This window comes from Agelaius phoeniceus, chromosome 8 (assembly GCF_051311805.1).
Source record: "Agelaius phoeniceus isolate bAgePho1 chromosome 8, bAgePho1.hap1, whole genome shotgun sequence".
In the NCBI taxonomy this organism is placed as follows: domain Eukaryota; kingdom Metazoa; phylum Chordata; class Aves; order Passeriformes; family Icteridae; genus Agelaius; species Agelaius phoeniceus.
Window position 1 is genome coordinate 32928057 of NC_135272.1, and position 261828 is coordinate 33189884.

Genomic DNA, 261828 nt, shown 5'->3' on the forward strand with positions numbered 1-261828 from the left:
TGAGTCAGTGCTGCCAGAGCTGCTTGACCACAATTAATGGGTTTGCAGCTGGCACTGGGTGTCCTTGGGAGCCTGAGAGCTTCAGGAGCCCTTGCTAAAACAGGGGGGTCAGGTCATGCAACCCCAGGAACCTTGTTCTGTAGTGACTAAAACTTCCTGAATGTCTAAGTTTCATTCAAATTTCTAGAGGACAGAAAGCTAAATTGGATATAGAGGCCCCTTCAAATGCACTAACAAGGTGCAACCAGGCCCTGGAGAAACAAGTGCACTGTGCAGGCTCTGTGGTTACCCTGGACCAGCCCTGGCACAGGGGGAATTTCTGTGTTTGCAGAGGCTGCAGGGGCTGGGGAGAGGCACCAGGGATCCTGATGCTCCCACAGCAGCAAAGCTGTGGGGTCCTGGGACACAGGCACATGCGGGACCTGAGCTGTGTCCCACATTTCTGGGGAGGGAAGAGATGAAAAAAGGAAAGTACCATCCTCAAACTGGATTCAGCCCAGCTTGGGCTTTTCAGTGTGCCCTGTGGCAGCCTCTGTAAGTGAACAGACATGGATTGATGCAGGCACTGGACAGCCCTTATTAAGCCCAGCTGGCAGTGGTTTGTAAATGAGAACTTTTTTCCCAGTTAGTTTTCCCTGAGTGTTCTCCCAGAGCGCTGTGGGACACTTCAGGAGCTCAGCTCCAAGAGACCTGCTGGGCACACACTGGGGCACCTGGCCCTGAGCAGGATGTGCCTCCCAGGAATCCTCACTATGCTGCAAGTGCAGCCACAGTGACAGGGAACCAAACAACTGCACGTTCCACTGGAAGCCCCTTGGTTTTCCTCACATACTTGTGGGCTGTTTTAATGTCACAGTGACTGAGATGTCACTGCTTTGTTAAAATCCCTCACAGACATGTCAAGAATGCAGTATCAGGGAGCCCAATGGTGTTAAGAAATGACAGTACACTTGTTTCCAGTTTTTAATGCTTTCTTGTAAAACTGAAAATACAAAACCAGCTGAGCAAATGTAGATCTTTATATACATGAGGTCTCTGATTAAAAAAAATCCTTTTAGTTAAAAAAAAAAAGAAAAAAGGGAAGACCGAACCAACAAGTTAAATGAAAACTGATTAAAGGGAACAACATTCTCAAATTGAAGCATACTTTCCAGGAAGGAAAACATCTTCTTTACAAGTTTATTATATAACTTACATTTACACTTTACTGAGAGAACTTACAAAACAAGCTGCTTGAAATGCTCCTCATTCCCTTAAAGCATGAATTTCAAAGTGCCACAGCAAAGGAACAGGTTCCAATATTATCTTATACAGACTATTCATGTATAAAATGGTTTGGTAAATGTGAGGTGTTCATTTAAATGAGCACATATAGGGATACAGACTAAATAAAAGTACTGAACAACACCTTTGTTATTACATACGCAGTTATAGGTATAATAAAGGAAACAAGGCCAGCACTGCTCTTAGGTATCTGTGTAGATGGAAGGAATGTGATTCAAGCAGTGATCAAAGGCACTGTTCTGGAAGAATCCATTTTCATCCGTTCCATTGGAGACCATGTCTTCGGATACACACTGGGCCTCAGAGATCCCCTCGTAGCCTGGAGAGGGACAAGGACACGGACACGAGTTAGTGCCATGGTGCACGAGAGGAGGGAGGCACAGCCTGGGGCCCAGCAGCACAGCACAGCTCAGCACAGTGTTAATGGGAGGACAGCAGTGCTCAGCATCAAAGCCTTGCCAGGAGAAGCTCAGTTTCCAGTGGGTGTTTGTGTCATCATGGCTGGTGCCCATTCGTTTCTGGGCAAAGCTGTGCACTTGCAAGTGACGTGCAAGAATCAGAGCAGGGCTCTCTTGGGACTCAGTCATTATCTGAACAGGACATCAAAACAATGAGTGGGCAATGATCCTGCTAAGTGTGCACTAGAAGTGATGCAGTCCTCTTGGTTTGGGTTTTTCCTTTTAATAGCACTTTGAAAAAATATTCCATGTGTCTCCCAGCTGCTCTTAAGATGCAGGAGAAATCTGGATCCTACATTTATTGGCTCTCCACATAGTGCAGGTCTGAGGAAGCTTGGCTGGGGCAGGTCAGGCTCCAGGACATATGGAAAGAGCTGTGAACCTCAGCCCACCAAAGCCCACCAGCCCAAGCTGGTTGCTGCTTGCCAGGCTACCAGAAAGCCATGGCAGGAGGGGAGAATTTCTCTGTCCTTCTTTCATAATGCCAAACTTCCACAGCTATTACAAACCTCCTGAGCTGCACACCCCTGTGGAAATGAGCAGGTTTGCCATTCTACCAAACGCTAGGGCATTTATTGCCTACACAAAGGACATGAAAATTTCCTATTGTGACCCACTATAGCCTGCTTTTGCAACTGGCCAGCCAAGGCCCACATGCACATTTTCATTTCACTGCAGGAAAACCTGTCCACTTCAGTGTGGCTATTTCACTGTTGTGTGTGTTTTTATTATTTGAGATCAAATTCTCTACTTACTTACATTTCTGCATTTTCCTATAACTTATTAATTTACTGTTGGCTTACAGGTCAGATTCTGCTGTCTGCAGAAATCTGGCACACAGTGAATGTCCAGAGGTTCTGGAGGATGACCTCAGCATGTTTATCTGTGTCAGGCCAAGTGGAGTGACCAGTATTTTGCTAAGTTTTGTGAGTGTTTATGTTATGTTAATTTCTATTTGATGAGCCTGTATACAGGGTGGATACAGAACCACAGATGGATAAAACCCAAGATAAGCATACACCCCAGAAATCATTATTAGATTCCAGATAGAGTAAACTATCCAAAGTCCTGAACAGAAAATAAAAATTTATTGACTGTTAATGTGATTCATGGAACAGCTGTTTGCCAGTCACATTGGGCATTCCTGCGAGATGAGATCTCATTTAATATTAATGGTGCTATAAAAGCCTGAAAAAAATTAATGCATAGCCTTGATGAATCTTGCAAACCTGAATGGTTCTATTTTACACACTAAAAGATGAGATATATATATTTCATACATGTTTATGTTTCAGCCTTTTAAGTATCTGCATGCCTCAATAACCACTCTAAAAACAAAAATACTAAACAGAAACATTTCATGATAGTTTAGGCCCAGACAGAAAAATCAACTGTTGTTGAAGTTGGTGTCTTGCCACAGTATTATTCTTTACTGCTACAATTTCTTTTGGAAAGTTTATTTAGTCTGTTCTTTAAATATTGCAGGCTGTCAATCTAAGCTTGAAATTTGATGTTAACATGAAAAACCCCTATGTTTTAGTAATATCAAACTTATGAGTAACACTAAAGAATTCAAAGTTGAAGTTGAAACTTCATCCTAAATGTTTCCCTTGTGTTGGTTACTGATGCATGCACTTCCCAGAATGGAACAGCAGACAAATGCGTGCACACTTGCTCTGAACAGAGTCTCCTTTAATACAAAACAAACAGGAAAGTCAACTCTAATTTTGTGGTCTGACTCAGGCCCCAATTCAAAAAGCACTTAAACATATGTTTTCAGTATTGCCCTTAACCAAGGTGCCCTCCTGAGTGCAGACATGAAGAGAACTTTCTTGCAGATATATAAGATTGCAGCAAATGGTTGTGCTTTATGGCTCTGACAGTACTCATGTTTTGTTTGATTTCAGCAATTCTGTCAATTATTAATTTTAAAGATAGAAAAAAAAAAACCTAAAATATTGAAGTACTATTATAAAAGCCTTCCTGGGCACACCTGAAATGTGCAATTCACAGACCACACAAAAAATGCAGGCAGTGCCTTGCCAGCTCTCCTGAAGGTGGGTGTTGCCTATGGCATCCAGCAGAATGGAAGAGACTTTGTCTCAGTCAAATACAGCAGGATTTAAAGAAACAATTTGTTTTCCTTCTGGGGTTTTTATAGATGAAAATTAATTTCAGGGCTATTTTTTATACAAACATGTTTTTGTCATAACATTGAAAATAAAATGTGTTCTTTGCCCCTCCTGCTACAAATATCATGTGGACAATTCCTTATAGGTGGAATAAATTACCTGTTGAAGCCAAAGGTGCATTGAGTATGTGATAGCCATTCTGCCTCAGAGGATTGAAGCAATGGGATTCCCCTGTGAGCACATCACTGCTGACAGACTGGTCCATTGTTCTGTAGCAATCTCCGTAGTGGAAACAGTTTTGTATGGAGTGGAAGCTGCCTTGGTAACCTGAAAGCAGATATTGCACACAATTCAATCCTGCAGTGGTACTACCTCCACTTCTGTCACAGCATTTCATTACTGCTGGGGGCTTTAGTTCCTCAGTTTTAACTGTGGAAAAATGATCATCCTGTTCTGTAAGGTGCAGTTACAGAAGAGCTGCATCAGACTCGGTCCCACAAGGTGCTGTGGAATGTGATCCCCATCAAGGAAAAATCTCAAGGATGGGCTTCATTTCAAGCCATAGATCAGCTGAACACAGTCAGCAGCACCCTTGGATCCAAGGTAGGTAGTGACCCCTCCACTGGATCAGGTCCAGGATGCCCAGCTCCTAAGGGAATGTCTCTGTAACGAATCACTGTTAATTTAAATACAATAATGCAATATTTAAATAAATAGCACTGCTTTGTTTTCAGTTAAGTCTTTTGCCATCCAGTGTGTGCTGTGCACTGCTAGAAACAGCACTGTTTGTCTGAAACACCTTCACAAGTTCCTCAAACTTCTTTCCCAGACTGTTCTTGATTCAAAGGAACCCCCTTTCACTGGACACAGGGGACCACAGAGTGCAGGCAATGACCTGGAAGTGCAGGACTGGCTCCAGATACTTGTCAGGTGAAGACTGAGTTCAACCAGAGGCTCTCCTGCTTCTGGAAAGTGCTGAGATAGATCTGTATGGTCTCTGCTTGCCTCAGTCATTCTGCTTTTGGGGCAAGTTTGACTTTCATCCTCCACATATCCAACATTCTTAGATCCTGGGTTTTTTCCCCAAGTATTGTATTATCAGTACCCAGCAGTTTGGGTTTTACCATCAGAAGTTGTGAATGAGTTGTAGACAACAAAAGAAGACATTTAACAGTAAAGGGCAAATGAGTTGCTGAGGAAGGAATTTTGCAATTTATAAGTTGTTCCAACATCCTAAAAAATTGTAATTTGTTCCCAGAAGGATGATCTCAAAGTGCATCACAATATTTAAACCAACCACGGCCTGATTTAATTCTCTTCCCTCTTCCTGCCTCAATAAGCTCTTCCTATAACTGCACATTTCTGTCAGCTGCCCATTTTCCTGCCTTCTCTGAAACGATTCTCCTTCCCTTAAATGCAACTGAAGTCAACCAAATTAAGCCTAAAGTCTAGCAGAACGTGCCTCGGGATTTTCCTCTAATTGCCAGAAAAAAATAAGGAGTTGTTGTCTTTTTCCCCTCAGTCTTACAGAGAGTGGAACATTTCCTCAGGAACTCCTGCAGGAGCTCGGGGCAGTTCAGTGGATCCCAGTCCCAGCCACGTTTCCCCATTTCCAGCTGACAGCTCGGCCCCACTGACAGCAGAGACCCACCCTGCTGGGCAGCCTGTGCTGCTCTTCTGTCTGTTTGCTCAGAAATTAAATCCCTGTGCCTGTCCCCAGAGCAGCTGGGGCTACATGGGGTGAATTGTGAGCAGCTCCTGCAGTGTGCAAGCTCTCTCCTGTTCTGTAAGATCTCCCACACTTCTCTGTGTTTTCCCTCTACACCAAAGTCTGACCAAGCAGACAATACCAGGCAAAGCTCAGGGTCTGGTCACTTCATATTTCCTAAGTTAGCAATAAATAAGGCCAAGTGAGGCAATTCTTGAGTAGAAATGCAATCAACTCATTGAGTGGTGAAAGATTTGCTCTGAAGGTTCCCAGTTTAAGATGTGCTTTGGCAGAATCTGCAAGGATTAGATGTTTAATTTCTTGAGAACGTATGATCCACTACAAAATACCTAAATTGTTGATGTCCACAATTAGGGAAGTCCTAATGGCTGACTCTTAGATGAAGACACTACACAGTCTGTACCCAGGCTGCTTGGATTTGCTGCTATGGCAAAGGCAGCCCAAAAATGTGGAAAGCTGAGCATTAAATGATGCATGTCCTTCCTTGGAACAAACAGCCTGCCACCTCTATTTGCTGCTGGAGAGTCTGGCTCAAAGAACCAAGGAGCTCTTATGAGAGGTAGCACAGCCCTCTTTTGATGTGGTTTTAGTACAGTGAGTTATTGATTGGCTTTGAAACTTATCCTTTCTGTTTACAAAACAAACTCCTCACTGTAAGCCTTCTAAAAATACATCCTTTTGAGATGAGCAGTGGAAAAAAGAGACACTTGTCTTCAAAGGAGGCTCAGCTGGTTGCAGAGAACACTTAGATGCATTGCTAGAGAAAAAAAAAATTAACCTTTTCCAGAATGTCTGCTACAGACATCACTTCTAGGGAAGGCATGACGTGTATTTTCTGTGTCCCTGTAACTGCTGTCCTTCCCTTGTGCTCCCAGGCTTGCCTTTGTTACATCAATTAAAAATCTTCATGATCTACAGAGCTGGCACAGTGGCTTAGAAAAGCAGAGAGCAGCCAAGCATGACAGAACTGGATTGAAACTAGTCGGATCCAGGGTTTTCCCAAGACCTGTGGGGAAAGGTTATTTTGAAGTGTTTGAGTTACACTGTCTGGAAATACCTGAAGCAGAGAACTGCCGCAGAATCAGTCTGGAAAAGAACTGCCATGAGCAATGAAATCCTCTTTTGGATTGCAGTGTTTATCCCTCAGCACCACCGTGAGATAATCTGAGAAGGCAGAGGGAAAAGTGTTCCTGGAACCACCCAGTGGCGAGGGGGGTGTAGGAAAATCCTGGTGCTCCTGCACTGCTGACTTCACCAGGAGCTGATTCCTGCCAAGTGCTCCACAGAGAGATACAGAGAAATGCACCTTCCCTGTTCTGACCTGCCTGCAAGGTGGGGTAAATGCAGGCATGAAACTAAAGAAGATACATGGAATGAGGAAGGGAAAGGGTGCAGCAGGAGCACGAGTCAGATAGAACAAAGCATCACACTAAAAATGGGATTTCTGACCCTTTGGGTTCACTGCATTTAGCTGTGGTTCCTTTACATTTCTTTAAATGCTTCACTGAGAAAATATGGGGAATTAAAATATGATTCAAATCCTATAACCAAGCGTTGGGTTAACAGCCACATATGGTTGATTAAACTAAACAGGGAGCATTTTTTACAAGTTCTTAAAAAATGCTCCCTTCAGTGGTTAAAATACAAAGTAAGCAAGAAGGCTGGTCCAGTGCAGACATCCCTGCTCCTTCTAGAGTGCAAATCTGTAGTACCAACTTGGCAATAAGTGTTTCACCAATATTTTTTTTGCCACATGGATTTCAGGTTTTCCTTCAGTTTTGATTTAAATCAAGAATTTTCTGAGGTTATTTTCAAGTGAAGAATTTACTAAATGCCCTGTCAGTTTAAATGATCACTGTTAAATGTTTTATGTACAGTAGATGTAGAAATGTAACAGTTCATAAAGGAATAAACTGAGTTCCAAACATAACATTTAGTTAAAATTTTGCTTTGAAATAATTTGTGGCAGAAAAGCTGCACTTAGCCACTTCACACAGTGCACTGGCTGCCTCTGCTTCTCTAAGGCACAGCCTAGAAAACTTCAAGCAGCTTTAAAACGAATGATGTAATGAGCAAATAATTGGAATATGGCTATTAAATGCCATCTTGTTATGTCATGTCATTTACATGTATTTGCAAATAAATCTCAGCTTTTCAAATTCCATAAAATTTCTGACAAGAAATCATGTCAGGTATAAATAACTACAGGATTCCATTGCCTGCCAAATTCTTTCAGCATGTAATGATTTCCATGTGATCTTACTACAGCTAGGTTAAAACATATAAATAATGTCAGCTTGTTCTTTCATTATCAATATTTCTGCTACCAGCCTGATGAAGCTGCCATCTCCTAAAAATTCCACATCCACACTGTTTATGTGCTTCTGTACAGATGCCTGGTTCTACACTAAGTTTATGTGGTGTACCTTTTTTTGGCAAAAATTCAAAACCCCCAAATTATTACAGATTCCATTAGAAAATGTGCTATTAATGAACTGAGAGGCAAAAAAAAAGAAAAAGCAGAGCAAGTACAGCTAAGTACAGGTTACAGATAATTGGTTTCAAAGGCTGCTAATCAAAACTGATTTTGGAATGACCATTTCCATAATTAATTTATAATAATGCTTCAACATTTGGCCAAAGTGGAAAATTATTGCTTTTTCAAAACCACATGACATAACACTTAGAAAGCAACAATTCATTCAAAAGGAAATGTGGTTTTCTTAAGGAATAAAGTCAATTTATTTAAGTGGTTCAAAACTTGTTCTGTCTATGCATTTGTTTCTGCCGTAGTAATGAGCTGCTAAACTTTCCTCTTGTGGCTTGTAGTTATTTAGCTCATTATAGCAACATAATCATATATCATTATATGCTATCATAAATCTGCCACTTCTCCCTTACAGAGTTAATCTTTTTAAATTGAATAATCTGTTGAGCATCAGGTTGAGTTAGTTTTTCCTTCAGCACAAATCATTAAATATAATGCACTTTAACTTTCCAGACTAAGCCTTTCCAAGCAAAGAGCAAAAACACTGCTCAGAGAACGAGGGGCAGAGGGAACTGCAGGGATACCCAACCCCATCCCAGCTGGGAGCTGCTCACGGGTTTGTGCTCAGGCTCTTGCAAGCTCACAGATGTCCTGCACACTTCTTTATTGGGAATATTTACCACATTTTAGCAGCTCACCATCTGGATTGCATAACAGATTTCTGAAATATGCAAGCTCCTGTTACTGGAAGAATCTGTGATAATAATATCTCTTCCTAATTTGTGCCTCAAAAATTTCAGGAACATTAATTAGTTCCCACAGCAGAACTCCAGAATAGGTATGTAAGCTCCCAATTAAAAAGGCTGAGTAATTTAGAACAAAAAATGTTTTAAATTAAGCTGTGGGACAGCTGCTTACTGCTCCCATTCCTGTCCTCGAGTCCCACAGGCACTCTACAGTTGTGCAGAGTGCATTTACATGTTACTGTATAACGTAAAACAAGCCAAACTTCCAAATAATAAATGAAAACATGTTTGCTTTCTTTGTCTAATTCCATGTCTCGTGCATGACTATGGAGTGGACGGAGCAGGACACTGCCAAGGAGTGCCTCAGCCCATGTTTTGGGGACTGGATGGCTCTTGCAAGGTCACTCAGGCTGGATGACCAGTCAGGGGAGGTGCATGGCCAGCAGCCTTCTACTGAAGCACCTGAATAAATACAATTAATCTGCTGTAGGAACAGCTTTCCCCATTATGATGACATGTCACAGCATGGACCTGTCTTAAAATTTCCATCTGTATGTATCAATCCAATTTTAAAACTGGAGTGCCCACTGAAATGCTGACACTATTACCCAAATATGAAAAAGCAAAATAAATTCTTTCTCTCCAGCTAGAAATTAGAAAAGCTGCAAAAAACAAAAAGAGGGAAGAGTTACCTTGAGATCCCTGCTGTACAGACTGGTTGGGAAATGGGGCGTACGGAGTATTTGGTATCCCAGAAAACTGCTGCCCGTTGGGTGACTGGCTGTGGGATGATGGAGAGCCGTGTTTCTGCAAGAGGGAAGGTGGGACTAAAGCTTTCAGGGGGCTGACAAGTGGAGAGATTATGTTGGGAGCAAGCCTAGAAAAAGAAAATACAGAAACACTTCACATATCACATCATAATAAAACAAAATTAAATACTTGTATGAGCTATTTCTTTAATGGCCAAACTATAGAGAAGTCTGTTTTGTGGGTACAAATTATATTGAAAAAAAGAACAACAATGCAGTGCTACCTTCAGATATTTGCTAGGAGGCAAGAGAGTTGGACAAGGAATTCTGTTCCTTTACACTGACTTCCTGCACTTGCCATCATTGCCAGATCAAAATGATACCACTCCTCAGTGAGCAACTTAAACACAGCTCCATGTGATTTAGAACTTTGTGAGCTGAGATACATGTCTAGAAACAGAAGTAGAAAATGTAGCTGGAAGGGGTAAATGCAAGTGAATTGTTTAAGTGCCTTCATAGCTGTAACAGGGTCAAGCTGCAGCCAAGACAAAGAAAAGCATTCATTTCACTCTGCAGATGAGCAAAGAGAGGATCTCCCACAGCTGTGACAAGGGGCCCTGTGCTCCACAGCCAGGGGTGCCCTGTCAAACAGCACAGGCAGCATGGGGAGCTCTCAGTACCCTCTCTGCTGCCTCCAGAGCTTTTGCTAAAGCTGAGAAGGACCTCTTTGAGCAGCACCAGAACCTTCAGATGCTGCAAAATCCACCTCACTGTCTGAGAGCCACCCTGTGGAAACTTCCCAGCTACAGAACCCGAGGAAAATAAAATAAAACAACCTCTGCAGGTTGTAATAGATGTCACCGAGCTGGAAAAAAAAATACTGAGCACAAACCGTTGGACGCAGACAAAAATTAACTAAATAAAAACTCCAATCTCTCACTGGTGTCTTCCTCTACCCCTGCACAAGCTGTTCAAACACCATAAAGCCTCATTTCACAGGACAGCTTCTTGGAGCAGTTGGACTGACCCTGGGAGCGAGGCTGGGCTCCAGTGAGGGCTAAGCACTGCATCAGAGTGTGCAAGAGGTAAACAGAGGGGAACTGTGAATAAATGCTGACAACAGCTTAACCAAATTTAACATGAGAGGCACAGGAACGCTGCCAAATGCTGTCACAGTGACACTGTAAATATTAGAAGGGGTTTAAATCAACCAATCCAAGCCCATCCTATGCTCAGATAAGTCCATCTCCCAAAACAAGGAAGCAAGACCTATAATACAAACTATGAAGACTGAATCTCCTCAAACTAAACTGAGGAATTAAGCTAGTGTTGTTAAATGGGTGAAGGCAAGGATATTTTCAAGTTAAATGGGTGAAGGCAAGGGTATTTTCAAGTTAAATAGCAAGAACTAGAAAACTGTCACTGACATATCATCTGAAAAATCCTTTCCTTAGGATTTTTCCTCCTCAGAAGCCGAGAGGCCTCAGGAACAAAATGTAAACAGTGATTATCTGCTGCTGTGGAATGCAACAGGTGGATCATGTGGTTGTTTCTAATTAATGGCCAATCACAGTCAGCTGGCTTGGACTCTCTGTCCAAGACACAAGCTTTTGTTATCATTCTTTCTTTTTCTATTCTTAGCTAGCCTTCTGATAAAATCCTTTCTTCTATTCTTCTAGTATAGTTTTAATTTAATATATATCATAAAATAATAAATCAAGCCTTCTGAAACATGGAGTCAGATGCTCGTTTCTTCCCTCATCCTTGGACCCCTGTGAACACAGTCACAGAAAACAATTTTCTTTTGTGAGAAAGATACTCTCTCCAGTAAGTGCTGATCAGTAATATGTAAAATAAAGAGGGCTACTGTCAAATTAAAGGAGCCAGCATGTAAGGAGAAAAATATCCTATTTGTTCTGGTTTGGAAAAGGCCGCAGAGGTGCCAAAAAGGGACCGGGGATGCCGGGGCTCCCTGTGCTCCTCCCAGCTGAGGGACCAAGCGCTCCCTGGGCCGCCACCGGCCCCTGCTCCGGCACACAGACACAGGAACATCGCCCTCCACCCGCCAGCAACGCTCCCAGAGGCCTGGAAATGCTTCTATCTGAAAGGAGATTAAACAGATTGCAGTTGTTTTCCTTGGAAAGATAATAGCTAAAGGACTCATGATAGTGACATTTATATGGGTAATGACCACACACACATTTAAAAGAGAAACAAAAGATGTACTAAAAACTCCAATGCCGGGATGAGCCAGAAACCAGTGCCGGGATGAGCCAGAAACCACTGTGAATAGGGGAGGGAAATGCTGCTGGGGAGCGAGTCCTCTGCAACTGCCTGTGTTGGGTTTCCTCTGCCTGCTCCTGGAATGTCTTGTCCCGGCTACTGCTGGGAAAGGCAGCACCCCATAGAGACCTGCCGGGCTGCTCCGAGTGCTTTGTCAGGATGGGCCATCGTGTTTCTAAATTCTATGCAATCATGCTGCTTTGTCGAACAAAAATGGTACACTTAGGTATCCAGCTGTGGGAATACTGAAAATCCCAGCTTCCCTACCCAGTTTAACTACTCCCAGAGGCTACTTAAATCTTAACCATGGGAGAAGAATTTAAGTTTTTATTGTTATTTTTAAAGCGATGTTTGTCCCCACTCACACTCTTGCATTCCTGTTTTTCCTGTGTGTGAGCTCAACAGGGTTTGTGCCTCGAAACCTTTGAGATGAGTGTTCGAGGGTGGAGAGGTCCCCTGCGAGGCCAGAGGGGTGCAGGCCCTGCTCCAGCTGGGAATGCTGAGAGTGTGTGGAGCTGCCAGCATGGCTGCCCCAGTGCTGGAGCTCAGCAAACATTGCTGGCTGTGGGCAGCTGTATCCTAGGAGCAGGAACCTGAGCTGAAACCCTGACAGCTCTGGGGAACACTTGAGCATCGCTGCCTCCTCTGCATCAAGAGACTTTCACAGAGCTGAGCAGTTCACCATAGAAATCTGCTACGTTCTGCTCGAGCTCTCCCAACAAGGAATTTCCTGGAAGTTAAGGCACAGTTTTCAGCTAGCAAAGAACTTTGCTCAGCAGAAAAATCTGGCTGTGTTAGCACAAGTGGCCAACATGGAGATCTGTGTCCTTAAAATATTCATCACAATCCCTACAGCTCAAGCTGGTCCCTAAAATCTTACTCTGTGTGTGTGTGTGCATGTGTGAATGTGCTCTGGCACACTCAAGGGGAGATTGTCATCAGCCAAACTGTCCAGTCTCCAGCGCTGTGTTTTTAATTCTCTCCTCAGTATCTGCCTACTAATTCGGTTGCTGCGATACTCAGGTTGTTAAAAAAGGAGGAATCACTCCTGATACAAATTAAACAGATAATGCATTCAAGCCTAAAAGGTGATGCCTTCTGTGTGGAAGATGAAACACTGAAAGACTTAGAGCAGGAACTCAGCTGGATACACTAAAATTCCCAGGCAGCAGCTCAGGCATGTGTGTTTCAATAACTAATAGCCTGCACATTTCCTGTTAATACTGTACTACAACCACAGTTTGCTTTGGTTTGGAAAGTAATAATAAATATATACCATATATTTTACCTTAATTGTAACTTGCATAATTCAGTAAATTTGCAGGTCCTTTGGGGCCTTTTAATATATATCTGTGCCTATATATAGCTGTATTTAAAGAGATATAAATACTCTCACAGGCATGAAAAAAAAAATCCATATCCTTCCTTAATTCATTACATTTGAGGGCTCCTGGCTCTATGGAGTATTTCTGTTGAGGGCCATACAAGGGTGTGATGTGGGAGCCTCCTCTCCACCCTGCCCAAGACACAGGAGCAACAGGACACGCACCACGGAAAGAAGGAGCTTGGCTGGAAACAAAAGGAACATTCTGCTCACACAGCATGCCCTGGCCTGTGCCACTCACAGCCACAGGAGCCACAGAATCAAACAAAATACCTATTTTTTTACCAAGGGACTGAATAATTTAATGGCCAAAACCAACATTTGCATGCTAAGCGAGGGGTAATCACATCTTGTGCTTCAGGATGTGAAGTGATCGCCCATGGAGGAGGAGGGGAGTTCTGCTCTCTTCACTCACCACAGCTCAGGGTGACTGACCATGCACTGGGGCCTTTTCCAGTTCCCCCTGAAGCACCACTGGAGGATGGTGCTGGAGATGGAATTCCTGTCTGAGGGAGCTGGGATTGCAGGGCCAACACTGCCTCTGAGGAGGCATCAGCAGGCAGTCAAGGAAAAGGACTACTCAGAAAAATCCTATGTGATTCACACACACAACCAAAAGGGAACTTTGGGAATAACTGAGCCTAACTCAGTAACCACCTTGTCCGTGGCACTGTGCACATTTCTGCACCAACACTGCCTGAAAATGCTCCACAGCCCTTCCCACAGGAACTCCTGCAGTCAATGGGATTCTACCCACAAAGAATCATGAAACCAAGTGGCAGCCATGGACAACAAACCAGTTCCTCAGCTCCACTGGAAAGCATTTGTCACATCAATGGAAATATTCAGAAATCTTGGTCCTAACAGAAGGACTTTTTAAAAGGGAAAATTAAAAGTCAAAACTTAGAAAAACATTCATCTTCCTCTCACTTTCTAAGTGCATACCCTAGGAATCTCAACCAGAAATCCCACTGAAACTTTTTATAAACTTTCTTGTGATCATGCTTTAACAAAAAATTTTGGATGGTGAAAGTTTATATTAAATTGTAAGTAAGGCCTGTGTGAGGGAGCTACCTGTGTATGCCATGAGCCAGCAGTGACCTACAGAAAACACACCTAAAGGCACCATGACTTTGCTTTAGAATTATTGATCCTGTCTGCACTCTCAGCCTCCCCAAGCAGGCAGGGGTGTTTAAGGATCTCTGTATTCTCCCAATGCAAACTACATGTCCTGTTCCAATATCAGTGCAACATAAAGAACCAAAAAAATAAATGCAGGTGGACATGGATTGTTCTGAGATTTCCATCACAATGTCTGGATAGGTGTTTTCTATATATCCACAGTGCTTAGTCTGAGGAACAAACAGATCACCCCTCTGCTTTAGTCTTTGTTCAATACCAGTTCCAGGACAAATTAACAGAATAAGAAATTACAAAGCTTCTTTAAGATAAGAGGGCTTGGCTAGACCTTGACTGCCAAACACTATGTACAGTATACTTAGTAAATACTGAGTGGAACTGAAAACTGTAAAATAATAAAAATGAATTCAAAATAAGATTTTTGAATTATAAATAGGAATGAAGTAGAACTGCAAATGGAAATATGTAAGATGGGGATGTTTCCAATATGAAAACTGTCTGGGTTTGTTTTTTTTTAATGGTGTGATGGCGTGTTTGGCAGATTCCTCAGCCATACAAAGAACCTCAGCCCATATCCCATTAAGTTCAGTGGAAATGGGACCAAATCCAGGCTGAAAAACATCTGTCCTTTATGTCAAATCATTTTTTGTATATTTTGGGTTATAAGACCATTCTGTAACAGTTCCATGCACAGCAGTACGGCCAGATTGAACAATTGTGACTTTTGAGAATCATGATTTAACTCAGATTAACATGAAGAAAAATAGCAAATAAAGCACCAGATTAAGAAGTACAAACCAAAGCAGCTCCACATTTTATCTGAAGTGCAGCACTGTAGCCACTTACAGGAACTGAGAGTTTCCATGAGATGAGGCTCTCCCATAAAACCCAGCACTCCAACCAGTTCATTCATAAAATCTCTCCCCCAAGCATCACAGTCACTGATACTGTGAGAAAGTCCAATTCAGTTCCAGGACCAGGAGATTATTTTCTTTTAATGGGAAAAAAAGTTAACACGGATTTTCATCTCTTCCCATAATATTAAAAATGATGTGTAAAGCTCTGCTAATCAGGTCCCTGGATAGAGCCCAATCTCTGGCCACGTGTTTCTGTTCTGGGTCTTGGCCCTATGGGAATTTCTGTCAGCACATGCTCAGGAAACAGTTACACGTTCACTCGTTTGGACTTTTCTGTAAGACAGACTCTATCTGAAGTTTGGTGAACCTTTGCACTAATCACTGCCAGGTGCCTCTGGCTACATTTCTGGAATGCAAGGAATCTTTTCCTTCTCTCCCTCTTTTCCTTTCTCCTCTTCCCCCCCTCTCCCTGATATATAATAAATCCTTCAACACAGATCACCTTGCTGGGCATCATTGCATTTCTTACCTTTTCCTACAAACAATGAGCACCCAAGTCCCAGGGCTGTGACACAGGGCTGTGACTCCAGGGTACCACAAGGTACTCCAAGGTACAACACTGGTCTCTGGTTTTCCCATGAGCGTGGCCAGAGGCTCTGTCCCTGCTCTGCTGCAGCTGCAGCCTGTGCCATACCTGTGTGTGACACCCTGAAAGTACAGGCAATGGCAGCCTTGTGGCTTTTAGATAAACACAAAATACTAATTTTCACTCAAAATGCTGCCTTGGATTACCTGGATCCAGTTCTGCACCTTCACTCACCCACACTGAGCCAAGTCCACAAGTGCAGGAGCTGCTCAGCTCTAAGGAGTAAGAGAGGCTTCATAAATATTATGGAGAACACTATCCACAGGAACTTCCATGTGACTGAAGAGTCACAGGTCATGTAACTGCTTTAGAATATTTTTAGTGATACCAATAACAGTGATATGAAAGCAATTTCATGTTCAGAATCACAAAGGAGCCCTAGGAGTCCTTTCCTGGTTCACTCAGGGGTTTTCTGTGTGGGGCTGCTCTTGGGCCGAAGGAGCTTCCTGAGATAATACTGAAATACTGAAATACTGAAATACTGCCTTGTCTGCTCTACCAAACACATGTGCACATCTGAGTGGGCACAGAACATAACTCTGTGTTTGCCACACATGTCATCATCTAGACAAGCTCACAAAACACACAAACACACTCTGTCTCAAATGAGTATCTCTACAATTGTTCTGACCTGAGATGTGCAACTTCTGCAGAGCAGTTCCTCACAGGATCACTATGGGAACTCTGCCATTCCAAGGATGTTTGCATTTATAAGGGTTTGTTTAATAACCTCTGAAATGAAGCTGATGAATCACTGCAGTGGAAGTCACTACATGAGGGAGATTTGATAAATTATTCTAGCTTATAATCTAGCAGGAAAAGGTATTTTGGAGTGAAAGAAAAGCCTTATTAATAGGGTCAAAGAAATATAAAAGCATATTTAAATAAAGGGCAGTGCCTTAAGTTCAAGTGCTTGCCAGGAAGTGAATTAGAAAGACGTAATCAAACACAGAGACTGTCTACTCCAGATTATGTGGCATGTGCTGCATGCTTGACTGATCTATCTTATTTCAGTCATTTAAGGTCATTATTCTCTGGCAAACAGGCAGCAAGATGCTTCCAGGTGGGTTCTGTACAGGTCCTGACATCTGCTGTCTTCAGGTCTGCCAGGCAGAACACGCTACCCAATAGTGGGAGATGTTAAAATACCTTCATTATTTGTTACACCATGAGAAACTCCTGTCTTTGGTGTATATGGTTTGCATCAAACTGCAGCAGTTTTGCTTAAAAACAAACAAAATTTGGACAAAAAAAGAGAAAAAAAAAGCTTTACAGATGTTTAGTGTAAATTTAACTACAGATAAATCGAGTAATAGCTAAAATCATTAATGTAATGCAGAGGAGCTCTGGCTGAATTCATCCTAAATGCTTTCTGAATTACTCTGACCATCTCCTTTAACCTCCCACCTTCTCCTGTAACTCTCTGATTTCTCACTCAGTTTCCTTACAGCGTCTGCTCTGGGCAGGCACCTCAGCCCTTACTTTGAGAGGCACTGGTGGAAGCTCCCAGGATCCTGAGTGTCAGTCCAGCCCTCTCAGGAACTCAAATGAAAACACCTGCCCACCTGTTTCTGCTGATGGACAAACAGTATTTACCCCAGGATCCAGCACCAGGCTATCCTTAAGCATGTTGCTGTTGAAGTAAACCCATGCTAATGCTAATTTTGCTTTAAGGGGAGGGGGGAACCTGTACAAGCCTATCTGGACATGATTATGAATGAATTCTGATCACATTTTCTCCAAGGAGATAAATGACTTGGGATTTGGAAGCAGATGCTTTTAATTACTGATTTTCTTTGTTTGGTGGGGCCCAGGGCAGCACCTGTACATTGTTCTCTCTGGACAGATGTACTGATGCCCCTTTTGCGTGCTCAGATCCATAACACTGAGATAAATTATGAAGGGCTCTTGGCTTCCTCCATTGAAAATGTTTTCAGCTGTCAGAGATATCTGTTTCTTGTTACTGGTTTTAGTGCTTTTGAAGGGAAGACTAAACCACTGACTTGTGTATTCTGTTATAAATGAAGAGTATTCTCCAATGGAATCCACAGAGAATGAGGGATGGATCTCCCTAGTCTGTTAGGAAAGCTCTGCAGGTATTTAGTTTTCCAAAGTACTTCTAGAGAGTAAAAGTTTCTTTCCTACAAGGATCCTAACAGCATGTCAATTCCTAGTCCACTGATTTATATGAGCTCACAAACTTAATTTAAAAGATTAATCAATAAACAAGGTTAATAAGAATCAGATATAAGTGGCTGAGACATCTAATTGTCTCTTAAAGTAATGAGAATTAGGGGCACAAATGTATTTTTCTATCTGGCCTGGATCCTGGCAGCTCAAGGAGATGGCACAGGAAAGAATCTCCCCCATGTAACTGACAAGATTTTATCCTGCATGTTTACTTTCAAGCTTAAAAACATCAGGGATTTCAAATCTGGTGTTCCCTGGTAGAGCAGAAGGGAGGCTCTGTGTACCTCATGTTACTTCCCATAAAAAGAAGTGAAGGACTAAGTTTTAAACAGAGAACTCTTTACACTGAGGTATTCCTGTGGTATTTGAAATAACAGGTGCTAAGAAGTGAGCAAACAAAAACTCTGATGTTTAAGCGCCCTGATTAAAATGTCTCTTTTCACTTGATAGTTCTTAAATCCCATTTCTTGTGATTTTTTGTGGGGGTCAGTGTCACTTCAGGGGGGTCTGGCCCCTGGTTTGAGTGGGCTGCAGTTGGCTGGGGAGAAGTCCAGGCAAAGGGAGTTGTGTGAGCCCTTCCCTCTAACCTTGCTTAGAGCTAATCCTTTATATTAAAGGCTCACCAGATTTGGCTCAGAGTCCTCATTAATCACCACCTCTGCCCATCACAGATGTCTTAATCCTACTATTTCTTCATTTACTGGTGTGTTTGCAGAGCAGAAACGACCTAAATTACCACAGGAGTATTAAAAAAATGGTTTCACTTTCCTTTCCCTTGGAGACACATCACCCTCCCAATCAAGTCATTATTTGTCAGTGCCCCAGCTCCTGTTGGGAACAGAAGTGCTGTTTGTCACAGCAGCACAAGTGACAGAGAGCCTCAGTCACACCACAGGGATCGTGTTCAGCTCCTACAAAGCGACCTTGTTGGGCCATTGCACTAAATTGGTGCAAATCCCAAACTTGGTGCCACCACTCAAAGTCACTTAACTTCACTCAGATCAGTTTCATTAAAGCTGATAATTTATCACACTGAATATTCTAAATTGCAATTTACAGAGATGGTCTACAAATGAAACTAAGTACATTTTTAGATGACTTGGATAATAACAGCTAAAAAAATAGTGGAAAGCAAGCCAAGTGCAACATTCACCCAAGATTTAATAGTAAAAGCTGTTTTTCTGTCCTCACTCTGCTACAAATCAAAATAGACTATTTCTGCAATGGGCAGAATGAAACCCAGTTTGACATTATACATGGCAAATGCTACAAGAAATGCTAAAATAAACTCCTGCTACCTGAAATAAAAAATAAATATACATTTTAATCTGGATCATGCCAAGCCCATTTTCTGCATGCTGAAGTATTTCTCAGCCAACCACTTTTAGCTAAATTAATATCAATATACGTAGATTTTTTTAGTGTAGCATACACTTCATTCCAGAATTTGAAAAAATGTGCTCCATATTGAATAAAGCCAGTATAAATACATTCGGTAATGAGGTCAGATTTTGTTAGAACATTTTCAAGTGAATTAGATAATTTTGTCAAACTATTTAAATGTCTCAGCAAACCATTTGGGAGAATTGACTGCTGCACTTGGTATTGACTTTGGCAAAGGACAGTGTAACATAGGGCTTTTTTGGTAAAAAAAAAAAGAAAAAGCCTTTAAATCAAATTCTGAATCTCATGTCAAACTTGAGTAGACTATTTGTACTCTGCCTGTGTAGTTTTTGGCATCTCACACATTTGATGACTCAGTAATTAGATTTCTTGATAGTAATCACTTGGTTCCTGCCACAGCCTGCACGATGTGATCCAGCCTTGTCACGGTCCCCATGCCCAGAGCAGGAATTCTGCAAACCCTCTGTGTGTGCCAGAGCTGCAGCAGTGCCATGCAGGGAGGCAGGGGAGGGCTCCCTTCCCACTGCAAGCCCCAGGTGCATTCCAGGAGGGATGGCACTGCCAGGAGCTGGCCAAGCTCCCAGCACGCCTTAGTGCTGTGATTTTGTGTTAAGTGATTTTGCCCAGTTAAATGGATGGATGCTTTAAAGAAAACTCTGCTAAATGAAACTCAAGGACTATTAATTAGTTCACACAAAGTTTCTGCACTTGCAATTAAGATGTCACGTATGGGCAGCAGTCGTGAATAATGTAAGCATAAAGCATTAAATACAGCAGGAGGATCTTGGACTGGGAATGACAATGCTGAATGAAGATTATTTTGAGTTTAGAAAACGGTATTTGAGATGGTGAAAAATTCCAAGTAACTATGTCATGAAACTGGATGCCCTGTTTTAAAATAACTATTCAGAAATACATTCCAGTCTCCATTCCCTGATGTTTGGCTCATGGTTAGGAATCTGTTATCTCACTCCCACATTTTGTCATAGGATATTTGGGCAAAGACTTTACTTAGGTACATGAGCACTGAGATAAGAAATCAGCACTGTTGTCTCCTCAGAGAAAGAATCTCAACTGCACTGAAGCTGGAACTGGCAGAGACAGTTCTGATGGAAACTCTGGTGTGTCTGCAGCAGGAGCTCAGTGAGAGGCTCAGCCCACTGCCCATGGTGCTCCTGCTGGAAGGGAAGTGCTTTGCTCTGGAATGGAGACACCAGGGGCAGGAATGAGAATTCATCTGGGGGCTTCCAACCCCTCAAACTGCAAACCTGTCTGTTGCCCTCGCCCTGCTCAGGCCTTTGCTTTCATTTCTTACTAGCAGCACCAGAATACAAAGTGCCTTAGAAACAAATCCACCTTCCTGACAGCCTGCTAAATCCTTCCCACAGTATATCCTTACTTTATTTCATTCTTGGTTGGGATTTTTGCCTTAACTCCCCTAGGAACCAACTCCAAGAGGAAAGAGCTGAGCAGCACACTGGGAGCAGTCAGAGGGAAGGATCCCACTCCAACAGGCTCAGGCTGTCCCATTCTGCAGGGAACAACAGCTCATGGATGACCTTTGGAATGTCTGTCTCCATTCCTATTTGATCTACTGCCATGGGAATGAGTCTGCCAACAGGAAATACAAGGTTGGGAATGTGGCAGGGCAGGAGAAGGGCTGGGCACAGGCATTTCATGGCACAAGGACAGGATAAGTCTGTCCATCACACTGGGAGGGGACACTGGTACTGCTACCAGCCGAGGTCAGAAGAGAAGGCTGAAGGAGCAGAGGGCACAGAAGCTCAGCTTGCTGCAGAATTCATTCCCCAATTAGGAAAATAAGAAGGACTAGTTTGCTCCTAATTGAATTTCCTCAATCAGATTGTTCTCCAACCACCCCAGGTGTATATTTCCTTACCACACCTCTTCCATGCCACACACACTCTGCCTTCTGCCCTTTGCTTAAAATCCTTCTGGGCTTTCCTTACACCATATAAAAGAAGGGAAAGGTCAATCACTGGAGGGGATGGGAAAACTCTACATTTAATTGCTGCATTTGCTAAAGGACACCAACATGTTCCTAGGGAAGGAAAATCCTTTAATCTCTCTGTATCTTAAATTCCCATCAGTAACGCCAAATCAGAGTCTGTTCCCCATCCAAAGTGCTGGGAAGTAAAACTGTAAGTAAGAATTTGAATTTGTAAGTATGAGTTGAATGAGGCCAGGCACCAAAGAAATCTGAGTAAAAAGGTTAGAGCAGTTTTGTGGCTTGCAGAGATTCTTTACTGTTGAGATGGTCTGAGAGCCTTGACACGGTGCTTTAGAAATCTCACACCCTGCAGCCATGCAACTGTATCCCTGCTGCAGCAGTGCAATCCTACAATCAGTGGGATTAAACACTCTTCCCTGATTAGGATCTGGCCTGCTCCTCAGAGGTGCATTGCAGAAAACCTTATCAGAGAGCAAGGAAGTGAGAAAGCCGTGGCTCTGACACTGAGTGAGCCTTACTAAGGCAAACACGGCCTGATTCCTGAGTGAGTCATAGTTCGGGTTTTACCCTCTGAGAGGTTTCTCATGTTAGCTGAGAAAAATTCTCTGTGCTTATCCAAACTTATGAGAAGTCATCCAGGAAGAATTAAAAAACAAAATTAAAATCTAAATGTAACTGCATGCTATGAAGAAAAAAACCCCATTGTGTTTTGTCAAAGACAAGGACAAGGCCCTGAACAACCCGATAACGATGTCCAAGTTTGCCCTGCTTTGCACAGGGCATGGACGACATGACCTTCTGAGGTCCCTTGAAAACTAAATTATTCCATGATTCTAAACCAAACAAAATTGCTTTGTTTGGGCCAGTGTTTTCTTTTGAACAGCATCCATGCAAAGTAAAATAAACAATTCATCCTCCACGATCATGGCAGACACAGGCCCAGCACGTCTCGCATCACACACATACCCGTCCCTGGCACTCTCCAGCGGCGACTGGTGCTGATGTGGGCTGGGCAGGGCGGAGTCCAGGGGAAGGTGCCTTGAAGGAATGTCATGAGGAGGTGGCAGCACACCTGGGGAGGGGCCGTTGTGGCTGCTGCTGGATCCACTGTACATGCCTGGGAACACACAGCAGTTGCAAAACAAAGTAAGCAAGGAAGCGTCAGTAAGACCTGCAGAGTCCCCAGCTCCTTCCCTATCACCCCCAACCCGAGCCACAGCCCCACAGCAGAGCCCTGTGTGTCAGTGAATCCCCCTGTGCCTGAGCAGCACTCACAGCTGGGCCACGGCACCTTGGCATGTGGGTGTCTCCTCTCTGACCCTGCCAGGTGCTCCTGGACTCTGCAGAGCTGTAGAACCCTCCTGACAGCCATGAGGGCTTGGTGGGACTCCCAGCCTGCCTTTCCCATAGCTGTGAGAGAACCTGCAGTGCTCAGGGGATGGAGCTCACACAGCAAAACAGACCTTGGTACCCTGGGGTTTTGCTGTTCATTTCAAATTCTGTCATTTGACTTTCCATTACTAAGCTGCTGGACATCCCAGACTATTTACAAATATGACATATTGATACAAAGGAAACCGCAATAAATTAAATGCAAAGAGGAACAAGGAGAATTTTTTAATGAGATCATGAAAACAGGTTTGCTCGTACAGAATTACCGAAGGAGTGTGGGTGTGCCATTTTTGGGGACTCACTCTCCTCTACCATGGCAGCAAGGCACCAACAGCCAAGTGCCTACCAGGCCCTCAAGCCTACCCATTGTTGAGGAAGCTGTGTCCAGGGCTCTTGGATGAAGATGCTGGAATTTAGTTTTTTGGAATTAAGTTTTTTTCTCCCTCCTGAAGAGTGACCATGCACCAAGACAGGCATTGCCTGCAGGGCCCTCACACTGACTTTGGTGAAGGCTGCACTGAGGGCAGGTCTGTGTGGTGACAGACACCACAGGAGTGCAAGCATGGAGCATGCAAATGCCACCTTATGACAGGGGAAAAGGGCTGCCTCCTCGTCAGGCTGCTCTGGGAAAAGTCTATTCCTTGTCCTTCTCTTCCCAGTTTTTCTGCCTTTCTCATCTCCAAGTTTTGCCCACAACACATCTGCCACAGTTCTGTCCCACCCTCCCAGGGATGTGCACGTGGATGAGGAGCAGAACTGCCACTCACACTGAAGTGTGTGAGCAGCAAGTGGGGTCTGCCAGCTCCCAGTGTCCAGCTCCAGAGCACAGAGACCCCTCTGGGGCCTGTCTTTGCCATCTCTCCTCCTGAACCATTCACTGTTCTTTCCCACTCAGTGTGTGCACATCCAGGACAGAGCCATGTGCCAGCTGTGTCCCTGGCAGGGCTCGGGACTGCACCCCTCCCAAACCCTCCCAGTGACATGGAGCAAGCAGAAGGCAACATGAAAATCCAGAGCTCTGGGGAATGTGTGACACCCTTGGGGTGGAGAAGCAACATCTGAATGTCAGCATCTGTTTCTGTGTGTAACTGAAGAGCAGAAGCACTGAGGCAAGATTCCAGCCACCTTTGTCAGGGGCTTCAGATGAGTCAAAAACCCCTCATGAACAATGAGTCCTCAGCTGCTGACAGATCTAAAGCAACAAAACTGAACCACATCATCTCTGTCTCCAGCTAGACAGAACATTTGTCAACCAGCCAGTGAAAACAACTTGCTTTCTGCACTGCACACCAGACAGAGGGGGCTTTAAGAAATCAGATGTTCCCAGGTGATGCGAGGATTTATTTGTCAAAGCCTCTTCTGGTAACAGTAAGTCAGTAGCAAGGATGCTACATTGTGGAAATGCTTTTCCACCGGTGGTTTCAGTGCATTTCACAATACAACAGTTTCCACTTCCCTCAGATCCTCACTGTTCATACATTTGATGTCAGGCTTGAAGGATGAGCCAAATTTGACCTCGACTGTTCAGTGTCACTTTGCACTTCAGCTCTATTTCCCACAGCAGCAGCTCAGGTACACTGACAGCACAGCCTGGAGGAAACTGCAGACCCTAAACCAAGCTGGTCATGCTCTAAGGCTCCCACACTGCTGGCCCAGCAGTAACTTGTGCAAAAAGCTCCAAACCTCACAGAAAAGGGTCATCTTAGCAGTATGGTGGCCAGCAAACACACTCCATGTTTTATTTTTTCAATCCCACCCCTGAACAGTTTATGCATGTTCAGGATGTCTCTCTGGCCTGTTCCTAGAGGCGATGAGAAAGACAGAGTAGCTGAGTACCTACGATCAGCATAACCCTCTAGAGGAGCAAGAAGATGTTTAAAAAACCACCCCACAACTCTGTGTGGGCAGCAGCCGAGTCCCACATGATCTCTGCACCCAAACCCACCACATGAGAAAACCAAAAGAAACCAGAATCCCTGGCACCTCCAGTTTCTGCCAGGCCCAACCACTCTGCAGAGGAATTTACCCATCTGTGGAACTGTTGGGGTGAACACCCAGTGCCCACTGCTGGGCTTGAGGAGTTTCTAGCTGGGGACATCCTCTCCCAGATCTATCTTTGACTTCCTGATCACACCTTCTCAGGGAAAAGGCCCCTGCTTGGACCTGGGCCCTGAGGCTCAGGGTTTGTCACCAGTGAGTTCTCCTGTCCCTACACCTCAGTGCAGCACCACTCACACCCAGTTTGGCACGTGGTGTCCCTTGTCCCCACATCCCCCCCAGGCCATCCACACCATGCCCTGTGCTGCCTCACCCCAGCTCCCTCCCCACAGACCAACAAATCAAGGGGGGAAGAGCAGTTGCTAATCCAGTCTCAGTGTAATTTTCAGTACTTGCAAAATTTCATTCCTTTTAGTTTTTCTTCCATTTCTTTCAGCACTGAGCACTAATATTCTGTGTACCTGAAGTCTTTGGAGCTGCTGTGAGTGAGTCCTGCAAGGGCAGCCCATGCCAGGCCTGTGCACCTTGGGCCTCTTCACACATTGACCATCTCAGCTTGTAAACACAAGTCATCAATCAGTATTTTAAATGGCTTGGCCTTTAACCTTAACATCTGTGGCCAAAACAGTGTCCTGAGCATCTGTGACCAGCAGCCTTTTCCCCCTCAGCTTTATGCTGAGAGCAGACAAACAATAATAAAACCCAGAGAAAATGCCTGAGTGGGACCAGAGTGACACAAGCTCTTGTCCACAGGCAGAGTTAAATGTTGCAGCCATTATGCATTTTAGTTATGAGGAGGGAAAAAAGAGGAAGATCCCAGCAAACAATGGGTTCCTCTGACTGCAGAAACATTCCTCTGCTCACTGTCTTACCTACTTTGAAGTCAGACACAAGGGATGGGGCCTTTTTTAATATTTCATTTTTTTCTGTGATGGGCTTTCATCCCTGACATATTTAAAATGTGCTTTAACTTGGAGAAAGACAAAACTGAAATTCTCCAGGAATCCAAGTGATCCCTAAAGCCCAGAGCTCTGCACATTAATAATGTGGTTGCTTTGAAAAAAATAACACAAAAACCAAACTCAAAAGCCCAAACCATGAATGTTTTCATATTTCAAGTGGAATATGAGGACATCATACAATATATTTATCCATCTATAGCCTACATACAGAATTATAACTGATTTCTCAAAAAATACTACCTCAGCTTATTTAAAAGAGCAAATGTGCCATCACTGCAGACTATAGGTGGCAGCAGGAATGTCCTCATGCTTTAATTCTGTAAGGGTCAGCACTTTGGTTTATATGCCCTAAATAATGACAGAGGAACAGCTTTGCCTGTGGATTGTACTGCACATAGGATGAAGCAACTTCTGTTTCACTGCAAAACACTCTTTCAAATCTTGATTTATCTTTCCCTGGCACTTGTTCATACTGTGCATTGATGGGGTCTCATATGGAGCGACCTGATGGAAGTATCAGGGAAGATTTACAGGTTTTTTACAACATCCTGATGATGGATTGATATAATCAGCACGGAAATCATATCAGACAAAGCCAGAGTTATAGACAGATAAAATCCTTCATTTCACAAGAGATTCTCTGAAATGACACCGAGGGGTTAGGGATGGTCTGTTTATCTGTGAGCTAATAACTCTTTTCCTGTTTTATTGTTGTCACTTGAAATCTGAGGCTGTTTCTGAGGTTCTAAACTGCAGCCTGTTCCTAGGAAAATGTCACTGCTCTTGCCTGGAAGGGGGAGGCCAAGCCATGCTCCTGCCACACGGGGCTGCCGAGGGGACAGCACAGGCCACTGCTGCCCTCACAGACCTTATTCAGAGCAGGTGGCACAGGCAGAGACTGGAAATCAACCCCAAACCCTCCCAGCTTTCTCACACTTTTCAAGGAGCCACATGTAAGCCCTGAGTTCAGACTCCCAGGGAAAGTACATCAGAATGATGGGGTATTTCCCTTTCTACTCCATTCTGTTCACCACTCACATTCCAACATTTTAATGCGATTTGAACTAGAAAAGAGGATAGGAGATGTTAAACAAAATGGATTTTTTGTTTTGAAGATTTGGAGTAATCAAAAAAAAGTAGGAGATTCTTGCAGAAAGCATATTACAATTACACTGCTGGCCCTTGGGAGTGCCCCTCTCTGCCACCTGAACACAGGACCTCAAAATGCACATCCCTGATTCAGGATCCTCTGCTGGGATTCTGCTGTGAATCTGTATCTTATTTCACAGAGAAGGGAATGGAATCCTCCTTTTCTCTTCCTATAAAATGTATAGAAGTGTCTAAAGTCCCTGAAAAGGGCCAAATCTTGTTCAAGCAACAAGAACAAAAAAAATACAGAAAGGAAGATTAAATACTAGAAAGAATTATTAGACGGTTTGACATTTCAAATTCAAGTTTTCTCCCATTCATGTATAACCATATTTTTTTGTTATAATCCAAAGTGCATCACAACACTCAGCCTCCTCAGCTTTCCTGCAGCTCCTGAAGAAAACTCTCCTGGTGGGACTCTGTGCCAGAGCATCCACCCAGACTTAGCACAGCTCTGCACCTGCCCTCTGCCCAGGCCAAGGCTCTCTTTGAAAGAACAATGGATGGAGACAGACTCTCAGCCGGGCTGCTGCCCCTTCACATTAATTAACAGAGAAATTAACAGGTGCTATTTCTCTGACTAATGCTGAAAAACCAAAAAAAGCAAGGCCCTAGTGAACAACACACATAATTATTTCATCTTATTTGTTGGTCTGGAGTTTATATCACCTTCCACAGTGACAAATCTTTTTTGCTTTGAATCCTCTGTTGTATGATGTATTTAGCATCACACTTATTAGAAGTATTCTTACCTGTAATTAAATCATGAGGAGCTACAGATCTGCCACACTTCCCATCCAGGATGTGCTGTGAAGATGTGTGGAGCTGTTGGATAGCTAAACATTCACTGAGTACATCTTGTTCAATATCAGTACAGGACTTTAACTACAAGAGGAAGATAAAAGAAACATTGTGTTACATAGTAAAACCAAATTATTTATAATTAACTTCATATATCTCCTTAAGGGTTATATATAGAAGGAAGAAATGCCATTCTTAGGAACTCAGTGTAATTAAGGATGTGTCTAGTACTTGGAATTTGTAATTAGAGATGACTTTGGTTTTCTGAAGTGCACAAGTTAAGTGAGCTAATCTTACATCAACAACCCGTTTGCTTCAAAAAATAATGTACCCTGTGTTCCTTCAAACCTTCCTGAGTAATTGAACTGCACATTTTCAGGCTTTCTGCAGATTCTTGGATTCTGTGGCAAAAGGTTTGCATCATCCTGTAACTGTGACACTTGGAAAGGCATTTGATAGGGAAAGAAAAGCGTTTGTGCTGATGAGATTGGAAGTGGCAGAGCGAGGCTGTCGGTGATGGGAAGAGGTTCCACTCACGTGTCAGCTCTGCTCCATAGAAATGAAAGCTCTGGCAAAAGGCTCTGAAGCAAACTCTCAAAAACCACAATGTCCATCATATTAAAAACAGCAGGAGAGGAGAATTAAGAAAGAAAAGCATTTCTAATTCTCTTTCAAACATGCTGATGCTGCCAAGCTTTTGTCATAACAGAGTGATCGCATTACACAAACAGCCATCATACTCTACAGCCATTAATAAATAGTTATTGTCCTTATGGGTACAGCCTCACATACCCATCTCCCCTGGGCTTGGGTATTCTAAATAAAGGGCCCAGGCAAACCTTCTCAGAATTCTGCTCTACAGCCATTTGTGGGTTTGAGATAAACATCTGACATTTGGATCACAAGTGCATCTGCAGCCAATTAAACTACTACTAAATTAACAGCTAACTTTCTCCTGTTTTGTTTCTGTAAAGCCTTTCAGAACAACCAAATATCACCACTGCACTAATCCTCTAAGCTATGAACTAAGTGCTCAGGATTCCTTTGATACAAGTCTAAGCTCAGGCATTTTGTTTTGTATCAGAGATGGCACATTTTGGTAGCATGTCTCAACCAAGACATGTTGGCAGAACAGCTTGTTAATTTTTCTTTCTTGCTAGGTCATTTCCACTCAGAACTCTTGGGAAGTTGATACCAACAGACAACTGCCTTTGCTGAGTTATAACCAAAAACGAGCAAGTGAGTATAAACAGTCTTTTCTCTTTTTTCCTACATCTGAAATCCAAAGTAGGCTGTTCAGTAACACTGGGATTCACTTAGCTGCGAAAGGTGTTGGGGTTTTTTAATATATTTAAGTGAAATACTTAGGGGGGTCCTTGTTTCTTTATCAGCCAGGTTTGCTTTGATCCTTTTTAAGAGAGCCTGACCAAAACACAAAAATCTGCTGCTTTTTCAGGTGCCTTTTCATTTGAGGAAAAAAAGCCACAGGATCAAGTATTCATAAAGTTATCATGGATAAATGAGACAGGAAATCTGAAGATGATTTCAAACCACTGGAGGAGTGCACATTTAGACTGGTCTACCAAATAAGGTGTGGGAGGCAAGTTACTAACATTATTGTAAGATAGATTTGATAAGTCTATACAAAGCTGTGTACATGCACAGAGGAAAATTCCTCAAGGCAGGAGATTAAGTGATATGAAACCCTGGATATTGATGTCTTGGTGCATCCAAGCAGCCTGAGTTTGCAGCTGCTGTTAACAAATTTGTCCTGGATTGATTCTGTGCTTCAGGCCTCCTGCTGCTGGTGCAGGAAGTACCTTCTGCCCTCTCACACAAAGTTTGGATCTGGGTTTTCTTCCCCACCTTGCTCTGCAGAAATGGAACGAGGCCTCAGGAGGTGCCAATGTGTAACAGTGGGGACTGTCCCTAGATGTAAGGATGGTGACACGTTAATGCATTCAGCTCACTACACAGAGCTGAACAAATGACACCCAGGTTTGGTGTTAGGAAGCAATTCCCTCCTTGTTTCTCTGAAGTATGCCAGAAACCACAGGAAGGAAAAATGGGGATGTTCTCTTCTTTGGAATAGGGAGCACAGATGCTTTCCACAATCTGCTGAGAATTTAATGTAAGAAATCTTCCTGTTGCAAAGATTTTGCAATTGCAGAAGACTGGTGGAACAGCCACCCTCTTTTTGTGGCCAGTTACTGCTATGGCCTTCTGACTCTTACTCTCATTACACAGAATTAATTACATAGAATTAATCAATTACTGCCATGGCACGCTGACTCTTACTCTCATTACAAGCTAAAGGTAAATCTAGGGAAGTGTTGGGAATTTTGTGACCTGTGGGACACAAATGCAGAGCACATCCTGTGGAACCTTCTAAAGCTGAGAGCTGCAGGGAAACCACAAGGCCTGCTAATACAAAACTGGGATGGTAAACTGGGCAGTGGCCAGGCTAGATAAAACTTTTGAGTGGAGCTGGTATGTGCACAGACCTGATTCCATGGACACCTGGATGGTGCTGGGGCTGTGTGTCCCCCAGGCACAAAGCTCACCATGCAGTGAGTGATCCCTGAGTATTTGACACAGCGTGCAGAGCTCTGGTCACTGATGTGCTGGGAACTGCTACTCACACTGCACACATCTGGCAGGGAGAATTTGGGGACACACAGCTGTCCTGGCAAAGGGGACTCTATGTTCAAACTGCTGAAAACTCTACGAGAGGAGCAGCAGGAGGGAAGGGGGCATGGCTGACACAGGGACACCTCTTCTATTCCAAGTCCTCTTTTTCTACATTTCCATTGTACCCTGGCTTAGTTTCATTTGTATTTTAGATGATCTGCCAACTTGTATTTTAGTAATTACCATCAGTCAGTGCTGATTGCAGAGACTCAGTGCATGGACATTTTATGTGAATGACAGCACAATTTGGGCTTATGTATGAAAGATGAACAGGAAAATAAATGCTTGGACAGAAAGCGTGGGGCAACTGAACTTAGAGGGTGGCAGCCTTTGAAAGTACACAAGTTGGTTTGCTTCACAACAGTGATTGAAAACCAGGAAAATCAGCTCCATTTATGTTTTCTTCTGTGATACTACAGAAAAACTGATATGCAAAGATATGAATTAGAGGTAAATGAAAAATGACTGCATTGAGGAGCTCTGGGGATGTGCCACTCCTTGCCTCTCTTACCTTCTTACGCACCTGCTGCTCTTTGGCCGAGTGAGCCTTGACGTGCTTGCGCAGGGAGCTGGGGTCGGTGTAGCGCTTGGAGCAGCCGGGAATCTGGCAGGCGTAGGGCTTCTGGGGAGGAGCAAAGGGACACGTGTCACACCCCAGGAGGGGCACACACACACTGTGGGACATGTGGCACACCCCTGTGCCCGCCCCAGCATGGGCACACACACTGTGGGACACATGTCACACCCATGTGCCTGCCCCAGCATGGGCACACACACTGTGGGACATGTGTCACACCCCTGTGCCCGCCCCAGCATGGGCACACACACTGTGGGACATGTGTCACACCCCTGTGCCCACCCCAGCATGGGCACACACACTGTGGGACAGATGTCACACCCCTGTGCCTGCCCCAGAATGGGCACACACACTGTGGGACATGTGTCACACCCATGTGCCCACCCCAGCATGAGCACACACACTGTGGGACAGATGGCACACCCATGTGCCCGCCCCAGCATGGGCACACACACTGTGGGACACATGTCACATCCCTGTGCCTGCCCCAGCATGGGCACACACACTGTGGGACAGATGTCACACCCCTGTGCCCGCCCCAGCATGGGCACACACACTGTGGGACACATGTCACACCCATGTGCCTGCCCCAGGATGGGCACACACACTGTGGGACATGTGTCACACCCATGTGCCCGCCCCAGCATGGGCACACACACTGTGGGACAGATGTCACACCCCTGTGCCTGCCCCAGCAAGCACAGGGAGCACACACAGTGTGAACCTGAGCTGAACACACTCAGCTGAACCTGAGCTGTTCCCTGTCTTTGCTGGGCCCACGTTCGCTCTGTCTCCTCTGAGCTCACCAACCAGGCACGATGCAAACAGAAGTGATTCTGCACTGGCACACTGGATATGGTTCATTGGGCTGAGCTAAATGCTAGTGAGGTAGAACTGAATGGGTTTTGAGAGCATTTCTTTATTCCCTAGCCTTTACAAACAACATTATCATGGCATCAGGCAGTATAATTATAAAGACAGACATTCTGGTTTGGAGTTCTGATTTACATAAATGTTCCAAGGATTGCTGGGCACTGGTGAGACCCCACCTCAAATCCTGGGTGCAGCTTTGAGCCCCTCGTGACAGGAAAAGCATTGAGGGCCTGGAGCATGTCCAGAGAAGGGCAATGGAGTTGGGGAACAGTCTGGAGAACAAGGAGAAGCTGAGGGAGCTGGGGGGGCTGAGCCTGCAGAAAAGGAGGCTCAGAGGGGACCTTCCCAGTGACTGAAATCCTCACCAAATTCTTTTTGTGGCTATGCCTATTCCTAGCAAATGGAACACTATCTCTGGGTTACAGAACAAACTCCAAATGAAGGTGCAATTGCCAAAATGAGCAAAAGCACTTTTTATTAAGTGACCATTGTCTTAAATGCCAGCAAAACAGTGCTGCATGGCACAGCTCACAAAGCTTTCAAGTTGAATGGAACATTCTTTTGTCCTCTGTTTTCTTGCCTCATCTATCAACATTACCTCAGCCTTATCACTAGGACTAGCAAATCCTTTTGGTGTCTTCTCAAAGGCAGAAAACTGGTTTGCCATGACCTCGATGTCACATTCTTTAATCCCCTTGATTTTGGAAGGAGGATGCACAGAAGGGAAAAAAATCCCACCAGTTTTGGGAAAAGTGACTGTGAGGTCCTGTAAACCCAGTTGCTCTGCTCCTGGAGGAGTGCTGATGTGCCCTTTTTACCACAAGGACAGACAGGTTCCCTTTGTTCTGCTCCTGCCTAGGAGAAGGATCTACTTCCAGATGATTTAGTGGGGATTCCATCAAACTAGCATACACCAGTAAGTGAAATGATTTACAGATTCTCCTTTGGAGAAGATAAATGGTGGAGTGACCTACATTGAGAAGCTTTAAAACCAATTCCAAATGCACTCAGTAAGGAAAAAGCAGCCTATATAACCCCCCTTTCTTTGTAAGTACCTCCAGAGGATAAGTATTGCTGCTCTGTCCAGCCAGCAGGAAATTTCTGAAGGAATAATAGAATCATTCACCAATTCATGACCTTACAGGCTAACACAGCACCTACCCAGAAAGTTACAGGGCAAAGGAGATTTATTGAGAGTGTCTGGAACACAGAGAACTGACACCTGAGGAAAAGCTATGGAAAACTTTAACAAATCCCTTGGCAGAAAAACCAGCAGAGTATTTTTCAAATCACTGATGTCATTCAAATTAGTGATAAAATCATTCAACTCAGTCACATAGGGAAACTAGATGAGAATGTGATCACCCTTAGAAAGGTTCATGGCTGTTTGCTCTGACATTCCAGGCAGTTGTTTGGTGCAGCAGCACCATCCTGTAGCTCTGCTATTTTTCATGTTCACATAAGCACACAATTCACTGAGCTTAAACCACAGGGCTTCAATTAAATCAGGTAAGTGGAACTCAGTTACTGTGTACAGGACTACAGAAACAGTTTTAGAGCACCTGCAATGGAATTGCACGGAGGATGGTTTTAGATATTTAAGAAAGTTATTAGAAAATTATTACTGTACCTTTTTCCTGATATATGAGCATTTCAGATAATAAAGACAGAGATAAAGGGAGAAGAAAAGAAAATAGAAAGTTAAGACATTTGTCTTCAATATTGCACAGACAACACATACAAAGAATTTGTGCTCATTTTAGTAACCATGTCAGTTTCTCTCTTAAAACTAATAGATGGCATTCAATTTGTGAGTTTGGCTAATAAAAAATATAACTACTAGATTCAGGCAATTAATTTTAAAAACTACATGCAATTTAGTATATCCACTTTCAAAAGAGATACAAATTACAAATTCAAATATCTCAGGTTGACTTTCAAATAAATAAAACATTGTTATTTTAAGTGTGCTTTGGTTTGGAAAATGTGACTGACTTGCTTCTCTTACTTGTTTGTTTTTGCAAGGCATAATGTACATTAGACATTCCTTAATGCTGCACTGTCTGAAATGTGTAACTGCTTAAAAAGTAAATATCAATTAAACTCAAAAGTTCTGCCCCCTAAACACTTGGTCAAACTAAACCATACATTCACTTCTTTGAAAAAGACAAAGGAACAACTCTGCCTGTTATTCTTTACAAGCTTTATGCTGAGGACATGGCTGGTCTGCAGAGCTGTCTCATTGCTTTCTTTCCCCACGATCTGGTGATTTCATTTCAGTAGAGCCCAAATCACTTGACAGGCTCCTGTCCTCTCTGTGGGACACGGGAGAAGAGCTGCAGAGTCAAGCCAAACCTACCAACTGTAGAGAATAAAAGAGTGTGTTTCTCACAGTTAAACTGATGGAGGGTACTTAACTGATTCCACAGAGTTATGAGACAGATTTATTTTCACTTTTTACAAAATTACTGTCCAAAACTGAGGTGCATTTACTTTCCACTGAGAGGTCTGAACAGCTTTTGCATTCACCCAGAGCACTCACTGAAGGGGACAAGAAGTGAGACAATGACACACATTTGGTGCAGCAGCAGTGACTCAGCTACACCTTACTGAGCTGCTGCCTCCTCTTACTGGAACAGGAACAATGGCAGAGCTTGCTGAGTAACTCCCTCCTGCGTAATCACTCCTCAGCATGAGTAACACAACATAATTGCCTCTCTGTGATCAAGACTTTCTCATTTCTCAAAGCACATACAGCTCAAAACCAAATCCACTTGCTCCTAGCTGAGTTTCTAAGACTCCTGGTGAAAAGGCCAAGCCCCCTGCAGCAGCAGAAGCGACTGTGTGCCAGGGGCACTGGAACACTGGGGCAGCTCCCAGTGTGGAACGGTGCTTACGGTGTCCAGGTGTGTCCTCTGGTGCTTTGCCCGGTCACTGGAGTTGCTGAAAGCTTTCTGGCAGCCAGGATGCTGGCACAGGTATGGCTTCTCCCCAGTGTGACTCCGCAGGTGGATCTTGAGGTTCTCAAGCCTAGAAAATGCCTTGTTGCACCCTTCAAACTGAAAAATGTCATAAAAAAAATCATTGTAAGGTTCTATTAAATAAACCATGTGCAGCCACAATGAGAACAGTGTAAGACGTGCAATAAATCAAGCAACATTCAAACATCTGTTGAAATTTATGGATGAAACACAACATATTGTGCTGCTCATTTAATCTGTCACTGAAGACATGGTGTGCAGCTCAGCAATAATACAAGGGTTATAAATATCTCACACATTCTGTCTGAGCTGAACACTTAAAGACATGGTGTCAGAGCAGAAAATTTAAAGAAAGAACAAGTGTTCTGAGGAGTCCTCTGAGATGTTAACTGGCACAGGAGCCACTGTGGGCAGTAACAATTAGCTGCTACAGACAGAGAGTAAGAGAAGCTGGCGGGTTAGAACCTGGTTTCAGGTGTCTGAAATATTATACACTGGAGCAGATGAGCATGGACTATTACAGGAAGACCTGATCCATTTGAAGATCAATCCAAAGGAACTCTGCTGTTATTCTGCACCCTTTTCTTTACTAGCTGTATCATTCAGAGCTGTTCTCAGCATTTATACAACCAGTAACCTGAGAAATTCTGACTTCTTAAGCACCCGTTTCATTAGGGAGCTCAGCAATAAAACACTGCATAGCCTTCACAACAGAAGTCACCGTTTCAAATTAAATCTGAATAAATATAAGTAAAATTGCCAGCTATAGGCCAAGGGAAGGGTGTTTGGCATTGCCCAGTGCTAAGTTTCAGTGTTACAGACAAGAGGCAGTGGAGGCACTGTCTGTAGGATGGGAAGTCTCCCAGGTGAGCACAGATACTCGTGGTGTGCACATATGTGCACCTGCACACCCACAGAATGCACTCAGATACTTGCACATGTTCAAATACTTGCATGCAAATACTAAAGTGATGGAATGCATATTCTTTGCCCACTCTGCACATATTGCTGTTTCATGGCACATCTTATGCCTCTACACAGATAAAAAACGGGTTCCTCGAGGATTTGTGATCTCAAGGAATGTATTTGAGAAACACAACCCAATCCACCTTCCTGTCAACACTAAGAGCAATTCTGAAATATAGTAGGTGTATCTTCACAGAATGGTTTGGGTTGGAAGGGACCTTAAGGGTCATCTAGGTCCAAGCCCTGCCATGGGCAAGGGACACCCTCCACTATCCCAGGTTGCTCCAAGCCCTGTCCAACCTGTCCTTGAGTAATTCCAGGGATGGGGCAGCCACAGCTTCTCTGAGCAACCTGTTCCAACCACTGTTTCTAGAAGCCACAATTTTTTCTATGATTCTTGCTCATAAACAGTGAAATGCTGACTCTCACAAAATCAGCAAATGCTCTGTCACTTCCTTTTGCTGAGTCAAGATTTTGTTCAGCAGCTTTCCAGGAACCTGTGGCTCCTCAGATGTCATCACAGAAATCACCACCCTGTCAATCTTGCTTGTCACACACACATCAGGGCGTGCAAACTGCAGACTGGCTGTGCAGGGGGAGAGATGGGAAGGGAGAGCAGCTGCAGATGGAGGAGCACTGAAGGTGCTAGAGCCTGGAGGCACCTGATCTCCCAGGGCCTGCCAAAGGGGAGGGAGAAAGGCCCAGCACATCCTGCTCGTCCCAGGGTGTTTTGTAAATACCTCAGCACAGCAACCCTGGTGATTCTCGAGCCAGCACTTCACATTGCAGGCTGTGTCCTGGCACTGGGTACAGATCAGCTCTGCACAGGCAGAGGGGTTTCTGGCACTTCTCTGCCTGTCCCAGCCCCTCACACACCAAGGATCAATGTGGCCTTTACTGCCATAAATGTTTCAGTGCCCTGAGCAGTACCCTGTGTGAATGGCATTCTGGGTATGTGTACAGACAACTATCTGATGTGTATGTATTTTCCATCTTTTCCCATCACAGCCATTGTGTCAGATCCACAAAATCACCTGCAGACATGCAGTTCATGAGTTCAGAAGCTTTGTTTGGCCACGACCCACCTCTGAACACTTGAGCTGGTGCAAGGAGGCAGGAGGGTTTGGAAGTGACCAAAGCTACCAAGGCTTCAAAAGAAACAAACTTTCTTCATAATCATCACTAAAAATCTGACTAAGATTCAGGATGGAGCAATTTGAATTGTGCAAAAATGCCGAAGTCTATGAAAAATAGAGCAGAGCTCAGCAAATTCATACTTCTCATAGGACATTCCATAAAGCTGAGTGAATGTTCTGAGGTACTAAAGATCACTTTTTTCCTTTTTGCTCCCAATCTTCCTCCTTTCCAACTTCCTTTGATTAGTGTGCCCACAGTGTGGCATCCCTTTGAAGTATTATCCCTTTCATCTCTCTTCCAGGTCCCCTTCAAGCCCTGAGAGGCTGCTCTGAGTCTCCCTGGGACCTTCTCCAGGCTGCACAAGCCCAACTCTCTCAGCCTTTCTTCTCAGAGGAGGTGTTCCATCCCTTGGAGCCTCTTTGTGCTCCTTCATCCCCCCAGCCTGTGTTGATAGCAGGGGCTGCCCTGAACCAGCTGCAGGACCCAGGACTTGTTGAAACCCCATGTGCCACTTCTGGAGCTTGTCCACGTCCCTCTGGATGCCACCCCATCCTTCAGGAGTGCCAACTGCACCACTCAGCTTGGTGTCACTCAGGAATCTGCTGAGACTGCACTTGGTCCCACTACAGACCCCCAGGGGACACCATCTGTCACCCATGTCCCATCTGAACACTGAGTCTCTCACCACTCTGGATGTCACCATCATTCCTCCTTCACTGAGCACTCCAGCCATCAAATCAATCTCTCTCCAATTTAGAGAAAAGGATCTTGACCCTCAGATAATGGATTACCAGTCTTCAGTTCCCTTCCTAGAGCCCAATGCAAACTAGCAAGGTATGCAGAATAATCCAAACTCATTAAAGGTCCAGCTCCACTCTCATTGATGTCAGTAGCAAAAATTCCAACAGCAAATGTCCTAAAACATCTAAACACAAGCTTAATCTAAAACACATGAAAGCACATATGTTTAAGAGTTTGCTGGATCGACACCTCAGGGAGAGAAGGAGCAGGCCCTACCAGAAATGCCCAGAGCTGCAGTGAAAGCAGCAACACTCAAACAAACATGGGCTTATTTACAGACCCTTCTTCTGTGCTCAGCTGCCTTCTCTCTAAGTTTGTCCAATGCCTTCAGCAGTAAGGTTCCTCCATCACCATATATGCTTGGACATTCAGACCTTTTCTTATTTATTATTACCCAGGTCTATTAATCTGGCTAACAGACAGTGGGAGGTCCCAATGCAGTGATAAACTCAGGATAAACATGTCAGGTGGAAAAATACACCAGCAAAGGGAATGATGTGACTGCAGTACTCAGATTTTCAAGTTGGCAAAGGCTGTTGGTGAAACGGGAATTCTGTTCAAAAGGAAAGCAGTGGAGACAAGAACCTTGCCACAAGTGATGAGAAGAGAGGAAGCTGAAGATGAAAGGTCTCAAGGGAAGGGAGGAATGGAGTTGGTGCAAAGAGCTGAGCAGGGTGGGCTGAGAATCCACTCAGAGCTGCACTCTGAAGGACACCTTTTCCAGCTCCCTGGTTTCTGGATCTGCTGACTGTTCACCTCTCATAGTTTGTCCCTACTGAAGTCCACATATGGAAACAGCTTCCCTGAAATGACAACTTCAACTGGGCTGCTGTTGTTAAGACAACTTTGTAAGGTAGTGCTTGGGCTTAACTGCTACTCACCAACTCTTTCAACCCTTCCACCTACTCTTTCTACTTGAAGTGTATTTACATTTACATTTACACCATATAAAACTACTCTAGGAAGAACAGGGTGCTCATTCTCCCTCTTAAATACCCTCCAGGAAGATCCAGCCATCCCACAAGTGTCTCAGCTTCGACTACAAAGAACAAATGTTCAGTTTTGAAAGGGCTTCAGGATGGCAAGAGCTATTTTATCAACTGAGAAGGCCACTTATGGGATCTCCCAGACATCTGGCCCCAATCTGTCACTGCTTAATCCTACAATCCTAAACATTTTGTGGACGTTTGATGCCTGGGATAAGTGTAACAAATGCTGTTTGATCCTCAAAGTCTGTAAATGTCAACAGAACTCTTAAACAAGTTTCATCAATAAAAATAATAATTATATTGCAATTACTACTTTTGTCTTTGCTGTGAGATCGTTAATGCTGCACACACCCAAGCACAGACACAAAACAATGCCACGGGATTACAGGAAGAACACAATGCAGTTATTGGGTTTTATAACTACTGCTGCTTTCAGAACAGGGTTTCTACCAGGAAAATATCTTGTAGAAGTTTATGTGTCTGAAGTAGTTTGTTACCATATGGAAATACATATGTTATCTTTATTTCACACTAAAATCTCACGGCAGTGTCGCTGTTGCAGTATCACACATTCAAAAACCATATTTATAAAAACACAGAATTATCTCACAGTGATCTAAACACATCACAATTTTCCCAACAAAGCAGTTTAATCTAATAACTGTAATTGCTTAAAATGTTTTTTCTTTGCTTCCAGATTATACTTTGAATGCACCTGAGAATGCTGCCACGCAGAAATAACAGCATGTTCCCAAGAGGGTTTACATTATCAAATGTTTACCATTTTCATGAGCGTATTTAATCACGGTCATGTCTAGCATATCTGTCAGTGGCACAGATCAGAAGAAATAAACTATAAACTAACCAGCTCAGACCATAGGGTGAAGCAATAACTGACATTTTCTTAGGAAATGAGTTATGACTGAAAAAGAGAAGCCTTCACAGTCATGGTGCTAAATAGGTCCAGTGTGCCATTAGAGCAAGCTCATTAATATACACCTCTGCTCTCTGCTGCAAGATCAGTTAAACAAGCTGCCTTTTATTTATAGACCTAAAAGGGAAAGAGCAGGTCATATTGGCTGCTGACATCTCAGACAGCCTACAGATGGAAAACCCAAAACATTTCATTCCAAAGCATTTAATGCTATCAATAGGAAATCTGATGTCTGGTCAAAACATCCACAAGACTTACGAACATTGTGAAATGTTCTTTCTTCCCAACTGATTACAAAATTGGGAAAATTTTACTGAAAAACACGCTGTGAGAAAAAGGATCCTGTGAGGCTGCGTATCCCTTCTGGAGGGGAGGAAACAGCCACACTACTCTTTAAATAGCATCAATGTTTAACAGCACACTGAGGCCAATGTTGGGGCCGTGGCTGGAAGCACACAGGGCTCAGAACTGTTATGAACCTCAGGAACTTAAAACACTTGAGTTGTTCCACCCCACACCACAATCAAAGTATCTGTTTTGGTGCTTTGTTTTTCCCAGCTAACTCCTGATTAGATTAATGTTTAATTCGCTGTTGTAGCTACAATGTAAAGCCCTGATCCCCTAAATAGTTGTGCATGAGCAACGTGGCTCATGCAAGGAGTTTTATTAAACTCAACAGAACTATCTGAGTACCTAACAAGTCACCCATAGGAAAGAGACTTTAACATCCTAAAGAATCCCCATTTATTTAGCCAGATTCAGACTTACAGATTTAAATTGCTGAAGCTGGGTTTTTTCCCTTTGTGATTATAATACAGTGGAAGGTAAGTGTAACATAAAAAGACCTGCCCATTTCCGGGTTTGGTTTCATTTCTGAAGCCTGAACAATTTATCTTTACAAAGTGACACTACATGCTATTTCATTTCAGTCCTGGGCAAAAATGCTCGTGCTTTTAATTATTTGTCTTTAAAAAAGGCATTTAGGGCTTTAGCCAGAATGTTGTGCAGCTGCTGGTGTGTAAGAGAAGAAAAGCTTAAAAGGTTCAGAACAGGAAGAAGAAGAGTGAGCCACAGTATACATGCAATACATCCTTCACATTGTTGGGCTTTAGGGTAGTTGTGGCCAACCATTTGACATCCACACACTGTCCACCAATAAATAGGTAATTTTCCTTTATGCTGTTAGACAGATTGTGTATTTCCTAATTACCACGAAACTGGCAAATATGAATACACTGAGAATTCCTGGAGGAGGTGTCTGAACATCTCTGACTTAAATAATTGACTTTGGGCTGTCTCTTTTATTTCAATTTTATGAATTTTCTAAGCCCCTGAGCCTGCACTCCTGAGCCCCCTTGGGCAGCACCAGGAGCAATGGATCCATGAGGAATGCAGACCTGGCCCTTGGAGGGCTCCTTTAGGTCAGGCGGTTTCGAGAGTGACCAGGTCTGGTTCTGCCCACGAGGTGACTCCCACACAAACAGACCCTGTCACCTGCCTGCCAGCATCCCCTGCACGGGGCAAATGTTCCTCCCAGCACTGGAATATTCACACATTTATTTCTTCTATTTATTTCTTCTAGTTCCAGTAGGTCACCCACTTCAGTGAGCAAGCAGAGCTTTCCATACATTTTCCAGCAAACCCAAAATAACTGGGAAACTATCAGAGCATCCTATCCTTTTCACAAGACCTGAATTCTAGTATTAAAACTCTTTTTAGTAATTCTTCTTTAATCAAGAAGAAGTATAAACATTTGTCAAAACAGGGGTAGTTGCATCTGTTTGCTACAACATATGAGAATGAACCAGGAAAGTTGGGAATTTTTTACTATCAGCAGCTTGACAGCCACAGATTTTGCCATAAGGTTTTGCTAAATATGTCATTTGGAAAGCAAACAATTTTCTGAAACCTCATTACAGTTGGACTGAATGCAGTATTATGGCTTGCAGGCAAAAATAACATTACATGAGGCAACATTTTAAAGAACAAAATGCAAAATTCATAGGGTCATGTAATAAGCAAAGAAGACACCCCATGTCAGCCCCTTTATTTCCTCAGATGTAATTGGTAAACTATTCTTTATTTGGGATTTTTTGAATAGCTTACAAGCTAGTTGAAATTAAAGGACAGCACACAATCCAAGATTTGCTGTTCTAATATCTGAAGCCAGATCTGCTTGTTTTGGGGACAAAATTAAGATTGAACAAAATAAATTAAAAACCTTCTCCATCCATGCCAGCAAAGAACCACAAATAAATTAAAATGCTTCCCTCCAGTACTTTTTGATTTTTTAAACAAAAAGTATCATTTCATACATGTACTTCAAAAACTTGTTTCTCTGGATCAGTAATTCATTGTCTTAATTTCCAAGGAAACATTTCCATTCCAGTTTGCATCTAAAGTAGAATCTATTTGCACCCATCTCAATCTTCAAAGAACAGTCTGTGCTCCTGGTCTGGAGGGGCCAATTTCAGTGCAAACAGTTCTGTCCTGACAAGCAAGGTGAAAAAGGGGCTCAGAATACCCTTACAGGTATGAGAGTTGGAAAGTCTGGAGTAAAGAATTAATTTGCTTAACAAAAAGAATGCAGCCTCAGAGGAAAGGGAGAATCCATTACGATTGATGTGGACGAACCAGTTGGGGTAACAAAAAAGAAAACAAACAGAAAAAAGAAAATCATAAAAGAGACAACAGCAGAAAGAAGGGGGAAAAGTAATTATAAAAAGAAAAAAAAATCCTACCCCAAAACTTATGGCTGATTAGCATAGCCTAGCATCTTAAAAGGCCAAAATACCACATGTGTGGCATGTTACAAAAGAAGATTAAAATAAAGGAAAAAATAATCCAGAGAACCATGAAGTCTCAAAACATCTGGAGTTTTATAGTAACAAGGAGGAAAAAAATCAAAAACATAATAGAAAAAAGTCCACTGCGATACATTATTGTACAATGAAGCTTAATGGAATTGAAAGGAGAAGAGATGAAAAGGCAAAATAAGGGGGGGGCAAAGAAATAAAAGAAACAAGAAAAGGCATTTATATTTTAAAGATGTCACTGAGGGTTTTTATCCCAGTTATTAAAAATTACACACCCTGCTTCTGTAAGCTGTTCCTGTGATGTGTTGAGCGCTCTCTTTCAGCGTAGGACATTCAGCACGCGGGGGAACTCAGCAACCCTTCTGTGCCCAGCACAGGGCACTGCTCACCCCTGGTCTGGGACACACATCTGCAAAGAGGACAGCAGAGAAGCTGCCTGTGCTGGTTTACATTCTGAATCCAATGGGAGATTGGAAGAGAGGCTGGACAAACATAAATTAAGAATGTTTGCTAAAAACAATGCGCACATTCAGGAATTAAGCAAACAGTCTTAAGCTGTTATACTGGCATCAGACACTATTGAAATACCCTCAATGTATTCCCTAACAAACACATGGAAAAAACCAAAATGAAAAGCTTCCCTCTTTATTTCATATTTTCCTTTCTTTTTAATGAACCAGTAAAGGAACAAAAAGATCCTCACATAGTCCAGTCTGCCTTTGTAACATGCCAAGAGTGTGTCTAGGAACAGGATGAGTTTCCAGTGCACCACAGACAGAGCAGCCCGGGTTAGGTCTGTGCTGTGTCTGTCTCCAGCCACAGGAAGATCTGAGCCCAGCGTGTGACAAACCTGTGTGTCACAAACACAGTGTCATCTGCCAACAGTGAGTCCATCCTAACTTCCCACTCGTTCCCCCTGGACCCCCTTTTTTATATAATTCTGGAAAACCCAGCTCCTACCTTTGTCAAGAACAATAAATAAATATATTTTACAGTCATAGCTTGTCACATGTCATCACAGCTTACAAAGTGGCTCCTGCCCTTGGCAGATCAAACAGAGGAGGATCCTGTGGATGAAATCTGATCTACAGTGGGAAATTGCTAGCTACAGCGGACTGAACTACTCCAGCACAACCAAATTCTCTTAGGAAAGATGAAAAATAGCAGCAAGGTAACTCTTTGCCCATCTATGTAGGTTTTCTGCTGCAAATCCAACTTTCTTTGTAGATGGTTCAACACAGTTTGTTCATTTTCCTCACTAAATGTTTCACAAAGTCGGGAGTTTTATTGCTGGGGTTTTCTCTCATTTTAGCGAGGGTGGGTTTTTTTAAATCTTAAAACCTACTGTCCTTCTCACACCCTACCCATGCTCATTTCCACAAGTGCATAATGGAGCTTTTATCTCAAATTGTTATTTCAAATTCATCTCAGAAGAGTAAAGTTTCCCTTCCAACTGACAAACTGCATGAACTTGCCAACACTGGGTTAATCTGCACAAAGCAACGAGGACAACACATAATTTTCTCCAAGGCTGTTCTCAGCAGTGGAGCAGAAAAGCCAGTGGGACTCTCAGTGCTCAGATGGGCTCCTGCTCTTTCTGTGTCGTGCTGGGCCAATCTGATTGTCCATGAGTGAAGACTGAGGTGCCACCTGTAATCCAAGGCAGGCAAGGGATCATCTGCTCAAATGACTGTAGCTGACACTGCCCCACGTGTGTAAAGCTGAGCTCTGCCACAGAGCCCTGTAAGAGGTGCTGGTGAAGCTGAGTGATGGGGTGGGAGCTTCTTCTCACTGCAGGGTTGGTCACCTCATTCTGCTCTCCCTTGTGCCGTGATTGTGGAGCTCTTGGGCAAAAATGCTTGTACTTTTTATTATTTGTTTTCAAAAAAAAAGCATTATTTGTCTCTGAAGCATTAAAGCACTGGAATCTTGAAGGATTTGTCTTTAAAACATTATTTTTTTTAAAAAGCAACCCCAGGAGACACAGCTCTCTCCTTCACCCATGGACCTGCTCATCACACTACAGCAGAATCCCACAGAGCTCAGGGTAACACCTGGAGAAGGATAAATCTGAGGGAACCTGCCCTTTCTCCCCTACAAATAAGGAACTCATCCTCACTTTACTCCAAGACACTGCCTAGTCTGGCAGTGTTTGCATTTTGTCTTGCTTGACCATGTTCATTACATGAAAGAAAATCTGAGAGACTTATTCCTAGGAAAATGGCTTCAAGACCTCAACCTGCTTTAAAGGAAGTCAGTTTTCTCTCCAGAGCAGATGTTAAATCCAGATTTTGCTAACGAACACCCTACTGCTACTCTTGACTCAGGGTGATTTACCACACCCACTGCACTGGTGTGGGCACTGACACCCTCCACCAAGCCCCTGCTCCAGTTTCAAGTGCTGGAGCTGCCTCCAAAGCCTGTTGAGAAGATGAGCTCTGCTGAAGAGCAGTGCCAGGTCCCTCCATTCTCTACAGCACTGTGGGATCCTCTGGATAAAAGACTGTATAGCAATGTTCTTTTCTGAATAGCACTTAATGTTTTCCCACAGTCTTATTGTTTACAGGGAGTTTAGCAAGTCACTTCACTAATTTAAAATAGATTGTGTCCCACATGGGTGGATAACAATAACACATATTGGTGAATCATATGGCTTTCAAATGATATGTATGAAAAAGAAGTGCTACACATATTGTCTGAAATTTTATTGTGTGAAACCACAGCACTTAGCTCCCTACCAGCTGTGTCAACAATTCAGTATAATAAACTAATACAATTGTAGAATAACAGCAAGGTTAGTTCTGAAAATTAAATGCTACGATTGAAAAAGAAATGCAAAAAGAAGATGTAAATTAATACATTATTTCAGGTGGGAAAAACCTGCCTCACAAATGATGGGACCTCATGAAATTTATATCCCATGCCATAGGTTGCAGTGTAAAAGCCAAGGAGGAAAAGGGATTGTATGAGGGAAAGTATTTTTAAAAGGGACAAAGAGTAGGTTTTGATATCTGATTAATCTCGTACATTACATTCTGTGTGACCACTGCAGAAGCATCCCATCTTACCACAAACTACACACCCTGGGTCAGCTTTAAAATGAAAGAATAAAAATCTTGCCTGGACTTGGTTCCAAGGTTCAGAGCAGCTCCCCATCCACGAGAGCAGCTCAGAGGAGCTGCCTCACACCCGTGACGCAGCTCGAGGCCACTGCCAAAGGACATTCCTGACATACTTGACCAATGGCAGCCCATGTACAGGAATGGCTGAGTGAGCCAGGCTCAAATAACAAAGGTTCATATTGAGCTGTCTCACATAATTTTTAATATGCTGCTAAATAAATAAAAAAATAACTGAATAAAAGACATTTTCTAAGATAATATTTTGAGGGAAAACTGGGAAAGGAGCTCAACGGAAATAGGTTTTAAATTGAAACGTTGAACTGTAGCCCAGAAATGACAAGAAAATTAAATCTCTTTTTCTCCTGAACCCCAATAAAAAAAGTCTTAAACACTCTCGGTAGACCACAGTTTTGAAAGAAATGAAATTATGTTATTGTCATGGATGGTTATTAGAAGGTATCTGCAAGGTTTTCCTGAGAGTTATCCCTCTATCCCAGAACCTAGCAGGAAACCACAATCACTTCTGTACCTTACATAGAGGACTTTGAAATCAAAGTGCCTCAAAATCAAATATAAGCAGCTTTCAACATGTGCATTTAATCTTCCTAGGTTAAGAAACACCCTGTGGCCACCACACTAAAGAACTGAAAACGTAAATTGAAGAAATTATATCCATATGATTAAGTAAGATTCTTAAAGAGAAACATGTTGTTAAGTACTTCATTCAGAATAAAATGAAATGCAGTAAAATAGAAGCTATTTGGAATAAATCACTGACGCACATGCTTTCTATGCAAAATGGCAGTGTTCAGCTCAGAGTGGACATCTGGAGCAAATTAGCATTATGTTGAGAATAATATAAAATTAAAACATTTAGTTTCAGCTTCTAAAATTAAATATAAAATCAGAGACCACTGTTGTGTTGGACAGCTTGCCTTGTGACTCTGATAGCAAGAGTTTATTTTGTTTTTCAAGTTGTTTATTCCTCCTATCACTGTCCTAGGAGCCCCGATGCTCCCAGGTACCAGCTCTGCAAAAAGCACCAGGCACAAGAGCTGTCTCACAACATGCTGCCAAGTCCTGCTCCAGGGCTTCAGAACGAGGAGTCTGAGGCCAAGCATGGGCCAGAGCAACTTGGGTAAATCAAGAATAAATGACCCAAAACTACAGGCAGAACTTGGACCACACCCCAGCCAAACCTCGCAGGAACTGAATGGTTCATTTTTACCTTTGCACGCTGCCTCTGCACCTCCTGGCCCTGGAGAGGTGCATGTGCTGAAGGTTCTGGGTGACTTCAAGCCCTTGTGCAGCTCCTCTTCAAATTTGCTGAGCTCCTCCTGGCTGCTGGTGCTGCTCAGTTCATGTGAGGTTTGGCAGAACCAACCCACAGGAGATCCCCCAGCTCCTTCAGAGGTGAGGGAGAGAAGCCTCTGCTCCTGGTGGGACCTGCCCTAATTGTTTCAGGGACAGTGGCTATTGCAAAGCTCCTTCCACACCCAAACAAAGCTTCAGTTCCAACTCCTGTCAATTCTGTGTGCAAACTCCAAGTGCTTAAGACAAGTGAGCATTTGTACTTCTGCTCTCACTTCCTGGAGAGATTAGCTGGGATGAAGGAAGTGTATGGGGCTGTAATTTGCCATAATCACTCTCCTCCCCACCTGGGTCCTCTGTCACTTGAGGGGAAAGGCACTTGAGCTGCATGCATCCTTGAACTTGCTATACATGGACTTGGCCTGTCCACTTGGGTTCTGAAACAGGAAAAAGGAATGTTTCTGCTTCCTTGGGGCGCGAGCCTTGGCACTTGACATGACCACAAACTTCAGGAAGACATAACTTTTCTCCTGGACATCTTTCCATATGTCCAATTTCAGCACTCTGCTCAAACAGCCTTCCAGAATTTACTGCCTTATAAAACTATCCATCTCCAACTAGACAAAACAGCCACTAGCAGCAGTTATTTCTGAAAAGCAGAAGCCATCACCAGCCCAGGACACTTTTGAACAACTCACACCTGGTCCAGGAACTGTTCATGCCAAGTCAGTGGGTGACCCTGAGCACATCACTTCAATGCCTGTGTAGAATTTCGTTCTTTGTGTGTTCTGTACTTAAATGCCTCCTCAGCAGGGACTGCATCATCACTTCTGAGGTATTTTTTGAGTATCCTGATCTTATCAGTCACTGGGGCAAAGCCTCTGAGCCAGGAGCAGAGCTCTGGAGAATCAGAACTTCCAGCAGAAGATCTATAACCATAACACTGGAGAGAATGCTGGACACATCAGCATCTTCGGGTAGTTTTTACTGCTTTTGTGCTCTCTAATAACCTTGAAAGTAACATTGAACAAGCAACTAGCAAATAGTTTATGAAGCACAGAAATGAGCTCTTTACAGTATGGCTTATCTCCTTTTTAACACCACTGGGAACACACCAACCTTGCCACCTGTTCCTGGACTTCCTTTAAGGTAGCCCTGTCTTTCAACATGAAACCTAAATTGGATGTGCACAGCCTTGCTCCTGCACTGTGCAATGTAAACACCTGCACATGTGTTTTAAATAGCCTCACACCTCTATATGTAAAATTTCAGACACCTGTGAATTGGCCTGAAACAGCCCCACTGGGTTTTGTGGATGGAGAACAACTTCCAGGTGCAGATGAATAAGGTTATTTCAAGGGCACAGGCAATGTACAGCCTCCAGTCTGAGTATGTACAATACTGTATTTCCAAACTCAAAGCAACACTCTTAAATGTGTCCTCTCTGTGACTCATTAATCAACTACTAAAATTGGAAATAAATGCATTTCGGTCTCACTGGCTTGCACTGAGCTCTAATTCACTGGGGCTTTAATTCTGTAAAGCACCTTGAGATCTCTGCACTGGGTGAGCACTCCTCAGGTAAGGACAGTCCCAGCCTTGGAAAAGCTCTTCACACAGATACCCAGGAAAGGCTCATTTTCATCAGTTTTAGGCCACACTGCTTTGTGATTCTTCTGCAGGGCACTTTCTCTCAATGATTCTCTTTTGAAACATTAAAAAGATTCTGTTCTTTTATTCCAATTCTACCAGCACCTTCACAGAAGAACCTCACAGCTCATTTCTTATTTCAAAATTTTGTTCCATTTTGGCACATCATTTCCTCATAAAGAACTCTGATAAACTTTTTCAAATGATAGGCTATGTGAATAAAGGCTGGAACTCTAAATTAATCTACAGTATGTCTTTTTAAAACCCTACCTGTCCTCTTTCTTCTTCAGTCAGCTCATAATTGGGAAAAAAAACTTTAAAAAGTTTAATTTTCTATGTAAGAGATGAGTCCTGCAGCAAACTCGCTTTTGATTTCACGGTGATCTTTGTGACCACAATGCATTCTTTGTAAAGGAGAATGAACTTTTTCATTTAATGAATGATTAGACCTTTCCCAAGAGCTGCCAACATTATTTTCAAAAGCCGTGTCTTTTTCTCCTTCCCCAGAAGAAAATCCAAAACGACCTCAACTCTTCATTCATAGCAAGCAAACACATATTTTAATGACAGTGAAGAAAGGTTTGCTGGGAGAAACAGTACCTTTTATTAGCCCAGCTAATACAGAAAAAGACAGAGAGGCTCTCACCATAAAAGCCTTTCTTTGAAGATGATCTTTAAGATCCCTTCCAACCCAAACCATTCTGTGATTCCATGTAAAACTCTCTCCAGACTGATTGCAAGGAATTGTAGCCAGAGAAGGAAAAGAGAGATGCAGTATTCAGTTTCTATTGCTCTACAAAGAGAGGTTTGATGGGCACAGGGGGCTTGGGGGCATTTCCACACTGGCCTGAGCAAAGAGCCTTTCCAAACAGCTCATTAATCCAGACTCAGGACACCACAGCTGGGATTGTGAGCTTCCAGCTGCGCAGCAGGCAGTGCCCGGCTTCCCAAATGGGCACCACCCATGCAGAGGCACCCCATGGACCCAGGGAAATGGCTGCTGGCAGCCATCCTCAGGGGTGGAATGGGAATGCCTTGCTTTGGACAGAGCACCCATGTCAAACAGCCAGGACTGCTCCACTCTATTTTTCACTTTTTACCCTTGGCATGGTTCTTCAGATCCCTCCTACAGCAACTCCTCTCCCACTGACTGCAATCCTGGAAATGCCAGGGCCCATAGGAGTGGAGAGATGCAGCCTTTCTTTCTGTCCAAACAACCCTGGGTCAATATTTTGTGTGGACAAAAACCCTCACCATCTTTCTTGTGAGCTTTATGTGTTCTTTTCTCACTGCCAAACATGAACCTATGAAGCAAAAACTCTTTAAATTTCATACTGGAGGCTGGTGCCTTTTTAATTAGTCTTTACTTACAGAGAAGCTAAAGAGCAGACAGGCAAGTTGCAGTTGGAAAACATATGCAAGGAAAATAAAAGGGGCAGGAGTGACCAACCTACTAGCCTTTCCTGTTCTCGTGACTTTTATATACACATGATCTCACCAATTACATGATATGACATCAACAGGGCCATTCTCTCTGCACTAAATGTCTTCAAAACATTCCTGGCCAGAGAAATTTATCTCTGAAACCACCCACCAGCATCAATCTTTTGCATATCCTGAAACAGGGATTGCACAGTTGTGCTTCTGTCATGTGATGAGAAGCATAACTGGTTACAGAGCCCTTGTATGTGCGACCACACACACCACTACTGATGCAGCACTAAATCAATCTCTTGAACTTGCCTCTTTCAGCAGAAAATGTGCAGAGATCTGCTCTAAAAGCTGAGTCTTGAGCTACAGGATGGCAGTATGCTAGAGCAACACAGAGAGCTGGGGCTCAAGCCAGCACCAACAGGATCCCCTGCTGAGACACAGTGCTACAGGTGCTCAAAATCACTGCTTCAGCTCTGGCACCTAGGTCTGTCTGCCACTAAAGCACAGCCAGAGTGAGGAACTCCTTAAACTGAGAATGGCTCATCACCATTGGAATGCCTTTTCCTAATCCTCACCAAGAGCAAGTACCTGTACGCAGCCAAATAATCCACCTCATCAATCTCTTCACATTTTCTCACCAAGCCAGGAAAGCAAGACAGCTCAATTTCATGGAGGAAATCAGGACAAAGGGAAAGAATGGTGGCATCCCTCTGGGAGGACACGACCAAGCCTGGCTGGGTTGGAGGGCTGGGAAAGGCAGGGCATGGGGGGGTTCCAGCTGAGAAAATGGAGCAGTTCTCAACCGAGTCAACTGCACTCACTGTCTTGCTTTCACTGGGGGGGCACCAAGAAAACCAGATTGGCAAGACAAAGGAAGCAGAACAAATGCTGAGCAACCCATGGGGTTGCTTTTTACCAAAAGCACATAATTACTGTGTTCATTTGCAACCCATGGGGCAGACTGTGCCCACTGAAAAGATTTTAAAATTAGAACCCAGGATGGTGACAAAAAAAAATTACAAAAAGGGTACAGAATACTCCTTCTGCCTCTGATGCTGTGTACAATGAGTAACAGGCCAATCATTTTGATGTGTAAACTTAGTTCTGCTCAGGACCAGCCAAGTTCATGCACCTAAATACCCCATGTCAGGCAGCACAAAACATACCCCCATTTTTCTTTACTTTGTTTGGTTCTCCATTGATATTTTCCACCATAACTAACATATGATTTTCCCTCAAAACTTACCATGACAAAATCACAGCTCTTAAACATAAGAGTACAGCCCGCAGGCTGAGTTAAAGCATGCCCTGGCACAAGGAGGACGTGCAGGACACACTGAGCCACAAAGGATTACGCCAGCAGATTACCACAGGCACATCTGTGAGCTCACCATTAAAAGCCACACGCAGCAATCTCTGGCAAACAACACCAGTGGCAATGTAAATGATCCTCCATCACACACAGAGAAGATTTGGTCAACAAAGGAGACCCTGTGCAAGCTCTGGGTTAAAGCATCTTCTCCCCCAGGCTGGCCATTCCTGCACATGGCTGAACCACCAGAGTGAGTGTGCTGTCAGGTCTAAGTGCAGGAAGAAATGATTTTGCTTTTACCAAAAGCACGTCATTATTGTGTTCATTTGTAGGTTGTTCTGAAAAGTCATGTTTGTTTTTTAGCAAAACAAGTTTTGTGAATCCTTTCTTGTTCAAACAGTCAAGTTACTCAGCTCTCCCATCTCCCACAGACAAGGATGAATTGGGTGCTAACTCACAGGACTGGCCTCTTCTCTGTCTGGAATCTCACTGACAAACAGCCCAGCACATAAAAAATGCAAAGTCCACTGGTCCACACACAATGTCAACAAATCCAGGCTCTCACCAGCTCACCTGGGATATCCTGCCTTTCTCCCTTAAGCTGTGGGCTTGGACTGTTAGTAAAAAGTTGACACAGCTGTCCAAGATACAAACCCACTGGCACTTCATCTGATATCTTAAAGTGACAACAAACAAACAAATCCAAAAAGTTTTAATGCCAAACACAATAGTACAGCTCCAAATACATGCTAACATTGATGGGAGGATCAGGGATCTGGAGGCAGGGATCACAGTAAATTTTAAAAAAAATTAGAAGTTTTTTTTTTCTTTTAATGCCAGCTGGAAGTTGTGAAAAACTGGAGAATTCTAAACTCTAGGCACAGCAGAATACTGTCCAAATTTCATGCCCTTTCAGTGCTGGGTAGGTGATCTAGGATGTAAATGGCAATATAATAATGGTGAAGATAAACAAGATAAAAACATGTAATCCTGCAGAGGAAAGAAAAGTCATTATGACTCACTTTTTACTGTTGGCCACTGTTCAGTAACTGGCAACTGAGCCACGAAGGAGCCCATGGATCTGTGATGTGTCAGGAACAGTTCTCAGCTGAAACACAGAGTTACTGCTATTCTTTGATCTGCTCTTGTGTATGGATGTTACACTCTGCCTGTGTGCACAGGAATCCCAACTGGAAAAGTGCTCTTGTAACACAAGGACCATACACACTGTGCTGTAGTGCTCTGGTTTGTTTAGAATATTACCTGGTCTTTTATTTTACTCTAATCCTCTGAATTGACGCTATCAGCATGCAATATCCACGATACACATTTCATCTGGTAGCAATCTTCCCCCCACAAAATCCCTAAACTCTAACTAATGTGAAAATCATTCTACTAAGGTGATAGAATGTGAAAGCAATCCCTTTAGAATTTAGACCAAAATTTGGACAATTATTTTAATTATTTTAATTTTTTTAAAAGAAGTCCTTATTAAGGTTCCTTATTAACTGCTTTACAACTCCAAGTTCATTTGAGAAATAAACTGAAACTGGATGAAGAGAGTACAAACTACTTGTCCATCAAATCCTCTTCCAGATTAACCTAAAACCACACCACACTTCTTTTTAAGTAGCTTTAAGTGTGTTTAACAAAATATAGGGCTTTCTTTTTTGACAAAAAACTATTTTCTTGATAATATTTTCCAAATTATCTCTGTGGACCTAAAATCTCAAAACAAAAAAATCTGTGGACCTAAAATCTCAAAACAAAAAAATAGTTTTGTTTTGCTTTTAGTGAAAATGTAGATTCTGGCAACCATACCTGTGCCAAAGGATCTGGAAGCTGGCATAGGAATTTGTCTCATTGTATGGCTACCTCTTAAGTTTACTTATCTCACTTCCCTGTGACCTAGCAATTGCTATTTCAACACAGTAATGGATTTATGTGTAAAAGACAAAAAGAGAGATGTACATATTTTTGAATCCAGCCCAGTAAGAAACAATCATTTTCAATTAGCATGTCCTCAGATGAATACAATAAGCCAGTGTTTTTCATTTCCAATTTGTTTTGTTCCGTGCAAAAAGAATTAAAGAGATAAAGGACATACAAAGACTGGTCCCAGATGCAGCTGTAAAGCAAGATTTATCAATTAGTATGTTAGAAATATCAGGCTGGCCACCATGCCATTCAGATTCCCATCTTTTATTTGTATCAGGTTTTCTGCTTTTAATTAAATATTGAATATCAGGCCAGTTACTTGATACAGCATCAAAATAGTAGCTGCACCCCAACACTGTTTGGTGACTGCCACATTCAGTGTGATGCAGGAATTTACACAATTAGAGGGAAGAGAAGATGCACTGAATAAAGGTCTCTTTCCATTCTACCTCTAGAGGGAGGAGCTCCAGAGCACTAAGTGCACACAGTTTTATGTTTTCAAATAACGCTGTTGTACCTTCAGCACCCAGCAAAGCCATCCCAACACTGCCCTCCCTGCCCAGTGTGACACAGCAGCCACACTCAGCCCTGAATGGTGCTGAACGTGGAATTTTCTCTCAGAGCAAACAGAGCTTGGATGAGCTGCACTGCACTAAAGTCAACTGTGTTTGTCACATATCCAGAGATGACAAAAATCCATTGTAGGTGTGTTCAGCAGGTGTCACCTCACCCCAACTCAGGGCCCAGTGTCACAAAGCAGGCACTGTGGTACCAACACTGACTTCTTGCCCCTGTTTTTACCCTTTTTTTACTCATTCTTCCATTGTTTTGCATGCCTTCAGCTCAGTCATGGCAAGTGTTTGCAGAGTCATGCTGTGAACCAGACCAGTGACTTTCCCAGAGTAAAAACCAGAGAACATCAATTTTAATCACGTCTGTTCAACTCAAACTGTGGATCCCATAAGACAAATAATGGAAAAAAGGGACAGAAACATTCAAACTCTGGTTATTTATTCATATAAAGAGCCAGGGAAAACTTTTTAAGCCCTGCTGAAAGCCCATGCACTGTGAAACTGTTTGGAGTAGCAATGGCCTAATCCAGCCAAGGTTGCAGGGCACTAATCGAAAGCACAGGGAATCACTTCCCAATCTCTTAAATAAACACCAATTATAGAGTAAAACTGCAGCCTGCTTAACACTCTGATCCCTGCTCAGCCCTCTAGGATCTCTCTTTTCCTACCCTAAACCACCAGAAGTCTGCTTGGCCTGCAGGGTTCCACAGACAGTGCTCCTGACCTGTGCCTTGATGAATCTCAGACTTGTTGAAATTAGACTCAACACAAATATAAATGATTGTTATTTTTACAATTTCTATTAATTTTCAAGACCTTACATTTTCACAGGTACACAGACATCAGGCTTCCCATCCTCTGGCATGCACAGATGAGAAACGTCTGCTAAATGTAAAAAAAAAAAAAAGACCTGGTAATATGGTAATATTTATCATTCCATACAGTAACATGGAGAGAGAGCTTGTCATTATCCTGATACAAATCTTTGCAGATAAAAAGCATTTTGTGTGGCCCTAGTATTTGCTGATAAACTCTCAGTGTTTTCTTCTCAGCATCACCTGAAGAGCAGAGGCAAGAGGAAAAGAAGTCATGTCCTGAAAACCAGAAAAAAAGTGCTCAGCAAAGCCATCCTATCTGTGCCCTCTCTGTGCAGTGGCCTGAAGAATTCTTGAAGCAGAATGTGCTTTCCTGTTGGAGCAAACCCAAGTGAGCTGAGCTACAATGAACTGAAGGATACAAAGGCTGAGGTTTGCCCACAGAAACAAACCTTAGGAGCACAGAACATTTCCCACCTGCTGAGCATCCCAGGCAGGGAGAGGCTGGGACAGCCCTGCTCCCACAGCTGGGTGCTGAGCAAGGCAAGCCCCGTGCAAGATGTGAGGCTGGCAAAGGTGACACTGCCCATGTCCCTTCACTGAGGAATGCACAGCCTGCCAGCTGTGCCCAGGGAAGGCAGGCAGACAATGCCCAGGACAGCTGAGGCTGTGCTGGGGTCTGTGTGAGCCATGGACAGTCACATTCCAGCTTACATAAACTCTTTCTCCCAGGGTTTTCAGAAGCTTGTGCTTACCTGACCTGGAGATCCCAGAAGAGAAAAGCAAGTTGCCACTAGGCAACTGCAGCTCCAGGTTAACTGAGGTTCATGTTGGCAAGTTTTTAGTTTTGTTCTGTTTGTTAATAAAATAAGGGGAGGGAGGTGCTGAACAGCTGAGACTCACGTGTACATCTGCAGTGAAATCCTCCTGTGGCTACAGAGATCAAGACTGCTAAGAAACTTCACATCCCTCTCTTATTTTAAAAGAGTGAACTAGGTCTGGATAACTGACACCAGAATTCCTCATGTCTTAAATCTCAAAGGTGTAAGTTTAGCCACTGGGCAATCTCGACTCTGTAAGCAGAATTCTGTGCCATTTAATTTCTTTGCTTTTAAAACAATAATTTCTCATCATTCTCATTCACTCTACACTCCCTTAACCCCTGGGCAATGACAGCCACGGCCACACAATGCCTATTCTGTCTCACTTGTCTGCTTTTCTCTGCCTCTCCAGTGCTGCCTGACCCTCCCTCCTGGAGCAGCTTCCTCCCAGAGAGACCAGAGGAGCTGGGAGGTGGCACAGAAATGGTGCAGAGCACGGGGTGCTCTGTGAGAATGGCTCTGACTTTTCATTTCACCTCCCACAGTGCTGAGTTGCACCAACTTCCATGTTCTCCCCAGTGCCTCAGTGCCAAGGGCTCAGTCCACATAACCTCCCTGCAGCAGCAGTCCCTGAGTGGGACAAACTGCAAACTGCTCAGATATTCCCCAGTGCATCTACAGAGACCACTCCATCTGTAATTATTACCTTTCAAGGAGAGCCTCTCTAAAGCCAGCCCTGCAGATTAGGAGGTGAATCCCTATACACACCCAATCTGCAGAGGGAATCTGATCACAAACAGCAGAGGACACTTGCAGGGGAGGCCAGAAGACTGTCAGAGTTCTGCCAAGAGAAACAGATACGGCAGCAGAGTAATTTGTCCATTTGATTTGCTCAAGTACTGTGATCACATACAGGGTGAAAATTCCTCTGCTTGGTCTTTTTGGTCTGCACCTATGTAGTCAAACCTTTTCTATTAAAAAAGTATTTGGAGTTGTATTCCCAAGAGTGTGACTGAAATTGTGAATTAGGCAAGACAAATCTCGAAAGAGTGAGAGCAGTCAGGGTGGGAGGTACAGAAGTACAGTTTTATGCTTCATGAGGCTACAAATACCCAGCAAAAGCACCTTTTGGATGGTAAAATTCATTTTTCCTGGGTAAAAGGAGGAAGACTTAGATCTGACACTTTTGTGACATTCCACACAAACAACTCAAGTCTGAAAGAGAATTTATCTAGCAAGCCTGACCCCCAAGTCCCCACTAAGACAGTGATGAACATCAACCAGCTTTTCAACAGGTCCTGAAAAACACCTAGAAGGTCCCACCTGCTGAACATAAAATACCAATCTCCCCTCCTCTCACATTACCACAGTATGGATGCAAGATATTACAGAAGTATTCTGAATATGTTTTCAGAAGTGTATTTTGTCAAGAAAGATACCATTTCACATTGGCTTAGATACTGAAAATCAACTTAACCAACCCCAAACACTTTTGCTTGTGCAGACATTTCTTCTCTAAGTGAAACATCAGCCTGCTCAAGGCCAAGTTCTCAAACATAATCAAGGATCATCTGCAAACCTAGACACATATTCAGGATATTTTTACTTAACAGAATTAAGTAAAGCTAGTTTAAAAATGTGAACTGGTTTGCCAAAAATAAACACAAGTATTTTTGTGGTACTTTCACTGTAAAACTAGAATTCAAAAGCTCAAAGCATGGAACTCCAAGCTGCAGAATTACACACGCATGGGAACGCAGGATGGAGCTGAAACACTCAGGGAAGGGCCAGGATGTTGGCAAGGGCTGGAGAAACAATCAGAATTAAGTCTCCCAATGTTCACCCAAACACCATGATCATGATCTGCAAAGCCTGAATTTCTCACTGCAGCATCAGTGCTGAACAGAATAAAATGTATATCCATGGCTGGGATTTTAAATCAGAAGCTTTGATACAGCAATGGCTTAAGCCACAACTGTAAAATCACTTTCATTCCTACCTGTGTTTTCCAGAAGAGAAAGGCAGTACCTGAAAATCTGATCCACAGGATCTCTGGTGTCTTTTGCAAGAGCAGATGCATTAAATAGAACAGCCTGGCCCTAATCACAATCAGCCCTGCCATACAGGTCTGCATTATTAACTGCTTCCTTTTATCCTGCCTGTATTTCTGTTTCAGCTGTGTTTTAGAAGGCTGGAAAGCTGCACTGGGATTATTCAGGCTGAAAGATGCTGTACACTGTAGGTATAATTCCTCAATATGCACAGTAGCCATTATTTAACATGAATTTCTTAACTAGTTTTAATTCTTTTTAATACTCAAAGGCACCAGTAGATGTTTAAAGCTGTTTGGGGGCTAGAGAGTCCTAAAAATGGGGAAAAGAGTTTCTGAAACAATTAGATTTCTATTTCACTCGTCACTCTTTTGCAATCTGAAAACAGGCCTGTCAATAAACCAAATGCAGTTTAAATAAGGAAAGCAGTATGCTCTCAGCCTGGAACCCTCTGTGCCAAATTATGGCTTGCAGTAAAGTTTTATGAGCAAGTTATAAACCCCTGAAAAATGGAGCTTGCAGCAGAAACACTGGAAGAGCTATCACTGCAGCAGCCCTAACATGCTGCTTTGCCCTTGTCTGGTGAAGTCCAGCTTCATCCCCTCCTCCTCTTCCTCAGCATCACTTTGGCTTCCCAGAGGGACTTGTGGAATCACTGAAATGGCTGCACCTCCCACCTCCACTCAGGGCACTGGAACCCTGTGTTATCCATGCACGTCCTGCCCCCTGCTCTGATTTCTGTGCTCACCCTCAGGGAACACCTCTCTCCCTGTCTGATCTGTGCTTTGCCCTGTGCTGTCCCTCTCTCCCTCTCTGATCTGTGCTTTACCCTGTGCTGTCCCTCTCTCTCCCTGTCTGATCTGTGCTTTACCCTGTGCTGTCCCTCTCTCCTCTGATCTGTGCTTTACCCTGTGCTGTCCCTCTCTCCCTCTCTGATCTGTGCTTTGCCCTGTGCTGTCCCTCTCCCCCTCTCTGATCTGTGCTTTGCCCTGTGCTGTCCCTCTCCCCCTCTCTGATCTGTGCTTTGCCCTGTGCTGTCCCTCTCTCCCTGTCTGATCTGTGCTTTGCCCTGTGCTGTCCCTCTCTGATCTGTGCTTTACCCTGTGCTGTCCTCTCTCCCTCTCTGATCTGTGCTTTACCCTGTGCTGTCCCTCTCTCCCTCTCTGATCTGTGCTTTACCCTGTGCTGTCCCTCTCTCCCTCTCTGATCTGTGCTTTACCCTGTGCTGTCCTCTCTCCCTCTCTGATCTGTGCTTTACCCTGTGCTGTCCCTCTCTCCCTGTCTGATCTGTGCTTTACCCTGTGCTGTCCCTCTCTGATCTGTGCTTTACCCTGTGCTGTCCCTCTCTCCCTCTCTGATCTGTGCTTTACCCTGTGCTGTCCCTCTCTCCCTCTCTGATCTGTGCCTGTGCTGTCCCTCTCTCCCTGTCTGATCTGTGCTTTACCCTGTGCTGTCCTCTCTCCCTCTCTGATCTGTGCTTTACCCTGTGCTGTCCTCTCTCCCTCTCTGATCTGTGCTTTACCCTGTGCTGTCCACCTTGGCAGCAGAAATGTCCCCCCCTGTCACCCTCAGTCGCTGCCCACAGGGTGACTGTGGATTACCATCTGCAGTGAAGGAAATTCAGAGGGGGCAGAAAATTCTGGAAAGAAGAAAATTATAACAGAGAATAAGCAAGTAACAGATGAGTGCTCACGATGTGATTAAATTGGCTGTTTCATGAACTTGGCAATATAAAAGCTATAATGGGAATACACTAAATTTGCCCAGGATTTTCACCTGAGCTGAACAGAGAACCTTGTCATCACAGAAAACTGGGAAAGGGTTCCTGGCCACAGAACAGAAGTAACTCCATTTCTTCACAGGCTAATCCCTACTTACATGGCCTGTCTGAAAACACCTCTGCACTGACCAAAATCAAAGATGGGCTCAAGGGCAACAGCACAGCCTGGTGAGGAGAAAATGTGCAGGTTTAAAGGCAGCTGGAGCTGCTGATATGACTGACAAGTACAGTTGGGTTTGTTAGCTCATGTATTGATACCGAGATGGATGAAAACCATCTCAGACAAAGTGATGTACGATTAACCAAGAAACCTTCAAAGCCTGGAAAAATGTATTTAATGGAGAAAAGGGAACACTGGTCACATAAATAATTCTCCTCAGTGATATCTTACAGTCATTGTGAAAACTGACATTTTTAATGCCTGGAATGGTGTAATTTTTCTTTTTCACCTCTGATTTAAAATTACATTTTCCCAAATCTGAAAATCCTTATACTTTTTAGATTTTTCTACATGTTTTTAAAAGGATTTCCACAAACTTTTAAATATTCTGTTGGCCCTTCCTATCTTCCTCTTCCATATTTTAATTCTTATCATCTGTTGCTCCTCCTTTTCCTTCTTTCATTACTGATAAAGGAGGGAGGAGAGAAAACAATAAAAAAGCTGTATGTTTCACTGGGCAATAAGGATATTCTTTGTTCAGGAAATGCTGAGGTTTTTCATGAAGCATACCTTGACTCTTCTGCCAACTCCATTCTGTGACCTTTTTTTTTCACTGAACAGAGACTTTCTACAACATTGCCTCGTTCTCATCAGGTTCAAACAGCAGGTTGGGAGCATCTCCCACAACCTTTTTGTACTTTTCCTATTATGTCACCACAATGAGCTGGTTTTAGTCCCTCATATTGCTCTGGATATTTAACTTAAGTGAAAACCAAACACAATTAATGGATTATATCAACTGTCATGACTGTACTTGGAAACCTGTTTGACAAAAGTGAAGTCACTGTTGTGAAGAACTCCCTCCTTGCAGACTCCTGTGCTCTCCCAGCACACACAGTGAGAGCTGTGTGTGGAACAGCCTGTGAGAGCACTCATGATTTTCTCATTGTCTCAGTACATCCTCCATGATTTAATTACAGATTTTGGCTCTACTTTGATTTCAGTTTATACTAATGATATTTGATTGACAGTAACTTAAGAAAAATCACAAACTTATGTTAAATTACTAGATTATTTATGTATTTTCTGCTGTACTGGTAACAATGACTTCAGTGAAACATATGGAACAAATAATGAGATATTTAGAAATCAGGAGTTTATAAGAAACTGGAAACAATTTGATATAAACCATTTAAAAACTATATTGTGCTTCATTAAAAAAGATATATATTTACCTAGTCTGTCTGGTATTACAGGAAACAAATAAGAGAGAGGTACTTGCAACTGTAATTGAAGTGACAACATATTTCATGGTAGCTGGAGATTTCAACTATCTCTAAAGACTGGATTCACTTTAAAACTACACAGTCTCCTCACATCACTGTCCAACTTCAAAACACACCTAACATTAAGAAGAGTCGGCAATGTATTCCCCACACCGGGAAAGTACTTTACAGTACTGAGGCACAGTTGATTTCGATTATCCTGCTGTTAACTGTCACCCTTCAGGCACAGCTGCACAGCCCCAGGCCACCATTCCTTTGGGGAGTGAGGGAATGCTGGGTCAGTGAGATGCAGGCTGGGGCTGTCAGGCACTTCTGGGGCAGGTGAGGATGTGACCTGTCCCTGCATCTCGCCCTGTTTGGTGACCTTCTCAGCTGCTCTACCAGCACTGAGCTCCTGTGCTAAAACTGCCCACAAAACAAATCATTTCAACCTCCTCAGCAACGTCCTGTCCCCAGGGCCCCAAAGCCAGAGATCACCAAGCACATGCTAACAGCAAACATGGGAGAAAGCCAGTGGCAATTAAAGAGAGCCCTGAGGTGCAGTGGCAGAGGAGTGATTAACACACTGCCAGGCACTAATTAAGGTGAAGTAATAATATGTTGGCAAGTCACATAATTAATAAATAGCTTGGTATAAATACAAAGTATTAAAAAGCAGTTTATGTGCACTGTCATTTTTAATCACCAGATTTATGAACAATTATGAGTAACGATGCCCCACAACACTGTGAAGTAACAATAGAGCTGTGGTCCAGGCAAAGCAAAAGCAGCCATTTGTTAGTCCTGGCTGCTAGAGAGGTCCATAGCTCCTACAAATCAGATTTGCCTTATGTACCATCTCCAGCTCCCATTGCAATCCAATGCAAAGCACACCTAAGAGGTATCAAGGATGTGTTCTCCACACCAGAGCAGTTTCAGTGCCACTTACAACCCCACTAGCAAAGCTGGTATAGAACTGGTCACTGTAATTCTCTGGACCCTTTGCCAGCCAGTGCATAAATCCCCTCCACTGTTATTCTTAAACTGACTTTCATTTGTAGCAGTTTTTCTTCCAGGAAGGCTGGGAGGAACAGCATTGACAGAAAGGCTTCGTATTATGTATTCCTGTGAGAAGAGAAACCTTGCTGCTGGGTAGCTGGGAGGAGTATTTGGTATCACTCCACAAATTATTCGATATATGAAAAAATTCAATTGCATTTAAACAGCCTTGAAGAGTGATTGCAATGAGTAGCTCAAGACCCCAAACTGCATGAGAGCTTTAGGCCCCCAGCAGGATTCCCAGCACCACCTGTACCCAGCACTGTGTGCCTGCCCTGGGAGCAGCCCTGGGAAGGCACCACAGGCTCTGTGTCCTGCCCTGCCGAGCCTGAACAGAAATAAACTCAGTGTTTATGACATGGGCCTAGCTCCTGGCTCCATGAACACAAGGTACATTCCACTCTAATTATTCCTAATTGCCATGACCTAATGTGTAAATATTTGCAAGCACGAATGTAAAAGTGCTTCCATACCGCTGGTAGGGCCCCGTTCCCAGCTGTGAGGAGCCTCTGCTCTTCTCCAGGCACAGCTCCTCAGCTGACCTGGGGCCTTTGAAGTCAGGGCCTGTCTTGTGTTGTTGAGGTTTTCAACAGATAATTGAATGGGAACTAATGTAGTTCTGATGCCCCAATTTGCACACACCATCTTCCCATCAATCTTTCTTTTATCCATTTGTTTTTGTTTTCCACAGCTGCTGGATGCCTATCATTGTGCAGCGTGGACCCCACCTACCCTAAATCTTCCTTTGCCCTGTCCTGACTGCTCCCCTGGCACTTAATATTCTGTCTCTTCTCCATCCTGCTTGCACTGTTCTGATTCCAAGGTATTGGAGAACTTCATTTGGCACAACAAGACCAGCTGGCTGCACAGCAGACATGACCCTAGTGTGTTCTTCTCAAATTAGTCCCTTTTCTTGGTAGAGCCAAACCTGCAGAGAGAGTCAGAGACAAATTCCAGGGTGGTCAGGGAGGGAGCTGAGCAGTGGGTGGCACTGGGAACAACCAGGACTTTGGCTGCCAATTCCAGAAATTACACAGGATGGTTCTGGAGGCAGCCATCCCAGGGCCAAAAAGCAGACAATCTTAAGGTTACCCTGAAATGCTGCAATCAAGTTTTCCATGTCCATCAGCCCTACACCTCAGGTGGGCATGCCAGGGCAGTCTGGCAGCAGGAATCCCTGTCTGCACAGGTTGGATTTACTGACTGCACCGAGTGCCATCAGCCATCAGGCACTCCTGAAGCTGGAATGATTCTCAGCCTCTTCCACTTGGACCAGTAAATCGGAGCAGCTGAGACACTGTGTGCACACAGGGCTGTAACTCACTACCAACTCCCCTGAGGCATCTTGGGCCATAATTTATACAGCTCTGAGTGCTTTTATATTATATAGAACTGAGAGCTCGAATGAAAACCAAACAAAATGAAACAAAGCAAATGCAGACAATGAATAGCCTGAGAAATTAAAATAGCCTCAAAACTTGAAGAACCCAAACTGTCCCCCTAAATGACTCACACTAAAGTAGATGCCTCATTTATTAAGTTAGAAGAATTGTAAAAATAAGGACAGATTTAAAGAAAGAGCAAGTTCTCAGAAGTTTCATAGGTTACAGTTTTTCTTTTAATTCTCTTGATCCACATTACACTGCAAAGCCACGTAGCTGCCCTAAGGCAGGGCCTTCCAGCTGGTGCTGACAGGGCAGCCTGCTCTGCCTTCCTTTGAGGATAGGGAAGGTACCACATAGGACTGGGCACTGGCCCCATCTAACAATCTGTTTTTTCCTTTTCCATCCCCCAGGAATAAAAACCTCTCCCCCAAAACCTGACATGGAGCATGTCCCACACCAGGCCTTGCTAAGGGGCTGAGGAAGAGGAGGGTGAGACAGAACAGGCCACAGAGCTGAGGATGACAACAGCCCAAGTCATTCTCACTGAATCCTCTCCCTGCCCACTCCCATCATACAGAACTCACAAGGTTTTGGTAAAGTTGAAATAATTTTTAATGAACAGTAATAGCAAACATGAATTAGTCTACTAAGGCAAGATTATACACATAGAGTCATTCATACTTGTCACAGAGAATACAATGCACACACTCTCCTCTTAGTCTCTATCCATGCCATTTTCCCCAGCGTTTTTCTGCAAGCTGAATGGAAGTTTCCTTCTGGGACCAGCAGTGCTCAGCAAACTCTGGGTAATAAATAATAATAAATAAATTGCAAAAGCCCTGGAGCAGCCTGTTTAGTCATCTCATTAAGTGTTACCAACACTTTCACAGTGTTGGACAGGCCTTAGTCATTCCCCCATTCCTGTAAAAGACATGGTTTTCTCATCAATAACCCTCTGCAAGAGAACTGGAAAGGAATTCCTATGAGGAGCTCCTCCCTGCCCTCTCCCACTGCACCTAAAGGTTGTTCTGCACTTCTGCCATTTCTCCTGTTGATTTTAACTGTAGGACAACATTTAACCATTTCTCATTTTCAGTCTGCTCCCACATCAGCAAAAGTAGCTGGAGCTCTGTCTTTGGTGAGAGAACAGCATGAGGAGATGCTGTGTATGAGCTGGTGAGGCACTACAATTTGCTTTAAAAAGGAGCAAAAGCTTTTTTCTTTTTATGAAAAACAAAGGGGATATCATAATGACAAGGTAAAAAATAAAGCAAGCAGTAGCCCTCAAGAGTTTAAGTTTCCAGGTGCTTTAAAGATAAGTTTCTAAACTGCTTTTTGAATTTTAGAGATTGAGTCACATGATTGTGCTGTATCTGACCAGAAGTGTTAATCAGAAAGACCAGTAACAGCCTATCACAATGGCAGAAAGTACATAAATATTATTTGACATACTTTTTCAATAACCTTATATGTGCCTTTTAACAAGCCTCCATAACACAGAGAACATATGAGCCCAGCTAGTATATACTGAACAGCAAGGTAGTTAAGAATATATTGCATTTATAAACTATGCACAACTTTATGAGTCTCTAGCTATAATTTCATCATAGCACAGTAATTGGAAAGTCTGCATAATTCTGGAAGGATATGTGTTTTAGTTAAAAGAACACTATTATTGCTAATTGGATACCAAGCTTACATTGTAAATCAGAGCAAAGCATGGGCTCCTAATTACAAACTTTTTTGAAACAAGCACTGTATGTCTTTACATTATTTTTGGCTAACAAGTGACTTAAATAATCTTAGTGTTACAAAGTCCATAAATCTTTTCTTTAGCTGTGGCTGATGAAACGTTACAGGATAAGAATGTGTGTTCCCAAGGTAAATATCTGGCTTGGCAGCCTCATCTCCTACAGTGAATCAAGGTAAAGGAGTATGTAAGTGACTAGCACTGGCACAGCCCCAAGCAGAAAAGGTAAGAAGTAAAAAGCTGGAATTAACTTATGTAGCATGTTGCAGCTTAACACATTTTAAACAGGCTGGGATCACTCTCTGGCATCTGGAGCTAAAAACTTACAGCCGTGTTCTTATGTGGAATGAACTTGTGTATTAGAGTTTTACAACACCAGCAACAAGCTTTTATGAACTTGTTAAGGTCCTGAATCCAGAGCTGTTATGCAAGGCTCTTTTTAAAATTATTTTTTCCAAACAGCTTTTCCTCCGCACGCCTTGATCCGCTCTCGGCGCACCTGTGGCAGCAGAGACAGCCCTTGCTGCTGAGTGACAGACACCCCAGGAATAAATATGGGACATGATGCTTTGGGAGTTCTGCTGGGCTGACAGAAAGTTCCTAAAGCCTCCTCCTGTGAGAATCCAGGAGAGAAGAAAACCCTGAAGAGAAGTTATGATGTGCACGGGGCAGGCCCTACACCCCAAGCCTGCAGCTGAAGTGCAGGGAAGATGGTTCATTATTCAGATAATGATCTGAACACACTGGTTTGTTTAGCATGGCCCTAAAGATGTGCTGTCCATGTCAGTTATAGACAAAGTGAAAAGCCTCTTGCATTAAAAGGCATGAGAAGGAGGCAACTTAAAAAACTGGACTTCTTGGAACGTGGAATATGGCCTAGGAAGATCAACAATTCCAAGTCTGATGTCTACCTTTCATTCTCTCCCCACTGAAAGGAAAATTCATGCCTATTTTCAAAGTCTATTGTGAAGATATTAATGTACTACAAATCTCTGGAAGTAATTTGATTTTTCCTTTTGAGTCTCTACCTGTTTATTAAAGAAAAATGCAATGTAGACTTCAGCATGGTGACGCTGTTCAAATGTCAGCCTGCACAGAATCAAGACAGAGGCCATGTGTTCCAGATTTAAAAGCTGTATTCATTTTGTGATACACCATTCAGCAAGGACATGCTGTCAGATGAGCCTTCTAATCTGTTCAACATGTTTCCACCTCTTCTTCTTCAGGGAACAGTTGTGGCACATCTCACCAGGCTACTAAGTAATGGTGGTGTCTTTACAGCCAGCTGGAAAAGAAGACATCTTTAATAGTCCCAGATAACCTATGGATCTCATCTAGGCTGAAAAAGTCCCCAAGGTCTTGAAGTTCAGCAGCTCTGCAGGGTGTATGTATCTAACCTTTCATCCTGGCCAGGTTATTAAAGTGAGTTCAGTGAACTTGATTCCAGAAGAAAAAACAGAAGCAGCATGCTTGCACTGTTACAGATGAATAAGTATGGCTAAGTCCTGTTTTATGACCACCGTAATTCCTTTTCCATAAATTCCCTAACCTCAAATCACAACTGTGAATGCCTCCGAAAACAAGACTTGTCTGCATGGAAGCAGAACATTGCAGGCTCCACTTGGCTTCTGCCTATTTGTTAATGCAGGACCTGAAAATTATTTCTGTCACAAATTCAACCGCAATCTTCTCCATGCAGGGTTAACCTAGGCTCAGTCTTGCAGTGCAGATGACTCAAAATGTGTGTTTAGAGGCACAGTGCCACAGGCACACTGGCCATGGAAGCTGGCTTGGAGCCTTCTCACTACCACCACAGCATAGCACAGCTTTACCCAAAAACCTGCATGTCTAGGATGGTCAGACATGAAAGACAGACAAAATCACACTGCACTGCCAGAAAGAGAGACTTCAAATTATTTTCTCTGTGTTGATTTGATCACTTTGTTCAGGCTCAAGCCTTTAATATCTAGAATCAACCTTTTAAGACACTCCTGATAACTGAAGATAGCATGACAATATTTCTCCTGGAACAACTGGATTAAGTACTACAGTGGGGGAAAAGGTCCTTTGTGAAGCTTTTCCTCAGTGTCAGGTTGGCAGGTGTTTCTCATTGGCCAGAAGAACTGGGAATTATTCTGGAACAGGAAACAAGTCCTTTGAGACAAGAACAAAATGTCAACTGGAAAGTTTTAACAGGAAAGGTACAGCAAGCCTTAGACTGAATCATTAGAGTGTGATTGTAAAAGAAGAGAAAAGAGGGACAAAGTCAGATGTGGACATCTAGAACAGACAGCAGGACATGACTCACTGTCTTCTGGACAACTTTACTCTTAATCAGAGTCTCCAAAGAGAATTCACCAACTCGAGTAAGAACACATTTCTATGAAGCTGAGCACAACATGTGCTCTTCATAACCTACAGAAACCCAGGAGGGAGTGGGCACACAGGAACGAGGGGCAAGAGCACACAGTTCAGACCTCACTGCAAGGCAATCTGTATCCGCCTCACATCCATGTGCCACCTCATGGGCACATGGAAATGATCTGTGAGAAGTTCTCCACTCAGCAGCAGAGGGCAGATTTACTGTACCTGGCAAATACCTTTCTCCACAGAATTTGTTGTATTAATCAGACAGCCACAGACTGCACCTTCCAGACTCCACCAGCAATGAATATTTTGAAACTTGCAGGTAACTTAATTTTCTGTTTTTATTTTTGTTCTGCTATTCTAAAAATTTTTATGTTTTTGTTTTAAGTCTGCTTGAACTGAGTCATTAATTTCAACTGAAACTAGACCAAATTCTTCACCTAAACACCTTTAGAAGTAGTCTGTTTTTATAGGTGCTCAGCACTTTGAACCTCTGAAAAAAGCTGAGGTATTCTTCACCAGACACCACTTATCTCTTTAATCAAATTGTGTATTTCTGCCAACTTGGAATACTTTATTTTCAAGTAAAAATCTGTCCTCTTATCCTTTGTGCTGACACTTAGTTCAGTCACTGGTTGTTTCTTAACAGTGACTGAACTAAGTGTCAGTTTTTTGGAGGCACAAATATTAAAATGTCCCTGTTGAAATAAACATGTTCCTTTTCTTACAGAACACCTGAGCACAGCAGCGAGGCCAACCTCTCACCAAATAATGGGAAGAATTGCTTCAGGAGGGGGTCAGGTGAAATGGGGGAGCAGCCCTGCATGTGACAGAGCAGAGAAGCAGCAGGAACACAGCTGAGTCTCTGCTTTGTGCAGAATATCCTGAGAGCTGACCACTAACTCTGCTTTCCAAACAAAGTGAAACACTTTGCCAAGAGGGGTTGAAAGCCAACTATTAGATCTGCCATGTGCATGTTGTATGTGCATGTTGTAGGCTATGCCCAAGTAACACATGACATTCCCATTAGCTTTTGTTAACTTCTGCATCAGAGTAAGCCAAAATCTTAAAAATATTAACCTTTGTTCCTTTTAAGTGTTCCTTAATTTTTATTAGAACAATTTTGAGGGTAGTTTTGCAAGCTTTTTTTCCTCCTTTGGATGGATACAAAAATTTCTCTGATGAAAGCTTCAGGCTTTTTTAATTAAAAACAAAACAAAACAAAAAAGCCAACAACCCCCAACCCTGTAACATTATTTTCCTTAAAGAAACTGCCAAAACTCTAGGAAACAAATTACAGGACAGAAGAAGACGTCACAATTCCAGCTTTGCTCTACCTATCCAGGGAACCTGAAAGCCTCTCTGAGGTGATGAGTTGAGGGGAAGCAGCACAATTCTGCACTGAGAAAGGAATTTCTACTTGTATTTAATGAACTTGGTGAAAGTGAAGCTTATGAGCATATGTAATGGATTTCTGTGTTCTTAAAAGATGGAAAATAATTCTTTTTGCCTACTGCTGAATAAACTCCTATGCACAAACCAACAGCCACCTCAGAAAAAAATTCCGGGGGTTTCCATCCGTGGTCTGTAGAGTGTTGAGGTAAACTCTGCAAGACTGCCAAAAAACACCATTACAAAAAGCTGATTACTAATGGACATACATTTGCTATCCAAGAGTCTGCAATCCTACTCAACCTTTTTTTTTTTAGAAATCCATAAACAAAACTACTTCAGGGTAACAGGGCCTGATTTTGGTCTTCTACACTCATGAGACTTTCTGCTTTCTTAATTGACAGATATCTTTCATTCATAAGCCTTGTTGTTTAAATGGCCATTGACTTCAGGAAAATAAGTCTCTGTTACATTCAATAACTGCTAACCCCATTTATCCAACCAATAAATAATCCCTCACTCTCTCCTCCCTCCTCCTCAACTCCCAGGTTATTACACTGCAACATCTTGGCTCTCTGCCTATTTAATCTTGGCAATAATGATCAAAACCAGAGTGAATGCACAGATCTCAGTACCCTGATTAGGATCACCCGCCAACTAAACACAACACACAGACTTCATTAGAAAAAGAAGGTTCTGCCAGAGGTTGCCATATTCTATTGGAACTCTTACATTTTTTAGGATTTAACGTTATCATCAGAAGTTTAGATCCCACTGGACTTTGGATGGCAACATTTATTATGGTTTCTTTTCATTGTTAGAGGCAAATGAGAAAGTGGGGCTTTTTCCTTTATGCATTAACTTATGTCAGAATGATGATTCTAAAAAGCCATTAGTGAGCAGGAAATGCAGAGTGATTAGAGTACAATACCTTAAAACTGACAGGATTCTGTTCCTGCTCCAACAAATGAGAAATGCTGGTAAGACTTCACAGTCACATCTGTCAAGAAACAGGACAGTCCAAATACAATCTCTGGGTGATGTCTCTTTGGTGCTTTTTGTAGTAGCACTTAAGAGTGCACTCACAGAGGCTTTCTGTGACAGAGGCCAAACATCTAGTGACCAAAACTGTACAGCATAAAGGTTTCATTTGCCAGTCTCATGCTGCAAATAACCAGGATTCAGGTGTACAGTCCAGCTTACCTTGCAAGGAGAAGATGGCAAACTGATTTATGCAATCCAACTACCACCACCACCAAGTCTTGCCCTCTGATGTGCAACAATAGTTAACATTTAAACAACAATCCTCAGTGCTTGGTCCCAGATCAGGGGACAGACAAAAGATTCACTGTAGTTACGTTGCTTATATCTTAAGGTAATTTATCCCTCAGTATATGTGGGAAAGCCAGGAATTAATTGGGTTCCAGTGAACACTGACTGGTGATTACTCTGCACATGGGGATTTTGTTGGCTGGCAGGGACTTTTCTTCCACTGATGTGCTGCTACATAAAAAATATAAAGCCTGAGGGGTTATATGCAGTTGTTAAAAGGGGAAAACACAAAGATATATTTTAAAATAATGCTTTGCTACAATCTTGCCTTAAGTAGATTTGAAACAGCTTAGAACCCTACTCTCTTTTGCAGGGTCAGTGTCAGCAGGACTCAGGGTGCTGACAGAAATACCAAACTGCCAGCCTTGGCTGTAGATGGCTTGAGATAACTCAGTTTGTGCTGACATGTCTCTGATTCATGACCACTCTACAAAAAGAATAATTCATCTTATCAATAGGTTACCTTAATGAAAGCAACCTGGCCTTCCTGAAACACTTAGGTGTGCAAGAGAGACAGACTTCTCTACACACAAAGAAAATTCCAGGCAAAACGACCAAGGACTTGTGGTTGCAAAGATATTAAATTCCTACTCCTGGTTTTTACTAAAGTTGGCAGCTAAGTAAGGGGGAGACTGAGGAAAAGGCATCAGTAGATGACTGTCTCTTCCCAGATACTAGAGAATCCTCTCAGCCTTAAGACAACCAAAGGAAAATGGGCTGTATTAGCTCTGCTGTCCATAGATCTGTTTTTAGGTTAACCAGTGTATCTCCTCTACAGACACTACAGAATCCCTTGGTGTAAAAACGTCTGTGGGATGGGATGATACTGCACAAAATGTTTCTGTCTGCTGCCTCTGCCCATAGAAGAAATTAACTCCCTTTGCCCAGGGGACACTGCAGGGAAGGGAGCTGGGCAGGAACTGGGGGAGGAGGATTTGCTTGTGCACATGGGTTAAAAGACATTTAATGAATCACAGAAAATAATAGCTTTACACAGCAAAAGCATTCCCTCTCCCTGCTTCTCTCCCTCCGCTTTTCCACATAAATTATGTGAACATATCATCAAAACATGATGATTTTTATTTTCATAAATAGGGCCATATGTCAGTTAAAATAGAAAATGTGTGCTGAACTGTGATGTGGGTTACATGATACACTTTAATTGGATGTCACTTTAATGTAAACAGCTTTACATAAAACTCAGCCTAGAAGAAAACTTTTTTAAATTGTCAAATATTAGTTGCTAAACCAATGGGATGCTGCATGTGTCTTTTGCATTGTTTAGTCAATCAAAGGATACCAGGCACAAAGGCTGCATTCTGATCCCCCTTTTACCAAAGCAGCCACAGAGACCTTGCTGTGGTACTTAGAACAGACAGCCAGGAACAAAATACTTTTTTTTGCATAAACATTTTTGCCAAAATTTTCCATATAAGAGAATTATTTTTTAATTGCAAATGTCATTTGTTCATCTTAACATTTAACAAGTGCAGTACACTTGTGATCAAGACTGTAGGCCAACATCCTTTTTTGCAGTGGGAACAATCTTACTCTGAAAAAAATCCCTAAAAACCCAAACCAAGTACTATATACACACTTAGAGAGGCAAAACAGCCAACTTTCCCTCATCCAACACACAACTGCAGCTACCCACATGGAAACAACCTCCATAAACAACATACTACCATAATAATGAACAGCTGAAAATGACAGGAATAAACAAAATTTTAAAATGCAGCTTTGGAATGCCGATAAAATATCAACCACTTATATTGGGGAACATTAACAAATCAGCGTTTGCTAGCAGATCCCACAGGGTTACCACAGCCATTTTCTGTGTATAAACACAGGAAAAAGCAGTCATGTCTCACCTGCTGCTCTGTGGTAGATGCTGGCAGAGGCTCATTCCTTGATGCCACTGGCTCTGCTATCCCAGCAAAGCTCAAATGGGATTTTTTGAAAGACACCACCAAGTTCAGCTTCAAGAGACAACTGATTCTTACCACCTTGCAGCAAGAAACACACTTGAGTATCAGACATCCAGCTGGATAGCACTTGTGACCTCCTAGAAGTACTAATACATGTCAAACAGAACTGCTGGCATCAACACACTGTCACCATAAACCACTGCTGGGTTTATCAAATACCTTTGGTTTCTTGTAGCAATCCATCAGGCCTGCAGGCACACACTGCTGTGCAGACACTCTAATCTTCAATGTTATCCCTAACACTTAAGGCAGAATCCCACAGCATGGTTAGAAGCATTCCCTACAAGCCACCCCAAGAAAATGCATGGGCTGCTTTGTAGGAGAAGCACCAGCTGCTGTTGCTTTGCCTGCAGGTTCTCCAGTGAGTCACTGCACCTCAGAGCATGCAGGCGCCCACACGGTGCCACCTCAGACCTGGATTCTCCTAAACCAAAAGAAGATGCACAGTTCTCTCTGAGAACCATCTAACACATTCTGGAATTATTTCTAGACCACCAACAAAGCTGCTGGGGAAAAAGGGGAGCAGTGTTGTATTACAAAGCTTCTGCTCACAGTTCCTGTTACTGGTTATTGGACGTCATTACCGCTCTTGTAATGATGGCAGCATAAATCAGCAGGCAAAGGCTGAATAGAATGTTCTACCCTTGTCTCCCTGATGAAAATTCCTGTCCAAAGAAGGGATAAAATAATATATTTGTTTTAAAGAATCACTTTTTCCCCCGAGTTTATTTTGGTTTAATTTAGCAGAATGCATAAAAGAGGGATAAAAAAAAAATTCATAAAGCCAAGAAAACCACAAAATCCCCTTAAAAAATGAGATTTATGTTCAAGTTTGAAATGGCATAAACAGACACTACAAAAATCATTCTCTGTTCCAATCAGAGTCATAAAAATTGTCTTAAAAATTATAAGGCTGTAAAAATTGAAGATGACTGGTTCTGCAGCTCAGTTGGCTTGTGCTAACTTAGTGTTTGGGTGAAGTTGGCACTGTGGGTTCTTCCTGTACTGCCTGTCCCTTAGGCTGGCTCAGACAGGTCACAATGACTGCAAGAGGGAAGCAAGTCCATGTGGCTGCTCCCCCAAAGTGTGCAGCATTCAACCTGACCCCAAATGCAATGCCAGGGGACAGAAGGGATCACACAGACACCTCCAAAGCAATGTGCCTCTTGCACTGGCTGGTGTCTAAGGGAAACTTCTCATCACAGAAGGGGAGGGATACTCTCCAAAGCATCATTTCGCACATGAATGTCTGCTGAGATGGAAATCATCTTTAACCATATACTGGGGAATGCAAGAATCTGTGAGAATCTTATTTTTCTGGCTACACTGAACTGGGCATTATATCAGCCCATAAACTACCAAAAAAAAAAAAAAAAAAGGCTAAATTTTCATCATCAAGCTGCTGTAGCTGCAACAGCACAAACAGAAAAACACAAGCCAGAATGGCTTTTATCCCCTGTGTGAGGAAGACTTTTGACCTGAGCAGGGCAATAACAGCCCTGCACCCCCAGAGAACACCAATTTTTCCCTGCAGCTGTGTCCAGCTATGTCCATGCAGCATTGCCCAGCTGCCCGGGCAGCTGCTCCATCTCCCATCTCCCACCCATAATTCAGATGGATGCTTTTAACAAACTCTTATTTACACCAGCAGAATATAAATCCCATGCATGGGGGTGGGCACTGCCCCAAGCAGAGTCTCACCAGGGATGGCTGCTGGACACAATATTTATCCCAGACACCCAGAGCCTGCAGCAGTCATCCCTACAGGGGTCTGTCCCAGCAGTGCTGCCAAGGCTCATAATGGGAGAGGCATTTGTCTTTGTCCCTCTGGCCCAGCCCTGCTATTCTTTTATGTACCTTTTCATCTAGGCAGCAGGATCCAGCATTCCAGTGTAAGGGAATCCCTCTCAGAATGAGGGTTATGCTCCAGTTGTGCAGGACTTCACAAGGACAGTGAATTCAGACACTGCAAAAATCATCTCTTTTCAATTATTTTGGAAGTATGGGGGAAAACAACACCTACTGGAGCTATGGAGACTCATCCCTGCCTCCAACATCACCTGCAGTGTACAGAGGAGAATGAGTCCATGAAGATGTGGCTGCAGGTCAATGACTGAACTCTGACTTTGTTGTGTGTTCTGCACAGGTGGTGGGATTTGGCATGTGAAGCATGACCCTAATTCAGGGAATATACATCCCCTTCTTTTCTCAAGAACCAGGCTGGGGAAGGAGTAGAGGCAGTTTGCACACACACACACACACACACACACACACATATATATATATACACATATATATATATGTGTGTATGCTTACATATAGACACACATGCATGCACATGCATGTTTATGCTTTAAAATATGCCCAGAATAAAATACAGTTGTCTGAAAAAATTACTAATTTTTCTCTCCCTTATAGCAGCTGCCAATCCAGCACCAGGCATTCCCTCTTTCATATAGAATTCAGTAAACATATCAATCCAAATCCAAGAGCCATAGCCAAGGTATCAATAACAGTGACATATTATGAAACTTTCATTCCCTTTCCCCCTCCCCTTCTACCCCAGTAATAACTGTCAGGCGATCCTGGCAATTTCACAAGCATAGCAATGATTCAGCTGGCAGATTTCAGTGGATTATTGTGGCCAATTTGGAAAAACACTCTAATAAGCATTACTTTCCAGAAACCAATATAAATCTGGAAGAGGGGATTATTAAACCCAGGGAAACTATAACAAAAGACATTAATTGCATTTTTGGAAGGAGCTTTTGAATTAAATTATTACCTGCTAGTTTATAAGGAAAATATATAGATAAACCCCACTACCGTGACAAGAATTTATTTATTCTGGCCACATATACCATAGGAAATTTACATACCAACACTCTGCTCATTTATGGCATTATATAAGCATATGTATATTTTCAGACAATTAGGATTATGTTGTTTACTCTCACATCCACACATATGCACACAAGTGATGGTAAGTAAAGCAAAAGATCAAAGGTAGGAAGGATCACAATGAATTCCAAGCCATGTGTTTCTGTATTATTATACATTTTAAGCTTTCTAGACAGCCTTACAACAGAACAGAGCAGTTTCTTAAAACTACAGGATAAATTTCTTAACTTGGATAAATTTCTCTAACTTGCTGCTTACATCTGTTTTTTAAAAATCACCATCCAGCTCCAAAGTCTGTTGAAGTACATGAGGAGCTTTCTCTTGACACCAGTAAATGCTGGATCAGGCCACTAATACAGAAAGATTAATCACTGCCTCTAATGTCTGTGTTTTTGGGAATTGTGTGAGAAGAACGATGGAACAACCACAAGCCATTTTGGAAGTTCCAACACTAAATGACTAAAGGATTCATCCCACTGTTAAATAACAGTTTTGAAAACAAAATAATGTATTCTTACAATAATATGATGTAACCTCTGATTTTTTTATTTTCCCTTTGCAAGACCGTTAGCTTGTATACGTGTTCTTCACATTTCGTCTGTGTTCTCCTTTTATTTGTCTTTCCAAACATGGAATGAGTAATTCTGGAAGTAAAGGACACACTCTCTCCTTTGTCACTGAACTTTAATTCCTCAAAGGCAGCAAAAAGGTAGTGTGATGAGCAAATATTTGAATCACAAGGGATCTATACAGCCACAAAAGACTGAAAATGGTCACAAAGACTGCATTTGTTTGGATAACTCAAAAAACCAAGAGCTAGGGTCTGACACTCCATTATTATTAATTAATAGACCCAGAACAAACACAGGAAGCCAAGCTCCAAAACAAATACTGTGTAGGACACTGCTGCTCAAACCCAAAATACCAGCCAAGGAGGCAACAAGATCAGAAATATCCAAACAAAACACACTCGGGGCCTGTGGCTGAGCCACAGGACTCCCACACAGCTACCTTCTGCCTTGCTGAGGGGGAAACAGAGCCCCTGTCCTGAACCCAAACACGATCACCTCCCCTCCTTGCCAAACACCAGCTCTGTCTACCCCATCTCTGGCACTTCCAAGTCTTTAGGCTTCAATTAATGTAAGTGCTCTTCACAGCTCCTTTTCTGTTCTCCACCAGCTCCCTTCAGAGAGTGACCATTACAAAATCTGGGTGAAAAAAAAGAGTATTAGAACTCTCTGCTGACCTCAGTAGTTGCCAAGGTCTCCCTGCAGGGCACTGGGGTCAGACAGCCCCCATGGATGCTCACTTTCCCATAGCTTGTGCCTCCTTGCCAGCTTAAGGTGAGATCATCCAGAGGATACTGATGGGATACAAGTAAAACATGGGCCCTAGCACCACTATCAGTTTTATTAATTCCTGAATTAGCCAATACACTGTGCCAATATATAATAAATCATCCTTTTCCCACTAATTTTTATTCTATTTTTTCATTTCCTGGCTGCCCTAAGACCAAAAATTAAAACAACTTCCATGTGGTAAACTTAGAATTCTACATCCATCATGAAACAGATAGGGCTGGATTTACAAAAGAAGAAAGGATAAAGGAGTTGCTCCTTTTCTTTTCCTTTTAGCACTGTATATTGTTACATTCAGATAAGACATGCCCTCTCCTCTTGTCACTTCTCAATTCCCAAATGACCACCAGGCATGTGGTGTCTGCTGAATTTGAGGAACACTTGGCTTTCAGTGGGATATGACTGGCTGTAACAAAAGGCTCCAATGTCTTACACTGTTCTGCCTTAAACATTGCTCTAACATGCAATTACCATAGAATTCACTGACAAAACAAAGTTCCTGGGTGATTCATGCTGCATATTTTCCCTAAACCTGAGCTAAAACCTTCAAAGCCTCCCAAAGTGAATCACCAGACTGAATCACCCTGTTTCCAAAAGCGTGGGGAGCAGCCCAGAGGTGCTGTACACGGGAGCTGTGGAAAGCACAGCACAGACCAGGATGGGGAATTCATCCCCCTCTGCAGCAGAGCCACTCAGGATCCATGGGAAGGGGGATTGGTTATTGAGCTCGTATCATTCCAGCCCTGGCTGTGCTCCTGCTTGTTTGTGGTCAATGGGAATTCTGCCCCTGCTTTCAGCACAGCTGAAATTTGCCTTTAGGAATTGGCAGAGGCCTGAAGTTTGCAGCTGGGAAAGCTCCACGCAGGTGCATGAAGGATGGAGATCCTGCTCTGCTTGGAGACCAAAGGTGGGGACACTGTGGGGAAGCAGAGGTGTCCCTCCCTCACCAGGTGCTCCAGAGTGGACAGGACAAAGCCAAGTGCAGGTGAGAGAACAGCTACAATTCCACCTGAGAGTGCAATGGCCACTCTGGCTGCACACCCAACAGCAGAGCTGACTTCTCATCAGCAAATTTTTCTACAGTTTTAGCAGAAGAATCAACCCCTTTGCTCTCTGCTCTTCCCATCAACTTCTCCTTCCCTCACACAAGCACAATGACTTGATGGCCAAAATGACGCATCTATAATTTCTACAATAACATTATGAAACAGTTCTCAAAATTTATCAGAACCAGACTCAGGTCATGAATAAAGCCACTGTACACTGATAAATGTTGTAGAGAACTAGGAATGGGGATTTAAAAGCTCAGTGTTCTTCATCCTTCATTATCTAAGTGAAAATTGGCTGCAATAAGTCCTAGAAATTCGACAGTCTAGATACTGTTGTTTACTCGTAACTTCTTTTAAGCTACATTTGCCAGCATTCCATATTTACCATTTTCTTAAGTATACACCAGTGTCTTTGACTGCATGGAAGGACAGGGTTGAAACAAGGAAACATTTCCAGTGCAGCACTGCAACCAAAACCACTCAATTTAATATCCAGGTTTGACAGTCTAAGATGTTTTGTCTAAGGTGAGGTGGCTATTTTGCCCAGGTTTTTTTGGGTTTTTTTTTTGTTGTTGCTTGAAATGGGTTCCTGGGAAAAGCACCACAGATTTAGAATGACACACTGCCATGTTTTAAGGAAAATATGGTTTTGTTTAGGCTACAATTAGATGCTTTCACAATTTGTCTCTGGCAAACCGAGACTGAAAACTCCAGAGTCAATTTGTTTAGTGTGAACTGAAGTAACATCTATCTTAGTAAAGAAACTTTACAACAAAAGAGCCTTCATCATAGTAAGACCTAAGAGCTTTCCCTCTAAAAATGCAGGGCTGCCATGCAATTCTTAACTCACACCAATTCACGAGGCTACGAGCCATGTATTGTCTGGAAGCCATGGGGGTAAATCAAATTATCATGAATGACACTAATGATCCCGCACTTGCCTGAACATAATGCACCTTATACAGTCTTGCCTTTAGGGATTATTTTTTATATATACAATTAGTACAAATGGCTTACTTTCCCTCTTTTGTTGACTGTACAAAGAAATGCACTCAGGTACAGAGTCTGCCTTTCCTGGGTTAATTATGGGAACCAAACCAGCCATGCCTAGCGTGTGAGAAGTCCCCAGGTAATACCTGGGAAAGCCTTGAGTGCAATAAATGGAGGAGCAGATCATAAATGCATAAAATGACTACCCTCTACTGGATGGAGCCAGAGCAGCTGAGCTGTGACAGTGGATCCTCAAAGCCATGATTTAATACAACTCCTTTCACAGTGCCTGGGCTGGGTTTGGGTTTGCACAGCAGTGGATCTAAATGCAGTTGTCAAAAGGAATTCTTGGGCGAGCAGGGTATGCTGTCCTTGGGCAAAGCCAGCATTTCTGCTAAGCACACGTCAATTATAAGCACAACATAGGAAAAAAGTGAAGGTTTTATAATGAGAGAAGAGAACCATCACAGACTTTCAGAAATCCAAATGGTTTCTTTGCCTTGCACTTTTATTTCCCAGCAAAATCAGGCCAGATCCCAGCTGGTAAAAACTGGCAAATTTCCATTAGCCTGTGGGTCATTAACTCTGAAAAAAGGGCAGTTTCAAAACCAGTTTTGTGTATAGTGTTAGTTTCTGTCAGCGTTGCTATAAACAATCAAAATTGAAAGTCTCTGGTATGACTACGATACCCATTTATTTCTATGCCATTCAGAGATGTGTTCCAACCCTGATTTTCACAAAACAATTGACACGTATCAGAAGCTATATCTGACAAGCTGAAATATTCAACCCTAACTTCTAACCTTGCACCCTCCTGTCTACCTGTAAAAATTTATGTCATGGTACCTACCATCACATAAATTCTCCATGGCAGTGCTTTAAGCTGCTAAAGGGAACAACTCATTCAAAATGGCTGGTGCAAACAAAGAGCAAAAAATACAGATTTAGCAGAGATGTCTGCAAAGGATCTGGCTTCTGTCCCTCTGCCCAGGTTTTGTTTGCCACCATCTGCCTGTGCTCCTGTACCTGTGCAGCTCCCACATGCCCAGGGCTCCCTTCCCCATCCGAACACAGACCCAGCCCCGGGGCTCTGGGACACCCAGCACTGCACACCAAACAAGCTGGATCCAGCACCTGAGCTTCACTGCCTGAATTTTGAGTGAGTTGGACCAGGAAGCTGCAGGTGAAGCTGCTGCTGTGCCCAACAGTCTCTCTCTGCCCTGTTTCACAGCAGAAATAAAGCATCCATGTGTCATGGCACAGTGTTTCTGGCACAAAGCTCCATGAGGTGTGGTAGCTTTCACTGGAATCAACAGTGAGACTTTCCTTCAGGGTGAGGAGAAGAAACTTTTTGTTCTATCAAGGTCAAACCTGGTAAAGGCAAAGCAAAATAAAAGGTACCTTTCTTGACAAATGGACTCTCTAGCCAGTCATCCCCCACTTCACACCTGCCACTGTGAAATGCAAGCACATTTCTGTTTGTGAGAAGGTCTGAGAGTCTGGCCTGGCAGGACAGTGGGGTCCCCAGCTGCAGGGATGCTGAGCACCAGGTGCTCTGCATGGGGACCATCCTCAGCTACCTCATAGCAACATCAGCAGGACAAAAATACACAAATAATACATTCAGAGTGCAGGCATCTGAAGGCTTAAACTGCATCCCTGTGCCTGCTAATGCACTTCCTTCTCTTACACCTAGTAATGCAATAATCTGTGTTCAGAGAGTGGCAGAAATGTGATGTAATTTTGCTTTCAAAATTATTCCCTGCAATTTATTTTCCAATTTTGTAAGACAGCTTATGTTACTCATACAGTTGGGCATCTTCTATTTCCACTACGAAATTATTCCACTCTAAAAGAGACCTCCTCTTTGGGAAACCTTCAGTGAAAAATTAAATTCTCCTTTGCCTGATTTTGCCCAATCACCCCTACTTGTTTTCTATTCTTTCCTAAACAATCCCTCCCTTTTCTTTTCTCCCCACCCCAGCCTCAGTTTAATTCCTTTCATCTTTCCTTAAAAGACAGTCTCTCTGTCCCCTTAATCATTTTTTAATTTCCCATCCTTTAGGCAAGTGCCAAAGATGTTAAAATGAAAAATGGATGCTTGCCATAAAGGAACAGAACTCCTGTAACTCCAAAACAGTTGAAATCATGAGAACTTGCAGGCCATTACCCCATTATGCGAATGGTATTTTTACAGCACTAGAAATGAAGTAATGCAGTTACAAGTATTCATGTTTTAAATGTGCTGTCATTCTAGTGGCCTGGCTACAAGTTGCCTGAGAGGTACTGAGAAAGGCTGGGGGTATCACAGTCCCCTGAGAAGACCCAAGCTTCAAAAAGGTTCCTTGCATTCTGATTCATTTAACTTTGCTCAGTGTTAAAAAAGCCTTTCCTTTACAAAGTCCTAAATTTGCTTCTTTTCACTATCCATCTGTGAGGAGGGATGATGCAGAATCCCTCACCCAGCCTTTTTCCCATCATGTTCACTGTTACCTCCAATACCTCTCCCTCCAAATTCAGCCAAGTCTCTTCACACCTGAAAGTATTCCTGAGTGCCTCCTTTCAAAACCTGAACAGAAATGGTCAGTGATCAACTGAGACAACTTTATCACTTCAGCTCAGAAGCAAGGTGTATGCAGGAGGAGGTTTGCCAATCTGAAATGTAAAACACACCTTATTTATAACCTACCTGGCTAAAAGAATTACTCTGACTAAGCTGGTGTGCCCTGTTCATCTGATGCATGTCTGGTTCCTGGGTGTTGTCAGCTTTTCACTCCTTGGCCTTGAAGACAAAGCATGACCTAAAAATGTTCAGTTGGACCAGAGTACTGTAAACAGGGAACTCTGAGATCACCACGACCATGCAATTAAAAATGTCATTACATCTGAGGATATGCAGGAAGATAAAACCCTGCAAGTAATTGTGATACTTAAAAGTATTTTCACACAATCTGCTTTTTTTTTTCCTGATCTCCCATGTCTTTTCTGAGTGGACAGTTTATTACATGGAGGCAAGTGGGCAACACATCAAGCAATAGATGTGGTTTTGTTGAGAGCACCCCACACAGAGTCAGGTCTACTGCTGTTTTTTGAGTGCAAGCAAGTACCACAAGGTATCTATCTCTTGCCAGATCCTTTCTCCCTGCAGTATTTGAATAGGGTTTTCAGGCATCATGACTTGCACCATTCCAGGAACATCCCCCTGGGCCTTGTTTTATGTAGAGACAGTTTGCTCGAGGCCCGCAGGGAACCAGGTTGAGACTGTGTCTTTGTAAGGAAAGCAGGGTAATTCCTACAGCTGGTGGCTCCTGAGCACAGGCAGACAAACGCAGCCGTACCCAATCTGAAACCAAGGGGAAAAAGAGCAGGATTTGTTTCACATGACTGAAAGGTCCTGACTTACAAGCCACAATGTTGACAATACACCTTTCCTGAAAGCAGGGACAGAGAGGCACTCTCTGGGTGTACTGAAGGATTATTGTAAGGTGGTGCCTGGGCTCAGTGACCCAGATGGCCCCGCCAGTTCTGCCTTGTGCTTTCCTTTTTGTAATACTGCATCTTCCTCACTCTCTCGCTGAAGCAGGGTGCAATCATATCAACATGGATAGAGCAGATTAGTTTTACAAGGTTCCCACCAGTCTGACATCCATCAGCTTTCTAATCTCGTGGTAACACAATCCCCTTTACAAGCAGGCGCTCGCGCTCTCAGGCCGAGGGCTGCAGGTTAAACTGATACCCAGGTCCTGCATTCCACCAGCTGCTGATTGACTGACCCTGTTCCTGACATTCCCAGGGCCTGGCAGCCCTCCATGCAAGGGTTAAAGGGAAGTTGTAAGCAACGGTTCTAAACCACTTGGAAGAATCTCCTTGAATCAAAACCATTTCATAAAAGGCTCTCTGCCAGGCAATAAAATATTTTTTGATGGACTCTTATTTTATCATTACCCATGTAAGAAAAATGTATTGCAAGAATCCCAACACAATTCAGGGAAGTAATCATTTGCAGATTTAGTAGGCATTCTCAATTGGCAAAAATGAAAGATTTATTGTAGGCATGATGAAACAAAGAGCAGTTGTGCAAACTTTACTGAGCTGGATTATGAGAACATGCTTTTTCCATTTCCCACTTTTAAATGCCTTGGATGCAGTTTCAAAAGACAGATCAAGATCAATTATTTAACACTGCAGCTCCACTGTACCTGAGCAGAGGATCTCTTCACACATATGTTATCTGTACACAACAATAAAAGGAGATGGAGGGAAGACACTGATATAGACAGCTACAGCAAACTTTGAAATAAAACTCCTATTGTTCCTTGACTCCACAATCAACCAGGGATGTAAATAGAAAAGTCAGGCACTGACAAATGTCTGTGATTAAATGCACAGCTATTTGAAATGCAGCCATTTCTGATTTACCCAAATACAGAAAATACAGGTGTAAGACAGAACACAGAGCACTGAATTTTCTACAATGGTGACATTTTCTTTGAAAGCCACAGTACAGCTGAATAAAATCACTGTCTTGCACACCTCTACTCATGAGAATAATGTTCTGAAGTAGAAGGGTCTTTCTGGTCAGCAACGGTGCACAGTCTTACACCAACTTTACAAAATACATGAAAGAGAATATACTCTGGGAAGGAGGATGTCTTTTCCTTGCCTTTTCCACCAGACATTTCATGTGTTCTTTACAATGACACCAGTTTAAACAGGGAGAGAAAGCAGCAGAGTAATTTGTCTTAATTCAACTGTATCCAGAACTTGGGCACAGGAGTTTTCATCACACAGGAAACGCTGCTGGCAGGCAAAAGCTTGAAAGAGCTTTGAGATTCTCAGCAGAATGAATGATTAGAGATGCAAAATAGCATTATGGGCACATTAAGTTATTGGCCTCAGTACCTCACCAAGTGATTATTCACCCTCACTGTGCTCCAAAGAAATTTATTTCATTGTACTTGTAAGGAAAAGGAGATCCAAGGTGACAATATCCCAAAGTGCCACGGCATTTCAGTAACTCCATTCCTGGTCTGAGAGGAAGAGGAACTCAACTGCAGAGGTGCAGAGCAGGGCACCTCCAAAACAAACCTACCCAAAACCAGACCTGCTTTTGGAAATAGCTCAGAGTGAGCTGTCAGATGCCAGCAGGTCACATTTTGATATACTTAGCTTAACCAGCACATTGTTTTTTTACCAGGCCCACTGGACTAGTTGCTAAATGAGCCAGTGAAGGTTTCAGAATCTGACCCTGCACTGGTGCAATGATGGCTTTTCATTTCTCATCTGATATTAAAGGCCAACTGCTGCTGGTTTGCCCCAAAGTAACAAACAAATGCATCACATTGAGAACTGAGATAAAACTGCATAAATGACTGTATAAAGTTTTTAATGTGCACTAAATTCCTCTTTCTCCCCCGAGACTACACTATACAGCCTCTCTGTTGCCTACAAATGCAGATTAACATTTTTATTAAATGACATAGGTTTCACTAATAACGAGTATTAAAACGTATTGGCCTAATAAGAAATATTATTAAGTATATCGTTGGCACGGGTTTTAAACAATATTTAATTTTATGGCTTTTTAATTTGACCAAGCCTTCTGCCAGGTGATACAAACTATTTTTCCTTCTTGAGGTTAATCACTGTTCAGAGAGGCTAAATCACTGAGAGTTCTGAACAATTCCTACCACTTTTAATAATCCCCACAGAACACATACAAAGGAATAAAATAAAGCCAAGCACTTAACCTCAAGAACACAAGCACAAATACTTTGCTTAAAATTTTAGAACTTACAAGTTCTGCACCAAGCATCCAAGTTGTCCACCAAATGACAGGATTAATAATATTCCGATGCAAGGGTTTTTTTATAAATTAAATTTCAAGGGGTAAAAAGAAAATTCCTCTCTCATTGCTTGTATATATTATTCAAATTACTGAATGCACCCTGCTTTCCCAGATCTTCTGGAGACAACTCACCCTCCCAAAATGATGCTGGATCCTGCAGAATTATGGTTTTAGGACACAACTGCTGGACACATCTTTGAGGTACTCTTGAGATGTATTAAGGTATTCCTACAGCAAACAGGTATTTCACAATTACATTTCCTGCTCTGTAAAACTTATAACTAGAGTGGAGAATGCATCTGACTAGTTGAGGGTGTATCACTTATCTTTACTACTGAGCAGATTTAAACAGTGAAACCCATGGATGATTCACTCCAAGTCAGGGGAGACAGTGAGAAAGAAACCTGGTCACACTTTTGCTGCATGGAAAATGGTGAGCTACAGAAATCTTGAAGAGTTATTGCAAATGTAGTGCTTAGAGGCTGGAAAGCCTTTCTCCCTTTTTACTCCTCAGATGTGATTATTTGATAAAATCCATTGATCTGCATGGCAAAGAAAGTGATCTTGTGGTGCAGCTGGAATGAATTGGGAGTTAGGAGGCTGCTTGCAAGACATCTTCAAAAGGTGATGCCTCATGAGAGGTTTATGGGTCTGTGCTGAGACTGGGGTTTGAATAAATCTACATGCAAAACCAGGCCACAGCAGAGCTGGAAATAATTGTGAGTGTCTTAATATGAGAAAGAATCACTACTTGCTGAGTCTTATGGGACAAGAGGATAAAGATAAAAACATGGTATCGAGATGTTTTTTGTATGCAAACTGGGCAAAGAAAAGGGAAGGGAGCCTAGAAGAAATCTTCCAAAAAAGACCTGGGAGACACAGGGAGACAGCCTAGAAGTCTGTCTGGCAGCCAGACATGGCAGGTCACAACTAATAAATTTCACTTTTCTAAGCTGGGCATACTTCAGCCCATATTATTTGACAAAGAACATGAATGACTTTGCTTGGTGTGGAGGAGTCCTGCCCATCCTGTGTGCCACAACGGTGCCAGCAGCACAGTCCCTGGGGAGAACCACTTTTAGTACAAAACTGTTCCCTACTTGAGATGTTCTCTTTCAATCAGAGCACTGTCAGGTATTTGTCAAAAGCTCAGTGTTTAGCATTCTGACGAGTATTTGTGGCTTTGCAGGCAAATGGATCATTTTCCTTGTACTCAAATCAGGTCACAGTTGGAATTGTGGTGAAAAATATGTGTTTCAGTAGCCAAATCAGAACACTGAAGAATGAAGAAAAGATAAATCAGTCCAGGATGAGCTGAAATATAATTGTTTGGGGGACTCTACTAACAAAACAAAAACACTGAATAAATCAAATGGGAAAAGCTTTTAAACAACAACAAAAAGAAGCGTCTTTGTTTAAACCTTATTCATACTGAAACAGGAAGTAAAAAATGATGGGTTGAAATACTGAAACATTTCCAAAATAACACATTGTCTATAAAATGTCAATAGTAACAAAATCCTCTAGCCCTGTTCACTGTCCCCCATCACTTCTTTTCCAAAATGAAGGTGACCAGGATTCACTAATGTTTTCTTCTCAAAGCTCTACTGTGATCCTACTGCTGGTTTGAAAAAACTGGTGGAATACCTAATAAAATTTCTATCATGGAGGATGGAAATGAATATCCATGCTTTTGTCACAAAGCTATCTGTTCCCTAAACCACTATCTGCCTATCACCTTACCTTCAGCAGATACCAAGTATTGTTAGTGGAAATTATCCAACACTGTGAGAACCATAATAGTGGCAATTAATTACTATATCCTATGGCAGGGAGTTTCACGGGGGGAGTGCCCCCTGTGTTGTGGTGATAGTACTTCTAATACCCCACTTTGTTTCTTATTTAAAACACTAAACAGCAATATCTACACACAGTCACCAGATCTGCACAAATATATCAGGAAATCTTCGGGATTAGCATGTTTTAAACAGGTCCCAAATTACTCAATTATTTATCAGGTCAAATGAAATTAAACCTTGTGGAATTAAACATTCTTGCAGGATATAAAAAGTCTGTATCTAAAAGCCTCCTCCATGGAAGTTTCATGCTATACCTCTAACTACCATATTCCATTTCTCTGATCTCTTCAGCATCCTGTATAACATTTTTAAGGCAGACAAGCGAACTTGAAAGCCATTCTGGATTCTGGCAGCAACACTTGGAATTTACTTCATTTTAATTTATTTAGATTTACGCAAAAAGAACCCTGGCAGTATGTCAGCCAGACCTAACCCATATCAGACTGCTGGAAAGCAAGAGAAAAGGCAGCCAGTCCAGCTTGCTCAGAGCACAATCCCACCAGGTCCAGCATCCTGTATCACTTTTGTATCAGCCTGATAAAGGACATGCACATCATAGAAGCCCAACAATCCCAGGACCAAACTGGGAGGCTGATAATCTTTCAGGAAAACCCTGGCAGCTCCCCCCTCTGCAGCCCAGCTCAAGGCAAGGTCCCAAGGGCAGTGCAGGGCCATTGCACCGTAGTCATTTGCAATTCTGTCCTGCTGCACTGGAACACAGGACAATCCCACTCACAATGGAATCTGGGCCCAGTAATTTCTGCTGCCTTTGCTCTGCAAGATCTGCTAGTGTGGAGCTTTCCTGTGGACAGACACCAGTTCAAATTCACCAGCTGGTTGGGCATGAGCTGAGAGAGAGCCAAGCCTAAAGCTTGTTGTTGGCCTGCCCTCCAGTGCTGGGACACGCTTAAACCCATTTGTACTGCCCTGGAATCTGCAGTGGGCTTTGTAAACAAACAAACATTGTGTTTCCACAAAACCACTGAATTGCTGTCTACTCCTCTAATCAGAGTGTTTTGAATGCTGACGTTCCTTGACAGTATCGGGAAATGCCATCAGAGACCTAATAAAAAGAGAGATCTCTGCTGAGGCAGCTTTGATAGAATGGATGTTTCCTACTACTGACTTCAAAGGAAAGAAAGTGAGCCCAGTATTACTGTTGTTCTTTTAAAGCACTCCTTTGGCATCAGTGCATGACACCCTCCACTCCAAAAGCTGAAAACACTTTCCAGACTTCCACAACATTCCCTCGAGTCAGGCATGGAAACTCATTGTTTAGGTGAAGTAACTCACAAGTGGATAAGCTGCTGCATGCAGACCCATTTTCCCCACAGATGCAGGGCTGTCCCTGAGACTCCTCTGTAGCTGTAGCCCTGTAGAGATCTCATTTCCCACCCTGCATTGCTGGACACACGCTCCCCATGGACTGCAGACGGCATCAGACTCGCCATCTACTGAGAACAGAGATGCCACACTGGTTTCCTCAGAAACAGAAGCAATAATACTAATCTGCTCCACAGGCATTCATTCTCCTGTACTCCCAATAACCAGGTCGCTGCCCATGAAGTGTTACAGATGCAGCCAAGCCTCCTGATGAAAGCTCTCACACACTCACATCATGTCAAACCAACTGCGTCAGAGACGTGCAGCGAAAAATTAACAGGAAGTTCAGCCAGAGCACAATCTTTTGTGCAATCTGTACAAAAATCTGTTTCACCAGTAAATTACAAATTGTTAGTTTGTGTGAAATGGTGATTGGAACACAAGATCTGCCCTGGAATGCTGGAATTGCCTAAAGACACCCTGAGGCAAGTTACTTATCTTCTCTGTCTCAATTTCCCCATGTTTAATGCAGTACCTATGGTGTCTCAGCCTTAGGGATTCAAAAGAACTGACTACAAACAGCACAGGTGCTGAATTTCACTGTGTACAATACAGCACCCAAATCATTCCATCCAGATTCCTCCCAAACTGAGTATGTTGAATATATACATGAAAAAAGATTCTGCTTCAAAGTCTTGACTCTCTAGGCAAACACAGAGAAACAGGTCTAGAAACACACAGGAGACATTTGTTTCTTTGAAATACAAAACCTAAAGATATTAACCATAAATATTATCCCTGTCCAGCTCCTTTCATGGATGTTACATACATTATGATAGCAAATTTCTATGAACACTAATTACACCTGTAGAAATTACATGAAGATAAATCATTGACCTTGATCCTGTCTGGGGAGGCCCCTGAGCACACATGAATGCAGTGATGGGAACATATTTTCTACTCATTATAAAGCCACAAGAGTACAAGAGGGTAAACTAATAAGCCAAGTACAGATTTGTCCAAATCAAACAATTCTAGACAAGTAAATGAGCAGCTCTGTTTTTACATTTGCAAGTAGAGGCTTAAACCAAGGATGCAATATCTGTAGATCAGCATGCTTCTACTCACCAAAGTATTCGAAGAACTGAAAGGCAGCAAAAGATGCAGCTATGAGAAACTTTTCCTCTTCCTTTTTTTAAAATAAAAACCATTTAAGCTTGCTAATTTTTGCTGTCTCAGACAATCAAAATTCCAATTGTCTGGGACATCAAATCTAAAAAAGCATGAAATTAATCTTCAGAAGTTAAAGTCTTAAAGGCATTGCATCATTATTTTTGTTGGATATATTTTTGATTATAATGCAGATGAACCCCAAATTTAATAAAACTAAAATAACATGAATTAAGTATGAAACATAACAGGATATTGCAAAGAGATTAGGTAGTTTCCTTTAGACTACTTGCAGAGCCCAAGGAAAAACCAAACTGAAGGACACAATGACGAGAAGGCACCACTTAATTAGAATATTTAACAGAATATGAAAACAGAATACTCATAGTACCAGCTCTGGCAATGGAACACAGTGAGCAGAATATGGGCCCAAAACATCAGCAGTGCTCCACAGCAGATCCTGTTTTGCCTGTCGCCTGTCTGTAGTAAAGAAAGAAGCAGGCTTGCTAAATTCAAACCAGCTGCAACAATGAGAGTGTTACAGTTGGACTGAAGGAAGCTTACCTCATGAAAGTATTGTGGAAACTGCTGTTGGAAAGATAATAAAAGGATTAACTGCAGTTTTAGTGAACCATTTACTTTTCAATCAAAATGTCTCATGTATTTCCTGTTCTCAAGTAGCTTGAATTCCAAAATTCCTTTGTCTATTACAGTACATAGTAGCAAAGCCTGTCATAAGAAATTAATAATTTTACATGGAAAAGTACTTTTATGTATGAGGGCGGGGTGCTGTTCAATGTTAGCTTCTCCTGAACAGTTCAATACCTAGTCAGGCAGTAATCTCACAGGCAAGAGAGAAATCAAGGGCTTAAAAAGAAAGTACAATGGGTAATTGTGAACAGCAAAAGAAAATCTCCACTACAAATGCAAGATACACAAAGATACTCTATCAGACCGACACCAAAAACAAAACAAAATCTCAGACTTCTATAGACAGAGAATGAATTGCCTTCTTAATTTGCAGCACAATTATTGCCACATCAAAAGGAAAGCCATCATTTAAAATGATGTGACATCACTGCACAACACAACACTGCACACCAACCCCTGTTTCACGTGGAATGGAATTCACTGGGCAAATAATCCCCACTTGATATTAATAACCTCAAGGAGCTGTGCTGCAGCTTTGGATCCTGCCTCCGCTAGATCAAGCTCTTTTCAGGGTAGAAAAACTAAATTTGCAAAGAAGAGATGGTTTCTGTGTATTCTCTTGGATCCACTTCCCTCCCTGCAGCATTCCAGACTGCAAGGTTTAACACACAATACCTCTGCTGACAGTGGATGGCTCTTCCTGTGGGAAGAGAAGAGTTAACTCCAAGTTGAGCAATATGGAGCTCCCAGTCCTGATTGGGCTGCTCCATGTATGGGAACAACTACAATATCTGCTCCAGTAAAAGAGATCTTTTCTATGCTTACATGCCAAGGCTATATAAATATGACATAAAGGCTGTCTGCAATATCAGATGCAGAGGTCTTTCCAACCTATTCACAAAACCTTGATGTGTTATCAAGAGCTGGCACTTTACTGCAGATGAAATTAATTGAAAGTAGGACATTTTTACCATTTACTAAGATATTTCAGCATTTCTCTGGTTTACCAAGTTTTCTGTAGGAATGGGAATGTAACATTAGAAATCTGCCATACAATACCTTTTAAATATGCATTTTTCAGGAAAACAGACAAGTTCCCTTATCCACAGAGTCTACTGATCTTTCAGTACCACAGGAAACTAATCAGGGCTTCATGTTCTAAGTATGCTTTCAATTTACTTACCTACGCTTTTGTTTGGAAAGAAGCAAACTTGCATTATCCTTTGATAATTGATAAATAAAAGAGATCTATTCAGGGGAAGTTAAACTCTTTTGTAAATCTAGGAAATGTCATTGAGCTACTTCTGGAATAGAACCACTCAGTTCTTGCTTTCAAAGCAAAAAGAAACACATAAGTCTTAGAGTGTTTCCATTTTATCTTGGACAATTTGATGGTATTCTTTAAGTATGTGCACTGTTTCCATTATTTTCTGAGGAAAAACCCACTAAACTGTGCAGACATTAAGATAATGTTTTTCATTTATCCAATGGAAGTAAAAAGATAATCAGGGCAATCAGAGAAAACTTCTCTCTGCAATACATTTTGAATACTCCTGTTTTCTTCCTTTTCTCTTCCATAACCATAGCAGGCCTGCAAGTTTTTTCTACGTTCTTTCCTATTCCTCCATACAAAGCTACAGCTTACCATGGAAAAGTCTGTCATCATCTAACATCCTTACAAGCATTTTCCATTGCATCAAAACAATAAAATAGACATATAGCTGAAAATTCTGCCTATCAGGAACCCCAACCTGCTGCCATAACCATTCCCTTTGTCTGCACTTTTTTGCGCGTGTGCACACGTGCACACGCGTGTGGGTGTTACAAGTGAGACTTTCCAAATTTCATGGCCCAATTTGGAAGCTTATGTCAAACTTGTTTTGCTTCATCTGTTTCAGTCAGGGTCTTGTATCATTGTTGTTTCAAACATGTGGAAAGCTTAATGGAAGTCATTAACTTTTATTTTAGTTTGGCCATATTGTCATCATGGTGGGCAGATGCAGAGATGGTGCTATTCCCAAGATCCTCTTTTTGGAACACTGCTGTTGTTTACATCTTCTTGATCAGAAGAGAACAATGGTTTTTACTTATTTTTAAAGCTCTGTTTCGCAAATTAAAAAAGCCCTAACAACCTTTGAAAATGTAATTAAATATAGTCTTTTTAGTCTTTTAACTGTTTAAAATCCTTTAACAAGTTTCTTTCTTTTGTCTAAACTACATTTGAAGCTTTTGCACTTACAACTCTATGGGTTATTGTTCAGCTGCAGGAATGAGAAGAATTTCATTAGATGTGTTTTATGTTTCTTGATTAAAAATGTCACCCGAGGCTCAGTGACTTTGTTTTACGTTAAGTGACGGCTGCGTGCTTTGATCATCACTTTATTAGTGGTTTAATGAATATTAAAAAAACAAAGCACTGTATTAAAAGTTAAGCTCTCATATAAGGAAACCGAATCCCTTTTCCAAGAACTACAGTATTTCTTACTCAATCATTTCCTTCTAGATTAAGGTTTTCTCCAATTCCCCTTTAGCCTGCTACAGACTAAGTTACAGGAAAGCACAACAATTATACTGGAATAAGATCGAAGAGAGAGCAAGAAAGAGAGAAGAGCAGTTATGTTTCTATTCAAACAAATATAATCCAGACTTACCATGCACTTGTTTGGTTTTTCTCCAGAGTGAACCCTCATATGAATCAGCAGTTTGTAACGAGCATTGAAGGGTTTATAGCGGCGGACACAGCCTGCCCAGAAGCAAGTGAAGTCCTCTCCTTTCCTCTGGTCAATGTGAGTCTTTTCTATGTGTCTGACCAGTTCGTCTTGTTGGTCATAAGTGGCACTGCAGTCAATCCACTGACACACCTGCTTGCCACTGCTGAGGTCCTGCTCATCGGCGTCGCTGGGCTGCAGGGACTTGGGAGACAGGGAGGTGCTGAGGTGAGGCAGCGTCCCCGGGGTCTGGCCGAGCTGCTGGTGGAGGTGGTAAGGGGGAGGCAGCCCCTGGTGATGGCGAAAAAGATCAGCAGTGGAGGAATAATCATCAGCCGGTTCTTGTTTTAAGAAACTCACCTTCTGGGTGCCGTGCGAGGAGTTCTGGTGAGGAAGGCTCGTGCCATTCATCATAAGGCTGAGGCTGCCATTCTCCTCGACTTGCTGCATTTGTATCTGCTCACAGTCACCTCTGTCACATTCAGTGGAAAGAGGTACAAGACATGCTGGAGGGGAGGGAATACTGCAAGGGTTTCCAGGCTGAGAGCAAGACTGGGGCTGAGAGGATTTTTGAGCACTGTGATGACTGATCTCCACAGGATGAGAGGAAATGCCAGCTGAGTTAGCTCGCAGTCCATTCACGCAGGTGACCAGTGACGTCTGCGACGTGCGGATGATCGCTGTAATATCGATTCCTTCGGCTGAAGACGGCACAACAGAGATGCATCTCTTCTTCAGGTTGCTTGTTTGTAGCCTGGCCGAGTGCTGAGGGGTGCCAAGTGACAAAGGACCCAGGGAGGAGCTGTGTTCATTATTAAACAAGTAGGATGAAAGTGAATTTGTAAAGCTATTATTCATTAGGTCTAGTTCAGGATGCAGACTACTGGAAGCTCTCAGCTCCATCCCCTCTGTAATCCTCCTATGTGTGGAAGCCTCAGACAGAACCTTATAATCACTGGGGCATTCTTGTTTAATGTGCTGAGCCGGGTGACTTCCATTCAGGCATGGAGCAGCAGAATCTACTGAGTCTTGAAACCTGGGTGACCTGCAATACAGTTTTCATTAAGCATCACTAACCACCACAGGGTTTATGATTTTTGTACAAGACACAACACTCGTTCAGCCCTGCAGAATGGAAGCACTTGCTCTCTGCTGATGTTGCCTGTCTAATGAAGCAATTACACCAAAAAAATCTGCAATGCTTCCTCTCCAACCTGGGCAAAGACAGAATCACTTTACACAGGATTAATTTGACACACTGGGTTACATATGGAACAGAGAATCTTCACTGCTACAGGCAGCTCATCAATCACGATTGAGACTTTCAATGCATAATAGATTGGGCAAAACAATAGCTGAGAATGAAGTTTGAGAACTTTGGGCATTTCTGAATTATTAAAATATTGTCATTTTCCTCAGAGCACACTGGGGAAATGCCTTGGCATTCTTGTTGACACAAAAAAGGCTAGCTGAGCTTTGCTTACATGTTAAGAGACATGCTTTCCTTTGCTAAATTAAAAAAGGAGCCATATCACTGAAGTAAAAAGGAATACAGCAAGAGAACTGCTTGCTTTCAACCAGCACTCCAGAATCAATGAGAGATCCGCTGAGCATTTACTTCCACAAAATAAAAAATTTACAGCCAGTAAATTTAAAATGGCAGCCTATGTACTCCCATCTCCATTTTTCATAATAAAGAGTGCATGGGACTGTAAATCACAGTTCTGTTTTGCAGAAGTGATTTTTCATTATTTTTCATGTGTGTTGAATCCATTCATTGAGGAAGCAGAACCTTGAGGAACTCCACAAAAGACTTTTCAGAAAAGCACTGCATTAAGAAACATTTCCTCCTGACATTTTCTTCCAAGCAGTTAGCAACTGGTTTATGGCTTAAAATAAAACATTTTATCTCAGCTATAAACATTTACTGTGGATGATCCAACTGTGTGCTTTTTCTTAGGAGCAGAGGGTGTTCCTTACATATCCCTAAAGCATGGGAGGGTTTAACCTATGGCTTCATCGTGCCAGACCAAGGAGAGGAAACAGTACAACTGTGTGCAGGAAAGCTGTACCTGAGCTAATAAACCCTCCAGAGAAGTGCCCCGTGGCTCTTAAGCTGACACGTTCCACTCAAATGAATTTTATGCTTTTATGATGCTAGCACCACAAAAGCTGAAGAAAACCCAGCCATTTGGCAGCTTGTGTGTGACAGCACAGCTAAGACAGGTCTGACACATTTTAAAGCATGAAATACATGTACTTAAAAGTATTTTGGACATTTATACACTAAACTATGAACCTGCTGAATAAATTGCATTTATTTTACACTTTAGATTGTTTTATCACTATTATTTCCATTAATCCATCACTAATATTAAGATGGGAAACTAGGATAACTTCTAAAACTTCTTTGGTAATAGCTCTCCAAAGAACAAAAAGGGATGGAAAAAAATAACAACAATCAAAAGCTTCAAAAATACTTCCTTCCCATGAAATTAAGGTTGTCAAAAACTGGTACCTGTCCGAGGCACAAAACTGGGAACACTGCATTCACTACTGACAGGTTTCTAAGCTCCAACAGGGCTTAATGTAAAAAAACCCTTTAAAATCATGAGAGATGTTAAATTCTCCACCATTCACTGATACAGAACAATCAGATAATTTGTTTTCCACCAGAAAGTTTAAAACAGTACATTAAAAAATTTTAGAGGTTTCCATAAACCATTGTTCGTAATTTCTCCCTTTAGGTTTGCACAGTTGGTCTCTGGATAAACGTAAAGCACCTGTTTCTGCAGATGGCAATTTTATATTTTAAAAAACCAAACCAAACAGCATTCATACATTATTTTTTAACATTTACAGAACCATATGCCTGTAAAATATGTGGCATAAGTATACTTTTATTGCATGTGTTTGGGAAACCCTGCTCTGTTTGCTCAGTGAAAGATTGGTGTTTTAAACTCATTCTGAGAAAGGCTTTACAGCATGCCACGCCAGGCACAGCATTTCCTATTACTTGGTTCCTGCTGTACAAAAACTCTTCTAAATAATTCAGTTTGTATCACAGTTTAGTGCTCCCAAAGCCTCAGGCTAAAGTAAACTCAACACATTTCCTACATCATATAAAGCTAACCCAAGCCTTACATTTCAGCCTGTGATAATTGGTGTTGTATTATTAAGCTTTATGTAAAGCTCCCATCTTGCCAGAAATCCATGAGAGAAGTTTGGTTTTTGATTAAGCTGGAGTCAGTGCAGAGTACCTGGAGGATGGACACAAACATCCCTGTCCTGAGAAATACTAGGTTTCCAAAATCCTCAGGAACAGTGACCTTTCCAGCAGAGGATCTTACTCAGAGTCAAGAGAGTTCTGAACCACAAGGCAAGCTGGAATGCCTTACTTCAAAAGTAAATGAGATGAGGGCACTAAAGTCATTCTTCCCATTGCCACAGATGAGTCTTATCCATTCTCTGCCTACAAAATGATAAGCACAGGCTGCTTGTGCAGATCAGAACCAACTCCCCTCCAGGATCTGCAGTTTTCTCTGTAGCACTGTATATTTACATACATTATACATCCCATGTTAGTTAACTCTGCTGGGAGAAATTTGACATTTCTTCAATTTCCTGATGTTTGAGTGTTGGGGTACCCAATGTCAACGTGCATTAATACAAAGTTCCTGTATTCCTTTTTGCCATCACTATTCTAGGGAAAGCCCTGCTCATTTCTCCCTGTCCTGAGGGGAGAAGGGGCACAGAAACAAAACCAATGCAGGAGTGACACAAGGTGTCTGGCAGCCAGCTTGCAGGAGGGTTCCCCATATACCCACTGACTCTTTGCCCCCCAGTATCTTTCTCTTACAGCCACGGAGCAGATTCCAGGTACCCACAGGCTGTGCTGGCTGTAAGGATTTCACAATCTCTGGACAAATATAGATATAAATGCACATGAAATAAACAGGTAAGATGAGAGGGACTAAGGAGAGCAGGGCAGTGCAAGGAGCACCATGGACACACGGATCAGCATGAGCAGCTCTGCAGGGGCTTCCAGATAAGCAATCCTGGAAAGACAGGTGGGGTCAGCAGAAGAATATACCCACAAACCTCCCTTCAGAGGGAGCATCCATGCACCAGGGATGGACAGTCTGAGGGAACAGAACTGCCTCTTAAGCTCATGAAAGCTGAGTGTAAGGCCTTTGAAGAGTAACAGCAGCCTCTCAGAGGATACTGAGGCAGTGTTTCCTGAGACTCCCTTACGTGGTAATTGGAGCCAGAGCACAAGGCCAGTAGCACCATGCCAGAAGCGCTGCAGTTCCCAACTGCCCTCAGAGGAAAAGATGACTGTATCTGAAATCTCCGGATTATTTACAAAACATACATGCCTTCAACTGCCACTGGGAATGTGCACCCGGTGATAACTGACAGTTTTAAGGAGGGGATTGTTGTGCTGCACATCCAGGGACCCTGTGCAACACTATCCCAGTGCTCTGATGCCTTCCCTGGGCTTTACACGCCGAGCACTGAGCGCAGTGTGGGCGGGTTTGCCGGAGCTGATAATGGATTATTTGACAAAAGGCCAACATTAGCTGTGTGCTGCCTCCAGTTGTGGTGAGGAAGGTATTGGGACTTTTCCAGTGCCACACACATTGCGTTCACAGATAGAATGTAGCAGCAATTATGCTGCACAGCTTAAAAGTTATTAACTGAGTGGGGGAAAGGGGCCAGGAAGAAGAGGGATCATGATTCTTGGACTAAGGCAGTAATCCCTAGAATACAGTTTCCAAGGGAAAACAATTTCAGGGAGAAGCTGAAGGAGATAACAACTTTCAGTGTATTGAAGCGAAAAAAGGAAAAAGACAATCAAAACCCCAAACCCTAAAATAAGATTTTTGATTGCTAGGGGAAGTGCTCCCTGGTTTGTTTGGCTTTTCCTTGGATGTTCCATAACCTAGAAATGCAAAGTGGTTCAAAGTTCTCCCCAGAGATATTGCTTGAATTTATGTCTCCCTTTATTTCTGTGCTGATCATTAGAGCTGGCCAGAACAAGCAAAGAGAGTTCACCCTCATGTCCATGTGCTCCAATATCTGACAACTGCAGCCCTATTTCTCTCATCCATTTTCTGATGAAAGCTGAGATCTGGGGAGGCACAGAGCACCGCTGGCTCCCACTGACTTCACTGCTCTCCTGGGCATCACTCCCAGCTCAGTCACTTCTGAGTCACTCATTCTCCTGTTTTCAGTTCTTCAGGGAAGGACCTTGTTTCCTCTTGCTTGCTTATCAAGAACCTTCAGCATCACACACAACACAAAAAGAACAGGTCTGAAATGCTCTCCATCTTCTCTCAAATGCCAAGGCTTTGGCTCTGTGCCACGTGTCTCATGAAAAGCACTGTGATACAAGGAGACACTGTGTCTGTGAGGACCACAGAGCTGAGCTGGGCACTGGCTCCATCTTGCACATCCCATGCACACAAATGTTAGCCCGGTGGACATACAAGCAGAGCATGACCAGTGGGATACCAAACAACCTGTAGCGTCCTTCAGGATATTCTCCAAACATTTCCAAACTGAGAGGCAGCAGAGTCTCAAGGCTTTAGACATGTCACAAAGCAGAGGGAGGGAATCAGGCCTATCACCTGCTACTTTCTCATGTTATGCAGTCAACAATCCTTTATGTTGTTCTGGGAATTCTCCTCCAAATGGAGGCTGGAAGGGGTTCATATTTCTGAGGATGGGTACTGTGATGCCAGGTAAGAAGGTATCTGTCATTTCCTCATTATAAAATTTACAAAAAGGTTCAAAAAGATCTAAGCAGAGTATTCTCTTCCTCCTTTTGTTTGCTCCTGCCCTAATTATCTTTGTTTCATAAATTGTCCTCACTGACAGAATGAAAAAAAAAAAAAAAAGTTGGTAACTGCCAGTCCCAGACTGGGCCATAAAGAAACCAGGAGGGAGCAGATTTACATCCAGCTGCAGAGGAATCTACAAATCTGTGTGGCAATAGTGGATTATTTTGTTGTGGCATGGATATTATTTATCCTTTTCAAACAAACAAGCAAACAAACATGAAAATAAGCCTTTCCACTTGCTCGCCACATTACCGTGCCTCTTTCTCCTGAAAACACAGATGTTCTTAACCCACCAGTAAATTGAAAAGGGGAAACAAGGCATGAATATGTATAATAAAATCAGGAACAGTGGGATTTTCAAGACCAAGCTGTAGGCCATATTTCCCCTTGCTGTGACTATGGAAATTTCAGAGCCTGATAGGTCCATCCACAGAGTGCCAAGTATTCCAAGTACCTAAGATAAAGGCTGTAGCTTTATTGAGGCTTCTCTTTTCTACAGCTCTTCAAAAAGGTCAAGATTATTCCTATTATATACACTGCCAAAAAGCAGCATAATTAAAATAGATGGATAGATTTTAATTTGTAGCAGGTTTCTATTCACAATGGATGTCTGTTTAGGGTACTTGTTTAAAATCTGGTAATGTTAAATTTGTAACAACAACAAAAAATAATGGAGTTCTGTGTTTTCATATAATTAATTTATAGCAAATGTTTAAATAGAGATTCTGTTCATAGCATATCCAACTACAGTGTATATATCAAAACCAGAGACCAAATTTTCACATTATGGCCTTAAAAGCAAAAACCAAGGATGTGGCTGTATGGGAACTCTGCAAATACTTCATTAAGGGAAATGCTGTAGAAATAGAAGTGGCACTGGCTTCCTGTAAGTTTGATGGTGGCATGCCAAATCACCGTGTGGGGGACACTGGGTTGGGTGTAAGTATCATCCCTGCCTCCCAGGCAGTAATTTGGTGACACTGTGGCGTTGGGGTGGAGCCAAGGGCTCGAGGTGGTGAAGCCTGGAGTGGTACCTGAGATCCGAGTGCGCCAAGTTGAGCTGGCCCACGTGCAGCAGCCTCTCCCGGGACAGCGCGTGCTCTCGCACCAGGGAGCTCCCCGCGTGCAGGAACAGACCCTGCCTGCACACAGGCACCGAGCTGCTCGTCATCTCCATGTCCATCATGTTCTTCTTCTCAGAGATCAAATTGCAGTGACTGTAGCCACCGTTCACTGTCAAAAAAATAAGCAAAAAAAAAAAGACAAAGTTTTGACTAAGAACTCTCTCCACTGACAACTTTGTAAACTCATTTTGGATTGGCCTGCAAAATTCTCATATTTACAAGAAGGCAGTGGAAATGAAAGGTTTCACAAGGAAACAAAAATTAATTGCCAAGGAATTTGGATCTGGGGTTATTTATTTCTCACTGTACAGAAATGAAGCATCTTCTGGCCCGCACAGTCAGTTTATTCGGTGGGTTTGGACTGAGGTGTTTAAGATCACTTTGGATGCCTTTCAGCTTATAGTGGGTCTTTCTGACTATCAGCTCTGCCCTACTTGTAACCATGACATAAATTATCACTATGTCCTCTGGAGTCTACAGCTCCATCAGGCTTTATTCCATTCCTATTCTGGCTTTATCACATCATAATTTAACTCACTTCAGGGTCAATACATACCTTAGCAGGACTTCTGACTGTTAACTGGGGTAGATGAATCACATTTTAAGGGTATCTAAATACACTGTTGAACACTGTGAATAGGTTTTTAAAGGCCATACCACCAAGAGAAGATGGTAAATCAATCATATTACAATACCCAATTCACAGTTCCTCTCTTTCCAACAGCAGAATTACCTGGAATACAGTCAAGATGTATCTTCCCTCCAAAATACTGCAGATCCTTTTTTAAGTGTTTAAGATTTATACTGAACTTGTAATAAAACACTCTCTTTCATTCCCCAAATGACACAAGTCTGAAATTCATTAGGGCTTTCTAAATATGTACTTTAGCAATTTTATCATATTATCAAAACACAGAAACTTGAAGCTTCCACCAAAGCTCAGCAATACCAAGTGTAGCACACACTGATACCTGTTTGTGTGAAGACAGAGATTTCCTAGAATAACATGAACACTATCCCTGTGCTGTCAAAAATAATTATCTTCTCTTGTAGCTGTCAAATCAAAGAACACATTTGCTCCCTGCAAAGGAACAGAACACTTATGCTAAATCCATGAAATTCTGTGTTTCAGCCAATCCATTTGCCTTCACAAAGTACCTTACAGATTAATTAGTAAGAGCTAAAAATTTCTTGCACAACAGTGCCCTGAGTGCAGTTGCACTTGCACCAAAGCCTCTGAAATGTGCTGGCCACATGTGAGCAGGAACAACGATGGACAAGGAACAACACCAGCAGCTCATGGGCTTTTTCCCCCAAAGCAACTAAAAAAAGAACTGTGAGATTATCTCCAAACACAGACAACCCAAGTGTTCAAGTGTCCAAGCACATGTGAAAGCGAATTCATTACCTCTGAAAAAAAGGGAAAAAATCCACTTTACACCACTTTAACTGAGAACAGAATCTGGCCCTTTGACAACTGGCTGTTCTATACAATATTAATATCACTGGCTGGCACACATAAGATTTAAGCACTTTCCATGTCTGGAACCAGATCTCTTCTTTCACTGGTATCGAGGGGCCTTTAACCTACATTCTGTAACTTACCAGTAACAGATGAAAAGAGCACACACTCCCTTGCCTTCGACCAGAGGGTTCACCCTGCTTGCACTACACCATAGCCATTCCATAAATCCATATAAAAAACTAATCCTAATTTACAGAGAGTAAATCTAATAAAAGCAGAATGGTTTCCAGAAGGATCTCATGGAAGTGGAATCCATCAAGGTAACTTTTGTCTTTTTGTGTCCTGCAGTTTTGATTTATATCTTCACATTAAAGTGTTCACAAGGGAACGGAAGGAGTTGATACAGTAGTGTGCAAAGGCTGCAATCAGGCAATTCCTTCCATATGAGTAATCAAGTTAGTTCAATTTTGGATATCTTGCTTCTTTCATTTTGGGTAACTGACTTTGGGGGAATTTTTTCTTGATTTATGCCAGATTAAGTCATGTGACAATTAGTCCCATGGACTGTGATGAGGCTACACACCTTGGGAAGGACAGCTCACACTGGTCAGGACCTGTAGGGTCAGCCCTACATTTCTTGCTAGGGGTAAATTCTCCAAGAACAAAACAGAACATTTCCTTACACAAAGCCAAACCTGGCTGTCCAACAATGAGATCAACATTTAAAACACCCCTACTAAAGGGCAATAACTCTTCTTCTTCCCTAGGGAACACCTTGTTTACCATTCAGGAAGGCTTCACCCTTACTGACAAAATTAGCTATTAAGGGTAAGAAGATAAGAGCAAGAAAACTTACCAAAAGGGTAATTATTCAACAATAAACGCATGCTGCAGTGCTTTGGAGTTTACCTAATTAAGACCAATGAACAAATAACCGAAAGATGTCTAATTGAAATGACTCACATTCGAAATAGAGACAGATTTGAAATATTTGCCTAACATACTAGATATCCCCAGAGAGTTGTGGGTTTTGCGGCAAAGACCAAACTAGGTCATTTGCCTTTTTTTTTTTCTTACTGCTTATTCTCTTTAATTACTTCTTGTTAAAAAAAAAAAAAAAAAAAAGCTGCCATTCTTGGTTTTGTTTGGATGTGATGTCCAAAATGTACCACGACAACACTGAGAAATGGAACGCCGTTACTGGCAGCTGGATGAGTCACGTGAGACGAGTGAAAGACCAAACAGTACCAGATTTGCTCAAACAAGTGAAAATCATCCACGATGGAAGAGGCCACCACATCCCTCCACTGAGAGGAAATTATTAACTCAAAAGCTGCCAACACAGCAAAGCCATGGGAGAGAAGGTGCCATACCCACACCCAGCAGATCCTTCCATGTGATGAGTCCTGAATAATCCACAGCCCTGAATGTCTGGCGTGGCTGCCACAGCCCCTACACAGTCAGTAATTTAAGGCCATGCAGAGAGATGCACAGCACTGTGCTGCTCACTGAAAGCTCTAATGAACAAACTGAGTGCTTCAAAACACAGAATCTTCAAAGTGATTCATGAAATAGGCCATTTTTGACATTTTCAACAATAACAACAAAATCAACACTTTGCTGAAGTTTTTTATGCTTGTCATGCCATTCTCTATGGTGAATGGGAGGAATTGTCTTAATCCTATGACCCCAAGCCTTAGGGGCAGAAAAGTAGCAAAGGAAAAGAAAGCAAAGGATGGGAAGTAGATACTAGAGTTGTTCTTACACCCCTTACAAGGCAGGCCCAACTGTGTGACTGTGGAGACAGATTTTCTATGCCTTGTGGAAAAAACATGGCTTCTCCTTTGTTTCAGTGAACCACTATGAGCAGGGATATGAGTTTGGGGTCTAAATTTTTCTATTATGGACACAAGAGAAGGAAAAACATTTTAGAAGTAGCTGGAGTGATTAGCCACAGATGCCATTACACCCTTAGCAGACTTTACCCAAGTATTTTCAGGTCTTTCAGTATTTATCCAAGTATTTTCAGTTAGATCTTAGAACAAGACATCCTAAACAAGGACTTCCAGATCCAAAAAGCAGGAATGCTTAGATTTTTTCTTGGCCAGTTTCTTCACAGTCATTTGCACCATCTCATACACAACAAGCCTCTGGACATTTGGGCTCTTCACTCCTGTCACAGGGGAAAGCTTTGCACTCTGAGTCTCTTGTTGTTGTTTGCCTTCCCTGAGGACTGAAATGGTTAACAGTAGCAGCACTAAATGTGCTGCACTCAAGAGTTCCTATGTCAAAGAGGAACAAAGCAGCTCACACCACACCCCAGGCTCACTCTGGATCTCTGTATCAGTTACAACCTGTTCACATTTTAAAGTCTGTTTCATACAGCTGATGGAGACATGGCTTCATTTATTTATAATGCTTGTACACTACCTTAATAAAAACACAGTGAGAGCCAAAACATTCTTTATCACCGAGCAGACCATACAATACAGTTAGAGTCAAGTGAAGACCAAAATTGTCCTACATTGGTGTTTCAAAACAGGGGTAGCAGATCCTCTGCCTATTTCCAAATAGATATAGATGACAACAATCTATAAAAGATTAGGATTAAAACCAATAGCACTGAATAGGATTAGAATAAAAAATAAAGGTCTCTTTCCTCCAAGTTTTTATGAACCATGCAATAAAAGCCTACAACAGAAATACTTATTTCTTTGCTTTCACATTGATGTATGAGTGAAGACAGAAGGGCTAAGGAAACCCTTGTAAACTAAAACAACCCAGATAGAGAAATAATTTGTCGAGTATCAATCTTGAAAACTCATGGAAGACAAATACAAGCCATGTGTGTCTTTCTAGTAAATTCTGGACCCTAAGTGTTGGCCACATCCATATTTGTTATTTCATGTTCAATTTATTTTTAAAACTAGTTATTTGGATTGCATTATATTTCTGTTCTGGGGAATTTATTTTTGCAGACTGCACAGAGCATTTCAGGAGAGTGAATGTGTATGGTCGGCACTACTGAATAAAGCAGCATGGTTAATTTTATCTCAGTCCAGCTTAACACAATTTGAAAACAGTTCAGTCGTTTACAGATCTGTAACCTTTTCACTTTCAAGCATGTGAATAGATTTGGCTCCCATATTCTACTTTATCATGGTATTTTAAAGGCAGCAAAGAACACATAATAATCTACTACATCTTTCATTGCTAAACCAGCTGCAATATTACAAAGTTTAGATTTCTATCTGAGACCTGCACAACACTTTTTCAACTTACCAAGTACAGCCAAGATTCAGGAAAACACATGCCATGAGCTTTAGTTCCAGTGACTTCACAGCCTTAGCTGATATTCTCAGTTAGACTCTACATGTGTAGGGACAGAACTGTTTTAGCCAATAGTGAATAGATTCTCAAAAAAATAGAGAAATACACTGTCTACTATCCAAAGAAGTCTTTCCCTACAAGCAGGTTTGAAACTCAACATTCTTGGCTTCTATTTGGATCTCAGACCTTTAAATTATACACCCAAACAGAGGTAAGAGCAGACTGAAAATGACCATTGGCCTCTTTTGTAACAATTAGGACAAAACCTTTCATAACTGGATGAAACACAGGTCCTGTCATTACACTCATTGTTACAGAGTCTCTTCAGCTTGGAATCACCCTTTTCCTGTTGCCAGGCAATTTGAAAAATATTGTTCTCAGCACATCTGGCCTTTTTTGTGGTCAGATATCTTTCCTCACTACTTGGATTTTAGTAACGGGGGGAAACAACATTAAAAAATAAATGTTTTAGGAAAAAATTAGGCTCAACAAACATCATTTTAATTAAAAGGAAATCCCCAAACCCTCCTAATGGGCATTAGGAGAATATAAGCTCAATGTAATGAAATTTGATGTGCTATTTTATTTTTTAAGAAGACCATGTTTGCAATAGGTTTAATTCTCAGTATTTCTGATAGGTAGGATATCCACAACCCCCAAATAAATGCCATTGTGCTTTTGGTGTAAGCTTTAAGACAACCATACACTGTTTAGGGTTATGTATACTCTCACTTTACCTTGGCCCGCTTGGTTTGTCTTTTTTGCTGCACTAAAAGGACACACCAGGGTTTTCACAGCACCCTGTCATTAGACAGAGCCTGTAGGCTGAAAGAAATCCAGCAACTCTTTCAAGACAGAAGTTCACACATTCTGAGATAAGGTACTTGAGTTGCTCCCCTTGTAAAAATGCTTTCATAATTGATTACTTGATTCCATTGGGAATCAGGATCTTTCCATGCATGCAGAGAATGAGAAAATCTATTCCTTTTCTTCTGTCCTCTAAGTCATTTAATTCCCTAAAAGCCAGAGCATGCCTGCTATGAACTGCATGTGCATTATTGCTTTCCCATTTACTTACTAAGCCCTGAACTTTTAAACTCCCAGATCTCCATTCCCCTATATTTTACTTAGCCCATTTAGTCTCTCTTTTCCATGGAAGTCCTAGCCAGCAGACCATGTAAAGACTCCACAGGGGTACAGGCTCTCCCAAACATTTGAAACACAAGGATGTGCAGGGAATGAAAGCTGGGGTTTTGCCATATGGCACCTTGCATATGTCTTATATAAACATACTCCAAGAAGGAATTTCATGTCTGCCTGGCTCAGCAGTACACTGAATACATTAGAAAGGAAAAAAAAACCAACACAACAAAAAATATTTCCATCAAGATGTTGGGCTCAATTTTTTAGGAGCCCAAAGTGTCACTAAGAGCTACAAAGACAGAATCACTGTAGATCACCTGGGGTTACACAGAAAAATAAACTTTGAGAAATGGTGGAAACTGGTAACTAGAAAGCATTTTGTTCTTTTCGATGCAAGCTGGGTGGAGGAAAAGGTCTGGTGGGATGTGGATGCACATTTAGTCTTGTGGGTGTAATTCTGATACGTACATTTGGAAACCAATCTACTCACAGGCAAAAGAGACAGAAAATCAGTCACAATAGGAATCAAAATGCACTGTAGTCTACAAAGAACTTGCCATGTTGCTATGTGACAGGAATGCTCCAACACGTACAGGGAATACAATGGAGGGGAGTCAGTAAACCTGCTCATCACTGCCAGCTATGGGCTGGCTCCCATTTGCTGGTCCTCCCAGAAGTGAGAATTAAGCTCTTTTCCTGTGAGATGCTTCAAGAGTCTCTCCTTTCCATTGCTGTCTTTGCTTCAAGCTCACTTGTTGCAAGAGCTTCCACACATTGTTTTCTGGTTCTTTAGGTATCAGGGATGAAAAGCTACAGCCAAAATGCATTTGGTTGCTGCAGATTACGCATTCTCCTAAAACACTTGCTCTTACAAAAAAGGAGACATTCTCACACACAGCCTCCATCCAGACTCACTGCAGAACTTTCACACTCAACAAGTAACCCACATCCCCTAGCAACATCTTTGTACTCTTACACAGAATATTATTTTACAATGAAAACTCAAACTGCTACTACATAAGAGGCAAACGTTCCACCTCCACCATCTCCTTGATCACTTAACACTTGATACCTAATACAGTAATGGCCTCTTTGCAGCTTACAATTAATACTGCCAGAAAAAAAATTCAAGACAAACAAACAGTTTCCACAACATATGCTGAAAAGAGAAACAGCCTACCCCTGCTACTTTTCATTTGCTGTTTTCATTGTTTGACATTTCTTTCTGCCAGGATTTTGGCATTATTTCATGGCTTGATTTGAAATATATTTAACATCAAGTGATTTGCAATGTCGTTTTCTATTTTACCAGAACTATGCTTGGGACTAATTCTACTCAAATTGAATTTACCCTTCTGCACTCAGTGCCAATGAATGGGCCTCTTGCAGACTCTCCTCTGACTGCAGTTTTAGGGCTGCAGACATATGCAGTGCCTGTTAAACACACAACTTAATGTATCACCAGTAAGCACAGTCTGCTGAAGGACAGTGTCAAACATATGAGTTCTTGGTGCAATAAATATCTATATGCCATGTAAAACAGAAAAAAACCTCTACTCTGTGACTTAAATGTAACTAAGGTGTCTATCCAAAGATAGTTCAGGTATCTATCCAAAATGGGGCAGCTTCAGACAACAGCTGGGAGGGCTGAACATCCTAATTGTATCTATCTCTTCCAAATGTCAGATTCTGGGGGTAACCAAGGCACCCCCACCAGCACCTGCTCTGCTGTGGGGTTTTTTAGCAGTCTGTGGAACAGGGTAAGAACAAGGCTATTGTGGAAGCTGCTGTGAAAAGGTGAAGGCACAGAGAAGAAAAGCAGAGATATGAGGATGAAGAAAAAATTAAAGAGTAAACAGAATGCTATAAAAAAGGAAAACATTCTCACTGAAGGGTGCTGTCTTATATGAACACTGAGTAAACAACAACGAGAAGTTTAGCTCCTGCTAGAAGGCCTCTGTGAATCTTCCAGTGATGACAGTGGGCAGTGGATTATGGATTAGGAGGTATGTGGAGTACTCTCTGTTTTTATTTAGCAATGCTGCCTTCCATAAACGGGGTCTGCACTTTCCACACAAGCCCTGTGAACGAGGTATCTCAGGGATTACATGAAGCTGGATATGCCAGTAAAGAAACAGATACAGAACAATCACTGTAGCCACGAGAACCCCTTTGCCCTGACAAACACATTATGCAATCATGAAAAACATGGCTGAAAGAGACTTCAGAACATGATTTACTCTGTCCTGTATCCCTACAGCATAATCCAGCCTCACAAACTTAAGGGGGTGTTTGACCAATCTATTTCACAGGCTCCAGCAATTCCCCAGCATTTCCAGCAAACTATTCAGTCATTTCACTTGACTTAGGAATTCTTTTCTTTATGTCTAACTTAAAAGCCCCTTAGCACAACTTAGTCTGTTACATCTTGTCCTGTCCAAACTGGACACGGAGAGGAGTCTGTTCTCTTGCCCTCCATAGCAACCTTTTATGTTTTTGCAGGCTGTCTCCACTCAGTCTTCTCTCGCCAGTGTTACACAGCTCTCATTATTCAAGTTTTTTCTCATAAATCACGTTTTCCAGAGCTCTGATCTCTTCCCTCTGTCTCTCTTCTGAACTGTCTCCAGCAGACCTTTTTCTGTACTTTATACACCTTTTTTCTCCACACTTTTCACTATCAGATCCTGTTCTTTGCAGCTGGTAGCAGATAAGAGACTTCTTTCCCTGAGAGCCAGCAGCACAATGGCAGGCAGATCCAGCAGTTAAATCTTATCTGGATTAATCTATCTTTTTTCTTGGGTAAAACAGAGAATAATGAGATTAATGAACCTTTGGCATGATCCAGTTTCACTGTTGGTTTTTACTGGTGCATCAAACTGCCCTCTGAAAAATGCCTTGAAAGCCCAGAATGGAGCTTAGCAAATGCACACACATGCAGAGATAAAGGTTGCTTCCATCAAGGTCCCCTCATACCAAAACACAACTTTGCAGCATAAAACACTAAAAAAAAACTCTCAGGAACATGCACATATTTGCACAACGTCCAGACTCTGGCGTTAGAGAAGTCTCAAAACTCTAATTAGGGCTGACTCTTCAGATCTACAGCGCTTTTTCTGCTGACCATCCCTGCCATCAAGAATATGTGAAAGGCATGAAGTCATTCTAGCATGCTGATCCAACCCATCCCATGGAACTGAGAGTAATTCATTAATCATATTGTTTCTGAGCCCAGTTCTGTTCCTGTCTGGTTGTCAGTCAGGAGCCTCTGCCACAGGCAGTGAAATGAACAGCACTACAAAACTAGTAAAAGCAAGATCAGAGTTAGGAAGTCTTCCAGAACTGCGTATCCAAAGATGCACACAGAATTCTGACATCTGCATTTTAATAGCAGTGCTCAATTAGAGATACAAGGAGTGCAGCCAGGAACTCAGTAAATATCATTGACTAACCAGAGTGAGAGGAGAGCCATGGACAGAACAAACTTCTAGTCAGACTAGATTTGAGGGTCACGGAGGAAGTTCAGCTTGTTACAAGTCTGGGCAAACACTCCATTCCTTTCCTTTCCTCTTTACCACCACCTTAGCACACTGCTAACCTTGATCACCTGCATTTTTATGTGACTTTGGTGCTGGGAAAAAAAGGCCAATTAAGAGCAATGGAGATGAAAATGTTCACTGCACACAAAGTGTGGCCAAAAGGTGTGTGAGGTTCTCTAAATGTCAGGACCAAATGTTTATAAGAACTATTTCTAAGTGGGAAACAGACCTCGAGGGTGAAGTGACAGAGTTTGTGAATATCAAGCATAGCACTGGAATAGAGTGAAACTTCCAAAGACCACACAGTTTACAGGCTGAGCCCAGAAACACTGCCACTGTGCCTGGTGCATTGTATTTCCTCTGGGATATCTCCATCTAGTTTAACCACACACTGTTGGATCTTGAGTGCATCTTTTAACAAGACATCAAATCTCATAGTGGAATCTTTAAATGATGGAGAATTGCTTCAGTAGCAGTTCGTTCCATGGCTCTCAGCATGAATTTTAAATAGCTTCAGCTTGTTTGACTTCAGTTCAGACACTGGGTCTCACATTATGACTTTGTGTGCTAGCTGAAAACACTTGACATAGCTGCTACTCTCTCCCTCTGTAGATAACTTCAGCCTCGGTTCCTACCTTCAGTGATTAACTGCCTGCTTTCTTCATTTTCTCACACTACAGTATATTCTCCAGATCATGAATAGTTTGTGTGAAACTTCTCCTTAACACAGCCAGTTTTTCCAAGGAACCTTGTTAAATTGTCAACACTAGAACAGCACAGCACTAGAATCAATAACATAAGACAGCAGCATTGTTTTGCTACTTCTGCTTAATATGTGCCTAAACACAACTTTACTAATTGTAATGGTCTTTAACGGGTCTTTTAGAAGATCTTTAAGAGGTCCTTTAAGACTCTCAGCGTTTTCAGGGAGGGAGAAGGATGGTTATTCGGGTTTTGTGTGTGCGTGACTCTAATGCAAGTGTCTGCTAAGAAACAGAATAAAGTCACCAAATTATACTACTGTGCCTCCGAAGTTAATGACCCAGAATGAGTTCTGCTGTCGATGGGCCTAACTCAATAGGCACCACTGAAAACAATGGAGTCCCCTAGTGTGTGACCAAAAAAGAAATAACAACTTTTTAAGGAATGTAGCAACTGCAGAAGCTCAGTAACCACTTATGAAACTGGGGGGTGGGGGGGGAAACAGCTATTTGAATTTTTTGTTTACAGGCAAAAAGAGCTCCAGCAATAGATTCAGTGAGTGTGAGGTTTCTGTTATTTTAATTAAGCCTTTCTTAAGTTTGCCTTGTTTGGTTTAGCACTAGTTTTACAGAATAGATCTAAACCCTATGGCTAGGTTGCAAAAAAAAAAAAGCAGAGAGGGAGTAACTAAAGCCATTTAAAAAATAAAGGAGCTGGAAGCTGAATGTGTGTGTCATCTGAGCCCCATGCTAAGCCATGGCCTTTTACAGCTAAAATGATTGCTGACTGAACAGACTACAGCTCACAAAAATCCCTACTTACCTGGCAGAAATCCATGTGATCCTGAGCACGCTGACTAAGAAATTAGCTGAGATTAGGCAGGAGGAATGCAACCTCTGGAAGTTCCCAAAAAGAGAAAACCAAGAATTTTTTCCTTCTCGTTGTCAGCAAGTCAGCAAGAGGGAAAGCATGAGAAGAGCAGAAGACACAGCTCCAAAATCACTCCTTGTGATACAACAAAAGCAAGTCTCATGCATTATTTGCCCTGCAAATCATCAGCAGTAGCTTTCCAGTAAGCAAAGCAAGGAAAGAAGACATGAGCAGCAGCCAAGCTGGGGCTCCTCACAGCATGCTGCAGGGATCTCCAAGCTGGTGGGACTACTCCCCAGGCCTGGTGCTGCAGGGGGACCCAAGCCTGTCTCCAGTGCCTGTGTCAGCCTGGGCCAGGCTGGCACAACTGCTCCCAGGGTGGTTCACAGGCCAGCCCAGGGCAGGCACTGCACTGCCAGCCACAGGCACTTTCACAGGGGAGATGCTTAGAAAGCACAAAGCTCTACTGAACCAGCTCATGTGCTGCAGAAACCAGTCTCACACAAGCAAGAGTGGCTTCCCAAAGCTCAAACCTACATGCCCTGTACATCAATGCATTTCCCTCTTCTCAGTCAGTGCAGAAAAGCAAAGTATCCTGTTTCTGTGAAACTGAACCCCAGCCATGTGTATACAGCTAATGACTGGTTACACCACCCATAATGAAGAGTCACGTTTTACTAACTGCATAGAAAATAAACAAGCTAAAAAAGAAAACAATTACTGGCTTTGGTGGGGATCTCTCTTGACCTTCCTTCTGGACTCAGACCCTTGATGACTGCTATGCACTACAGGCACATGTAGCACCTGCTTCAGGTTTGCTTTCCCTTTAAAGCCATTGCTATTTCTCCACTCTCTGTTGCAGAACATCCATCCAGCAGAGGCCAGAGCACTGGAATTACTGTGACCTGCTCAGGATATTCCATGGCCTCTCTACTCTCACCTGCCTGAAGTGCAGTCACATGCAAGGACCCATGCCCAGCTTTTGCTTCTGAGGCACAGGCAGGGCTTGTCCAAAGCACACAGAAATGCCATGGCAGAGGTGTCAGGGCATGTGCCCTCCTGCCCCTCAGCACCAGAGAGGGGACAATTCTTTGTACATTCAGTGAGAACTTTCTACTCCATATCCTGATATTTATTCATTAATATTGTCAAAGCACAAAAGATTATAATGCCATTGCAGTTTACTCTGCACAGGAATGACCAAAAATGTGGCTCCTGGCTCAGGAAGTTCTCAGCCTAAGAGACTGACAGCTGCAGGCAGCAGAGCACAAGGGAATGGTGAGGCAGTGCCACTCAGCAATGACTTTGGCATAACTGTAGCCAAAGGTGTCTCCATCTTTTGTCTGCATCATGGGCCAAACACAGCACATCCAACCTCTCCAAGTGCAGGAGACAAGGGTGGGCTCAGGCCTGGCAGTGAGGACCAGCAGTTAATGGTTGGAAGGACAGAAAGTAGCAAAGGGACCTCAAGAAGAGGCAGGGAGAGATCACCACACACACACACACAGAGCCCATGGTCTGCCCCTGCAACAGGGAACCTCTCACACTTCCCCTCAGTGCTGTCAGTAAAGAAGGAAAGTAAGTTCTGCCTAAACATCCTACTGTGCAGTGATCTGCTTCTCTGCAGCCTAAGGCAAGCCCAGTGCCACAGCAATGTCTCCAGAGGTGACCTGGTGGTCTGCACAATCCTGCCTGGATGGGCATTGGGCCCATCCCTTTCTTGCAGGGAAGTAGTAATTAATCAGTTATTTCAGTCACAGTTGGACTGGGACATTTTAAAGGGAGGAGTGGATGGTGGGGGAGGGGGGTTAGGAAAAAAAAAAAGGAAAAAAAGAAGAGAAAGAGGGACTTACATTGACAAGTGGGTGGTGGGGATAATGACCCCAGTCAGAGTCCTTGTGTTCTTATAAAAAAGTCTCGACAAACCCCAGCATCTGGTAGTTCAGCTGTGGGTTTCCACTGTTTATTTTTCTATTCCAGCGCTCTCATCCCCGTGCATTGCCTGTGCCTGGCTCTGTTATAAGCATTCCAAGCTACAGAGTATAATTGAAAGAATAAAAACCCCAGGCTCAGCATCAGGCACATGCAGAAACAAACGAAACTGCTTAAATCCTTCCTTACATTGATGAGAACACAGGCAATAATCCCCCAAACACTGGTCTGAGGCAAGTGCAGACCAGAAGTGTCAGCCTCAGCAGGCTCCTCTGAACTGGTGGTGGTTGCACACATCAACATCAGGGTATTCTGCTCTAAGCAGTGGAATCATGACAAACCCTGTCACAGGGAGAAGTTACTCCAGTGAACTGTCCAGAGGATGGATCCTGTTTATTTCTCTCTTAATTTCAAAGAGCTTTAGTTCTTTCTCTGTGTCTCTTCACCTCCACATTCAATCTGGTTTGTAATCTCAATTACAAATCCAAACATAACATAATTATGCTGCTTCTACTGACAACTGCCTGCCTACCAGCACTTAAAAAATTCAGTCTCTGGCATTGCTTAATAGCTGGTAAATCATCACAGGCAGCTCCCACCAGCTGCACCTTCAGTTTGCCTTTCCTTCACTCTTACTTTGAACAGTCCCTGCCAGGAGGTCTTCATAACATAAGCTCCACCTCTGTCTTGGAACTCGTGACCCCCACTCCACTTCCAGGCCTTTCTGCACTGCTCCTAAGGCCTTTCTCATCTACCTGCACTGTCAGAAGATCCACCCAGCTTCCCTTACCCTGTTTTTCTAATACATCCTCTCATGTGAGCTTTACTCATGCAGTATTCCCTTACTGATAATCATCCAGGCTAGTGCAGGAAAGAACAAATACACAGTGACAGTAAGGTGAAACCATGCAAGGTGGGGAAAGGCTGATGAAGGGAGTTGTGATAAAAACGAGCCTATGCAGCTGTAATTAAAAGCCCAGGCACTACAGGGCACCCTGGAGCTGTGTGCACTTGGCCAAGATTTCTCTCTTGCCCTCTCTCAGAGCTGCACCACTGCTGAAGGTCTCAGCTGATCCCGAGCTCCATCGTGCTGGAGCACCCTTCCCTCTGCAATGCACTCCCTTCCCACCATTCCAGCTCAGGTCAGAGCCAGGAAAGGAGCAGAGCTCAGTGCCTGAGACAGAGGATGGACACAAGCCCGAAGCTGAGGCTCTGCTGGGGCAAAGGGAGAGCAGGAAGCTCTATCAGCCCCAGAGATGCTGAATCGTTCTGCACTCTCTGTGCCAGGCCCGAGGCAGCTGTTAATGTCCCATCTGCAGGAATTCAAGCTCTTGAGGGTAATTTTTAACAAAATCTTTTGAGAAATGGCCCATCTTTCAGTATAGGGAAACCATGTTCTGCATCTAATCACCAAGGCCTCTGGAGCTGCTAACTGTAATTGGTGATAATCACAGGAGAATGTTACTCTGTGACAATTCATTTTCTGTAATTATTACTCTATTCTTCTAAGTTACCTAAATGCTCTGCTTACAGCTACAACAAGAACATTCTCATTGCCAGCTCTCAAATTGTTTTCACTTTGAGAGATGCATAATATTGAAAGCAGATGTACCAACTTGAACTTTTTTTTCTGCAACATACTGTAAATGTTTTTAAAATGTGACTCTGGTACAATGCATGTCAAACAGTTGAATTCAAGGTAAAATGTGCTGCCAAAACTAGAAGACAAATGAAGTTTAAAATCAGTTTTGACAGATAAAATGGAGACACTTTGAAGCCATAAATCAGATGGCCAGTCTCTTGGAAGTCAGTAATGAATGTATCTTTTCTCTGTATTTATTATCCTGAAGATATACAGAAAAACAGGCTGACAGCAAAAAGCAAATTTGTACCTCATTGTCTAAAATACTTTTCCCAAGTGGCAGTGGAAGTATGAGCAAGTTCATCTCCCAGTATTTGCCTGTTCTGAAGAGAGATGAAAGGCTAATATTTGTACATCTCAGTATTCAGAATCATTGTCTAAAATAAACATTTCAGCCTGATCCACTTTCAAGAAAGCGCAAACCCATATTCACAAACCAGCAGATATCTGGATTATATTTTTTAACATTCATTATGAGCAAATAATTGACTGTTTCAAATAGGGGTTTTTTTGTGAACTTATGTTCCAGGAAAGAAAGGACACAAGGAAACAAATTTTGCTTGTAAAACCTTTTTCTACCTTTTGTGCTTTTGTGCAATCTGGTTGGTTATATTGGGTCAATCTCTTCACATGTAAAATGATGCATGCAAATAAAATCATACCAAAACAAAGAAGGCAAAGCAAAATGTTTTCCAAGTTCTGCAATAGAGTGCTTACAGTGTTTATAGAAATAGTAAAGTCTGGCTAAAACAAGCATCTGACAGCTCTGAGCTGCTTTCAGACACATGACTCCTATTTGCCATTTATCCCATGGAGGCAGAACTGGGTGCCCAGGCAGAGCCCCAGTGAAATCCCTGGGGCAATGCATGAATACAGAGTTTTACTTGCTCTCATGCCATTGCTAAATTAGATCTTGTGTGTTGTGCACTCCACTCCATGCTCACTCAACACGCTCCTTCTGCAGCCAAGCAGATCTTGATAGAAACTGTTCTGGAGGAATTAGTTACTGAAGAATACATAATAAACAAAGGCCCAAGAAACTGATGCACTGAGAAATAACTTTCACCTCCTGGTTTTTGCTGGTTTTTTTTTTTTTAATTGTAAGTTATACTCTCAATCTGCTGCCACACATTCTGTTTGGACACCAATGCACTCCCTAAAGAGAGAGAGGTCCCCCAAAATGGATTCCCCAACATTGGTCACTTTTAAGATTCAGCTGGTGCTAGGCCATCTTGTCTGTATTGGATATCAGGAAAAATTCCTTCACCAAAAGGGTTGTCAAGCATTGAACAGGATGCCCAGGAAAGCTTTGGAGTCACCACACCTGGAGGAATTTAAAAGCTGTGTAGATGTGGTGCTTAGGGACATGGGTTAATGGTGGACTCAGCAGGGCTGGGTTAGAAGTTGGATCTTAAGAAGTCTTTTCCAACCTAAACAATCCTATGATTCTTTGAGCATGCTCTTGCCAAAAATGGTTGGACCAGATGATCCATGATGTTCCTTCCACCTTGGTATTCCATGACTCAAAATACAGCACCTGATAGTAAACTCAGCAAGATTTAATGAGGAAGTCTCCAAAGGCTGCAGGAGAAATAGCTGTCACAGCAGCCTCCTAAACTGTCAAATCAGGAGGGAAAAGACTGGATTTGCACATAAATCTGTCAATATGAATGTGCCAATGCAAACATTAGCATGTGGGAATGTCTCATGAATTCACGACACGCTGTAGAGATTAATATCAGTACAACAATCTAGACATACAGGAAAGTAAGACTCTCTTCAAGTAAACTTGATACTGATTCATGAAAATGGTTCTGCCATTTGTCTCAAATCACTATTCCAAGTTTTACACCTTCCGTAAAAAATAAAATCAGGACTAATCATTAAACCTTACCAGACTATCTTTGAAACCAAGATCTTGAATTAAAACAGGCAACATTTTCTTTTAGCTGCTTAAGATCCCAGCGCTCCCTTTAAGTGATCTCATGCATTAGTTACTCTAAACTGCTTTTTATAAACACCCAGGCACACCAGGCAGTGAGGAGCCTTTCACCAGCAGCTGGCTCTAACAAACAGCCATCCCATGCAAAAGGATTTTGCATTCTCTGAAAGGCCATCCATAGCCAGTATCTATTACAATATCTATTATCTCTCCTTGCTTTGGCCCTGCCATCAGGTGGTGTTAGTTCTCCTCCCAGCACAGGGCAATGGACATCAGGGATTACCTCAAATCAGTATGCACCATCACTGGCTCTGGTAAGTACTGCCAAATTCTCCTAATCTACAGAGATTAGCATTTAAATGACAGATGCTTGAGTTTTAATCCTATCACACACATCTCTATGTCAGTTCCTTTGGAATTCAACAAAACTGCCATGAGGCTTGTGAAAGTTACTACATAAAGTACCTGGAAGAGGGGGGAAGACAAGACATGCAACCCTGGGACAAGCAGAACTTGTTTTCTTAGTACAACCGAATTTTCCATAGTTTGTGGTACCACATTCTCCCGTTCCCTCAGATATTATGTTTAAAATGCAGCTAAGATTTTTGTCAATGCCAGGTTTTCCTCTGCAAGTTCTTACCCTACAATTTATGCTATTTTATGGATCACTGAGCTGCTGTTCACAAAACCAGCCCTGAACAATATGCTTTGTAAAATGCAGAGAACACCCAAAGCAACCCATTCATCACAAGATCCTGCACCTTGCCCACAAAACACTGCAAGTACATGGGAGCATGTGGAAGGCAGCAGGGCCCCATTTCATTAGGATCAAAATTAATCACTTTGCAACATGGAAACCTGTTGGTTTAGGCTATTTTATAGATACAGCAGTCAAAGGCAAAACTGGGAACAAGTGTTCCCTCTCTAAACACTGTTGCTTAGAAACCCTGTATTTTTAAAACCCTAGCAGTCTAAATTCAGCATTGCCTGTCAGGATGGGATTTCAGCACAAAACATGAAGGTATTTTGAGGCCAGTTTCCTAATTTGCACTGTGCCATATACAGAGATCTTTTTCATAGCAATACAGTGACACTATCAATTGGGATAAGGAGACAGGAAACCGAGTACTTGTTCATTAGTCATATTCATCTCTGCCATACGGTCAATTTTCTTTTGCTTGTGATGTGCAACAAGACAAACAAGCCTTAACCTCACACAATGTACAGAACAGGAGACTAAAAAGGATACGAAGGAAAATGCATTTGAAAAATAACATAAGCACAAAACTTAAAATATTAAATAAATAGTAAAATTAACCAAAAAAATTAACAGCAGTTATTTGGTTTAGCTAGAATAACTTGCTTGAAGCACATCCTCTGTTCTTAGAAAAAACAAATGGCACAAATGTAGCTACACTCTGCTAAGTCGTACCTGACAGCTCACAGGATGCTGCTGAAGCACAGACACATCTGTTTGTAGTGTCTTTGTTGTGTTTTATTATCTCCATCCTGTTGCACTGCTTCCTCGCCTCTTAGATTTTTAAAGTTTAGAAGTTTTCTTATTTAGAAGACCCTTCAATTCAAGTAGTCTGGGTTGCACTAAGGAAAAAGTGATTTTTATAAAATTAAACATCGTTTCTCCAAGACAATTGTATTTTTACAGAGATATGCAAACATCTGGGGATGAGATTTACATTGATAAGGAATTTTTGTAAAAGAGAAACACGGGACAAAGTTCCCTGTGAAAAACAAGAATGTGAGGCAGAATCTAGAAGTTAATTCTCAGCTCTCAGTGACTTAATCTTCATGCTTTTTATTAGAAACTAATTAGGAACAGTAATTTAAAATACTTAGCAAATCAAATCCAAACCTTGCAGCCAAAACTTTATCTAAAGTCAGTGAGTTTTTTATTTAAGAAACAACAAAATCAGTAAGAACTACAGGGATTGGGTTTTCATTCTTTGAGTTTTACCTTGACTACACCTATTTTAGTTATCCCCTTTTCCCCTCAGGCACTACCATCCACCCCAGACCTTCGGTAACGTCCCAGCAACATTTCACCCCTGTAACTCTCTGTGCAGCAGGCCAGGTTGTGCTATAGAATGAGCACAATGTACCATTCCCAGCCCTAAAGGATGCACCAGGCTCACAAGGATAAACTCAGCTCTACCTATAAATGTCCCTTCTCCTCCTGATCCAAAGGGATGGGATGGCAAGGCTTGTTGTCCTGCCAGAAAAACATTACGTCTCCAAGCTGACACTGACTATGACCCTGACCCTCTAAGGCATGTTACATCTTGTTCTCCAGCCATCAAGTTTTAATGTCTCTTGTGTAATTCAGAGAATAGTGATGCTTGCAGGAGATACCAAAGGCCAGGGTTTTATTGCAATGTGACGTATCCCGAAACCAATGGAGGGGCCTCAGCTTAAACAAAACAATACTCTTTTACATATACTTTATAGGGTTTAGCACAGGGGATCTTACTTTACATGAGTGTACAGTGTGCCACGGACATTTCTGAGCATTTCACTGCTAAAAGTTTCCTAACGATTCTCCACTGAAATGCTGGTGTTTACACGAACAGAACAACGCAAAAAAAAAAAAAAATCTGCAAGACAAAGTCTGTCTTCGTAGTGCTGCAACAACAGTCATCACCACTGAGGGGTTTTAGTTCTCTCTCTCTCTCTACTGGTGAAGTAAGTGCTTGAGACCTCTCTGTTGATTCCTTAATAAGGATATTGGAAAATAAATTTACAGTCAGTCAAGGCAGTCCTTAAATGTTATCAGGCGATTTTTCTGAGAAAGGTCAGTTGAGTTATCTGAATCTAATCTTTTAGTTAAGATTGCAGATTGGCTCAGTGACCAGAATAAGGGTTTGTGTAATGATTGCCTTTTATTGAAAGCAAGTAGCAACAATGGACTCGTATATAAATGTAACAAAATGCAAAATAAAAAGAACTCATTGTGCCAGAAATTACTTCTTTTTACTTAAGTTTTCATCTTGCCAACTTTTTAGTAGCTTGGATAAGTCTGAAGATTTATTTTTTTATTAACTCAGTTCAAGTTTAGCAGAGACTAAGTTTTTTTAACACAGTCAAATTTTCCTGAAAAGATACTTTATGTGGAGAAAAACGATTGCTAATTCCCTAAATATTTTTATATCTTCAAACCCACTCAATTCTTTGCCAAAGTCAATGGAGCCAGAATTTCCTCAGATGCAGCAGTACTGTCGCTGTCCTAACTCGTGCTTTGAACTTGACAGGACTTGCAAGCACATCAACATTGAACAGTCAGGTTTGGTGGGAAATTGAAGTCTCAGGCACCAGCAAGTAGTTCTGACACCCAGCAAGCTCCATGTTCCACTGCTACTGGTGCCTTCTGGATGCTCCTGGATGGAATTAGTGTTATAAGATGGTAGAATACCAATTCTCGACCTAAACAGCAAACAGAGGCCCTGCTTATACAAAGTATGTGCACATGAAAGCACAATCAAGTACTATTTTCAAAAATTAGCTTTTAAACAACAACTACTAACTGCAATTCTGGAAGAGTGCACTCCTTTATAAGAAGAAACCAAACTACTGCAGGATTGTTTTAATTCATGACATTACAGGAGCAAGAAACAATCTCTCTCTCGGTGAACTACACCCAAGAGAACAAGGAAAGCAAAAGGCATCACAAGCTGTTCAAGCTGCAAGTTGTGTAAATGTGACTGTCCAGAACAAACTCCAGCATAGACAGATTCTAGTAACATGAAATAAACTGTACAAATTCCTCTAAGTTTTACTGCATCACCTCAATGCAGGGAACACTCGTATGTGCCAATTAACAAAAATGACAGATAGGACTGATGTTTTCAGGGGTTAATGAAACTCATCTTCCATATAATTAATACATTTTACTATCCTTTCAACAATGGCCCTTTACTGTCTGAATCTTTCAGGTTTCCCTATCAACACTTCCATCAACACCTCCATCACAGCTAATGTATTCTACTGTTGTTTTCTTAGGACACCTTAATTAAGGTAATGTTAGGACACTTTTAGCTTTTTCTTTGACAGTATATGATTTAATCTTAAAAGGCTGTGGTGCCTATGTCTACTTGAAGGCCTGGAAGGTGGATGGTCCTTGGATTAGAGCAAAGACTGAAACACTGGAGCTGATAATTCACATTTTAGATGGCTCTCAGGCAAGTCATTGAGTTCAGCCTCCACTTTATGGCTTTCTGGTAAAATGGGAGTAACAGCATATCTGTATCTCATAGGGATACTAACAAAATAAATCTATTAAAGACCGAGAGATACCCGAGTTCTGCAGGACCATACAATCACCCTACACAGAGAAGTTACTGTCAAAACATTGCCATCTGGCCACCCCCATTTCAATGCTTTATGTATTTGCTGGCAAGTCCTAATATGAAGCCTTCACCAAAAGAATCTTAAAATATATCCAGAGAGCACACAGGGGATTGCATGATCTTTGTCAGGAAAAAGTCTGAATAATTCAAACAGGCTCCAGAATTGCAGAGACATGTATATATATTGGGACACTCACTGGAGCTAAGCCTGAACTCTAAACCTCCTAAGCCTTTGCTGTCACTGCCAGACAGGAGGAACCTTCATAGTTAATTTTAGAGCACAGGAAAGGATCTTCAGAAAGAATCATCAATGCAAGTGTACCTCCTACAGATATCCTCCTATAACAAACTGACTGGTGCAAAGAGAAAGGGAGAAAGAAAGCTTTCTTGAGTAGGCTGCTGTACCTTTTACAATCTGTCTTCATTTTTGGCAAATTAGCTCAGAGTGCACGGCAAGGCCCATTCCCCAACAGATCACCCACTGGAGAAAGGACAGGTAGCCAGAGCCTTGCCAGAGCACATTTCAGTGAGGCTTTCTGGGGCAAGTAAGTTGAATTTACCACTCAGAGGATAGAAAGATAGAAAAATGCTTTCTGAGAATAAGAATTTTGCTGGAAACGAAGTAATAGCTCAAGCCAAGGAGTAGCCAGAAATCAGGCACAATGCAGTTAGCCCAAGGCTCAATCGAATCTGAGATCTGGCTCTATAAAAAAGTCCAGCTTAAGACAATCATTTAACACATTTTCTTGTAGTATCAGATTTCAGCCACTTCCCATTCACCTTAAATTGTGGCCTAATCACATTTTCACCGTTGCATTGACAGAGAAAAACAATAGAAAGGAACAAAACCAAGAAAACTAAGAGGAGCCCTGGAGTCCCTGTCACCACTTTCTCCCTCCCTTTCCCCAGCCTGTTTGCTGTTGGGTCAGCCCAGCCCTCCCATCCCATCCCATCCCTCACACCCTTATTTCCAAGGCCTCAAGGCCTGTCATCACCAGGGAGGCAAACTGGCACATCCCTCCCTCCAGCCTGCCTTGGGAATCCGGGGTGTTTGCAGTTTCCACATCCATCCCAATGACTGCTGCCAGCAGACCCTGACGGAAGCAGGAATGGCGGCAGGATACACCCTGCTCCAAGACTAAGGATATGCCCAGGCTGGGTCTCTCATCACGAAGCTGCCAACAATCCTTTACTGCTCTGGATTCCAGCTCAGGAGAAAGTCAAACACCTCACTCACACACAGTCTTTGGCCAGGTCTGGGTGTAGGGATCTCCAACATGGCTGACATTAGAGTAGGTGGGAAGCTTTCTCCAGACTCCCGTCTCCACTGCAGATTTGGCAGTGCTGATGGAACAGAAACAGCGGAAAGAAAATACTTGCTTAAAAAGGAAGACACCTTTCTTCCCATTTCAGTTCCCTTCCTTCTGCTTCATCCAGTTTAGAGGACTTAGGTGATTTGGGGATCAACACTGAGTTTCAGATCCTGTGTTCTTCTGGACAAATGCCATAAGGAAATCAGCCAATCGAACCAACAGAACCCAAGGAGAACTAGCTAATTTTTTTCTTCTTTTTGAGCACTCAGCAAAGGAAAAGAAAGATTCTTTTTCTGAAAGGAATGCTATAATTTGAGCATGGAAATTAAATTGCCAAATTTTTATGCTACCAGAAATTCTCTCAGGAAGGCTATTTTCTTCAATAGAACAGCAAGAGCAGTTTTGAACTTCCAAGGAAACTAACAGGAAGATACCAAAATGCTCTGAAGTCAGAAATAGATGAAGAAAATTAAAGTGGTTTTGATTTCCTTTTCAACTAGAAAAAAAAATTACTATATTTAAAGTGAAAGGAAACTCAAAAGATCCAGAATTCCACCACACTGCAAGGCAGCAAGTTTCTTCTTATCAACCACTTCATACTGTCTCATAGAGGCACTTTCCTGAAGTAAGTGCAACCTAATTTAAGGTAGCTCTCCTTTCCAAAGAGAGCTGAAGTACTTTTCACTGACAAGGAGGTGCTGCAGAGAAAGAGTGTGCATGTGGTTACTCACAAGTGAGCCACTGACATGAGGTGATTTGTTACTCTCTAGTAATTTATCTTGATGCCAAAGCCCTGAGGCCCAGTGCCTCCATGAACACATCTGCTCCTATCCACGGGCTCTTTAAAAGAGCCGAAACATCAACACAATAGTAATTTGTCTCCTAGCAGAACCAGAGACATTTATGCACCTCAGGAGCAATGACTGTACACATGGAATGGATATTCTTGGAAAACCTGTAAAGTTCAGAGAAAATCTTGTGAAGGAAATACTGTCTGTCCAGCCATTCTCATGCTGTGCTGTGTGAGCCTGACTTACCCAGGATGGCTCTGTGGATCCAGCTGATCAGAACAAAGATCCCCAGAACTTCTGCTGGTGCCTCCATCTACTGACATACAGCATAGCCCAGTCAAATCCTGCTGCTGGGAGACCATGGCACAGTTTCTCAGCTCATGCCAATCACCAAAATTCCCTGCACTCCGCCATTGACTCCTTTTGCAAAACCACTCAATTTTAGGGCCAATGAATAACTCAGCTTTCATCTCCTATCTGCTTGTTGCAGCTTCATGTGGCTCCTGACTGCTCAATTCTGTGATTTCACTGGAATCTCCACTAGATGCTACACTACCCATCAGCCAAAACCGAAGCCCTGAATCAAACAGAACAACCATTTTTAAAAGTAAGGACAGGTTTGCTTACCCAAGTTCAGACAGAAATATAAGCTCTTCACATTCCAGGACAGCCTCTCAGTATTTTCCATTTTCATTTACATACCTTATAAAAATAGCCAACATTTCATGATATATACTCACAGAAGTTAGTCCCTGAGGACAGATGCAATTTTTGTTTACATGGAAAACCTGTCACAGGCATTAAGGGATATACGAGCGTTACTGTTAGCTGTTTGAATTGTGTCCAAAGAAAAAAATTAACCTTTTAATTAAAAAAACAAATCCTGCCTGAGGCTAGGCAAGGAAACCAAGAAACAGTGGAGTAGATGCTCTGTACTGGGGAAAGAAGCACACTGTTCAGCGTGGCATCTGGCAGAGCCCTGATAAGCACAACATGGAACTGTCTAGAGAAAAGAGCAAAGGGAAAAAATCTAAACCCTCCAGGGAAAGCAGTAAGATACACAAAGAACAAAATGTGCCCTTGAACTTAACACAGTTTAAGTGCTCCATCCTTCTAACATCCAGCCTTCCATGAGTAAATCCCACAGAGACAAACTCACTCCAGAGCCCAACTCAGTTTTTCCCATTTCTCCAGGGAGTTCCATCACTGGTGTAACAGGATGGTGCTTTCTTTCCTGCACAGTACCAACAATTCACAGCACTCACTAATTACAACAGCAAAGTCACAACCACTCTGTGGCAAATCCTGATCAATCCTGCAGCTCCACTGGAGCAGGTGCTGTAGAACATCCTACAAAATCTAAAAGATATGACACAAAAGAATAGTCTGGAGATACGATACCAGCAAATGCCCTCCTCTGCAATTCTGGATTCATTTTAATATAAATAAAAACAAGTTAAAGAGTTCTTGATACCAGAAAAATATTTTATACACAAGGTACCTTCTGGATGAACTTGAAACTTGTGATGCAGAAAAATGCAAACCATCTTCCCTCCCCATTAAGTAATCTATTTAGTATCTAAAAAAGTCTTGATATCTCACTCACCATACTCTTGACTTCATTACAGGTCATAAAATATGTTTCCTTCCAAGACAGGACTAGACCAACTAAAATACTTCTGTAAGCAAAATGTGACAGTATGAGATCTCTAAATATGAAAAGCTATTCCAGCAGAGTCTGCTAATGCACAGAAATATCAGCGTTCTGCCCTGCTTTATATGGAACTCCTTGACAGACCCTCTGTAACTCAAAAAACAGAATAAAATAATTTATGTTCCTTGTGTATCTATTGGCAATAATACTTACACAATTTTAATGAATTTGCTGGTAAATCAATAGCTCTGTTTCTGTTCTGCATTACAAGTATTACTGCATGTCAAATAAATCATTGTAATGAAGTTTGATGAGCAAAGGGTTTGATGGTGGTGTTCCATAATTATAAACATCAGCAGCAAGACTTTTTCAAATCATGAAAGGAAAAGTGCTTTGATGATTGCAAGTAAATTCCCTGATTAAAATTACTTTAGACATTGCAGGCAATGGAAGTCTTCAAATCTGGCCCTGACCTTTGCTCTTCAAAATACATCTCTTCATTAGTAAATTGCATTACGTTTAATCATCAAATAATAAAGACCCTGAACATCACAAAAGCCACAGTACACAGTTGATTTATTTATGCAAATTTCAGAGATGCAGTTGCTTGAGCCATTTTAAAGGTATCCAACTTCTAAAGGAAAGAAAAAGCTGTATCAACCTGATGGAAGTATTCACTGCCTTCATATGGAAGGCATCAAAGGACTGAAGAAATAAAGTATCAGCTGGAACAGACACCACATTATCGAGACTATAAAACATGACTTATTTTCAAGTTTCTCCTTGACACGAGTGTTAAATTTAAACCTGTAGTTAATGCTGGGTCAGGTGCAGGACTCAGTAAAATTCACCTTCACCATTTCTACATTTTTTCATCAGATTCCTCCTATCTGCATATTAAACAACTCCATGAATGTCTTACACACATGAAGAAACAAACTGACCCAACTAAATAGGTCTTGCTGTGAACTGTAAACAATTTAGGTGTTCCCATCAAAGAATAATAGCAAACAAACCTGGACAGTAACATCAGAACAGATGTGCAAACTGCCTGCTTGGAAATAAACAGCATTTACATCATTATCCAATAGAAAAAATGGGCTCTTACAGGAGAAATCTTTTTTTTTCTTGGTCACTCCTTAACATCCTGAAATACTTTTATGTATTCTCAGCTATTATGTTTATTGTTCTTGGTTACAACAATACATTCCAACTACACACCAAAGACATTTTCCCAAACTCACAATAACGTGAAACATTCCCACTGCTCCTCCCTCCTTGTGTTTGTCCACGCCTCTAACCTCGCAGAGTCTAACTCTGAGGGCATTTTGAAAAAGGCATATCAAAAGAGCTGATATTTCCAGTCTTCCCAAGATTTCAAGGATGTGACAAATGGCACATATTGGGAAGTAGCTGCCCTCTGCTGCATTAGCTGAACTGGCACCTCCACAGGCTCAAAGAATTTGGAGCAACAGAAACCTAATAAAGAGACCTGCATTTAGGAACATCTTCTGCTCCACCTTCCTGATCCACAAAGGCAGTAAAGGAACCCAGTGCTCCTCTGGTTTTGTACCTTTCTTACAGATCCCTCTAGGATTTGGGCAAGCACAAGAGCAAATCTCTCCTGAAAGCAGCATTATAAACAGTGTGATGACAGAGGAATGCTCCATGAAGCAATGCTAGAAAGGGAATGCAGCATTCTTGCTGAACAGTGAGAAAGAGATCCAGGGATCTTTCTTCACTAACCATAAGCCTGAGGGGAAAAACAACCTATGAGAGAATGCCATTGCATATAAATGACAATATCTATCATACCTGTGTACCCCCACTCTGATCTTCAGCTGTGTTTCAAAGATGCAGAAAGGAACTTAAATGTTTATGCTGAGAGCTGCTCCACAAGCTCTGTGTCCAGAAGGTTCAGAACAGCTGCATGGACAGCCCACCATGAGCCTTAAGGATGGTGCTACAGCTGGAAAAGGGGACACATTCTTCATCCCTGAGTCCACTTCAGGTGCCATTCTACACATCAGACATAACCCAAGCACAGCAAAACCTGAAGAACTTTTCTAGCATAAAACTCAGAACATACCAGCAGAGTAGCTGAAGACATTTCCCTCTCAGATGAAATGGCAATGACAAACAACCTCACTTAAGAGAGCAGAATAGGCACCGAACTGCAGCAACCCTATCAAGACAATAAAGAACATGATGTACAATGGGTTTGGGCATGAATTCATTATCACTGACTGCAAATACAATTCAAGCAAAGAAAACAGCCCGTGGAAAGAGGACCAGATAGATGGATGAAGGCAGATATTCAGGCATCAGCTGAGATGCTGTCCCTGAATGCTCATCCCTGGGAAATTCAAATAAATAAGGGAGAGGCTTTGCTGGAGACAAGACTGGCCCTGCAACTGGCTGTAAAGGCATGCAGGCAGCTAATTCCAAAGGGTGGGCAGCAGATTGAAAGGGATCAACAGAAAGGAATCTGTTGCTTTGTCTGCCAGAAAACATTGGCAATACATCTTCATAAAAGTTGTCTCTTTTTTTTTCCTCCAATCAGTAATACCAGTACAATGAGAAACAAACTAAACCAGCTGCCCCTACTGCCATGTCCAAGACATTCTGCAGAGCCCATGGGCCAAATCTAGAGGTGAGCATAACCAAGGTTACAGGAAACCTACAGTGGTGTGATCAGGTCACCTCCAAGAGCCCTGGGCCTGTGTGCCATCCCCTCTGGGACTCCCTCCAGCCTGGTGTGTGCTTCTCTGTGCCTGTGGCTAATCCATAAATCTCATCTCCTCATGCCCTGCCTGAATTTGGCTCTCTGCACACAGACCCAAGCAAAGGATGTTTTGGGGAGCCCAAAGTCTGGGTTCTGACAAGACAGCTGAATGTTAAACACGTACTGAATCCCAGAGGGGGAACAGCGTGACTCTGGGAGCAATTAACTGCCATGTACAAGAGTGTAACTCCTAGAAGGGAAGGAACTGCTTCACTTACAGCAAATAGGACTGGTGTGTGTGTACATTAGTACATTACAGAATCTACCATAAATCATCCTAAAAGCAGCTACATTAGTGGGAGGTACTTGTGACATGGCACCTCTGGGTTAGTCCCAACTTCTGCCAAGTAACAGGGAAATCCTAAAGTTTTTCTGAGGTGGTTCCCAAGGACGTTTTGGTACCTGACCCAGGGGTACCCAGCTGCTGCCTCGTGCAGTCCCAGGGAGTGAGCAGGCAGTGCTCACGGGTACCCAACCCAAAGCTTTCCGTTCACCTTCCTGAAGTTGTGCAATTCTGACTGAAACTCCTCACAGCCTCTTGTGCGCTGCTTCCAACATCCAGAATCATTTTAAGTAGCACCCAAAAGTTAGCCAAGTGAGCTAACATTTTCCTTTGAACCCAGGAGCCTTTAGAAAGGTCAGTAAATTTTTATACAGTATAGAAGCGTGGTGTGCTTGCTACTTAACAATCCAGTTCTGTGCTGGATCTGTCACCACTACAGTAAAAAGTTTAAGTGTATCGTGTGCTTATAATAAATACTTTGCACAAAATTATTCATTCCACAGATGGACAAAAGGGACTTTAATGCTTACTTTGTTTGCAGAATGCTATATAAACCCTGCTAGTTACAGGCAAGAATATGGAAGCCGTTTTGTTCTATTAAATAAAGGAAACAAGGTTCACGTTTTAAAATTAATTCAATGAAAACTATTAAGTAGCTAGCTGGCTGCAAATGCTTTGGGAATTTATATATACACACAGACATATACATTTTTACCTGATACTAATTTCCCTCCCCCCTTGCCTCTTAAACAAACACACTGTTAACCACATCATTCCCAAGGAGTTCTGCAAGGGAATAGCTCCAAGTGAAGATGGCACAGCAACATTCAGATATTGCAGCCCTGCCACATCTTCCAGCAGGCACAAAGGCAGGGTAAGCCAGAGGGGTTTGCTGCCAGCAGATGCAATTTGATCTCTCCCATAGTCATGTTGGTTTAATACTAATAGCTGAGGAGGAACAGCCACAGCCCTCTTGTCTCTTGGCAGTATCAGCATCACTTTGGGGATTAGTGCAGACTTCTGGCAAAGGAGTGACTTCTGAGAGCTTCTCTGTACTGGGCTTTGCCTTGACTTCAGCTCCCTTTGCTGGTTTCAGGGCAGCTGAGCTTTTGTCCTGAGCTGAGACCAGCCTGACAGCCCCATGCCTTCTGCAGCCTGTTGTGAGCTCACAACACAAACCTAACCAAGAATTTTAACTGCTCCTTCCCCAAGGTTCTCAACTGTCCAAGAGCAAAGGTGCTGGCTTGAAGCTGTAATTTCCCTCTGTGATTACAGACTCTCTTTTTATCCTCAACCACCTCTTTAGTTTTCCTACTTAACAACAAGCAAGATGTGTGATAACATTAGTCCTAAACATCCCCACAGCAAAGGGGTGAGGCCACAAATGACGGGTTGAGCATCCAACTCACAAGAAAGTTGATGGTTTGAGGAGAAGAGAGCTTCAGTTTAAATAAAGCCAATTGTTTATCAAGAACCACAAATGAAAGCGACAGGAAAAAATATTAGAAAAAAAAAATTAGGAAATGTCACTGGTTTCTAAAACACTTTCATAGAACTTTATGTATCTATGTTTCTCTGAGCTTCCAACAACAGATTTCTAATCTGTCACAGCACAAGTCACACATCATAAAAAGTAATAATAACATGGCTGGAGTCAGAGATCCCTGCACCACTCACAGCTACCCTACTGTGGAGCTTTTCACTCTCTCAGATGGTTCTTCCCATGGCTCCTATATCTCTCACAGCTTCATGCTAACTCCAGATACAAATTCTGACTTAAATTAAGACGCCTGTATCAGGATGATAATTATGCATGTCTTTGAGAACTGTAAGGATAATGTATCAAATCTTTTAGCTGGCATGTTTTATTCTACAGCTTCATCCCTAATTTAGTCTAATGACCTGTTTACTCTCTGGATTGTGTATAGTCCACAATGGTTTAAATTACTCACCTGCTTGCACTTAAGCATTTGGCTTCTATAAAATTATAGGTAAGTGAAATGCAAATGTACTTTCCAATGATCAATGCCATCCATGTCAAAATCTCAGTTGGGTAAACAAGTTCAAGCACACAGATTTATGCCACCTTTAACAGAACCATTTGGTGAAGATCTGTGAAAACCTCTAATAGAGATATTAGTTTTTACTCCTGGATTTATCTAACAGAGTTTTTAGCATAGCAATCTTCCATGATGTGTTTTGAAGCTCAGACTACTAAGCCACATGAATATCTTTAATGAGAACACAGCAACCTTTCTTTGTAGTCACATTAAAAGCAGCAGGATATGGTTTTAATCCAATTGGCTTGAGCAAATGCAACATTTGGGTAACTGCAAAATTGTATTCAGCTCATCTGATTTCATCAGTAGCTCAGGAGTTCTCAAGGCAACATCAACACGTGCAACTCTCAGGTGTACAGTGGGAGATCAAGGCAAGACTCCAGGTTATTTTGCTCCATCTTGCTGGAGCACTTTGACTCCAGAAACTTCTGAGTCATACATGTGCACAATCACACAATGTTTCAGCATAGATTGTCTGTGTTCTTACTGAGATACAGCTCAGGATCCAAATAAAACTGAATTAGCACATCCAGGGAAGCTTCCCAGCAACAACAGATTTACTTACCAAAATTACAACATACCCCAAGCATTTGAAAGCCAGACTAAATCAGTAAGACCATAAGGAATTTTTCACTATCCATAGGATAAGCATCCTGTTCTTATCAAAGACATACAGAATTTTAAGTGATGCTCTTTTTTCTGCAGTAACCATGTGGCAAACCTGATAGATGCCCTTCAGCACACAAGATATATCAGTAGTTTAACTTCATGATACAAAATGGCAGGGAGAAGCAAACACAGGAGAGAGAACTATTGTTAGGATCATTTAGCTATTCAGAGAAAGAGAAAGAAAATTCAAGCATGTTTTCTTATGAAATAACAGCAACAATTGGCTTTGTCAGCTAATTCCCTACAGGTTTTATTGGTCTCCAATAGAGCCTGAGATGAAGAGCATCATGCTGATGAACTCAGTGAGCTGGCATGTGTTTGGGAAACCCAGCAGAAGGAAGGGAGATAGTTGTTTGAGAGAGGAAAATTACAGTGTGTGAAAGCACAACAGAAGGAACAAGAGGATAACAGGATGAAGTGATAAAGTGACAAAGGATCAGGGACAAAGCAAATTATCAACTTTCCTGAAGACAAAGCAAGAAATATTATACCCAAAGCAAAGGAACATTGGAGCAAACAACAGGATTTATTCAGGACATGATGGGATCTTATCACTGGAAGAAGATTCTGAAGATTTATCCCAGCTATCATTTATCCACTCAAAAAAAAATCATTAAGAAATAAGGAGTTTCAGCTTTTCTTGACTACAACAGAACTCAGACTTGCTTCAGAATAATCAGAGACAAAACCTGCACAGAGTGAATCACATAAGTGAACAGGAGACAGGCCTGTCAAATGTGAAACATTTTATTAATAGAAGGTCAGTCAACAAAATTAATTTGTGCAAGACTGACCCAAGGAAATAGAAGTATTGCTTTAGTGTTTATGCTTTGGAAATACTAAAGGACAAAACCCATGGAAATCTTCAATGCCGTTTTTAGAGCTGCTTTTCAGGGAGGAGCTGCCCTTTAAGTCTGAGTGACTAATGGCAACGAATGTAATCTGTTTTTTATTTGCAGTGCCAGGCTCATTTGGCTTGTGTAAAATGCAACGCTTTGTTTGGTAAACAAGCAAATTAAACTGGTGATCCAGAGAATCTTGGAAACTCTACTTAAATAAAGGAGCTTCTCTCTCTCCGAGTCATGGCTTAAAGTTGTAAGGTGTGTTTCCAAATTATCATGGTCTTTGTTGTCAAGATCAAATAGGTCAAATCTTTGCTAATGCAGTCATGACATATTAAAAATAGAAGTAGTGAATAAACATCTATTTACTCATAAAGAAACAGCCTCAGCTCCTTATGAAGCCAGAATAGTGCTGCCTGATGTATTATAACTTAATTAAAATAATTACATAACTGGAAATACCCTCAAATATGACCAGTATCTATACCAATGTTATGATAGGAAGACTAATATTAAAAAAAAAAAAGGAAATGGGGAAAGAGGAAAGAAAAGTATGCCCAGCAAGAACTGGATAATCCCGCCAAAATATTGCTAAGATTTGGAATCTTTGGAAAGATAACCTAAGACATATGTGAACCTTGGGGGAATATTCCATGTGAGAGGTTCCTCCCAGGCAGTGAACAGGTCCATGGCAGCCAGGGTGACACACTGGCACCCCAAAAGGCAGAACCACACAGCATCACCCTGCTCCAGCTGAACTGTGTCCATTTCCTCACTGCCAGCCTGCCTGGAGCAGGAGTGCAGATATTCCCTGGGATTCACGTGAAGCAGCAATCTCCCCGTGTGTCCAGGGAAAATGCTGCTCCTTGCTGGTAAAGCTGCCTGTCCTGAAAGCAGCCAGAGACACAAATGCAAGTGCAGCTGCTGGTGCCAGTAAGAGTAAAGTGCTTTGCTCTGCCCAGCTCTCAGCATCCCTGGGCAGAGCAGAGGCTGCAGTGACAAAGCCTGAGAGTTCTGAGCATGTCCGAGGCTACTGCAAGGAGCAAGTCAGTGCCTCCAATTCCAGACCATGGAAAATGCAATACTGAAAACAACTCGTTGATTCTCATGCTGCGAAAAATAAATTCTTCCAAAAAATAAATTATGCAAAAATGACACCCTCTGGCTGGGTCTTCCAAAAAATAAATTATGCAAAAATGACACCCTCTGGCTGCCTGGACCGAGCTGTTCTTTAACATCTCAGACAGGACTGCTGTCAGGTACTGACAGAATTTGGGAAATGCTTGCTACAGAAACCAAAGGCTGAACAACACAGGGACTCCAAGGACAGTGCTGGCCAAAACACTTGTTTCTCCCCTTCCTGCAGAACTAAGGGAGCAGAAGCAGGATTGCCTCTGCTGCATTATCAACAGATCACTGTGCTGAACTCCAGGCAGTTGCACGTATTTAAATGCACAATTCAAGATTAAAGGAGCTGGGGAAGATCTAATCTTGGCCCATTGACCCACAGGGTGAAGTAACCTGTTCCTAAACACCAAAGTTAGTTTGAGAAACAGGCAGTCAGAAAACACATCTTTCCATCTACAAACAGAATAAGTTGTTAAGAAACCAGAGATATGGTAAATCTAGAAGCCCTTGCCATCATTTTCACAGGCCTACATTTCACAGGAAGGCTGGAACTGCCCTTGATTTATGCCCAAACAACACAAAGTCTGACAAATTGAAATATGCAAAATGAGATAAATTGAAGCAGGTTCCTTCTGAGTTGAGACATCTCTTCCATCTCTAGCGAGTAACACAGTTGAGTACACATGTAAATCCATATAATCTGCTATTTCTCATTGTGAGGTTAAGCTCAAGACAGCAATAAACTCCCTTCTGAATTGTTTTGATTTTGTTGGTTTAAACTTGATCCTCAGTGCTTGGATTTTTTTTTTTTATTTGATTATACACACTCTTCCAGGAAGGAATGCAGAGGGCTCTCTCAATCTTTCAGTTAGGATGATGAGATTACCTTGAATTTTGTAACACTGCAGCTGATATGCTAAACTGAAGACAGAGTTTAACTGAAGCCCCTTTGCCCCAAGGTATGTGTGATTTCTAAGAATCTACATATGCCAATATCACTGTTTGGACATTAACTCAATGCAAAATCAGCAGCCAAAACACAAATTAGAGCTGGTGGTAAACCAACTCCCAATCTGTTTGGAACCATGCAATGAGATCCCCCAGGAATTTGCTGTAATATTTTGGCTACTCTGAGCCTGCTGCCTGTGTACATGGTCACAAGCAGAGTGTCAGACCAACACCCTAATAATAAGCAAAATATGAAATACCATGATAGCTTGAGATAAAACTCTACCACACACTCATGCACTCGTTGTTCTTTTTCCTTCACAGATAAATCATCAGCTGTTAGGGGCAGGGGGGAATTTATACCTTTTTTATCTCCTGGATCTTCCCTAACCCAGCACATTGCCAACACCATGTTAACGGTTTTTGAATATGCCCCTGAAGAACAAAGATACTCCTTTTGCCAGATCCCAGTATTTACAAGCAAGACCAAATCTGTGAGAAAATTCAATTGAACGCAGATGGCAGGAAATTCCTCTAAAATGACAGTGGCCAAATTCAAACCACAAGACATGAAAATAACCCAACGTACTAGACATGAAGAACATATCTTATAGATTTTTCCTCATGCAATTCACAATCTGTGATTGATTACTGGGAAGACAGACTGCAGATTTATTGGACTTCTGTAGAACAAGTATTCCATTTGCAACAATTAAATCTTATGTGGTTGAAAAATAGGTTGGAGGAACCAGTGGATGGCTCTGACACTGAGGAATGCATTCCTAGGTTGTCCGTAAGACTGTAGCTTGTTTAATTTTGCACTACATCCCACTGTGCACTGATTTGTTAAGCATAATTAAAAGGATTTTTTTGATACAGTGACAAAAAACCTCAAAATTTTTGTCACTGTATCAAAAAACTAGACTTGAGAAATATTATTTGTACTATCATAACTTAATTTTTTCAACGACAGAAGCTGTCTATCTTTTTTGTGATTTAACAGCTAACTTATTCCTTTTGTGTCCTTAAAAAAAAATAAAAGAAGGTGCTACACACGTGGCAATCTGCAGATGGAGGCTGGACAAACTAGTCATGCTTGAAACTCTTATGTTGAAGAAGATAGGAAGATGATGTAGTTTCCATGCCAAAGAGACCATCTACATATTGGTGGCTGGACTGAATCAGGAAATCACTGAAACACCAGGAATGTGTTCTTCTCTCTGTGTCTGCTGTAAAACTGTGGCAACCTGAGGACAGAAAGGCTGGGTCTGATACCAGACAAATCCCACCAACCTGCATCACAAGAAACAGAACAGCCATCTTCTTTCCTTTTGCTTTGCCTCAAATCCAGGTGACCAGGGAATTTGAAGAGCAGCATTCATTCACCCATTACATTTCTGCTACCACTTGTTTTCGTGTAGTTCTAGCAAACTTTCAGGATTATTATGGTTTGTGTCAATACACAAATGAATTCCTTGTCCTCCAGTTGTGGGCACTCTGGTTAGCTAACTAGAAACAGAAATGTTATCAAGCATTGATAACATTGCCAAGCAATGATATCAATGAATCAAGCACTGATAACATTGCCATAGCAATACCAGGAAACATGGGAAGACCTTGCTGAGGAGAGCAGGGATAAGGCTTGGGGCTACAAATGGGCATCCCATTAGGTACCACTCAGTGCCTCTATCCTGCTTTCTTCTGACCACCCAGAGGAATTCAGCTCCTTCCCCTCCATTCCCTCCCACAGCTCCTGCTACAAGAAGGCAGCAGAGCCTTGCTGCTGGCCCTCGTGGCAGGCAGGGGCTGCATGCTGGCCACAGACTGTGTTGTACACACAGCAGCTGACAGAAACCTGGCAGCCCCTTCACTCTGCACCGACCCCCAAAGCCCTCCCTGGCCTCTTCTCCTGCACACCCATCAGCATTCATGGGAATTCTGCACACAGAAGATCCTTGCTGAGCCTGCAAAGGATACTTGCCCAATAGCACACAAAACAAACACAACCTATTTTCAAATGAAATACCATTAAATACCTATTTCAATTAAATAGCATCTCCTCTCCCAGTCACTGGGAGTAAAGGCAGCATTTGGGCCCTGATGAGGGCTTGGCAGCCTCTCCTCCAGGCAGAAGGAGATGGGCAGTGTGGATAATCTGCTCTACAATAACCTGGTGCATTGCTCAAGCACGAGCTGCCCAAGGATGTTGTTAGGCACCACCAGCTATGCTGATTTTATGAGCAACAGTAAATTCTGTGCTGGGGCTAGGAATACCTCTTCTTTAACTTGTCTCCAGGTAGTTTTTAATATAGCTATGAGACACTGGAAAACAGTCTGCCTTGCAGACAAGCTTTCTCTCTCTCTGCCTTTATTTTCAACCTTCTCCCCACATTTCCTTTTTCAAAATAATTCTTTAAACTCAAAAGTCCAAGGAGATATCTATGGAAAGAACAGTGAAGACATGAAACAATTACAACTCAATCATGAAAATATAAACAAGTCTGATTCTGATCTTTCAGTAAATTTATAGGGGTAGAAATACATCAAATTTATTGCAATTGTTATCAAATGACAGTGGAAAATGCAATATCCAAATTCTAATTTCAATATCAGCTCTTGGAAGGATAATCTGTCAAATAACTAAATTCCAATGCTTTAAAAGGGCATCAAAAGGGATGCCCGTATAAAAAGGTGTTAGTGAATCCCTCACACTTGATATCTGAACACTACCAAACCAGAGCACTGATCTAGGAGTAAAAGTAATGCTATTTTGACTCACTCATCTTCACTGAAGCCAATGAAAACCCTCCCACTGAGCAAAATCATACCCTTTTAAGGATGACAAAGAAAATCTGTGAAGGTTGGCAGGAATGTGATATGATTAACATCTGCCTTTAGCATCCATGAGAGAAAACTGGCTCTGGGCCTGACCCTGTGCTTTAGGTGATACAATTTTTCAAGACTAGTTTTTTTAAAGACTGCTGGACCTACTGAATCCCATTGCCTGACCCTGAATTTCTCTCAGTTACTCTAACCCTGAAAACTCACGCTCTAGCTGAACACAACTGCCAAAAAAGCATCCAGTCTTAATTTCAGGAGGCAAAGAGCCTTCATATATTCCAGGGATCCTTTACATCTCTTACTAAGAATTTATTACTTTTTTTCATTTTATTTATTTGAACTCAGTTTCCAGCCCCCAGTTTTTGTTATGCTTTTTTTGTCTGCTACATACAGAGTTTTATTGTCATTAAGTCACTCAACTTTTCCAGTAAGACAGAAGGTAAAGCACTCAGGTCCAGGAATGTTTCTTCCTCTTTAAAGCACTTTCTCCAACTTGTAATGTTCTACTGGGAGCAGCATGAAACTCTCTAACACCTCAGTGTATGTACTGCCACTGCTGCCCAGAACTCAGAACCACCCAGGAGTTCAGGTTTTCCAGGACAAGGTGTCTCTCCTACTGCCCCAGCAGCATACAATACCTAGCTATGCCAAAATAATTTTTTCTCAATGGGCTCCAACTTGATAAATGACTGAAAATGTACCTGTTACACTACTCTGCTCTTGCCATGATTCAGCACTGAATCCACCTTCACATCCTGCAGGAAGTTCTGTCAGCAATGGTTTAGGAGCTCCAGCCTCAAGTGTTAAAAGGTTTGACCATTGCATACACAAACCCACTGGATCCACCTCCTCTGGACTTGCTACTGTGTCAATTATTCTGAGACAGCACTTTTATCTGTTTAGCAAATGTTTGAGCAATATCACATGATGTATGTTGGGGGTTTTATGGCTTTTGATTGTTTGAAGGTTTTTCTAAGAAAACCTCAAGCCATTAACCTCATAACCTCAAGGAAATCTGACATCAGATTTTCTGGACAAGATGCACTTTCCTTACAACCACGCTAAACTAACTGCATGCCTGTTTTTCAATACTTCATCAAACCATGATATTGCCAAATATTAAGTCCCATTAACTGGCTCAACACTACCCCATGTGTTCATTTTTATATGTTTTGGTCCAAAATCCATTTCATGCTAGTTTTCACAGCGATTCCATCAGTAAAAGTTTAATGCATAAGGAAAAGAGCCACTCTAGTGATGTGACACATTAACAGCAGTGTCCAACAACAGTCACAGAAGCCATGGCTCCTTAGTGCCAGAAACAAAACAGGCACCCACTGATTTTGTACACAGTGATCAAACAGAAAGGAGAAATGGGGCGAGGTGGAGGAAAGGAAAAGAAGTGGGGTGTGAGCCTTGCTCACAGTCAGTCTCAGTAGCTGCTCTAGATCCAAGGAACACACTGCAGAGGAGCTGGGGCTGTCAGAACCTCTCAGGGCTCTTAAACACCTCAGGAAAGCTATCCTGTGGTTTTAGTAGTATGATTCATTTTAAGAGATAAGAAGATCTCTGAGATCCTCATTACCCTTTAATTTATTCCTCTGAAGCACAGTTTCATAGTGAGCCTTGTGACTCCTTCTCCCATGCTCAGCTCTGAGCACAGGGTAGCAACCTCAACTCCTGCCAGCACTGAACTGCAGACAGGATTAGACATCTCCCAGCTGTGTGCATCAAGAGGATGAACTCACTGCAGACCTCTGGGGTCAGCCTGGGCTTCATTCAAACTTGTGCAGGAGTCAGCAAAGCCAACTGAGTCATAGGCAATCTGCTTCCCACAGAGCCATCAGCTTTTGAGGATGAAGCAGTTGCTACTGCTGCAACACTGATTTGTGTCACACTTCTGATCCCATGTGACTCACCCCCACCGTTCCCCTCTTATCCCTGTAGTTTCTTTGTCCCAATCTGTCTCCAGGCCATGCTGAGGGCAGCACAAGGCAGCTATGTGGCAATGGTTGTCCAGTCACTCACCTCCCACTGCTGAAGAAGAGAAAGCAGCAGAACAGCTCCTGCCCTCAGAGCAGTCACCAGAAGAAGGAGGGGATCACTCCAGCTAGTCAGAGAAACAGTAAGTATGGAGAGGAAAGGCCTATAAAGTGAAAAACTGACATTAGGTCTTGAAAAGCAAAGTTTCATTAATAAAGAAATGCATCCTAGGAAGGTGGTTGGAGGGAGGAAGGCAAGTAGACAGCAACGATCCAACAGAACACACTGTTATTTGTTATTTAAAAAGGGAAGCATGAGTGTAAGTGCACAGGATGAAATTAAGGACAGAAAGCAGGGAAGTACAGTCAGATCAGGGAGATCTATTCTGTTACACACAAGTTTCTCCAGAAAATACAATCCTTGGTCATATGGAGAAATCACTAGTAAACCTGCAGTACTGAGAAATTCCACAGTGGCAGAAGGAGCATTTAGTCAAACAACTCTTCTCGGGCAGAATTTAGGATAGAGAATATCATACAACACTTCTGTACATAAGGATCAATAGGAATGGACAAAGGATCTGAGGACTCAGCCTCTGTTCCCCCACTTGCAAACAGGTGTAACTTCATGCCACAAGGGTAATGCAAAGATGAAAATGAACCAGCAGAGCCTGCAATGCAAGATGCTGTGATGAGTAGAAAATACTGTTGCTAAAATGGGAGGAAATCTAGTGGAGCAAAGACAAGAAGTACCACCCAGAAGCAGAAAGAAAATGAAAAGGGTAAGGACCTAAAAATCATGACAAGTCCTACAAGAGCTCTGCTGTGTCTGCAGAATTGCCTTGTTAAGCTCCTCAAGGGCAACACACTTACTGTAAGAGATGTCTAAGTCGTGTGTGAATCACCCCTCTCTCCATTACCTGCTCCTTGTAGCAAAAAAAAAAGAAAAAGGTGCATACTTCTGTCATGCTCTTCACACAAACTATCCACTCAGAGCTGCGCTGGCTGGACATTCACAACACAAATACTTTCCACTAATGTTGCTCATGGAGACAACCCCTTCAGCATCTTGCTGGAAGCCCTGTGGGGCAGCTGATCTACCAGGAAAGGTGAAGCTAAAATCATCCCCTACAGTCAGTGGTTTTGATTTCGCCAGGTTTTTCCTTCTCCTGCCTTGAGCTGCCCCCTGCCCAGGTTACCATGGATCTTGGTAACCCTGGTAAACACTCAGCTATTACTAGAAGAAGGATACAAATAACTAATCTGATTGACTGCACAGGCAATACTCAAAACACCTTCCACACCCGGGTGAATAGAAATGCAATAGTGCCTGTGCCCACAGTGGGTGGGATCTCCAGGATCTCAAGCCCGGAGCCAAAAGATACACCCACTGCATGAATTACAAATTGCTCTTTAGGGAAAACAAAACAAAGCAAACTCCACCTTTAGCAAGCACTGATGATGCATATCTATCAGAGGTAAAAAAAATCAGAGGCAATTACAGATCCCTAGAGGGGAGCAGATAAAAGTGAACAGGAAATAACCAGAGAAATTCCAAAATCCTGTAACCAGGAGGAAGATTTCTACAATGCGCTGTTCGAAGGTCAGCATGAACCAGCACAAGCAGCACAGCTGCATTTAAACCTTCACACATTCCTGATGATCTCAATCACACGCTGGAGCTCTGAACTGCTCAGGTGAGCTGGATCCATCAGATCCATCAGCACAGGCAGATGGCAGAGCCTGGCAGTGCTGTGGAGGTGGCTGATGTTACCAGCAGGGTTTGCTGTGACCGAGCACTGAGTCACTCTCCCGGGGGTCACAGGGCAGGGTGAAGTCCAGCCTACGGCCTGTCTTTGGTGACAATGCCCCTCTCTGTGCCACACAGCAGCTGTTGCATGGGGCATCTGCTCAGCAGCCCCCAGAAGGGTCTCAAGGTCACGGAAATTCTGCCTGGTCACTGGTGCTGGTGCCGGTTCAGTGGCAATTTAAAAGCAACATTCTCTCTCGAAGTACTCCTGACGCCATTCTCCTCTGCACGAGTAAACAACAAAGAAGTCATTTCAGTTTCTGTAAACATGTTTTTCTTCATGAGCTGGCTGCTTGGTGTGCATTACATGCCGTGCTGGCACGGGCTGAGATGTCTTACAAAAACGCTTTCCACTAATACTGGAATCTTTCTACTCTGAAGGAATGCTGGGTTGCACAAGAGAGGCATCAAGAATCAGTTCTGCCTTTTCCCCCACAATTTCAGATACCGAAGAATTGGTTTTATGTTAATTGCACATTCCAGTTTTACAAAGCCCTTGGGTGAGTCAAAATTTTAAAAGAACTTTTTCCCTCCATTTTTTCAGAAAGGAGAAGAAAATGATAATATTTAAATAAAGCTAAATGAGTACTTATTAGGCTGAAGTAAAGAACACTGGTTGTTCCAGAACAGAAGAGCCAAATTCTGTTCTCACTCTAACTGAATAGATAGAATAAATACAGTGCATGCTATGAGAGCGAATGAAGAGAGATTTTTACCCTACAATTTTATATAAAGAATAGATCAGTAGGTAACTGGTGTGGGAACTTGAAAATAAGCAAAGCAAGAAAATACTTTGTTTAACAAATGGGATGCTTTTCTACATCCATAAATTGGAGTTATGATTGACTCCACTCAAGTGTGCTTTCTTTCCCCTCTGGTCTTCTCTAAGCTTGATTCTTACAATTCTTTCAATGGAGCTGGCAGATGATGTCCCTGACATGATTTTGATGAAAACCTGTTAAAATAACTGTGTCATTTTTCCTCTCTAATAATGAATACTCTGAAGCTTCCATTTGGGATCTCCTGTCACATTCTGATAAGAATCCCTTTTCTTCCTAGAGAAGTGAGGAAAAGCATGCAGCACTTAGTTCAGACTTGTTGTGAGCTGAAAACTTCAATATATTAACCAGCACTGCAGCTAGACTGTGGATCTCCAAGTGCTGCTGGTTCCCAAGATAAATGTAATATCAAACTCATCCCTCCCCTGAGCTGTCATTCACCTGCCTGGTACAGATCATTAGTAAGTCAGCAAGGCTCTCCCAGATACTCTGCAGTAACCCACTGATGAAGAGGACATTTCACAAATACAGGGACTGTGGTGCACTGTGGGCAATAGATCACAGAAGGAATTGGAATATAAGGTCCATTAAAAGTCGGCAGGATTTGTACTGCTCCATTTAAGAAATATAATTTTTGGAGCAGTTTTGATTAATGTGTACTTTACTGTCAGCCTCTATAGAGATTCTCCAGGTCCATAAAAACTCTTTATTCAGCCCTTTGTGCCAAAAAGTACCAGCCTGGCCTCAGCTGTTTTGATAGCTAATCAAAATCTGTGCCTCAATTCACTACAGCCTACCCTGAACTTTACACTTAAATTCAGTCCTACACTCATTCTGTCTAATTTGGGAGCACAAGAGCCTTTTACAAGAGTCAGGCCAGACATCCACAACTTCAGATCTTAGGTGTCTGAATTAACCTTTGGGAAGTATCTTTGTCTTTTCACTAACTGCAGAACATGCCCACAGATCTGGCCTCTCAGCAGAAATGGTTTTAATTTTAAAGTCTAAATTTAGCTGGGATGCCACTAGTAAGATGTCTTAGTCCAGAGGGATTTTATGGTACATTTGATTATTCAACTGGAATATTTTTATCTCCACAATCACTGGCTCGTTTTGTTTGTTTTAAATTAGTAAACACAGGCTACAATTTTCAAACGCACGTTTTGCAGCGGGCATCTAATGGGGGAAAATTTCGCTTTCTGCGAAGCTGGCTTTTGCTGCTAAGCGCATGAATGAAGAAGACGAGGAGTGGGAGCCGGGTGCGTTTGGGTGCGGCGGTGCCGCCGGCAGTGACATTGCTGGGGCGGAGGCTGTGCCGAGGAAGCGCAGCGGCCCGAGAGCAGCGCCGTGCTGCGGTGGCCGAGCCCCGGTGACGGAGCCCCGGTGGCCGTGCCGAGGTGACGGAGCCCCGGTGACCGTGCCGAGGGGGCCGTGCCGAGGTGCCCGAGCCCCGGTGGCCGTGCCGAGGTGACGGAGCCCCGGTGGCCGTGCCGAGGTGCCCGAGCCCCGGTGGCCGTGCCGAGGTGACGGAGCCCCGGTGACCGTGCCGAGGGGGCCGTGCCGAGATGCCCGAGCCCTGGTGGCCGTGCCGAGGTGCCCGAGCCCTGGTGGCCGTGCCGCGGTGGCCGAGCCCCGATGGCCGAGCCGAGGTGACGGAGCCCCGATGGCCGAGCCGAGGTGGCCGAGCCCCGGTGCCCGAGCGGGCTCCGCGCGTCCCGGAGCCACCGACAGAAAGAGCAGTACGAGGTTTGTTTTCTACCCCCGTTCTGCCACAGGGAACGAACGGCCCTTGCTCTGCTGCTCACGCTGTCCTCATTACCCACTCCCGGGATCAAATCCTTAGGTCGCTGTGTACATGATCTGATAACTGCAGGCAGGAGCTTTCCAGCCCAAAGCGTTTCACGCTGCTCTGAGATGTCACAGGTACTGTAACTCAACTCAGCTCCCCGGTATCACCTTTCCAGCATCCATTATCTTATCTATTATCTTTGCTCTTTAGTCTTAAATGAAGTTAATTCCAGTCAGACTGCAGAATTTACTACAAAAGCATCTTATTTCTTGCGAGCACATTCTTTGGGCCACCAGAGTGCTTTATGCCAGATGTGCAGCTCTGAACACAGTAATGGGCTTCATGAATTGTAAACCTTTATGAAGGAGTAAAACAGTCTCTCAACTGCCCCTTGAAACAGTGAATGAAAACGCAGCAGAAGAAACATCTGCCCACTGGGCTCATGTCCATGCTGTGCTAGAACATCTCATCACCAAGATCAGCTTGGCACTGCATACAAGAAACAGCTGTAAAATGCTGAAGGAGAAATCCTTGTTTAGAGTGCAATTAGAATGTGCTTTTCTTGCTTAAACAGATTGTGATGTGAAAATAAATATACACAGGAAAGCTCAGATTTACTACTCTGTTAACTAGACAGGTCTCCTATGGCTTGGATCATTCAGTGACAGCCCTGCCCTCCCTCTACACTCCTCTCTGTTCTCAGCATCAGTCGATAGATGGGGATCACCATATTTCAAAACATCATCTTCTGTCTTTTTGTCCTTTGGCATGATGCAGCTCCCGCCCTGCAGTCCCATTTCTTTGCCTCCCAACCTGAACATCACTTGTATCTCCTCCCCTCAGGAAGGCCACTGAATTCCCTTGGTGCAGATTAAGTTATCCAGGAGACAAAGTCTTATGCTTGGAACATGAATACCCCACAACAAAGGCCCCATGGCAGTTGTGTACCTCTATAGAGAATCACTGGCTCCTCTTTCATTTATTCAGCAAAAGACCACCTGTGATTGCCCCCAGTGTGCCTGCACACCAGACAGTACAGGAACATTAACTCACAGTAACTCTGATAGGCACAGAGTGGGACAAGCTGACTATGCCCTGTAATACTTCCCTGAACATGTCTGCATGCCTAAACAGCCAACAGCACTTCAGGAAACCTCAGAGATGTCCCCCTTTTACCTGGGCAGAATGTCCTAGAAAAGAAAAGGGAACAAGTGGGGCTAAAAGCCTCAACTGGAGACGATTTAATTACTTTTTGCAAGCTCAAAACTGTCCAAATTCAAAGAGACATGGATAATGACAGTATTTTTAGAGCTCAGCTTTTTGCTGATATTCACGAATTTTCACTGCCACCTGTCCTCCATAGCTCCAAAGAAATAAAGCTCCTCTTCCAGATGCTTTTGTTCTTTCTTTCAGCACTTGACACAATATTCAGTAATTCATAGCCTAGCTGCAGTGACCTTATTTCTCAATTATTTAAAATATTTCCTTTCTCTTCCCATGAAGTTTCAACCTGAAACAATCTGGTTCCTCACTCAGACTAAAAATGAAATACAAGGATCAGGTTTGATAAGGTATGAATGGAATAAATACACAAAAGCATGCCTGACTGAAGTACTTACTCAGATGGGTACACGGCCATGAGCTGCACCCCATGATTTTCTAACATGTGTGGCTGGTGAACAGGCTCTACTTCCAGTCAGGAAAAAACTGGGATTTGCCCCCCAAACCATTCCTTTATCAAGTACCTAAAATTACTCCTTTTGGTTATGGACTATGGACTCTTTCAGTCCACAGAACCTCAGATGGCACATGCCCATGCTACAAACTCAAAATGGAAGAGCACTCAAGGGCTGCAAACAAATGGAAATAGCAAAAAAAACCTCTGTTCAATGTATCCATGGCTACCCTTTCTCAGGACTGCAGTTAAACTCCAGCCAGAAGGGACACTGTACAAACAAGGGGACAGCAGACATAAGCAAAGGCAGAGAATGCACCTCAGAGTAAGAGATCCCACAGAGATCTGGAACTTTATTTCAAACCCAGAAATAACAGGAGGTGACCAAGCTACATGATGAATGGTATAAAGGTAACTAGGGAATAATTCTCACCTCCTTGTGATCATCTTCACAAGAAGATGATCAACAAGACTTCAGCAAAAAGGAACCACCCCATAACCACAGCACTGCAGCACCTCCTGAGACACCCAGGATCACTGCAGGCTGAGGTGGGACTCTCAATGAGATGGATCAATGGTCCAAGCCACTTTGACAAGGCCTTTATCTCTGATATCCTCAGTTATCACTCCTAAAGGAAAAGGGCTTTTTTTTCATTTTCTGAGTTGTTTAGAAGCCAAGAGGGCTAGAGCACACAGGGCTCCTGTCACCCAGGGAACAGACAATATCCTCCCAGGGGCTGGTCAGTAATCACTGCTGTATTAACTGGCACCACCTAACAGTTACCTTAAGCAATAAAACAGTCTCAAAGCTGGAAGAGTCCATTAGAGAGCAATTACTCAGAATAACAGGGAAGGTAATAATTTTCCATTTCATACCTTCAAACTTTCAGACACATGGCACTGAAATCCAGTACAGCTCAACTGTAAATCAACTGTGCATCACAGGACTATTAAATGCTTTCAAACTGTTCAAAAAGTGTTTTCCCACCGCTTGGTACAAATTGAATCAAGATGTATTCACAGCAGTATGGATATCAGAAGGAATAATAATTTATTTTTTCTCCATTTCAAAATCAATTTCTATTGGCATATCTAATATAATAGATTTTTTGGTGCAGTTTCACAGAATTTGGCTGAAATGCAGGAAAGAAAAATGGTTGTTGACACCTCAAGCAGGCATCTTTAGTCATGAATGGAAGCTTATTGTGCAATAAAAATAAAAGATCCAAAAAGATCTTTAAAATAACTTGTAAAGCTTTTTGGAAAGCTCACAGTGATGAATTTGCTGCTTGTTTACTAAGAAAATCCAGCTTAGATTTAAGATGAAAGCAGTAGAGAAACCAGATGTTAGGACAAATATCTGAACCTAACACAGTGCAAAAACAATTTAGTACTCATGTGTTTAATGATTCCCCCTCACACTTCTCATTCCATTTTGTCCATTTTTAATTCCCTGGAGCATGATGGCCTCTTAAAATTATCTCATCCTACCCTAAAGGTCGTGCTATAAAATTCAAGTTTGAGTTTTATACCAGCATTATACTTGATTTCAATCCTGTGACAACTTTCCTTCAGGACAAAAAGTGACAAATTTCCTTCCCTAACATGTCATTAAACGTTGTGCAATCCAAGCAGTAAAATACTACTAAGCAGCACATGGATTATGGACCATTCCACTCACATTCCTGTGAGGTGCAAAGGAGAGGAGGCACCAAATGCAAACATCATGTGGCAGTTTCTGTGTAATCACAATGTGTCAGCTTTTAGTGGGGAGTTTCACTAAAATACAACTATGAAAAACCATCAGAGAATATTGTGAATGCATACGTTCAAAAAACTAACTAGAAAAAGGTGTGGTAGCCAGACAGGTGAAGGACTATAAAACATGAGTACTAATTCAAGAAGTCCCCAGACCTCACACTATTAGTGGCAGGAAGTTTGACTACATGCTTGACTCCTGCTCTTCTGTCAGCACTTGCTGCCACTCCCATTAATATAGAGAATATTGAACTTTAATCCAGTATGGATGTTTATATATCAGGGAGCATCAATCAAATTTATCTGTCTCATGGAAAAGAGATTAGAAGGACCCCTAAGATATTATCTTTGCAACTCTGTAAATTGTGTCCAACTCTTCCCCAACAGAAATCTCCCCAGGCAGGTGATGATTTCAGAAACTCTCTGCCCTTCAGTACATCAAGCTCTCACACTGATCTACAAGGGCTGATCTAGCTGTGTGACAGTTCCAACCATGTCCTCTCATGCTGCTAAGAGCCAGGCTTTCTACTGCCTTTCCTTCCCAAGTAAATTCAAGTCTATCATCTCTTACTTAGTTCAGCTTTGCCTCCTAACAAGTAAAGCTGCAGCCAAACCTTGTGCCTTGGCACATAGAAATCAGGAAAAACGCTCCTCACCAATTTATTTTAAAATTATTATTATTATTATTACTAAAAGTAACTGTGAGTAGCAGTCATGTTTATTGCCAGAGTCATCCCTGAATTCACCTTTCAGATCAGGGGGAAATACTGTAGTGGCACTGAATGGCTGTGCTGGCTCTAAATCAGACCCCACCTTGTTTTGCTCTGTAACGTACACAGAACAGGCACAGTTATTTCATGCATCATTTCATGAAAACCGAGGGCACACCAAGTCCTAAACTACATTTCCATGATCCCAAGCCTTCATCTTGAAGTAAAGCATTACTAATCACTTGGTGTTGTGGAAGACTAACAGATGGATTTGAGCTGCATCAGCCTCCAATCAATCTGGGATCTAATATCAATTCTCCAGAAGCCTAAAAGCATCTGAATAATTTTAGGTAAGGCTTATCTTTGCCTTTACTACAGCAAGAAAAACAAAGTTCTGAACCCAGATCTCAGAGTTTTTCCTAAAAATGTATTTCTGAGACATATATCTCAGAGAGGAAAAGAACAGGACTTCTATACAAACATCTTTACAGTCTCCTTTTACACAAATGCCTAAACTGTGTTATCTAGGTATACCACAAATATAGATTTGAAGCCTCTCTACCATGGAATCATGGAATGCAAAATAAACAGCTGAGTTGAAATTTTCTGCTGGAAAACAATCCTATTAAGTACAGGTGGGAAAACAGTATTACTTTTTGCAATCAACAGGGTCTGTTTGCAACTTCAACAATTGATTGTGTCCACACAATCAATCACTACAGGACCATGGGTGTTATGGAAGTCATGACAGAGTTATGTCAGCAGGGAACAAGTCCTCTGCTCAAAGGATGTGCTCTTTCCCTTTGGTTCTCAGACAATCCATTTTTCCACAGTCATCAAGGTAACAGTTTTAGCCAATACACAGTAAGATTAAAAATATTCTACTTTTTGCATTAACTACATAAAACAAATCAATCTCTCATTAATCTTTTAACTATTTGGAATTTTATAGTTGTTTTTTTTTTTTAACTACACCTTTGAAAAGTCACCTCAATTTTTTTAGAACATTTTTCTCTGATTCTGCATTTTTAAAAGGTACTTAAAATGCAGATCAGATTGTGTCTTTTGATACTAAGTTTTCTAGTTGTCACATTGCTTTGATTATTTCTAACATCTGGGATCAGCATGTGCCATTTCAAGGCATGAAAAAGATTGTACAATAGAACAGTCAGTTCTGAGCAAGAATTCTGCAGCTTGCACTATTGATACTATGCACCTCAAGAGAGTCAAAGTGCACTGAAAGCGCTCCAAAAGCACATTTCTTCCTGGCTTTTCTCTAATTCCAAGCTCTGAAGACATAAGCAGTCAGCCAATAAAGCCTTCTAGCATCAGCTCCTAAATTCTACAAAAGGCATGTTGGGTGCATCAGCATTTTTTCTTACAGCTGGACTGAGGATCTGCCTGAGTGAGCAGTGCTGCAGAGGTCCTCATGTGTTTTTTTGATGCATGTGATTTGCCACGGGTGCAGACACTTGTTTCTATGTGAAATTGTGAAGGAGGGCAATGGGAAGAGACAGCTTTAGTAGAAAAGCTGATAAACTATTTTCTCTATGAATTAAAGTCACCAAGATCAGTCCCTTGGGTGTGCACTTTGCTGTTTTCTTCAATTCAAGTGAGTAACTTTTCAATGTTGTCTGCTGTTTCTTCTCCCATGGAGCCAAGGGTTCCTGAAAAATCCTGTGAGTGGATGGGCCTTTTCTGCATCCACTCTAGATGCCTCTCTTTTTCCCAACTGGAAGAGCAATCCAACACGGCCTTTCCACTTAAGCCTGGCTGAAGTTTACTGTCCGTGTCTCCCATTTCTTCTACACTATTGTCCTTCTCTCAAAAATGGCTTTCTGTGTTCTCTGTGTTCCCAAGGATACCCACTGTGTGCTGCAGGTCTGGCCAACTTCCTCTCCTCCTCCCATTTTTTTCCTTCTGTCACCAAGCTCCAAGGATTACCTCTGCATGAGGAGTGACCAGCCAGGCAATGGTGAGGCCATCATCTTTTTAGTGACCTTTTGCAGCCTGAAACCCCACACCCATGAAATTAAAGGGTTTCATGCTTCCCTTAGAGATGTTTTAGTTTTCTGTTGGAAGGTATTGCTCTTCTTCTACAAATGCTGCAGTAATTCTATAAAACTTTCATTTTTCCAGACAGGATTACCTAATGGATAAACAAACCACTATTGTGCTGCATCACTGTGCTAGTAGTGATTGAACAAGCACAAAAATCACACACTGTAACTTCCAGATGCCAAAATGAAAATCACTTGAGCTTTCTGATTGCTGGACAAAAAAAGAAAGAGAAAAGCCCACCAAACTTTCAGCAAGATTCAGCTTCCGGTGGTTGAAGTTCTATCCAATGTTGTCTGTAGCAGAATCCAAATATAGCTCATCAAGAAAAATATTATTTCTTTACTTGACTGGGTGCTCAGATCCCTAATTTGAGGATTTTTAACAGTTGTCTGGCTTGCAAGGTGGTGACAGCACACAGGGCTTCTACTGTTGTAGCTTGCACCAAAGAACTGCACTTTTGACTAACTGCACAGATGAAGCTGTTATGCCATCCATGTTTTACAGCTGAGAGAAAAAACAATCTTAAAATCTATCTGAGATCATTGCAAAGCAGCTGATACCGTTCAGAAGACCACAAACATGTGGGTGAAATCCTAAATTTTCAATGCTCTTTAAAGAAAAAAGAAAACAGGAAGATCCTTTTGAAAACACTAAGTGGAAGATATTATCTTGCCTGACAAAGGCTTGCACTGCAAGACCACTAAACTAAAGAAACTGAAAATATACCCTTTAGCAAAGAATAAAGTTGAAATCAATCTTAACCGTCTTGTTTGCAAACGGAATCTGATCCTCATATTTCAAAGTAGCTGAAAATGACTCAAGACAAATTCACAAATCCAGTTACTCAACATGAGATAATGGAAATTATGGCTCTATAACTCATAAGGGATGCTTCTCAGAAAATTTCTGGAAAGTGCTGTACAATTATGGATGATGAAACAATGGATTTCTCCAAAAGACAGCTAGTGGTTTTATGTCTGCAGTATGTGGATGACAACAGCAACATTCATACAGAGTTCACCAGATCCTGCTATACTTGTGATGAAATCTTATCAGTAATTAGAATGTTGTGTGTGGATCTAAGGGACATCCAGTGGTATGGATAATGCTGCAAGGGTGCTGTTAAAATGGCAATCTTTGCAAGAGCCTGACTACAGAAGGAAGAACTGCAAGTCATTAATACTCACTGCACAGGAATTTTTCCTTATCTAAACAGACATTTCTGAAAACATCTATCTTTTTTGGAAACTCCCAAAAGGGGTGAAGCATATTAACAAGGATTTGTTGCAGACATCACCTTGCCTCTGTGTCCTCTACCCAGCAAGAGGAATCACATTCTGAGAACTTGGCACACGTGAAACTTGGAAAGATGTAAAAAGTACGGTGAAAGATCCTGCATTAATAGCACAGCAGCTCAAATGGGAAAGCCTAATACCCCCTTTGGCACTGAATTAACAGAGTCCTGGCTATGGTAAACAAGCAACCTTTTCACGGCCCTACACAGCCTAGATATATTATTAGAGAAGGCCACTTTATTACACAAAGAGATGAAATGCCTTCAGCCATCCAATTGGGATAAAAGTTACAACTTGTTTGTATCCAACGGCTTTTCACCAAAGATTGCTCGAGTGCCCGAACGCAGCTACAGAAAATTAGAAGGGAGTTGTCTAAGAGTATCTGTGCTGAAGTAATGTTTTTATAGCACCCAGTATTCAATCAATTTGAATGTAGAGGCTTAGAAAATGATTCAAGATCTTTAAACTCACATAACAACTCCAAACAAAACAGAAATGCAAAAACAAAAAAGCCTTCAAGTGGCTGATGCTGATTTCAGCTGTGATTGCTTGATTACTCAGTCTTCTGCTGCAAGCCAACTGTAAGCTCACAGGAAGGTCCTTGTAGTCTGTTCAGCAGTACCTAAGCTGGTTCTGCCAAGGCTGGAGTCCAGAACTGCTGATTTTGGTGTTACCAGCTGTCAGTGCTGTAAGCAAGCTCAGTTCTAACACTGTCATATTAAAAACTGAGCTTCAGTCCAGGCTGAGACACTTCTCCAAGGTTTTGTGGTTTTGAAAATGAGAATAAAACTGATGACCTAGAGCTTACAGGTATTTTGGGAGAACTCATATCAAGAAAATGAGGCAAACAGGGGTGACTAGAATTTTGGGTTATAATTGTAATAATCCCTTTTTCAAAGGGATTAAAGACCCCAGAACCTCAATTTATTTGTGCCTCTGGTGGTTCTAGAGCAAAAGCCTTTGAAGTTCACACATACCATGAAAGGGACATTGCTTCAATTCTTATAAAACTTGCAGTTACTAACAGCCTAAATTTTGCACTGAGATGCTCAACTTGGTCTACAGGCCATGCATTACTGTTTTTAGAGCCACAATGACTACTCAGAGCTAAAACCAGAACATCTTTCATGGCATTTTTTGTTTAAAAATGCTGGTCTGGAGTCCCTCATTCCCTGCTCAGCTTGACACCAGAGGAAACCCTAAGAAAGAGCCAGTCTTCTAGAAATAAGAGTGTCCATTACATACCCTGTATTTCTGTCCCTGTAGGACATCTCCCTAGACTGATGCCTTGACTCTCTTTGCCAAAACGAAAATGCTTAAGATACACAATGCTTGATCCCTCTGTGTCCCCAAGGAACTACTTCAACATGAACAGCTCGAGGAACTGATTTGGGTTCCCTCCTCCCTCTCAGTACAGAAAACAACAAATACAAAAAATCCTCATCAAGTAGTTTGTCAGAAACCTTTGGCTTTATCATCAGAACATATATTTGTATGATTTGCAAGTATTCCTTCCTTGTAAGAAGTCTGACTTCATAGTTCAGCACAGTTTGATCCAAAGATAGTTGGCATCTTTACAGTGAGTAGATAAGTAATGTTTTCATGCAATGTGACAGTAGTTACTGTGCATATAGCAGAGTAAAGCAATTGACTCTCCTGATTTATTACAAATGCTATCAACACAAAATTCACAGTAGGACTTTCATTATACTATGTTTTCTGTATAAACATCTCCATGGGTTTTGTCGATCCATTTTACATCCAAAAAAACGTAACAGCAGGGATGCATAAAATATAAATATGTCTGAGTCTGTATTTTGACTATTTCTAAGAAATATGCTTTAAGCAATTAAAATGATAAATAGAATAGGAAAGGAAGCTACTTCATTGTTTAAATCCAACATTTCATGCTCAAATGATTTCACAGGATCTTTCTCTTCTTCAAATTGTCCTTCCACTTACCTGGATTTCGCCCTGCCCCCAACCCTGGAGGAAATGAATTACAGACAGTTTGGGGGGAGATCAGATTTATGTGTCTTAAACACTATAAAGACTTATTATATATTGCAGACAAAAGTTAGACAGTTCCTGCCAAAACCCCAGTCTATACATCCCTAGCTGCAGACTGAGTTGGTGCCATAACCTGCAGTTTGGAATGTGTTTAAATCAGGCATTACCCAAGGTACAGATCAGGTGCTTCCAACCACCCAAAGAAGTGTGTACTGAGTGTAACCATGTGGATACTGCTGGTTTTACACAGCCACAGTGCAATGGAGAAATTCACATCATCTGGTTTATGACACCTGACCCATCTGTAAGATCAACCCTCCAGGGCCTTCTGGAGGTGGACCACTCCTCTCCTAAAAGGCATCTTCAATTCAAAAAGCTTCAATCTGAGTCTCTCTCTTACAAGGTCAGATTTAAAGCTGGGCTTTCCAAGGATAAAACTGAGGGCCAGACACAAAACACGTCACTGTATTCACGCACCTGTCCGTGTGTCAGGTGAGGATGAAGACTGAGTACCAGGGAGGGAGCAGTCTACTTGGGTATTTACATGAGAAAACTGGCTACAGTCCTCTGTCATGTTTGGCTGTCAAGGTGGGAAAATTCAGTCCTCAATGAGACAATGCTTTTGCCTTAATTGTGAAAAACTTTACACAGCATTCTGGTTAAATTTTCAAATATCACTTCCCTGGATGGCAAGACATGCGACATTCATTAACTGCAGTGTCAAACAAGCAGATGAAAGTTCCATCACTAAGTATTTTTTCCAATTCTACGGTTCTTTCAACAGCTATAAGCAAACAGTAGCACTCTTGTCCATCAGGAAGAGTCTGTGGACCAGACAGATCCTATTGGCTGGAAATCAAGATAGCTCCCATAGAGATTTAAAAAAAAAGTAAACTGACTCTATTCTAAAACCTTAAAGACATTTGTTGGCAAAGAAAGTATACATAATGTGCTTGCATCTGAAAAAAAGATCTTGGAAATGTTTACTTTGCAAAACAGCCATTTCTTCTATTCCCACTTTTACATCTGTATGTCAACAATAAATTGAAGTATTTATTTGCAAGTTATTATTTTTAAATACAGGTAGGAAACTGCATGCATGACTGTGGATGCTGATACAATAGTCTTCTAGAAAAGTAGGGCTTCTATAATCACCACATACTCTACCTTTGGAGTCCTAGGATACCTTGGAGTCATGCTCCTTTTTAATTTGGCTTATATATTTACTTGCTTACACATCTGAGTGAAATACAAGGATGAGAGCTGGGAATTCCTGTAATTATCAAAAAAAATTAAAAAAAAAAACAAACAGCGCTTTCCAGACTTTTCCTTCTTTGTGCTGTTTCATGCCTTCTGTGGGCCAAAACACCATTTAACTCTACCACGAGTGGAAGGAGGGAGAACAAACTCTCAGAGGGTCTAACCAGGACACTTATTTATACTTCAGAGACAAGGACTGAGCTGATAATCTATAGTAAAAGTCCATCAGTAGGGCAGAAAGGTTCTCTTTATGGTAGGTCAGTAAAGCTGACTCCAGCATGGTATTGTTTGTTCACACAGCATGTCTGGTTTAAGATTGTCAGGTTATTCTTAAAATAATTTCCTGTGATCTTCATGAATGGTCACTGTTTGCTACTCAGATCTCCAGAAACAGGAGTCACAAGAAGAGATCTTATTACCCATTATTGCAAACAAAACAAAGCAAAACTCTCATCTGTACTGGAAGGAACCATACTCAGGCAGTCTATCTCCTTAACCCCAAAGGTGTCTGCTGGTGTGGTCTTCAATAGCTGTGATCCAGGGCATGGCACTTGGGCCAGACCCCAGCAGCCAAATCTCTCTGTAGAAAGCAGCTTGCAGCATGCACACAGCCAGCGAAGCGTGCCCAACCTACTCGCACAAAACAGCTCTCCTGTCACTGCCTTGTTTAGGCCTAGGTCCAATGACAAAACATTCTGCTAATGAAAACAAAACATGACACTCAATCCTGCCTTCCCACAGGCTCACAGTGAAACACTGCTTTGCAAAGTAATTATTGCCACCATTTTAGTCATGACAAAATGAGAGTTTGATTCCAAAAACTAATCCCTGGTTTGAATGAAATTAATCACTCTTGTGTCACTCATGTTCAGAGAGGAGGTTTGTCTTTATTAGGCTGCAATGTTAAATCAGACACTCATTGGAAAAGCTTCCTTATCTATTCCAAAAGCCAAAATTAGCATAGACACAGAACTGGTGCTCTCATACTGGATAATGTTACAGGGCTTATCCTCAGAAACAACTATTACAGAATTACAAACATCTTCTACTTTTAAATGAACATAAGGGGGCAGGAAGGACATTCATCCTCTTTCTGTCAGGCCAACACAGCTGTTCCCTGCTGTCCTCAAACCAAAACCTTTCAGCAAGCAGAGCAGGCAGGACCTCTGGGAGCTCCTTGTCAGACCCCAGGCTTTGCTGAAGAACCCGAGCCCTGGGCTGGAGCGAGTCGGATGGAGAAACTTCTGCAAATGCACTTCAGTACCGACCCTCCCAGAGCCTTTATTATTCAAGCTTCCAACTTCCACTGAACACAACTGCTAATATTAAGTCAGAATTCAAAGGAAACACCATCTCCAGAGTTCTCCAGAGACTGCAATGAATCTGCACAGTCCAGGGAAGTATCGTGGTAGCTATGACTTCCTGCCTTTTACAGGTGATGGAAGACAAGAGGCTTAGGAAATCCATCCAGAGTAGGCTGCAGGACTGTGTTCAGAGTCCTGCTCTCCCTCATGTGCACAGTTCTCTCTAGCTACCACTCCCTGTGCCTCAGAACATACAGAAGAAAGGACAACTTTGTTCTTAAGCAAGTCTGTCTTCACCCCAACTCGTGCAGAAGTGGAACAGTACTGCTAGGGACCGGGATGGGAGCAGCTGCTCTGTATATTCACATAATCAAGATATCCAAATGAAAACATGCGGTTGTAACGGTTGCCATTTCTGCCTGCTAATTTTTCCCCTGCTACAGCATTCATAACTCAGCCTGCCTGACATGCGTGTGTACATGACAGTTTTGTATTTGCCAGAACGCTTACAAATCTTTCTATAGTCAAAGTATCTCCGGGCCCCTACTGAGATGCAGTGCCCTTTGTTTAGATAGCACACACAAGCTTAAAGACAGTTCCTCCCAAAGGAATTTCAAAAAGAAGTGGGTGAGGGAGGGAAAGAGGAGAACTGAGGCACTGGGAGTTCAAGTAACGCGTTCGCAGTTGAACAGCAAGCCTGGAGAGAGTTGGGAATTAAAGCCAGACCTCCCAGGGCCCAGCCCAGTGCATTAACCACTAGACCCTCTTTCGTGAAAGCCTACTCCCACTTTCAATTGCATAGGAAATTGGAGCATTGAACTAATACTTGGCACCAAGCATCAATACTGATGGATCACTTAATTTCCCAATACCTCAAATCATCACTACGCACATCTTGCTCCACAGTATATACAATATATAGTCTATTTTCACAAAGCCACAAGTAATTGTTGCTTCATCTGTTAAAGAGTATTTTGGCTGAATAGAGGTTTTTTGTTTTGTTTTTGTTTGGAAATCCTGCCAAGAAACCCTCTTTGGTGGATAGTAACACATTTAGGGACTTGTTACATTACAAGTTAAAAGGAAAACTTGATTAAAAATTATATCAAACAGAATGGAGTTGGCTGAAGAATCAGAGCATCAAAGAATGGGAATCTTTCCCAGTAAGGCCAAAGTTACTGCCCAGGGTCCATGGCAAACAATGGAAGTATTCATCAGAAGTAGTGCACCTTCCCCGGTGAATGCTTGTGAGAACGTAGAAAAGCAGAACTGGCCCTGGTATCAACAGACCAACTCTGTCTTAGAAAAAATTACAGTCCAGAGTCAGTCACAGTGGCCACAATGCATTTCAAATTTCAGCTGTCCTTCACAAAATCAGGCAGATCATGTTTCCAGAACAACTCAGAGTCAGCTCACAGGCTTCCAGGGCAGCTCGTGCAGAGGGGCAGTGCCTGAGGGTTTAACATATATCCATGCATACACACACAGACATCCCTAATGCAGATTTCTGAGGCTTTCAGGAGACCTGCACACATCCCAAGTGCTGCCAACATGAGCCAAAGCCCACAAACCCCAGCTCTAGGAAGGAGTACACCCTGTGCCATTGCCACTGTGCAATGGCAGCAGCTTATCACAACTGCCCTGGGGATCTACAGGTCCCTGAAATATCTTGAGAGGGTCTTCCATCTTGTTGCTGTCTTTGTAATAACAAGGGAATTATTGGATTTCACACACAAGAATCTCCTGGGCTGGAAGATGGCCTTGGTTTAAAACAAAATCCAAGCCAGTTGTAGGTAGCATCAGCAGTCTCCAGCATCGAGCTGCAACATTGCTCATCACCTCAGTAATGCAGCCAGCTCCTTTCACACTGTGGTTTAACAGATGTAAAAATACTACTCAGTGGGGATGAATTTAACAAAGAAAGGGAAGAAAGACAACCACCATTTTGTGAATTTAAAGGAAGGCACAACACTTCTGCAGGCACTGCTGCAAGTGTGTCTGTTAGCTGTGGGTAGGAAAGGCATTCACTTCCCAGTCATCAGAAGAGCTAAGCCCACGTCAGACAGAGCTGATCAGATGGTGAAATCCTGTGCTCCCTTCCTGGCTGGAGACCTCTGTGAAAGGACCCAGTTTCCCTGCATCACACCAAGAAGCTGCTCTTGGAACTGAAGCAAAGGATCAAGGATTGAGACATTCTAGGAAAAAAAAAATCTGTTGGCCTGCTTCAGAGGGAAAGATGTTCTGAGTCTGTGCAAAAATGCAATGGATTATTGTACAGATCTGTGCAGATTGTTGTGTGCAGTGAATTACTGTACAGATTGTTGTGTGCAGTGGATTATTGTACAGATATTGTGTGTGTGAACCTTTCCATGTGGATCCATGCAAGGCTGAACTGCTGTGCTGCCATTACCAATGAGCTCTGTGCATTACAGACGTGTCTCAGATTTGCTCATCTGTCCATGTGGTCAGATCACCACAGCTCAACAGCTGAGCCATTCTGGCTGCTCATGGAAGAAGCATTTTTAGCCTGAAGCAGGTGTGAGATCATTCCTCCAAATATTTTTGCCATGGTGAGCCAAACTCAGTTATATTGTCTTTCCTTTCCCACAGGCCAAGAACACAGTAGGGGACAGTCATCACAGTGTAGCTGGCACATGGGAATTTTGATTTTGAAAAATGAACAATAGTTAGAAAAGCAGAAGACATTGTCCACTGTCTCTGCAAAAAAAACCAAAATAAACCCCAAACCTGTCTAAAACCCAAACTTGAACATTAAACAGGGGTGTCAAATAATGTCGCAACTTTAACCTGAGGTTGATAAAAAAAGAAAAGTCAAAAAACCAAGAACACTTTTAGTGACCAAGCCCAGGACATTTTACAGAAATCCCAAGGCAACATGAAGAAGAGCAAACAACAAACTGTGAGCACAAGCTGCTGCCAGTGGCTCAGCTCAGTGAAAACTGTGGCTGTATATGTGAACACTTCTTCAGTGAAAGAAAGATCAGGACACTTCTTCACAGCTCTAATGGAAGAAAACACAGGTTTAGACATCTGTAACAGCTGAACAGCCACTGGTCTAGTTCCAGCTCTCCATTTTTTCTTTTTTTTTTTTCCACACTAAGCTGATTTTTATAGCAATTGAATAATTTTCCTAGCCTTCACTGCATGCTGCAAACATCGGTGCTACAGCATGGACATTATGACTTTAATAAAACTAGAAGCAGCTAATGGTTAACAATAAAAAATAATATTTTTTCTTCAAGCAATTAAATTGTAATATAGGGCTCTCTAATTCCTTCCTGTCTGGTCCCACGGGCCTAAGAATAAGGCAACACAAGAAATAAATAATGTGTTGCTGTTACACTACTTCAACCAAGTCTTAAAGTCTCTACAGGAGAAATATTGTCTCCCTCATTAATTCTGAAATCCCTTTTATGGTTTCATATATCAAGTTACCTTTCTGCTAACCTTTTATTTATCCGCTGGTTTACTGCTTTATATTTCCAATTCAGCATTATTTTAATGAGTAATTTGGCTTTGATAAGTCTATGACACATCACAGACAAATCCATGTTACATTTAGCCCAGCAAACACTCCAAAATAAGCAGGCACCCAACATTCAAAGAGCTTGCAACATTTTGCAATCACACCTTAGTTAGTTCATTAGTTTGTTTTTATATATTCCCTTCCAAATGCAAGTAACTTCCCAGCTCACTTTAACAAAGTACTAGCAGCAGACAAGAAAGGGATTATGTTAGAAGGGAGGGCTCAATAAGCATTTGGTCATAAGTATTATAGTATCACAGTCTGATTTCTGAATCAGACCCTGAATAACCTACACTGAATGAAACAATCTCAAACCTGCAACTTCAACATAATCTGGAACTCCACTTAATCTACTACTGGGGAAGCTGTAAAGGATCTAGGCAAGATCAGTCCTTCAGTGCTGGGTGCTGTATCAACAGAGAGAGTCCTCTTCTAAATGTTTTAATGCATATTATGGATGGGAGCTACATTCAGGTATCAGAAGGTTCTAGGGGCAAAACAGCTTCTCAAGTCTACAAAGTAATTTATAAGCATCTGCAAGACTGAATAATGTACAGAGAACAAGGAATAATGTACAGAGAACAAAGAATAATGTACAGAGAACAAAAGGGAAACCTCAAAACATGCAACCATCACAAGGCTTTGCACAGGCAAGAGAAAGAATCTGTACCTTGAGATGAAATCAAAAAGGGACTTAAGAAGGTAAGATGGGAAAAGCTTCACAGTATCTGCTGGGCTAAAAGGAGATGAGAAACCTTCCAGTGCATCAGAGTGTTCTTTTCTGCTTTTTAAGAGCTGTGAGAATTAGCTCAGAAACTGTAACCCCACATTGAACCCAAAGCCAGGGCAGGCTGGGCGTTCTGCTTTCACCACACCATCCTCCAGAGCTCTTCTACCACCACTGCAGGCTGTCCCTGCTGAGCTGGGCTTGTCCTGGGCAGGAGGCACCTGATCTCGTTTACTGTCCCCACCAGGGACACGCACTGCAATGAGAAATGGCCCTCTCATGCCAGCTGGGCTGCAGATCTGCTGCATAATGTAACCCTGATGTTACAGAACCTGCATCATGAAGATGCACAGAATGTATCACTGCTCTTCCAAAATAGGGCACATCAATTATAAGTATTAACTCTCCAATACTGTAAAAAGATCATTATCCCAGGTCAAAATGGGATGGGAATAAAAGGGGTTTGGCTCAGTTTCTTTTTTTAACCTGACACATTACCTTTGCTGGAGCATGTGAAAACCACACGCCTGTGAAAGCATAAACAGCACTGAGCAGAAAAGAGTCTACATTCTCATTTCAAAGAAACTGCATTGGGGTACAGATCCTAAGGCACCAATTTAATGAAAAAATGAAGTTTTTCAGTGTTGGCAGATGTTTAAAGTACATGCCTGAAGTGAGTGTATGTTAACCAGCTTAGCTTTGCTGCAGACCTCCTCTGTCTGCTAAGACTCCCTGGTATTTCACAATGACACACGTGCCCTGACACCCACACACACCACTACCATCTTCAGTAATAATGATGTGTGCCCTGGAAATACTAGTTATTGTAGCTCTAAAGTCCTGCACTTTATGAACTTTGAGTTATTCTTAGCATTCAAAAACCTCATTCCAAAGGAGAAGAATAACAAAGTTTAAAAAGAAAAAAAAAAGGAAGGACAGGTAGCAGTTGGCATGAACACAATTGGGAACCAGAAGTTTCTTTCTTTCTCCCTGCACATAGTTTTATTTGCATGTACAGGCTGCTGCATTCAAGAGCTTCACCAGTTCCACAGTAAGTGAAATTCTACTTCTGATCGCTCTTCCAGAACAAGAAGCTCTAACAACCTCTGAGTTGCAATAATTATTTCTATGCAGTGCTCTTGGACCACACATTCTCCCCCCAGCCAAGAGGCACTGTAGAAAAGCAGGTACCACCAGCCTGATTCTGCAAGCAGCAAGCCCAGGGCCCTGAGGGGGTTTCTGGCTCATTGGAGATTGCAATGATGAGCCAAGGCAGAGCCCCAAACTCAGATCTGACCCACAGCCACATCACCAGACTTCAGCACTGAGAGAGATGTCACTCAGCTGGGTTATGCACCACACACCCATAACAAACCTTACTGGACTGGGAGGCAAAACCTATCCCCTTTGTTGGCAAAATGCAAATGCTGAATAAAGGATTCCATCTTTAAACACTGCCTCTGAGACATTCCCAGGGACGTCCCTGAGCTGCAGCTGAGACAGGCAGTGATGCTGTAACTGGCTGCAGGTCTCACACTCAGTCAGGCTACAACATGTAATCAGTTTTTTCTAAACTATTTACATAGTTTTCTAAAATGCAGAGAAGCACTGGAAATTATTAAATGTAAGGATATTTCATATCACTGAATTATGTCTCCATTTACACAGCATCAGGTTCACCAACTTATTTTCATTTAAAAAAGAACAAAATTCATTTTTTGACTTCCTTCCCTCTGCTTCTCAGTTACAAGCATTTGCTTAGGAATGCAGAGAAGACATTAAAAATATAATGAAGCTGCTTTTTAAGAGAGAATTATTTGCTGTTTTTCAAAGTTGGTATGGTTGCAGGCCCATGTAGGACATGTCTGTATCTTTGATTCACAAAAAAAAGGTTATTCATACTATACATAACATATATTTAGCTCATATTAATATGTAAGTATATAAGTACTACAGTACACATTGAACTGTTTAGATAAAACATTTGTCAGAAAGGACAATGTCTTACACCACACAGAGCAGAACAGAATTGTTTCTGTTTCATGGAGTGTTTATTCCATTCCATGAAACTATTATTTCTCTTGTTCTCAGCTGGGGCTGAGAGTGGTATCACTGTCACCACGAAAACTCTATCTACAAAATGCTCTGTAAAAGCCTGAGTTATAATATCAGGGTTTAATCAGCCCTAACTCCACTAGCTTAATGAGGAACAATTGTGTAAGTGGGAAAATGATTTATCTTGGGACTGTGAAGCAGATAATTTTGGTTAAATTTTTCCAGATGGCTTCAAACTCTGAAAACTAGCCAAACCCTTTACCTACCTACTTAAAGAGCTTGGATGCCTTCCCTGGCTGATTCATAAAAAGAACATGTTGCACATAATCTATATGGCATGACACCCCCATTCTTGGCCACCAGCACAGGGATATAATTAATCAGTATTAGCTGATACGTGTTTTTCTTTCCATTTATATTAGAAATGCAGATTAAACACAAACTTCTTTGGATATGACATTCTCCCAGTGAGCTCTGATGGCGAGAAATGGGAATCTGCTGCCTCCCAGCAGCACTAGAGCTGTCTTTACAAAGCAACACTACAGCCAGTAGGTCATCCTTGCTTCTCAAGCACTGGGCAGGGAGATGCTGATGCATGATTTGGCCATTATAGGCATCTCCTAAAGGCCTCCTGCCTGGCCTGTTTAGCTGCCTTCAGCAATGCCCCAGCACCACCAGTCTGCATCCTCCACAGCAAGGAGATGCAGAAACACAAACTAGCAGTAAGTAAAAATACGGGCACAGAAAAAGCTACAAGTGAAAAAGGAACAACCACTGGCAAAGCATGGCAGGAGGGAGACAAGCTGGGAGAACTCAGCAAGAACCTGTTCAGTATGAAGGATGTTGAGAGGGAAGTTTTAATTTCAGGGCTTCCTCCCTCATGGCCTGGTACCAATGGTTTGACTCAAAGGACAATTCCTTTATCATACATAAAATCACTAATAGTGCAACTAATTTTCCTAGTGAACCATTTACCTGTTGGAGCTGAAGGAATTCAGTTTTCCTTCAATTTACACAGACTTAGAAAAATCGAAGTCAAGAGGTGGATTTCTGGATCCAGTCCTGTCACTAGCATGACAACATGAAACTCTGGACTTTGCTGAGAGCTAAGCTGCTTCTTTTTTCCTAAATCATACTTTCCCCCCCCACTTCTCCTTCTTTTATTAGTACAAACACTCTGCATCTTTGATCTATATCAATTCTGAACAAAATCATTCCCCTTCTTTTCAGCCTCAATACACATTTTTTTTTAAGTCTCTGATCTATTATTCAATCCATCTTTGAAGCTTTTTAAATTCTGCTAAATCTTTTAGGAGGCAAAATACTAATGTAACAACATAATATTACTTCCAGGGCTATTTTCTATTCTCTTCTTTTTATTCTCTGACATCTGTTGTTTTGGCTTACACCATATGCATGGGGAAGGAGGTCTGAAATCTCTATAGGGAAACAACTGCATTATGAAGATTTTCACTTCCTAATGGGAGAGAATGCTTATTCTAAAATCTCAGGTAGGTAGGGGTGTTTTAGTGAGCAAGTTGGGGAAAACAAAAATTAAAAAAAAAAAAAAGGAAGAAGAAAAAACATAATTATCATGGATTTGTGGAAAGCAGAAGTGCACTTTTGCAAACAGCTTTTCAAACACAACTCATTCTGATGATATGAGATGCAAGGTCATGCCTTAACTCAAATTAAGTCACACAACACTTCATAAAAGCATTTCCATTCACAGAAAACTGTATTTCTTATACAGTTTTCTCATTTTGCAAGTATTTTTAGTTTCTACCCTGACAATTCCAAACAAAAGCAAACCATAAATGTGTCTATAATTTGCATTCCTTCCCTGTGGAAGATATTGAAGCCATTTACTCACTGAAATACTTGAATCCTATCACTTTAACACATTTTACCATACCTCATCTAGCAAAGATGATGCTTTCAGATGAGAAGTGAAGAGGTATTAATTTGGCACAAGTCTTTCAGTTACAAGAAGGAGGTTGCAAGCAGAAGGTAAATACTGCACCACAGCATGAAATTACTTAGCTGTAATAAAAACTTATAGGACTTAATTTTTTCCTGTATTTGCAGTGAACATCACTTCTGCAAATCTAAGCTGATAGGAGCTTTAAGAACTCAAAGCTATCTTCTCTTGCAGCAGTTTGCCTCTTCCAGACAAAATGCAGCTTTAAGGATCCAGGGTAGCACAAATTCAGCCACAGAAGGTTAAAACTCAGCACTGAACATGCTGCACCAAGCCAGAGTATGTCCTCAGATCCATCTGTGTAGCTGAAATCAGGAAACATTCCACGTTTGCACCTGTGCAACTGTAAGTAGAATGCAGGTATCTGCTTTCCCTTTAGTCTTGTAAGCCACGGAAACAAATTCAATCTGTTCCCACTTGCTACATTTACAAAAATCCTCCAGTTGCTCTCCACAGGAAATACTTAGGGGATACTCTTAAGCTGACATGCACAATACTACTCAGGGTGATTCCCTACTAACCCGTTACTCAGAACTCTGTGCAAAGCCCCAGGTATCAAGGTGGGGACAAGCAGCCCCATCTGACTGCTGCTGAGTCACCCCATTTGCACCCATCTAAGCAGAAGTGAGAGCATGTTTACAGAGCAGTTTTTGCAGTGGCACAGGCTGCTCACACAGATCTGCTGGCTGGGAATCCTGAAGAATACAGAACGCACGCAGGGCCAACGTTACAAGCAGAAGGCCACAAAGGGTCACAAGTTCTTATGCAGAACTGAATAAATTCACTTGAAAGACCAAAAATACAAGGTGGCCAATGGCTTACAAAGGGAGAAAAAAAAAACAACCCTCAAACTTTCCAAAGAGCCAGAGCTTATTAATCTTTTTCTGTTCAGCTTCTAAAGTTTTATAACCACATATCTCACTTATAAATACTCAGGCTAAGACCAATATGTCTTGTTCCGTGTAAACTCCCCAATCAATGCTGCCTCCTTTTCTATTAATCCACCCTTTAAAATACGTTCTTTTATCAGGTTTTAATGTCTAACATGATTTAATCAAGAACACATGCCTCATAAATATCATCTGTCATGTTCCATTAGTTTCATGTGGAAAAGTACAAGTCAATAAACAAAGGTTGTGCCATAAATCTGCCTTGAACACATTATACCTCAAATAAGAAAATAAAAACATGTGTGTCCTTTGACCTGGATATTCTTAAAATGGAACTTCAGGTATTGTCTTATGCCTTTAAAAATGTCTAAAGCATTCACAATTAATTGCGTACCTAAGCAATTTCAATTTACATAATGTTGATCTGGAGACGGTGATTAAATAAGCACTATGCCTTTAAGGCACCTGTTAAATAACATCACTGCCTCTGGGTTAAAACTGATATCCCGCACTGCACAATGAAAACCAGGCCCCTCCGCCATGCAACTGTGCAATAAAACCCCCTCGTAACTCAGAGCAGCCATTGGCTTCAGTTATTAATAGAGAGAGGGGAAGAAAGGAAAAGAAAAGGGGGGGGAGAGGAAAGAAAAAAAGCAGCACCTTCTCCTGTGCACTGCATGGAAATGTGGCTGCTGTAAGCACCAGCAAGGCCAAAGGATTCCTGGGAGCTCTCCCCAGCCCCTCCACTCCAGCATTGATGGGCACCGGTTTGTCACCAGTTCTTCAACTGTCCAAGCACACAAATAACATGAGGTACAAAGTTTTGGTATTTACAGTAATGATCAAATGTGATGCTTGGCTCATCTGGGAATTTTTACTTAGGGAAATTCCCAGCCTTTCCAGGGTTGCAGGCAGCAGTCAGTGCTTTCAATCCCTCCTGCTCTTTAAGTCACACAGCAGCTTGTGGCTTTTGGTGTTTTCCACTACTGATCTCAGTTTGTTACAGGCTTTGTGGGTGGCATCGGACAGATGCTCCCTGCACTGAGCACCAACTGCCTGCAATAGCCACAAACTGGATTTGACCCTCCACAGGAGTTAAATGCTCCTTCCCAGTCTCTGGCTCCGGGCACCCAGTGGGCTTTGCCTTGGCCACCCTCCCTGCCCGGCCTTCTGCGCTACAGCAGCACAAACAAGGGCCAGAGACTTCACTGGGGCTCCTTATCCATGCCCAGCACCTTTCTCTGCAGTTCCAACTGAGTCCTAGGGGATTCACTCAAATGTAGCTCTGCCAGAAGCCATCATCTTTTCCTGAGGTCCCACCGACTTCTCTAGGATATGGAATATGGTGGACAGTTCTGATTCCTGTCTAAAACCAGGGAAATTGGACTGACAACAGCTCTAGAGGCCTTGGGACAGGAAATCAAATGTTTTCCTCTCATGCACTGTGAAATCTGAGAAACAAGTTCACAACCCAAGAGATCAATTTTGAAGCTTTACAAAGAAAATTAAGAAAATAAAGAATATCTATGTCTTTTTCCTTAATGACTACTTTGATCACTCACACATTTACATCCTACAAGTCCCATTTACCTCTTTGTGCAGATGGGCCTATACTCATGTCCAAAGAAGCTGTGAGTCTGAATGCAAGGAAGAGGCTGACAATGGGGATTCCAGGAACTTCCTGGCTCTCCCATCACCCAGCTGGCTGTACAAGCAGAACCGTGGGCCCATATTGAAAGTGCCAATTGCACGGCACCACAAGAGTGAGACAGCACCCAGGGCAGGGATCACCATCACAGCACCCTGGTGCAGAGCAGCCCTTCACAAGTCAAGGTTTAGAGAACCAGCCCAAATGGCTGGGCAGTGACTCAGCCCTCAGCAGTGTTTCACAGGGCACTCTGGAGTACACAGAGTATTTTAAGTGAGAGGACGCTTCGTGTTCTCAGTGCCAGACACAGAACCAGTGTATGGCAGGCAGTTCCCAAGTGCTTACTCTCAGGCTACATCTAACCTGGCTGAACACCAAGGCCCTTTGCTGGCAAAGGAACAAGTCTCTTCCAAAAACCTACTCTAATTACGGCTGCTCTCAGGGCCCTTATAAACATCAAGTCCCACTTCCCAGCTCTTGTGTTTCCTTTTTCTTCAGTAACAGGATTTTTAAAAGAAAGGCAGTTTTCTGGGTCAGAAGACTCTAGGAGTCTACACATTAGAACATTTTGATAGGAAAGTCATAATACTTTCAATTCCCTGAGATCTTTTATCTTGCACATCTCAGACAGACTCCAGTGGTATCACCTGGCAAGGAGCCAAAAGAGCTCCGCTACTAAACCGGCAAGATAAGATCAGTGCTGAGTGGAGGAAATGCCAACAAAAATTTCCCACTTTTCCCTGGATTTTCACTCAAACAAATGAGTATGTCACTCTAGTTCCCCACTCAACAAAGTCACAGTGCCTGAAGGTTGGCCCCATCCTCCCTCAGCAACAATTAATAAAAGTGCAATGTATTTTCTCTGACTCACTCTCCCACCCCACTGCTTGTCTAGAAGGCCTCAACTCCTTGGTGGAACAATAGATTATCACATGGCACAGCTTTCTAGGCAGCTGTCTGCATCACGTGCTGCAACTCACAACAGGAAGAATTCAAAATTAAAACTACAGCACCACTCACAGAAGATGCCTTAAAAGGAGACCCACAGAAAGCAAGAATTGTGTAATATTCAATGCCAGATCCAGAGAACTGTTTAGGCACTGAATTTCCACAGATGTCAATGGGAGTTAGGTGCTTGAATACCTCTCAGCATTGTGCCTTTAGTAAAGCAAACTGTAAGGCTTGATTTTCCAGCAGTTCTACAATTCCTACAAATTCTTCTTCACCTCCTTTGAGGGGCAAGTCCTTCAAAGGAGTGTCTACAAGAGTCATATTACTTTCCTGAAAGTAACCACCCAGTTCTCAAAGGAAACGGGCTGGACCTGATAAATGCATGAAAATAAAAAATGAAACACCACCTTTAATGACATTGTTGAGGTGCTTGGCTTCCTAGGAGCCATTTAATTCCATGAATCTCTGAAGTAGTATCCTGTCTCTACTTACAGCTTATAGAGTGGCAAAGAAGCATCTGACAGGTATTGCATTATAGAATACCTGAGAGTCATTAGCTGCTCCTTAAGACTAATAGATTGTTTTCAATTAACACAGGCACCACTGAATTTCACTGGTTCTTAAAACAACATAAAACAAAAGCCCCAAACAAATCCAAAAAGGCTACCACATTAACCAAAAAACTGACAGGGTTCTGCAACTGAAAATCTATGAAGAAACTGAACTTAGCACGAAAAGGCAATCACTTGCCTCATTCAGAAATATAAATCAAAGATACCACCCAAAGGAAAGGGGAAGGAAAAAAAGGCCCTTGTGATGACAGTTCAGATTGAAATTAATTTGCCCACTTGCAGAAATTCAGAAAGTGTTTGCTCTTGATTTTTCATCTCCACCACATGGCAGCTGCTTTCTCCCAGGGCACACACTCACACTGTTGTGGGCTGTAGGAGCAAGACAGCCAACACTGGGAATAGACACATCCCGTGGTGGCACAGCAAGGAACAGGCACAGCGGCCACTCCACGGGGTGTGCAGAGCCCTAGGTACACAGACAGACAGACTTGTGTCTGGCCCAGGGACTGACAGAGGGGAAGGTGTCACAAATATAAATCTCAGGCCAGGGAGCCAAAGAACTCAGCTGAATTTTAGTCACATGGGTATCTCTCAGTTTCCCTTGGCTGCCTGGATCAACTGTAGCCTGAAGTTGTAAAACCTGCCCACAGCTGCTCTGCTCACCCCCAACCTGATGTTTCACACTGTGACTTTATGCAGGCTTGTTTGGATCTAACAAGGTCCTTATTTTTCTACAATGCAGGAAATAAGGAAACCAGCCATCAATTATTAGAAGCGCAGCAGATCTGAGCCGCGTGGCTGTAAAACAGATTTTTCTTTAATGAAACTGAGCTGGCATTTGCCAGAAATAACAAGTGTCCAAGACCAAAATGTAAATCAAAACTAAAGGAGAGTTTTCAAAACTTTGAATCATTGGTAGCAACAGACAAGCTCAGAAGGAGGTTGGTATGATTTTGGAATGTCTTAAAAATGTGTGACTAATATGACTTCTAAAGACATTATTTGTGAGTTAGTATTTCAGTCTCCCCACAGAAAGAAAACATCATGACCAGAGAGGGCCAAAATGTTTGCTGTAATAACTGTGTTAGTATGTCACTATTGCTGGGTGAGGAAGGAGGCTGAACCTTTGTTTTCATTTCAGAAAACAAAGGAAGGGAAGATGTTAATGTTGAAAATCATCAGTGCCCGGCAAAAGACTATCACAGCCCTTATCTTTTCCCCACATGTCCAGGTTTTAAACCCAGGACTTGGTTTTAGCTGCTCTCAGCCCAGGCCCAGGGAGACAGCAGGTTCCACCACCCTTCTCTGAACAGACTTGTCTAGTCCAGGAGGAGCGGTGCTGTCTGCTGAAGGGAGAGACATAACAAGAGAAAAGAAAGGGTGGGTTTGGAGGAAACAGTTGCTAGTGACTCCCTTGCCATAACTACTGTCCAAACTGTGTGACTGTGGTTGTGACAATGCTCCTCCTTCCCTGTCTGTCCCCTACTCTTTGTCACAGAACCCAGAATGAGGGCATAAATTTGGCTCATCTGGATGCCAGGCCCACATACTGCAGTGCAGGAGGCACACAAAGGAACTGCAGCACCAGGTCTGGAAGAAGGAGATGGCCTGGAATCCAGTCTTTACAGAGGGCCTGGGATCCAGTCTTTACAGACTGCAAGTGAAAGCCCTTGGCAAGGTCCACCTTGTTTATCTAGTGATTCTGCCACTGAATGTAATTGTCTGTGGTTGATATTAAAAATTTCTTCCACAGGAAAATTCAGTCTCTCCCAGTACCAGAAGGTTTATCCTTTACTAAACTGTGCCAGGTTTGATTACCCTTGCAGTCAAAAATCCATCTTCCTTCTTGTTTTATCCTTCTCAGTTTCCAGCCATGAGATACCATTCTGCACTCAAAAGATTCCTCAAGTGTCACTTATTTTCTCTTCCACTGCATCTCTGGCACAGAGCAGATTCCCTGTAATCTTCCATTAGTCCATGAGTACCACACATAGGTCAGCATCTTCCAGTTCTTCTCCAAGTCCTTTGATTTTTCAAAGCCATTTAAGAAAGTCTGAGCATTAACCTATCTTCCTGCAACCAGAGTGATAATTTACAGAAGAATTACATCTCTTCCCTAAGCTTTTAAATAATGTAACATATCACCTCATCCCCTATTAGAAGTGTTATTTTCTCATACCAGTTAGATGTGACATGCCAATCCTTTTCAGTGTCACTGCTCCAGAACATACAGCCTCCCACCTATAAAAACAGTTTATATCCTCAATTGCATGACACAAAAAAATATCTGTTGTAAGGTTCCTGATGACTGCTCAAGAAATCCACGTCAAATGCCAGTCACTTCCTGATTTTATTAAATAAAAATCTTCCCTTAAACTGAAGGAACAAACTTTACTGGTAGTGGCTTTCTATATTCTGTTAGGATTTCAGCAGAAACTATTCAATATCACTGGGAACAAAACCCAAACTTTCAGAGCTGTACACAAAATACTGTCACTGTACAAAATATTTATATCTGGTGTGCATCTCAATTTCTATAGAAGTCAGTTCCTATTCCTTTCAAAAGGCAACAATATTGTTTTCTATACCACTATTTTTCTGCCATCAACACTGAATCTAACAATTGAAAATGCATCCCAGAAGTCTTATCTATCAACACATTTACCTCTGCCAGCCTCACTCTCTTGTTATAAAACAAGACCTAGTTTGATGAACTTTTAAAAAGAACAGCTTCCTTCAGCTGCTCTGTTAATGCCAATTTCTGCCACATTCCATCCCCAGATATAAAGAGTCTACACTCCACCTAAGGATGGAGCTAAGGATGTAGATATAACCAACAACTGAAGGTCAATAGTGCTGCAGGCCTTCAGTTAATTTTTGTATTTGGAAAACAGGATGCACTGCAAATGAATAATAATTCAATGTGAGCCTAATTCAGTATCAATAAGGCTATTTCCTTCTTCAGAACAATGGCTGGCATTTTCTATCCCCAACAGGCAATCATTTGTTAGCAATGGCATGTCCCCAGAATGCCACAGAACATTTCACAACTGCTTTGCACATAAAATCAATCATTTCCCATGCCCAGTTGTCCCACCACTGGCTCTCCCAACTGGTGTTCTTCAAGCCCTTCACTCAGCCTGGTTTTTATTGCATGCCTTCTCAGTGTTTTCTTGACAAACAAATGAGTGGCCAGAAACACCAATGTTAGACAAGGAGGGATTTGAACTTTGTTCAGCAAGTCAAGGAGGATAGAAGCCTGGACTATTACAGCTTGAGAGACCTCTTCTAACTCTCTAGTGCCTAAGCAGTTGAGTGTGGGAATTAAAAATGTCACAGGAAAGACAGCTGGGCCCAAAGAATTACATTCCACAGTAGGATTTCCATCCGGCCTGTCTTTAAAACCTCCAGGATAAACAACTTATGCCATCCTTGGGCACCATATGTCAGAAAAGTAGTACAGTCCTAGAAGGTATCTTTCCTACTGTCAAGCCCACATAATCCCTATGGAAGGATAAACCAATCTAGAAGACACACAAGTGTTGAAGATCAGGTTAATTTTACATAATATTTAGTTACCCACAGAGAAAACCTACAGCCATGCTCAGCTCAGAAAGGATGCAAGAGGAGATTTCCTTCTGGAGCAGCAGAACAGGAGCAGTGCCTCTGACAGATGTGTGGGCACCATACACACGAACTTAACTCTGATCTACAAATGACTCCGTGCAGAAGCCCCTTCCCATATATAACATATTCTGAATCAGGGCTGCTCATCAAACTAGCAAATGTTGCAATCAGCAGCCTTCACACTGGAACCTGTATTCAATCTCCCAGATTGTTTTCTCTAGTGGTAGTTAGTGTCATAATTCATTTTTATCTAAATGCTAGCTGGCTATGAGGCTATTTTTCACCAAGATTTCTCTCAAGTCTTATTATCCAGGATCCAAAATGACCTCCCTGTCTCTTCAAAGTGACTGCTTGCTGCAGAAACATCTACCCCACACATAAAACTTCTTTATCACCTCTGATATTTACTGTTCTTAATTTTCAAATCTTCCAGCAACTTCTCCAGCAGCTAATAAAATATCTTTTGTTGGCATTAACACAAGCCCTTAGCAAAAAAAGTTCCCCAAGCAGGTTAGTCTCATTTTGAGAAACTCAACCTGGGTGCTGCTGAGGCTGCAAGTCTCTGCCACACACCAGTGTTTTCATTCTAGCCTGTCAAATAAGCTGCACTTGTGGCCAATGCAATCGTACATTCCAGCTCAAAACACTGCTGATGATTAATCACCCCAGTGGTCTGCTCTCACCTTCTAGGTTTTGGTCCCTTTACATTAGCTTTCTGTGACTAATCTTGCAGAACATAGCCACTTGTAATATATCTATGGAACTGGCAAACATAAAAGTAACAGGTATAAAAGTGCATTTTGAGAAAGCAGTTTGAGTACTTATGCCAGCAATCTCTGCCTAATAGCTTCTGACAGGATGCAGGATAAGAGAAAGGAGAACTCATATGAATAATGATTCCAATAAAAGCCAGCCAAATCACCCTGACAGATTTTGAGTATTTACACATTCAGCAGACCAAAAGCTATTTACACCAGTTGCCACGCTTCCACACATTTAGCCCACAATTCAAGTAAGTTACAACCCTTTATATATACATTCAAAAATAAACTAACAGCACGGTGGCTCAGTAAGGAGGCCAAGAGAGTAGAAAGAAAAGGTCACTAAGACTCAATGGCAGGGAAGGAGCAAGTGGGCTCTAGGAGTAAATATCCCCTTAAATTTCCTGCATATCCATCCAAATCCGGGAGATGCTGAAATGCATCAGGATCTTTGTTCTGCAAGAACCATCATTGTTAGTAGCTTATCCCCACAAAACTATGACAAGTCAGCAAACCTTGAATAGCTCAAGAACTCAAAGAAAAGGAATAAAAGCAGATTTGTGGTAAGTTGGCAGGAGGAAAAATAAGAAGCAAACTGCTCAGATTAAAAGAGTGAGATGTCTTTTTCTTTTGCCAAGTGAACTGAGTCCATACTTGGAGGACAATTTTTTATGCATAAGCCCTCCAGAGCTCAAGTCTGCCTCCTTTTTATCTACTCTTGGATTTAAAATGGCATCATTACAGATTTGCACCAGAGTTAGGGACAATGGGATCAGGCAAGCTCAGTTTCAGTTGAACATAAACCAGCTCTGATAACTTCAAGGAAACTGAACATTACAACAATCTGATATCCAGAAAGAAGGAATTTAATGTTGCTTTTTCTTGTTCAAGTCTCAGCTGCATGCAAAATCTGTTCTGCCAGAGTAATGAGGATCTTGGGAACCTTGTAGTAGCCACCTGCACCTCAAAAGCCCAGGGACACACAGTCCATTGGGTGATTTCTGCCTCAAGAACAGCGCATCCTAAGAGACTTTGCCATCTGCTGAGAGGCAAGAGCAACCCAGAAAACTGGGGGTAGGGGAGCAGAAAGTTTCCTTCCACCAGGTGTTTTACTGTGGGCTATGTCACACGCTGATCCCTTAATGTAGGCTCCTTTCCCTCACCTCAGCACATCAAGCACTAAAATAAATGGGAGATTTTGTTCCTCTGCAACAATTCTGCAACTGGCAGCACAATCCAGATGCCAAGCAGCAACAAGGCCAACTAAAATGCTGTGTTAAAAACCTTACTCTCCCACAGATAACAAAGATGGATTTTGCACTTTTCACCACTCATGCTCAGAGACTCACCAACAAGGGCAAACACCAGGACCTTCATGCAGCCAGGAGAGAAAGCCAGTCCATGCACACACTCCCTCCAGCAAGTGCCACCCAGGGCTGATACAGCCACACACTGCAATGTCCTGCACCAGCACCAGATCAGACCTCAAACAGAGCACAGCCACATCATCCCAACTCTGCACCTGAACTAACAAACTCTGTCTCTCAGCACAGAAAATTAAGCTGGCCCTGAGTTTGCCCAAACAACTGCCCTGTTTCTGGTTCCAAAACTGGCTTGTCCTTCTCTGCACCATACTCTGCTATGCTCTCGCTGTAGAAATATCATGACCAGTACACACCATTGCCCCAAAATGATACAAACAGTACTGTAGAGAACAGAGTTCAAGCACCCTTGTTCTGTTCATCCAAAACATTGATATACTTGGCCATGTTGGCTGCTGGCACAATCCTTCACCACTTTAGTCTGTTTCACATACAATGGCTGATCACACCAGCTTTACACCCCTGTATGGTCTTGAACACAAGAAAAATTGAAAGTGAACGTGCTGTGCTAACTGATCTTGGCACCTGAGCTACTGGGAATCAAGTGCTTGCACCCTTTTTCTCCAGGAGAGAATTTAACACTTGGATCTTCTGTGTCTCAAAGGAGTATGGAAGAGTTTTCAAAAATATTCAATACTGGCCTCTTCCTGAAGTCAACACCCTGCAATTTCAGCAGGAGCAGCAAGGCAAAGCAAGAGTTATGAAACCTTCTGTTAAATCCTTTCTGGGATTTTCCCAGAAAATACTGGGTAATAAAGCAGCAATGTCCTCTTTTATCTGTTCTCACTTTAACTCTGTCTTCTCTGTGCAGCACAGATGGGGGCTGGGAGGCACGCAGGACTTACGTAAGGAACACCAAGTGCTGACGTAGAGTGAAGTGAGTCCTTCTGAAGTTCCTGGCCTATTTAGTCTCCTCTCTTCAGGCACTACAGAGATGTTCCATCCAAGAGCACAACTCGCAGTCATCGTGACTGAGCGCTCCCTCCCTGGGAAGGATTCAGGTTAAATCAAAGCCAGCTGCTTTAGAGAGGGGCAGGAGGCTAAGAAGTTAAACAAAATAATAATAAAAAATGCAATCTAGAACTTACATAGATAGGAAATCTGCTCTTGTGGTTCAAATAAATAACTCTAAGGTATTTAAGCCTCATGCACAGAAAACAATTTTGTAACTTTTTAAGTCATCCTCTTGCATTGTTGTTCTGCCCTAATAACTCTGAAATGTGCTACTCATCTCTCCCAGTTAAATATCCTGTTTCACAAGCCCACTCCTAGATATCTGAAACTGCACAGCATTTCTATCTAGCTTTAGGCATCTAGCATTCCAAAGAATTAATATTTAAACTTATTATAAAGGAATGGGGATTGCGTTAAGCATGTAGTATTTAGCAAAACATTCATACCAATAAACTGCTGTGTTGCTTGTCTGAAGCACATTTATCATCCTTTAAACTCAAAAGAAAGATTATGCTCCAAAACTGACACATGTATCTATTTTCCTTTTAATACAACCAAGACTTAGATAGGATTAGAGAGTGGAAGCTATCAAATTTCAATTTTAACAATACACTTAAAATTATATTATCTTTCTTTGCCTAGGGGATTGTTGACTTCAGTATTTAAGTGACTTAACCATAGCAAATTGTGAAAAAGCATTGAATCACAGCACTTATTTTAAATAATCCTAGACCCTCTATCCCTTCTAGGGAAGAGACTCATGTTAACATTTTTATACATATTACTGCTCTTATATCTCTTGATTATATATGAGTAAAGAAACTTTAACCTGTTGGAAGACATCACTAATTGGTATTTTTCCTCTTATATTAGCCTTTGATTTACACCTCACATACATTCTCCCAAGCCAGCACATGTAATTTATTTACAGCACTGGAAGGCAGGCAAAATACATCATCTACTGTTATACAACCTTCTACAAGGTATTAAAATACCAGGCCCCTGGAGACACACTTCATATAGTTCAGCAAGTTCCAAAATAAACCAAACCACCAACCCCCCTAAGCACTTAAAACAACAATGGACATCTGTATTAAAAAGTTGGTTTTTTACTGTATTTGATGATGTCGCCTCAGTGTCATTTTTCCCTCTGGCTAATATGCAAACAACATGTAAGAATGAATTTGCTTTCTTCTCATTGTAAAACAACTAACAACTCTATAGCTCTCACAAAGCCCTCTTATCACACACATAAATGCCAGAATTAAACGCAGTTTATGATGTTTTGCATTCATTTAACCCTTAGAACAAATTTGGTGTCGTAAATTCAATCGCAGTGCTCCTTACCAATCCATTCAGCAAGATAACCACATATACATTCAAACATAATGATGGAGAAGTCAAACATAATTATTAGAGTTAAAGCAAAACAGTTGCTTTAAATAAAAAGATCTTAAGCACTTTGAGTTGACTGGGATCAACCTTGTAACGCTCAAAACCTTAAAATAACTTAAATACAGAATTTGAATCAATTTCCTTTTGCAGCTCTGGAAATGTCTCATCTGTTTTACAAGCAGTCCTCGGCCTACAAATAATCATTAACAATCATTTCATATAGTCAAGCTAATGACTGTAATAAAAAAAAAAAGCAGTCCTTGTTCCAGGTAACCAGTGAAGCACAGATTCTCAGAACAGAAAGTTCAGGTTCCAACCAAGATTTCACATACAGGGTGCCAGAAATGGAACAGGAGGGGAAGGAAAAAGGGGAACTCTTTGCCTCTATTCTTCAAAGCCTGTGCAAAAGGTAGGGCCGCGCTGGTGTGCACCGATGTTATCTGAATGGAAGGACCGGCCCTCGCTTTTCTTTACACGCCCCATTTGCAGGCAATAAAACGGCCCGAGTGGTTTTAACTGGTCCTTCTATGTCACTGCAACGCTCCCTGCTCCCGGCAGAAGATAACAGCTGTGCCATATTCCCAAACACATACTTTTGCTATTGTTTGCACATTCGTGGGGCAAGATTGTGCTGTACCACAGCCAGCGAGCGCTGCCCTTGCTTTGGAACCCCGTATTCCGAGTTACAGCAATGTGCTGGGAAACAACGATGGGTGGCTGAGTTAAAAAAGAGCAAACAAACCCCAGACTATTAAAAGCCGTTTCAGGCACTGTGAAATGATTACTAGATTGCACGCCTGGTTCAAGCTTGTTGACATACAATGATAGAAATCTGGAATGCAAAATGGAGTGGCTTACGTCTATTTTCCCTCTCCAATTACCCTGCCATCAACATCTTCAACAGTTCTAAAATCACTAAACAGCAGAATTTCTAGAATAATGGTAATTACGGTACTGAGCATGGAAATTATATTCACAGTACTACAGAGTTCTCTCCTAATCCATACATTATTCCACTTTAATAGAAACTTGTTATTTGTTCTACAAGCTTTTCCCTGTACGCAGGAAAAAGAACTTCTGTAACATTAGGATTGAAATACTGACCCAGCTAAAGTTAGTGGCAAGACTCCTACTGGTATTAATAATTTAGGGTAAAATTTTGTCCTTATTCAACAAAAAACCAAACCACTTTACTGCAAGGAAGCAGAATATAATCTCAAGTATACTAAAGATTCTCAGCATACACTTAACAGTTTATGTGTATACAGGGTTGAACTCTTAAAATACAAATAATGAATTCAGTTATATCTAAATGATAATTTAAATTGGTCTATGTCCAAAAATTTGTAGTTGATGAGACTGCTCACAGGAACAGTAATGTACATACCTCACCACTTTCAAGATGTAGACTTTAATTTTTTTCCTACTATAAAAGAAAAAAGGATATTTTTCTTCTCACTCCACTTAGCCCAGCATATAATGACCTCCATTATTGTAACATTTTAAAGACAGAATAAGTAATTTCTTATTTTTAACTTCTATTCCTTCAAACAAAACTCAAATCAAATAAAAAATTTTCTTCCAATTATTTGACTTATTTCCTTGTTAAGAGTAATCTGACATTATCTGTTATTCCATATAATTCTGCACAATATTAAAATAGACACAACATTTATTCCCTTCAGCTTTTCCAGTAGCTGTAGTTTTTGTCATGAAGCAGAAAAGAGTTTATTTGCTTTTACAAGTACTGAATGCCTTTACATGACTGGTTGATCATTAGATTTCCTGGTTTGTATTTGCTAAATATTCTCCACTAATGATTCTTAAATTACAATGGATTTAATGATTAGATACAATTAAATTATTTTAAATTAAATCCATGAAAGTCCCATCTTCAAGTCAGCGACTGATTTTGCAACACAAATCATTAGAAGAACTTCCTTCAGCAGCAAGTAACTGAAAGTTATTTGCCTATTCAAGACAAGTAAGCATTATAGGCAGTTTAAGGAAGGAGAGGACAGTCACAATTTATTCCAAATGAATTTATGAACACATTCTCCAATTTGCAGTTTCTTCTCATTTCTCCCCTTACAAAACAAAATTAGGCAAAAAAGAGACCATGAAATAAAAATATATCTCTGTAACTACACATTCTGTTCAGACCAACCTTTCAATTCCTTTTTGTAGCAGAGTTCAAATGCAGCAAGGGAACTAGAGCGAAAATAAGAAATAATTACTACTGCAGCTCTACCTAAAACTGAGAGTTTAGAGATCACCATGAACCTGTCCCTGTCTCCTTATCAGCCCATAACATATTTATCAGCTCTAGGCAGTCACACTTGCTCCAGTGGGGTAATTCAGGTGAACACAGATAAGGTGTAAGAAAGAAAATGGCAATCAGGCCCAAGAACAGTCAATTCACCTAATAAATCATAAAACCAAAGTATACACTTCTGCTTAAGATCCCAACAGTATAAGCTGTTACTTTCACAGGGACAGTCCTGACAACCAAGGAAACAGTCACAGGGGGATTAAATGGCAAGATTTACCCCTCCTTCTCAACAGTAGAAGGAAATTAATACATTGGTTGTGTGTTTGCTGAAAGCAGCTACAGTTAACAACAAACAAAAAAAAAATCCAAGCCGTTTTCTCCTTGTCTGAATAAAACATACTCTCAACAAGGAAACATCCAACTACTGCAACTCGACCAGCTTATTGTTTTGCCCACTGTAAGTTAATATCTGAAGTGGTTGCTGCAAAGGTCCGGGCCATTTGGATGATTTCCCAGTGGCACAGCTAACAGGATAAATCTCGTCATTTCTACTGAGTCATGAATTAGGTACACTGAACAAAACTGGAAAAGAATGAAAAGGAGAAGTGTTTCCTGGTAACAACCATAATCAATGTCATTTAGAAACTGAGATATTTGGCATCTTTATAGATTACTCTTTTGTCACCACTAAAACCTTCCCAAAAGCTTCTTCCCCGTAGACAATAAGTATTTTGCCGTGTTACTTTCAAAACTGTAATACCGTAGCATGAAATTCAACACTGTGGAACCAAACCCACAGAATCCCAGGAAAACACTGCAAAATGGACTTCATACCTTACGGCACAGTTATTCTATGTCAAATGCCTCTAAAAAGCAGTGCCTGCATGCAAATACTCTGCCTTGCTACACACAGGGAAATCAATGACCAAGAAAAGTGTGGTGCCTATCATAGCTAGCCACATCAGAAGGGGTTGGCTGGGTGAGAACTGGGCATTTATTTTAAACAGCTCCCAAACAGAACAAAATATGAAGCACAATTCCAAAATAGTGGTATTTTCAGCAAACAACCAACAGCTCCATCCTGAAAAGTTTAGACCCAAATGATCCAATTCCCAGAAATAATCCCTACCACAACCCCTCAAGTTTTTGTTTGGCTCTTCAGAAAGTCCAAAAGACTTGCCCAGGCATGGAAGCATTTTGCAGGATCATAACTTAAACACTGTGAAGCAGCACAGTAACACCACAGAGACACTGCAACAGCAGGATACTTCTTCCCTATTGTGATTACTTCAAAGCTGCCCTTTTTATTAGTAGAGCAGTGTATCATTTTGATTCATTCTTTTTGGAAAAAAAAATTAAAAAGTAAGACTTGTTTAGGAAAAAAAGATCTTACAGGCAACTATAAAAATCAGTTTTGCTCTTGTTAGAGAGCATCTTTTACACTCCCTACTTGCAGCTTTCAACTGTGGATAAACCAAAACCAGGAGGCACATTCTGTAATGTAACCCAGACTGCAGAGGGAATTACTGGGTACATGGCACTCTGGGGCTGGAGAACAGGAGACGCACGGCACGATGGTCTGAAATCAAGCTGTCATCAGTTTCCTTCCCAAAACCTTTCACTGGATAAATCTGAGTGTTTCCCTCACTTCCACATCTTAGCTTTATCTTGGTATATCACATCCACATGCTAGGCCAGTCCTTTATCTTCCTCAGAGAACCAGGGCTGGTGGGAGATGGTTTGCGCTGCTCCGTGAAAGAGCAGCAGCTCTCCTGTCTGCAGCACAGCCCACTCTAGATACACTCTGACTTGGGAGCTGGAGCACAGTGAGCACTCCAAAATGCCCCAGTGGACATTAAAGCACTTGCTGACACTGTCCAGGTCAGAAGGAGCAGCACATCCCACACATTTTAAATCAGACTCAGAATTTTACTTTAAATTTTACTTTCCCTAACTCCTCCTGAAAATGTCTTCTTGGTGGAGGGGGAAAAAGGCAAAACCAAACTAAACAAAAAACCCCAACAAACAAACAACAGGAAGCCACCCAAAAAACTCAGTGTTGACATCTTTGGAAAAATCCAACATTATCCATCAAATCCTCCTGCTCAGTTAAATGAGCCCTCTCCTGCCCATGGACACCTACTTACTCCCATGACTCAAGTCACCCATACACTGAAGCAACCACAAGGTAACACCCTGGACAGAAAACATACTAAACAAAAACAGCAACAAAATGTAAAACACTTTTTTTTTCCCCCAGTGGTGAAAATGGGAAACTGATCAGTCAGGAAAGATGAATTAGGAACCTTCTCCCATGCCCACCTACATCTACTGTAAAAGTCCCAAGTGAAGGCGAAGTTAAATTCTTCCTCTTTCCCTCCCTAAATTCCTGCCCTCTGCAACAACAAGAGGGATATGCATGAAAAGAGGGCTAAACAGCTCAAAGGAAAAAAAAGATTTTAAAAGTATTTCAACAGTCCTCCTGGACAGGGCAATGCATGGGTAGGATTTTCAGCTAGTATGAACCCTGTCAAGTGGCACCAACCTCACCCGTGGGATCACAAGGGGCTAGAACAGCTCTTGAGTCCCTTCCACAGGCAGCAGTTGCAGCAGAGAGTTTGTAGCTCTCCCTTTATACTACATGAATCCTCCTTCTCCCCCCTCCAAACAGGAGTCTGTGTAACAGACCTTCATTTCATTCCTGCCAAACATTAACAACCTCTCTTTTTTTTTTTTTTTAATCAGGAGAGAAGAATTGCAGCATTAACAAACAGAAAAATAAAAAAGGTAATTTATAACCTGCTGCTCCACTCTGTCTGTATTCAGTGGTGATGAACAAACACATCCTCGAGGCTGTAAGACAGACCTAGCACAGATCGAGGTGTTCATTAACATAACTTCGTGGCAATGAAAGGTGCCATCACCCTAGGTAACAAGCTCACAAAAGAAAATGTCACTAGTCCAAGGGCATGCAGCCTACTTTTGGTTTTCAGAAGAATGGACAGAACTGGAAAAAATCCCAGTGAGAACAGTCTTACAGCGACAAGATAACTGCACTTACATATCTCAAATAGAGAATGGGAATAGACTGATAAGAGAAAAAAGAGAATTACCTTTTAACATTACAGAAAACATTATCTTAATGTTAATAACCTTAGGTCTACGTATGTCTCCGCAAGCGACTGTGTAGCATAAAGAAATGCTCCAATTCCCTCTGAGCCCATTCAGTGATACCTTAAAGGGATTCTTTTAAAACTGAATTTTGATTAACGAATTTCAGCTGAGTTAGCCAGTTCTAGCTGAAAAGTGTAATGAACAGATTTTTAGTAAGCAACTCCTAACCCTACTTCAGTGCCACTTTCTTTAACGATGGACAGCTGAAAACCAGGCATTTGCTAACTAGCAGAATTTGACCTTTCAGGCACCAGGAGCTCCCAAGTCCGAGGATTCACCGCCGGAATCCAGCATTCGTAACACCTCCGTGAAATACAAACTATAAAATCCAAGCAACCGTGGTGAAACTGCTGAATAAGAACCAGGCATTTATTGTCAGGCAGGCACGCTCACAAACAAACACCCCACACGAACTCTCTGGCGCAGGACAGACCAGCCCAGTCTTCAGCACCAAGCCCAAAACAACCACCTTGAGAAGTGACTGCATGAGCAGCACCCGCTCAGGATGAGCAGCACCCACTCAGGACAGCTAAAGAAGATGCTGCTCTCAAGATTTCTTAAATACTATTTTTAAAATACTATTGAGAGACACTCAGCTTCACACTGGAAAAGCACGGTCTGGTTTGTCCTGTCCCTCCAAGGTGCTCAGGAAAAAAAAGTTTTAAAGCTTGAAGTTAAATAAACAAGTTAGGAAATACACTAAAGACCAGAAAGGGAGGAGGGAGGGGGGGGAAAAAAGCTTGTTACGTTTTTATTTGTGTAGTGAATAGGTTTTTGGTGATGGCAGTGTTTAGTTCATGCATTTTCAAACTCACCCTTCACGCTTTGATGTTTCTGCTGCTGGAAATAATCTTTCGAGCCTCTAGCGCATCGCAGCTCCTGCGCCCTGGGCAGAATCGGAATCCTCTCAAATATGCTGGGTCGTTTGGGGATGAAATCTAGCAGAGGTGCTGACATTTCAGGGGGGCTCTGCTGAGGCTCCGTATGGTCACCGCCGTTACTGACAGAAACTTTAAAGGACATCTGAGGATTCAAGTGAGCTTTACCAGCGCCGGGACGAGTCACCCGCGGCAGATCCTTCGGAGACGCTCCCTGGCATTTGTCGCTCACCTCGACGCGGGCGCTGCCTTTCTGAGCCGCGGCGAGCTCACAGTGCATGTCCGCTTGCGGCTGCTGCTGCCAGGGCCCCCGCCGCTCTCCTGCACCGAGCGGCACACGGGCTGTCAGCGCGGGCGGACCCGCCGCCTCAGCCCCCGCCTCAGCCCTCTGCCCTCCGTGCCGCCGCCTCCCGCCTCAGCCCCGCGCCGCCAACGGCCGATAACCGCCGCGCGTGAGGCGGCGCAGCCCGCAAAGCTCAGCCCGCAAAGCTCAGCCCGCTGCCCGCTGCCCTCACGCCGCGGCCCCCGCCCGCTGTCTCACACACACCGGCCGGACGGGGGAAGACCCGGGGCGCTCGGACCCCGGCTGCGGCTCGTCCGTGAGAGACGGGGCGGCCGATGCCGCGCGTCGGCTTCGCTCCCTCTCTAGGCAACACTGCCGGGCTGCTCGTAGCCGCTCCCGGGAAGGCGAGCGCGGCCGGGAGGGGCGGGGAGGGGGCCCGGCACACGGGCGGGTTGTTTGGCGGCCGGTGCCTTTCAGCTGAGGCATCCGAACAGCGGCCGCCCAGGCAACCACGGACGCGGTGGCAAAGCGGGTTCGCCACCGCCGGGCTCGCCGCGGCCCCCGAGTCACCGGTCCCCGAGGGAAGGAGGGAGGGGGGAAGAGCCCGGCCGGGCGCGGTGACAGCCGCGCCCCCGCGCTCCTACCTGGGAGGGGCCGCCCGGGGGGACGCGCTGCCCGCCGGCTCCCGCCGCCGCGCCGGGCGCACGGGCTCAGCCCCACTCCCCCGCCGCAGGGCCGGCTGCCAGAGCGCAGGCGGCCCGGGCCATTACCCTGGCGCGGCGGCGGGGCCAGCCGGGGCGGGCAGGGGGAGGGCTGTGCCGCCGGGGCCGCCCCTCGGGGTTTGGCAGCGGGGTGCGCCCGCGGGCCCGGTCCGGCTGCGCATCAAGGAACGCGGCGGGCGGACCGCGGTTAGCCCGTGCTTGCGGGGGCCAGTGGGCCAAGGTCAGCCTGACAATAGGTGTGCCTGGGTCCGCACCTTCCTGGTGCCCGCTCGGTGGGGAGAGTCCCTGCAGTTGCCCACTTGCCTCCCGAGAGATCCGTGATTTTCCCTCCCGCTGCCATGGGCCTGGACCCCTTCCCTTTGCCCGCGGTCGTCGAGGATCCTTGTGCCTGTCCCCAGGCAGTCTGCTCAGGCGTGCGGCTGCCCCGGCGCTGCACATCCACCACTGAGGGCAACCCGCCACTGAACAGCTGGCAGTGCCCTATAAACAACTCGTGTGCGAAAGCCACAGCCACTGCAGCATGCCACAGCGGAGCAGCAGGAGAGAGCACAGCCCTGCCAAGGACAGGGGCTGGGAAGCAGGAGATGTGTTGGAGGTGGGTACAACCTGGCCAAGACATCTCTCTGGTGATGCAGTTCCAGCCGCATTCAGCGCTTCGGTCTGTGGATGTGTGTAGTTCCCTGCCTGCCCACAGGTGCAGGAGCTGGCCCGTGCCCACAGAGACAATTAAGCTAGCTCAGAGCAAGCACCACAGCATAGTGACATTTGCACTGGCTCCTCCTGGGCCAGCTTGGGTCTGGAAGCAATCTGGTTGGGTTTATTAGCTTGGGCCTGATTCCAAGCAAGTGCAGGCTGAGCCATGATGTGCAGCTTTGCACCAGAGAGCTGTACTAGCCCACACTTTTCTGGCTCAGGGATGTCTGCACCCTCCTGCCCTACATGCTGCTGTCAGCACAGGTGCAGCACAGCAGGTCTGTAACACACCAGGACAGCTTGAAGATAGGAGAGACTCAGAGTCAGCCCTGATTTACATGGGTGTAAATCAGACAGACATCTGGCTGGAAATCCTGCTTGTTCACAGCAAACCTAAAGGAGAGGCTTGGGAGATTTAGCACAAGGAGGAGGGACAGCTACTGAACTGGCATCTTGCTACACCCCTCCTGAGGAGAGTCATGCAGCGAGACAAGAGATCTTCATCTTCTTGTAGCACAGATGCTGCACAGAATGCCTCACTCACAGTTTTATCCAACCCTTAATAACGCCTGCCACGCTGCAGTGTACAGAGTACAGGAATGGTCAGGACAGCAGGGCATGACTTTTTCTTGGCAAATGCGATGAATGTTGTGGATTTAGTGGGAGGGAAGCAACTCTCAATAAAAGATACAAGATCTTGAGATAGAACAAGTAGTTCTGGGAGAAGCAGTACTAATGACTCTCATTTGCAATGCCTCTCCTCATTCCTGCCTAGCGTGGATGACCTGATGTCTACCAAGCAGGGAGCTTGCCAGCCTTTCCCCTCAATAATGGCAGTAATAGGGTCTTTTCCTTCTGTAGGACCACATGTTAAATTGTCAGAATTTAATAGCTGTCTGTCAAATGTGGTTGAAAACTGGTAAATGTCCTCTGAATATCTTAGTGGGAACAAGAAGCTACAAAAAGGGAGAAAATCCCCACCTTACCTCTGTGGGAAACAAAACTGAATATCAACTAGCTAGCACAAATACTGAATTGGATGGTAACATCCTAGGGATTTATGAAAACAAAGTAAAAATTTTCAGTGCACATTATCACACCACCTCTTAGTGCTCTGCTAACCTATTCCCCCATCCCCCAGTCGTGTCTATCCATGGGGCCCTCAGGACCAAGCTGTTCTTTTTCTTTGATTTGGAAATGCTAAAGGCACCTGGCAGTACTACCACAAGCAGTAATTATTTAAGACAGAAATACACCACGGCAACAGCCTAAACCTCAGTTGACATGAAGAAGCAGTAAAATTTACAGAGGGAAATATTATTCCAGAACACAGTGTAACCAGAGAAATCCCACTGCTTCCAGTGCAGGAAATAAATAGCATTTAGGTGGATCTTGAATGTGGGCTCATCTTGTGCAAATTATTACAGCTATATTGATACATGCTGCCCAAATATCTGGAGGGAGTTTCCTAGAAAACAGGGAGTTTTGGATATATTGTGTACTTTCCTGGAGGGATTTTCTTTTGTGGTTAGGGATTTTCCCACAGCAAGCAGGGAGAAGCTCGTTAACCCTCATCACTGCATTCTGTACCTGAGGTCATGTGTGTCCTGCTCTGAACCGCTGCTGCTTTCCTTTTATCAGCAATACCCAGAACTTTCTGCAAAATACCGGCAGGTGCCGCCACTGGCTCAGCAATCGCCCAGGGCCGGGCTGTTCATGGGCAGCAGCGGGCACGGAGCCTCCTCCGTGTGCTGGGCACCCTCTACAAGCCAGGAAAGGTTCAGACTGAAGCACATCACAGCTCCAAGCTCCAACAGCACAGAGGGTAAAGGCCCTTCACACCGAGATGAATTTCTCCGTGGCAGATCGTGTCACAGAAACACAGAACCTCACAGCTCAAGCTGCAGGTCTCCCTGTATTCCTCCCACAAGGAACGAGGCCCCGTGGGCTCAAACCTGCGCTCACAGCGCTGTTTCCTCAGGTTTGAGTAAGGCATTTGGCAGCTGCCCTGTCTGTAGTGGCACTGTGCAGCTGGGGATGCCCAGCCCTGGCCCTGAGTGAAACAGGTGGTGGATGGACATTCAGAGCTGGATGTGTCTGATAGAGGCTTGACTCCTAGAGCTGTTGAAAAGCAATGACTTGGTCCCTCTGGCGAGTCCACAGACGTGGAGGAACAAGTGCTGGGAGAAACAAATGCTCCTTGAATGACTGTACTAATGCAAGAGTTAAGAGAGTTAAGGAGTCCCTTTTCTCTCCCTACTGAATCAGAAGACGCTTCATGTTTTGGTTCTGGAACAAAGGTCAAGCAAGTGCAATCAGGGCTGCTGAGACTATTCCATGCCCTGGGTCACCATGACTTTGCTGCATGCATGAGCTGTACAGCACACTCTGATTCACCCAGTGTTGTCACTACATCCATGAGCTAGATGGGTGTCTCCCTTCTTGTGTCCTTGGGAAAACCAGTCACTGGCCTCTCTCCCCCATGACAGCAATAGTCTGCTCTTAGGAAAATGGGGAGAAGATTTCTCTGTATTGGCCTTCTTGTTCAACATTCCTGGTTGCCAAGGGCCGTGGTTGTTGGTCATGGCACGGCCACAGTTAGGCCACTTTGCTCTTCTCTCTATTAATGATGTCACCATCAGCAAAGCAAACCTTTCAGCTGAGGCAGACAGGCCATCTTCAGTCCCTCAAGCTAGTCCCTGCTTCACTGAGTTACATATGAAAGGTGGGGTTGCAGTTTGGTATAAAAAACATCCAGAGGAATGAAACTGCTTGCCTGAATATCCTCTCTCTAGGTCAAGTGGGTAGGACACAGGTGCTGAGTAGAGACTTGCCCATCTGCCCATTTACTCCTTCCTAGCTGGTGACCAAAGAGAAAACAGTTAATAGTCTAAGGCTAGCTTGGACCAGAGTGAAATGGTACCAGTAAGGAGGAGAAGTTTTAAAAAGTTTGATACATTTTCCCTACTGACACCAGCCAGGAACAGATCATTGCCATGACAGTGTTTTCAGGGCCTACGGGTGTTTTTGCAGATGCTCAACAACGTCTTTGCTCTGAACTGTCCCTGTGCTCACAGCTGCACAGGCAGACACAGTTTCCTGCCTGGAGAGCTGGATACACAGGAGGACAGTGAGAGATCATCTGTAACAGGAGGGGAGAAAGAACACTGCATGGAGGAGACTCCAGTTCACCAAACGCAGCCTTCAAAGCTCTTTACCTTGGTCGGGAAGGGACGGCTGTAACCGGCGCCGTCACAAACCGGATCCTCGAGAAACCTCCCGCTCCCCCGGCAGCTCTGTGGGAGGAGAGGAATGAGGCAGAACGGATACAGTTAAGGTGAGCTGCGCAGAGCAAACAAGCAGAGGTGAGGTATTAATCTCGAGTTCACATATTGAAGTCATCTCTTCCAGCAGGCAACACAAGGAGATTTGAAAAGGACACAATTGAAATTGTGAGAACTTTGTGTAACTGCTGCAGTGCAGACAGAGGTGGGAGGTGTTAGCATAAGCACTCTTTTAATACTGGGCAAAACAAGCTCTCTGCTGGGAGAACAACAAACTTTATTATAAATAACCTGGTTGCAAAGGAACTGTCAATTTACACACAGCAGTTTATTTACAGAGGCATGCCAAGTCCAGACTTGTTTTTTTTTTTTTAATTTACTGCACCACGGATAGCAAAAGAGAAACAACCAAACAAAAACTGAGCCAAAGGAATTGTCTCTGTGAGTATGCCCGTTTCTTAGAGATTGCCCATATCCCTTTAAGGCAGCACAAAGCCCTTCTTTATAGTGGTTTGAAAATGACCTCCTAAATTAAGGCAGCAGGGTCAAACTGACCACACATTATCTAGTGATGGACTCAACTATTGCCTCATAACTTACAGATTTGTTTATAGTTCTTGTAGTCAGAAAAAATAAATTCCTCAGATCATGCTGACTTATCTTTTAAAAACAAACTTCTACAATAGCATATTTTGGGAAAATCACATGGTAATCTTGAATCCACCTTTGTCTTGCAGAAACTGCAAGAAACAACCATCATCTCCAAAAGCCACTGTAACACTACAGATTCCTCCTGCCTCTCCAGTTAATTGGCAGATCATTCCTGGCAACTTTGAGGAAAATGCCTCTAAAGAAGGGTCCAACCAGGCTCCATTCAGGGTGTGGTTGTTTACACCTGCAGTTAGTTTCCTCAAACATCCATCTGTACTATTTCTCTGCATCAATACATAAATAGATCTCTCTCTCACATCACGTATACACATTATAGGTAGTAAAATAAACTTAAGTCATAAACAAACAAAACCCCCTCAGAACAGCACCACTTAAGAATGTTCAGCTTGTAAAAGCCAGTCCTTGGCACTGAGATGTGCCAGGACTAGAATTGTTGGTACAAACTTGACTCATGCCTACTCCAAATGAGTTACAGAACTGGAGTTATAACATGACTCCCAGTTATTTTGCCTAGGGTTCCATATATTCAATGCACTGAAGAGAGTGATTGCTGAATGAGCAACTAGTCACTCTTCATTGGCACAGTGTCTGGGCCACACAGTGAATGTATTTACTGAACACCAGCCAAGCCCTGTGCAGAATACAGAATTATTCATTTACTCCAGGGCATTTCTTTGGTGTCCATCTCTGCAGCAGCCTACTGATTTGGACACCAACATTTCATTATCATCACTGGAGGTGAGAGAGAGTGGGGTTAGGCTAAACCCCATTTTACAACAGGGGCCCAGGAGCCAAAATCTTCATTTTGAGTGCTAAACTTGTGACAAAGATTGACTGCTTCCCTCACCCTTCGCTCCAGGTTATTTATCATTTCCCATCATTGTCTATGGTAAAACTCATTTCCAGTTCTGTCTGTTAAATTCAGCCCTTGCTGTCCCAAACAGAATATGCAGAATGTGGGAGACTTGCAAAATGGCCACCTGTGAAGAGCTGAAGTGCTGCACAGGATCTCTATGCAAAGCACAAAAAAGACAAACCCATATTTCCCTGGCAGTTTTCAGCTTGCACTAATTACAACAATGGACTTCTTTTCCTAAGACACATTGTGTTTGCTGATAAATCTTTCCCAGAACTGATTGCAAGTGTGTGCAAAAACAAAACCCCTCAGTACCCAACTTTGAGATGCAGCCATGCTCAACACAAAACTTTTACCACCCCTGACAAGGTCCACAGCCTGGACCTGCTCTGAGCAGCGACCTCTGGCAGCGAGCAGACAGGAAACCCAGTGCCTTACAGAGCTACTGCCCCATCTCCCTCCTCCTCAGAGCTTGCCCTGGAGGTGGGCACAGAGTCTGTCTCTTGAGCTGAAACTTCAAACACCAGTAAGCCCACCACTGGAACTTACTTAGCAAGAGCAGAGAATGATGCTTACACATAATCCTCAACAATCTTTGACTCACGGGCAGTTATATATTTCCATTCCTAATTCCTGCAAAATTACTTCAGGGCTCTTGTCATACCTTTTCAGACAAGATGCAGTTGTATACAACAGCCCACCCCAGCCCTGTGTTTTAGGAGTCAGATTTAAAAGTGGAGTTATTCAAGAAGTGAAAGGCAAAGCCTGTCATTTTTTGTGTGTTTTGGGCAGGGGTAGAGAGGGACTCAGAGCACACTCAGCACTAGTTCCTTTGATGATTGCATGAGTACATACATGTGGCTTAAGCCAGAGTTTTCTCTGCAATTCTTACTGTAGGAACTGACTCTTTAGGGAGACAGAAAAAGAAACTGAAGAGGAAATTCCTGTGCCATCACCATTTATTCAATGAATCAGCTTGCATATCCAACAGGGAGCTATTCCCACTTGAATTTGTGTTTTGTTCTCATGGCAGGCTCCAGAGACCCCATGTTCATCTGTCTCCTGACTGGCTAGCTCTACTGTAGTCCCAAGATTTTTTAAGGACAGAAAGGTGCTATCTTCTCTAGGTTATTTTTTTGTTTGTTTTCTGAAATCTGAGCATGGTGCAGGCTTTGCTCCCTCAGACACAAGGAAGCTGCACTGTTTGTTTATTCTGTGCCATTTGTGGCCAATCTGCCAGATGCAAATCTCTACCATGAGTCTGCAGCAAAGGAAAGCAACATTCTACATCCCCTTACAACACAAGAGCTTGGCAAACCACATTCCAGGCATGTCCACAGCACCAAGAGAGGAGGATATTGGGATAGTGGGGAGGATTCTCAACTTGCAGTGTGGTGTCTGTGATGATTCCACACAGACTTTCACTGTTTTATTGCATTTTTGGGGAGAAGTGGTGATGGGAATGGTGGGAACGTGGCTACCACGGGTGTGTGAAGCCCTGCAGCTCCAACACACCTGCTTGAACAGGGAAAGCACTGCGAGCTGCCACCATTCATCCACAGGGAAAGGGGACAGCACTGTATGTGGCAGAGCTCCTCCACAGCCAGGGGTGCTCCTGAGGCCACCTCCTATGGATTCCATACCTCCACCCTCCCCTCAGTGCATCCCCAGGCAGAGCACCCGATATCCCACGGGTGGCCACGGGCAGGAGCTGGGGGATGCCTGGCAGGCACAGAGCCCGCAGCCTGCACCACTTGCCTGTGACTGAGCAGGTACCAGAACATCCATCAGCAGGAGCCTGGCCCTGCCCTGGGAGCTGCAGGAGCAGGTGGGAGCTGGGAAGATTGCTGCTGCAGCCTCAGGACACCAGCACGGCACGCACAATGCAGCCTCTGTTCAAAGCACGCAGCAACAGAATCGAAACCACTTCATTTCAAGGGGCATTCAGGCCTGGAGCCGCGACTGGCACTGGGACAATTCAGGGCTCCTGCTGAGGGAGCGAGTCCTGCCCGCCTCTTGTGGATACTGCAGTGTGCAAGAGCCTCAAGGAACAGGGCCTCTGCATTTGTCCACCCACAGTCTGAATTTTCAAAGCTGTATCTCAGAAAATGAAGCAAGATAGGGTTTTTTTCAGATTTATGACTGAATGCTCAGGAGCTTAAGCCTCCATTTCATTACTCCACTGTAACAGGAACACAGATCTGAACCACGTACCTCTCCACAGCTGCAGTGGATATTATTTCAGGTACTCTTGCCTGCAGTTCACTTGTGGGAGAGGCAGGTTGTTCACAGGGTTACCAGAATACTGTTTCACCTGTGCATGCAGCAGGCAATCCAGCAACAAGATGCAGCTCAGCTTTGAGATGATTAAACAGATGAAAAAAATCAGGCTTGAAGGATCCAGTTCAGTTGCAGCTACACAGAAACCAACTGCAAAAAGGCTTTATTTTTTCCCTTAGTACCCAGAATGCAGAAATGAACTCAGGAGACTCTTCCCTACCTCACAGAGGCTTCACAGACTGATTCTTATGTTAAGACAAAAGTATACAAAAGGACTTGAAATACCACCAGAGTTTGCCAGGGGAATAGAATTATTCCCAAAGCCAAAACCAGAGTAAGATGTTATCAGTTACTCAACTTCAAAGGGCACCCAACATACACTTTATATTCTTGTATACTGTGATTCACAGGCATGAGATATTGTTAAAGATGCACTTTTAAGTTAAGGCTTAAAAAAAAAAAAAGTCTTCAGCTCTTTAAATATTGGAGCTGTTAAAGAAACCACAAAGCAATCAGCTTTTGAAAGATTTCCTGTCATAGGGAGAATGCTTTGAATCACACACACATCAGTAGATATGTGCAAATCTCTGCTGCAACACAAGGACAGACCTCAACCACTCTGCCATCAAAAAGTCATCTGCATTTTAAGCCCGTTGTTCAGAACTGTAACATTTAATTAGAACTTACAGTTTATGGCTGTGGGAGTGTTGCAGAAAATACCACAGCAATAAAAGAATAGTACTGCACCTGTTCAAAACTCTGAAAAATTTATTTGAAACTTTCATCTGCAGGATTTGGGTTACCAGTTACACCTGAGGTACCAGCTAAAGCATCAGGTGCACATTGCAATGCCAAAAAATATGCAAAATAAATTATTTAATAACTCAGGCAGTCAAAAGGCTTCTACCTGTGGTAGAAGTCAAGCATGGGGAAGCTTTAGCTTAACCTTTAAACATTGGGAAAGGTTATCTATCTCCTTACTGCATTTGCTATGGGCCATCTCAATGCAAAAAGAACAATTCTCACTTTCACTACCAAATCTAACATCTGCAGTGTCTGCATTACAAAAAAATTACCTCTCTGTACTGAAGAAAGCAGTATGCAGGTCTCACTGGAAATTCAGAGGTTTCTCTTTTACCCAAACCTTACTGACACCCTATTACTCCACAGCTACATCACACCAACATAACTAACACCACAGCCATCCTCAAATCTTGGGTCCCCTGTTAAAGAAAACAAAAAACAAAATGAAACAAACAAACAAAAAAAACCAACAACAATAACAAAACACAAAAAAAAAACCAAAAAAAAAAAAAAAACCACAAAAAAACCGAAAAAAAACACACACAAAAAAAACCCCAACAAAAAATAGGGTTAACACCACTGAAGGAAAATGATAGTTTTGTTTCCCCTTATCAAACTAAATTCATTTGCAAGACCACTTAGCTTACTGTTCTCATCTTCATACTCCACACATTTTCCAATATAGGTATCACAGTAACTGGAGTCTGTTTAAAAACTGAGTAGTTAATTTTCAAATTTTTTAGCTAGGTTTTCAGATTAAAAGCTTTAAAAAAAGCAATATTTTTCACCAGAATCTACCAATAATGTGTATCATTTTGAAAAATTTGGATGTGTGTAGGACACATCTGTCGTTCACCCAACAGAAAGCTGTTGATCTAAACTTTAATTCCCAGTATCATTACTTAGGAGTTTTACTAAATGCAGTACTGTATCCTGTAAGTTTCTGTATAGATCAGAACTTGGTTTGCTAAGTCACCTTAAAGATAAAATCTGAGCTGCTCCCTTCCCAGGCAGTATTTGTGTGCTAATAATGCCTTTCTGCACACCCATTTTACTCTGAAGGAACATTTCCAGCTTACAGAGGAGCAGCATGTTTTATTCCTTGGCACATCTGTTTCCTACACTTAAACTCCACTCTTGATCTTAAAGTGTTATCAACTAAATTTATGAAGCACTTAAGCACTAAGTATCTACGTGAATCTCTCCTCAGCCCCTTAACAGAAGAGAGTAGGGAAAGAACACAGTGTGAAAAATAATGAAAGATCTGAGTGTCAAAATAACTCTGGCAATCTTAAATGTCATAGTCTTACCTAGAAAGAAGAACTGGCACTTTCTCATTTGTAAGTGATATTAAAAGAAGGCAAGATGAATTTTACAAGTTTTATTATACAAAAAATGATCCAAACCCATAAGAACTCTTCTACAGTTCTAAAAGTTTTGTTCTGCAACTTATACTTCCATATGCTTTTCCAAAAAGCCAATGTAAAAAGCCTCATTAGTCCCACTTTCTTCTTAGTAAAAGTCTTGAAAAAACCAACCATAGCTGCATCAAAATTTATTCTTTGTAGTCCAGGAATTGCTGAAGTCTTTTCTTATGTTCTGTAGACACTTGTACAGCACTAGAAACAAATGCAGAACATTTTACATTAGAATACAAAAATAAAGTCTCATGCCAATATTGAGTGTACATTGAAATCAATTACACTGAAGCTAAATTTTATGAAAAACCATCTATGTTCCAAGACAAAGAAGCATATTAATCCTTGAAACTGTCAATTCCTATCCTCAACAGCTTCTAAAACATACCTATACCAGGAAACCTTGCCCATTTCCTTACCTCTAAACAGCAACTGATTAACTTGCAAGGATGATTTAGGTAAGAAAGAATCTCCTAAAAGGATCCCTCCTGTATACTGAGCACTTCTAAACTGAGGGACATTTCATCCCCAGAGGGAGAGATGGGCAGATACTACAGGAAGTTTCAGTCCCACATATTCTAAGGCCAAGGATGGAAGTTTGCCTGCTGGGAGAGTGGCTGAAGAAGAGCTGTTGGACAACCAGGCAGCAATGGAATTTCATTATTTGGACCCCTCATAGGATTTTCTCCCTGCAGAACAATTGCCTCTAGTTGATTTATCTTCTTTTCAGCAGCTCAGATTTATTAAACAAGTGGTATTCATGAACTGCTTCTAAAGAGTTCATGAAAAGTCACTAAGAAAAATTGCCCAGAAATCTATGAATAATAAATTTGAAGGGGGACCATATATCTACACAGGAACTTTTTAAGGTTCCACAAATAAAAAAAAAAAAAAAAAAAACAAAACTAAAATACCACATTATAATAATGTAATGTATAATGACCAGAAGGGATTTTCCCCTAAATTTTGATTTTCACAGGTCCTACAATAACACTAATTAAACCAAATTTAACAAGGAAGCAATCATGAGGAAGTTCTTACTTCAAGTGCTCTCCAAAGACAGTAGTTATCCTGTAGAGGGCTGTTTTCAGAGATGCTCTAAGTGCAAATCGTAGTGTTTTGTAGGATGTGTCCACCAGGCTCCCTGAAATCCGGGGAGGTTTGCTAGAAACATGTGGCAGTTTGAAATGTCTGTCTACGACCTGATGGGAAAAACAAAGAGATTCCTGTCATCTCTTCAATTATTTCATCATGTAACATGTTTGTGTCAAATAAAGCAAAGTGTGAGTTCAGAAATTCCACCAAGACACACAAAAATGTTTTGGAGACTGAGCATTTCCCAGCCATCAACAGGAACACAGAATCAAGTTCTGTGAAATTAAATTCTCTGTTACTGAGTCTTAGGCTAAGAACATCACATGCTGCAGGAGAAACACAATTCTGTCCTGTATTATGACTTGTTTCTTTCACAAACAAGGGTTTTCTTTCCCCCTGGTGCCTGTTCTTGGAATAGATGACTTACACTGAAGAACTTTAATAACCTCTAAATTCTTTCCAAGAACTTCCATTAGGACAGTGTGAAATGGTTATGTTAATAGGACATGGATAGCCTTGGAAATAAATCTGGATTTTTTAAAGCACACATTACACAAACATCAGTAATTTGAGAGTAGTGTCTTACTATTAGCAGAGACACAGATTTTATCTCTTGAGATTTGCAATGTCTCCAAGTGCTCCACATTGCACCAGGAATTGTGTGCAACAGATAAAGATCAAGTTCTAACTCTGCAAAAGATATTGTATTAGAATTGCTGCATCCCTGAAATAAACTCTTCAATTGAGCACACAGTAGCATTTCTTTAGAATTAAAAATTGCATATTTTCTCCTTCCACATTTTAAAAAACCAACAGGTTTTTCTTTTATTCAGCTGTTTCATAGTGTACATAGTGTCAACCAGCTGTTTTGGTTAGATTAACTGCATCAGAGCTGTTTTAGTGGCAGCAACTTCAATGTTATGACTAGTCAGCAAGGTTATTATGTAAAATCAGCAAGACTCCTCCTCTCCTCAATTTGCCTTGCAGCAAGGAAAAGTTCACAGTTTTACCTCCTGAAGAGTCAGTAACGTGTTCAGGATAGCTGGCAGTGTAGTTTGGACAACTCCAAACTGGTCTTCAGTGAAGGAGGCTGCTACCAAGTGAGACAGACCTTTAAAAAAAAAAAGAAATTTGTTGTAATTCATGCTTCCAAAGGTGAGAATTCAGTATCAAAGATTATGGTGTTGGCTGAAGATTCCACCAGTGTGCTGGAATACCTCAGGACTTGCTGCTGCCAGCTGAAAGTCACCTCAGCTCATGACCACTCACTGGTTTGACAGGTGTATAATAGCTTGAGGTTGGTAAAGCAAGAGAGATTTATATAAAAATTATGCATGATTCCCATCTCCAGACTCTCTACATCCCAAGCCATCACCTTCAATCTGACACAGCATGGCACATCTGCCCATAAAACACATCACCAAGGAAACTGATCAACTTTGCACAGTCAAATGCAATAGAAGATTCTATCAATATCAGTATTTACTCACAACTTTGAAAGAAACAATAAAAATCCAAAATGTAATTTCATACTGTCATTGTTCTTCTAATTCTCTGCAAACCAGCTTTTTGTTTATTTGCCAAGTTATTATCTGAGTGCCTCCCTCAGCTCCCTATGAATAATAGGGATAATAATTCCCAGAGCCTTTAGTCAGAAAAGCTGTTGTAAAAAGGCAACACAAATCTGTCACTAGAAAAAATGTAAAAGTGATACATGGGTTCATATGAGAGAGAAGCACCAGAAATCAAGTTTAGGAATCTGTACAGAACATAAGAGATCTCACATGGGATCTCAAAACTAACAAGTGAATTAGACTTTAGTCATGTTGGTGTCTGAAATGCAGTTGTGTTTTTGTCAAAAGCATTTAAAAGATTTTTATTGTTACATTTATAAAGCACAGAGCCCAGAGAGTTTTCAATGAACCCAGAGTGGATCACCTGGAAACCACTTACCTTCCAAAGCCCAGATGTGCATTTGGGCATCACAGAAGACAGCCTGGATGGAGGCTTCTGGGTGCTGAGAAAGAAACCAAAGTGCTGTGAGTGCACTTTATAAATAATATTGCCAAACTTGCAGCTTTCAGAACAGACCTGCAAGGCCAACAGATCTTGGGAAATAGCCAGAAAAATCTGATCTAAGGTAAAATTTTCTTTGGACAGAAGCTGCCCACAATGCTACAGCTGTAATTGAGGAGGAAAAAAAAAAGTGTGGGGGGGAAGGATATACATGAGCTAGTGTTCAAGGGCTAAGAATACTTTAAGTAAAATACAGTTTCTAATCAGATGAGTTTTAAACAGCATTGTTATTCTTATTTTCTGCTGGTATGGGACAATCCTGCTGTGAAACCCACAGCAAGGAAGAAACTGTACTTATGGAAAGCTTTAGATGAAAATACAGGTTTTAAAGCCATTACCTGTGTCTCAAACACAGGACCACCCTTACCTTGCTGAAGAAATACATTATCAATGCCCGTTTGGACAAGAAGTTTTTTATCTGAAAAGAAACAAAAGATTAAACATATCATCTGCATTTATTTAAGGCATGCACAGTTGGCCCTTCTCAACCCTACCACCTTCGCACAGCATAAAGGCATTGGGAATGGAGGGAAGGATTTGTGGTATATAAGCTAAGTAGAGAAGGAAGCATTCATTCCATAAAGGGGAAAATTCTTCCAGAGAGGTATCACCTAAGCTGCACCCCCTATGCACTGAACTTTTACTCCACCTGTTCTTGCTTGTTCTGAAGCCATGTGTAAATAAATCTTGGCTGCACTGCCTCGCTGCCAGTTCTTGCAGCAGAGAGCACTGGGGAGGGCTCATGGTGGGAACCATTCATTTGCTGATCTGCAAGGAAAAAAATACAGTTCCTCAGAAAAACTGATTGCTGTCCCTTTCATCCTCACAATGCAGCTCTCCACTGACAAGGCCACTACACTTATGGCTCTGAGGCTCAAGTGCTGTGGAAGAATCTTTACCTGAAACCGACGTCCACAGCTTTGGTCCCCTCCTCGTGACATGGGGACTTTGGACTGTTCCATGCCAAGGAGACTTTACATCCACAGCTCCCATCTTGTAACTTAAAGCAGGAGAGCTGAAAGGTGAACCAACATCAGAGCCAGGAGATGTCTTCACAGGCATCAGGGATGGCTTAACCAGGGGAGACATGGAGGCTCTGAGAACAATGTTGGACCTCTGTGACTGGAATGACATATCTTCTATCCCAGCAGCTCCTAGGGACAAAGAACACACTGCATGAAGACAACAGGCTGGCACAATGACACAGGAGATGGCTTTGTTATTTGATTGCTATTTCAACAACTTCTGTATCAGAGCTAATACAAAAGGACATGGTTAGCACTCTGGTCTTGCAAAGAAGTACACATCAACTTAAGCATGGAGTGTTTTCAAAGTTCATCAGCTTAAAAACAGCAGTGATGAGAAAGTAAAAAGTGATGAGAAAATAAATATAAAATATAAATATAAAAATAAATTTAAATTTAAATAAATCTTTTGCATTTATTCATTTTACTCCTGCTAGCCAATATTACAACATCCTGATATATATGTACATAGAGTGGGCTCTTAGCATTAAGTACTAGAAAAAAGGCTATCCATAGAAGAATGAAAGGTCATTCTGACTGGCATGTAAGAAAAGGCATGTCTGTCTGCAAATCCAAGGATCAGCAGCACGAGAAGAAATTCACCTGTGACATACAACAGTGCCTGCTGTTGCCAGGGCACTGCCTGCTAAGGGATTCCATTACCTGGCAGCCTTGTGCTAACACAGCTGAGCTGCCAGGAATGATGCCCAAGTCTGGCATGTAAAACACCCAAAATGCCTGGAGGCTGCTCACAGCTCAGGAGTCAGATTGGGATTTCCTCACTTTACAGTGATATTAGTGAATCACACAAACATAAACAGAACCTAATTTTACCATCTTAAACTAATCATAAGAGCAGTTATGCAAATTACAGAGCATCTCTTGGCATGACTTAAATTCTCCCTGTGCTGTGTTGAACCACTTACTGAAACTGTGATAATCAGACTTTTTTTATTCATGCAAGCATGGAAAAAATACTGTATTGAACATAATATCATGCAAGTAAACAAACTGAGTAAACAAGTTTTCTAGCTATTTTGGGATTACTTCAACACAAATACCTAAGATTAATTGGGGGAGGGATCTTTTTTGTCTGTATTTATTTGCAGAAATTTTGTCTGTATTTATTTGCAGAAATTTTCCTCATAAAATTTAATTGAGACTAAGGTATCTATTGCTACCTTCATGCTTTACAAACCTTTATGAGCACTTTCTCACATACCTGGAGTCTGAGGAGGTACTTTCAGCTCTCCCACTGGTGGCTTTGCTCTCCCATTTGCTGCTGCTGCTTCCTGCTGTGCAATCAGCCTCTGAGTCAGGTCACTGAGGAGACTCAAACACTCCCGGGATATTGCAGTCCAGTTGTGAGGGTGCCCACCTGGAAATGCACACAAAGAGCAGAGTTTAACCCATCTGCTGCTCCCTGCATCCCTCTGACAGTGCCCACGTGCTCTCAGCAGGAGCCTCACTGTCACAGTGCCACTCAGCTTCTAAAACGCCGCAGGGCATTTCCACTGTGGCAGCTTGTTTACACTGAGAGAAGGTGAAAACATGGGCAGATTCAATGGATAACTGTAAAAAGAGTTCAGTGAAACCTGCTAAGCAAGCAGGCAACACAGGCAGTTCAGCCCATCAGATCTGAAATCACTGAACAGCTAAAATGAACAAATACCAGTGGCGATGTCAACACACTTTTGAAGCAGTACAAACACTAGAATTCCTGATAAGGTGCTACAAAAAGTTCCTGAGGGCTTCTAAGCAGTTTTAATTGACCCCCTCTGCCATATCTGAGTACAGCAAAAGGACTGTGCACTAACTGAAGTTCCAGCTTTGCTCTCACAGCTGCAGTGGTGACTCACTATTTGTACCTGATTTCCCCTCACTCACACACACCTCAACATTCAGCTGCCATACACATCTGTTAGGTTATCCAGTCTGGACTGAATGACTGGTGGTGTGAAGTGGGCCCTGCTTTCAAAATCCTAAACCTGTGTTTCCTCCTGGCTGTCATTTAAATCCAACAGACACCACAACTGGTTTGAGTTTAGCAGGTGAAACAATATGAATATAGATAACTAAGCAGCCTTTTGGAAAAGGCACCACAGGGAAGAAAGAGGCTCCTGGCTTATGCAGCATACCTTACAACATCACATAATTTCTAAGAGTGTTTGACTGGTGCTTTTAAAAAAAGGAATCAACACAAAATAATTTTTATAATTACCTGGCTGACTGAGGCTGAAGACTTCCTGCCGTCGAACAGGAGAATACTGAGAAAGTAACATCAAGTCTTGTAAGGCTAAAAACTGCAAAGAAAGGAAAATATTTTAGTGCATGCAAAATCCACTGTATTTGCTTAAAAAATATGTAGCTATCCATACAAAATCAATCCCTCAACTCCCAAAGAATGAGTTCACACTGGCTAAAACCAGTCATGTAACACAAAGAGAATGGAGGCAAATCCCCACAACCACCCTGGATGGGGCTGCAGAGCTATTAAGAGCTTTAGTGATATGTCAATTCTCAGGAGTTCAAGAAGATCTAACACTTCTTTTATTCTAATAGCTCAGGCAGAAAGGTATTAAGACACTAAAAAGTCTAAGAAAAGAACTGTTTTTGCAAACCAGAACTCAACTACAGTTTTAGGGTCAGTGCCTTATGGGACCAACCTACCACTGCTTTTTCTTGTGATCAAGCAATTAATGTGCCAAACTAAAAATAACCAGATTTCTCACAACATTCAAAACCCTATTATAAATTGGACATTTTAATGACATCTGAGATCATGTATTAGATTTTCTGTTCCTTTAATTGTTTGTACTCAACTGTTCCCCACCTATCCTCAGATAAAGCAGCAAAGCTTAAAAAGGTATTGCAGCCTATTATATCTCCAGCTTTATCAGAATCTGTAAAATCAGTAAAGGTAGAATTTGCATGTGCAAGTGAGTATTCTTATCTTTATTTACATAACACCTCTTCAATCAGGTCTCCAATTTCTAAGTGTTATCATCAGTAAGTCCTATTAATGTTTAACATAGACCAAAATTCCTCTTCTTTACTCACAGGTTTTAAGTAGCTTTTTACTATTGCCTTTTATAAAAAAGAAATCCAACTTCCAACCTAAATATGAAATATTTATATTTCATATTTATATAAATATTTAAATATTAACATTTTCAATTTCAAGAGAGAACACACATGTGTTCTCAAATATATGTTGCAGGGACAAGATGTTGAGAGTACAAAGGTTTGAGAAAACACCTGCTTATGTGACAAGACTCCAAGATGAGTTACAAAAACCTGAATGCCACCAAGCTGCTGGTTTTGCATCAGTACACACCATGAGACTTCTGCTGCACACAGATCTCTCCTCTAACAAAATGAATCTTCAGCTAATGGTAACAGCATGGTGAGCACCAGCAGATGTCACCACTAACCAAATTTTCATCATTAAATGCAACAGCCTGTGAGTGCTCTGAGGCAGCTTCTCAAGGAACTGACACCTCAGTGACCAGAACTGGGACCTGGAAGATGTGACTGGATGCTCTGAAAAACACCTTTTGAGCACACACCTGTCAGGAAGAGGCAGGAGCTCAATTACCTTTATAAGGAGGGGAGGATTGCTGTTTAAGATTTTAGGCAGGCACTGGTCTGTCTCCTGAGCAAATGTTGGTTGAATGGGAAAATGATGACTCTAAATACAAACATCAAAATTTATGTTATACAGAGGAAAGCACAAGAAAATCTTATGAAATACCAGTAAACTGGCCTGGAATTTCTAACATAGAAACAAAAAGAGTTTACTCCTTTCCTTTAAAAATGAGAAATCATAGAAAATCCAGATATCTTTATAATCTTCAAATAAATATTCTCATGTGGCTAATCTCACAATTTCTTTCCTGACTTTTCAATTATCACTATGCAAATATTTAAAAGCAACTTTGGAAGTTATTTAGCTCATTAAGAAAAACAAAACCATGTGGATAAACAAATCTTTTTTTCATCAGCCAAAAGGGCAAAGTCCATTTTATACTTTCACAGATGGATGATTTCTTTTGTCTCCCACAGGTTTATAAGCAATACAGTAATTAGAGAGGTTGACAAGGTGTTCACTGGTGCTTGTTATTATCCTTTGAGACAGGTTGCTCACACCTCAGAGCTGTTGTCATGTTTGACTCATTGCTGATCTTTTCTCAATGTAGTCACAACAACTATACCTTTCTAATTAAAGCTAATTAAACACCCCAGCAGCACTGTATTTGCCATTTCATTCCATGAGTACTTTGCACCAATACATTGACCCAGGATTTAAACCTCACTTTTTTTTCTCTTTTATCAAGAGTCTCATAGTGTTTTAATTTAAAAAAATTAAAATCAAGTTAGAGGAACAATTTTTTCCTCTCTAAAGAAATATCTGGAAACAGAAGCAGGAGTAAGAGGAGGAGGTGGCAGGAACAAAACATGAATTTTGTAAGGAGCACAGGTCTTGCTATGAGAAGAAAGGGAAAACCAATTAATGCCAGGTCTCTCTTGACTATTCAGTTATCAGCTACTATCTGTAGTGCATGCTGTGAAAATTCAAGAATTAGGAGTTATTTCCTAGTAGAACTGCTTTTGAAATGAAAGAATGATCTGTGTCACACTGATGATGTAACTGGAGCACTGTCACAAGTACTGACCTCTGTGGCATAGATTTTGAAGAGCAGCCAAGCAATGTACCAGGTCATCAGAAGGAACACACCACTCAGCCAGGTATGGTAAAACAAGGAGAGATCCAATAAGCCACTCAGAGTGTCAAGAGGATGTAATTTACTGCAGATAAAATAACCAAGAGGATATAAGTATTTTAGTATTCTTATTATGAACAATTAATGAAATTCAGGAAAATAAATATTAATTAATAATGACTACAGTTTTAGCCAATTAACATATTAAGACTCCAGCCTCCCTATTCTAAAACAAACAACAGTCATAAAAAAATAAGGATATTCCCCCTGCCCTCACTCCCCCCCCAAAAAAACACCATAGAAAATCAGATAAAACTCATAGGTGCAATCTGGAGTGTTTACCCTTTCTAATACTTTAGAGATTAACAGAAAATAAAAAAAGTGATCTCCTAATTACTATCTTAATGAAAAGATGGTTCCTGCAAGGGGATGCTAGTTCCTTTAGGATTCATTTCAGAAAAGGCCAGAGCTGCCCACATTTGTTGTGGAGAGGCAAAGAACTGAGTCCTGCTGCCAGGCTGCACTTCCTCAGCAAAGGAACCTCTCTTCAATATTCCCAGTTTCCAGCACAATGTCCTCCTACCTGTCTGTGTGAAGACCCATCGTGGTACATATCCATACCTTTGGGATATAACCTAGGGGTTCAAAAAGAAACTCTGAAACAAATACAACACTACAAAACACACACACAGTAGGCCAAAAAAAAGAAGACAAAAATAGAATTTATGCAGAAACAAGAGACTGGTCTTCTAACTCACATGGACAAGGAAACAATCTGCCTTTGGGGATTGTTTCAAGAAACACAAAAAAGAAAATGAAAAAAGGCTTCAGGCTAGCAGCTGTACACTGAGAGATGTAGACCTCCTCTTTTATTGCTGCTTCTCAGCAGTGAGTTAATTGTGTTTCCTCACTAACAAAAGAGGGTTAATAGTAATCTAATATTAATTTTCACTACAGCCCAGGCAGCAGCAAAGTGCTTTTAAAGACTTAATGGAATCTGATATAGAACCACCATACTTCTAATTTATCCCCTGATGTAAATAAAGGGATAATAGTTCTTGCATATTTTGACTTCATTTAGGAGGATAATTACAACCCTAACAAAGAAATCCTGATTTTTACAAAATCCAGTGCAATCATCTTCATCAGCACAGATTTTTATTTTTTTTTTTTTGCCATAGACCAAACTCCATTTTCACATGGGAGGGAGCCATCCTGCCTCCCTCCAAATAATATTCAGGGCACCTGAGAGCAAAGCCAAAGTGCTGATCTTTGCCTAAAAAAATGGGACCAGCAACCTTACACACAAGGAAGCCCTTCCTGCCCACTGCTGGAATGCCAGGCTCAGCTCTGGGACACCACAGCAGCAGTCCAAAGCCTGACTGATTAAAATTTTCAAACACAGGAATTACAAATAAAAAACAGAGAATTTCAGGAACCCTTACCAAAAAAGTAATATGTGACACAGAAGTTTCTAACAAAATATAGTGATTCCACACAACTGTGTTTTATCAGGAGAGGCAAAGATCTTCTGAAACGTAAATACTTGTATTGCTAAAACCAAACAAAATAAATAGTTTAGTATTCCACATGCAGAACTAATCAATGAAACAGTTAATAAAAATAGTACAACAAAAAAGGACAAGGTACTTGAAAGCATGAAGTCTAGATCAATTAAAAACTTAAGTTAATTCCAGGTGTTACATTGATTAATTATGATCCCAATCTTTCCTGACATTTTATAATCATTTCTAATTCTTATCCTGTTTCCTGCTTGTAGCAGTGAAAATGAAGAATGGGGTAGACTGACTCAATACACAAGGGAACAAACCAAAATAATCCTGTCTAATGCAAAATAAAGGGAAAAAAAGAGGGCATATTTAATCTACTGGATTTCATTTACATTCTAAATGTTCAATTAAAATATAGGGAAAATTTAGACAAGCCTGAGTTCCAGAGTCAGGAACCAAGCAGCAAAACCAACATAACACTGATACTTTCCTCCAAATAAATAAACTATATATGTTTCCAAATGACTGAAGCAACCCAGATGACAAATGAAACCAGGAAAATCAAACTATGCAAATGCAACCAAAGTGATTTAATTTTTTATTTTACTAGCTTGCATTAGGAAACAAAAAAGAAAAAAAGGGGGGAAAAACCAAAACCAAACAGAAAACCCGAAGAAACTAAAACAAAAAAAAAGATAATTAACAATATTGAAATATATTTTTTTATTATTCTAACTACAGCATTGTCAAAATGCTGCTTGGTTTGCTGATGAATGGTCAGCAAAATGCAGCACACGTGTTTTCCACTATAACACAACCAACCTTGGTTAAAGACATCTCTTGCCCAATTGTTTGGACTGTGTCATTCTGGGAATCAGGCAAAGTTCATGGCTGCTGTGAGGCTGCAGCAACAGAAATATTTTTAAGGTGATGCTTCACACTGGTACAGATTTCTGCAGGACTCCTCCAGAGGAATTAATGGAATTTCAGTTTCCATAGTGCTACACACACAAAAAGGCTTTGGATGTTGAGCTCTAAGCAAGATTTAATGTGCTATTTAGACTTGAACTGAAGGGGTTTTTCAACTGTCAAGATTTTCAGCTTTTAGATGACCCTTGTTGTGAGTTCCTGAAATTGATACCCAGTTTGTGCACATTGTCTTTTTCCTGTAGTTCACCTGCTACCTCAGCCAGCTTTTAACACGCATCAGAGGGTGCAGGGTAAATCTTAAAGAGTCAGAGCACCCCAGTTTCTGTTCATTTAAAAGGAGCTGAGCAGGAGGAGTAGGATGAACACTGCTGGCATTTAAAGCTGGGTGTACACTTCATCTATCAGTGACAGCAGCTGCACACAGGCAGCTCCTGCTGCCACACTCATAAATTATCCAGGCTTTTTTGAGCACTGTTTCACTTATACATGTCTTTCTACAAAGATGCTTAAAGCTCTTACCTGTATGATTGGAAATGGCAAATAATTCATGTTGTTAATAAGAAAGAAAAGGCTGTAGCTGTATCCCAAGAAAGCTCCAGAAAGTAGAAAGAAGAGGTGATACTCATTTAGGCACATCTGAGGAACAGCATCTTCTAGGCTAAAACAGAAAACTTAGAATCAATTCTGAGTGCAAAACAAAAAGCTGTTCAAGCCTAAGGAAACTCAAATCAGAAGCTTGATTTTACTTTGCTGATCTGTACATCTGATGATATCTCAGCAAGTTTTTTGCTGAAGTAGGAATCCCACCACCTGTTTTTGTAATTTATGCATGAAACATATGCCATTAACCACCAGACCAGGACTTAGTTCAAGTGACAACCAATTTGTCATCAAGAATGAAGAATCCATTAAGAATCCTGGAAATGTATTTTTTCTGCTCCAGTTCTCTCTGCATTGTAACATTCACAAAGGGGGGCATTTTTTGTCCTTTAATAAAGAAAATCAACATATAATTGGGTTTTGAGAATACCCAAATTCTTGGGATTTTTTTTTGAAAGAAACCATCAGTAAATACATTTTACAATAAAAGTTCATTGTTTATCTTTCACACACACACAATTACCTTTCTGAAGGTGTGCAGGACACAGCAAGAAACTGGAACCTCCCTTTTGTCATGACTGTAGCACACCAAGCAACCAGCATTCCCATGATAGCATGAACAAAGGAATGGATCACTTGCTGAGGGTGAATAATTTTTCCTATCAGTGCTAATCGAGAGCATGGTATCGATGGCACCACTGTAAATAAAAGCAGAAAAATCATTTCATCTCTTAATAATAAAATCTGGCATTAAAAAATAAAAAAGAGAAAAAACCCCACCATTGTCAGGATCAATCACTAAATTATAAATGATCATCCTATTTAATTTAGGTATCAAAAACAGTTCAACAATTTACACAACCCACCTGCATAAAATTCAACGTTGAAGATGCTTATTACTATTATCACCACAGACATCAGGAAGATACAAAAGATGACATAAGATGTATACAAATCATTGAAAGAATCTAAAAAATAAAAATATTATTGTTCAGAAAATTGGAATAACACAGCAGCAATGCAGTAAGTAACAGAAAAGAGCACTTAAGCAATGGAAAATAATCCACTGAATGCTTAAAGGGAAGTAATGGCCAATGGATTTTCTAATCCCACATGAGGTCTGCCCAGCTACAAAACATTTCTGCACAAAAGCATATTTAAACTTCATAGAAACTATTTGACACCCTTATAACTGGTTTTCTTATAAATCGACACTCAGAAGTTTGTTTAAAAAAACCCAAAACATTAAACTGTGGCTCAAATATCACATTTCCATTCATTTAAGAAAAGCTGTAGCCATCCAGCCACACCAAAAAGGGAATAAATTTCTTACAGAGTGGTTCTTTTGAGCTTTTCTGTTTTCAAGGGAGGAAGGAAGTCAATTCTCTCTGCCTGGAGAAGCTCAATGATCACAGGCAACGAGCTTCCAGCTAAACATCTCTCAATTTTCACTGCAGGCACTCAGGGGAAGTTATTCTCACCATGCACAGTGGCTGCTTCAGGAATTTCTCTTAGGATTCAGTGCACCATAGAGAAAAGTGAAGAAGGGAACAGGTGGAAGGGGAAGTGTGTCCAAGGACTCAGAGCAGACAACTAAAGCACTTAATCTGTTTTATTGGTGTTGTTGTTGTTTCTTCTGTGAGGGATAGACTCACATGAACTTGCAACACTTATTCCCACCTAGGGTGGACTGTGGCTGCTGCAGCTTTAACACAGAAACATTTCAAAAGCCAAAGACTACGAAACACAAGTGTAACACGATGCCACCGTCAGTTCCCGTTATCTGGGATAGAACGCGAAACAACAGAGTGTAGAAAAAAACCCAACCAAACAAAAAACAAACAACAAAAAACAGAAACACAAACAAATGAGAGCAAAATCAGGAGGACGCGGCCGGGCACCTACTGGAGATCCAGCGCACCGGGTGGAACGGGTCGAGGCCGCTGAGCACGATGAAGGCCGCGGTGCAGAGGGGCAGCAGCAGCACGGACCAGGTCACGGCGGCGGCCACTCGCCAGCCCAGAACCTGCGGGGACACAGCGTGAGGGACCGGGACCCGCCAGCCCAGCGCCAGCGCAATCAATGGTGACAACGGGAGGGACCGGGAGGGGGAGCGGGATCTGCCAGCGCAGCGACTGCACGGTGACAATGGGAGGGACCAGGAGCCGGGACCCGCCACGGCAGCGCCTGAGGGGAGCGCAGGGTGAGGGAAGCGGGGCTCACCCCCCAGAACCTGAAGGGAGACACAGTGAGGAGGCCGGGGACCGACACCATCCGCCAGCCCAGCGCCTGCGGGGAGAATAGAGCCGGGACCGGGGAGGATGCGCCTGAGGGAACACAGCCTGAGGGAGCGCAGCCCGAGGACCGACCTGCCGGAGCAGCGCCCGCTGCCCACCCGCCGCCCCCTCCATGGCCGCGGCCCGGCCGCCCGTTCAAAGCCGCCGCCCAACGGCCCCACGTGCCGGACCCGCGACACTTCCGCCGCGCGCCCAGGCGGCAGCCAATGGGAGGGCGCGCACGCCCCGCTCCCCGGGAGTGCGCGAGTGACGTCACTCGCCGTGGAAACTACAAGTCCCGGCGTCCCCCGCGCGACTATGGCGGCCTGTGGGGCCTGGGGTCTTTCCGTGTCTAAGGGGACAGAATGCAGCCCGGGGCGGCGAGGAAGGAAATTGTCACATTAGCCCACGTTACGTCTGTTTATTTACGCTTTGAAAGCCTCGCTGGCGGCACGGGCCCACCTCAAGGGAGTCCAGTCCTGTCACAACAGCAGGCCTTGGACCAAACCTTCCCCCCCCCTCCTCACGGCTTCAGAGCGTTAGGATGCTTTGTGCACAAAAAGTACAAATCACATCGCCTTCAGAAGGCTTTATTCAGAGGCTTTATTCAGAGGCAAAACAGTTTTTAAAGAAAAACAAAACAAATCCCCCCCCCCCCAAAAGCAAAAACAAAACATAAAATAATCCCGACCAAACAAAAACAACCCCTTTGTGTTCTAGACTGGGATCCTGGAACATGGAGATGTCCATACGTCCATGGGACATCGCTGTCCGTCCTGCTGCAAAACACATCCCTTGTCCTTGACATTTTCAAGGTCTTCAGTGAAAAAATAATCTAAATAGAACTACTGTCTAGATGGAGAAACTGGTGCTGTCATCTGAAAGAAACAAATAACTCCAGTGAATATTTCAGCTCCTTACCAGAGGACACAACAGGGCACATATTTAAGTCTCAATACTAAAATCCATTACTGTCATATTGATTCTTATTAGGCATCTGGAATGAAAAAAATGATTTTGCAGGAGGAAAAGCCACTAAAATTGACTTGCATGATTGGACTGTGTAATTTTTTAATGTGCCTTTCACTGGGCACATTTGGCTATTTTTAGTATTATTAAATCTAATGTAGCTTCTATTCAGTAAATATCCAGGTTTTCACAAACACACTTGTGGCTGATGTACTTGGAGTGGCCTGGCCTTTACATCCTCTATTAGCCTGTTCCTGGACCTCCTCCAGAGAATTATCCAACAGAATTCAAATGTCATCTGCTGCTGGCAGCAGTCCTGGATGCCAGGAAGCAAATGCTCAAAGCCATCCCAGAGAAGAAATGCAGTGCAGAGGGATGGGTGGCTCAGCTCTGAGTCAGCGCTGCCCAGAGCCTACACAGATGTCCCCACACAGGGCTGCTGCTCTGAAACACTGTCTCAAACATCAAGGGGGAAAAGCCCAGTCTGCTTTTTATATTAAAAGGAAAGAAAAACTGGAGTCTAACAGTTTATTGCTTAAGTTTCACTTGTGCAGAATAAATTCAAATAAATGTTCTGGGGTTTTTTTAAGGGAATGGCCTCTGGGACTGAGTATATTATTTATTTACATGTGAGTTTCTTTGCCAAGATCAAACCTCAAAGAAAATAACCTACCTGTTCCTCAGAGTCTTTTCAGTTTTTACATCTGCACTTAAAACTTACAAATGAAACAAAGTTAATAAATTTTATTTATATATGGACCCCATTTAGCAAAATTAGTCTGTTAACCCCCTTTCCATTCAACCATAGTGATGGGCAAAAGTTTTAAGATCTCTGTGATGACTGCAGGAAAAGGAAGTTTAGACAGGGTTCTCACCTTATTAATGACTCTTTGTTATTACTGTTGTTCCATTGTGAGCAGGAATAATAGGAGCAGGAATATCCAGTTCAGGGGCATCAAAAAAGTATGCCTACATTATTGGAGAAAAAAAAATTATTTAGAGAGAAACATACAGTGCTGCCTCATCCCAGATCTTTCTTTCCATACCCATCAAACACAGGTACACAGATCCATCTACTCTGGAAGCTGTGGAAACTCAGGCCTAGTGACACCTTCTACCCCCTCCAATAAGGAAACAAATATTTTAAGTCTTCATTGTGTATTTCAATGGCCTCAGGGTCTTCTGTTTTCTAATACTTACTTGTGTATGAAAATATAAACCTGCTAAAACTCCTAAGCCCACACTTTACATTGAACATTTAATCCTTCTAAAGGACTAAGCACAGTACTCATTGGAATAGAGTGCAACTGGATACTATAAAGATTATGGCTTTGCTGGTACCATGATGAATTCGAGGTGAATTGGACTCAATGATCCTAATGGGTCCCCTCCAACCTGGATATATTCTATGACTCCATAACTGATTATTGAATTTATTACCAGCACTGCAGGGTCACACTGGCGTCAATTTTTCCTACATTTAAAAGAACTGCAATTTTTACATTGGAGGTTTGTCACAGACACATTTTATGAAAAATCCTTTTGCCAGGATCTTTTCTCCTGAGAAGCTGAGAAGCTTCAGCTTCTCCATGTTTTGCTGCTTTGGAATGTGATCTGGAGAATTATTCACCCAGCATGTGAAATTGTTTTTACTTGATGACCAATGACAGCCACCTGTGTTGAGGCTGTGAGCAGTCACAAGATTTTATTATCGTTCCTTTCTATTCCTTGCTAGCCTTCTGATGAAATCCCTTCTTCTATTCTTTAGTATAGTTTTAATATAATATATATCATAAAATAATAAATCAGCCTTCTGAAACATGGAGTCAAGATTCTCATCTCTTCCCTCATCCTGGGACCCCTGCGAACACCACCACAGAGGTTTTCCTGTAACCAGCCAATCCTTCCTTCTCTATCCCATACCACCACCTGTCCTAGGATATAAGAGATCAGGGAAAAGGACTGGCAGTGTCCCACCAAGCATCCAACAGCCAGCAGGGCGTGCAGCAGCAGGATGGCGGCCACGGTGGCCACGGCGATGCGGCGGTTGTCGTCGCGGACGGCGGGCCAGAAGGTCATCACCAGCACGGAGCCCGAGAGGCACAGCGAGAACACCACCAGCACCCAGCGCACCACCTTCTGGGGGATAATCCACAAGATCTGCAAAAGGCAGCACAAGGCTTGCAAAAGGCTGGCAAAGAGGCTGTGTGTTCTGTGACACCGTTGTCGCTTCTGTTTGTGCACAAATAAACTCGCGCCTAAATCTGACACATCTCTTACTGGAGGAAAGAGTAAGAGCTCCCAGACACAAGGGTGAACCCCAAGTTATGCTACTCCCTCCAAGGCCTGTCCCCAGCCAGGGAAACTTGTCCTTGGAGCCATCAGCATCTGTTCCCTGGGGACACAAACATCCTGATTCCTGAGGCTGCCTGCCAGGCTCACCAGCAGCACCTTGCTTGCTTTTGCCGCCTCTGGGGAAATGATGTATCCTGGGCTTTTCCAGCACCCACAAGACACCTTTACACTAGACAAGCTTCAAGAAAAAGAGCAAAAGATTCTCCCAGTCTCCAAAATTTCGACAAGTGTCAACAATATTATAAGAAAGAGCAAACCTTCTCAGGCAGGACATGTGAGAGGGGCACTCCTTAGGCATACGTACCGCTGTGGGAATGTAAATGAAGAGGGAGTAGCCATACACACACACTATCTCCAGGAAGGAGTAGGAGACAATGTTCATGACTTTACTGTTCCTCCACATCAGGAATCCCCAGAGAGCAAGGGGAACAAGCCAAGCGTATGCATAAATCGTTGTAGCTGCTATGGACACTGGAAACACAACAAAGGGTTTAATGCTCTACTTTGAATCCTGCCAGAATCAAAGCTGTAGAAGCATTCAGCATGAAAACTAGAAAGCTACCTGTGAAGATACTTCCAAAAGATGAACTTTGAATTATTAATAAACTGAGAACTTTGCATTTATATCTAGTTTACACCCAGTACTCTGCCAGCACTTCAGGTAGGTGATCTGAGTGATAATCTGATCTGGTAATTTTCTGCCCAAGGCCTGCAGGTTCCTGGGAGGCCACAGATCCAGCAAGGCCCTCACCAAAGCACCACAGTGCCCAGTGCTGGGCTTTCACTCTCTGTTCAAGGAGACATCCACTAAGGCTGGAAAATAACTAATTACTCCTGCTTGCTCTTCTAAATCCCTGAAACTAGCTTATGCTCTGAAGAAACAGGGTTCTGCCAGTCACAACCCATTTTAAGGGCTTGTTTCACAGGTCTAAAAATTTAAAGACAGCAATCAATCAAAAGATTTGTGCTAAATCAAAGCCACGACCTGGTTTCATATTACTTCATTTGAATATTAAAAAACAAAAGCCCAAACCAAAAAAATAAACCCCACAAATGACTACTTACAAACCTTTTCTGAACTCAGGCACATAGCGGTATGTTGGTTTGCCCAGATGGATGAAGAAATTTGAGAGGTTGCCACTAACAGCAATGGTGAACACGAGTGTAGCACATATCCAAAATGGACCTTAAAAGGAAAAAAAAATCAATAGCACCTCCTCTGCTGTCTTGCTTTCTAGGCCAGGAAGTAAAATGTAATACAGACTGAAAATATTTAGTACAGCAAGTAACTTCTCCCACCTCACACGTACCATAAAGGTCGGGATTGCTGCGGATATACAGCCTTACAAAGTTCTTCCCAGGGACTGGGAACACTGACCCTTTGATTCTGTCCAGGACCTATGAAACATAAGGATCTATTTGACTGACAATGCAAGAAGGAAAAACACCTCAGTGGATAAGGCATAATTCAAACAACAGTTCTCCTCTGGAGCAGAGTATTAACCTGGTATGTGTCCACATCGAAGAAGGTCTGGTAGTACTCAAAAGTCCAGAAAGGGGCACTTTTCTTCTGTCCTGCAAGCAGCTGGATGGTGGGAAAGACAACATGGAAAGTGTTACAAGCACACAATTTATGCATTACTAGTTCATTTACACAGTAGTCACGTGATTTTGTTACCCAAACTGAAAACAAACATAACAGGGCAGGATTATGTAATAGTTTCCCTCTTCCCCTCCAACAGCTGTAGACAGCCAGTCTCTTATCTCCCTGGAGGCAGAACCACGGCCTGAGGTTGTAAAGAGCAGCCTGTTACTGCCTGCTGCCATGCCACATCATCTGGAACACACACCCTCACCACCACGACAAGCTCCTTTTGCTGTCAGAACCACAGAATGGCCTGTGATTGAAGGGACCTTAAAGATCATCTCACTCCATCCCCCTGCCATGGGCAGGGACACCTTCCACTATCCCAGGTAGCTCAAAGCCTGGCCTTAAACACTTCCAGGGATGGGACATGCACAGTTTCTCTGGGCAACCTGTGCCAACACCTCACCACCCTCACAGGAGAGAATTTCTTCCTATAACCAATCTAAACCTCTTCTCTTTTAGTCTGAATCCATTCCCCCTTGTCCTGTTCTCTACATGCTCTTGTAAGAAGTCTCTCTCCATCTTTCTCACAGGCCTCCACCAGAGGGGTGAGAGCATTACCTCTGTTTTATCGGAGTCATCAGTGCCCAGTAGCTCATCATCCTCTTCCCTCCCTGGCTCCTGCAGGTGGCCGTGCTGATTCTTGGGGATTTCGACAGGCTCATCGATGCTTATGGTGGTGGCATCAGGATTGGCTGCAAGCAAATTAGCTGCATCGTCAAATTCTGCAAATAAGTACATTACAAGACAGGCGATGATCAAGACACTAAAATTTTTATTCTCATGGCTCAAACAAACGCATAAAGACGCTGAGACAGAATAATCACTAGCTTAGGCATGTTGGGTATGATCTCTTTCCTGAAGTCCAAACTGACATGGATCAATCTGAACATTTAGTCAGTTGATAAAGTGTGAATGTGCTTTTCCTGCCAATCTGCCTGCAGGATGTGACACTGGCACCGCTGGAGCCTGCCTTCCTGCCCGGCCAAGAGCCCCCAGCCCAGGGCAGCAGGCCTCTGCAAGGGGAAGGGAAAGCTGCCTCCTAGAGAAACGGGTACTTTTAACATTCTCCAAAAATTGACGTGAAATTTTTAATGAAGAACTAAGGAAGTCTGAAACCGGGGCCTTTTGCAAGTTACAGAGCGCTCTGCCCCTCTCCAGCTATCACTTGCTACTACAAAGGATTTCAGTCCACGATTTCCGTCAGCACCGGTTACATTTTTTATCTGGTCAGCAGCACAATTCCATCTCAGAAAATTCAGGATACCTGACCCCACAAACAAAACTCCCAGGACGTTTTTATTCCGCGAACGCTCAGGGACGCTCCCAGAGCCTCCAGCGCCTGACGGCTCCCCCAGCCGGGGCCCAGCCCCGAGTCCGCACCTGCGACATCGCCTTTACCTTGGAATTTGAGGTCGTCCGCCGTCGCCATTCATCCGCCTGGATGAGGATCAGCTCCCCGGGGCTCGACCCTCCTGCAAGAGGACAGGGTGGCGCTGGGGCTGGGGCGAGTGCGGTCCCCGCCCTGTGCCCCGCTGCTGTGCCCCGCGGCCGCGCGCCCCAAGCCCCGCACCCGCCCGGGCCCCGGGCCGGGAATCCCGCACCGGGAACCCCGCACCTCGGCACCGCCGCGACCCCACAGCTGCCGCTTCGCTCCCTTAAAGGCGCCGCCACCGCCGCGCGGCCTCGACCAATCAGCGGCGTCGCTGAGCCCCTCTGCCCCCGCCCCTCGGGGAGCAACAGCCCTGCCGGTGACGCGACTAGCACCGACCAATCAGAGCTCGCGCGACGCTTCCGCCTGCGCGCCAGCCCGCCCCCTTAAAGGGCCCGCGGCAGCCCGAGCGCGGCGGCAGCTGCCGTCTGTGAGGGAACATAACGGGGTGTAGGTGATCGTGCGCTTGTACAACTGCTATTGTCGTACACTGCGTGTTCTGGTAACTGAGGGTTTCACCAGAGAAACACAGAACGGTTAGAGTTGGAAGGAACATTAAAGCTCATCTCATTTAATCCCCTTGCCATGGCAGGGACACCTCCCACCAGAACGCGTTGGTCCCAGCCCTGTCCAGCCTGGCCTGCGACACTCTCAGGGATCCAGGGGCAGCCACAGCTTCTCTGGGCACCTTGTGCCAGGGCCTCACTTCCCGCACAGGAGAGAATTTCTTCCTCTTACCCACTCTAAACCTGCCCTCTGATGGTTTGCAGCCATTCCCCCTTGTCCCGTCACTGCCGCCCTTGTCAATGGCCTCTCTTCATCTGTCTTGTCTCCCCTCAGGTGCTGGAAGGGCACAGTTAGGTCACCACAAAGCCTTCTCCAAGCTGAACAATCCCAACTCTCACAGCAACCCTCTGATCTTGGTATCCTCTTGAGGCCTCGCTCCAACAGATCCATGTTCTTCCTGTGCTGGGGACCAGCTGGATATTATATACACTGCAGCATATATATATATATATATATATATATATATATATACACACACACACACATATATATACACACATACATATATATATACACACATATATATACATATACATATATATATATACACACACACACATATATATATATCAGCCCCAAAATGCCAAACACTGGAGTGCAGCAGAGCCCCAGAGCAGTCAGAGCAGGAGAAACAGGGCACTGTTTGCACAGCATCTGCATCACCCCAAGGCCTCAGGCATCAGCACCTCAGTCTATACTGTGGGATTCAGGGAGAACACCTTGATCCAGCTGCCCTCATTTGTACAGCACAGCCCACATTTGTGGACAAGCCTCTCAGCTCTGCAGTGACCATCACAGCCCCACCCTGGCTGCACTGGATGCCTTTGGTGCTGGAGGGAGCACAGCTGACAGGATCCTTGCTCACCCAGGGGCTGAAGTGCAGGGACAGAACAGTGTGCTAAGTAAGGCAGAAACTCAATCAAACACGTGGATGTTTTCCCTCCCCCTTACCGTCTACCTTTGCCCCTGCCTCGCATTGTGCTCACCAGACCTCTCCACCACCATGTCGGGCATCAGGGTACTGCTACAGAAAATCCTGATCCTTCTGCAGGTTACTCTGTCTGTTGTGGTGGGCAAAACACTGATGATACTGTTCCCCAACGCCATGAAAAGATACATCCTAAAGATGGGCGAAAAGAGCAGAATGAACAGGAATCCAAAGTTCAGCTATGAAAACTGGGGCCCGACTTTTTTCAGCTTCAAGTATTTGCAGTTTGTGCTGAAGGTAAAGTGGAAGAGGCTGGAGGATGAAGCCTACGAGGGACACCCTGCTCCCAACACGCCCGTGGTGACCCTCAGCGGGGAAGTTTGTCACCTCCTAGATTTCATGAAAGGTCAGTAATTGAGTCAGTAATTTCAGTAATTGCTGAGAACATAAATGAGGAGATGCTGCTGAGGGAGCAGGGACGGGCAGCTGGCACCGGAGTGCATCATGTGCAGACCACCAGCACTCACCTGCTGGAAAAGATGCAGCACATTTACTCCAGCTGCTTCTTGATTGTCAAAAATAACCTGCATTTATCACCCTGTCTATGCTATCCCTTCACACCACTGAGCTTTTGCAAGAGCTGGCTCTGCCTGGAAACACTTTTTGCTGAAAGCCAAGGTAATAATTTGTTTTAGGGGAGAGAAGGCCCAGAACTGAAACATGTGCAATGATTTCTGAGTGTTGGCTGTCGTTCCCTGTCCATACAGAAAATGCCACTCCAGCTCCCTTAGCTAGCCTAAAGCCTAGAAAGCACACAGTGGGTTTTTCCAGATCTAAAGTGGCTGGGAAAAAAGCAGAAGTAGCTGCTTTGTACTTTGTCTGCTGCCTCCCACAGAGATCTCAGCAGAACGTGGAATTAATCATTAAGCTGCAGCCTCCATCCCCACGGGAGGGATTACATCCTTCTCTCACTCTGCATCCCTAATTATATATAGATATTTATGTAGAAAATGGGCTGCAAATTTGGAGAAGAGATACACAGTATCTACAGGAAGGTACCACTGTTATTTAATTCTTTAGGATGTGGATCTATGGTTAGCAGCAGCTTTTAAGTTAAGCCATGCCAGAAAGGTCTTGGACAAATTTAATGGAATTCAGCATAACCAGACTAAAAGAGGTGCTTAAAAATCCTGCAGGCTCTCTTAAATCAAGGCCTTGCAAACAGATGCCAAAATAAACACAATACCGTGTTAATTTGTAAGCAACTGCAGATACTTTTGCCAGTGTAAGGTTAGTTTAATAATAATATATAACCAGAGCTCTGTTTGGACAGGAAATTGCAGAAATACATTGAAAGCATGAAAGCCTGTGATGCATGACTGAAAAGTCTGCAGTTTCTTCTCAGCTCAGCTTGAACTGACACATCTAAAAAAATCTGGACATGAAAAGGCACTGGGACTCTGTCCTCAATGCCCACCCCTGAACCACTGTCCCTGGATAACCTTGCAGAAGGCCATGTTTAGTATTTTCGAAGTCGCTCCATACTAAGGATCTCGGGGAGCCTGAGATGCCCATTTTGGACCAGCACCCTATCCCAAAAATGTTGGTAGCTTGCTAATTGGCTCTTGTGATGAGGCAAAGAGAAGCTGTGTGACTGCAGGGTGCCTCCTGCCTGTACTGGGCAGGATTCCCTCAGGTAAACGCCTTGCTGGATGCAGCACACAGAGCCAGGCTAGGAAAAACACCTTTATGGATGCTTTGCAGAGATAAAGAGGTTCTGCTGCTGATTTTACTAGAAGTTTATGAAGTGACTTAGTGTTGTCCAGGAACCCCTGCACCAGAGGCTCAGTTCAGTGTATTTAATTCTGTCCTTCCTCCCTTTGCTTAACCACAAAACTTCTTTTTTTTTCCCCCAGATAACCAACCTTTAATCCTGAACTTTGGAAGCTGCACCTGACCTTCATTTATGTTAAAATTTGATGAGTTCAACCAGCTCATCAAAGATTTCAGCTCCATAGCAGATTTCCTTATCATCTACATTGAGGAAGCTCATGCAGTAGGTACAGTACAAAGACCACAGTGATGCCAACCACAGCTACAAATATGTCACTTCCTTTAGGGAAAAAAAAGTGTGCTAGCAAAGGAGGGGGCTACAAACAGCACAGAAATCTTCAAATCAAGTGGCAACACCACATCAAGGCACCGGTTTGTGTCCCTAATTCTCCTAAGATTCTACGTACACTTTTGACTTTACACTGAGTTACTCATGTGAAGGACACAGTTGTGTTTTTTAACAATTGCCTCTAAATGTTATACAGCTCCTTTTGGAAAGAGGAAGACATTTCATAAAACAAAAGTTAAGTGTACAATATGTTATGTGTTGACAGGAAAAAAAAAATAGTTTTTAATATTTTCCAAGAACAGGATGCAGACTTCAAATTGAAAAATTTAGCAAGCAAGCAAACCACACTTGTTTATCTGCACTGGATTCTAAGTAACACATTGGCACTGCTTTTACCCCAGGATTAAATGTTTTTCTAAAACCTAACATTTATAGTTTTCTAGCAATATGTCATTTTCAACAACTGAGAATCAGATAATGACTAAGTCAGTCATCAAACCCTTTTTTAGTTTCTACTTTACTGGGAAGAGTTGTGTGCAAGTGTTTGTTTGCATAGTTCTGATAAACAAAGGTGTGGCCTGCCTCATACTTCACTTCTCACGGACCTGTAATTTCGGTTTATAGGCTTCATGAGTACAATCAAACAAAATGAACAACACTGACAAACCTTACCCAATACATGTTCCCCACCTGGTGTCTTTCTAAGGTAGAACTATGTGGGAAAATTTCAGCTAAAATCCATCAAATATTTCTGAATCCAGGGCAAGAAAATAGAGTTTGAAGAGGGGAAAAAAACCAGATCTTGGGACCATTTATTGGAAAGCTCTAGTGGTGCCATAATTTGAGGGGGGGTTTCATTTCATGGCGAGTTTTGATGTTAGGAATAAACTGTAAGATTCTTTTAACCCAGTTTTGGGGTATGACGCCCGGTACATGTCCACCCTTGCACCTATTCAAATCCTTCACTGCTAAATCTCTTCCTCATTTGTTTTAGATGGATGGGCTTTTAAAAACAATGTCATTATTAAAAATCACAGAAGCCTTGAAGATCGAAAAATTGCAGCACAATTTCTTCAGAAAAATCACCCTCTATGTCCAGTGGTTTTAGACACTATGGAGAACCTGAGCAGTTCAAAATACGCTGCACTGCCAGAGCGACTCTATGTGCTTCAGGGAGGGAAGGTCATCTACAAGGTAAAAAACATCAGCACCAATGAGCACAGTGTACAGAGATTTTTAAATTTCAAGGTGACTTGAGACTGCTTTACATTTAACAGTCAGTATTTCGTTCTGTTTGAGAGCTAAACATTTCACAGTGCACTGTAAATGTGGAGAGAAATGAAAATGCAGCAAAACCAGTCTGGGCCTTTATAATGTACATATGTACACCTCAGTCTTGCTCAAATATTTATCTTTTGGCTCACTAGTAACCTGAGGTACATCTAAGCTGTGAAATCCAGGAACAATTCCCACCTCCAGGATCCAGACACTGGCTCTGTCCCAGTGACACAGCAAGGTGTAACCATCTCCTGGGGATGGCTCCAGTGGAATGGGAGCCCAAGGCACACCTGCCCACAGTTCTGGTGCAGCTGCTGTGCTCTGAAGGATTTTTGCTCTGCTTGAGCATCACTGTGTCATTTTATTGCCTTTGCAGGGAGGAGTGGGGCCTTGGAATTACCACCCCCAGGAAATACGTGCCATCCTGGAAAAACTGAAATAGAAAAAGGACTTCGAAGCAAAAATTATTTGGATAAAGAAGTTAAAGAATAATTTGTCACAGACCTAAGTCTACGGAAGAAAACCAGAATTTAAAAACAGCCATAGAGAGAAGAAGAAAAGAACAATGCTGTATATGCAATGTATATGCACTGCTGTATATGCAAGGAGCATCTGGAATGAGGCTCATTATGTTTGTCTAGAAGCTTTCAGGTGTCACCCCTACCACACCAACTTCTGTTCTGCAGTAACTTACTACTCTTACCCCACACGCAGTAATGTGGGAGCTGGGTCCATTGAGCTCTGGATACCAACATTTACACTTGTAAGGAATATCCTGCAGGATGAATTTCAGGGTGGTGACATTTGCAAGAGTCCACCAGCACGCAAAGCAACTGATTTCACATAACTATATACACGTTGCACTTGTGTATATAAAATGTTCCCTTTCACTGACTTCAGGAGGCTCCTGAGCAAGACAATCTCTATCAACATCTGTTTCCATGAGTATTTGTCATGATGGTCCCAGCCTAAAGCACTGGCGGCTGTGACCTGATTCTAGAAAATATTTATAGAAACAGGGGATTGATCTACAATTATTAAAAGTCTATCAGAACACTTCATTTGGCTTCAGATTATTTCCCTTCCTGCCCTGCCTCTCTCCCCCAGGTTATTTCTAAGCATTAGCAGATATTTATATTCATTCTAATAATCTCTGAGTTTGAGCTGATCAGAAACTTACCAATTTAAGGACTTTTGAAGGACTTGTTTGACAGTAGGAAGTAATACATCCCACTTAAGTAGCTCACACTTTTTTTTCTATTTAATTCAGAGTGCAAGGGAAACATTTTATAGGAAATTGGGTTTTAATTAATGTATTATATAAGTCTGATAAAAATATCCTACCTTAAATGGACTGTTATGTTCATGTGTTCTAGGCTGATAGTTTAGGTTACAAAATGAAAAAGCTGTTACTACATTTAACAACTGCACTGTGATGTGGCTGGACTTGATAATCTTAAAAATCTTTTCCAACCTAAATAATTCCATATTCTCCTGTTCTATTCCATACATTAAACCAGGGAATACATACCACATCCATACCTTCAAAAACCACTTTAATACAAGGTTCTAATAATAAACATTCTCTCCAGTGCAGCTATCAAAATGTAACTTCCTTATAAAAAAATAAAGTGGAGGCCCAAATTTAAGCTGGGCTCAAGTGTTCTCTGCTGTGCCCTCTGCCATCACCCGGTGCACTGACACAAAATGATCAAAGGCAGATTTGATGATGAAACGCAAGTAAGTGGCTTGGAACTCAGGAAGCTGCAGGAGGAATAAAAATAATGTTATTGCATTCTCTGTAGTAACAAAACTACCCAACCACATTTGCAGAAGTTTGTTAAACCACAAGGATCTGGATCTTTCAGTGTCTGTTTTTTGAAGTGCACATAAATCGAGTTCTTTGACCTGCAACTCAAAAAAAATCCCATCACCTCCTGAATTCTGCAGCCCTAAAGGCAGCAAGTGAAGGAGGGAAGATTGCCACACTTCTGGAAAGGGCCCTGGCACCTCATTAGGAGCACTAGGCAGGTGCAATTTCACAGCATAATCTACAGAGGAGCAGCTGGGAAGTGCAATTTCACACCACAATCTACAAATTCCTCTCTTTAACACCAACTGAGCAATAATTGTAAATAAAGACATGTTTGGTTTTTTTATGGTTTCTCCCTGCTTAGTCCAGACATCCTATTTCATGAACCACTACTGATGTACACTGTAAATACTCACTGGAAATTCTTCCATTTGGAGCTGCCCTTCTCTGTGCTGCAAATCTAGAAAATATATTTTAAGGTAAATAATGATGAATAATGTGCAATGCAGTGAAGTTTTCACTGGAGTCAGAGTTCAAGTGAGTTTAAGGACAATGAGTTTACACTGCATATAGACATAGTTCTTTTTTATTTTTACAGGTGATTTAAGAGAATACTTTTTTGCAATATCCCAGTGTGTGTGTATATATATCCCACCCATTACAGTGTTAAAAAAAGTTACCCAAGAGGCACTAAAAAAAGCCAATCCCCAAGCCAAACAATGCAGGGAATGGCACTCTATTATACTATGTAAGCCTGTTTTTAATTTTTGGAACATGAAGTGCACAAGTAGTGCTTTTAGCCCTTATACAGCATTTTACTCTCCAAACTGCTGCAGAGACCAGCAGTGTTAACAAAATTCACTCAAACGTGACTGTTACATTAATGTCTAATAAAACAATCATCACCCCACACTTTAATCAATAAATAGATGAGGGGTTAGAGGGATTCACTGAAAAACACCAACATTGCTCCCACAAAACCCAAAAACTCAGTCTTACCTTTTTCAACACACTGTTCAAAACCCACAGGGTCTTTAGATGTGCTTCTTTCAATCCTTAAGGTCCGCACTAAAATATATATCAATTCAAAATATCAACACAAGTTCTGATTCTTTATTGATACTGATATTTATTCCATCACCTTACAACTTCAAAACACTTTCAGAGCATTAACTCATTTCTCTAAGCTATGGGGATTGTGGATATGAAGGATGATTGCTTTTGTGAAAATGAATCTTTATGCAAAATTAAACCTTTATGTGATGTTAAATGTTTATGAATCTCTTAAAAGTGGCTACATACAGACTAGGACACTACTGGGGGAACTTTTATTAAGGCACAGACATATTTTAACATAGCACGTATTACCTACTGCAAGACACAAAGTCTTACCCAAATAACACTGGATGGCGACTTTGCTGATTTTTACACATTTGGGAAAACCAATAATCAATTCCTGTGGGAACATGCCTGTCGTCGTCCAAAATGTTTTGGAACTTCTGTAGAGAGAAGAGGACAAAGCCCTCAACCGCAGCTTTCCGTCTACAACCATCTTCTATTAAATTTATCACAGAAAAATATGGAGGGGAAAAGAAGGGGGAAAGAGGAGGGGAAAAGAAGAGGGGTTGAAAAGGGTGGAAAAACAGGGGGACGGTGAAGAAAGAAAGAACGGTGATGAAAAGGAGGAGGAGAAAGAGTGGGAAAGGGACAGGGGAAGCATTTTTATTTGGGGTACTTTCAGCAGTGCCCTGTATAAGGAGGGGCAGCTCTCTGGAGGCATTCCCACCTCGCCGGGCAGGCTCTGTACCCGGGCGGCCCCACAGGAGCGCGCAATGGCGGCGGGCCCCGAGCAGTTCCATCCCCCCTGTGGCGACCCCAGCGTGAGGGCGAAGGGCCGAGCCCGGGCCGGCCCCGGCGGGCTCCGTGCGGGAGGAGCCGCTCCCGCCGCCCGCGCCCCCGCCCCCGCCCGGCCCTCACCCGTCCGCCACGCTCTCGGCGGGGTGCTCGGCATCGCTGGACGTGGCCAGGACCAGGGCGGCCCCCGCCGAGCTCCGGCACCAGTCTGCGGCTCTCATCGCGCTCCGCGGGGCCGCCGCTCCCGGGCAACGGCGACAGCTCCCCGCCTACGGCCGCTCCCGGTGCAGGGAGCCGGGATCGCCCCTGGCAGGGCGGGGGAGGCCGGGCGGGACCCGCCGCTCCCGCCGTGCCCCGCTCCGCCCCGCCCACCGCCCGCCCCCCGCGCGGCCCCGCCCGCCGCCCGCGGGCGCTGCGGGACGGGCGGCGGGAGCGCCGAGCCCCGGCCCGGCTGTCGGCGCGGCCCCTCCCGGGGCAGGTAGGTGGATGAGGGGGCATCGGGGAACGAGCGGGATTCTGGCCTCCCTGCCCGGGCGGGGACCCTGCCCCCTGCGCCCCCTGCCCTTATGCCCCTCCCCTGGTGCCCCTTCCCCTGGCGCCTCTTCCCCTGGCGCCTCTCGGGGCTGTGCCCGCTCACGGCGCGCTCAGCCCCGGGCATAACCCGATCCTTACACAGACCCTTCCCATCGTAGCCCCGATCCCTCTCCGGGTTGGACCCGATCCCTTCGCACCTGCCTCCCCATCCTTTCCGGTACCCCCGGCTCCCCTCGGGCAGGGCCCGGTCCTCTCCCGCCCCGCAGGACCCGATCGGCAGCCCCGCAGGCCGGGAGGTGAGGGGATCCCGTCCCTGCCCTGCCCCTCGCCATGGCAGCCCTGGGCTCTCCTGCCCCCTGGCTCTCCTGCCAGGACCCCGCTCACCAACCAGAGCCCCCCGGCACCGGCTGGGGAAGGGGCACCCGGAGATGCCCACCCTCGCAGGGAGGGAGCTTCCAGCAGGCTCCATTGCCCAGCTGCAGTCAGACATGTACCCTCCTCTTCCTCCTCCTCCTCCTGCTCCTGCCTGCAGCAGAGCCAGGCCTGGTTGTGGGGGCACTTCCCACTGAACCCCAGCATCTCTCCCGCTGCCCCTATCTCCATTCCCGGCCCGGGATCCATCCCGGGCCTCTCAGCCAGCCCGGGGTCCAGTTCCCACTCGGAGGGGGTGTGTGGCAGGCAGCTGACAGCTCTGCTCCACACAGCCTGCCCTCCTTGCTACGTGGCCATGCTCAGGGCTCCAAGGGGAGCTGCCAGCTTTGGGGGCTTCCCTGGGTCATGTTTTCCTCTGTGGCTGTTGTTCACCTGTCTGTGATTTGTTTTTGCAGAGCTGGTCAAGGGGAATGTCGTACTGTCTCCATTCAGAAAGCCATTTGGATACTGGGCCAATATACGTGCGTGAAAATGGGAAGCTGCATGTGGTAAATCAGGGTGCAGGCGGCGTACAGAATGTCACTCCCAAAGCAAGACCTTTTAGTCTGTTTTCCAGAACTTTTTCAGTGGAGCTTTGCATGAACAGGGAGGATGATAGGGCAAGGAGGCAGAGGACTGATCATTTCATCTTCACGTACACCAAGGAGGGGAACCTCCGCTACTCGGCCAAGTCCCTCTTCAGCCTCGTGCTGGGTTACATTTCTGACAATGTAGATCACATTGACTCGTTGATTGGTTTCCCAGAGCAGATTGCTGAAAAGCTCTTTTCAGCAGCAGAAGCAAGACAAAAGTTCACAGAGCCAGTGACAGGACTGAGAGCTCTGCAGAAGTTCACTGAAGCCTATGGCAGTTTGGTGCTGTGCTCACTGTGCTTGCGGAACAGGTAAGTGTGTCCCCTAACAAATCTTGTCTTCTGCTAGCACACTTCAAGGTTCCCCTAAGTTAAATTAAATAAAAATACATTTTGGGCTTATAACACCACTTCATTTTAATGAAATGCCCTGAGCCTTATCTGAGTCTTGTGCTTGCTGCCTTTTGTCCCATCCCTTTCCTACAAGTGCAACTGTAGGTTTCATTTTAAGATAAAAATCATAACAGAGGCAGCAGACTACATCTATTTCAACCAACAGGGGATCTTATGTGGAGGATTAAACCTGCAACTATTTTTAACAATAATAATCAGCACTTTTGTGGAAATCTGTGTGCTTAGTGCCTTCTCAGGCATTTCATGGGATGTTTCTGTAATTGCTGTTTAAAAGCTTTTCAGCACACTTAGCTGACTGTACAGATAAAATACACCCTTGCAAATTGTTTGGGCTTACTAACTATAAGCTTGCTGTCATGTCTCATTTTGGGGGCTCAGAAGAAGATACAGACTTGTGGGTAAGTTGTAGGCTCTGAAATCAGACAGGTTTTACCTTATTTTATTGTTGTTGCCACCCCTATATTGACTGTACTTTAACAAGGTCTTGATTACAGCACTAGTTTTTCCATCTTCTCAATGCCCACATCTTTAACTGAAAGAGTCTTGCCAAGTTTAAAACTGGATTATGTTTTTAAAGCCTTGCTTCTAACTGAAGTCCTTCCCAGTAATAGAACCCTTCTCTTCCATCTCTACACTTGAAAAAGGGATGGTTTATCCAGTTTAAAATCAAAGTACTGGCATATTCATCTGAAGTGCCAAGGGTGTTCTGAGCACAGTAGGAATGCTTGAGTAGAAGTCAATTATCCTTTGTTTTATCCTTTAAACCTACTCCCTTTTTATCTCTAGCACAGATGATTTTATGGGCTTAATTTAGAAATTAAGCTACTTCTGGCATCTTTTGCTATTACAGAAAGCTGAGTTAAGTATCAAGTCTTTGAAATCCAGGAAGTGAGGCATTAAGGCATTTTCTGATGAATTTTATTTCTAAAAGAGCCCACTCTTCTCTCCAGAACCCCCCATAGCTAATAATCTCTCTCAAGAGCTGGCTTATGCTCTGACTGTATGTTGTGCTTTTTGCAGAGCCAAATTGCACAGGCAAAGGGTGTGAGGGGGGTGGTTTGATGGGTAAAATTACCCTGGGAGGATATTAAGGTCCTCTTATATGCATGGACAAAGAGGTGTTCCTGGAGGGATCAAATTAAAAATCACCCCCAGTTTATGCAGTGAAGATGCTGATCTCAGGGTGTGTCTTGCCATGGGGAATACGAGGTAAATTCAGGAGAGATCAGTGAATTTGGAGCCACAGGGACAGCAAGAGGTGACTGCAGGGAGGTGTTGAGGGCTACGTGCTCATTACTGCATACTCATGCCTGCCATTCTTCAGTGGTTTGTTCCCATCTCTGAGCCTCCTACAGAATGGCTCCAGCACAGATGTTTGCGTGGCTGCTGAGTGAATCAGAGCAAGGAACCAGCACAGCTAAAAAAAAAAAAAAAACCACTGAGTAACTGCTGCCTAGGGTGTAGCCACAGCTCTGGCCAGTCCTGGACTTCTACCCTTAGTCAAGCATTTTATTGACACATATAAAAAATATTTTGCCACTGACAAGCTGTCCTGTCCTGTTTAAAATTCCTGTTTGAGGTGGATTTTAAACCTGGATGAATGTGGGTTTGTCTATACCCTTCCTAGACACTGAGGAAGAGCAGTTTGTGAAGCTGACTTATGATAAACTGGGATATTTTGCATTATCCTGAAATAATACAGCAATAATCTGTAAAGAAGCTCCTAATAGCAATATTTGGAAATTGAAGTCTTGTTAGTCCAATATTTTGCATCAAATCAAAACCATGACAGAGATCTAAGGAGAAGACTGGGAATTCAGACATGTTGTGTGCCAGCTGCACATAAAGAGGTACTTAGTGCAGCTGGGTAATTTCTGTCAATTTTCACATAGTACTTAGCAGAAATGAGTGCATTGTGCTTATGACACTTGGGGATGTAGACACCTCCTTACATGCCTGAGCACTGAGGGCTTTTCTTTTTTTTTTTTTTTTTGGCTTTGCAGATACCTGGTTATCTCTGAAAAGCTTGAAGAAATTAAGTCTTTCCGGGAGCTGACGTGTTTGGATCTCTCCTACTGTAAACTTGGAGATGAACATGAGCTGCTGGAACACCTCACCAAAGAGGCCCTGTCTAGGTACCGATTCCTTGAGCTAAAAATGACACTTTCTTTCCTACCACTGAGCAGTTCAAAGAATCAGGCTGAGACTTTAAAGGGAAGTTTCACAGGCTGCCGAGTGTAAGGTTGAAGATTTTGGTTGTTCATAAAACCTGTTCTGTAGGTAAACAAAATACAGAATTTATTGTACACAGAGCACATACTGAATCCTAAAAGTACTAAAATTATACAAGACACCTTACTGTCTCATTTTTTATATCAACTTTTTATAATGTTCATGGTCTTGGTAGGAAATGCATCTTTAACATTTGGAACAGTTTTACATTTCCTACTTCTAAGGGGGAACTTTATCAGCCAAGTTTTTAACTAAACTAGTATTCTACATGTAGATTTCTGCAAGTAGGATGTTGATTATTTGGTTAGTTAACATCTCAAAACAGTAAATTTTGTAATTTTGTTTGGTACCAGAAAATGACAAGTAGATATTTTTGGAAGCATTAGGTAGGATGACTGCTAATTAAAGATATTATGTTGCTGTAAGATTTTGGTGCATTTTGCATCAAGGTTTTATCTTGAAGTGCTCTGAGGAGAGCACTTCAATTTGATGTTTTTTCCTGAGTTCTGTTAATCAGTGTTATAAGACCTCATTATTTTCTTAAAATCATTGCTTATGATCACTTATCGAATCTACCCTCTCTGTTTGCCAAGCATTTTTTCTTAGTTTTGAGTGCATTTCAGTTTGGCAGCCTTGGTATAAAGAACTTCAGGGTATAAAGAAGCTTATTGTCTCTGTTGGCAAATGTTTGGCTCTAGGATCAGTTTATCACTGGAGCTGTGGGAATAGCTGCTCAAGCAGTGCTTCTGTTGAGCTAGCAGGGAAATATAAAGATATTTGTTACTCCTGCTAACCGAGGCTCCTTCCTCGCTGCTTTTTACAGTGAGCCTGGAGGGCTTGGCACAGGATGACCCTTCTGACATGGAGTTTTAGGACATTTTGCAAAACTCTCAGAAATAATGACCATAAACTCCATGTTTGTATCTCTGCTGGCAGTGTGAAGAGACTTCTCCTGAAGGACAACTCCCTGTCAGATGCCGGCCTGCGCAGGATGACAGCGCCCGTCCGTGTGCTGAAAAAGGGGCTGGACAATCTGCTGGTGCTGGACTTGTCCTGTAAGTGCTCCATGGTCTCACAACAGAGAGAACCTGTGTCCCTTCTGATAAACAATTTATCCTCCTTAGCACTGAAGGAATGCCATTAATTGGTTGATTGCCATGTGCCAAGTGCTCAACCCTGGATTTCACCAGCAACCTCCCAGAAGGCACAGGGCACACCTGAGGTCTCAGGCAATTGCTACTTACATAAAGATTTTTAGTAGTTTGAGAATTGGTATTGTACATATTTCTATTTTGATAATTAGAGGGGGAAGGTCAGTCTTTGTTCCAGTATTAGCTTTTGGAACAAATACTTCCTTGGTATTTTGATAATCCTTTTCCACATCATGCAACTTAATTAACTTTACTTGACCTTACAGGTAACCCTAAAATCACAGATGTGGGAATTGGATACCTTCTTTCTTTCAAGAAATTGAATTGTTTGGACATTTCTGGGACAGGTCTCAAGGTAAAAACCATCAGAAAAAGTTTACTGGACAAGTGTAATAAAGTGTTCTTGCCCTCTGACGGCTTTATGTCCCTTTTTCCCAGGATGTTGATGCTGTCATAAAGCGGCTTCAAATGCAGATAGGCCTGGTTCACTCAAAAGTGCCTCTGAAAGAATTTGATCACAGTAACTGCAAAACAGAGGGATGGGCAGAGCAGGTAAGGGGGGTTAAACATATTTTACTCTCTAAAATTTTGCCTTATAGAATACAAAATTGGTGAATAGGAAAGAACAAGGGATGGAGTTGTTTCCAATGATAGTTCTGTAAGTTTTACAAGACACATCTGAACTGCTTCATTTGTTCTTTCAGACAGTTCTGCAGTGGGAGCAGGCAGTTTTGGAGGCCATGAAGCCCCAGGACAACCTGAGATCCAGAGTAACAGCTCTTCACTTCTGTACGTAACTGCATGGACACCACAGAATTGATTTATTTTCTTTTCTACAGGGACTATTCTCATACTTTTTTGGGTTATAGTACAAATAGCATCTCAAGTGTGCAGTTCCAGCCCTTTGTGTAACTGCATTACAATGTACTTGAGTTTTTTCATTTGTTAAACTTCTGGATAATTCAAGTACAGCTCATATAACAACTGAGTTTTTTCCTTAATATTCTGAGTCCAAAATTTAAATGGTATTTTTTTCCTGTGCACATTTCCAAGTTGGCTTGGCCAAAACAGTTTGTACCACAAAGTTATGCATTTATGCATTTGTTTTTCCCAAAATCTAAACTTGATATTTTTGCTTGTAGATGGCAAGACACACAGAATAGAGGAAGTAGTCAAATGCACACTGGTGGAGCCAGAAACTAAAGCATCTGGAAACTTGCAGTTTTATAAAGAAAACGTTGAAAATTGCCATTTACCTTTGAAAAAGGAGGTTGCAGGCAGCCATGAATTAAAGAACAATAAAAAAAGAGCTTTGGCTGAACAAGAGAGAGAAAGGACTTCCAAACAGAAGCATCTGTGCCTCACTGTGGAGGACTGGGATTTGTTAAATACCTACTGAGTCAGAAAGAAGTGGGTCTTTTGTTTGTTGTTCTCTTGCTGATGACAGGATTTGGACATATTGAGAGGGAGTGACAAAGTACTGTTAAATCTGGTTGCTGTGACATGCCTGTGGGGTAACCTGGGCTGGGGGAGGGATAGAGACAAGAAGGTTGGTAATGCTACTGTATATTTTCAATACATAATAATTTTTTCAAATAAAGTTTTTGTTGTCATCCTTAACTAACTCTTCTGATGAAGGTGTTTTTCACCAAAAGAGCTGCTCCTATCCCTGCTGCTCTCCTGCCTCTCGAGGGGCAGGACACAAATCACTGCAGCTCATCTGAAATGAAGCTGCACTGGGCTTGTCAGTGCCATGGGATGTTTACAGTGCTGCTAGAACAGAAGCCTCAGCCTGAAAGCACCAGGCTGTGCTGATGGGGCTGTGCAGAGGGAGGGAGCACAAAGGATGAGCACAGACCCCTGGGAAGGGAGGCAGAGGCAGTAACACCTCAGCAACAGCCATTGCAGCAGCACAAAGTGGAACACAAGTCTCTTTTCTTTCTCATTTTAGCCCAGGAAATGAGAGCTGGAATGAGGCTACTGTAGAGATTATGCTCTGGAGTTGTAATTTGTTCTCTCTTAGAAGCAAATTCACCGCATTTGAGATCATCCTGTGATTTAAAGCCCATTTTCAGTGTGCCTGCAATACACTAACTGTGCTTCTCCAAGTGACAACACTGAGGGGCACTTATAATTCAAATATTAATTATGCAGATCAGCTGTAAATCACCTGGACACTGAGACCTGTTCTGTGTTGGTCTGTGCAGCTATAATGCTGCAGGTAACTGTTAAACACTGAATTCCTGCCCTGAGTGTTTCCATCACAACTGGCTGAGGAGCACAGTGCTCATCATTGTCCTCTTAGGCCTCGTGAGGCCAAGGATTTTCTCCAGGTTTCCCCTGCTAGTGCTTCTTCCTTTTACACTGTTGTCCACCATAATTCATCACCAAGAAAAAGCAGCACATCCTTGGAAACCATGAAGAGGCCAAGAAAATGAACTTCAGCTCAGAAATGCATAAAGAACAAAACCCCTTTGTCTTTTCCTTACTGTTGAATTTTTTCTCCAAAAAGGACTACGCACAAACAAAACAGGCATACTTGCATTCAAATCCTAATTTCTTTTCCCAGAAACTCAAGGCTATTAATACCTTCCCCTGACAACTACATCAGCTCTCTACTGAGACAAATTATGGCACAAATTGTGATTCAAAACAGTGGCTCAGTGGGGAGGAAGATGTGCAATCTTCCCCCTCAAGCTGTCTCTGGTGCAATTGCCACCATGGAATTTTTGGCCACCCCTTCCACCACTGATACGCTGATCTGACCATGGAGAGATGCACATTTTTTTACCAATCCTAATTTTACCAAACCCATTACCTGGGCCCTGTGCATGAGGCTTCCTATATATTTTTTTAACAGCTGATTAGTTCAATCCTTACTGCACTGGGATGACATTTTACAGGCACAGAGAAAACAAGTTGTGCACCCTGGCCAGGCCTGGAGAGAGACAGGTGAGTAAAAGCAGCTTTAACATTCCCCCATGCAGAGTTTTGCCATCTCATTCCAGGCAGAGTGTGAGTCACAATACTGTAAAGATATTTATAAAAAGATCTCTCAGATTTCCAGCTGTATCCCAGTGACAAATTAGAAGCAACATTCACCATTGATCTGAGTTACAGTGACAGGCAGAGCTGCAGATCACAGGACTGAGAAGAAATGAGGGAACAGGGGTTTATTTTTAAATATCTATGACCTGAGGTGGCAGTGGGAAGATCACCTCATGGGGTTTTTCGGGCCTAGAAAAGTAAGAGTACTCACTGTAAACGTGGGGTTTTCCTCGATATTTTAGACACAGATGAGATTTTCAGAGGAGCAGAGAAAACCTCATCTTTCTTAAAGCTCAGTGTCGTGTCCACACCTATATCCTGAGGACTGCTTGGAAGGCTTGGCTGCCCTGCTGGCAGAGGAACAAAACAAGCAGCAAACAGATCCAGTGTCATCCCACACCACCCTGGGAGCAGCACTCGATTTTCTGCTGCTCTCTGCTCCAAGGCTGAGACTTCCTTTTCCTCCTTTCTTTGCCAGCCTCAGTGAGACCCATCCCAGCTCCATGGCTGTTCTCAGCCTGCTGCTGCTGCAAAACTGCACAGCCCTCAGTGAGGAGCAGTTATTTATTTATGCTGGTTCCCTGCCCTGGCTGTCAGGGACAGCTACTCTGTCACAGGGACATGATTTATCCCCCCCAAACCTTAAAACTTCTCCAGTTTTCCATGCAATTTCACTCTCTGTGTTGGCCTTTATGGTTTGAGAAGAGAGCAGGAGGTGTCCTGAGCAGCAGCTCCCCACAGTGTCACTCCCAGCACAGCATTCCCAAGGAAGCGTCCCAGGAGCATCAGCACAGAGCCCTCAAAGTCACTGCTGAAAGCACCTGCAGATGAGTTCTGAACACAAACAGAAGAAGCAGTGAAGATCAGGACTGTGAAGGTGTGTTCACCTCACCTCGCTCAGCTCCTGCTGCTCTCAGTGTGGCGGCCTGCTGAGGCCCCGGGCTGTCCAGAGAGGAGGAAGCCCTGGCCCAGGGCTGTGCCAGCCATGGCTGGTGAAGCCTCTCCAGCCCAGCATCGAGTCAGTGCTGCCCATGAAGGAAATGTCACCTTGACATGGCTCAGCCTCCTGGCAGCTGTCCCACAGCCAGCGTCCAGCCGAGGGCTGCCACAGGCCCTGCTCGCTGTCACTGTGCTGTGAGGGGGATTTGTCGCTGTCACTGTGCTGTGAGGGGGATTTGTCGCTGTCACTGCACTGTGAGCGGGATTTGCTCCAGCCGGAGCTTCCCAAGCAGGCGGCAGGGCAGGAGCCGAGGCTCCAGGGTGAGGTGTGGGAAGCACCCTGCTGTCCCCAGCAGGGATGGGCACCAGGATTCAGGCTGGGCAGAGGAACTCGTCGGACCAGCCCAGGCAGTGCTGGATGCCATCCCGGCACAGCCTCCGGGGGATGCAGGAGCAGAACTCGAAGTGCACGGGGCTGCAGCTCCACCACTCCTGCCCACACGGGGGACAGGCAGCCGCTGAAAGGACAGAAAAGAGGGAACTGAAATGCTTCTGCTGCACTGACCCCCTCCCTCCTCCCTTCCATGGGTAAAATCCTTTCATCCCCCTGCAGAAAAGCTGCTGGTGACAACCCTGTGACTGTGAGCCCGCCAAAGCGGACACTGGCTTGGTGCTGTCACAACCAGGGTGTGACATTGCAGTGACCTTCATGGCAGAGAGGCCATCCTGAGGAGAACAACTAACTATAATTTCCCCCCTGCCCCCCCTTTTTTTTGTCCAAAACCATGGAGGTGACTTAGGAACAAATCTGCTGCTCGTTTTAGCAAGACTCAGCTCCTGCACAGCTTGGAGATCCACCCATCTGCTGACCAGCTACCAAAGCCAGTTTGAATGGTAACTTCTAACAGCCACACATGCTGATGAAACTGCTCCACATCAGCAAGCCACAGTGGAAGAGCAATTTTTGGGACTGGGAGCAAAGCATAGATCCTTTCCTCTCTCAGGTGCCACCAGGCTTTGACACAGAAGCCTCAGCAGCCAGGGGGACTGAGCCTGCACGGCTCACACTCACACCTCACCCCAGCTATTTTGTGTTTCGGTGGTGGGTGCCAGCCTGCAGGCATTTCCAGCAGCATCCACAAGCACCACACCTGTGGAAGCTGCTGCAATCCATCAGCAGAAAGACAGGCGCCAGCAGACAGACAGACAGACTTACAGCTCCAGGACTCGTCAGAGCAGTCCCCACAGTCATTCATCCCATTACACCTCTGGTCAGCATAAACCCAGGATCTGGGGTTGCTGCAGTAGAAAACCAGGTACCCTGGGAGGCTGTGGGGCAAGTCACCTGCAGGGGCACACACAGAGGACATGCTAAACACCCCAGACACAGACACACTGGCTAAAACAGGGATGGCAGGCACCAAAGGCTGCTGCCAGGACACTTCCCCTGCAGTATCAAACAAACTTGAACAAATGGGGAAGCTCTGTGGTGGGACACAGGAAGTCTGCCCCAGGTTTCTGCTTTATTTAGTTTTTTCCCCAGGGTGGCTGAACAATAAATTACCCATGTAGGCATACAGCTTCACTGATGGAGGAAAGCAACAACATGGTTAAAAAAAAAATCCTAGGAAGATCAGATGAGCTTGGAGTCTTTAATTCCTGGCATTCCTGCCAGGTTTTGGGCAGTGCCATCTCTCAGCATCTGCCCCACAAAGGCTCTACCAGGCCCATCTCCTCCTGTAGGCAGCCAGAAGCACAGAGCAGGGTTAGAGGGACCCTGGCTGCTGTCTCACAACTGGAAGATCAGTGCAGGGGGGATGCTCACAACAAAACCCTCACCACAGAGCTGCTCCTGCTCATCCTCTCCGTTCCTGCAGTTGCTGACTCTGTCACAGACCCAGCTGGCTGGGACACAAGTCACTCTGTCGTCACACAAGAAGCCTGTCCTGTTATTAGGGGCTGTGCAGAGGCGGTTCTCTGTGAGAAAAGCAAGGAAACCTTTATTTTCCAGCATTTTTGTGATATGAGGAATAGATCAAGGGGAGTAAAGGGGAGTTTCTGAAATTAATTTTTTGTTCTGGAAATAACCAGGGGTCAGGATTAATTTCTGGTAGGTCCATGAATCTGAAAACCACACCAGTAGTCTTAAGTATAACAGTGCTACCCAGAGTTATCCCAGCCCTGTGGAGCAGGGAATGCCTGGTGGCCATTTGGGCTGAGCAAAGCTGGTACAGCTGTGCTCATGCAGCACCATTTCTGCCTCCCTTACCAACAAAACAACCCCTCTGGGGACACAACCTGGTGCCCGTGGCAGGAGTGCCAGGGCTGCCACCGCCGAGGCCACAGCGGCTGCGAGGACGAGCAGCGCCAGGGCAGAGATGCAGAGGTGCCTCTGTGTGCAGCCAGGACGGGCACCACAGGGATGGCAGCAGCCTGGGGGAGGCAAGAGAGACAGTGAGGGAGTGAGGAAGGGTCTGGGGAGTTTCAGAAGGGAACAGTGCAGGGACACGAGGCTGGCGTTTTGGGGTCTCTGCATGGGGGCTGCTGGGGGTTAGGGGTTGATAGTTGAGTTTAAAGAGCCACACTCCACCATTAAACACATCCTCAAGGGGAATTTTGCTGCTTGCAGTGTGGAAGAACTTGTGCTGCTGCTACAGAGTACTGGGGTGGAATGGCACAAGCCCCACGTCTCCATGGAGCTCTCCTGTGGGCTCAGATGCAGGGGGATGAAGGCCAAACCCCTGTGGGACAGCAGTGACACTGAAACACAGGGCAGGCTGGTGTCAGGCTGGGAAGGTGCCCTCCCAGAGCCCATCACAAAACTCCCCACGAGGTAAGATTTCATTTGACAGCACTTCAGGCTTTCTGCCCCAGCCAGGACTCCCACTTCCATGGAATGAGGCTGGACTATCAGCACAGAATGGTGAGAAGGAGCTGAAGAGCTGCCCTTTCCCTCCCTAACAACATCTCCAGGGCACAGCAACCTTCCAGGGACTCCAGCTATCAGAAAGTCAGGGTCATAAATCAAACCAACTGCAGAAGCTAAAGGCCAAACCCTTAATCACTGCAAGACAATGGCAGCACAGGGAAAGCCATGCCAGGCACCCACCCTCACCTCAGCAACCTGCACCTGCAGCTCTGCCTCTAAACAAACAGGGTATTTCCCTCCATTCCTTCATATTCCCAGACCAATAGGAAAAAATATCAGTGTGGTCATCTCAGAAACAAGTAACCAGTCCCTTAAGGCAATCCTGCCTGTATAATTGATTTTGGTATATCTGAACTTAAAAATCTTTAATTAGAATTTTAAAAGCTTTCAGGAACTTAAAGAACTTTTAATCTGTCTTAGTTGTGCTTTGTGTTTACTTAGTTGTTTTAGTGTTCAAACTCAAGGGGAGGGACAGCAAAAGGATCCTGATTCCAGCAAGCTCCCCCTCTGTCATGCTCAAGCGGGAGCCAAACACAGAAGATTTCAGCTCAGAAGAGAAATGGTGAATTACAGCATGTCTGTGTCCACAAAACACCTCTGACTACAAAGCACAACAAACAGACTTGAGTAGAAAATAATAGTGGTGATAAAATGTTGCAAGCTGAACGACAGGCATGCTATTTGGTTCTCTTTGATCCCACCTCATCCTTCAGAGTATGGACAAAATTTGCTGAAGTTTGGCTATTAAGATATAGGGAAAGGCCACAGCAAGCTCATTGTGAGCCTTTCTGTGACAGACAAGGATCACCTATCATACAACTGTACATATGACTGCCAGCTCCAGGCCAACACAGAACAGCTGGAGTTTATTAATTTTATAGTCTGGACATTTCCCAACACAGAAAAGAGGGAAAGTCAGTCCAAACACACCATAAATAGTGGTTGTATTTTATATTATATTGATAGTTTCCATTGATTTATACTTTAATAATATAACTCTGCATTTTATTCATTACCTCTTTTTCCAGAGAAGGACTCTGTTGAACCAAAAGTAGCTACATCACCGTTTATCTGGAAGGAAAGGGATAAAAGGCATTTACAGAATCCCACAGCCACACAAACTTTACTTTTCTAGTTCTCACATCTTACCCAGCAATACCTCATGTACATTATTGTTACATACAAGCAAAATTGCCTCGGTGCAAACATGACCCACCTTTAATTCCCAAAACAATCAATCATATCCCTTTTTAAACCTTAATTAACCATTTGTAAAACAAACACCAACCAAGCTCAGCACTTTATATCAACTCTTTTCTTTTGTATCAAGGTAAGTAGAAACAGCTCAAAATCTCAGAGAAACAGCTCAAAATCTCAGAGAAAGCAGTGATAAAGAGGTCAGGCAGACAGCACAGGCAAGAACACGTGCACTTCAGGTAACAGCTGTATGTAGGATTTTTCTGAAGAATTGTACCTGGGGATGAGTTTTATTCATGCTTCCCAGAGCTCCAGGGACTGCAGGGAGTTCTCTGCACCTGAGCACAAGTGAAGTTACCAGGATACAAACCCAACAGAGGCAGGAGAGCAAGGAGAGCACCTCACAGGCAGGAGGGACTGGCAGGGCAGTGCTGAGCCTCTGCTCCAGCCCCCAGTGGAAGCCAACAACAAACTCTCTCATTCTTATGTCTCAAACATGGTTTCGCAACAGGGCGTTAGACAGCTCAGAGTAAACAGAGATTTAGGGACCTGAAGCCCTGCTGCCAGGTTGGGAGACAAGCACTCACCTCTAGCTCATGCTGTCTGCATTTGTCCCTGTGCTGGTCATGGAAAACCCCTTCACAGTGAGAACTTGAAATGAAAGTCTCATCTTCATGAAAGTCTCCTGTCTCCACACCTCCTTCCCAAGACAGAGCTGTCCCACTGCCCTTGTGGCAGCACCAGCCCAGGCTCCTGCCAGATGATGAGATCTCAGGAGAGCTGTGCAGGGTACAACCATCTGGAACAGCTTCCTTGCTTGGGCAATGAGCACAGGCACAGGAAATCCTCCAGGGTCCTTTTATACTTGAGTGCTTGAATTTCCAGACCCGCAGGAAGGCTTAGCAGCTCAGCCTGCAGCAAACATGAACTTACAAATACATTGGAGCCTTCTAAACTGGCTGCAGGTCTCGGCACAGCTCCCACAGAGAGGAGTTTTACAGCTTCAAGGATGAAATCTCATGAGCAGGCAGCTTTTCCGTGAGAGTAGTGAGGAGAAAAATCATAAAGTTTTTGAGGAGCCTGGGTTCCTCATAAAGGAAGAGGGTCCACAGGACTCAAGTGCTTCCAAATTGTTGCCACCCCACAGGCCATGACTCCTCCCCAAGCAGGACAGTCTCACCAGGGCTGTGGAAGAGAGGCTGGCAGCCAGATTGTCTCTGAGCTGGCATTGCCTTGGGCTGACTCAAAGCACCACATAATGCCTGACATGGAGGGACAACCACAGCTCCAACTTCCCTCTCCACCCCCACACCTAACCCACCCCAATTATACTGAGTTAATGGCCTCATGGCCAGCCCTGTCCTCACAGACCAGCCAGAATTAAACACAGCCTTGTAGGAGCTCCTCCTTCAGTACAGCAGCACCCATTTGTCCAAAACAGAAGCTTTTCACAGGAATACATCACTACTAAGGGTGGTGGTAGAAAACTTTCCTGTTTCAAGAAGGATCTTGGGTGAAAACATCCCATGCCAAGTAGCAAACAGTCTGCAAGTCTGGGCAGCTGCTGCAATGTGGAAAAATGTCAGACTAAGCAGATCTTAAATTCTGGATCTCTTGCTCTTTAAAGAGGAAGTCTCAGTTTCTAATCAGACTTGATACAGGACTATTTTGAGTCTTCCTAAAGCTTATTATGGGAGTTTGCTAAGAACCCTGTATAAGAGCCAGGTAAAGCAGGCCAGCTGTGCATACCCTGCAAAACAATCTACAGTGAAGAGTTTAAAATGTGGAGTCAACCCACCCTTGGGGACAAATGTCTGTAAGAGATGTGCAGAGAAGGACAACAGAGCTGGGGAAGGCTCTGGAGCACAAGAGTGATGAGAAACACCTGAGGGAGCTGGGGTGGGGGCCTCAGCCTGGAGAAAAGGAGGCTCAGGAGGGAGCTTCTCACCCTCTGTACTCCCTGAAAAGAAGTTGGAGCCAGGGGCTGGTCAGGCTCTTCTCCTCCCAATTAACAAGCAACAGGACAAGAGGAAACAGCCTCACATTGCACCAGAGGAGGTTTAGATTGGATAGCAGAAAAAAAAATTATTCACTGGAAGAATTGTAGAATTGTCAGGCATTGGATCAGGCTGGCCAGGGCAGTGGTGGAGTAGCTACCCCTAAAGCCATGTGCGTGTGGCACTTGGGGACATGGGTTACTGGTGGCATTGGCAGTACTGGGGAAATGGTTGGACTCGTTCTTGGAGGTCTTTTCCAAGCTAAAAAATTTGATGATTCTACAACCTGACATCTAGCACCATCTGTTTCCTGCTCCAGGATTATCAAGCTCAGCTGTAGCCAACCAGGCAGTTGGATTTCAGAGCAGTTACCCCACATCAAAGGCTGCTTAGAGTTCAGAAAAATTAGTTCATGACAGCAATGTAAGAAAGATAAGGAAGCTCTTCTGAAGTATAAAAAATAATTTTAAAAAATTGACAAAGATCAGAAAAGCTGAAGAGGCAACAAATATCAGTGTATCCAGTGTGATAGAAGGTTATTGTTAATTCTAGCACCTAAAAACCCCCCCAGTTTCCCCCAAATGTACCTGGGCTATTTCTGCCAGCAGTGAATTGCACACACTTAAGAGGGTCACCTCATTTGTGTCCAGATGATTCCATTCTAAACCTGATACAGGTTCAGTTGAACACGTGCCTGAAGAGAATATAAAATGCTTTCCTCCTGCAATTTCAGTAATTTAAGGCCCTTCATTTAAACAGTGGTTTTGAGCAGAGATCAAACCCAAATTGCAGCCTCTGAAAATGGAGATGTCAGTAAGTCAAACATTTAACAAAAAATGAATAGGAAATGACATTTTGCAAAGCCAAATGCCAAGGCAGCTTAAAGAGTCGATTTAGATTAGAAATCTTGAGAAACAGTTCAACTACTTGCTATTATCTGATTTTACTGAGGGAAGATCTTTTGACAAGTTTACAAGTACAACACTCACCAAATTCCTCAGGCTCTGGCTGGCTCTGGATGCAGCAGTCCCAAGTGCCAGAGTGCCACAGGCACAGAGCTCTCTGTGACCCAAGAGCACATTGCTGAATCACTGGCTGCACTGCACAGATCACTCAGCTGAAATGTCATTAAACAGCAAACAAAAGACAAAACACCCAATGAAAGCACAAGTTGTTTGCTTAACTCGAGCCCAGGGCTGTAAGCAATGGAGTTTTGAAGAGAAAGTTTTGTGAAATCAAGTCATCAGCCTAACAGAGGTTTTACTGTCCACGCTGGAACAGGCAAAGAGCCACGTGTGCACAGAGCTGCTCCCTCTGCAACCACGTGTAATGGTAAAGGAAAACATTTAAACAGACTTGCAAACATTTCCATAAGCTATTCAGTTAGGAGAACGGGGATTGCTGCAGTCTCTTCTGGAAACCCCAACCAGCACAGTGCTAAGATGGGCACTAATCCCTGAAGTAAAGGCAGCAGTGGCAGTGGTTGCTGAGCAGGGTTGCACAGATCACACTGAGCTCTGGATCCCCAGCAGAGCGGGGCTCTGCCTGCACCGGCAGAAACGCGGCTGCAGCATCACTGACACAGGCAGCTCCTGTGCCTGCAGTGTCCCCAAACACCACCCTGTCCCCTCTCACAGCCAGGCCCCTGCAGTGACACCGACACAGAGGGCAAGGCTGCTGGCACCCAAAGCTCTGGGCTGTCCCACTGAAGAGCTCAGCATCAAGAGGTACCTGGAATTTAAGAGCTGAGATTGCAGCTCCTGCAGGCTGATAGAAACCTGCTGAAAACAAACATCCTCAATGATCTGAAACGGGGCTGGGCTCTGCACATTCCTGCCTGATGGCCCCTGAAAGGCTCCATGGGCTGCACTCACACAAGCACCTGCTCACAGACAAGTTGGGAACGATTTAAGGGCCAGGTTTAAATGGGGGAATATATCACTGTATCCCCCAGAATCTCCACAGTTCTTCATTACATTTTTTAAACCTTCGAGGGAATTCTGTCTAATCAACAAAAAAATGACAGTGAATTGAAGACTCTGCATTCTAGCCAGCATTCACTCAGACACCCTAAAATAAATCACCAACACCCCCAACCTGCCAACACTGTGGGAACCAGCATATAATAAGATCCACAAAAAATAGGTTAGACATGAGGGACATTGTTCATTGTTGCTGTGTTAGTGAATCACAGCAAAATCAGGTCACGTTGCCCATGAGAGGAAGGCTACAGACAGGCTCACACTGAGCCTGCTGTGGTCAATAATTAACCATAGCAAAAAGCTATATAGTCAAAATTTTCTATACAGTCAATTTTATTTGTCTGCTCTCATTTCTCAGGAATCAACTTGTTTCTGTAAATGAAGTTACAAGACCAGAATAGTTAATCAAGAACAGAAAGTAGAAGTTTTCAGAAAACACAGGTGCTAACTTTACAAGCAATTTAAGACTTAAAGGCTAAAGTTTGACAAAATAACTGACCATGTAATGTTCTGCATGTGAAGGGATATGTCTGTAAATTTTAACACATTTTCATCTTTCACAAGCTGAGTTCTAGCTTACAGTACCTCACAAATGCTTTCCACCTTGAATATTACCACACTGTAGAAAAAATATATTTCTATTTTTGAAGACAGGGTTGTTTGTGCATGGACATTAACAAGTACAAAAAAATTCAGCAGATAATTTTATAATATTTTCTCTTAACTACAACAGAAAGTGCAACACTAGAAAGGCATGTCCTGCCTACTTAAAATGTCTTATACCTTTACAAAGCTAACTCTGACTGTACACATTACATCCTAGAACACACAAGTAAGTTTGAAAGTGTCCTGGCAGAAGTATGGAAAGCACGCTTACAACTTCTGTAAGCAAAAAGACACAATAGCAAACACCAGTGAAAAGTGATGATACCTGGAAACAAACAAATTCATGTCTGAATGTCTGAATCTTCTCTACTAGCTGAAAGCAGAATCCCATGACATTTGTTGATTTTGCAACTTTATTTGCATTTAAAGACTGGCTGCTAAGCTTCTCATCTGAAGAACCACCACAATCAATCAGGAGTTTCTAGCTCTGTTAGAATTAGTCTATGGGATCCAACGGATTTAAATTGCAGATTGATCCAGATTGACTTTTGTAGGAAGAGGTCCTGCTTCTTCATGTTCCTCAGTCTTGCATCTAACCACAACAAGTGCAGAGGGTGGGTATCTGTTGAGTTTCTGCTCATTCATGTATTCCAAATCTCCATAGATGCTCAGCTTCTGAAACATTTAAACAAGGTTCTTTAAGACAAAGACTCTCCATATTGTGAATAAAATGAATTTCATTATTCCAGGTTCTGATGGCTGCAGCTCTGCAACACAAGGCTTTCTGTAACATCTGAAATTCAGGGCTGGAACTAGACTTGCATCCAGAAGAAATGTATGAAATCTGCCAGAAGAAAGGCAGATACAGTGTTTGTGTAACAGCTCCTTTGGTGTGCAGTCACTGAGTCAGGACTCTGGGCACAGGCACTGGCCTGTGCCCCTCCATGAGACTCTGCTCTCATACACATCACCAATAACTCTGCTGTCACTCTGTTCTCACTACTGACCCTCCTGCATTAAACCCATACTGGGTCCCCCCTACACCACCCAGCCCTCGGAACAGCTTCATTCCCAGGGAAATGAGAATCAGCCTCCATTTGTTCAGAGCACCCTGAAGGTTGTTGAGAGTACAGCACTACAAACCAAAAGACACCGTGTCTGAATAAGGCTCAGAGCTCCTGTGAGCCACAGGAATGAGCAAGAATGCTCAGCTATAAAACCATCATTTAAATAAACAAAATTGGTTTGTCATCCACAGCCACAAAACAAGAAAACCTTTCTCAACTGAACTTCCCCCAAATATTTCTTCGTCTCTGGACAGCTGTAACATAAAAGCAATGTAATGAATAAATTCCAAATACTGTAGTTCTGAAATGCAGTACCTCAGATGGAACATACTGCTCTACAGCTGTAGCTACAGTTGCACAACAAATCCAGAGCAGCACCAGCACTGACAGGACGAGCGTAGTGGTTAAAATCCAACTGGAGTTTCTGAAATGACAAGAATGTTGACAGATTTCATAGACTGAATACAAGACAATGGACCTCTAAAAAGTCTGGCTCATTTCTGACTGCCTTTCCTGCCAATTCATTAGTCTCTGGCCCTTCCAGCTACACAGCCCGCTGCAGACTCCTGGGTACTCTGATGCCTGCTTGATATCACAAAATACTTGCAGGATTCTGTTATGGGGCCCTAAGAATCCTTCTGTTTACAGATTTAAAACCAGATTTTTCTGTTATGCATCTGCAGGACAACTCACTGATCCTTCATGTGGGAACTTTTAAGGAGAAAGTAAGTAAGTTTTAATAAATACATACTGAGTATTTTCAGCCTGGAAACAAGACATACCAGTGTGCTACATAACAATCCCAAAACAGAGTGCTAAAACACATTCAGAGCTAATGAACAGGCAAAACACAGTATTGATTAAACAGTTCCCAGAACACACTCAAAAAACAGTGCAGGAAATTATCAATATGCTGTTCACTTGAAATGGAAATGAAAAAATCAAAGTTGGCAGGACAGCATGCAGAAAACACGGGGCCAGCACAGCAAAGCAGCACTAATGGTCAGATACAAAACTGTGATGCTGTGCATCCTGATCCTACAGACTTGGAGACCCTGAGACCTGCCAGCAGGGCTGCACACCTAGAGGAAAGGCCTTTACCCTCCCAGGGGGCAGAGCCAGCCCAGGACATACGTACATGGACAGACACTTGAAGAAGCTGTCGCTGGCTCGCTCCTCGAAGAGCCCCCGGAAGGTCTGCGAGCTGCCCGGGCGTCCGTCTGCTGGGGCACAACAGCACAAACAGAGGGCACGAGAGCAAGGCAAGGGCAAACCCACCCCCACACTCTGTCTGTACACACAGCATACAGGGAAGCTTTAAGCAGCCCCAGCTTGCAGGCTTCCATTTGAGCAGAGCTCGGTTTCTACTGCCCTTTGCCAGGTGTACGCAGGGCGCTCTGCACAGTAAATAATTATATCTTTCACAAAATTTGCTTTCATATGCCACCTGCAACGCCATTTTTAAAATTTGCATGACAGGGAACATTTGCATTTACTCTTTCAAAGCACAAAAAACAACTTACAGGCTGTTTTACTCAGCGACAAGGCTCCTTTTGTATCTCCTCCAGTGTCCTGATCAAGCTGTGGAACATACTGCACTTCTGGCTTTGACTAAAACAAAATAAGGAGTTAGGAGATCCTGCTAGAAAGCTTTCACTGGTATTGATAATTTTGATAATTTACATTTTCAGAACTACTACAGAAATTAACCTTAAGACATGAGCAATTCTTTTCAGTTTGAATTTTAAAATGGCCCTAAAGGCAGTGAAATACTAGGAAAAACTAAACACTTTTGATGGTGCTCTAGAGTTTTTTCTCTGGCTGGAAGAAGCAGAGTTGAAGTCAGCAGCCAGGACACCTTAACCTCAATGAAAAAAGGAAGCACCTGGAATATGACAATTTTGCCATCATCTGCTTGAAGGTAGAAAGTCCATGAGGATGTTATGAAGCTCTGAGCTGAGTCCATCATGTCACTCCAGAATGATCTCACCAGTGTCAGAGGAAAGAGGAGATGAATTCGTGGCATCAGGGACATTAACTGCAAGCACAACATTAACATTTTTTCTATTTGTTTTCACATGAAAAGGACAGAAGTTAGATTCTTGCTCACCCCTCACCTCATGTCTAGATTTCAGTCCTTAGGAAGATTTATTTTCCATGTGAATAAATTTTAAAAAGAGAAGACACACACTGAACAGAAACAAGTAGGTGGTATTTGAAAAACATGTCACCTACTTACTTGCTCTTGCCTTAACTCAGCAAATGGCAACTGGTTCTGGCATCCAAGATGGCAAGCATATTGTTCATCAGATTGGGAGTATGCTTCAGTACAGGCTGCAAGGGAGAAGTTCCCCAAATGAGATGATAAATTCTACATTTTAGTTAAGAAAACATTCTCAGTATAAGTTGGATCAGAAACAAAGCAGCAGTTGACAATCCCATTTTGCAGGGGGAGATATGGCAATCCCAGGGTAGCATTTGCTCTGAGGTCTAATGACAGAATCAGAGCTTCAACAGAGCAGGGAGTTGAAATCTGGCAGCAATCAGAGCAAATGATCACCAGTGTTACCCTGGCTGAGCTCAGGGATGCAAGCTCTCATTGATCCTCCCACCACCACTATAGCTTTCTTCTACATATCACATAAAACATCAGAGAACAGAGATGGAATCCTAAAGAGAACAGAGGGACCATCAGTCCATTAAATGCCTTTGAGGTAACAGCAGAAGCCATGGTATCACAGGAAAATCAAAGGAGCATTTCCTGCTAATACAGAAACTGCACCGAAAGCATTACGGAATAATTTCTTATGAAAAATGAAGCTAACTCTTTGTTTTAGAGAGAGCTTCTATTAATTGCTCACTAGAGATCATAAAGGCCAAGAAATCTAAATTATTTGGAGAGAATAGTTTAGTTTATTCTGCCCATGGACAAATCAGGCAGATGATACACAGGCACAGCTCCCCTGCAGCATTCTGAAGCTTAGGTGGACAATGTTTCAGTAGCACCTGAACTAAAGAATCCAACCAGAAAGCAACACAGAGGGCAGGAGCTCTCCCAGTTTTCCAGAAGAACAAATGGACGATCATAAGGACTAAGAAGCTGGCAGGAAGCATGGCAGCAGCAGGTAAACATTTCAGTGCTCAGCTCATGGCACCTGAGCAGCCATTCCAGGCTACAACTGCCACCAAGTCAGTGTCTGCAGGAAGCACCAGAGACAGAACTGAGCAGAGCAGCCAAGATGGATCTGCCAAGCACAGAACACTCAGGGCACCCACCAGCAGATTACAGAACATAAGCCAGCAAAGACAACAGCCCCAGAAAGAAGAGTTAAACCAGAAATAAGCAACTGTTCCATTACCCTACATGTGCTCTATTGCTACATTACCCTGCTTTATGGCACTCTGTCGTGTGTGGTTTGACAACTGCACTGACAGGCTGTATCACAGCTACACAGTGTGACAGACTGGAGCATTAGCCCATTTCTGGAGTATTTACTGCACTTTTGTAACACATTAGCATCTCTGCATGCCAGGCTTTCTGCTTCCCTACCTGAGCTGGCCACAAGCTCTCTTGCTTTCAGGAGCTACTGAGAGGACAAAAGCCTCCCCTGAGTGCTGGCCTGGTGCTTCATTGTATTGGTAGTAAAGGTGGAGAGTGCCTGCCTTTCCTTTCTGAGTAAAGCTGTGAATCAGCTTCCTCAATATTACTGGAACAAAGTTCTGCACAATTCCAAACCCACTATTAATTGGCTTGTATCACACACTATCCCTGGAGGGACATGGAGGTGTGGCACTTGGGGACATGGAGGGCTTGGCAGTGCTGGGGGAATGGTTGGACTTGATGACCTTAAAGGTCTTCTCCAACTGAAATGATTCTATATTTCATCTTCACTATTTCATCTTTGCTCTAACATAGACAGCCTGAGAGAATAAGTAACCAGGACTTAAAGGCCTATTCCAAGCAAAACATGCACCTCATTCCCAAGGGGTTAGCTGCAGGAAAAGCTTAGGATGTAGGCCAGATCACAAGTTACAAGGCACAGTGAGATCTGTGCTCTTGCTCCACTGAACAATTCACTTCCACATACAAATTTGTCAGGAATGGCAAACGGTACTGATTGTCACAGGGAATTATTAATAGAAAAGAGTTTTTTGCCTGGATTTCCCCCCAGGCATTTTGTGTTTTCTATGACAAACTGTTTATAGTAAAATGCACCATTTCTAATTTATTTACAGACACTGATGATACTTGAGAAATTCAGGAAAACAGCAACACTGAGGAGAAACTCACAAACAACAACCTTCCTGTAACACTTTTTCCATATATCCTGTACATAGACTTTAAGAAGCTGTTAAACAAACCCAAAACAATCGAAAGAATGCCAGCAGCTCAAGAGCACCCTTTCAGACACTGCAGCTGTGCCCTGCAGTGTGTGCTGAGCTGCAGGGGTGCTGCAGGGCTCACCAGAGTCACACTCCTGCTTGGTGCGGTTCAGGTCGGCGCCGTCGTCCACGAACTGGCAGATGGAGAAGAGGCGGCAGCCGCGCTGGCAGGCGTACAGCTCCTCCTCCTGGGGAGGCACAAGGACAGGCTTGCAAACCTCCAGGCCACAACAAATTGTCACAAAACAAAACGTTTTTTGATGTTTGGTTGGGTGTTTTTGTCCTCCTTCCCTCCACCAGAGGTACAGCCCAGCCCAGTGTGAAACAGGATGAGCTGCAACCAGCCAAGCAGCACTAACAACCCATGGATTTATCTGCAAACCTGGAGCAGGAAATGCTGTTTTGGAACTCCAGACCCACAACCCATGAGCAAAACGAATGCTGTGTTTGACATTAAGACAGTGCTGTAAAAGATTTATTGATGCTTAACCCTATGAAGAGTAGGAAATCTCCATTCTCAAACTTAAATGGTAAAGCCCAGCAGGAAAGGACCAAAAGCCTCTAATTTTGACAGTGGAATACAATGTATCTAAATAGATTAATGATTCTAATCAGAGCTACAACAGAACTATCAGAAAGAGATTATTTTCTGATGTCCTACACAGCATCCTGGTTAACTACCTACTGACAGCTCCACAAACACAAATGTTGATCTATTATATTGAACTGAAGGGCAAAAGTGCTTCCCCACTGCCAACTATTAAAAGTAAGCAAATATAGAAATCCTACACCTTGTATTTCTTCTGTCCACAGCCCCAGGGGGATGGAAGTGAATTAAAGCCTCTGTGACAGGAGTGTCCCACTGGCCACACCCTGCCACTGACCCGTGAATCAGAACTTCAAACCACCAGCCACCCAAACTGCACAGGTGCAAAACAGGCTCTGAATTAATTAACAACAACCAAACACACCACACCTCTTGTACAACCTGTTGTAAATTACCTGGCCACTGTAACTGAGACCATGAGTTCATCTGCTTTAAAGGCACAAGAGGAGAAAATTATTAATATAAACTAAAACTCAAATCTAACACGGACAAGGTGGGTGGTGCTGGAGCAGAAAACGTTTTGTAATTTGATATTCAGATAAATGAGCTGTACCGGTATCTTTCCATCAGAGTCCCAATGAAGTTTGTCTTATTTTCCACTCACAACTAAAACAAATTTCTTTCAATTCCACCAGCAGTTTTGTGACAAACAGAACAAACACTAAATGTAAAAGATGTGATTGTATTAGTGAACAGCTCCAACAACACATGAGAGAACTCTTATTCAAAAAGTAAAGTAACAAAATTCAGAAGTGCAATACACCAAAACAAGCTGTGTAAATTTAATCATATTCCACACAACTCCCTGTTACTTTCCAGCTACAAAATCCATCTGAATTCCATGGGGAAGCAGACAAAGCCCTGTTACCGGATCCTGGCACTGCTCCACTTGCCTGCTGCCTTCCTATGAAATCCCAAATACGGGGTAAGAGTTCCACCTGCCACACAGCTGCAACTGACAATGAAGTTTATTGCCAACAAAGAGCAAGGAAATATGAGATTTGTGATCTCGGATTTTCCAAATTTAAGCCTGTAGTTCAAAGGCATGCAAGCATGAACCAACAGCAAACCCTGGGGGGGATGAAATTAAATTCCTCTCAGACACAATTCCAGTGTTTTATAATGAGATAAAAAGTTCCCGTGAAGGTTTTGACGAGCTACTTGTTTGTCATCATTTATACTTCACCCTTCAGGCGCCCTGACTCAGGATCTCTGCCCTGCCACGAACACAGCACTGCCCAAAATATGGAGCAGCCCAAGCCAAATTACAGCTGCCTTTTTGGGAACGGGAAGAAAAAGAAAAGAGCAGCCAAACGCCCCAAACCCACAAAAGCCCCAGCACTGACAAAGCTGTACTTTGACAACAGCGCTTCGCTGTCAAGCGGCAGCCCACCCATCTATTTATACAACGAAGTATCTGTTTTAGAGAAGAGACGGAGCTGCAGAGGGAGAGGGGCAGAGGAAGGGCCATTCCAGCCCCGGGGAGGCGGAGGGGAGCGGCGCAGGTGCGGGGAAGGGCCCGCCCGTACCTTGGGGTAGGTGTGCAGGGGGTAGGTCAGCTGGCAGGCGCGGTGACATGATGCCGTGTTGCCCAGCACGGAGTCGAAGGCCTCGGAGGAGGCGGCGGGGAGCTGTCCCGAGGCGGCTCCCGCCTGGATCACCAGGAACAGCGGCAGGAGCAGGAGGAGGACGGCGAGGCCTCCCCGCCGCACCGCCATCTTCGCTCCTCCGCCCCGGCACCGGCCGCCAGCAGCCTCTCGCGAGGTGTGCCCGTCACGGAGCTTGCTGGGAGGTGTAGTCCGCGCCGCGGGGCATCCCCGCCCATTCCATAGAGCCTCGCCCCCGGCGGAAACTACTGTGCGGAAAGGGCGAGGCAGCGGCACCGTCTTCCGCGCGAGACCTGCTGGGAAATGTAGTCCGCATGGCGGGGTACCCCCGGCCATCCCATAGGGCCTCGCCCCTGGAGGGAACTACCGGGCGGAAATGGCGGGGCCGCGTTGGCGGCTTCCGTGAGGGAAGGCGGCAGGGCGAACATGGATCGGTTCGTGGTGCGCTGCCCCCGCGGCCCACAGAGCCCCCGCCGGGCCGCGCCCGGGCCCCGCGTCTGCCGGCAGGTCACCCTCGAATCCCTCAAGGCAGGTCACCGGTGGGAGCGAGCAGGGGCACGGCCCGGCCCAGCCTCCCGCGGCACCGGCTGCGGCACGGTTGGGGCGGCGGGGGAGCGGCGGTGTGCGGGCAGCGGTTCTGCACCGCAATCTGTGCAGCGCTGCGGTGGGACCCGAACAGGGAGGTGCTTGTACAGGTGCAGAGGGCTCTGCTGCCTTGGAAGGGGTTCCGTGGGTTATAACTCGGCGTGGTGCGGGGTCAGGCTGGGCACACGATTCGAGGACAGCCCGGTGACACCCGCCAGCCTCAGTATTCCCAGCTGGCTCTCATCCCTTTCCAGCAAGGAAAACCCTTCCGTTCATTTCATGGATGTCGTGCGTGAGACCTGCACGAGAGCTGAACCCTTCTTGGTCACCTGCTTGTGACACACAGCAGCAAAACATTTACTGCACCAAAAAGTTCATCGAGTGTGGCAAAAATAAAAAAAAAAATGGTGCATAAAGCACTGCAGTTGCCTGATCACTGGATAAGATGCTTCACACCCAAAATATGAGACTTGCACTGTTTGCAGTCTGCTCTGTCAAGGTCCTTGGCAAAACCTGTGAAAACACTGCAACTGTGCAGTATATTCAGGTTTGCATTCATGTTCCCTAATGCTCTGTTTCTCACCTTGCTGGCATTGTTTTATTTCTATAGTCAATCTGAGCTGGATTCTCAGGATAATCAGCCACCTCCCTCTTAATCCCTTTTCCTATTTAGAAACAATGGATTCCTTTAATTCAGAACACTTCTAAGAGTTTGCTGTTATGTGCCCAGAACTTGGCAGACCGGGGTGAAAGCCTCTCATTTTGTTTGCTGGTTACTTCAGCCTTGATTGGCAGGAGTTTTCTAATCCCAAGCAAGTACCCATCATATATTCTGTGCCATGATCAATAATTCATGTATTGATAACAGCCCCATTACCTGAGATGGAAGTGGTGTCCTTACTTATCATAACAATATTCCACTTTCATAAGGAGCTTTTCTCTTTCCCAGAGAGTTGTGGTTGTGGAAGACATCAAACGATGGAAGTCTATACTTGAGCTTCCTGGGCAACCAAAAGAGAACCTGATGGAAGCTTTGGAGGAGCTGAAGAAGAAAATACCTTCCAAAGAAGTGTTACTTTCCACTAAAATAGGTACATCTGGTCTATCTAAACTGTGACTATTAGGCTGTCTTGTGTCTGCTTGGCTTGTCAGTGCACTAGAGATTAGTCTGGAAGCTTTTTAAGAAATTAGGAAATTGCTGCCAATGAAATATTGTTGATATCAAGCCTGCAGTTTGCACAGCTTGTACTGAAAAAGTCAGCTGTCCTCTGATTCCTCCCAGGAAATACTGCATCCCCCCTTTTGTGGTCAGAATTTTGAAGAGCTCTCCGTGGTAACTCTGTGGTTTATTCCTTCTCCTGCTGTCAGTGCTCATTTATCTGATTTGGCTGAATCCCCTGAAGGTCTGAGAAAATCTCCTCAGAGTGGCCCAGAACTGCTTCCTGCATCCTGAGGCAGAGGAATCCCCAGCAGATGGGCAGCTCCACGCGAATGGCACAGCCCCATCCCTGCCTCTTCTCCACAGGACTCGGGGGAGGGATAACGGTGACCACATGGTCCCTGCCTTTCCCGAACAGGGAGAGCATCCCGGCCTTTGTTTGCCTTCGGAGCAGCCGATCTCTGTTCACAGAGCCCTGGAAAATGAGCTGCAATCCGCCCCTTTCCCCGTCCTTCTGATCTGTCATTTCATTTGCCGTGTTCAGCTTATTCAGGCTTTTCTCGGGATTTTTCCCCAATGCCTGCCTGAATAGCGCCGGGCTGGCAGAGGCACTGAAGCCTAACAGTGACATCTCCTGGCCGACAGCGCTCCTGGCCAGGGAAAAACACCCCTCTGGAGGCAGGAAGGTCCCTTTTGTCTCCTCGCAGGGGAAAGCCTCTTCTGCACTGCCAGGCCCTCTGGGTGGGAAACATTCTGCTTGGAGTCATCGTGGTGTTCCCATGTTTAAATGCTACCAGCCATCACCAGCGACATCTGCTTCCTTAAAGGGGTTTCCAGCTAAAAACCAGCACTTTTTGTAGGCCAAGCTTAAAAACCTTCACCAAATCCAGGATCAGGGTAAACAACTAGCATAGCCTGTATTAAATAAGTATCGCTCCATACCTGGGTGACTTGGGAAGGTGATTTTCCCAATTCCTTGCTAATTGCTCAAGCTCCATGCTTAAATCCTGGTCATTTTCTGTCTGTGTTAATGCTTTGGTTGTTTTGCTCAGACTGCCCGAGCTGAGAAGCTGTGTGGCTGCTTTAGCAGGATGATTTGACTGCTGCCAGCTGTACTTTTCCCAGCTGCCAGCCCCACAGGAGCTGTTCCCTTTCCCAGGTCACACGGTGAACAAGATGCGCAAACACCCCGACCCAGAGGTGTCCAGCCTGGCCAAGGACATCTTCAGGGAGTGGAAGAGCTTCATCAAGGAGCACTCCAACAGGCCCTCCATCGAGGTCAGGAGTGATCCCAGGACCGAGGCGTTCAGGAAGAACGCTCGGAAGCTGCTCAGTGAAGCCCTGGAGTTGGAGGTACAGTTCAGAGCCACTTGTCTGTGGCTCCAAAATTCCCTTCTTGTGGGAACAAGTGAAACCTTTTCCAGCCAAGCTGGTCCTGCCTGCTGAGTGGGGACAAGACCAGGTGATCTGTTCCTATTTTTAGGGATTCACAGCACATCTCTATTTATGAGTAACTTCATTTGCAAGGTAGATAATGGTTTTTGGTTGTTAGCCAAGGGAACCTGCTAATTGTGAGTGTTGTCATTTCCATAACCTGTCAACAGATTACTTGTGTGGCCACTGCAGTTGGGCTGTACAAGGAGGAAATTAATAGAAGATGAAGCTTTTTCTACTAAACAGTATGAAAGCAACAGTGGGCTTTTTGGGTGTTTCCTAATTAAATATTTTTAAATTTAAATCTATAGCAAAAATGGAGAGGCAAGGTTGACAGTATATAAAGTGGTGATAAATACCAGATCCCTCAGGTATGTTTAACTAAATGAACAAGGCTCTGCTGTAAGGCTTAATAACTAGTTTGCTTGGTCTATGAAATGCCATAATAATTATAATTTTCAATTTATTCATTAATTATCCTTTCAATGACAAGTCAAGCGATAAACATTCAAGAGTTTGAAAGTTGTGTGTTTGCTAGCTGTGAGAACAACCTCTCCAGCTTCCAGTCTGGGGCAGCACAGAAAGATGGTTTGCTGTAGGAATGCCTCAGAAAGGTAGGAGCTCACCTTTGGTGAGTCAAGATTAATTCTTAGAAGGCACAGCTATGCATGGTAATTATAGTGGCAGTAAAGTCTAAATCTGTAGAGCATAAAGATTTTGGTACCACCCTAAAACGAACAGAACTGGGTAAAGCAGAATTGCTTCTGAACAGGACTCACCTGAAAACACCTGCAGCCACCACATGTGCAAGCAGAGGTCACAGCAGTCGAATTGCTTATAAAGGCAGGGGAGCCACAGCTGCTGCACTGACACCTGAGAGGTGTCAAAAGAGAGAAGGGAAGGTGGGACTGAGTGGATCCAAGGGGGTTTTTAGTGATGGGTGGCAAAACTTGTGTGGTGAAGGACTTGCAGGAATACCACTCAGCTCACTGGAATCTCCTGCATGCAATGCATGGAAGATTCCCCATCACACAAGGCAGAAGTGAAATTAAAAGCATTTCTTGAAGGGTGGGGGATTACTTCCTAAACTGTGCTGAATTACAGGTTTTGGCACATGTTGAAGCAATAACTACATAATTAACATTTAGCAAATCCCTTTCTGCATTCTTAATTACACCTCCTTCTAGAGACAGAGATCCCACATTTCCCTTTATAGCAGCAGGCAGAGTTGCCAAGTGTTTGGCATGTCTTAGAGTTGCTGTTGGAATCAAGTTTAAAATAGTATCCAAGGTACCTTATATCAGCCAGATCAAAAGTGAGCTTTATGGAGACACTACAGCATAGCTTATAATTGCAGCGAGCTTGATACCTAAAGCTTGTCACAGATTAGTTTCCTGTTGTGATGGCAAAGTACTGCCACCCAGCTGGAGGTGGGGATGTGTTCCCTGCCACTGACCACACTGCCTTGTCCCTTAATTGCTAGGGTGGAATTAAATTGCTCTTCCTGTTACACTTGTGATGGGAAGCAGATTTCCTTGAATCTAAGCTGATTAATGAAGAAACACTGAAAGGCACCAAACTCCAATTTCAATCAGCTGGCCTCCTTATTAAATGTAAAGATCTAATTTTATACTTTGCTGTTTTCAGATTGATCACCCACTGGCTGAAAATATTGAGCACGAAGCTTTTCATCTCTGCTCGCGCCTCATTAGCGCTCCGTATCGCCGGGCCGTGCGAGCCCTTGTCTTCTCGTTAAAGCACAGACCTGAGACCCAAGCAGCAGTCAAGGATGGCACACTCCCTGTCCCTGCCTTTGTGCAGAGCCATAAAAAGTGAGGAGTTGTGCTTGATCCCGAGGGAGAACTTGCTGTGCCTGCATCTCCGTGGAACTGGGAGCCCTGGCTGGGTGACTCCCTGGCACTGCTCCACAAACAGGGCTGCTGAGGGAAGAACCAGTGATGGAATGGGTGCTGTAACTCTGACTTGCTGGAAATCCACGTGGGCTTGTTGCAAGGAAAGTTTCTTCTACTCCTCTGTGTATTTTCCATCCTTGCTGACTCTCCTGTTTCTCTCTTGTGCCCTTTTGTTGTAGCTCAGTTTAGCTTGATCCTGGGTGTAGATCTTCAGGTGTATTCAGCTGAATAACCCCTTTAAAGGAGCAGCTCTGTGCTCTGCTGGCTGGAAATACTGGTAATTATGGGTAATTGGTCCATGGGAGGGCATTCCTGGGGGATAATTGCAAACTCTAGTTAGCCCTAAATCAGCCACGTCTGCTGCAGCTGGGCCCAGCCTGTGGCAGGAGCTGTTTTGCCAAGGTGATTTCCCTTTGCTGCATTCCAGAGCTGGATGTAAAATGGATTTCAGTGATTTCCATCCTCTCAGTCATTCTGTGATTTGGGGCATTTTCTAAAGCCCCAAGGTAAAGGTGCTGTTTAATGCCTTTGCTGTTCAAGGAGCAGCTCGTTCAGCCTTCCAAACCTCACTCATGGTGTAAACATGGTGCTTGTTTTTACTGTAATGTGAAAAAAAACTTGTCATGAATTATCTAAATAAAACTAAATACTCCTTTTAAAGGCTTTTTCTTCTCTAAAAGGAACATGGTTCAGAATGATTGCGTGAACAAATCCAAGCAACAAACTATTGTTTAAATTCTTTCTACTTACTGAAAATTGGAATTTTTGCCTCTATATTTGCTCTGATTTCTTTTGTGCCACAAGTTGTCTTGTTCTCTATAAGCTGTTTCTAAGGCTATTCCAGGCATGGTGTTCACATCTTCACCTAAAAAATGACTGACTGTCACTACTTGGACCTGCTAGATACTTTTTTCATCTGTAGACCCTTAGCAGAAAACTTACTTGAGGTATTGAACTCCATAAATTTAATTAGATAACTGCAGATTCTATTAAGAATATCTTAAATCCTGTTTTATTTGATTGGGCCAGTGCAAGACCAGTTTTGCCTGTGCACATTGCCCTCAAACAGCTGAACACAGAGGTTTCATTTGTAGGAAGTTAAAGTCAGGTGTGTTGGAGGCAGAAATTGGCAGATCTGTGTGTGCTGATGGCGTGGGTAATATTCAGTAACATGTAACACTTGTTGACCAGGCTGTAGCAAAAAATGGGAAAACCCTCAATTTCTTACAAGCAATCAGATCCATTTCCCTGTTAAACAGCTTCAAACTGCACAGCTGTAATTGAATTTGTGTATCCTGGACCATCAGGAGGGGTTCAAGATCAATGAATGACACAGCTTTTGCATCAGAGCTGCAACACCAAGACCTGCAGTATTTATTTTCAGCTTCCTGTTCCTGGTGCCAGACTGTGTTTTCTCTATTTGGGTAATGTGAGAAGCAAAATTCCTGAAAATGAGGAACTTCTGGTCTAATGAGAGCCAGGCCAAAGAAGCTTCCCACACAGGTCAGATACAGTCTGGCTGTGCCAAATATTTTTAATTTAGAAAGTAACTTCATGGATGCACAGTTGCTGCACACGAGCAGAAAACTCTCCTATAAATTTCCTCTATGTAATGGTTGATATTTTTGCCCAACTTGTTTCAAAGGAACCCAAGTGTAAAGCTCTGGGTCCAGTTCCTTTATCTTGATGTTAAAGCTGGCAGTAACATTTGGGCAGAGGAGTCACAGACTCAGCTTTGCAGAAGCTGACTGGAAGAACTGGAAAGAGTCTGGAGAGTTGGGCTCAAGACCCACGACAGGAGGGATTCAGGAAACCAGGGAAGGTTTTAAGGACAAAAACAGAAAGGAAGGTGGGGAAAGAAAACAAAAACAGAGATGGGAAAGCAACAGGCCAAAAAGGGTTTCATTTTCCCAGAGGGTGATGCTGAATGTGACAACAGGATACTTGATACCTGGCACTAATGAAGTTTTTAATTAGTCTATCCAAATCAGACTCCCTCCATGGGGCAGCCTCACCTGCACACTGTTTATTTATGCCTTGGGTTAGCTGCTGAATCAGTTTGCTGCTCCCTGGCTCTTCCTTCCCTCCCGTGGGTGGTGCAGGCCACTCTTCATGCTGGGGAAACCCTTCTAGATTAAAAAGGGAAGATGAAAGGGCTGAGCAGTGGCTCCCTTGTGCTTGCTTTCTCTGGCATGGAGACTGAAATCCCTTTTAACTGGGGAAATGTTAAATGAGGGAGGCACCCAATCTAGAGAAAAGTTCTTATTTTTCCCCTTTTCCTTCCAGATTAAGCCTACCCCACAGATTTTTTTCAGCAAAGGAGTACATACATAAAGCTGGCAGACCTCTAGAGCCCTGCTGCACCCACAAGGAGAGGAGGGAAGCACCTTCTGGAGGTGTCACCTCCTGATCCCCCTCCCCACGTGTGGGGAATGCAGGGTGGGCTCAGGGCAGCACCAGGAGGGATGGAAAAGGGAATTCACTCCTGCCAGAGCTGACTTCTGACCTTGGCTTTGAAGAGGAAATTTGGGAAGGCAGTAGGTGACAGCTTGCTCTGCTGCCCATCAGCAGGCACAGCTCAGGAGAGCTTTGTCCTGCTGCAAATTACTTGGGTGAAAGAAGATGGGAGTAGACAAGAACCTCCCTGTCCTTTGGAAGAGAGAGAGCTCAGCAGCTCACCAGTTTTCATCTTTCAAGAGGCTCTTCAAAGGTTTCTTCACAAAGAACCCAAACTTTTAGATCTCATTTGCTTCCCTGGCAGCCCTGTAATATGAAGGGTTGGCTAAACTGGCCCTGGATTAAAAGACTTTAAGGCAAGGAAATGCCACAGAAGCCACAGAAATCCTTGGAGCCCAAAGGATGCTCCAGGAACTTCCCTCTCAGGGCTGGAGCAGTGGAGGGACAGAGGGAAGCAGAAAAGAAGAGCTAGAGGGAGGGAAACACATGAGGGAATTCCCCAGCCCAGTTGACCACAACCAACAAAACCTTGCTCCTCCATGAAGGGCATGGCAACGTTGAGATGGGTGAACTGGCACCTCACAGGAGGAGGGGAAACTGAGGCACTAAGGAGCTCTGACATGTCACAGTAAGCAAAAAAAAGGGAAGCCCATGCCAGGGTTACACTGCAATTAATGATGCTCCAGTTCTTTTGCTGGCAGTCCCCTGAACAACATCCATGGTCTCTGTCAATTAAACTAGATTATGGAATGGTCCTTGCTAATTATATATTATTATCTAGGAAGCAGTTATCTTGCTATAAAGGGTGCTCCTTTAATGGACAAACACTGTTCCTCTAACACAGCCAGCCCCGATGGCAAGAAAAACACAAAAGCCAAAATAATTTCTGCTGTGGCCAATATTTTGCCTGAGCTGGAATGTTCACATTGCAAACACTGCATCCTGTCCCAGAGAGAGGGAAGAGGAGGGGGAGGAGAGCTGCAACATGCAGAGCCAGCCAGAGGGAGAAGGCAGGATCAAATCTGCACCCCCAAAGCTGCCACAAAGGGCATTTTTTGGATTTTTTGAGCCCAAAATCCAGCTGTGAGCTCCCCCTGCCACCATGGAGCATTCAGCCTCCACACACCCAAATCCCCACGAGCAGGGCCTCGCTGTCCCTGGGGCTGTGATGATCAGGAAACTGGGCTTAAAATAACCTTGGAAAACAACTCCTGCTAAATGCTGTCATTGCATTTTTAATTGTCCATATGCTTGATCCATTATGTTTTCCCAGATGGCTGGGCTGCCTGACTACTGCCTCCTCATCTGTGTCACTGTGGCCAGGGTCTCCAGCAGGTACCTGGATCCCCAAGGCAGGGACACCCTTGTGGCAGGCTCTGTGTCACTGTGGCCAGGTCTCCAGCAGGTACCTGGGAGCTCCATCCTTCCCAGCACAAAACCACAGCCACTGACCCATCCTGGGCAGCCATGACTGGCTCAATGGCAAAAGGGGCTGGTGTTCTCCTGGCCTTACACACCAAGCCCCAAGAAAACCACCCTGAGGAGCAGCAAGCCTGCCCCTGTTCCAGCCCATGAACTGCCCTTGTGCTTGCCCAAGGGCCAGTCCCCGCTAAATTACCCAAAAATGTTTGAGAAGAGGATGCAGAGGATGCACACCACCAAGCATCCTCAGTGCTGGGCTCAGCTCCAGCACTGGCTCCCTGGAAATCACAAGCATCCCATTTCCAGACTGGGATTAGAGTATAAAAACCGAAAAGACACAAATAACCCTCTGAGTAGAGCAGTGGGGGAAGGTCCACCCATGGAGGACTGTGGGTGACACCACCGAAAACTTCCAGTGAACATTACATAGAATAAATTGCCTGGGAAGGGGTGGATCACAACACCCTGTGCTTGCTGGGCTCCCCAGTGGAATGCCCAGCCCTGCCCAGTGCCCAGGGTCTCTGGTGCCCATTTTGGGGCACTTCTACCATCATTCTCTTGTCCAGTGCAGCAGCACAAAAGCACATCCCCCAGCAGCACCCCCTCACAGTGTTACACATCAGGAAAACCTTCCTGGTAAATTCAGAAAACACAGAGAGCATGGCTGAGATTTTTCGGATATTTTAGCACAGCTTCTCTCCAGTAGGAGCAATCTCCCCAGGGAAGGAGAGGAATGAACCAACTGATCCCCTGGGGGCTCTTGCAGTCCTGTTTTCTATGATCTACGATTTTCCAACACTGGATTTGCAGGCAGACGTTTGCACAGGGACAACAGAGGCTCTCCCTCCTGCACAACAGCCAAACCTTTGCTTTGGAGAGACACGACTCCTGTAAGCAAAGCCAGGAAATGGGGAGGCTGCGTCCAGCCCGGCTCAATGCAGCCATCGTGCTCTAAATAAATAATCAGATGAGCCACGGGAGGAGCACTGCCCGTGCCTGCCGCTCCCCCGCCTGCTCGGGAGCACCGGGCAAACGCTGAGGAGGGCAACTGAGGCCTCATGAGTGAGGACCACAGGCATGCTGGAGGGAGCGAGTGCTGGTGATGGATTCCTGATCTCTGTTTGCCACTCATCTGAGCAGCTTTTGCATGAGAAGAAGGGTTTTTTTCAGGACATTACCTGGGGCAGTCCCCCTCCCCTGCTGGGCTCCATCCCCAGCCAGAGCAGTACATCAGGGAAAACCTGGTTAAACAGGGGATGCCAGAGAGCAAATTCCTGCAGGGCAGGGAGAGACTGGATGCCTAAATCTAGTGGAGAGGCTGAGACATGGTGGAAGAGGACTGAAGGCTGAGGAGGGGTGGTGTTTGGTGAGCACCAGAGGCTTTCCTCACCCTGAGTGAGATGACTGGCTCGAGTGGCACACTGCTGGTGGCAGATGCAGCTGTGAATGCCATCAGAAACAAGTGGGTAAAGGGCTTTTGGAGCCATTCAAGATGCATTCATCCCCCTGTCCATGACCCCTGGATAACACCCTGCAGGCCTGGGGCTGCTGGGGATCCCCTTGACTCAGGAGCAGAGCTGCTCCCACAGCACCAGTCCTGCATCCACAAGGATGTGTGCAGGGGAGCACTTCACCCAGGGATGCTTGGGTGGCTGTGAACTGGAGCCAGAGCTGGAAACCCTCCCCGGGGTGACCAGGTTCAGCTCCTTATTTGAGTGCAACACCAACAGCTATCCAGAAAAGCCTTTTTCCCTGCAAATCACAGGGTTCTGGAGGCTCCGGCTGGGCAAGGAGTGCCTGTCCTGCAGGCAAGGGCTGGATGCTGCTGGGTGCTGTGGGCTCCCTGCCAGGCACCAGCAGCCGCAGTGCTCACCTGTTCCAGCACAATCTGGGCCACCAAGAAGGTTAATTATATCTTTAAGTTTCTTTCAGTTGTCAAATCTTGTAACTGTGGTCTCAAGCTGACAGTTCTGTACCCAGCAATTAACCGGCAGTGAGGCTTTGCAAGCAGCGGGGGAGGCTGGCCTTGTTTACCATCTCTGCACACAACAGGCTCTCAAAACATTCCCTTAATGGAGCTTCACAGTGCTGGCAAATATTTCCCTCAGAAATCTCGCATTTGCTGATGTGTTGCACCAACAAACGCCAAATCAATCCGGGCTCTGGTAACGAAGGCTCCTCGAAAGGGGGCATGCGCAGCTCTGTGCCTTCTTCCCTCCCCAGACACTCTCAGGGCTGGTGCAATCCAGGAGGAAAGGCTGCACCACCATCATCCTGTTCCTTTGCTGCTGCTTCCTCTGATGCCCTGATGAACAGAGCTGTCCCAGAGGGAAGCAGGACATCAGTCAGGGCAGCCTTTCACCAATGGGACTCTCCTACCAGTTCCTGCTAAATGCTGGATTCGACAGCACCAGGGGTTTGCTGTGCCCCTGCATGACCACACTGGGATACTTTGGGATCTCTCCCTGCACTGCAGTGTGTTTCACAAAGGCTGGAGGAGGAGGAGGGGTGGCCTCTTTCCATAGTAAGATTTCATGTGGCTCTGAGCCACAGGGATGAACACAGGCTGCTCTGTGACAGCCACCCCCTCTTTGATGCTGAAGGGGAATGTCCTTTGTGCTGGGGTGGCACAAGAGGCAGGCAGAGGTCACTCAGCCATCCATCAGGACTCTTGGCGAAGATCCCCAGTTTTCTGGACGGACAGATGATCACAGGACTCTTCTTTTCATGTTCTCAGGTGCTGAGCTCACCTTCTGCAGGGACCATGAGTGGAGATCTGGTGTCACTGAGGTCCCAGCCCCTCCTGCCAAGGTTGTCTTTACAGGGTCACCAAAACCTCTGCACTCCAACATCTCCCCAAGCTATAGCAGGATTTGCCTGTACTTTCACACTTCAGGAGTAATGCTGGTAGAGAGTTTACAGCTGTGGATACCTGGATATGCTGGAAAGAAGGAAAACACAGAGGAGAAGAGGATTGTTCTCCTCCCCTCCAGCTGCTGGTGGCTGAGGCACTCAGGTGAGTCCTGCGAGAAGGTGAGACAACATGAGAAGATCAAACAAGGAGCTCCAGGGCACAGGAAATGCATCTCATCACATCACCCACAGACACCCAGAAACATCACCTGGGAGCACCTACATGAGCTACATCTGTGTGTGCCAGGTGGAGATCCCTGTAACACAGCTCCACAGTCCCCCCCAAGCATGGGCTGGGAGCACTGAGAACATTTGTTGGGAATATAGCTGCATTTGGGGATGGTTTGTACCTCCAAGAATTCAGCTAGAAATAATTGACAGGAAGATTTGCAGCCATCGGCAAACAACGTTTCTTTCCTGAAAGCAGCAGCACTACAGGGAAAACAAATTGAAGCAGGTGCGGGAAGAGTTAGGGAGCACAAGAATTGCATTCCTGAGCCAAATGGACAGATTGAAACAGAGGAAAACAAATTGGGAAGGGAAACGGCTGCCTATTGCCCAGATTTTTCAGGCATTAAGAGAAGGTGGAGGTTGGGTTCAGGCTCAGTTTCAGGGCCTGGGAGCTGTGTCTCTGTTTGGGCAGCTGTGTTAGGATCCAGCCTGGGGGGAGGGTGGATTTTGGGGTGCCTTTCTGCCCTGGGCATGACTGGGACTGCAATCCCTGGAGTGTGGAAAGAGCATCCTAGAGAAGCACCAGCCCCACCACTGCGATGACCATGAGGAGCCCGGCCAGGATGCAGATGCTGATGAAGACGATGTCGCTGGTGTCCTGGCTCTTGATTTCACGGGCATCGATCGCTTCTCCCTCCCACTTGTGGGCATCCACCAGGTTTTCTGCCTGGCTGAGCCTGGATGGATCAGGGCCAGCAATAAGGGTCACTGAGGCTTCCTTCCTCTTTGGCTCACACTGCACCTCGTACTGGTGGATGTCCTCCTGGTCTCCCACTGAAAAATCAATGTAGAGGGTGCTGACGATGACAGACGTGTTGTTGCGTCTCTGCAAGACAAGGGACACGGCTCATCAGGGCTTGCTGCAGCTCCTTTTCACAGGGGTTTGGAGGGGTTGGCCAGGAATCAGGCCAGTATCTGCTGGGAAAATGTGAGAAGGACTGGGAATACCTCTCTGCAGCCAGCACAGGGCTAACCATTTACACAGCTTGCTGTAAAGGAGGGTTTGATGATCACTTACCTGGGATTCAGTGCCACAGGTGTCAAACCTGGTGTGTATTTTAAAGTTCCTGCCAACCACCTGGGCTGCACAGGAGGGGGTCCCCAAATAAATCCTATTCCTCTCCAGCTGGGCCAGGGACTGCACAGGGATCTGGATGTGGAAGTCTGTCCGGGTGCAGCTGACATTCATGGGCACAACTATTGGGACAGAAAACAGGGTGCATGTGTAGGACTCGTGGGGAGGAGGGGGTTTCAGGAAAAAAGCTACCTCCAGAATGCAGAAAGCAATCAATATCAGTATTTTAGCCCTGTCCCATGCTAAGGGCAAACACGGATGGCTCCCAGGCGCTGCTCTGCTTTCTGCCCAAGGCAGAGATCTCACCATCAACACTCCCGAACCCCATCCTCCTTCTAGGGTCTCCAAGTGACACACAAGTGCCATTACAGGCAACACCATCCTGCTGTCACTGCCACTCTCCAGCACTGCAAAGCCAGCAGGACATTTGAGTTGCTGGCCAGGACCAGACCACAAGAGCTTTGTGGATGGCTTGCTATGGGCACAGCGCTCCCCTGCATCCTACAACACCCCTGCAAGAGACTCTACATTGATGAAACAGAGGAGACATATCTGGGAGGGATCCCATGCATGCCCTGGAGTGAGGCAGCTCCATGGCTGCCACATAGCCCTCCCAAAAGGGTGAGCTGGGTCCATGGCCTGGGGCATCTTCCTGGTTTGGCCATGTTTGGCCTCTCTGGATGCAGAAAGCATCCACACAGGGAAACAAGCAGGGAGGAAAAATAAATACCCCCTCTTTCAAGTGAATCCTTGCTCAGCATGAACTAACCACTTGGGCAATATGAATTATTGAATTATTCCAGCTCCCTCTGAATCTCAGCCTTATGAAACTGGGAAGATGCAATAAAATCAATACAAAAAAATAGTGTCACTTTGCTTCGCTTAGTGCATTATAAAACCATTAGAAGATTTACCAAATAACTAAAGTGCATTAGATCAGGAGGAGGAGAAAGTGGATCCTCTCTCCTGGCGTGAAGGCTTTCATTTCAATGGCCATAAATCACACATGCCCCACCCAAGCCTTGCCTTTTGGTAGGCCTGAAAGGAAAAAACCTGCATGGCTGAAGGGCTGTGGGTGTGGATGCAGAGACTGAGGTGCCCCTTTGCCTGTATGGGCTCCTGAGGAAGCTGCTGGCAGGGAGAGGCTGGTGTGCCCAGTGGGAGCAGCTGCTCTCCTGGCAGTGCTGGCAGCTGGGTGTGACATGCAGGACATTAATCACAAGCAGATGCTGGAATCACTGGGCAAACACAGCCAGCAGGCTCAGCTCTGTGGAGGGAGGCTCAGTTTCACATCCAAGCCTTTGTCCTCCCCTAGCATGCATCTGGCAGCGTGTACCAGGGGATGCAGGAGCCTTGGGCACTTGTGAGATGTCACATCCCTCGCTGTGGTGGGACACCCCACACTCTTCAGCAGCACCCCATCTATCTGTCTGCAGGCTGCTCCCTCTGGAGAATGACACCAGGATTTTCTCCATGCACAGTGAGAAATCAACAAGGACAGGGACAGACCTGCTGTACATACTACAGCCCTACTAAATGTTCAGTACTACCTCTCTCCCTCCAGAGGCTGCAGAGACTCAGGACAAAACTCTATCCCATTTCTAACTCCAAGAGCCACATACCTCCAAGTCCTTTCTGCTGTGTTGAAAGTGAAGAACGATTTTGCAGCTGAGGGACAAAACCCAGGGCCAGCCTCCCCAGTGCCTGTGCTGCCAGTCCAGCAGCCCTGCTCTGGCTCCAGCCTCTGGAAAGGCTGCCCCTGGCTGAATCATGCCTGACCCACGGGTCAGCTCGGATGTAATTATACTGAAATACAACAAACACCATAAATTTGCTGGTGTTTGAGGTACAAAGGCTGGCAAATAGAGCAGGAAGGTCACACACTGCTCCTCCCACCAGCTGCAGACATGCCAGACACGCTGGCTGGGACACTGCAGGCCAGCAGCAGGGGTGTGCCAGGCAGGACTAGCCAGGTGGATTTGGGAATGCTGTGCCCCGGGGGTCCTGCCCTCCCTGGAGGAGGAGGAGACACGGTTTATGCCTGCCTGCTCAGCCATGTGCTGGCAAGGCCAGAGCACCCAGGGGAGCGGGGAGCAAGGCTGTGATGCTTGAACTCATCACCTGCTCTGGGGTTTTGGCCCATTAAAAACCCCCAGAGGTTTTCTCTCCCTCACACCGTGAGAGAGGAACAGGAACATGGCAGTGGCAGACACACAGAAATTTGAAGCTGGAAAGCATCTCCTGAATACTAAACACAACGTGCAGCTCGCTTGCCATATCTTCCTCCGCCCCACCCCTAAGGAGCCACGGGCTCTGCTCCTGCAGACAGGAACCTTCACTGATGATCCTTCTGGAAATTACGTGGCCTCAGGCATGTCCCAATGGAA

General features: G+C 43.4%; 10 protein-coding genes across 22 annotated transcripts in view; 3 read left to right on the top strand and 7 right to left on the bottom strand.

Annotated features, from left to right (window-relative positions):
• Positions 1-949: 949 nt before the first annotated feature.
• GLIS1 (GLIS family zinc finger 1) lies at positions 950-181110 on the bottom strand. Its single transcript, XM_054638514.2, is given in 12 exon segments — positions 950-1603; positions 4034-4201; positions 9530-9714; positions 22429-22579; positions 27716-27848; positions 30967-31077; positions 34803-34964; positions 91834-92935; positions 98771-98969; positions 180279-180662; positions 180889-180921; positions 180924-181110. Coding segments are annotated over 12 exon segments (2952 nt in total). The 3' UTR covers positions 950-1466.
• A 10191-nt stretch (positions 181111-191301) lies between these two features.
• On the bottom strand, positions 191302-205818 carry NDC1 (NDC1 transmembrane nucleoporin). 2 transcript variants are annotated; one of them, XM_054638329.2, is made up of 18 exons: positions 205684-205818; positions 205220-205340; positions 204181-204282; positions 203838-204012; positions 203234-203372; positions 201719-201827; positions 200857-200908; positions 200226-200358; positions 199148-199240; positions 197771-197852; positions 196772-196927; positions 195424-195678; positions 195174-195292; positions 194892-194942; positions 194402-194465; positions 193459-193559; positions 192395-192555; positions 191302-191554 (listed from the first exon to the last, which is right to left on the bottom strand). In XM_054638329.2, the coding sequence occupies exons 1-18, from the start codon at positions 205723-205725 to the stop codon at positions 191491-191493; spliced, it is 2019 nt and encodes a 672-aa protein (XP_054494304.2). In that variant the 5' UTR covers positions 205726-205818; the 3' UTR covers positions 191302-191490. The 2 variants fall into 2 exon arrangements, with proteins under 2 accessions (XP_054494304.2, XP_077038645.1); XM_077182530.1 differs by lacking the exon at positions 204181-204282.
• Positions 205819-205996: 178 nt separating this feature from the next.
• On the bottom strand, positions 205997-212854 carry YIPF1 (Yip1 domain family member 1). Of its 4 annotated transcripts, none has more exons than XM_077182542.1 (10): positions 212733-212854; positions 211964-212037; positions 211124-211257; positions 210419-210499; positions 210225-210312; positions 209984-210100; positions 209219-209385; positions 208537-208719; positions 207435-207528; positions 205997-206468 (listed from the first exon to the last, which is right to left on the bottom strand). In XM_077182542.1, exons 2-9 carry the CDS (start codon positions 211992-211994, stop codon positions 207439-207441), a joined length of 891 nt encoding a protein of 296 aa, XP_077038657.1. In that variant the 5' UTR covers positions 211995-212037; positions 212733-212854; the 3' UTR covers positions 205997-206468; positions 207435-207438. The 4 variants fall into 4 exon arrangements, with proteins under 4 accessions (XP_077038657.1, XP_077038656.1, XP_054494202.1 ...); XM_077182541.1 differs by having other exon boundaries at positions 211124-211287; XM_054638227.2 differs by lacking the exon at positions 212733-212854 and adding an exon at positions 212181-212332.
• A 710-nt stretch (positions 212855-213564) lies between these two features.
• DIO1 (iodothyronine deiodinase 1) lies at positions 213565-218163 on the top strand. Its single transcript, XM_054638235.2, has 4 exons — positions 213565-213895; positions 215406-215549; positions 216606-216805; positions 217266-218163. Exons 1-4 carry the CDS (start codon positions 213565-213567, stop codon positions 217329-217331), a joined length of 741 nt encoding a protein of 246 aa, XP_054494210.2. The 3' UTR covers positions 217332-218163.
• IFT25 (intraflagellar transport 25) lies at positions 216394-220812 on the bottom strand. 2 transcript variants are annotated; one of them, XR_013183322.1, is made up of 6 exons: positions 220680-220812; positions 220095-220201; positions 219702-219770; positions 219119-219162; positions 218432-218653; positions 216394-216798 (listed from the first exon to the last, which is right to left on the bottom strand). XR_013183322.1 is itself a non-coding variant. In XM_054638236.2 (5 exons), exons 1-5 carry the CDS (start codon positions 220775-220777, stop codon positions 218546-218548), a joined length of 426 nt encoding a protein of 141 aa, XP_054494211.1. In that variant the 5' UTR covers positions 220778-220812; the 3' UTR covers positions 218429-218545. The 2 variants fall into 2 exon arrangements, 1 of the variants encoding a protein (XP_054494211.1); XM_054638236.2 differs by lacking the exon at positions 216394-216798 and having other exon boundaries at positions 218429-218653.
• An 86-nt stretch (positions 220813-220898) lies between these two features.
• LRRC42 (leucine rich repeat containing 42) lies at positions 220899-227510 on the top strand. The gene is made up of 8 exons (XM_054638682.2): positions 220899-221034; positions 221918-222405; positions 224511-224642; positions 225676-225794; positions 226157-226245; positions 226329-226442; positions 226595-226679; positions 227033-227510. Exons 2-8 carry the CDS (start codon positions 221933-221935, stop codon positions 227287-227289), a joined length of 1269 nt encoding a protein of 422 aa, XP_054494657.1. The 5' UTR covers positions 220899-221034; positions 221918-221932; the 3' UTR covers positions 227290-227510.
• A 1538-nt stretch (positions 227511-229048) lies between these two features.
• On the bottom strand, positions 229049-234301 carry LDLRAD1 (low density lipoprotein receptor class A domain containing 1). The gene is made up of 6 exons (XM_054638802.2): positions 234281-234301; positions 233823-233937; positions 232176-232310; positions 231717-231854; positions 231094-231222; positions 229049-230395 (listed from the first exon to the last, which is right to left on the bottom strand). Exons 1-6 carry the CDS (start codon positions 234299-234301, stop codon positions 230250-230252), a joined length of 684 nt encoding a protein of 227 aa, XP_054494777.2. The 3' UTR covers positions 229049-230249.
• Positions 234302-238297: 3996 nt separating this feature from the next.
• TMEM59 (transmembrane protein 59) lies at positions 238298-246410 on the bottom strand. Of its 2 annotated transcripts, none has more exons than XM_054638127.2 (8): positions 246175-246410; positions 244121-244226; positions 241895-241989; positions 241541-241693; positions 241179-241266; positions 240794-240875; positions 239971-240079; positions 238298-239263 (listed from the first exon to the last, which is right to left on the bottom strand). In XM_054638127.2, exons 1-8 carry the CDS (start codon positions 246361-246363, stop codon positions 239108-239110), a joined length of 978 nt encoding a protein of 325 aa, XP_054494102.1. In that variant the 5' UTR covers positions 246364-246410; the 3' UTR covers positions 238298-239107. The 2 variants fall into 2 exon arrangements, with proteins under 2 accessions (XP_054494102.1, XP_054494101.1); XM_054638126.2 differs by having other exon boundaries at positions 240794-240878.
• A 146-nt stretch (positions 246411-246556) lies between these two features.
• Positions 246557-252003, top strand: TCEANC2 (transcription elongation factor A N-terminal and central domain containing 2). The gene is made up of 4 exons (XM_077182543.1): positions 246557-246784; positions 247791-247928; positions 249156-249349; positions 251078-252003. Exons 1-4 carry the CDS (start codon positions 246679-246681, stop codon positions 251264-251266), a joined length of 627 nt encoding a protein of 208 aa, XP_077038658.1. The 5' UTR covers positions 246557-246678; the 3' UTR covers positions 251267-252003.
• A 6524-nt stretch (positions 252004-258527) lies between these two features.
• The window catches only part of CDCP2 (CUB domain containing protein 2), a 10207-nt gene continuing 6906 nt past the window's right edge, over positions 258528-261828 (bottom strand). For 6 of the 7 annotated variants that reach the window (XM_077182532.1, XM_077182535.1, XM_054638681.2 and 3 more), the window contains exons 6-7: positions 259385-259563; positions 258528-259192 (exon numbers count right to left, since the gene is read on the bottom strand). In XM_077182532.1, coding sequence (XP_077038647.1) covers positions 258878-259192; positions 259385-259563 — 494 coding nt within the window. In that variant the 3' untranslated portion in view covers positions 258528-258877. Of the gene's footprint in view, positions 259193-259214; positions 259285-259384; positions 259564-261828 lie in introns of those variants that run through there. The other variant, XM_077182536.1, reaches the window with a different exon arrangement.

Excerpts from the sequence above, each read along its gene's own strand:
- NDC1 (XM_054638329.2), bottom strand. The coding sequence starts at position 205,725 with ATGGAGGGGGCGGCGGGTGGGCAGCGGGCGCTGCTCCGGCAG. Across the intron at positions 197,853-199,147 it reads ATCCTCCCCTCCTTATAAAG|TTTTTAGCCTTACAAGACTT; the intron begins GTAATTGAGCTC and ends CTTTCTTTGCAG. Across the intron at positions 195,679-196,771 it reads AGTACCTCCTCAGACTCCAG|GAGCTGCTGGGATAGAAGAT; the intron begins GTATGTGAGAAA and ends CTTTGTCCCTAG.
- LDLRAD1 (XM_054638802.2), bottom strand. The coding sequence starts at position 234,301 with ATGAATAAAACTCATCCCCAG. Across the intron at positions 231,855-232,175 it reads ACTCCTGCCACGGGCACCAG|AGAACCGCCTCTGCACAGCC; the intron begins GTTGTGTCCCCA and ends CTTTTCTCACAG. Across the intron at positions 231,223-231,716 it reads TGAGCAGGAGCAGCTCTGTG|GTGACTTGCCCCACAGCCTC; the intron begins GTGAGGGTTTTG and ends GTGCCCCTGCAG.
- IFT25 (XM_054638236.2), bottom strand. The coding sequence starts at position 220,777 with ATGAGAGCCGCAGACTGGTGCCGGAGCTCGGCGGGGGCCGCCCTGGTC. Across the intron at positions 220,202-220,679 it reads GCCGAGAGCGTGGCGGACGG|AAGTTCCAAAACATTTTGGA; the intron begins GTGAGGGCCGGG and ends TTCTCTCTACAG. Across the intron at positions 219,163-219,701 it reads TGAACAGTGTGTTGAAAAAG|ATTTGCAGCACAGAGAAGGG; the intron begins GTAAGACTGAGT and ends TATATTTTCTAG.
- YIPF1 (XM_077182541.1), bottom strand. The coding sequence starts at position 211,994 with ATGGCGACGGCGGACGACCTCAAATTCCAAG. Across the intron at positions 211,288-211,963 it reads GGACGACCTCAAATTCCAAG|AATTTGACGATGCAGCTAAT; the intron begins GTAAAGGCGATG and ends ACTTATTTGCAG. Across the intron at positions 210,313-210,418 it reads TCGATGTGGACACATACCAG|GTCCTGGACAGAATCAAAGG; the intron begins GTTAATACTCTG and ends TATGTTTCATAG.
- LRRC42 (XM_054638682.2), top strand. The coding sequence starts at position 221,933 with ATGTCGTACTGTCTCCATTCAGAAAGCCATTTGGATACTGGGCCAATA. Across the intron at positions 222,406-224,510 it reads TCACTGTGCTTGCGGAACAG|ATACCTGGTTATCTCTGAAA; the intron begins GTAAGTGTGTCC and ends TTGGCTTTGCAG. Across the intron at positions 224,643-225,675 it reads ACCAAAGAGGCCCTGTCTAG|TGTGAAGAGACTTCTCCTGA; the intron begins GTACCGATTCCT and ends CTCTGCTGGCAG.
- TMEM59 (XM_054638126.2), bottom strand. The coding sequence starts at position 246,363 with ATGGCGGTGCGGCGGGGAGGCCTCGCCGTCCTCCTCCTGCTCCTGCCG. Across the intron at positions 241,990-244,120 it reads CAAGCAGGAGTGTGACTCTG|CCTGTACTGAAGCATACTCC; the intron begins GTGAGCCCTGCA and ends TCTCCCTTGCAG. Across the intron at positions 239,264-239,970 it reads AGCAGTATGTTCCATCTGAG|AAGCTGAGCATCTATGGAGA; the intron begins GTACTGCATTTC and ends TAAATGTTTCAG.
- TCEANC2 (XM_077182543.1), top strand. The coding sequence starts at position 246,679 with ATGGATCGGTTCGTGGTGCGCTGCCCCCGCGGCCCACAGAGCCCCCGC. Across the intron at positions 246,785-247,790 it reads CCTCGAATCCCTCAAGGCAG|TTGTGGTTGTGGAAGACATC; the intron begins GTCACCGGTGGG and ends TTTCCCAGAGAG. Across the intron at positions 249,350-251,077 it reads GTGAAGCCCTGGAGTTGGAG|ATTGATCACCCACTGGCTGA; the intron begins GTACAGTTCAGA and ends TGCTGTTTTCAG.